This window comes from Acomys minous, assembly GCF_964271855.1.
Source record: "Acomys minous genome assembly, chromosome: 4".
NCBI lineage: Eukaryota > Metazoa > Chordata > Mammalia > Rodentia > Muridae > Acomys > Acomys minous.
The window spans coordinates 76,843,371-77,115,270 of NC_140486.1; the positions used below are offsets into that span (position 1 = coordinate 76,843,371).

Genomic DNA, 271,900 nt, shown 5'->3' on the forward strand with positions numbered 1-271,900 from the left:
CAGGCCTCCCCCTCAAGGGGACGTGGTCAAATATGGGCACCAGAGTTCGTGTGAAAGTCAGTCCCCACTCTCCACTCAACTGTGGAGAATGTCCTGTCCATTGGCTAGATCTGAGTTGGGGTTCAACGTTTACTGCATGTGTAGTCCTTGGTTGGTGCCATAGTTTGAGCAGGACTCCTGGGCCCAGAAATGCCCATCATAATATTCTTCTTGCAGGTTTCTAGGACCCTCTGGGCCCTTCTATTTCCCCATTCTCCCATGCTTCTCTCACCTAAAGTTCCAATAGGATGTCCTCCACTCTACTCTGTCTCACTTTCCTGATAAGTGAAGACTTTCTTGGGACACGCCCCTTGGGCTAGTGTCCAGATATGAGTGTATACCATATGAGTCTTTCTGCTTCTGGGTTAACTCACTCATTATGATCATTTCTAGTTCAATCCATTTGTCCACAAATTTTGGAAATTCCTTGTTTTCAATAGCTGAGTAGTATTCCATAGTGTAAATGTACCACAGTTTCTTTATCCAATCTACAGAGCCCAATCTTAAAGAGATATTTTCTTTGCTGAGGTTACCTTCTCACAGATGACTTTAGCTTGTGTTAGATTGGCATAAATCTATCCAGGACACCTATTATATTCCAGGAATTATGTTAAACATAGGAATTAGGAGATGAAAAGCATGATTCTGCCCTAGATTGCCGAGGTATACTAAAGCTGATAAATGATTGCATAATATCTTAAAATATATATTTGTATTAGTTCTTTGAGAATTTCATAAATTTGTTTTGATTATATTCCCTCCTCCCCAGCTATTTTCATATACACTGCTCTTCCCTTCTGCCCCCAACTTTCTGTCCTTTTAATTCTTAGATCTGTCAAGACCTATTTGCACACCCTATTTTTTTGGGTGTGTAGCCCTCCATTTGAGCATGGGTGACATACCAGGGGCTACACTCTTAGAAAACACTGACTCTCCTATCATCTGCCAGTAGCTTCTCCGCTAGTGTGAGTCAGCACACCCAATCCCCTCCCCCGCAGACAAGGTTTCTCTATGTAACTGGCTGTCCTGGACTCACTTTGTAGACCAGACTGGTCTGCTTCTGCCTCCTGAGTGCTGGGATTACAGGTGTGTGCCACTGCACCCAGCTTCCAATTCCTTTATTTTATTTGTTTGTTTATTGTTTGTTTGTTTTTCTTTTTTTCTTTTTAAAAAAAATATATATTTATTTTATTACACATGAATAAAACAAACTACATAGGGAGAACCGTGAGACAATCATGAGTTATATAAGTGTTACATCCATAGTGATTTGACTAATTGTATTTGTCAAACTTGAAATAAACATATTTCCTATCTTGTTGGGTCTAAATTTCTAAATGAAATTCAATATGTATCATATCTCAAATCTATTAACTTTAATCCTTCTGGTCTTCAACCCCCCTCAGAGACTTGAGAAAGAATAAAACTTAAATGCCTGAGTGAACCAGTTGTGCAGGTTAGCAGCTTCCAAAATGAAAAAATGACTGAGACAGTTTACTGCCTGAACAGTCACCCAACGTTCTCTATAATGTTAGAGCCTCATCTTTGGCTTTCTAGCCCAATATCCCTGCCAGACTTATTCACGAGGCAGGAACTATTGAGGACTTGCTTACCCTGTCTTGACAGAGTTCTGCCGTCAACTCTGCCTGCATCTAAGCTTGCTCATTTTTAGGCAGAATTCTGTATATGGCAGAAATGAGGACATTTTGCCCAGGGACTGGTTTGCCACATTTTAAGCCAACTCCATAAGGAGGTTCTTTGATGCTCATCGTCTTCTTTGAGGTTGGTTGGGTGTTTTAAGAGTTAACTTGTCTTGTTGTCAAAGAATCTTTAGAACAATAAAGGCATCTTTAAATGTCATATTCTGTGTGTCTCTGAGGCTTTTGAAGACTTTATTTAACTATTTTACCTTATATATCTATAGAATCATATCTATCTGTTAGACTTAGGATATATATTCTTGTGCTTAATCAGGCTAGTATTTGACATGACCATGATTTGCATCAATATACAAAATTCTATTCTAGTGACTTAGAGATAACTTTCTTTGTGAGTAATATTAAGGTCTTGAGTTAAGGAGTAGGTTCAATCATGTAGCTTTTGTTCCCTTTATATTTCTATATCCCCCTTTCTTTCTTTTCAGCTCCTATCTCCTTGCCTATGGATGTGTTTGTTTGTTTTTCAAGGCAAGGTTTCCTCTGTTTAGCCTTGGCTGTCCTGGACTTGCTTTCTAGATGAGGCTGGCTTCGAACTCACAGAGATCTGCCTGCTTCTGCCTCTGCCTCCCAAATGCTGGGACTACAGGCATGGGCAACCATGCCTGGCTTCCAATTTCTCTTTTTTTTTTTCCAATTTTTAATTTCTAATACTTTAATTTTATGATGTGGAGAAGTTTATTATATGATCATGGGGGAAGAAGGAAGCAGGGAGCATGAGAGAGAGACAGGAGAGAGAGAGAGAGAGAGAGAGAGAGAGAGAGAGAGAGACTGAAGCAGAGACAGAGGAAGAGGAAGAGATGAAAGAGGTAAGAGAGGAAGAGTCCAATTGGTTTGAGCTTCCACAGGCCTCTGCATGCTGTCACAGCCTCTGTGTGTGCATATGTGCAGTGGCCCCGCTGTGTCCAGATGACACTGTCTCCCTGTAGTCACCATTGCCTCTGGCTCCTTCACTATTTCCACCCCCCTCTTCCTCAATCATCCCCACAGCTTGGGAGGAGGGGGTGAACAGGTAATTTATTGTGGTGCGATACACGCTGAGGTAGACGCACAGGGTGCTTTTGGAACACAGAAGACACACTCCTTTTTTGTCCGGGGAAGTGGGAGTGTCAGGAAGCAACGCTTTCCAGAATGAAAGAGTTGGCCATCGGACAAGGGAGGGGGAACATCCCACGCGGCAGAAACAGCATGAGAAATGGCAGGGTAGGAAGTCCCCAGGGATCAGAGAGCTGAATAGCTCACAGTGAAATTCCTTACCCGGGACGGACGAGGGCTAAGCTGAAGAAGGGCACACAGCACATGTGTGCACGCCTAGCAACGGATGCCGGCATTTCACAGGAAGATAAGGCAGCAATGAGCGTATAGAGAAGCCAGCTGGGACCTAGGGCAAGTGGGAAACAGAATGGCAGTGGAACACCCAGAGAGCTGAGAGGCTCAGTAGATGACATTGGCTTCAACGTTGATGACCGGGTTAATTACGGTGTGGTCCCTCATCATAAGGAGGAGGAGGAGGAGGAAGAGGAGGAGTGAAGGATTCAGGCTGTGGCAGGTTTCTCTTCCCATGTGTATCTTAGGTACCTGAGTCTCTGTAGACAATGTTGAGTTTGGGATAGAAATGAAGTAAACGCCTGAACCCAGGGAAGCTCAGCTAAGAAAGTCAGCAATTGTGGGTGAAATAGAGGAAATGGAGCCAAGATCAGGCCCTAATGGAGCACTGGCATTTAAAGGAGCATGCAGGGTCCCTTAAAGAGCAAATGCTAAATGATACTGAGGAAGAGCAGTGCGCATGGCAAGGGAGAAATAGGAGAGCATCCAGCAGGTAGCAGGGAAGCAAGGAGGCGCTGCTATAGGTCAGTGGGGGGAAGTGATGGCTGGACCCGGAGCCGCCTCAAAGATGATGCGGTAACCAAAAGACCTGTGAGGATGCTGGGAAGCTCATTTTAATGTAGTCATAGGCACCAAGGGCTGGTTGGAAGGAAGTGAGGACGTAAGCAGAGACCAGCAAGCAAGCTTTTATAAACACTTGACTGGAAGGAGAGAAATTCTACGACCTAGGCTCCTTTTTCAGTGAACACAAGAACCTAATTTTGTTTCTTCAAAATTGTCATGAGATGAATCCCTTTCTCCCAGAGGACCACAGCTCAATTTTCCAAGTACTTCCGCTCACCCAGAAGTCTTGTCTTACTAACTCTGGTTATACTTTAAAAGCAAGTTTCCCAAAAGATACATTGATAATATATATATATATATATATTAGAATATATCTGTACTCTAGGGTTTGACAGTCGCTGCCACTCACTGAGGCTACGAATACAAAATTCACCTGGAGACTCAGCACCTAACAGGGATGGGGTGTGTGTGTGGTCTTTTGATTTAACAAGCAAGGGGTCATGAATGAGCTACCAAGTGGAAACCCAGTAGATGCCGCCTTCACAGTCACAACCAGCTTAGAGAACAGCTGCTCCATGAGGCTCGGTGACCTGCGCTTACTCCCTGGGACCTGCATAACGGTGAAAGGAAAGAGCTGACTGCATGAAGTTTGTCCTTTTGCTTCCATGTTTGTGCTGTGGCACATGTGTACACACACACACACACACACACACACGTAATATATTAAACAAAAGGAAAATAAACAGACTGTCAAGATTCCATATAGATTAGGTTGGGCTACGGTGATAAAAATAACGAAGACTAGGGACTTTAAGAGCTAACACATTTCTTGCGGCTTTGGAGTCTGGGAGTATTGGCAGATGCAGTGTCTGATAAGGGCGCTGCCCAGCTCGTAGGCTTGCTCACTGTGTCCTCATGTGGCTCAGTTTTCCTCCCTCGCGAATGCATTAATGTCACCATTAGAGTTCCATTCGCATGACTTCATCTAAACCTACTGACCTCTCAAAGCCCCTAACCCCATCCCACTGGGGGTTAGAGTCGTGCGGCACAGAAGCCCGAGCCCATAGTCCTGTATATAGTCCTTGTTTATAAGTGACGGGACATCCGTGAGAAGTACATAACACCCTCCATCATTATCGTCCTTTCTTAAAATCTTGACCTGATTGGCTCTTTTGCTCTAGATTATGTCTGTCAGACCGACCCGAGGGCCCCGGACAATAACTGTTGGTAACTGAAAGCTCACCTTGTGCCGCTCCTTTCAAGGCAGCCCCCACACAGCTGCTCGCTCAGCTTTCCTCACCCCCTCGTGCCTCCTTTCCTCTGCTTGCTACAGGTGAGCACAGGGCTCAGGCAACAGAAAGTGCTAGAAGAGATCTGGAAATGTGTGCGGCACAGAAGCCCAGGCCCTGCATCCTTGCACCCAGGTCATTAGTGTGCATGACCCAGCATGAGTTAATTAGACTGCCTTCTGATGACAAAGCTCAGGAAAAACTGGAATTCTCCAAGGACGGCATTTTAGAAAAGGCCAATTCAGAAAACAGTGACAAGGACCATGACCAGGATGTATATTTTGTTCCAGTTGGAGACAGCTTTAGTATTTTCCATCATAAAATGAATGCATGTTACATTATAATAAAATGTATTAAAATTTTAAAGCATTACTTGAGTGAAAAAACATTAAATACAGCTTAAAATCCCAAAGTTCAGGGTGTATGCATGTGCATGTCCCTGTGTGTGTGTGTGTGTGTGTGTGTGTGTGTGTGTGTGTGATTTAAAAGGCAACCCAAGTGGTTACCATGATAGGTTACTGACTAGGAAAATGTTGAGTCTAAAAATGTTGAGATTAAAAAGCTTGTGGTCATTCATTTTAGAGTATATGAAATTTGATATTTAAATGATTTGAGGGAGGAACTTAATGACAGCTCTCTGAGCCCTCCCCTCCTCCAGCTGTAATCCTGCCCTCCCAAAGTGTGTGTGACTGACCTAAAGTGCTTGGGATAGCATCTAAGGGTTTGTGTGCATGGCAAGGGGCGCAGAGAAGCCTGGGAGAAGAAACCCACCCCCCTCACTTTGTAGGAACTGGGAGAATAGTACCAAGGAAAGGAAGGTATAGCCAAGGTTCCAAAGATCTGAAGTGTGACCTTTCACCCCTGTGGTCCCAGATGCTAACAGTCGTAGTCATCATCCCAGCCTCTGGACAGGACCAGATACATACAGTTGGCCCTCCATAGCTGCAGGTTCTGTCACCTTGTGATTAACACAATGAGGACGGGACATACTTAGGAAAAAAATTATTATTTGTTCTGGATATGTGCAGACACTTCCTTTTTGTTATTGGTAAATAATATAGTACAGTATCCACTTGCATTACATAGACAATGTATTAAGAATTGTAATTTGAAAAAAAAAAGAATTGTCATTTGTCTGGAGATGAAAAAAATGTACAGAAGATATGCATCGTGTATGTGTAAATGCTATGTTACTTTTCCATAAGGGTATTCTGGTCTCTCTGGGGGACCTGGAATTTCTGGAGCCTGTCCTCAAGGATTTTGAAAGGTCACTGGGCTTCTTGATGCAGGACAAATGTCGTCTACTTAACTGCCATGCCCTGAGGGAGGAGTGACTAGAATGTAAGGCATCCTCAGAGCTGAGGCTGGTAATCTGGAGCGTTACCCCGCCAACCAAAGTGACAGCGTAGGACGAAGATCATTTGGACACTAAAAAGCGTCCTGGTTGGTTTCATCTGCATGGTGACCATTGCATTTGGCCGATAAGGACTCATAAAGAAAACTGTGAAGTTTTCCAATTTAACAAAATGGTGGGCTTTTTACAAGCACAGTGGACCTGGAAGTAGCCCAGGAAGTAGCTAGAGAAGAGTAAGGAGAACACGTAGGGAAAGCAAAACTTTTTGAAGACACCTGCTATTCTGCAGTGGGAAGCGCCTGAGCCGGTGAGCTGCATCAAGGGATGTGAATCTCTGCGGGGCTCGAACTCACGCAAGTGGAAGTTGAGCCTAGCAAGAAAGCCCTGGGCGTGTAGGACAGAGTTCTCGGCTCCCTTTCCTTACCTCTGCGGTACGAGGATTTCTGGAGAACACATTTCTGCTTGTGTCTTGTGGAAAAGGAGGTTATGCGTGTATTCAGTGGGAGCCACGTTTTTCTCGGGGAGCCGGGTTTCTGGTCAGCGCTCTGGCCCATATGGTCTAGCCCTTTCATGATGTAACGCATGTTTTCATGTTTTGCTTTGGTGTTACTTTCTTTCTTTTTTGGTTTTTCGAGACAGGGTTTCCTGTGTGCCTCTGCCTCACCAGTACTGGGATTAAAGGCCTGCACCACCGCGCCCAGCTGGTGTTACTTTCTTTAAAGCACCCTCTCCCACACCTGCGCGCCCCAACTTTATTTGAAACTTAAATAATCTATAACTTGCTTTTGGTTTACTTCATTCAGTGGAATTTTAAAAAACGCTCTGAGGGCTGTCTAAAAATCTTAGGGCTGGGATTATAGGCTGACTCCTTACTTAAAATAATAACTTGTAGCCAGGTGTGGTGGCGCACTCCTATAACCCCAGTATTCAGGGAGGCAGAGGCAGGTGGATCGCTGTGAGTTCGAGGCCAGCCTGGTCTACAACAGGCGAGTCCAGGACAGCCAACGCCACACAGAGAAACTCTGTCTCAAAAAGCCAAAACCACCGCCACCGCCTGTTGAGAATAATTCTTCATTAAACAATACAGATTGAGTTTCTGGTATGCTCATAGGCTTTGGACAAAGAGTGAACTAAAACAGATACAAATCCCACCCTAAGGATCTCCTTATCCTGAGCAGGGGCCAAGCTAGAGAACGCAGCTGGACCAATGAGAGAGCTCGCTGCTAACTCTCAACCAATAAGGAAGCTCGCTTTTAGCTCTCTACCAATAAACAGCTTGATGTTAACCTGCAACCAATGAGCGAGCTTGTTGTTAACCTCTGCTTTGTATTTTTGGGGTAAAATTGGCTGACTTCGTCACTAGTCACTGAACTGGCTAGTGTACCGTCTAGGTTTATGATACTTTTGAAACGCACACTGGTCTTTCTCTGTCTGCACATTTCTACAGTGATACGTCAAATGAATAAAGGCATTAGAGACAAATACATTTACTTTTAGGGACTGGAGTTAACACAAAGTACAGTCTCATATGTTGTCTAAGTTGGTCTTTGTTTAGTATGGATAGGCAATATTTTTCACTTAGTCATTGTAGCAGGGAGCCAGGCCTTAGCACAACTGACATCATGATGGAAGTGCCATTCTGACTGTAAAACTCAGTCGAGAGATATCATCACAAGGGCCTACTCTGCTAAAGTCCATACAGTTCTGAGAAAGTCTCAAAATGTATAACTGTTTAGTATAGATAGGCAATATTTTTCACTTAGTCATTGTAGCAGGGAGTCAGGCCTTAGCACAACTGACTCCATGATGGAAGTGCCATTCTGACTGTAAAACTCAGCCGAGAGATATCATCACAAAGGCCTACTCTGCCAAAGTCCATACAGTTCTGAGAAAGTCTCAAAATGTATAACATTGCTTTTTAAAGATTTATTTTATTTTTAAGAACGTATTATGGATACAGCGCTCTTCCTGCATGTACCGTCTGTAGCCAGAAGAGGGCACCAGATCCCATTCTTAGGTGATTGTGAGCCACCATGTGGTTGCTGGGAATTGAACTCAGGACCTCAGAGCCATCTCTCCAGTCCCTAATCATGCTTTTTAGCTTCCATAGTTTTGCTTCTGGCTGTTAACAGAAGTATGTCAACTCAGAACGTGGGTTTTTTTGTGTACTTAAAAGCTCAGCCCGGGAAAGGTGCGGGGCTACGCTGGAATCCTGAAAACCCAGTGTAGTTGCCAGCCTAAACTAAAGACTTTCTGTTTGCTTGAACCCAAGTCAGATCAGTCTTCTCTGGTGGGCATCCCACAGCAGCCATTTGTATTGCTCTTTCCTGCAGGCCTCCTCACGTCTCCTCAGCAGTGGTTTGATAAGCTCCCTGGTTACCACTGGAAAAAATGGAGACGGTGACAATTCAGCCATTTTTCAGGTTGACTCACGATTTCACTTGCGAGGCTCTGCCATGACATTGCTAACTTGCCACCGCCTGAGAGGAAATAAACGAATTTTTTTTTTAATTAGTTGAAATGACAAAACGCTAAAATTATAAAATATCAGGAGAATAAGATTCATCAATTTAAATTTTCGGCAAGGGTTTTATAATTTATTTGAAGCTCAGAGTAATCTGGGCCAGACAAATCCATTTCTGGAGGGAAAAATATATACTTTGTTTTCTATGACCCAATTATATTGCTATATGTGTGTTTTTATAAAGAATACTTGCTTTTTATTTTCAATGGTTCTTTTCTTGGAGGAAAAAGTTTTCTAGGGTGTAGGAATGTTATTACTACCGTAGACCTAGTGTTTTCAAACCGACAGGTCTGATATGCAGGCCTATTATCCAGTTATGGAGGGCAACATTTATGAGAGTGTAGGTAGACAGTAAGCAACCTAGAGTATACAAGGTATGGTTGTATTGGGAGTTTTTAATTCATTCCTCCCACCCACTTTTTAAAAAATCACCAAACGTGTTTGCAGATTCTTCTGTGGAGAAATGTTATGAGTCTTTTTGCCTCTCTATGTCCCTTGCTGCCATTTATCTACAGCTTTTTAAATGCATAGCCAAGAGCTGTATGTTTACTGTTGAGTCCCAGAGTCTGGCAATTCCACAGAAAGATTAAAAAAAAAAGCACTACCTAATCAATCAGTTTCAAATAATACTGTAAGCAGTAAGCATTTATTTTCCAAGTGCTCTTTAACTATGTCAAGTTTTTCTTTTGCATGAAAATACTTAGGAACCACTAATTTAGTGCTTCCGGTCTGTGGAAGACTAAGAAAATAACACAATAATTTCAGGAGGGGAAAAAAAAAAGGTCTTATAGATGAAAAGCCCTCTGAGGCGCAGGAGGCAAGGCAGGATGGAAGAGGCTGAACTCAGAAGACAGAGGATGGAGCCACAGTGAGTGCTCTGCTGTAGTTGTGCAATGTGAGCAACAGAGTCAGCTTTTCCTGCCGCGGTTTCGCCATCTGTAAATCAGAGTAAGGACGATAGTTCTCTCCTGTGAAGGTTTCCTGAGACAGCGTGCAGGTGCAGGTCAGGGAGTTTTCTGTAAGTTGGCTCTTTTTTTTTTTTAAGAGTGGGAAATTGTGCTGGTATGTCAACTTGACACACAAACTAGAATCATCTGAAAGAAGGGACGCTCACTTGAGAAAATCCAGCCTCCATGAGAGAGATCCAGCTGTCAGACATTTTCTCAATTAGTGATCAACCGGGAAAGGCCCAGCCCATTGTGGGTGGAGCCATGCTAGACCGGTGGTCCTGGGTTCTATAAGAAAGCAGGCTGAAGGGAGGGTTGGTACCCATGAGAGGGGCCTCCCCTTTCCTGAGAAGTGGGGGATAAGGGGGGAGCATGAGGGTGGGACTGGGAGGAGAGGAGAGGAGGGAGGAGTCTTCGATCAGGCTGTAAAGTGATTAAATAAATAAATGGGGGCGGAAGGGAAGCAGGCTGAGCAAGCCATGGGGAGCGAGCCAGTAAGTAGCATCCCTCTATGGCCTCTGAAGCACCCCTCCGTGGACTCTGTATCATGCTCAGGGACAGATGTTCGGTCTCAAACAATAAGTAAAGAGGGTGAAAGCTAAGCATTTAGGTGGGCAGATGAGGAGAGAGAACACAGCAAAAACAGAAGTTTCCTGCTAGTTATAAATCGCCTAGCCAGTGCTGGGTGTGGTGGCACACGCCTTTAAACCCAGCACTCTCGGGAGGCAGAGGCAGTCGGATCCCTGTGAGTTTGAAGCCAGCCTGGTCTACAAAGCAAGTCCAGGACAGCCAAGGCTACACAGAGAAACCCTGTCTCGAAAAACAAAAACAAAAACAAAAAAACAACAGAAACACCTAGGCAGTGTTTTAGCTACACATTCTATCACCGTGATACAACATCAAGACCAAATGCAACTTGGGAGGAAAGGATTTATTCCGCTTCCGCATCGCAGCAGCCCATCACCGAGGGAAGACAGAGCAGGAACAGATGCAGAGACCATGGAGGGGTGCTACTCACTGGTGCGATCCCCATGGCTCGCTCAGCCTGCTGTGTGGTGGCATCTGGCACCACCGGCCCAAGACGGCACTACCCACAGGGAGCTGGACCCGCTCACCTCAATCATCACTGAAGAAAAAGCCCCAGAGCCTTGCCTACCGGCCAATCGAGTGGGAGCATTTTCTCCGTTGAGGTTCTCTTTTCCCAAGGGACTCTACCTCATGTCAAGTTGACAGAAAACTAACCAGCTGAGGCAGAGAAGAACCTTCTGGTCCAAACTGCAGAGCCAGCTCAGGCAGGGATGCTGAAGAAATCTGAAATTATGCCAAAATAAGGCAGGCTAGCTAACACCAAAATAAGGCAGGAGTAGGTTTTACGATTCTGCCATTGTCCTTTTGTATTACTGCTGAACTCCTCAAAAAAATTTTTTTATGCTAATTAAAAAAAAAAAAGACAACTTTAAGAGGTAGAGGCAGGGGGCTGGAGAGATGGCTCGGTGGTTAAGAGCACTGCCTGCTCTTCCAAAGGACCCAGGTTCAATTCCCAGCACCCACATGGCAGCTCACAACTGTCTTTGACTCCAAGATATGACACCCTCACACCAGCACACATAAATTTAAAAAAAAAAAAAAAAGGTAGAGGCAGGCAGAACGCTGTGAATTTGAGGCTAGCCTGGTCTACAAAGCGAGCCTAGGACTGTCAAAATAACACAGAAAAACCACGTCTTGAAGAAAACAACAACAACAAGAAAATTCTATTTATTTGTTATTGCTGTTGTTGAGGGAGGTGCTGGGGTGCCAGGGCACACCCGTGGAGGCTAGGGAGAACAATCTGGAGTTATTTCTCTCCTTCGCTTTACATAGGTTCTTGGGATCAAGTGTAGGCTGGCAGACCTGCCAGAGTGTTTTGCCTGCTGGGCCACCTCAATGGTCCCAAAAAATGCTTTTTTTTTTTTTTTTTTTTTTTTTTTGGTTTTTCAAGACAGGGTTTCTCTGTGTAGCCTTGGCTGTCCTAGACTAACTTTGTAGACCAGGCCGGCCTTGAACTCACATCAATCCGACTGCCTCTGCCTCCCGAGTGCTGGGATTAAAGGTGTGCGCCACCACACCTGGCTCCAAAAAAATGCTTTTAAAGAGTGTAAGATAATGAAGACAAGCAATCCTACAGGACGGTAGCATTTCTCTTCATGAACATTTCCCCTTCTGTGCTCACCGCAGCTTGGCAAGAGTCCGCTGTTCCACTGTGAGCCTCTCCACCAGCCTGTCGGGTGAAGCCTGGCCCGTAGATGCCTTTGCTCCTGGGACTAGATAATTTATGTTTCCACCTCAAGCTCTTTTTTTGTTTGTTTGTTTTTGTTTATGTTTTTCGAGACAAGGTTTCTCTGTGTAGCCTTGGCCTCCTGGGCTCACTTTGTAGACCAGACTGGCTTTGAACTCACAATGATCCACCTGCCTCTGCCTCCTGAGTGCCACCTCAAGCTCTTAATAAAAGTCTTTCTTTATACACTCTATTTCCTCCAAAAAGACCAAGGAGAAAGTTTTTAAAAGATGCCTTTGTAGTTGGTGGATTTATTAACTTTTGACAACTGTTAGAAGAACTTTAATCTTTTCTAAAAAGTTCTTGATCGGTTGGCTTTTGCCAGGAAGGTAAAGGGATATTTAACCCTTATGGTACGTCTTCAGAAAGCTTGAGGTTTATGAAAACTAGGTTAACCATGTTTTTAAAAATAATTGTGACATGCTCTAAGGCTGTTTTTCACTTGGTTTTTAAATCATTTCTTGGTTGTTTTTCTCTGTTAGTGGAGCCAATAGTTGCTGGTCCTTTTGGGGGGAACTACTTGAAAGCAAGTAGAAAGCCTCAGTTTCCCCAACTATAGGAGGTCTAAAGGCAGAACTACTCCAGCTTAGCGAGGGTTCCCGTCCCTCCTTGGGGCAGGCATCTTCAAGGCTTGAGCTCTCACAGTCCCAGTGGGCAATGATTCATCCTAACTCTTCACTAACGCATGCCCGGTGTCTGTGATCAAAAGTTCTAGGTCTGGGGAATGCAGTGGGGTTGGCAGAGAGCCTGCCAGGTGTGCATCGTCAGCACAGCATGAAACAGGGGTGACTGGTGGGTCCGCGTGCTACTCCAAGCACTCAGGCACTTGAAGCGGCTGGTCACCTTTGGCTACACATTGAGTTTGAAGCCTGTCTGTGTTTCACAACAGAGAATTGGGGGGTGGGGGGGCTCTCTCCGCAGCTGTACCACTTACCAGCTGGAGGGAACGTCTCTCTATCCTTGGTGGTCCCATTCTCTAAAACAAAAATAAGAAAGTAAGTTACAAAAAAATAAAAAAAAAAGAAAGAAAAAAAAAGAAAGAAAGTTACCTCCCAGATTTTTTTGGTGAAGATTAAATAAAATTGTACCCAGTACTCAAAATGTGTGAGTGAGCTTAACCCATTATACCAACCAAAGATCTAGGTGGTGCTGATGCTGACATCAATGACGGCAGAATTCCAAGCAGATACAATTTGTAGAGGTCCTGGTGGCATTTGATAAATGCCGGTGCTTGCAGTTCTTGTGCCGGTGGCAGAGAGTGACTATATAAGGCTTGCAATCTTTGATTCACCTAATTTTAGTGACAGTTCCCAGATATAGGTCAGTGCACTTAAACCTGGCCCCATTTATGGCAATTTATTTCATTATAGGATGAAGTCTTTAGATTCATGAGTAATAATTACTGTGTCTGCAGTGCGTTTAACACCTCAGACACGTAATCCTCACCTAACCCCATGAGTAAGTTTGATGAACACCCTTCCCTCTTCCAGGAAGAATCCAGAGCCAGGGTCACGTGGCTTGTCCTGAATCCCCGCGTGGTGAGGACGGCTGGAGTAAGAAGTTGGGGGTACGGGGGTCTGATTCCCTAGACCATGGCCAAACGACTGTCAGTCATCGCTCAATACCCAACCCTATATTCAATACGTATGTGGGTGACAGTGACAATAAAAGCCTCGAATGGCAGGCTGTTTTCTCTTTCAGCAAATTAGCATTTTGTGATATTCCTGGGCACCCAAACTTTGACCTAGCGGAGGAGGCAATGTGGAGAAGGAATGTTCTCTCCGGTGTTCGCGGCCAGGCTCCTCCAGCTGGCTCTGCATTCTGTTCTGCAGTTCGCGGATTTTGCAGTGACCAAGGTGAAGGGCCAGCGCGCGTCCCTGGGTGTCCCCGCCCGCCAGGGTGCTCACCGGGGGGCGCTGTGTGGCCCAGGAGCGAGGGGCGCGTCCGGGCGGCGAGGTCGCCGCCCCCGCCGGGAGAGGGGAGTGGCCGCGCCGCCGCCGAGCCCGAAGCCAGCGCACTCGGAGCCGGGCGGGCGGACGCAGTGTGGGTGCACGGGACGGGCGGTCGGCTGAGCAGCGCGGGACCCTCGGCGGCGGCAGCTGTGGCACGAGCCCCGCATCGGGTCGCACCCGCATTCCCCAAGGCGGAGGCCAGCGAGCAGCACGCGGAGGCGGAGCGGCAGGGCGGGCGCCGGGCGAGGTATGCTGCGCTCTCCCGTGCCGGGAGCCTTCCCGCCCGTGCCTTTGTGCGCGCGGCCCCGGGCTCAGCCGCAGCCTGCGAGCGCGGCTCCCCGGCTCCCGGGGCGCTCCTGGGGGGATGCGGCGGCGCTCCAGCGTGAACGCACGCGCGCTCGAGGTCGTCGGGGGTGATCTGGGCTCCGTGTGGCTTAGGGGGAGGCGCGTGGGGGGTTGTAAACTAAGTTGCTCTCTCACTTTGTGATATCTGCTTCGTACCTATGGGCACCGGGGAGCCCCGTTTTCTGTGGTTCCACCCGCACCCCTCCTCCATCCCTCTGGCCCACTGGAGTTTCCTGGCTCTGGGCTCTATGGAAGGACGCGCTATGGCTTCCTGTGGGAAGGAGAAGCGGAGGCAGAACAATGGGACGTCCTGGGGAGTGGGGTTCAGGTGCGGTGTGCCCTGGCCGCGGTACACGAGGCGGGGCGCAGGACCCGGTGGCTCGCCCTGGGCGTGCAGCTGCGCTCCGCTCCTTTGTTCCGCCACAGCGGAGGGGGCTGCCTCGGGTCCCGTTTCCTGCCCGGGATGGGATTGATTCACAGTCCCAGAGAGGCTAGGGGAAGGGGGCGGGGCTCGAATGGAAACCAGATTGGGAACTGGAGCCCTGGAGGGTGCTGGGACGGGTGGAGCGCTGGGGAGGGGGGTGATGAGAGTGCGTTGGAGTTAATTACAAACACAACCTTCTGTCTAAAGGCCTGTGGAGTTTATTTGCGGTGCTTTGTTCATGCTACGGCCTAGCACTAATTGTTGCAACAAGTTCTGTTCTTCCTTGAAGTTCTAGGCTCTGGCTATAGGAGTTTGCTGAATGCAGATCTTGCTAGTTATAACGGATAAAGAGTTGTTTTTTTTTTTTTTTTTTAATGAATGAGGATATTTGTGTGCATGTGTGTCTGTGGATTTCACTGTGACTCTAATAGGCTGACAGAAAACCAAAATCAAAACCAAACCAAACCCCTCCCCTAAAACTTTTTGAGACATGGTTTATTCCCTGCCTGACCTGAGATCCTCCTGCCTTTGCCGTCTGAGTGCTGGGACTAAAGGTGTGTGGCACCACACCCGACTAGTTGTATACAGAATCCTTTTGACAAAAATGGTTTTTTCTCCATTATTGTACAATATAGTTATGATGGTCTCCAAAGCATGTTTGTGGCCTGGGAAGCACCAGGAAATCGGATTGCTAAATAAATGAATCAGATGATGTAACGGTGAGTTGAGGTTCTTTTGTCATTAGTCTGGGGAGGGGCGTGGGGGGAGGAATGGGACACACAGGACACCCCACACTCATTTTAGCTTTGGGTTTTGAGACTGGAGCATGGCTTTAAGTGCTCCAGGCTTTCCTGTGGACCCACTGGAGTAGGAGAGAGAACACTGCCTGACAGTGTTTCTCTCTCTCTCTCCCTCCCTCTCTCTCTCTCTCTCTCTCTCTCTCTCTCTCTCTCTCTCTCTCTCAGGAGTAGAATTGAATGTAGTATGCCAGGCATTTGTTAAGGTGACCCGGTTTGAGATTGGAATCAAGAATCCCAGAAGGATTGGCGGTCTCGGGAGTGGGGCGAGCCTTGGGGATCGAGTGATGGCTGCTTTCTGGACAGGGTATTCCAAGCGAAACTGGGAGGAGGCTGACATTTCCAGGCATTGATGGCTATGCCTGTGGGACGCTGATGGAAGAGACCCAAAGTCCAGTGCAGGTTAGAATTACTGTGGGGGGTAACTTAACAGCCTCTGCCTGGGACCAGCACTGCCTTTTGGACAAGCTGAGGGGCCACCATGAAACCACTACTTTGGCCCATTGCTGTTAAGAGGAACCAAAGCTGAAAGCCTTTTAACCTTAGAAGGCGAACTGGGCGCTTACTCTGGGGGGGAAAAATGCTTTGTGCCCACTACGTGGTAATGGAAAAGAGCTGTGTAAGCGCCTGCTGAGGGCTTGTCTCTTTGGAAGGGGATGTGGTCAGGCTTTCAGGCCAGGCTGTGAGGTTGTGGAACATGTCCTCAAAAGCCATTACGGCGACGAAGTGAAGTTGGAGTTGGGACAGTGTCCAAGTGTGAAGTTGTTTGTCATTACAACTGACACTGCCTGGCAAAGCGCTGTGGCACGGGCAGTTTACAGAGGGATGTTCTTCTGTTGTTATCCTGCCGTTCCAGGCTTTTCATTCATGTGCGTTCTGTTGGATTCCTCCCAAGGGCTCTTGGGTCCATGCATTAACAAAATGTAGAGCCTAAGCGCACTACGGCTACTGGAGAGACATGAAAGGGACACTCCTCCAATAGCTGGTTTCTGGCCTCTGCCTGTCCCAATGGATGAGGGGTTGTGTGATAAGTCTGGCAACAGGCTGCACCCCCTTCGGGGGTGACTCATCACTTTGTCAAGTCTGGAGTTAGCCCTGACTTTCTCTGCACAGCCGCGCACAACAACAGGGATGGACTGAGATCGCTGGGGAAGGGTGTGGGCCGGGAGTGGGATGGACATCTGTCTAAGAAGAGAACCGTGGTGTCCTCAGCATCCACTGTGTGCCTGTGCTTGTACCCATTGACCTCCTTTTGGGTGAGGGTTGTCTCCTATCTCTGGTCCACTGTTGTCAGCAGCTAGACATCCAGATTTAAATTGAACAAGCTAGCGCTAGTTAACGGCTTATAGGCACCATCACTGTATTAATCTTTAAAATAACTTGGCCAAAGGTCTCAGTTAGCCCAGGCTGGCCTAGAATTCATTATGTCGCTTGAGGTTGCCCTGGAACTCCTGACCAGCTTTATTCTTCTCCTACCCCCAGGCTGGTTTTTCAGGCACATCCTACCATGCTCAGCTAAAGTAAATTTTTTGTTTGGTTTTCGTCTTACTTTGTGTCCCAGACTGTCTCAGAAACTTCTGTCTAACCTGGGCTGGCTGTTAACTCAAGGCTGTCCTCCTGCTCCGGCCTCCGAGTACTGAGATTGTGTGTGGGAGCCAGCGCCTCGGCTTGGACGTCGCCTCTTGCACTATAGTTGTGTGTGTGCAGGTATCTTGTAAGTGACAGAGTGCGGTCTGACTGCTGCTTGGCTGTAAAGTCCGTATTCTAACTAAACACTGTGTGATTGCGGGGCCTGGTGCTGAACAGTGTTAATCCCAGTTATCTGGAGGCAGAGGCAGAGGCAGACAGTGAGTTAGAGACCAGCATGGACTACTGAGTTCCAGGCTATGTAGAAAGACCCTGTCTCAAACAATAAACAAACAATAATAGGAATAATCATAATTTGACTGTTATTTATTAATTAGCTCTTTGCAGACTCCAAATCAATTTCATGTTTATTACAGTTGATTCTTCCTAAAGCCACACTGAAATAGCTTTGGAAGGCCAGGATAGTGACATCACTACTTTAAGACAGCACCATTTGAAAGGTTTATGTCAATACTTAAAAACCACCTCACCAGGGTCTTATGTAGCCCAGGCTGGACCAGAACTCAGTATGTAGCTGAGGATGACCCTGAACATGTTTTTCCTGCTTCCCACTCCTTAACTCGGTTTTAGGAGGTGTTGGAGACTGAACTCAGGGCTTCCTGCATGCTGGCCAAGTGCTCTCCCAGGAAAAATACCTTTATTGGTGTTTTTGAAATAGTCTTGCCATGTAGTCGAGACTGGCCTGGAATTTGCCATGCTTACATCCCTCGAACACTGGGGTTACAGGCATGTGCTACCACACCCAGTTTACTGAAGCTTCAACCTTTATTTATAAGAAGTTAAGTGGCCAGCATTTAAAAATAAATTCTTCCTGGGCGTGGTGGTGCACGCCTTTAATCTCAGCACTGGGGAGGCAGAGACAGGCGGATTGCTGTGAGTTCCAGGCCAGTGAGTAGAAACCCTATCTCAAAAACACCCCCCCCACCCCCCCATCCCCCCACCCCAAGAAAAGTTCTTTTTAAACAGCATGTCAAACGGGTAGAGTAGAGGTTGGCTTTATATAGTGCTATACATTTTCTATGTCTTGAAATCCGTTTTAGCTCTTTTTATCTCAAAGCCTTGAAGAGCTTGCACTTTGCTCCTCAGCTGAGCCGCAGAAGGAATGCGATGCAGAGAGGAAGTGGGACATCAGAATTGGAAACACGCGCAGCCGCGGGCTAAGGATTTTCCCAGCGTATGCTTCCCGGGCTGGCAGGGGCCTTTTACAGAAGACAGTCTTCCTTAGGAAGTGTCAAGGGTCTTCCTTCACTGGGCCTCTGAGATCATCACATTACTGAGTTCTGTGGGAACACACATTCCACATGGTTTGTGTGCTTAGCCCTTCCCCGCTGGGAAGTGAACTAGTTCCGACATCAATATAAAAGGGGGACAGAGGTGACCTGTATCCTTGGGCTGGAACAGCGGATGGTGCTGGGCAGAGACCAGACCTTGGCCCAAGAGTGACCACCACCTACCGGAGCAGGATGGAGCTCTATATTGAATTATTTATGGAGTTCTCAGAATGCTCCTGGGCAGGTTAAAAAAAAATCACACTCCTCCTCCACTTACACACACACACACACACACACACACACACACACACACACACCCTGTACATACATATACATGTACATATATATACACACACACACATATATATAATTTCTTAAGATAAATTTAGAGGCTGTAAATTGTGCCTTTCCTTGTCTTAAGTATTTCAGCCCAGGATACTATTGAGTCTTCAGGGTCAATGGCACAGCAGTGACTTTGGTCCCTTTGTGTCATTAATTCTCTGAGAGTGTGCTAAGTTCTCAGCTATGAGTACCTTCCTGCAGACCTGTCCTGAGCAGTGCTTGGGGGTGGGGAGAAAGGTGCTCAGTGGGCTCCTTCCCGGGCAGTGGCCTCTTGGCCTTGATACTTGAGGGCACCTTCTTCATCCGTTCATATTTAGTTAAAGCACCCGGTGGGTGGGAGGCCCTGTATTTGCCATCTTTCAAAAACAATAAAGGAAATCCATTGTGCCTCCAAGGACAGAGTAACAGGGCAGATGGATGTGCCTAGAGACTGGATGTTGTTGAGATGGGGAAACTGCCCGTGACAGCTGTGGCGATCAAGGCCAAGGCAACACACATGCTGCCCAGACAAAAGCTGAAAATAAACAAGCGGGAGAGAGGCAGGAAACACAGCCCAGGTGCCGGCTCCATCCTGGGCTTTGCTTCCTTCAAGTTGGGATGGTGCGAGAAGATTCAGGCCCTGGGCCCTGAGGTCCAAACCCTGGAGGGTTCAGTTCCATTGTGTGAAAAGGTGGGAACAACACACAGAGGCCAACAGGTCCTTAGCTCCAGTGTCCCTTCCTCCTGGGTTCACCCTGACTGCCAGGTCACCGCTCTCTCAGGCGTGTTTGTGTTTTAAGGGCTGTGTTGAGCAAAGATATGCAAGTCCATAAGGGAGGGATATTTCTGTCTTAGTCTTTGTTCCTGTTGCTCTGTTAAAATACCTTGACTAGGCCAGGCGTGGTGGCGCACGCCTTTAATCCCAGCACTGGGGAGGCAGAGGCAGGCGGATCGCTGTGAGTTCAAGGCCAGCCTAGTCTACAAATCGAGTCTAGGACAGCCAAGGTTACACAGAGAGACCCTGTCTCGGAAAAAAACAAAATACCTTCACTAAGGAGCTTAAGAAAGAGGTTGTTTTTGGCTCACACTTCAAGGTCTTGTCAGCCCTAGTTGGGAAGTCAAGGCTGCAGGAGCTCGAAGCAGCTGGAGTCAGGGTAGTGCATCCCTGCTGATTGCTGATGCTGACCTCGCCTTTCCCGCTTATGTGGTCCAGGATGCTAGCTAGAGAGTGATGCTGCCCACAGACCCTCACTGGTTGGGTCTTTGCACCTTAGCACGATCAAGGAACCCTCCACAGACATACCCTGGGCCTAGATTCTGTCAAGTTGACGCTAGCCATCACCTTCCTAGCTCATGTGGTGCTATGGGCCGTTTGTGATAGTGTTCACTAAGTTCTTGGTACATTGCTATTGGTAGTGTATGCGGGCGTGTGTTATGTGGCATAGGTTTTTCCTTCCTTTCGCCTTTATGTGGGCTCCAGGGATTAAACTTAAGTCATAGTGTTTGTTCACTTTTACCAGCTGAACTATCTCACCGGCCTTGGGCAACCTTCAAAGACTGAATTGTAAGGATTTTGAGGGAGCACCGCTTTGGAGAGAGACTTCCTCCATCTTTGTTTACGTTGTCCTCTAGAGTCAGGCCCCCTGCGTGTGTCCTGGCTGGCCCGCAGCTGGGAAAATGGGTTGGTTTCCCTCACTTCAGCCTTCTTTTCTGAATTTTGTGCTTAACTCCCCAGTCCTGATTCTTGGCTCCATGAAACTTGGGTCTGGGAAGCCAGACCCTGCTTGGTGATCTTTCTTGTCGGCCCCCTAAACCTGGCAACCCCATATCTGTTTCTGTGGGAGTTGGGCGCTGTCTAGGAGTTTCCTGGGAGCTCAGGTGGCCTCTGGTCTTCAGTGGGCTGTAGACACAGTGAGCTCAGGGGTGATACAGTGTGTTATGGTGTGGGTGAGTGCCCCTGCAGAGGTGGCCTGTGTGACATGGTGTGGGTGGGTGAGTGCCCCTGGGAGAAGCCTGTGAGCAAGCGCAGGAGGGGAAGGGGAGTTAGTAGAACTTACAGTCTTCCTAGCTGGGCAGTTTTAGATGTAAAAGACAAGAGTGACGTGTTTCCTCACCTACCTGGTGTGCAGCGGCTCTGGCCTTCCTTCTAGCATAGACAAGCCTAAGAGGATGCCAAAGCTGGCTCTCCCAGGGGCGTTAGGTCCCCTGAGATTTTGGAGATGGCTAAATTTTGCCAGTACAATATAGGGATTTTTTTTGGGGGGGGTCTGTTTTGTTTTGTTTTGTCTTAAAACTTACTTCAGAAGAGATTTGGGTGATTAGCTTTTATGCTTCATGCTGGATGCACATACGCAACTATCAGACAGATTTCCCATAATATGTAATAAACATATTTTAAGCTACTGGTATAGGCAGAGTCCTTCCATAGTATTAAAGGAACCCCTGTAAGTTTAACCTGTAGCCCTAGGGGAGGGTGGAAAACCGAAACCATCTCAGTGTCCTCTCTGTGTAGCCCAGGCTGGTCTTGAACTTGAGATTCTTTTGACTCTGTCTCTTGAGTCCTGGGCTTACCCAGCCTAAGAATTCAGCATCCCTTTTTATTTATTTATTTTTATTTATGGTTTTTCAAGACAGGGTTTTTCTGTGTAGCCTTGGCTGGCCTGGAACTCACTCTGTAAACCAGGCTGGCCTCGAACTCAGAGATCTACCTGCCGCTGCCTACTGAGTGCTGGCATTAAAAGTAGGTGCCACCACTTCCCAGTTTAGAATTCAGTATCTTTTTTTTTTAAGATTTATTTATTACTATGTATACAGTGCTCTGCCTGCATGAACACCCGCAGGTCAGAAGAGGGCATCAATTCACATTGTAGATGGTTGTGAGCCACCGTGTGGTTGCTGGGAATTGAACTCAGGACCTCTGAAGGAACAGTCAGTGCCCTTAACCTCTGAGCCATCTCTCCAGCCCTTAGAACTCAGTATCTTTAAATAGCTTTTAAAAAACTGAATTGAGCCAGGTGTCGTGGCATATGCTTGTAATCCCAGCATTCAAGGTGGCAGAGGCAGGCAGAGCTCTGTGAGTTCGAGGCCAGCCTGGTCTACAAGGTGAGTCCAGGACCTCCAAGGCTACATAGAGAAACCTTGTCTCAAAACCATTCCCCCCCAAATATAAAAAACTATATTGAAATAACAATGGAAGAGATTATTAGCTTTGGTCTTATGTGTCGTGGATCTATTGCTCTCCAGCCCAGGTTTTATGAAAGATTTTCAAGCACCTAACTCCCCCCCCCCCCCGCTCCCCCCACTCAGACACACACACACACACATGTATACACACATACACACATATACATGCACACACATGTACACATGCGCAGACATGTGCACGAGCAGGCACACACGCGCACACACACACACACACACGCATGCTCAGACATGCAAACACATGTACACATGTGCACGAGTACACACACGCACTCTTAGAGAACTGATTACAGTTCCTGCTGCCCTACTCACAATCTCCAGTGTATACCTCCCTCCCCTCCTCCCCTCCCCTTTGGATTCTGTGCTGTTAGCTCCTGCAGAGCTGTTCGCAGCGTTCACATAGGAAGCCCATGCTTGCTTCCTAGCTGACCAATTCCCCCCCCCCCCTCGCCAAAGTGCTTCAGAAGAATTGCCAGTGCTCATTCATTTCCGAGCCAGAGCCCAGCTGCCTTGAGGAATAGCTTCATTTTCATAAACATTGGGTTTGTGCCAGCTTGCATTGCTAGCCGTATTTTTCAGTCTCCATGTAATCTGCTTACATTTGAAGCAGGGCAGCTATAGTTTTAGTTTTGAATGGGCACTGCCACGGTGAGCCACGTAGGCAACCGTTCTGGTTTGCCCAACATCTGCAGGCCGTGGAGCAGTATTCGTAGGAGCATGTTAACTGCCGGGTTGGACTGGGATGTGCAGCCCACTCCTGTAGTGTTCCGTGACCCCTGGCTCTGCGTGCAAGTTTTCCAAAGGCTTCAAAGGTGTCTTGAACATCCATGTTAACGAAGTTTCTTAAAAACCCCTTGGTCAAATATGAGGCACCAGAGTTTGTATGAAAGTAATACCCCACTCTCCACTCAACGGTGGAGAATGTTCTGTCCATTGGCTAGATCTGGGTAGGGGTTTGAAGTTTATAGCCTGTATTGTCCTTGGCTGGTGCCATAGTTTGATACCCTATGAGCATATAAAGGGAGAGGAAGTCCCCCTCAGTCACAGTCATAGGGGAGGGGAGTAAGGGGAAAATGGGAGGGAGGGAGGAATGGGAGGATACAAGGGATGGGATAACCATTGAGATGTAACAAGAATAAATTAATTAAAAAAATAGTAAAAAAAAAATTAAATAATTATTTCTAACAACAAACAAACAAACAAAAAACCAAAAAACCTCTTGGACCTAGTGAAGTTAATCTTGATTTATCTTTCTCTTACAGTCTGTATGTTCCTTACCTTCCTTAAAGACAGAACTTGTGAAGTTGGTAATTTGATTTTTGAGTTCCCAGGTTCTGGGATGATACAGTTGAGAAGATGCTGGGACCTTAAAGGTCATGACGATCACTCTCTTACCATACTGGAGACACAGCCAGGCACATAATGCCACCGTGGAGGACATATCAGGAACTGGACCCCAAGCCTCTGTCTGGTTGGCTTCCTTTCTGTGGAGGTGGCTCCCTGTCCCCAGACTCATCTGAATCTGTGCTTGGCTTGGCTGTTTTCGCTAAGAAGCATTCTCATCGTCCACTTCTCTGCTTTCTGCGACCCTTTACCCACCCAGTGCGTTGCTGCATTCCGCTAGCTCTGTTCAAATCTGTAAGCCTGTACTCTGGTTTAGACCTTTAAAAGCATTCGCCCAAAATAGCTTGTTCCACAAAAAGAGCAGTAGAGTGGGAAAATAAAGCTCATAAATTACACAAAAAGGCTTCCTTGGCCAAGGTTAGAAATGCTCCGTTTGAAGTCAGTCTCTTTGCTGGGTGACCTTTGTGATGTGTACTAGAAGTCCTACAAGGAGCTGTGGCTGTCACACATGCCAGGCGATGCCTCCTGCACCCTCTGGAGGAGTCTGTTTGTATGCAATACTGCTGTGGTCACTTCAGTATACCTCTTTAGATCCAGGGCTGTCTGACTAGTGACAATATATGTCCTGCCCGAACTGCACTTGATTCAACCTTTTAACTTTATAATGCCTTTCTTTTAAAGAATTATTTGTTTATTATTGAGACAAGGTTTCTTCTCTGTGTAGCCTTGGTTATCCTAGACTCACTTTGTAGACAAGCTGGGCCGGAACTCAGAAACATCCACCCACCTCTGCCTCCCCGAGTGCTGGGATCACAGGCATCTGGATTCGTTTCTCTCTCTTTCTTGTTTTTTTTTTTTTTTTTTTTTTTTTTTTGTGTGTGTGTGTGTGTGTGTGTGTGTGTGTGTGTGTGTGTTTTGTTTTGGTGTTTTTGAGACAGGATCTCTCTGTGTTAGCCTTGGCTGTCCTGGACTCACTTTGTAGACCAGGCTGGCCTCGAACTCACAGGGATCCGCCTGCCTCTGATGGGATTAAAGGTGTGTGCCACCCCACCCAACCTCCCTCCCTCCCTTCCTCCCTCCCTCCCTCCCTCCCTCCCTCCCTCCCTCTCTCTCTCTCTTTCTTCCTTCCTTCCTTTCTTTCTCCTCCCTCTCTCTCCCTTTCTTTCTTTTTACACACACACACACACACACACACACACACACACACACACATACACAAGTCTCTATGTACCCCTGGCTTTTCTTGAACTCACAGAGATCTGTTGGCTACCCACCTTTGGGATTAAAGGGTGTGTCACACTCTTAGCCTTTTTGTTTGTTTTTCTGTTTTAACCCTGGCTGTCCTGGAACTCACCCTGTAGACCAGGCTGGCCTTGACTTCACAGAGATTGGCCTGTCTCTGCCTCCTGAATGCTGGGATTAAAGGAGTGTGCCACCACGCCTGGCCGTAGCCATTTAAAAACAAAACAAAACAAAACAAGACAAAAATGCTTGTTTCTTGCAATCGCCTAGTCCGAGTGGCATATACTCAGAGACACACATACACAAAAAATGAAAGTAAAATAAAAAAAAAAAAAAAGAGTGAAACTACTGCACCCTGAAATGGGATACTCTGCATGGTGGGTTGAGGGGAGCTTCAGTCATCACTTGTGTGACTAGTGGCTTACGGTAAGCCAACGTGTTAGGACTTACTTCTGGTCAGGACGCCCTTCTCCCCTAAACAGAGCTGCCTAGATAAGGGGAGAACCACCTCTGTGGTGCAGCTGGACACCCGACTTCTGGTTTCCCCTGCCACTAGCGCTTTTAGTTGAGACAGTCCCCATGGCTTACCTCATGGACGCCTGGCTTTAAGATGGTGGAAACTGTGTTTTGCAGTTTGATTTTTCCCTGGCTAGCAATATATATATATAGCATGTTGGTCTGTCCATAACTCCTGTCAATCACATGGGCGAGCAGGGCAGAGATCTAAAAAAAAACCAGCAGTAAGCTGCAGTGTCCTGCATTGCTGTGCTGTGAGGTTTGGGAGGCTGGGTCTGGTAAAGACAGTTTCAGCTCAGCGTATTAGAGCTTCTGATGGGTGTTCTGGGCACTAAGCTCCATCATTAGTTGAGTGGTTGGTTGTATTGCAGCCACTACTGCCACTGTCTACTGCTTCTGTAGGGTGCCTGAGGCCTGTCTTTGTTTAGAGGTCAGACCTGTTCCCAAGAGCTGGGTAGGTGGAGTTGATCTGGATTCCCCAGAGGCCTTTGCGCCTTGGTCACCTGGTGGTGCAGCTCTGTTTGGTCATCAAGGCTCTCTGCACTTGGGGCAACTCTATCTGCGCCTTCCATTGAGTTTAGTTGGTGTAAGTGAAAAAACAGTGTGGTGCACTGGATCTGGCCTCAAATAAGCATCGGCTTTGACCCTTGACCTTTGTACTTAGTGTTGCCAGCCTGTGTCTGTGGCCTTACTGTTGAGTGTTTCCTCATCTGCAAAACCTGAGTAATAGCAGATTCTTCTCTGGGCTGTAATAGGGACTGGATGAGGATTGTGTGTGTGCATAGGCTGTGTCAGGCCAAAGCAAGAACTCTGTGTTAGTTCCTGCTACGCCATCTTTTTGAGAATGAGTTCCTAAGGCTGTTTTCTTCCTGGGATACCCAGATCTGTGTGAATTCAAGCCACAGATATAATTTTTGACCAACACGTATGTAGGAAAAAATGGCTACAGGAAGAAATGCTGACAGTGATTGTTAGGATAGCAGAGTATTGGACTCCTGTTTTTTTTTCCCCCTGACCCACTGATAATTTAATACAGCTACTGGGAAAAGAGAGGCCAAGCTAGCCTTTGCTCAGATGCTGTGCGCCGGGCTGGCAGCCTGGTGCTGGCAGCATTCACTGTGGAGGGCTTTCCTGTTGTGATTAAGAGTTGTAGAAATGCAACAGTGTTCAACTGTGTTCAAACAGCCTCAATAGAAGGACCCCCATAGTTGGCAGATGGGCTGTGCGCATCGGGAACTCCTCTTTCTTTGAGAGTTGCTTCTGGAGTCATTTCCCTCTTTGTCCCCGTGTCCCCTCAAGGACCCCCAGCCATCTGCACTCCTTTGCTCTCTTCTGTTTGTCTCCCCTTAAATGCCTCTCCTTTTAATTCCCAGCTTTGTCCTTCATTTGCTGTCATGCAGGAGTGATGTGCATGCTCAACGAGTAAATTTGACTCCTTTCTTTCTTTCTTTCTTTCTTTCTTTCTTTCTTTCTTTCTTTCTTTCTTTCTTTCTTCTTTCTTTCTAAAACAGGGTTTCTCTGTGTAGCCTTGGCTATACACAGAATGTAGACCAGGCTAGCCTCACACAGTGATCTGCTGCCTCTGGCTCCCTGAGTGCTGGCATCACAGGTGTGCGCCACCATGCCTGGCTTTATTTCTTACTGCATGGTAAAATACTTTTCACCCTCTAAATCAAGTGGCCTTTTATCTAGTCACACCTAGAATCAGCAAGGGAAGCTATCAACTAATTAAACCCGAGGCTCCAAGAACACCTTGAGCCTTGGAGGGTTGGATTCTGAAAGGAGGGGTGCTCAGGGGCATGCTGGGCTTGGATTTTTCTCTGCATCACCAGCATTGTGTATGTGTCAGAAAATTTGAACTTTTCCATACTGGTAGGATAGAATTCTGGAAAATTACCCAGTGCATTTTCACAAAGAAGCCATGCCAGATCTGATAAGTTTCCTCAAAACCTCATCGCTTTTAATTTCTTTCATGGAGAGTTCGTCAGGCTTCCCAGCCTTCCTTGTGTTCTCCCCCTTCTGTAATTGTGCACGGAGAAGTGGTTTTTCCTGAGAACTTTATCTACAGGAATCGATGGTTAAGTAGTTTCTCAAAATAACACCGACAGGCCGCAAAGGTATGCGGGGGACAGCAGCGATGCCTGGCGTGGGGTGGGGGGGTGGGGGGGGGAAGTACCTGCCTACAGCAGAAATGCTGCTGATGTCACTAAGGCTGCAGTTGAGCTGGGCACTGAAGTGAGCGGAAGTAATCCCTTGCTTCCGAACCCTTGTTCTGTAGTCTGTTTTCTCACGTGGAATTTGAATGTAACGGATCTGTGTGCATTGGTTCTTTTAAGAAAGTCTGTTGCAACTCCAGCAGGGCCTGGGTCGCTAGTGGGGTTATAACTACGACTTAATGCTTTTCGAAAGCCTTTATCACAGTGGTTCTTTAAATCTGAGAATGGCAGCAGGTGCAGGGACGTCTGTCTGTCTGTCTGTTCGTCCTGCTTGGGTCTATTACCGTAGAGCTACAGAGGAGGTGGCGTGACTTTGCAGATTGATTTCTTGTGTTTGGATTCTGTGGCATCATGACAAAGATAAGGCAGGGACCCTGAGCAACCACAGTGCCACAAGCCTCAGAGCTTGGCCTTCTTTGGCAATCTGAAAACAAAACCCAGGTGTAGGGAAACTGTTGAAGGCATGTCGTTGCCATACCAGCCTGTGGCGTCTGGGGTGACTCTTCTGGGCTGACAGTGGCTGCCTGGCTCACCTTTGCAGTTGCTTCTAGCGCCAGCTTGTGCCTGGTGAGCTTGTACTAGAGTTGTCATCAACCTTGATTGTGCCTCAGATCTGCAGTTTATATTGTTCATATGTCCGCTTGGGTTTCTTGAAATAATTTGTTTTAAGGGTCTTCACTCTGAGAGTTTCAAAGAACGATCAGGTGCGGGGGAAGCTATTTTTATGAGAATTTGTCTTGGGAGTGTAGCCGATGAAGCCGGGGAATGGAATGCCAGCCCGAGGGACTTAGACCACTCCAGGAAACGTCCTACGATTCCCCAAAGCATGCGTAGAGTATGGGAGGGCTAGGACTCGCTCTTGGCTGGCTTATACTAGAGAATGGGTCTAAAGAATATTACATAGTGTATACCAGAGACTCTGACAGCACACGAGACCTACATAGGTTCACGCCAGACAATATCTGGGTCCTGAGAAGGGGAGTGGTGGACAGAAAGCCCCACCCCAACCTAGAAGCTGTTGCAACTGATACCAGCTGGGAGAGGGAAACTTCTCCAGTGGCGTGTCACTGGGTGTGTCAACCAACCACACTCCAGGGCAGGCCCTGTGCCCACGAATGCTTGGCCAACACAAAGCTGATTTGTTTCTTTCTGTGTTTACTTACTGTGTACTTTTGATTTTCTTTTGTTATGTTTTATATATATATATATATAATTTTTATTTTTTGCCTGATTAGTTTTTTCTTTTTAAAATTTGTTTTCATTTTCTGTTTTGTTTTGAGAGAGAGAGAAAAAAAAAACCATGAAGTTAGATAGGGATGATCTGGGATGAGTTAGGGAAGAGAAAAATATGATCAAAATAAATATATTGTATGAAAAATAAAGTTTTAATAAAAAATAAGAAAATGTATTTGCAGGGCCAGGGAGGCCACTCGGTCGGGAGAGAACTTATCTACCACCCAGGAGGCACTGAGCGTGGCCCCCAGCACCACATAAAAGTTGCCATGCTTGCTCGTGTCTCTGCTTTGGAGGTAGAGGCAGGAGGATCAGGAGTTCAGTCATCACTGAACCTGATCTCAAGTTTGATTTTGATAGTGATGCTGGAGATCAGCCTGGGATACCTGTGACTTTTTTTTTTTTTTTTAAAGCATATACTGTTTTAAAATGAAAACTATAGTCATTTCAGAATAAAACTTTCCAACCTCGTATATCTATGTTTAGAAACATAGTTATAAATAATAGAGGACATTTTCTGTGTTGATGCCTGTTGTTATTTTGAATTGTCACATAATTGGGCATCTTCATAACACTATGTATTATATGTAATGATCAGACCTCTCATCTCAAACACTGACCCTTTCTCCCTGTGGTGGGAATGCTGCACAGCTATTCAAATACATTGTACGGCAGCACAGTATTCCATTGGGTGCGATAAGTTTTTATTTTTTATTTTTTGGCATATTTATTTTCGGATTGGTTGGTTTGCTGTCATGAATGATACTGTGGATGGCCTTTTGGTAACTATAACTTCATCCTGATTTTGGATGATATTTTCTGCCAATAGAGTCTGAGAATGAGGTGACTATGCAAAGATTTTCCTGAAGATTGCCATTGCGTGTTGGGTGATAGAAATGGCTTGGGAGGGCACGGGGAGTTGGAAGGAAGGCACATAGTAAAACACCGGTTTGTGGCTTGAGTGATGCCCACCCAGATGGGGCTGCAGGAGGGGGCATTCCTTTTGGTTTGTGTAGCTCGTGCAGGCATTGGGCAAGTTTCACTCAGGCTGGGGCCAGGGCGGGAGTCAGGGCCTGGGATCCAGATTGAGGTACCATGATGTCTAGATGTGCTTCAAGCTGTGGACAGACCTGTTCAGGATTAAGCATTGGACACCTGACTAGAGCCTGGAATGAGAAGAGAAGATGGCAGACAGGACTCCGGGGACATTGTTTTGTGAATAGAGGAAGGAGGGTCTAAGACGAGGGAGGGGGGGATGGGAGTGGTCACATGGTAGAAAGGGTGGCCATAAAGATGCCGGCAGTGGAGGGCCACAGAGACACGGGGACGCTTTATTTCAGATGGTTTCAAGGCTTGTGTGGAGAGAGAGAGAGACAGCTTTCTAGGAATGGTGATGCCTGTCCAGTGTGGATGAAGAGACAGAGGCTGTGGCATGCAGGGTTGGTTTGCTAAGGCTTCCATGACTAAATGCCACAGAGCGGCTTTGACAACAGACCCATTTCCTCTTAATCTGAAGGCTAGAAGTTCAAGACCAAGATGCCAGCGGGCTTTCCGGACGGCTCTTCTTAGGCCTCTGAATAGCTTGCAGACGGCTGCCTTGTGTTTCCATTATGTCACCCCGTGATCTGTTTTATCTGTCACCTCTTCTGCCTCTACTTTATTCTGTGTGTACGGATGTTTGTTTGCATGCATGTGTGTGTACCCGCCTGTGGTCCTGGTGCCCGAAGAGGCCAGAAGGAGGCGTTGGATCCCCAGGAACTAGAATTTCACATCGTTGTGAGCCACTCTCTAGGTGCTGGGAATCCAACCTGGGTCCTCCGGAGTAATAGCCAGTGCTCTTAAGTGCGGAGCCATCTCTGCAGTGCCCTGTTCCTTTTTGTAAGGGTCTACTCTGATCCTCCCCTGTCACACGAAGGACCATCACCTTTCATGGTACCGAGAGTGAGAGCCTCGTCATGTGCACTTTGAGGAGACAAGTCCAGCCGACATGCATGGACTGTGAGCCCAGTGACGTCTCCCCGCTTGCCTCTACCTCCCCGCCGTTGGCCATCTTGCTCTTTGTGGCCATCCTGGTCCCGCTCGGCTCTTGCCCGTTTCTGTAGATTTGCCCCTTGGCCCTTTTCATGAATGCCAGTTTATCTCTCTGCCTTCAAATCTTCTTTAGTCACACAACTCTGTCTCTTGTGGCAACAATTGTCAGTGTCCCAGTCATAAAATGTACATCAGATGAAAGGTAGTAAGTTGTGTTTGATGGTACAGTGGAGCTATCATGGGACCCTGGGCTGTGGCTTCTCTTACTGTGTCTCTCAGTTTGTGGTTGGGAAGAAAAGCATAGTGGGAATATCAGTTTAGGTCAAGGGTCAATAGAAATGTACATTCGAGTTTGCCTTATATTTCACAAGTTTTTTTTTTTTCTCTCCAGAGTTCAGTTTTGAGTTCCTTTTCTTTTCAGGAGCCCTAACTTTAGCTAAAATTAGACAGAGTGGGTTGCAATCCCAGTGGAATCTAAGGGCAGAATTATTTCAGTGGGTATGTTATAACTGATATACATTCTTTCTCTTTATAGACACTCAGACATGCATACACAGACACACATACACACACAGACATATATACAGATATACACATAGACACACACACAAACATACATACAGACATACACAGAGACACACATATAGACATTTACACAGACATACAGACACAGACACAGATGCACAGATACAGGCACACAGACATGTACACAGTCACATACAGCGACCCACACAGACATACCTACAGACACACAGAGACACACATTCAGACATATATAGAGACACAAGACAGAAACACAGACACACATACACACACAGCATAAAGGATTACAGCTCTGTAGGTAGTAAGATCCTGTTTGATGCTGAGCCTGATACACAGACATGCATGCTAATAAAGGAGTCAGAGTTGACGTGTGAGTAGACACTAAGCACTTGGTTGTTTGGGGTTTCTGATGTGCATGCGTTCACCTAGAAATGTGGAGTTTCCGACTGCTCCCTATTACTGTAACAGAGTAGCTGAGGTGGGGTAACTTACTTAAAACCTTTTCTTCAGCTCATCGTTCTGGACATCCAAGAGTGTGTGCCTTTGTCTGCTTGTGTCACGGCGGAAAGCTGAGAGGTGCAGGAGCCCGCGTGGAGGGGAGGAGGAGCAGAGGACCTCTGCTGAGTAACAGCAGCCTGCCCTTCACAGGGCTGAGCCGGTCTCCAGAGAAGCACACTGCTCCTTTTAATCACCCCATCACCTCCCAACAGCCAGTCACTTCTCAACATCGCCACATTGGGCAGCTAAACCTCAACGTGATTTGACTGAGACAAGCCGTGTTCAAACCATAACAAAGCGTGTAGAGGGTTTTCTTCACCCAGTGATATGCTGGTATATATCAATATTATTTCTACATGGAAGGTTGTAGCCTTTTAAAAGAATTGCCTGAGCCTCGCGTCATCTGAATTGAGTTTTCCCCTCCGCCCACTCCCAGTATAAGGAATCGATGCTGGGGCCTTCACACATGCTAGGCACATGCTCTATGACTGAGCTGAAGATCATATTGTTTTCAACACATTGAGTATTGGATCTGTAAGTGTGGAGCGGTCATGAATGGATCTACTATTTGGCTTCTTAGAGCAGGGGTACCCACATTTTTCGGAGGTACTTTAAGGCCTTTTCTAGAGTGTGAAATTCTCTGTGAGGGCAATGTTTACCTCTGCGGGCAGTTTTAAAGACGTAAACTTTTGAAGTATGAAACCCAAATTTATTTGTAAGCAGCAGTGTATGGGTTTATTCTTTGAATCTTTAAGAGTTTGGTTCTATGGCGTGACGTGTGACCTTGCCCTCTTCATTCGATGCTGGGCTGTGGATTTGAAGTGTTATTTTTGTGTCAAGTGACTTGAACAGTTGTGACTATACATTTGGAACCGAGCAAATATGGCAGGATATAGTTTTGAAAGGCCAGCTCTCCTTTTAGTTGGATAGCATGGTTGTCGCGAGCACTGAGCACTCCGCACTCAGGATCCCGAAGAGACTCAGTCTGTGACACGTTAGTGATAGTGGAGCAAAGGCGTTTATTGAAACTTACTGGGTGTTCCAGTAAGAAAGCGATGCAAAAACAACACCACACCAAAGCTATGGTGGCCACTACTATGCGACCACCAATACCATTCCATTTGTTACAATCTTCTAATACGGCATAATCTATATACTTAATCACTATCTTAATCCTAATGGGAGTGGCATCTAACATTTCATAGCATAAGGGCATACGACCTGATCGAAGAGTCATGTCCAGCTCGTCAGGTTCGGGGCCGCGACGTCGTTTGCTGGACCGCTCGATGCTAGTCCTAGGTTGAGTGTTTTCTGGCTTCCGGTTTCAGATCATCAGAGGTTCGGTCCGCGTCTGCGTCGGTGGATCTCATTCACAAACTGGCCATGTTTAGGCAGTCATGGTGAAGGCGAGATGACTGACTGCTTCTTCTCAGGGTTTTTATACTTAACTTAACCTTATCATTTCTAACTCACACGTTTCTGTTAATCTAGCTTTCTACGTCATTTTTATCACACTTGTTCAGCATATGGCTGACGTCATTATCTTATCTACTCTGGGCACCTGCTGGTGGCCCTTACATGTTTATGACAGTGGTGACACTCTATTCTTCAACTGTCTAGGCCACAGCTTTAGAAGGCAGTACATGTGCCAGGCATGGTGGCATAACCGGAAATCTCAGCACTTGGGAGGCTGAGGTCAGCCTGGCCTACATAGTGAGTTCCAGGCCAAGCAGAGCCACAGGAGACCCCGTGTAGGGGGCGGGACGGGTAGGCAGGGAGAGAGAAAGGCCTTCTTGTGTAGGCCAAGCTTGCACCCTCCCATTGGTAAGTTTCACAGGGTTTTGTTGTTTTGTTTTTTAGTTTTTTGAGACAAGAGTTTCTCTGTGTTATCTCAGCAGTCCCAGGCTCCCTTTGTAGATGAGGGTGGCCTCGAACTCAGTGTTCCACCAAGTGCTGGGATTAAAGGTATGTGCCACCTTTCCCGGCTAAGTTTCCCAGGTTTTAAGTGGCTGATTTCTCTGGTGCATTTTTAAAAATTTCGTCTCAATTGAATCACTCCAGTTCTTATTCCCAGGCTGCTAGATTGGAGCCCTAGCTGTAGTCCCTGCTGCCAGCTACTGTCCTCTTCCCCACTTCCTGCTCCAAGACAGTGTTTCTCTGTCCTGGACTCGCTTTGTAGACCAGGCTGGCCTTGAACTCATGGAGATCTGCTTGCCTCTATCTCCTGAGTGCCACATCAGGCTGTGCTGTGCCTTTTTTTTTTTTTTAAATAGTAAAAGTATCCTTCAGTTGCCTGATGTAATTGTCATCTCCGAGGCTTACTACCTCCCTTTGCTAACCTTGGCCTGGTCCTGGAAGCTTCTAGCCTCCATACAGTCTAATCTAGGCCTAGAACGTTTTCAGCCTCTGAGCCTTACTGCTGAATAAGCTTGTCCTTTTTAGCTCTTTCTGAACTCTGGCTGGCTGGCTCAACTCAGCTCGTCTGGCTCAAACTCCTCTCCTAGCTGACTGATTCAGTCTGACTTCTCTCTTGGTCTTTGACTGAATTGCTCTGCTTGGCCTCAAACTAACTCGAGCAATCTGTTCTAATCTTCTGTCTCCTTCTCATTCTCTGGTTCATTCTGGCTTCACCTGTGTCTTAGCCTGTTCTCTCTTCAACCTTTCTAAAACTCTCCTGGTAAAACTGCCTCTGAATTCCAGGAACTGAACTGCCATGAATTCAACTCCACTGCCCTGCCTCTCAACTTGCTGACTCAATGAAATTGCATGAACAGCACTAGCTATAACTCAGAGATCTGCCTGCCTCTGTCTCCTTAGTGCTGGGATTAAAGGCGTGCACCACCACACCTGGACCTAAGCTTTTCTTTACCTGAAACTTGCTCTATACCAGGCTGCCCTAGAATTTAGAGATCTGCGTGCCCCTTCACCTGGGATTAAAGGTGTGTCTGTATTCCAGCCAGATCACACAGACCTAGAAGGTCTTTGGGTGTTTTGAATTAAAATTCGTCTATAAGAGCCTGCCCCCACCCCACCCCCTTAACTTGTCTGCTTCTGAGCAGTGCGTAATCTGAACAGCTAGGAAAAGCAGCCTTCCCTTTGTTAGTCACTAACATTCTTGTTTGCTCTCTATGCTGTGGTTTAATCTGGAATGTCTTTCCAAAGCCCTTGTATTGAATACTTTTTTTCCTGCCTGAGGCACTTTTAGGAGGGGGTTTTTGGCTACCATGAAGTGAACAAGCTTCTACCATAATGCACTGCACCACTGTAATCCTAAAGCCACAGGGGCCAAGTTACCAACTCCTCTGGAACTGCCCGCCCAAATAAACCTTTCCTTCTTTTAAGTTGATGTCTGCTGGCATTTTGTTACGTTAACTGGAGGATGACTAACCCAGCTCCTGTGTCTGTTCAGAGGTGCTGAGGTGACTCTCCCTCATCTGCATGCAGCAGCTGTCGGCACTTCAGCTCCTCAGACTGTGTCCATCCTGGTGAATTGTCCTCAGTAACACTGTAGTGTGGATAGAGATGAGGCTGTGTCATAGTTCTCTCCGCTCTCCCCTGCCCCCGCCTCTCTGACAGCTGTAAATTCTTTAGTTGGACTCCCAGCCTAGCCTCAGCATCTGCTTTATTCTCAGCTCATTGGCCACTAGGGCCTTACAAGGCTGTCTCCTGCCGCCATTTTACATAGTCACTGTTTGCTAAATGTGCTTTACACTTAGCTCTTTAAAGGATCATTCTCTGGTCACGTTCATGTCATTTTTTCTCATCCAGGTCACCGAGAGGTCAAGTTTTACCCGCCCCCCCCCCCAAGCCATCTTTCTCTGATCTGCTTGTGTCACACCAGCTACCCTACTGCTAATTGTAAATGTAAATCTAATCTGCATAGTCCTCATTTTGAGGTGAAGAGTCACACGAGTGATTGATTACATTGCTCGTAGTTGTTGACCCAACTCTATTGCTAGTGTCTGGGAAGCAGGAGATGGGTCTTCTGCCCTTTTCTGTTGGGCTCCGAGCAGGCGAGGTGCTCAGTTAGAGCAGCGGGTGATTGACAGCAGACCGTCTACTCCAGTCAGTCCATCATGCACGTTGGCCCCGGGCTCTGGCTGCCTCTGCTAGCCTGGTATTGACCTACTTTCCCCTTCTTATCTGTGTGCAAAATATTTGTTGTACTTAGTGTGTTCTCCCTGTCACAACGAATGTTTGTCTCTCCCTTTCATGTGAACTGTGTGGTAAAGTGCTGGGAAGAGAAGTGGAAAAAACAATGGAGGAGAAAAGTTGGTAAGCAGTTTAATTTCTAAACTGGGGCACCTTCTACTTACGCTATTTAAAAAATGACATTCAATTTTTGTAACCGCCTCTGAAACTACCACCTATTATGAAACGTGTAAAGGGCAGATATGTAAATTTTCAGGTTTTAGCCTTTTAATTTTCATGGTTCACAATCGCATGTCTTTTGAAAATGCTTTTTGATCAAGTGCTTGTAGAGGAACTTAACTTTTCTCCATCTGGATTTTATAGTGCAGTTTGGTTTGGGGTGTTTCATTCCTTACCAAAATGTCCCTAGGAAACATAGGTTGTGTGGCTCTCTGCATGAGCAGCCTGATTAACTTTAACTGTGGATTTCTTTATAATGTAATAGCTTTGCTGTGTTCTAGGAAAAAGTGTACAGGTGACACTTTAGAGCGTGGGTGCCCGCACGCAGGGGAAGTAACTGCCGTTACCTTTGGAGATCCTTTGGGAGTTCAGCGGGTTGTTGTTCAGATTTAGTTAACATTTGTAAGTGGGCATCTTGTAAGCATAGCTGTTAGGAAGCATGCTTGGCATCATTTAAAAATTATTAGGGTGTGCTGTAAAGATTGATTTATTCTCTCTCAGTTCTTCATAAACACAGCAGAGTGTAGTCAGTAAGAATTGGCACAGCTTTGATTCTATAGTTTAGTGACACTTCTAACATTACAAGGGGGAAAAAAGACCCAGAAATTGATACCGAAAATGCTTCCAACTTTTGATGTGGTTGTTGGTCCTAATCAGCTTTATGTGAAGCAACACACTGCAGCAAGTTAGCTTTTTTTTTTTTTTTTTTTAAATTCTTTTCAAATTACAAAGTAGCTTTTTCTTCTAATTTATATTATCAGGGTCTTGGGGGGGGGAAATTCTTGGCTATTTTGTTTGATCGCTTCTCAACTAATAAACATTCATGAAATCGTAATGTAAATGTATAAACATATCTCCCTTTGTTTATATAGTTTATTAGACTTTATTTTAATAGCTAACTGCTCAGGGAGTTTCTGAGTTCCCTTTCTAAGGACCTTTCTTAGCCACAGCTACAGAGCTGTTAGTGATGCTGCCTTGATAAGGATTGCACCCTTTTTAATACATAGATTTATTAGTCTATAATTTTGATCTCATAACTAGGTGGATTTTTAAAGATAGCTGCTGTCTTTTTTTGCAGCTATTGTGTGGATAGATGTAAACACACAGGGTCCCTGTGTGTCCCTAGGCCCGGAGAATTGCGTATTGGGCCATACTGTTTATTCTGTGCGTGTCTTTCTATGTTGTCTATAGTTAGACTTTTAATACATTTTTTTCCATGACGAGTCTGAAATAGACAGCTGCTTTGCTTTGCTTTGCTTCTGAGAAAATGTCATTGAGATTTTTGTGGGCTGGCATTTGCTGACTTTTTGATTTAAAAAAAAAAACATTCTTTAGAATTCCCCTGATGAAGGAAACCAGCCTTTCCAGAACTAATCACTTGATACAAACTGAGACAGGAGACTCTGGGAGACAATATGTTATGTGTTTTTGTGGGGAAATTGAGGCTTGGACATGGCATCGTGTCTACGGTGTCTCTGTCACACTGAGTTGGATCATCCGGGTTTGAGTGCTCTGATGAGGTTGTCAAGGGAGCAGAGGGCTTGGGTGTAGCTTGGTGGAGTGCTCTCCTGGTGCCGAATGGTCCAGGCTTTGAGCATAAGGTGGCATAAGAGAGGGCGAGGGCCAGCAGGCCACTGGAGGACTTCCATGGAACTGTCAGCCCGTGGAACAAAACGAGCCTGGTGCCTTCTGATTTATACGTGGGTTCGTTTGGAAGGGAGGTTGGTTTCCCCGACGGCAGTGCTCAGTTTAATAATCACTTGGCGCTATGGCATCTGTGGACCCATCAGAGCCAATGAGAGCTGTCAGCTTGCCAGTTATATTTGAGCAGTTTTACATTCATACCGGGGTTCCAGGGCCTCAGGTTCGCCAATCTAAACATTTGACTTCTTGGAATCATTTTTATCTGCCTTGAGGGAACGGCTAGAGAAGACTAAGGGTTATAATTAGCACGTTCCCTCATACAGCTGAGTTTGTGTTTCGGGATGGAAGAGTGGGTTATGGTGTTTGGCTACCTTGCCCCGCAGGGACCATAGCCCTTCAGACGTTAGCTCATTGATTGTTGTAAGGTTCCCTGTGAGCGTTAGCATGTGTAGCATGATTACAGGTTCCCTCTTAAAGCGTTCTGCACCTTCCTGTGCTTGTGGAAGGTGAGGGATGCTCCTGTGGGGGGGGGTGTGGAAGCTAAGAAGGGAGGGCTGGATGTGGCGAGCCTTGGAGAGAGGTCTCTTCCTAGTTTTTCTGACATGACTCAGCGGACCTACCTCTGGGAAGTGAGTGTGGGGACTGTGGTGCTGGCTGCATTTCCTCCTGGGGATGTGGGCTAGCTAGTTTCCCACTGTCACAAAATAGCTGGCAAGGGTAGCTGAAAGAAAGGAAGGGTTGACTTTGTCTCGCAGTTCAAGTGTACAGCCTGTCATGACATGATGGTGAGGCCATTGGGCACACTGCACCCACAGTCAGAAAGCACAGAGTGATGGATGTTGGTGCTCAGCTAAGTCTTAAAAACTCCAACTCTCTCGAATGGTGTGCCACTCATACATAGGGTATGTCTGACAACACCAATCCAGAAACTCCCTCGCAGACACTTCCAGAAGTTTATCTCTGGATGATTCTAGACCCTGTTTGTGGGCTGACCAGAAGACTGACCAAGATTAAGGTAGGGACTCCATGGGAGTGGAGGTCTTTGGCAAACGAGGTGACCACAGGTTAGTTACTTGGACATTGTTTGCCAAAGACAGGGGGTTAGAGCATGTGGCTTTTAGGGCCAAAAGAAGAAAACCTTGTCTAGTGGGTGTTGCGTCTGCCAGTCTGTGCACACCTTGCTCTCATCCTGAGTTTGAGGGTCAGAAATTGGAATTCCAGAGATGAATTAATTCCCTTGGATTCTAGCCTGAGTCCGCGATTGCAAAGCCTGGGATGGCTGTACTTACTGTGGCGCCATTCACTGTACCAGGTATGTCCATCCCACAGCCCGTGGGCCAGCGGTGGCCCAGGATAGCTATGAGCATGGCCCAACACGAAATGGTAAACTCAATTTAAACATTAGGCTCCCCCCCTGCCCCCCGCCCCCCCAGTTTCTTTTTGGTAACTTAATTTCACTGTTCCGGAGCATGAACCTTGTAGGATGACATTGTGTTACAATATCTATAGGTCACGTGCCAAGTAAACTGTTTCCAAATGCACGGTGAGATTGTCGTACCTCTGTCTGGGGTGCTATCAAGAGCTTGGCAATTTAGGACGTAGAACAGAGGGTATGTGCGTACTACAGCAAGTGCAGGGTGGTTCTGAGCCGCCAGCAGGGTTCGGCTCTGCATACTCACACAGGAGCAGCCCTCTAGGAGATAGGGTTTTCCCTGTGGGGAGGTTGTGCCAGGTATGGGAGGTCTCACTCCCTGCTCTTCGTGAGCGGAATTTTCCTCTTCCGTCAGGAGCTGTGGTTACGGTACCTCAAAAATCCTTCTAATTAGTCTAAATGGTATGTTTATCATATTCACTCTCCACAGCTGGAAACAGCCTCCACTGCCTTGCAACCCCTCATCTGCTTATGAACTGCAAGGTCTAGAGCTGTTTTCCAGTCCCCACAGCCTGGCTAAGAGTGAGTGGACACCCAGCTCCTAGGCTGCTGTGGTTGATTAAGCCCATTTGCATGCTCCGGTGGAAGCCTACCTTGACCTTGGCCTGTGAAGATTCTGTCCATCTCTGGCTTTGCAGAGACACTCTCTGGGGATGCTAACGCTGAGATAGCCCATAACGTCACAGTCATTCCTCCTACACAGACAGCGCTTGCAGCTTGGAGGCTCCTCGTGGCATATGGGCTTACGTTTGTAGGTCTCTGTTTACTTTTATTCCTTGTTCATATCTATGTGATCTTCACCGCCTGTTAATTTAATTCCCTTTGTCTTATCCAGAGTTAGAACTCAAGGCAAACAGTTTTGCTTTGTGGAAATTGCTGGGAGGTCCTGCCCAATTCTTTTCCCTAGCTAGCTAGCATTCTAATGAAAGCTCTCTAACCAGCAATCCCTTAGTCTTGGCTTTAAAAGAAAGGCTGGAGGTGGGGCATCCTCCCCATGTATTGGCTCTAACAGTGGAATAAAGGACAGGAGAGTCAGCTAACTATAATTTGTGGCATAAAAACCAGCCCCTTTGAGAATCACGCCCCCTGAGTATATTGCTCCAGAGAATTCAGTTTCCATTCCGTTTGCCCTTTGGGTGTGAAGTCCTGAGCAGGTGTTGTGTGTCGTGTGTGTTTTGAAGACATTCTTGTGTCATTGGAGGCTGCGTGGTGGTCCTTAGCTGCAGGAGTCTGGGCGAGGATGGTAAAGTGATGACGAGGGCTTGGGATAGAAGAACAGGCTGTACCAGTTTGATTTAATGTCCACACAGTCTGTGTGTCAGGACCTTTCTGCATTGAGAGTGGCAGCCTGCCTTCAGGGAAAGAGCAGGGAAGCACCTTAACATGGTATGTTCGAACTCACAGTGATCCACCTGCCTCCAACTCCTGGGATTACAGGCCCGCACCACCTTGCCCAGCAGGGCGTTAATTTCTTATAGCTCTGGAGGTTGGAAATTTCAAAATTTGGTTCCTGCCGAGTCTCCTCTTGCCGGCTTGCAGGCACCAACTTTCTTGATGTCTCCTCACGTGTATATCTTTTGTAAAGATGGGAATTCTATTATGCCTTTCCTGATGGCCTCTGAAGCGGTCGCTTTCCAAAGGCCTCACCTCCAGTGCTGCAGAATTGGGGGTGTAGGCGGGGTGGGAGAGCAAAAGCATTAGGTCCATAGCAGCTGGCTTGCCTGGAGCGTGCTACCTGGCACCAGTGACGCCTCCTCACAGCGGGTTAAATCAGGCCAGGCCGTGTTTAAGTCATGAAGCCCAGCTGAACATCTTGAGGCTTGTAACTGGAACTACCTTGGCGTCTGCAGCCATTCTCTCTGCCCCATGAGATCTGCGTCAGAAGCGTGGTCTCTGCAAGGCTCCCCTAAGGGAAACTGGTCCTCAGCATCTCTTGACGGTGGTCTGGGTGTCCTGGTCCTGGGCCCATGGAGGCCGGCATTGTTCAGGCTGGTGTAGCATTGCCTAATCAGCTCTGTTCTGGTTGAAGGTGCCTTTGGTTTGTGCGGATTTGATGAGAGTCATTTTGTTCGTGAAGTGTTGTCCTATTGGCCCCCGTTTTCTAACTTAAATGTGTTTTGCATGTCATGTTCTCAAAAGCATTGATGGCTTCCTTTGGAGCTCCGTGCTTGGTTGGGTTTCCTGTCCTGCTGTTGGGACTGTGGCTTCTGGAGAAATCCTCAAGTGGCTTGAAGCTCTTCTCATTCTTCTGCCTCCTAACTGTGACTGGATGTACACGGTGGCAGCCGTGCGAGTGCCCCTTGCTGTGTCAGTAGTCATTTGCCACAGTCTGTGTGTCTTTTTTGAATGCCCGCTGTACACGCGCGCGGGGCAGTGCCATAGACTTTGGGGAAGTACCAAGTAATAAGACGTGCTTACATTGAGGAGCTGGCTTTATAGAAAAGGCATGATCTCCAACCAGGGCCACTGTGCTTGGAGGCAAACGAGTGGAACTCGAGTCAGCTAAAGAGGTCAGTCCTGCAAGGAACCCCCCTGCTCTGCTCTCTTGGGTACTCTTCTAACGATGCGACAGTGCACGTGTCTTTTTTTTTTTTTTAAGATTTATTTATTTATTACATATACAGTGTTCTGCCTGCATGTACACCTGTACACCAGAAGAGGAAACCAGATCTCACGTAGATGGTCGTAAGCCAGCATGTGGTTGCTGGGAATTGAACTCAGGACCTCTGGAAGAACCGACAGTGCTCTTAACCTCTGAGCCATCTCTCCAGCCCCAGTGCACGTGTCTTAAATGTCCTCTTTCGGTTAGCAAGCAGGAGATAACTTTTCAGTGTTTTCCTATGCATGTTGTTTTTGGCTTCACTGTAGAGGCTGTTTCAGATTTAAAATAATGTGACTTAATATTCTTGTTACTCATGGAGATGTCAGCTCTAATTTGCTCATGCGCTTTCAAAATGCAGAAGTGTTTCCGTGTAAAGTGCTCACCGTTGCTGGTCTGTGGCACTCTGGGAACTTTCATTGTGGGGGCCATAAGATGATTTTTTAATTTCTGCTTACCCTCCATTTCTTGTTAGTGATTACTGCTGATGATTAGTTTGGAATAGCTTTCCATATTAATTGCTTTGATATTGGGTGGTGAAATGCTCGTGTACCTCACGTGTTCTTTTGTCTCCATCTATGTATGGGGCTGACAGAGGGATGGCTGTCTCCATATTCTCAATATTTACAGTTACAGTGTCTCTTGTAATGTAAGCTGGGTGATGGGGCAGGTAGACTAGCTTGTTTATGGTTAGGTTACAGTGGTCAAAAGATGCTTTGGGATAGTTTATTCTACATTCTGTGTTTGGTCTTGAAGACAGTTTGAAATGATGCCGTCAATATTTTTCAAAACTGTGTTCTGTGCTCTGTAGGTTTCCAGTAGACAAACTAGTTACATTGGCATAAGCAGCAGTCATTTTGGAAGTATGAGATTCGAGGGCGGGTAGGGGAAAGTGCAGCTGCCTCATGTACCTGGACGGTGCTATAGAGTCACCTGACACTGGGTAGTTAGCGGGCTGGCTGCTGGCTCAGTTACCCCGTGACTCTGGCACCTTGCTTCCTGTGGCCCCTCAGAAGGTTCCCTCAGTCACCGTGTTTTATACATGGCCTTCATCAAGTTAGGGAAGAAGGTCAGATTTCGTAGAACGATAAAATCAATCCATCAGTGGCTTGGTGCTGTGTGCTAGGTACACTCAATTTTACGTCAGCCCGCTGACTTGGTTGGAAGGATACACAGATTGAGACCTGCAGCCTTGCAGGTCGCAAGCTGAGCAGGAACACAGTGGGCAGGAAGCAAGGACAGACCAGAGCTGAGCAGCCGGAGCTCTGCATGTTGCTGTGTGTGGTGACGAGTGTGGTCCTAGCCCTGACCATCTGCTGTCCTTGCTCCCAGGAGGGTTAGATTGGCTGTGCACAGGCTGCGTTCCCATCTCCTGCTAATGTTTGGATTGAGAGGCTGTAGATTTGCCAGAACTGTACATTAACTCCCCACAAAAAAAAAGTCACTGTAGCTGGGAACTTTCTAGATGGTAAATCAGGTCCCTGTGAGAGCAGCATCTACTATGGACCTCAGCTGTCAGGCATACTTTATTTTGTATCAGCTTGTATTTGTAGTTTGAGATAAGCTCTTGCTGTGTAGTCAAACTCCAAACTGCCCTGTGTAGCCTTTGCTTTCCTGGACTCTCTTTGTAGACCAGGCTGGCCTCGAACTCACAGTGATCTTCTGCCTCTGCCTCCCGAGTGCTGAGATTAAAGACATACACCTTTCTTATCATACCTATATGTAGGAAAATAAAGTGCTCCACACAGAATTATGTGTCTCTTCACTGTGTGGCTAAAAACATGGCAACCCACTGTTCTCCAGAAGGTCTTTTTTGTGCATCTGTCTTACCTGGCCTCTTCTGAGGTGAGCGTTGGGGAGGACACGTGGCAAGGCTTCCGTACGTACGTGGTTCTTGTGAGTTAGACGTCTTGAGGGTTGGTTATCACTAAGAGTCAAGCAGTCATATGTCACTATCAGCCAGAGTTTTGCACTCTTGTTCCTTGAAAAATGTAGCTGTTTTTTTTTTTAAGGTCGATGTGCTTCCACGAACTAATAACACACACTGAAACTATTGCCAAGCTCCAAGAAGCCAGCCCGGGAGTTTGTCTCTTGGGCTTGCTTCCTTCCCCGCAGAGAGCTGTCAGTCTTGGTTGGTGTTGGTTGCGGGTCATTAGGAAGCAGGAGAAACAGATTGTGGTGGTGCCTTCTGGATTCTAGCTTTTGCCTTGGGAGGCCTTATCCCTTTCTCAGGCACTGGAAGCCAAACAGGTGGCTTTGGCTTCGGCTGGGCTGCTGCAGGCACAGTGACCCCTCTGAATAGAAAGTTCTTTCTTGGCTGGCTCTTCAGACAGGCCAGTTTTATGAGCACATGGCTCTGGTATGCCAAATTTTCGGAATTCTCTAATGTTACAGGTATGAGGTCTGAGTCCCAAGGGCACGGCTCCACCAGTGGTTCCAGTAATAGATGTCAGATATGATCTTGCTGGTCTTAAATGTGCAGTTCCTGCGCCTTCCACCTCTAACCCCATGCCTTATCTCAGCTGGTTCCAGCCTGTGCTTCTGACTCTCCACTTTCTGGCATCAGTTTCTTTGCTTCAGCATCACATGCCTTCCGGTGCCAACGCTGGAAGATCCAGCTCCATCTACTTCTACAAGAAAGAGAGTTAAGGGGCTCACATCATGGGAACCTTCAGGAATGAGGTGCCGGGGATCGTAAGTGCAATTTGATCCAGAGATTTATGATGTCATTAGGATGCTGGCACTAATAATTTTCAGTACTTTTCCTGCCTTGCCTCCTCCACGTGCGGTTTTCCCCTGGGACCAGCCTCTTTGGTGTAAGCAGGGGAGGTTGAACCATCCCATGTGTCACATATGCAAGTCTGCCCATCAGAGGTGCACAGAATGGTGGTGCTGCTGTTTCAGCCAGCATCAGATTTCAGAATCAGCCTTCAATCAGCTACAGCGACTAGGAGATGGTGGGCTAGTGTTGTGTTGGTTGGTATACTGTGCAAACGGTATGTGCTAATATCCAGGGTGTACAGCAGAACAGTGTGAATTCCTGTGAGGACTTTTAGGAATGGGAAACACACACACACACACACACACACACACACACACACACACACACACACACCCCACACACCCCACACACACATTTTTGTTTGATATGCACACACATATTTGGTTGGTTGGTGTTTCAAGCCTCACTTTGTAGAGCAGGCTGGCCTCGAACTCACAGCGATCGGCCTGCTCTGCCTCTTGAGTGTTGGGATTAGATGTGTGCGCCACATGCCTGGCTGCACGAACAGATTTGTGTATGACACAGAAAGTTTTTCTAGTGCCCTACACACATTCTCATTTTCCTGGGTAAAACCATGGAAATTCCTTTGATGGTTTAAGAAAACATTGAGTTAGCAAATGCTTCTGAAATTTGTTTCCAAAGTTAGTCATAACTCTGTTAGAGAAGAAAAAAAAATCATTTTTTCTTGGTAGAGCAAATATACTAGATATTTTTTATTAAGATCTCAAAGTGAATTAAACCTATGCTAGATGTCTTGGGATGCAGCTCATTTGCAGGAAGGTATGGACATACTCCCGCCACATCCCTCGTGTCCTCTTTTTAACTATAGTGATGCAAACCATGATGATGTCATGCCCTCCAAACACCTAGGTGCTAAAAAGACAAACTTCTTATAACTAAATACGTTTTATATTGACTTTTCAGTTTGGTTTGTTTTATTGGTATATTATATTTTGCAAAGATTGTATTTTCAGTTTTTATCAGTTTTCCAAATTGATTTGTACCTGCATCCGATTATGAAGTAAGGACAGAGTGTCAAATCTGGAGGACTATACACTTCCTTGAAACTTGTGGTTGCAGACACGTGACGCAGGCTTGGTTACTGCCACAGGTTGGCTGCTTACTCGCTGCTACCTGCAGCCAGCAGGTGTTGTCTTTCCAGCTGCTTCTATAAATAGACTATTTCGGGAAAGCCACCCAGGGCGGCATTCCAATTTACCACTTCACCCGTTTTAAATCTCTGGGTTGAGGTAGCTATTCTTGCAGCCCATCTGAAGCCGACTTCCTCCGGACTCCCTGGTCCCTCTTCTCTCATCTGCCTGAGCCTGAGAACTTGATATTTGATTTAAATGTTAATTTACTGTGGCAGAGTTGGGTGCCCACAGTCCTTCCGTGGACTGTCTCCTGGCTGCTGCTCAATTCCCTAGAGATGGCGGGCACCTCTTACCTGCACTGTTCTCTTCTGACATCGAGCCTGACCTACCTACCTCAGTGTGGGAGCCATTCCTTCTGTGATTGTTGGGTTTTAGTGGTGCCTGGGACTAGTTATTCCAGGGGGTGGGGGTGGGGGTTGCCATGAAGCTAAAGCAATTTTCTCTTGAGTCTTAAATATTACTCAATTTCAATGTATTGGAGAAATTCTTGGTTCTTTCTTAGTACTTTTTTTTTTGGCTTTCCAGAGCTTTGCTTTTTGTTTGTGGGTCAGAAATAGCAGACGTGTTTGTGGATATACATATATACACATATATATGTGTGTATATATTCACAATACATTAGTGATTAGATAACTCATTGTTATTAATTACTAGTAATAATTAATAACTGTGAATTACTCACTAGTGTGTAGAAGTAACCAGATCTCAAGGCACTGAAATCAGCATTTGAAAACACAGGTTTTCAAATGGCCAGCACACTAGGTCTTCCTGTTTCTCTTTATAACTTGAGGGAGATGGGTTTTCTCTGGCCTCTAAGGGACTTCTTGGCTGTTTACACTAGCATATGAGGATTTAGTTAAATTGGTAAGACTTAAGCAAGCAGAACGCCCTTCGTATGATCTAGCATGATGAGGGCACTCCATATGGAAAGAGTCAAGTGGGGTTTGCACTCAGTGCCAGGGCATGTGTACATATCTACTTATTATAGTATTCTCACATAGTATGTCCTGTTAGGGCCTTGGTGTCACTTAAACTTGGCTTCTGCCCTGGAAACACTTAGAAAGAATGGCTCAGAGAGTTTATCTGATCATGGAAAAGGTGACAAAGCATGTGCACTCACATGATGGACACTGCACACCCTTTTCCTTTGTTAAGACATTTGAAGGAGCACAGAGGTTGGGATCTCCATTGACTTAGCATTCCTCTGTGATCTGTGGGAGGCATGTTACACACAAGGTGTAGAATGCCACCATTACAAGGTGCCTCAATGCCCTCAGGGCAGCCTTTCCCACTGAACCAAAGAAGTAGTGTTGGGGTCTAGTGATTGTGAGTTCAATTGCTTTTGCTGTTAGGATGGCTAGTCAGGCTGAAAATCGAGATGCGGTAGTTACCCTTGGCGTTCCGTTGGATGCGCAGCCTCTGTTTACCAGTGGCTTGTGTGGTGTGGTGTGGTGTGATATGGTGTGGTGTGGTGTGGTGTGGTGTGGTGTGATGTGGTATGGTGTGGTGTGGTGTGGTGTGGTGTGGTGTGGTGTGATGTGGTGTGGTGTGGTGTGGTGTGGTGTGATGCGGTGTGGTGTGGTGTGGTGTGTGGTGTGGTGTGATGTGGTGTGGTGTGGTGTGGTGTGGTCTGCTGTGGTGTGATGTGGTGTGATGCGGTGTAGAGATGAGATGACAACTTCTGGGTGTCTCCTTCCTCCTTAGGTCGCAGGAATCAAACTCAGATTGTCAGGTGGTGGCAAATGCTTTTAGCTCCTGAGCCATCTTGATGGCCCGATTTCCTCATACAGATTTTAAAGTCAGTATGTTTCGGATGGTTGTGTGCGTGTCATGGTATGTGTGCCCAGAAGTCAGAGGAGAAATCACAGGAGTTGGTTCTCTCTTTTCATCATGTGGGTTCTGGAGATTGAACTCACGTCAGCAGGCTTGGTGGGAAGTCTTTTAACCCACTCAGCCATTTCACTAGCCCAGGATAGCTCATATTAACATGAAGTCAACACTACTCCTAGTGGGGTCATTGTGGGGACTAAGTTCGTTACTGAACGTTCAGTTCTTCAGTGTGGTGACCAATAAGTATAACTGGCATCACTTTAAACCACAGTTTTGGGGCAAGTGTTCAATCATAAGCTAATATTGGAAAGCTGAGGCTTGTCGTCTTAGAGAAGCCAGTTCACAAAAGGTCCAGGCTGACATTGCTAGGCAAGGGCTGGCGGAGGGGGTGGTGTGGAGTTTTGGAAAGTGATTGTGCCGGAGCCGTGCCCAATTTGGTTGGTGCTGGAGAGGAGGACACAACGCCAACAGTGACCTCGCCTTCCTGTTGGCGGTTTCTGTAGATGGACTTTGTCTGGGAGGATGGACGGGGAAGAAGCTTGGCTTGGCAGCAGGTTGGCATCACGGCAAGGTCAGCAAGTTGGACTGTACGGCAGGTGGAGGTCATTTCTCCTGTCGTCGCAAAGAACTCATCTGAAAGAGTTTCGCCCATTGAACTGACTCCTCCTTCTCTCTTCCAGCTGGAGACCATGGCCAAAATGGAGGTGAAGTCCTCCCTTCTGGACAACATGATTGGCGTTGGAGACATGGTTCTCTTGGAGCCCCTCAACGAGGAGACATTCATTGACAACCTCAAGAAGCGCTTCGATCACAGTGAGATCTATGTGAGTGCCTGGAGCCCCCAAGGCTTTTAGACCACTCTGGGTTTTGTGGCAGAGCTGGCTTTTCTACCTCATGCTTGTTTTCTTTGCTCTTTGGTCCTAAGTGGTCAGAGGTATTTCTTTTATATCCTCAGGGAGTTTTGAGTGTTTGCTAGATTGGCACAGGCATCACACGGATGAGTCTAGTGGGTATTTCCCAACGTGTTTAAACATCAGCTGTGTGCAAGGCACTGCATGTGGGCTGGGGGGGGGGGGAGGCGTCACACTAACACAAGTTTGGTGTTTCAGTTCCTCCCTCTGAGGACATCATTTAGACAGAGTGTTGAGATCTGTTGGCATCTTAGTTACCTTCATAGGGTTAGAAAACTCCAGTCACTCAGAAGCTCTTACCAAAACGTGGCAGTGAACTATCAGAAAATACAGGCGCCTTCCTGATATGTATGCATAGAGGGACTGCAGTAGATCACTAGATTTGCATATCTTCCCTGGAGACTGGAATTGTCATGGTTGCTGGGTATAAAAGCGTGTACGAAAATGCAGCAGTAGACAAATGTATGTTAAAGATTCCTTAAAAATGACTTCACAGTGTTACTCTGTTAAGTTCCCCAAATATATTTAAAACATGAGTTAGAAAAAAAAAAAAAAGAAAAGAAAAAGAAAAAAAAATCCCGAAAAAGCAACAAGCAAACAAAACCCCCCGAAAATGGGGGGTATTGACTTTCTACGTGAGTGGGGGGGGGGGGTGGCTGAGAAGCAAATAGAACAAACTGCGCAGAGATGGTGTTAATAGATTTCTGTCTTGCTTTTGAGCTCTGAGATCCTTTTAAAAAATATGCTTCTGTGCACCGAAATGAATTGCATGCTTGAGTTGTACACCATTTTCTTTGTCAATATGGGAGGAACTAGGAATAAATAAAAGGAGAGACCTAAAGGTGATAACTTAGAAAAGCTTTGACTTTCCTAGAAAATCCATATGAAAAACTATAAGCTTGTTTTTTTTGTTTTTTGCTTTCTTTTTTTTGTTTGTTTTTTTGGTCAGTATAGCTTTTCTTTCTATATAGTCAACTCACATAGTCCATTTGGACTTCTATAATAAATAGTATCTTGTAGATGACATGAGTTTATTCTTGTAATTCTAGAAAGTCAGCTGGTAAGCTCAGAGTCGAGGGCCTACCTACCTCCTGGCTGAGAGCTGCTGCTGCTTCCTCCCCAGAGCTGTGGGAAGCTCCAGAGAGCCCCAGGCACTAATTGCATTTGTGTGGAGTCAGCAGTGACCTGTTTACCTCCTAGAGGCTCCACCTCCAACCCCCACAGGCCCTCAGAGCACCACACTCAGTGTAGCTCAGGGCAACGCTGACTAATTAATTTCTTTATGAGATGAGCCATCACCTGGAGGTTTCACAGTAAAGGGAGCCCTGTGACTCCTGCTTTGAGGATGTCATTTTGATAACTGCTGCTAAACCTAAGAGTAGTTACAGTTTAGAGTGTCCTTAAAACTGTGATCCAAATGGAAAAGGCACTCAGTGCTACCACACGGCAGGAAAAGGGCACTGTTTGGCTTGGTGTCATCTCCCCTTCCCAGTGTGGGGGTACTGCTCTCAGGTGGGAAAGCCTGGCCATTCTGTGGCTTTAATTGAAAGTATGGTCTGATATCAAATGGAAGATGGTCTGATAGCAAATGAAAGATGGCCTTTGCACACTGGTCTCTGAAACGCAAGCAGGAGGAATCAATTAGATCCTATCTGATGGTGCTGGTCATTTTTCCCTTTGGCTCTAGGCAGCACAATTCACTTTCAGATGAATTGAAACTAGGAGAGACTGGACACCATATGCATTTGAATACCTGATTTGCTGTGGCCACTAAAAAATAAAACAGTCCCCCTCTTGAAAGAACGTTTCTTTAGCAGACAAAATGTCTGGGTTTCGGCTCTACATAATTTTATTTTCTAAACTACTTCTGCAATGCCCTTTCTGGCTCCGTGACAGAAGTAGAAAATTGACTTTAGCTTGTTGGTATTGACATCAATCACTGTTTTGCATGATACTTGGCTGGCTCCTCTTCCTGTGTGTGTGCCTTCCTTCTGTGCCTTTAAACACATGTCATGTTGGACGACAAAACAGTCTCTATTTCCAGTGGAAAAAAGGAAGTTGTCGAGTAATGCATGTAGCACCATCCTACTGACTTAACGTGGGAGTGGCTTTAGGGGTGTCTCTATGATGCATTGATATGTACGCCAAGCCTGGCTTCTTACCTGAGTACCGTGGGAGTACTGTGGACACAAGGGAGAATTACTGTTTAATCTATTTTGTAGTGCTTAAGTTAAACATATATTGCTTTTTTTTTTTCTTTTCTTCGAGACAGGGTCTCTCTGTGTTGCCTTGGCTATCCTGGACTCACTTTGTAGACCAGGCTGGCCTCGAACTCGCATAGATCCACCAGCCTCTACTTCCCAAGTGCTGGGATTAAAGGCGTGTGCCACCACACCTGGCCTTTTATATCTTTTCATATTTTGCTTTTGTGATGAAAAAAAAAATGACAGTAACTGTGTGGTATCTTGGTTCCTAGCCCCATTGCCGTGTGTGCCACCCTAGGAAAACTATTTCTGGCTTTTATTTTGATAATATTCTTGCTTTGCTTTTCCTCATGGGTTACTGCAAAATTGTTTAAATTGGGCGCTTTAGCCCAAGTTAAAAAATGCACGCAGCATCGTACTGTTTTGTGTTTCCTGTTGATTTTTCAGTTCTTCCTCAGAATAGAAGGTGCTGTTGGAATCTGTTGTGTCCATCTGTATCTTTGCTCTGTTCCTCAGGCAGCAGCCATTGGGGATGGTCCATCTTGTAAGTGTGCTAACATTGTACCGACAGTGCAGCCAGTGACCAGAAAGTTGGCCTAGAGTTATAAACTCTTGTGTGGCCATTGGGTGAGCAATTTCCTGTGTGATCCAGCTCTAGATTTGGGAACTCTGTTTTTCATCCTGCTGTCTTTTCCCCTTTCAGAGCTCCCTCTCCCCCCGCCCCCCCCCCATATGAAAAGATAAGAGGGAGGGTCTGTCCTGACAGAGCTGTCCCAAGGGGCGGCTGCGCTCTGGGTTTGAGTTGTTCTCCAAACCCTCACATCCTCTGAGTCTTCACAGCCAGCGGATTCTGGATCATAAGAGGGGGTGAATATCCTGCCAAATACAGGTCAGCACCTTAGGAAGAGTAAAAGAGCGATGGATTCTGAGACGTAATGTAATGGAGTGACCATGTTGATGCTGCTGCCATATCAGAGCTGTCATGAGTTTTATTGTGTGCACCCAAAGACATGCTTCCCAGAGTGCTTTGCTGTGAACTTTTGATGCCAGAAAAGGTGTGCAGCTAACATACTTGTTTAACTAGGAACATACTGGTTCATGTCTGTGACCCCCCAGTAGTGGTATTTGAGATTGGCCCAGCTGTCCTTCCTAGCCAGGGCTTTGGGCTTGTGTGGTGGAAGATGGGGGAAGGATTGGATTGGCGGCTCAGAGGCTGTTTGCTGTTTGCTGCTCCTCTCTCTTGGCAGAGCATAGTTCAAGCTGGGACCAGCTGCAGGCCATGCCTTTGGTCTCACGGCTCAGTGTGGGGTCAGTAGCTGGGAAATGCTGGTTGTGACATTCCCAAGCTCCACTGTTCTCTGTTCTTTCTGCCCTTTGTCAGCCCTTCCGGGGGTGCCCCCCCACCCTTGGACCGGCCCCCCACCCCACTCCACCCTTGGACAAGCCTGCAGGCAGGGCTGGGTTCCACGTGGGCTTTGTTGTGATGGAGGAAGAGGCAGACTTGGGGTCTGAGGGTTCTGTTTTTAGGGACACTGGTCATGACTGTGGTTCTGTCTCAGAACAGGAGAGCTGCAATTTAGGTAGGAACAAGGAGGGCAGATTTGGAAAGTGAAGAACCAAGGTGTCTGGCTGCTGACAGAAGTATTTTTGATGCCCAGCAGTAAATTTAGCTTGTTTTCTGTCTGAATTGTCAGCTTCGGGGTCATCTACATATAGAGGTCTGAATTAGCCCAGTTTCAACATCTTTTTTTTTTTTTTTAATTTTATTTATTTATTGTATCACTTGTATCCTCCCATTCCTCCCTCCCTCCCTCCCGCTTTCACCCAGTTCCTCTCTTCTAGGTCTATGACTGAGGGGGACCTTCTCCCCCACTATATGGTCATAGGCTATCAAGTCTCATCTTGGTAGCCTGCTTATTCTTTCTTTGAGTGCCACCAGGCCTCCCCACCAAGGGGAGGTGGTCAAATATGGAGCACCAGAGCTCATGTCAGAATCAGTCCCTACTCTCTACATAACTGTGGAAAATATCCTGTCCATTGTGTAGATCAGAGTAGGGGTTCGATGTTTACTATTGTCCTGTCCTTGGTTAGTACAATAGTTTGAGCAGACCCCCCTGGGCCCCAATCCACCTGACACACAATGTTCTTCTTGTAGGTTTCTAAGACCCTCTGTTTTTCTATTTCCCTATCTCTATATTTGTCTTACCTAGAGTCTCAGTAGGATGTCCTTACATCTATCCCAATCACCTGGTAAGTGAAGACTTTCGTGGAATGTGCCTTTTGGGCTAGTGCCCACTTATAAGTGAGCATATACCATGTGAGCCTTTCTGCTATGGAATACTACTTAGCTATTAAAAACAAGGAAATCCCAAAATTTGTGGACAAATGGATGGGACCGGTTTTAAGATCTTATGTTAAGCTAATCACTCTTGTAAAAGGGACAGCCTTGAACAATTAGTACAAATTGCCTCGGTTATCAGGGATTCTAGAAGTAGGAATGGAACACCTAACTATAAAATACGGGACATTGGGCTAGTTTTGGATACTGCCAAAATTACACTGCTTTATATTTGTACACCTTGAAATTTCCCTAGCAGTTTCCCTGTAGACAACATTTTATCCCGTATGGATCTAACATGCTTTGGGGAGGTATCATTTCCTTTTGTTATAAGACAGCCTGAGTTTCTCACCCTCTCACTGGTTGTGTACATCGGGTGTGCTCACTATTGGTGTAAGTGACTTAGCTCAGGGTATTTCCAGGCTGTACTGTTGAGAATCTGAAATTTGGCCCTTTTGTTTGTTAGCAGAGCTCCGAGTTGACACTCAAAAGTCCAGATGAATATTATTCTTACTGCCTGTCTTCCTGGTTTTAGTAACTTCAAATTTTCTCTTTAAAGGTCTTTAATTTTTAAAAAAGTGATATGCTTTTTGGAAAAACATTTCAGACAGCGTAAGCACGTGTAACATGGGGCTGTCGTTTTCTTGGGTCAGATTCCCAGAGTAACACTGGTTACTGCACTGGCTCGGTCTTCCAGACTGATCGCTTAAGGACAGATGCTTTTTCTTGTTCTAGAGTTGGGAACAGGGGCGTCTCCTTCCTCAGATCCCAGACCCAGCGAGGTTTGTGAGGTTTGTGAGGGACAAGGTTAGTCTTCTGTGCCACTTCTCTTTCTGTCTAGACCTAGTAGGAGGAGAACCCACCCAGACCTGTTCTTGTGAAATGCCTAGACTGCAGTGTGTGGGCGTGGCTAGCTCCTGGCATCGGTGGAGAGCAAACTGTGTGTGCACTTGGAAGTTTGGGATGGCACCACATCGGAGGCCAGATAAAGCTGTGCTCCTTCAATGACGAGGCCAGGAGGAATGTTGTGTCTACTATCTGAGGCCAGTCTGCCTCTTGCACACTTTACAAAGACCGGTCTGTCTCTTGCACACTCCATGGAGACCAGGCCATCTCTTGCACACTCCAGAAAGACAGTCAATTCTGATAATAATGTGTTAGTTTTTAACCTGTGCAGACTTTCATAACACGCTTGATAACTGGAGAATCTTTCCTGCGTTGCTGGCCAGTTGTCTGCCTGTTTTATGTCTTAGTTATTTCAAGCTGCAGGTCCTAGTATCGTTCTTGAGATGTTTGTGATTACACAGATTATACATCAATTATACAATGATGATGCGCATTTGTAATCCTTTAACTCACATACTCTGGTTGAAGCCACCAGAGTTAGATAATGGAGTTAGATTTGGAGGACGTGAGGACGCGAGAAGGAAAGGCCTCTGCTGGAAGCTGTTTTGTGGGCACCCAGGAGCAAAGATCTGCACTCGGTGCCGGCCCTGCCACTTCTGGTTGAGTTCACTTAGTTCTTAGAGAGGCTGGTGTGCTGCAGCATTATCATTTTCCATATGAGAAAACATGCTCAGGAGGCTGCAGTATGTGTCCAGGAAATCCAGCCTCAGAGGTCATGAGCCTTCATGAACATCAAATCACCTCACTAATATGAAAGCCCGCTTAGTTTCCAAAGTAGTTGCATATGATACTGAAATTTGCACAAGTTTTGGAACAAGGCGGTCTCAAAGTGACTTAGCTGAGTAATGGGTGATAAACCATGCCCCTGCCATGTGTTGAGTGAGCACTCAGTGGTGGTACAGTGATGTGAACTGATCAGACACGGCACAGGTACATTGGGTTCTTTTAGTTGGTTTTTTTTTGAGACAGGGCTTCTCTGTGTAGCCTTGGCTGTCCTGAACTCACTTTGAAGTAGACCAGGTTGGCTTCGAACTTGCAATGATCCATCTGTCTCTGTCTCCCAAAGTACTAGGTTTACAGGTGTCTGGCTACATTGGTATCTTAAGTTATCATGATATGTTCCTCATAAATTGAAGCAAAGAAACATCAACCAAGAAGATAGCTCAGCACCCCTCCAGCCCCTAAACAAAAGGAAACCAAGCATAGAAGAAGATCTCGAGGGAAGAGTGTTGTCATCATTAGTAAGTGGACTATAAGTGATTGGCAGCTCCTCATGTCCTCCTTTATGAGCACAAGGTAGAAGGAGCCATTCAGCTCAGCGCACACGGGACCAGTTCAGTTACACACAGTGTTAGCATATAGGCAGCCCTGCTAGCCCACCTCCACAGACCTAGCAACCTCTGACATTATCACCTGCCTCCGACAGGTGTGCACCAGACTTACTCCAGCTGCGCACCAGATGTGTCATTGCGCACGCTTTCTCAGCTTTCTCTCTCTCTCTCTCTCCCTCTGCCTGTCTGTCCGCCATGAGCACCCTGACTCCTCTTCCCCCAATAAATCTCCTTTCATGCCAGATCTGTTGCGTGGCCGCCTCTTTATTTATATATTACAACGCGTAGATCTGTTCCTTTATTTGCAGAGCAGATGAATTGTAATGGTGATTCTAATTTGAAGAGAAGTTATTTTGTTTTTTTGAACTCTGCCCTAGAGTGGGTGAGGTACAGTGTGACATCCTGGGAAAGAGATGGGCTTTGAGCAGACAGAGCAAAATTAGACATTTTAGTCACTCACAGCCATCCGTGCCATTGTCAGAAGCTGAGTTCTTTCATCCATAAGATGGTTATTTTGATATTTATCTCACTGAGTTTCTAGTCTAATGACTTGGCACATAGGGGCACTGGGATAAATTGTCAGTGGTATGGCTGTATTCAGGACTGGGAAGCCCACCATGGCTTTTCTTTAATGTTTTATAATTTGGGATTTTTTTTTTTTAAATTAGGCTTCCATTTTCCTCTGCTGTGGCTGAGAACTGTTTTGTTTGTGACTAATATTTGACAAATGATTCTGGTGGCTGGTGGTTCAAGACAGCATGGCATTGTTGTTCTGGTGAGGGCTCCTGACGCCATCACAACATGGTGGCAAAATAGAGGAAAGGTGTGCATGCAAATACGTAAGCGACTCTGTGGTGAGACAGGAAGGCGCAAGGGTGCCAGGGGTGCCGGAGCTAGTGTTTATGGCAACCCTCTCCAGGAAGTTGGATCCTGTGAGAATTACACTAATCTCTTCTGAGGTTGGCACCCCACCTCTTAAAGGCTCCCCCAACCAGACCACCACCCGTGGGGTCATGCTTCCTGCATGCACAATTGGGGGACACACTGCCTGCCTCAGCCTTCTTTCTTCCATTTCTGTCCTTCCCTGGTTCCCTCCGGTGTACAGATTTTATTTTCACTGTGTTTCTGTTTCCAGTTAGCCACATAATACTATTTTCAGGGCTTGTGGCAAGAAGGGAGCCTAACAATTCAGGGCCACATGTACCCGAGCGGAGACTTTTATTGGGTCTGGAGAGCAGTATATATTTGGAAGATCCCGTCTCCTTTCAGAATTTGTCTCAGCGACGATATGGCAGCGGGGCGTTGCCTGCTCTAAATTAAAGGCAGCCTGGACTGATATTTTTAGCTGGTATTTAAGCGCGGTGTGGAACTCATATATAGTTCTTTAATTTATAGTCTGAGATGACTGACAGCCCAGGAATGAAAGACCATGCTATGATGCTAGGGTAGGAATGTCTTAGGCTAGACCAGCAGGCCTGGATGTCATCTGCAGCCACAGTCTGCAGGCCTCTGAGTTTATTTGTGGACTTCTGATCTGAGGTGCTAACTTGAGGCCCTAGATAAGATAGTGAACAGACATGGGTTTGGTTTTTTTCAAACTGAGAAATACTGGAAAAATAAGAATAACGAGCAAGATGTGGTTTGGTGATGTCATGAGGGATCATGGGGCCATGTGGAAGCAGGCTTTCAGGAGTCTTTGAAGCTGACTGGCTCCTATGAGTAGAAAGAGAAAGCAGCTTAGAAGACGCAAGAGTGGGCACACCAGTCTCCTGTGTCCTAGTTTTCCTGTATCTTTATGAAACAACTGTCCTGGCATCAAGGACCTTGGTGTGAGTCAACCACTGATGTGAGACTTTGGCTATATTATTTCAACCTGTGCCTCCAGTTTTTTCACTTGTAAAAATAGGATATTATTAGCGATGTGTGTGTACACCTAGTGCACTAAACAATACATATATAGTATATTATATATTATATACATGTGCATACATATACATACATACACACGCATATGTCACAAATATATTTCTAAGAGTGGAGATTTTAGCTTATACCGTTTTGCACAGTTTTGAATGATAAAGCAACCAGAGCATTTGGTAGACTACACTGTGTCTCCTAATAAAACCCCAAAGACAGAAAAAATCTCTTGGAGAGCACTGGGGAAGTCTCGCAGATGTCCATGTAAGAGCGAGCGCTGTGATTCATACTAGTTTGCGTCTTCTGATCAAATTCCCAGAATCCAGGACCTATCAGGAGAGCGTGCTCCTCACAGTGAAGGGAGTGGCTCTTGTTTCTGAGGGTCCTGAGAGCTTGTTTTATGATGTCATTTTAGCATTAGCTTCATTAGACTAATCTCACGTGCTCGTCTGGTAACTCAGCCACTTCCTGTAGCGGTCTTCATGACTTTGGCATGATATGCCTCCTGGGTGAAGTTAGCTGAGGTTTGGGGGTTTGAGCCCTGACTTGGCTGTTTGTTCCACAGTGGTCAATAACTTCCAGTGGAGCCACGTGGAACTTGTATCACCATAATAGGTACTGTTTATGGAATGCTTGCTGTGGGCTTAGTGCTTTGATGTGTCATCTCATTTAATACTCAGCTCTTCAAGGGGGAATTAGTAGTAGTCCCTCCCTCTGTATACATGAGGAAGTTGAGCAGAGAGAAGCCAAGAATGTGCCTAGCTTTACACAAAACTGAAGATTTACCAGAAAAAAAAAAAACAAAAAACTGGAGCCACACTTCACCCAACGCTTCAAATAGATTCAAAGCGTAACCAGCAGGATGTGATATGGGACGTCTGAGAGTGCAGACCGGTGGCGTGGGCTCACGGTTAAGCATGTTCGCCGTCCAACCCCTCCTCCGCGCAGCTCTTGCGCTGCTTGCCTTGAAACTCTGCAGTCTGATTCCTCCCTGCTGCCCTCCCTCCTCCCCTCCTGTCTCCTAACTCCTCCTCCTTCCTCCTCCTTCCTCCTCCTTCTTCCCCTCCTCCCTTTCTTTCCCCTGCCCTCCCCTGCTAAGGATTCTTAATTACTGCTTGGGTAGCTTGTCTGGAGGGAAGCCATGCTATTCCCTGTCCTGGGAAGGCGCCGTTATGCTCCTGTGTGAATTGTGTTCCTCGCATGGATCTGCTACGATTCGTTTGTCTGTTTAGCGTCAGTGCCCCCTTGGGGTCGCTTCCCTGTCTAGGCTATTGAGAGTGATGCTGCGGTGAACCCGGGTCTCCAGATATGTGTTTTAATCCCTAGTAGTGCATGCTTTAGAAGTTAGGAGACAACTAGCTTGGCTGATGACAGAGGCGAGGGGGGGTAACTGCCACCGAAAACCAAAATCCAAAACGTCATACTTTGGTGTTGGTCGTCATCCTCCTCCTGCAGCCCTGCTATGATCTCTGCCTTTCTTGGACCTCCCTGGACCCTTTGCAGTTTGCAGGGACCTTCCTCCATGCAGACTGAGAGCACTCATTCACACAGTTCTTTCTGTAACATCCTCTCATCGACTTTAGTGCCCAGAGTGCTTAGCTTTGCTGTCCCCCGTCCCTAAGACTGTGTTTTTGCCACCTAGCCCAGGCTAGCCTTGAACTCCAGTTCTGTATTTAGTCCAGGCTTGCCTTAAGCTCAGGTTCTCTAGCTGCCCTAGCCACTCTAAGGCTGGGAGTTGGGCTTCTTCCCTACAGAGTAGTTAGCTCTGAGAGTCAGGGTTCCTGTGTAGAAGACTCGTCTCCGTGACTGTAATGATTAAAAAACAAGATGCCAGGCTACAGACACGATATGGAGACGTTTGTTTATATGAGCGCAGGAAAGGAGGGAAGTAGGAGAGGCACCCCAGAGAGAGAGAGACAGAGACAGAAACAGAAACAGAGAGAGAGACAGAGAGAGAGAGAGAGAGAGAGAGAGAGAGAGAGACAGACAGACAGACAGACAGACAGACAGACACAGAGACAGAGAGGGAGAGAGACATGAGGTGGGTTTGTCCTATACTGGGAGCTGGCACAGCTAGTGGCAGGCAGGTAATGGCATCATACATTGCTAGGCAGACGGAGCGCAGTATGCTAACAGCAATACTATGAAGCCTTGGATTTATAGAGTGTGGGGGGCATTTTATATTTCACATAAAACTGGCCCTTAATAAGTGTGTTGCTTGTTTATTTGACAAGTCAGTTAACCCAGTTTGTTTATGCAGTCCTGTGATGGGCCGCTCTTACCTGAGTCCTGGCCCAGCCTGGCTTTGACTAATTTTCTTCTGTTGAGATGAAAATGCTTTTCTTGTCACTTGAAGACCCCTTTTCTTTCTTTCTTTTGTCCATTGTTGGTAGTAGAAGACTTCAGCATCCATCCTTGGGATGGTCTAGTGGGAGGCTTCTGCCCAGGAGAGAAGTGCTGCTTTGTATGAAGGTTGACGGTATAATCCAAGGCTCCTGGGGTTGGAGCTGTTGACGGTATGCGCCGAGGGAGACAGCTGATATCTGGCTCCTCACCTGGATGCCTTTCTGCTGACTCCTGTTACTGTGCTCCATTCTTGTGGCCATTAAGATAAGGATCTGTGACCGTGTCATGTGGGTTTACTGATAACCAAGGAGAAAGGTACTAAAGTGCATATTGTTTGCCCACACCTTAATATGCCTGGCTTGAGTTTTTAAGGATCTCACAGACATGCAGAACAATAATTCAAATTCATTCCTAAAATGATAGGCTGAGCGATGAGTTGGTGGTGATGGGGCAGGGGTTCAGCTCCGTGTTGTTCTTTGCAGCTGCCTGAGGGATTCACCTCAGAGATCTCCGCTTATACGAACCCAGGGTTCTTGGTGCCACCCCAGAAGAGAATTTCAGAATGAGCTAGTAGGGAAGCTGAGTTAGAATTTATTGAAAAACAGGGATTTTAAGCAGAAGGATTGAGAGAAAGAAAGAAAGAGAGGTTCTCAAGAAGAAAGTAAGACACGGAGAGCCTGAGCTCGTGTTTCCAGCTTCACTGCTGTTCAACAGTCAGATCCACTCTGGTGGCTTTGGAAGGCCCTGGCTTTAAGAGGTGCTGGGGGAAGCTGAGTGAGAGCACAGGGTTCCTGAGAGGTGCCTGCTAGGGTTCAGATGTGGATGAAAGTCTAGGTCACGGTGATACAGGACTGTAGGATAAGCCTCACTGTGGACCAATGATTTTGTTTGTGAGATTCCCAGAACATCCCCCGAGAGCCATGAGACCCTACCCAAAGCCATGCGTGCTCAGGTCTTACAGCCTGATCTTTTGCTATTTTAACATAAAATGCCTCTATAAGAGAAACATCTGGAGCTGGAGAGAAGGCTCAGTGGCTAACAGTACTTGGTACTCTTGCAGAGGACCCGTCAACATCTTCTGGCCCCTCAGGGTACCACCGTACTTGTGCACGTACATACACTGAGGTGTACACACGCAATTTCAAAAAACATCTAAAAAAGAAAGAAAAAAAAAACATCCTGGCAACTTTTCCAACAATGATTGTGTTAGAATTCTTGCTTTTTCCGCTGGCAGGAGCCTTCAACCAGAAGCGTTGCCCTACAGAAAAGCTACCCATCCATTAACTAAGACCAGAAAAAAGGCTGATGGGAGGAGGGGAGGGAGGAGGAGGAGTTAGGAGGGAGGAGGGGAGAGGAAGCAAGGAGGGAGGGCAGCAGGGAGGAGTCAGACTGCAGAGTTTCAAGGTGGGCAGTGTAAGAGCAGTTCTATACAACCGTCGCTGCATGGAGGAGGGGTTGGACGGTGAACATGCTTAACCGTGAGCCCAGGCCACCGAGTCTGCGCTCTCAGACTTCCCATCACACCCCTCGGGCTATGCTTCGAGTCTATTTGGAGTGTTGGGTGAAGTGTGGCTCCAGTTAAATCTTCAGTTTGGTGGAAAGCTAGGTACATTTTTAGCTTCTCCCTGTCGATCTTTCCCCTGTCCAGAGCAGAGGGTCTACTACTGATTCCCTCCTGAAAATCTGAGGCTTAAAGGAGATTATATAGCAAAGCACCACGGCCACGGCTAGCACATGTTGCACTATGGTGATGTAAGTTCTGTGACATTATCTACTGTTCACTGTACAGCAGGAGAGTCAGGACTCCAACCCCTATCGCTCACCTAGAGGTATTCATCTTTATAATGCCCAAGTTCACCTGGGATCGGAGAGAGCCTTTCCCTCATAAGTTCTGACTGCAGGGGCTCTTCTCCTGGGTAGAGTTTTCTAGACTGACTGTCCTCCAGAAAAGAGGTCAGTCTTGCTGCAGGCACAGGAGGGACCCTCAGGTTGTGTTCGCTCATTGCAAGGTGTCTATTTGGAGCACTAGGCAGCCTTAAGACTTGCAGCCGGAGGTGGTTTTGACTTAGGAAATGTTCGCACGTTCTTGATTTAATGTCTGCCCCTGGGAAAGTCAAAGGAGAGTCTGCTAATGAATGTGCCTCTTACACACAGGGCCAGCCTTCCCTTCTCTTGGTTTTTTACTTGTACTTTTTCCGTTCCATTATCTTTCCTCTCTTCTTTTTCACTTGCCCTAGATGTTGGAGGTTGGTCAAGTGGGGCAGACAGAGGAGGAGCCTTTCATTGCCTTGTAGATGGATGCTGACCCCTGTGACCAATGGTGATGAGGTTGGGAAAGTGACGCTGAATGACAACAGGGAGATAGCCAAGTTGCTACTTGGCAGTGAACTGCCTCTTCTTTTGAGGGGATGATGCAGCAACAAAATGCCAAGGATAGCGTGTAAGTCCAAATGTTTATTGATGTAGAGACAAGCTGCCCTGTCATTCCTCTGGTCCTTGGAAAGGGCTTAATTTGCATTTCCTTGAGCATTTGTTGGGCAGCCGAAAACCGGAGTTGAAAATGTCAGCCCCACCCAGGCAAACAGTGCTTTCAGGACTATCTCGTGTGTCTCCAAGGAAGAAGGGTTGTGGCTTGGTATTTAATTTTTTCCTGCTGCGACCATGGGGGTTGTTAAGTCTTAGCGTATAGAACCCTCAAGATGAAACCCATCAACAGCAAGGACAGCAGCCCTGGTAGAAGGCACCACTTAGGAGGTCAAGTCTAGAGGGGGCAGACCCGAAGTAGGATGGATGTAGCCAGCCTGGCAGGGACGAGGTTATTCTAAAGAGACGCATGGGGCTTTCCCTTTGACTGGTCAAGCATTTGTCCCCAAGAAATCAAAATGTCTCCAGGACTCTCTTGCTGGCAGGAGGGGGAGGCTGACCCTTGACTTCAAAAGGAGGAACTTGTCTCCTGAAAAGAGAGATTTCACACTGTCCGAAGAACTTGTCAGACAGCTCTGCAGGAGAGATGGAAGCTCACACAATGGCTTGTGTTTGTGGCTCCCTGACCCGGACTGTCTTCTGTTTAAACAATACCATCATATTAAGACCCCAAAGAGGAACACTGCCCACCTGTGCCCCGTGTGCTTGCGTGCATGGGTGTGTCTTTGCCAGCACGCCTTTGTCACTGGACTTCTTTCTTTCTTTTCCTGCTTTTCACTATTACATGCTTGTTTTACTTGGTTTGTTGGGACATAGGCTTAGATCCTGCTAAGTCTGGTAACCTGGGGGCAGGGTGGGGTGAGGGTAAGGTGATGTGGGAGTATGGCTGTTTAGACTAATGTGTCTTGTCTTGCTTGGTCCCTTTTCTGGTGTATCAGTTATTAGTGTGGTGGAACAAACCATTTTCAGAAATTAATGGCTGAAGTGACAATCTTCTTGGCTCACAGCTCTTTGGAATAGCAGTTTAGGCTGACTTAAGCTTTGTGTATGTTGCTGGTCTCACCTGGGCTCCAAGAATCTAGTGGTTTCTGTAGGGTTAATGGTTTGGGATGGCTCATTCATATGCCTATAGCACAGGCTGTATGTAGGGCAGGACAAATTGCTTTCCCTGACACCCATCTAACGTTTCCATGGCTTAGAGGCTAAGAGCACTTACTGCTCCTCCAGAGGTCCCGAGTTTAATTCCCTATGATGTGATCTGATGCCCTCTTCTGGCTTGCAGGTGTATGTACAGCCAGAGCATTGTATACAAAATAGCAAATAAATAAATCTTTTTTTTTTTTTTTTAAAGTTCAGGCTAGTTCAGGCATGGGCACATCCCAACCCACACATGGTTTTCAGATCTCTGCCTGAGTCTCATTTGCCAGTGTCCCTTTGGTCAAACCCAGCCCAGATTCAGAGGCTGGGAAAAGCAACGCTTCCCTTTAGAACTCCCCCTGCCTTGTTTCAAAGTAGGTATGTATACAGGTGGAAGAAAGTTCTAGCCATATTTGCAAGCAGCCCCCACAGTAGGGCATGAAGGGAGGCTGAAGAGAAAGGACATGGCTTAAGGCTTTGTTCAGTGGCCACACGTGGCCTACAGGCTCCGTAAACAGTGGCTGCTCTATACAGTCAGTTTGGTATTGCATGTCAGCTCAGGAACAATGGGCTGTATCATGCACTTTCTTAGTGATGATTGGAGCTGGCGTGAGCCCGTCACGCAGTTAAAGACATTTCCTCAGCAACCTTGGTGTATAGGTCCTGTTCAACATGGCAGTAACACGGCTGCGAGCAGAGGCACAGTTAATTTAGTATGCAGGAAAGTTCCAAATAAAAAGGAACTTTGCTTGTCATTAGCGGGGGTTTTGATGTTGAAACCGAGGCAGTGATTTGTTCTCTCTGCAAGAATGCCACAGCGGCAGATTTTTATCACAGCTTACTATTGTGAAGTTTGGTTCGCCAGAGCCAACTTAGTTGAGAGCGGCCTTCTCTGCTGGGGACAAATCTGTGTACTTAAATTTTATTTTTGTTTTACAAAAGGAGAGAGATGCAAGTAGTTCCCCTGCAAGGAAGGCGCTTCATTTACTCAATAAGCATTGAAGCCATGACCAGTGGTCACGTTTTCATGTCTATGGTGACTGTAATATGTTAGAAGCTATTGTTTTCCATTTTAAACATTAAAACATTCGCCTCTTCTGGAGAGTTCTGGTGTGAGGGGGAATTGAAAGCATTGAGAAAGTCTTGTCTGAACGGGACTAGAGAATTGTAGTCATTCACTGTCAGGCCAGTTTAAATTGGGGTCCCGAGGACAGAATTTAGGACCATACACTGTGGAGGTGCAGTCTTCTCGTACCCTGGTGGGTTTTCCACTTTCAAGAGATTATGCATGGGTCCAACATATGGAATATGGTTTGGTTTGTTTCCCACATTGGGAAAAACTTTTTTTTTCATTAAAGTCATTGTGGTTCATATAAAAGCATCGCAGAGCGTTGCTCCTGTTTCTTTGCCTTTTATTTTATTTAATTTTCATCTCCATGGGTCTCAGTGGTAACAGTACTGGGGAACTTGTACTAGAAATGTTAACTGTTGATGAGTAACATTGAAAAGTGAAGCTGTCGGCCTGGCCACACACATCTCTAACCTCATGTTTAGCAATGTTTATCCTTTTAAAACTTTTTTTCCCCCAAAATGACATTTTGTGTGTGTGTGTGTGTGTGTGTGTGTGTGTGTGTGTGTGTGTTTGTGTACACATGGAGGACAGAGGACAACTTCTAAGAGTTCTCTTCTTTCACAGTGTACGTGGGTCCCAAGGCTAGACTTCAGGTCTCGATAGCAAATGCCTTTACTGGCTGGGCCATTTCACTGGTCCCCTTTTCAGAGTTTCTATCACATATATAGTTTGTTGGCATTTTTTCTTCTTCCTTCTGTCTTTATAATTTAGAAACTAAGAAAAACCAGAGCTCCCAAGGTGAGTTTACCATTAAGTAGCTGTTGCCTGCGCTTTTGTGCTAGGCACTGCACAAAACAGACTAAGCCAGTCGTACTGGAGCTGCCAGCGATGGAGGGTTGAGGTACAAAGGGAGAGTTCTAGTTTGCGTCTTGGAGCTCCAGTAACATCTGCTGAAGTACAGCATTGATCCCTCAGGAAGTACATTTAAATATAACATTATATGTCAACTCAAAACTAAACATGTGTTTCATTAGAAAGCACATGTAAATTCAACTACCAAAGTGTGTTCCAAATACTATGAAACTCTGTTGTTTGTGTATTTCCAAGGGCTGACTGTGGATCTAATGCTGAATTGCATTGGTCTGTACTGGTATTAGACGGCAGGCTGCAGAGCAGCAACACTAAAGTGAAGCCCTTTCCTTAGGACTGGCAATGGGCTGAACAGTTGTGTTGCCAATGCTTGATGCTCACTTTGAAGTAGAAAGATAAAGGTGAGGAGAGGCACTCGCTGTAAGCAGCTCCTGGGAGAGCGGTTTTGGCAAGTATGACAGGACTTTGACGAGCTCTTGTCCAGAGTCATAAATAAGTTATGTCAAGATTTATCTTGAAACATACTTTCAATCTACAAATGTGTGCTTTTCACTTATGAGCAAAATGAACATGCATTGTTGGCCACCTGTTTTCAGAGAAGCGTGGTGTTCTTGAAGTGTGTAAGATTGTGGTGCCACAACAGCGCTGGTGACCTTGATATGTTCAAGTGTGTCCCATGCAGATGTTAGTATATTATTTTTTCTTTTGTTTTATTTTTACAGACATACATTGGGAGTGTGGTTATATCTGTTAACCCCTACCGGTCCTTGCCCATTTATTCGCCTGAGAAAGTGGAAGATTACAGAAATAGAAACTTTTACGAGCTGAGCCCTCACATGTAAGTATGGCTTGAAAACTCTTAAGTTTCCTTTTTCCTCCCATGCAGAATTGACAGATGTGTGCAGCTCTCTCCTTAAATCATAGGAATCTTCTTCTTCTTCTTCCTCCTCTCCTCTTTCTTCTAGAAGTTAATAGTTAATGCCTTTTAAAAAAATGACAGATACTTGTGTGTAAAATATTTCTCCTGCAAAGTTTGCATGAACATTAGCTACTGCTGATTAGTTTTACACATAAAACAGGCGTGCACATTGTTTGTAAGAGCCCGGCAGCTGGATGATGTGGCGCACACTTTCATCCCAGCCATCAGGAGGCGGAGACAGGGACATCTCTGAGATCAAGAGCAACCTGGCCTACAAAGCGAGTCCAGGACAGCCAGAGCTACACAGGAAAAAAAAAAAACCAAAAAAACAAAAAACAAGCCAAATAAACAATAAATAAAGAACAACAACAATAACAAATAGAGTCCAGCTAACATTTTCATTGGCTTTTTCGGCCAAGAAAGATCTCAAATGTTGAGTTAAACTAGTGTTTTGGTGAAAGAACCAACAGCACCTTTATTGTGTGATGACTTCCGAGCACACTGCTCAGCAGACATGCGCAGAACAAGCTGATTTACTTTCCTGGCTTTGTCACCAGTTGGCTTTTCTGGAGAAAGTGTTTGGTCATGTCCTTCCCAAGGTCTTGCGGTGACATGCCAGGAGATACCAGGGTGTTTTTTGCTAACTTGCAGTATTAACTACTAGCATTTTGTTTTGTACTCTGAATGACTGAGGTAATCTTACAAAAAAGTTTCTTATGTTTGATGGATCAGCGACAGACTTGGATTACTAGATTTTTTTTTTTAGTTGCTCACATAAAAATGTTTGAAAAAGCAAAAGCAACAACAGCAACAAAAAAAAGTAAGGCAATTTCAGCAAAATCTTATTTCTCTGGTTGTGTTCAACCCACTTACACCCCAAAAGAACCTGTTCACCCTTTAACATTCTCATGCCCACTGTGGAGTTAAAAGGAAGAGAAAGGTTCTGTTTGGGCCAAATTGTGTAATGAGCTGAGAGCCTCAGGCTCCTCTACTTTTGCCTGAGCAGAATCATTTCCTGCCCTTCTTCTGTGGGTATGTAAATGTTTTCTCAGGATTCCTACTGTTTCCAGGTGCATTGAGTTACCTGCGGTGACTTGCAGAGGGGTGTTGTTATATGTGGTCGCATGCTTGTATGTCTAAGATGGATGCTGGGCTAGGACTGATGCACTCAGAGGCACCTTGAGCAGTGCCCAGGGCTCTGCAAGGGCGTGCTGTGATGGACGCCATCGTTAGTTGCCGTTCGCTTTAGCAAAACAGCTTTATCCTCGAATCAAAAGCAAATGCTTTGTTGAAAGCAACCCCAGCCTGTCATGAGCTGCGTATAAAATGAACACGCACATTCAGTGTTCACTCTCTGTGAGCAGAGATGCTGATGTGGAAATATTTAGAAAAGGTCTTGGCTGAGGAAAAGATGAATTTGCCATTGGGATAATTGTCGTAGTGGTAAGGCTTTTGAAAACAGTTTAGCTAGAATCCTGCGGTTCGTACGGTCAGCAGTATCTCCAGCCAGGGCTGGTTTGGGTGGCTGAGAAATTGATGATGTGTAAAGAAAGTTTTGATTGTCACACTCATAGGTGGGAGGGTGCTGCTGGGCATTAGATGACAGGGGTACCACTGTGCATCCTACCGCGCTGGCACACAGCAGCCCACAGTTCACAGAACTGTCTGCTTACAGTGACAGTTTGCTGAGGCCAGGAAGCTCAGTTCTGAAGTGGAAAAACCATAGCTGAAACCTTAGCTGTGTTTTTTTTTCTTTGTGGCTAAAGATCAGCTCTATAATTTGTGATCAAAAATGAATTCTTATCATTAAGGTCTAATAGACAATCCATCCATCTATCTATCTATCTCACTATCTAGAAGCATATTTTGATTTCTCTTGATGCTACAGCTCACAAAGACATGAGGGGCTCTTAGGAACAAAATATTTCAACATGTGAAATTAGCTACTAAAAACCAATCATTCTATAGTTTGCCAATCAAGTAAGTTTTGATTATTTCATCTTTTTTAAAAAAAAGATTTATTTACTTATTATGTATACAGATCTCGTTATAGATGGCGTGAGCCAATATGTGGTTGCTGGGAATTGAACTCATGACCTTTGGAAGAGCAGTCAGTACCCTTAACCTCTGAGCCATCTCTCCAGCCCCCTATTCCATCTTCTTCGACATCAATATTGCTAGCTAGCGATCTAGTCTCACTGTGCCTTAAGAAAAACAAAAATCTGAAGTTGCTATTTCCAAATCATACCTCTGGTTCTCTTGTTTTGTTTGTGCCTGAATATTTGTTTTAAGTCCGAGGAGTTGAAGGCACGCTCAGAGGATGGTACCTCTCCCAGGGGCTTATTCAAAAGCATACTGGGCAAGGCCTGACCTGAGGAGCCCAGCTTTATACCTGCTTCCGGGCAGTTCCTACACACACCGAGGTGTAGCTCACGCTGTGATGACTGTGTGCTTGCAAATGGTTGTCATTCCTGCTTAAACTTTGTCCTGCTGACCATGGTCTTTTTGCTTTAATGCTAATAATGCTGAGTGTGCCGCTGGTGCAGCCTGAGATTTATCCTGTACTGTCACTGCCCTAAAGACTTTACATGTATTGTAACCCACTTCCTTCTCAAAATAATCCCTTGGGGTAGTGGGGAAATTGTTACCTGTGTTGGTGGCGGAGCCCTGTTGTGCTTCGTACCTGCCCCTCGTCTGGAAACAAGTCCACACAGCTCTCAACAGGGCTTCTTGCTGTGTATTTCTGTTGGGTTGCCTGTGTCCGTGTGCCCCCACCCTCTTAGTAGCTATAACTGTGCCCTGCCTCCACTGCTCGCCCCCCAAGCCACATTTCCACGTGTAGTTTTAAATCTCTACTTTGGAAGTGTTCTGATGTGGTAGAGGTCTGTTCTAGGACATGCCTTGGATTGCCTGTCTTTATTCCTGTACCAGAACATTCTTGGAGGAGACAGCGTGGCACTCCTACCCCGGTGGAAAGCAGTACCACCAGCCATAAAGTATTAACGCTGTGCACCGTAATTGCAATGGCCCTGCGAAGCCCCTGATGTGGTGGGCTTCAGAGCGCATGCGTGCGTTCCGGTGGGCTTCCGAGCGCATGCGTGCGTTCCGGTGGGCTTCAGAGCGCATGCGTGCCTTCCAGCCTCTGGCTGTGTTCACACCCATCCCACCACTGACTCGCACTGCAGTATCTCTGCATGCTTTGTATCTGCCTCGTGCACTGCTTTGCTCTCCCTCTGCCCCATAGCAGCTCTGGTGCCCTCTTCAATTCTCAAATGCCATTCAACCTTCTCTCACCTCTTCTCTGCCAGGCTGGGCTGGTTGCTCTCCGCACACTTCAGAGTTTAGCATTTGCTCAGGGATTTTCCACCAGGTCAGGTGTGGCTTGCGTGGTATTAGTTGCATTGGAGTGTGTGAGGGGACAGGGACGATGCATTGTACAGAGCTTGCATCCAAGTGTCAGCTCTCTCCGTTACGATCTTGGGCAAATCACCAGAAGACGCTTTGACTCTGCCAATGCGAAAGCCATTTTTATCTTAGGGTTTGTGTGAGGGAGAAACACCTAGTTGATACTCGGATAATATCATGTACATTGACGGCTTGACATAGGATGTTCTATGGCCCAATAGGAAGGGACTGCTGCTGCCACTAGGAGTGAGAATTAGAATAATAAGATGCGAAAGATGTGAGACACTTTGCCAACCATGTCACATGGTGTCTTCTGAAGATTGCCTTCTTCTCCGTGCTGGGACATTTTGCCTTTCTTTGGTGTATGTAGTGTCTTGCATTATTCTTTGTGAATGCTTGTTTTTGACAGTATCTTGAGACAGACTTCATACTACAACCCGGGGCCGGCATTCCAGATAATTCTGTGTCACAGGGTGATGACATGACTTTGCACTTTGATGCTGCTTAATTATAATGGCTTCACAAATTTGGTTTGGGCCAGCGGGATGGCTTGGCCGCACATAAGCCTGCGATCAATGCCCACAATCCACATAAGGTGGGGAGAAAATTGACTACACAAAGTTGTCCTCTGACCTCCACACACGTGCCCTGGCATGCATGGTCCCATCATATAAACACACATATAATCATAATAAAGTTAAAAGAAAAATGAAAATATGAAAAGAAAAAGGACTATTTAAGTGGATAAAATAGCATGCTTTCTCACTTAAAGCCCTCCGGAAAGCAGTTTGCTGCTGCATTTATGGAGTGTTTGGCCCCTTAAACCATCAGGGGCCCTTGGCTCCCTTGAAGGGAAGTGCTATCCCCTTTATAGAAAAGCTGCATTTGAGTCTGGGGTCCTTGGGTGGCATCTTCAAGGGGGATGTGATTTTTCTCAGATGTAATCTTAAAATCCTTTGATAATAGTTGGAAAAGGAACCCCAAGGGGAGCTTGGTGCATTTCAGCCAGCCAGCCCAGTAGCTGGATGCCCAGAGAACCAGCTCCGAGCTCAAGCTTCATACATGGGAAGGAAGGGAGAGGATGAGACCGGAAAGAACTGGACTGTGTTGGCTCCCCACTCTCTGTTGGGACAGCACGGGGACTGACGGTCCACAGGGGTTTAGTCACCAGGCACACTCGATGTTGCTGCGGTCGATGCTGCTTATCACCCACTGTCAGGCAGACCTGTTGTAATCAGACCATGCTGTCTTCCTCCTGCGCAGCCTGCGGGAGCTCCCAACTAACCTTTGACTGAACAAGCTTCTGTGGCCTCCTCTCCCCAGGCTGTCTGTGGTCCAGCCTCAGTTCTCTCCTCTAATTTCACATCCTGCTCAGCCTCACGCATTGAACCACTGAGCAAGGCCATTCCTGTCTCCTTGTGTCTCTTCCCCGGACCCTGTGTTGATGGTTCAACTCTCCTTTATGGTCAGATCCTGGGTGACCCCTGCTCTGAGTCTTCAGAATTGCCCCTGGGACCTTACATCCTACCTTTCGTCTCTGTGGTCCCTGGAAGACAAGTCAGTGATCTTAACTGCTGAGCCATCCTTTAGAATCTGTAAGTTAGAACATTTATTCTGTTCAGCTCTGTGGCTCCTGCTGCTCTTTCCTTAGGGATTGAATAACTAGGAAGCAAAATGAATTTTAAATATTTTTTATTCCATTTTGCTTTCTCTCATAATGGAGACATAATTGAATATCATAGGGCATTTATTCAAATGTCATGGACCATGATGAAAATTAATTTCTTTCTTTCTTTCTTTCTTTCTTTCTTTCTTTCTTTCTTTCTTTCTTTTTTAAGACAAGCTTTCTCTGTGTAACCTTGGCTGTCCTGGACTCACTTTGTAGACCAGGCTGGCCTTGAACTCACAGTGATCCACTTGCCTCTGCTTCCCTAGTGCTGGAATTAAAGGTGTGTGCCACAATGCCCAGCTCACAAATTTTCATTTTTTTCAAAAGGCAATATGTTCTTATATTGCGGGGGCCCTTTGACCCTGCAAACTTTCAGGTGCTTCATTTGTTCATGCTGTCTGCCAACCTTGGAGGGAAAGCACCCCTGAATGACAGAGTGCATCCTGCCCCCACTAGATCCCTCCCTGATGGGCACAGTCCAAGGCAAAGCAGAGATACAACCTTTGTGAATTGGGATCAAGTGTGTTGTCCATATTACAGTATGATTTGAAGTAAGCTGTCCTTCCATTTTGTAAGGAGAACTTTAGAAAATTTAGAAAAGCGACTTAAGGCTTTGAAAAATTTTCTTATTACTCTCACCTGAAAATCTCAGAAGTCATTAGTTGGAGCAGTTTAGATGGTGCTAATGGCAGTCGTACAGACACACATCTGTAACCTTTGACCCCTCTGTTTGCATCAGACTGAGCCTTTAGGACTGCACACCTGTAGAATGACGTGGCGAGGGTGCCTGTGTGTCCTGAGCCCTGGGTTGCCCTGTCATTTCATTGCACTTCCGGTGAGCCACGTAAATGTTATAAAGAACGTTCTGATCCTATCCCAGGATGTGGAAATGATAAGCTGGGCAGGCAGAGCTTAGGTTAAGGGTCCTCTGCAAGAGACCGGGACTCTGCCCCTTACGTACAATCAATGGCACAGCATGAATGCTGTGGTTACGACAGTCTTCATCATAAGAACTGTCTCAGTTACGTCCTATATTTTTGTAATGGTTGGATAAGTGGGTGAGGAGAGAGACATCTTTTCCTAAGGAGTGGGTTTAGGGGTCCGGTATTGCTAAAGTTACTGCGTTGCTGCTCTCATTTTACTTTAGAGCAATTGAGCCTTTAGTTGTTCTAATACCTTCTAATACACTGTGTGCAGGAAGACGTTTGTCCTTTCCTGTCTATCATGCTGTCTACTTACCGGCTTTAGAAATGTTATTCATTTACTGAGTAAATATTTAATGAGCACTTGCTGTGCTCCAGGCTCTCTTTGAGGTGCTGAGATGCAGCAACAAACAGAACAAAAACTCTCATTTTCGCCGGGGAGATAACATTTTGACTTAATGTACTCAGAGGCGGGACTCTTGCGCACCACCAGTTAGGAGGGTGAAGGCGAGGAGGGGGAGGAGTGAGACTTCAGTGAAAGAAGGCAAAGATGCTTCAGTGGCGGGCCACAGTCTCTGAAACTGTGTGAACCGGTAGACGGCGGCCCTGGGCTGAGGCTTTGGGTTTCTGACGTGCACGAGTGTGTAACTTGTGCAGGGAGAAACCAGAACGCTCACTCAGTCTCTGTTCCAGACACTTCAGGGTAGCATCTCACTCAGAACAGTGCCACCTTGAAAATGGCTCAAACCATCCCTTCATGTTTACACGGGACCGTTACGGGTCATAGTAAGCAGAGGGCAGACGCCGTGTTTGCCTGCCTTCTTCTATCTTTGGCGATATTTGCTTGGTTTAAAACAACCAGAGACTAGGAAAAACTAAGACCAGAGCTTTCCTCAGTGACTAGTGCCACTTTTTGCGTTGCAGTGGTCATGGGTCAAAAGTCAGCTGTCACTGTAACAGCCTCCTGATGCTGGGTCTGTAGCCAGGCGTGTCTCCGGGCCTAATGAATCCACGGCTAAGAAGGCTGTGCAAACTGAACTCTTACCTTTGAAGCTCAAGCCTTTGCCCCAGCTGTCTGCTTCTTTCCTGGCACTGCTTATGTTTTAAGATTAAAAGGAGGGCGGCCCCGTGGTCAGAGCAGCTTGCAGGAAGTCGGTTCTCTTCTTTAGCCATGTGAGCCCCAGGAATTGAACTTGGTCATCAGGGTTGCTGGCAAGTGCTGCGGAGCCATCTCGCTGGCCTGCCTGGAGCCACTTTTAAAGCAGTTCCTTTCAGAGTCTGTTATTTGGGTAGAGAGACACTTCTTAAGCTAAATGTGGGAGAGCCGGTAGGACGCCAGCCAAATATTTTGTGTCATAAAAATTGTAGTAATGGAAGAACGTGTTTGTCAGTAGAAACTGTTTCTAAAATGTCTAGGAAGTCCCAGAATCCTAATCTGAATTGTAGATGTCTGTTGAGAAGTTTTATTGCTTTTTGTCAAATGCCCATCTGGGATGTGAAAGTCTTTATCTAAAGAAGGCTGTTTGTAAGGCTGAGCATACAGCAGATGTTCACACCAGCCTAGAGGTAGTTTCCGTGATACAATCTCAAAGGAAAAGTTTGGTTCCCAACAAAACAGACTCTTTCCTGTCAGTGTTGCTGGTCTCTGATGGGTGCTGGCAAGTCCAACAACAGTCTGGGGAAAGTTCCTTTTCAGTAGATCAGTGGCCCAGGGTTTTAGCTTAGCAAGGGGTTAGCTTCATCTTTAACAGTGAGGCAGGGAGCCTTTCCTTAAGGGAGGCTGCAGAGGGTGCCACACCTACCCCTTTGTTGTTCAGAGAAGTCCCCTTGCTGTCATCTGTGGCTGGGACTTGTATGACAGAGTTGGAATTTGTCAGGCTAGGGCCTGGCCAACACTGGTCCTGATCCATTCTGGGGAGACACCAATAAGTCAGTGACTACAGAAGGCAAAGAAAGGCCACAGAAAACAGGATGCATCCTGGCTCATCCTCCTTCATTAGCACCATTTCAGAGGGCTAAAATGGCTGAGTGTGGTGGTAATGGCGCAGCCCTAGGGAGAAGGTTTTAGGAGGTAGGACAGTGGACTCTTGAAGAACGAGCTTGTTGCATGCATGCAGAATAGAGTTTCAGGGTCGGAGGGGTTGGTGTTGACTCCACATTCGGCACAATGTGTGAGTGCCTGCCAAGTACTGTATACCGTATGCATACAGAGCCTTCCATTCCCAATGTTGGATCCTCTTCACTCATGCTCAGCCAGTCAGCATAATGTTTATTCAATAAATGAATAACTTTTACAGGGGTGCAGATCTACTTGTGAAAGATTTTAGGTGACATCTGAATCTGTCTGTGGTGTGTGGGTTCTCCAAGGAGCTGTTTTCTCAGCCTGTCTTTCTTTCTTTCTTTCTTTCTTTCTTTCTTTCTTTCTTTCTTTCTTTCTTTCTTTTCTTAAACCCGTGTTTGGTTATCATGAGTGTGGTATTCACTGTTTAGGAAGCAAGAGGGTGGTTGAGCCTGTACTCCCCATTTTTACATTTAAGACTGTAATTTAAGAAAGTACAAGCCGGGTGTGGTGGCACACACCTTTAATCCCAGCACTCAGGGAGGCAGAAGTAGTTGGATCTCTGTGAGTTCAAGGCCATCCCGATCTACAAATCAAGTTCCAGGACAGCCAGGGCTGTTACACAGAGAAACCTTGTCTTGAAAACCAAACCAAACCAGACCAAACCAAACCAAACCAAACCAAACCAAACAACCTACCAACCAACCAGGAAGTCCAGAGTGTTGTCTTGCTCTTCTGTTCCACTAGAAGTGGAACGTTGGTCACTCTTTAGCGATCCTAGTGGAATTCCCATACCCAGCTGCAGATGTGGGGTGAGCACCATTTCTGACACCAGAGTGGGTGATTTTCCCGAACACCGTTCAGTTCTCCAATACTAGCCATGTGTATTAACAATCCAGTCAGTTCTGACACTCAACTACTTAGAAATGGCTTCTTAGACTTTACCGGTCACAGACTGTCCAACAAGACATCCCCACCTCTGATGCCAGGTGTGAGTGGGATGTCCTGAGAGGCCATGCTTCTTTTTTAGTTAGCCACACAGTTATGAGTTTCTGTAGTCACCTCACCTCTTTCTGTTTTGAGACTTTTCTCAGGCCTCTGACAGAACTCAGGGAAACATTTAACACTTACTGATTTATTAAAAAGGATGTATTCAAGGGCGCTGAGTAGACCACATGGGACGTGGTCTAGGCCAGAGCCTCTGCCCTCCTGCCAATGCTGCCTTCCTTGGACCTCAGTGTCTTGCCAGCCCCCATGCCCCTGGCCATCTCATTGTTCAGGTTTTGGTGACCTGATATTTAGACCACCCCTCCCCCCATTTCTTGGAGATGGGGAGGTGGGCCCAAATTTTTACTGCCAGTCGCAGGCTAGATCTTTGTGCTGAACGACCCCGTCCTGAAGCTATTGGGGAGCCTCTGTGAGTCATCCGCTAGCATAACCTCAGGTAAGGGCTAAAGAGGCCTTTTTATGAGGAGGCACCCAGTACTCAGGAAATTGCAAAGCTTTAAGGAGAAAGCCTGCCCTGAAGGACTTGGCAGCTGGGTTCCTGAGGTTGAGGCAGTTTCGGAGGGTCTGGATATGGGGTTGTAGAGACCCGAAACAGTCGGCTTCTCTTTTTGAGTAGTTCAGCAGTTCTGTTCACTGAAGCATTTGAGTCACCTTTCCAGCTCCCTCCTTGGGCAGCACCTCCATGTGTGTCCCCATGGTCTAGCCCAACCCTCCCCCCAAAAGCCTTAAGGAGTTTCTCTGTTACCCCTCTCTCTGCCACACAAGTGACCAGACACCTCTAATTTGTGTCAGTGCTTTTCTTGGCCACACTTCCCAGATATCATGACATTTCTTTGCTTCCTTTTATTATAAGAATGAGAAAGTTGGACATCCTTGTACTTAGGTTTCTCGTGTGTGTTTGTTTGTTTTTGAGCGAAGTCACTGAATTTGTTTCTATTTCATGAAACTATTTTTTTTAGAAAAAATGAACACACACACACACACATACACACACACACACACACACACACGGCATACATATAGAAGTCAGAAGACAATTTGGAGCCATCCTTTCCTACTGCTACTTAAGTAGGTCCCGAGGATTGAATTTAGGTTATCAGACTTGACAGCAAGCTCCTCCCCCCACTGAGCCATCTCGCCAGCACTAAAATAGTTTTTTTTTTGAAGATCACCTGCCACCTCCGTGTTGTCAGATCTAGTGACCAGTCTTGTACTGTCTTTGGCAGCGTGACGCACTTCTTCATGCAACCCTTTTAAGTTTGGCTATGTGGCTCCTACACTCCTCTTTTCCTCACCTTCTGGCTGCCACCCCAAGACTCTGTGGGATACAGTCTTCTTTGCAGTCGCTGTCTTAGTGGCCTTGCTTTCAGACAATCGCTTAGACAAGCCACAGGGGCTCCCAATAACTGCTGTGCGCGGGTGCTGCTTCGAGGACTCGGATCTCCAGCCGGACCACTGCCCTCAGCTGCAGACTGTTGGGCTGCACTCAGCTCTTTGGGGGGTCTCCCCAGCTCTCAAAGGCACTGTGCATTTCAGCATGTTGTAGCCCAGACTTGGGATAGCCCTGCTCCCTTTCCTCTTCCTGGTGGGTTACTCAGAGCTCAGACCTTGCCTGTGTGTCCCCCTCGACAGCCAGTTTATCATCAAGTCTCCTAGTCTATCTCCCACCTCACCACCAGGTCCCAAGTGGCCACCTGCTCAGCCTCTCAGGTTGTGTCCCATCGTCCTCAACGCGTTAGGGTTCAGGGCTCGAGTGGTGCTTTCCACGGGTGCTCACCAGGTGGTTTTGGTGTTCAAACCTCCACATTGCTCACAGGTGCTGGGCTGCTGTCCTGCAGCGGTTCTTGTTTCTCGGCCCCTTCCTCCAGCACACAGGCCTCCGTGTGCCGTTGGAACGTGCCCTGCGTTCCTCACATTGCCTTTCCACGCTGTACTGACCGACTTGTTCTCGCTTCAGCCCGGGCATGTTTCAGACATCAGAGGAGCTTCTGCATGTACCCCTAAGAGCAGCCCCCACCCCCATTTCTCATTGTCCAGCAACCCCTTTTTCTTCATTTTTGTCACCTCCTGTCATGTCACTGTGTGTTCATTTGCTTGTCCTCTGTGCTAGAGAGCCATTTCCGAGAGAGCTAGGACGTTTGTTTTGCGCATCCACGTGGTCATAGCAAGCCCGGTGATGCCTGGTGCGGTGCGGGCACCACGTAAGATGCACAGGTGAAGAGTGCTTTCCGGCGCTTGTCACAGTGCATTCGGGCGCCTGTCACTAGTTAGAAATGCCGCGGAGAAGGAGTATGTTTGCTTTCAAGAATCTTCCTGTTAAACTGTGAGGTGAGATGTGCCTGCAGTGCCATTATCATGCACCAGTATCATTGTTTCTTGGTGTAACTTTGGGGTCTTGGCCCCCCGAACTCTCTGAAGGTACTGGAATCTGCCAAGGCCCAGGTCCCTTTCAAAAAGGCGTGTAGCATGGACTCACAACCATACCTGTTACTTTAAATCATCTTCAACCATCTTAATGATTTACAAACCTAGGACACCATGAGTGTGACACAAGCCATTGTTGGTCTGTGTGGCTTAGAGAATGATGGCAAGAACGTTGGTTCCTGTTCGGTAGTTTTTCTTTCAGTTCTTTCCCACCTGTGGTTGGTCCAGTTCATAGATGCGGAAACCTGTGAGCGCAGACAGCCAGTTGCGCATATTTAAAGACAGGAAGGAGTTGGGAGCCCCTAGCAATAGTGTGTTCAGAGACTTGGGAAGTGCTGCATGCATCGAGTCTTAAGGAATTGAGTCTCAGAATAGGTGGCAGTTGTTGCTTAATAACCAGCTTTATGGAATATAAATGGAAAATACCACTTTTTGGCTGTGGTACAGCTAGCCAGGGTGTGAGGAAACGATATTCGGGTTGAGTTGTTAGCTCCATGTCGAACCAGTTTTAGCTCTATGAAAACATTTCAAACTACCAGTCTGCTGGAGTCATTGAGGACCGAAGGATGGTTGAAGGGTACTCTAAGTGACACGGGTGGGGTTTGGAGGCGGCTGTTACTTGAAATTGCAAGCTTATGAGTCTGAAAAGAATTGCCACCTTTCAACTCAATCACCAACTGGAAAAAAAATTTTCAGACTTGTTGAATATGTTTAAATGTGTCTGTCTGTCTGTCTGTCTGTAATGTTTTAACGAACAAGCGATGAAATGACTTAGTGTGGAAATAACTTACAAGGGTAGGCAGATGTTAATTCATTTATGTTTTATGACGTAAACTCTAGTTGCTATTGGTGACGAGTGATAATATCATTTGGGAGGGGAAACATTTGGTGAGAAATATACAGATCAACTTCTACAAAGGCCCTGCGGGTTGGAAATCCTTCTCTTTGGATATTAGCGCCCAACACCTGGATGCGTGGAGTGGTCAGCTTCAAGACTGAAAAGAATATCCTTACAAGTGGCTTGGCTCAGTTTCACCCGATTTAGCACCAGAAGACTAAGGAGAAAAATACAGCTTTACTAGGCATTTCCCCTCGGTCCACCTTAACAGTGTGGAGATGGAAGGGAGCCTGCTACTTCCTGTCTTGGACTTCTTTGTAGGCACCACCGACTGCTCTGGTTTCAGAGATGCTCTCCCTTGCCCGTGTGTCCTCTCTCACCTCAGCTAGGTAGCATTGCCGCCGTGTTGGTGTGTGCAGTTGCCTCGGCTATTAGGGACTTGAGGATATTTTGCCCCCGTAAAAAGAACAGTACATAAAAACAGACATTTTAAAAATGAAACGGCCTCACCTAAGGCCATACAGATTTATGAATGGAAAAAGGTTTCGAAATGATAAAGGCATTAAAGATACAATTTGTAAGCTGAGCACATGGGTCTGGCTAAGGTATGTTAGATGAGTGAGTCATTGCTATCTGGTTACTCATTACCTGGCACCGTGAGTAGAAGGAAGAAGGAAGTGTGTGCTTTCTGGGCATTGTTCCTATAGCCCGTAGACAACTGTATCTACTGCTTTGAAGATTGCTTCCTCTTCCTAGCCATAGCTTTCATCCAAGTAGCATTGTGTCTAGGGTGGGAAACTACAAACTTTATACGATTTTTTTTTTACAACTCGCACACTCTTATCATTCTCTGTACTTAGGGACATTTTTCTTTGATGATTACACATAGATAACATTGATTATGTGTGTCCCTTTGGGAGCTAAAATGTCTTAGCTAAAGACTCTGGCTTCGGAAGTAGAGTTGTTTGATCAATGTGTTGTCTGTTTCAGCATTTACCTGCTTCTTACCCACCATTTCTTTCACTGCTCCTTGGCACAGTCAACACAGATTGCACGCAGTGGCCCTGTACGGTCTGCATGCATTAACCCCACTCTCTCAGTGCAAGCCCTGATGGCTCTCAAGATGCATCTGGGGCAAAAGGCTGACATTGCTGTCCTTACCAGGCATGGTGTCATGATCTATGGTTCTTACTTGTGCATTGTCTGGTCTCTCTCAGTATTTTCTATTTCTGTACTGGACTTTTACAAGAATAAACATCTCTAAGCAAGGATAAAACGTTATCCTACCTTGGTTGTTTCATGATCACTGGTCTTAATCACCACCCAGTATGCTGGCTATGTGGTCAAGGACCAGTTCCCTAATGCACTGTGTACCTTATGAAACACATATACAAACATAACCAAACTTTTAAGTCATGAATAATAGAAATTGTTGTGTTTTGTATTAGTACTCCAAAGTAGCCTGCGGAATACGTGTTCCTTACTTTTTAGGTATGTGGTAATATAGTCAGGAAATACTTGTTTTGTTTTTTAATGTTTAGCTATTCTGTTCTGACTGCTGACAAACTTCTGTTGTTGTAGTGAAAACTCAAGGGTCTGATGTGCTTGATCTAGTATTGGAGTCTAAGAAGGGAGTATGATAGAGGAGTTAGGTCAAGTTGTGTTGGGTCTGGTGAACCAAGCTTGCCATGACCGAAGTTTGTTTTCAGGTGCTGACCCAATCAGCTGTGTCACATGGCTCTCCTCAGGCTCTCTTCAAGCTTGCACCACATCTGAGCACCTGGCTTAGAAGGCTGTTAGAGAGGTGAAGCAGAGAGCGTATTTGAGCCTTCCTCATTGGCCTGCACAGTCACGCGGGCTCACTACAACCAGAACCAAGCTTTCCTTGTGCTAGGAAGGGCAACGGGACAAGGCACGATACAGTGAGGGCATCTCCTGGCTTCTACATTATTTCAGCATAGTTTTTAGTGTTAATTCAGTTCCTAGGAGCTGTTTAAGCGTTTGCATGGATTAAGCCTGGGTGGGATGGAATGTTTTGGTAAGACCATGCTCTTAAAACATTTCAAATCTTTTTCTCTTATAACAGTAATTACAGTGTATTTTTATATTTCCATTTTAATCTTATTTGAATATATTCTTGCAAAAAATAAAACCATTGGCTCATTTCTCATGTTCTTGTTACTCTTTTTATCTTACACTACTGTTCTGCATAGATCCTAGTTTATTAGGAACAAAGGCTTTTAGCAGTGTCACAGTGAGTTCTATTTATAGAATGAATCAACGTTCTGTGGTTATTTGAAGATGTGACCACATGCTTGATCCATTACTGCAGTAGATCTGTTTTGGTCACAATTCCCGTATTGATTTTCTTGGGACTTGTATGTCTTCTGGATGTTTTAACCATCGGGTGCTGATCTTGTCTGTACTCACCAGCTATTCATCTATTGGGATGTTGGCACAATGGTTCTAAGCAGCTTGGAGAGCGGAGCCAGTGCTTTGATAATGTCTCTGGAACCCATTCTTCCCAGGCGCATGGTGATTAAGGTAACATCAGTTTCCTCTACACTTGGGAGTTTAAAGCTGTGTGTAAGGACAGCATAAATTAAACCTTCTTTCCCCAAATATGGCTGTAGTCAAAGATAGATAATGGAGAAGTAAAACTGTTAGACAGGACCACAAAATAATTTTGTTTTTTTGTTTTTTGTTTTGGTCAAGAGGGAAGAAAAAGAATGACTCCCCAGCATCCCCCTAATGTGAAACTGAAACACACACACACACACACACACACACACACACACACACACACACACACACAAGAAAGAAAATAGACTAATACTGGAGATTTGTAGAAAAGGTGGGTGGTTTCAAGTGGTTGGGTGATCTTAATCAAGATGATACAAATGCTTTGAGAAGATGAGCGAGTCCATCTCAGTAGACTTGTCTTGAGTGTTCTGGTTTCCATGGCACCAGTTAGAACAGTACGCTCTCAGAGTTCTTTGGTGATGCGCTAAATTTTGGATTGTAGCTTCTTTATTTGGTAAACCTGTGTGTCCATGTAGACATGTGTGTGTGTGTGTGTGTGTGTGTGTGTGTGTGTGTGTGTGTGTGTGTGTGTGTTCATCCATCTATCCATCCATTACCATTCTCCTTCCCCCCAAAGAAAGAAATTTTCTGCACACCGACATGTAGCCCCTATTGTATTGTATGTTTGGACTAAGTATTCTATCATCTCATATTCATAGTTGACTGAAGACATACTGTTTTATAGTTAATGTAATAAGCCTTTAAAAGTCAGCGCAGTGGGGATGTAAAAAATAGTTGAGACCTAAGAGAAAGCTAGTATCATGCCTTCCTCTGTGGTAACTGATCTAACCCTTTTCATTTTCCGATGGTGGAAGCTGAAGGGAAATATGATCTGTTGTAAAGTTAATTTTGCCATTGGGATTAAAGTGTATTGTTTGTTCAAGAGAATGAAAGTTTTCCTCCTGGCTTAAAAAGATGTTTCTCATAGGGGACTCAGGACCTGCAGGGTACCAGCATGAGTATCTGCCATGACACCCTTGTAGGACGTAGTATCACAAAAGAGGAATGCAACGCTGACGTTTCTGCACACAGTTTGGAAAAACAAGTCTATATTTGAGTTTGAGTCGACTTTTTGCTTTCAGCTGTCCTTTGCAAAGTCTTTATTATAAGGGGCCTCTGTGTGTAAGAAAGCCTTAGAGCAGTTTGGACATGGAGGGACCAGAGTGCTCCAGTTGTGGCAAAGACCCCCACTCTCACAGCATCGTCAATGGTGAAGCATCTAAGAGGCTTGTTCAGATGCCTCTGGGCTTACACTACAGATGCCTCTGCATCTGTAGGGCCGAGAAGGGAGGTTAAAAAGCATAGGGTTCCCATGGATGCTGCTGTGTCCATGGATGAACTCCAGTGGTGAACGGATGGTATTAGCTGATTAAAGGCGGTGGTGGAGCACACCTTTAATTCCAGCACTTGCAGAGGCAGAGGCAGAGGCAGAGGCAGGTGGATCTCTGTGAGTTCCAGGTCAGCCTGGTCTACATAGTGAATCCAGGACAGTCAAGACTACACAGAGAAACATTGTCTTAACACCCCCCCCCCACCCCCCCGCAAAAAAAAGAAGTGCCAGAAATACACAAAACACACATCACTGTGTTTCCTGCAGGTGTCTCCTAATCTGTGACAGTCTTCTGTTTATTTTCTTCTTGGAATTAATGTAATCTGTAGACCCCTGAAGGTTGTATTCTAGGTAAGGGCTTAAAGTACATGTAGTCTGCTGTCAGGAAAAGATAGCTATTTATTCATCATTCATTCATGATCTCTATGTCAGTCAAGACAGGCCTCAGACTCCTGGGTTCAAATAACCCTCCTACCTACGAGTAGCTGGGACTATAGGTGTAGAACACCGTTGCCCAGGTCAAATCTAAGTCACACTGAATATTAGTGATGTTTTATGGCAATTTATGAAGCAGATGAAGAGTTTACTGAGATAAATGACTCCTATTCTCTGTAGGGATGTGGGTCCTAAGGTGTATTACAGTTTTGTTTTCTCTAAGACTAGATTGAGCTGGTAATCAAATACTTCTGTAGGCGCGCTGACACTCCCCTCCCTTGGGTCTGAAGAGTTACTGCTGAGACAGATTTTTCTCAGTAGTGTTGGTAGTACACATCAATGTGTGTGTGTGTGTGTGTGTGTGTGTGTGTGTCTGTCTGTCTGTCTGTCTGTCTATCTGTCTGTCTGTGTGGTCTTCTCTGTCTTAAGTTATAGCTGTGGCACAGCAATAGGCTTGTTAATCAATGGTATCGAACCGAAGACCCAGAAATGAATCCATACTCATATGGTCACTTTGACTTTTGACAAAGAAACCAAATCTATTCAATGGAAAAAGGATAGCATCTTCAACAAATGGTGCTGGTCTAACTGGATGTCTACGTGTAGAAAAATGCAATTAGACCCATATTTATCACCATGCACAAAACTCAAGTTCAAGTGGATTAAAGACCTCAACATAAAACCAGAGACACTAAATCGGTTAGAAGAAAAAGTGGGGAAGAGCCTGGAACACATTGGCACAGGAGACAACTTCCTGAACAGAACACCAACAACCCAGGCCTTAAGGTCAACAATTAATAAATGGGACCTCATGAGGCTAAGAAGCTTCTGTAAGGCAGGAGACACTATCAGTAGAACAAAGTGACAGCCTACAGACTGGGAAAAGACCACCAAACCCAGTAACCCAACTAAGAAATGGGGCTCAGAACTAAACAAAATTCTCAACAAAGGAATATCAAATGGCTGAGAAACACTTAAAAGAAATGTTCAACGTTTTTAGTCATTAGAGAAATGCAAATCAAAACGACTCTAAGATTCCATCTTACACCCATCAGAATGATTAAGATCAAAAACTCAAGCAACACCACATTCTGGCAAGGCTGTGGAGAAAGGGGAACACTCCTTCATTGCTGATGGAAATGCAAGCTTGTACAACCACTTTGGAAATCTATCTGGTGCTTTCTCAGAAAGCTGGGAATAGATCCAGCTATTCTACTCCTTGGAATATAGCCAGAAGATGCTCCACCACACAACAGGGACATATGCTCAACCGTGTTCATAGCAGCCTTATTCATAATAGCCAGAACTTGGAAACAGCCTAAGTGTCCCTCAGTAGAAGAATGGATAAAGAAACCGTGGTACATATACACTATGGAATACTACTCAGCTATTAAAAACAAGGAAATCCAGAAAATTGTGGACAAATGGATGGAACTAGAAATGATCATACTGAACCCAGAAGCAGAAATACTCACATGGTATATACTCACTTATAATTGGACACTAGCCCAAGGGGCATGTCCCATGAAAGTCTTCACTTACCAGGAGATTGGGATAGATGTGAGGACATCCTATTAGTATTCTAGGTAAGAGAAATATAGGAGATGGGGAAATAGAAGGATCCAGAGGGTCCTAGAAACCTACAAGAAGAACATCATGATGGATGAATCTGGGTCCAGGGGGGGTCTGCTCAAACTACTGCATCAACCAAGGACAATACAAGCAGTAAACATCGAACCCCTACTCTGATCTAGCCAATGGACAGGACATTCTCCACACAACTGTGGAGAGTGGGCACTGACTCAGACATTATTTCTAGTGCTCCATAATTGACCACTTCCTTTGGTGGGGAGGCCTGGTGGCACTCAGAGAAAGAATAAGCAGGCTACCAAGATGAGATTTGATAGCGTATGACCATATAGTGGGGGAGGAGGGACTCCTCTGTCATAGACCTAGGGGAGGGGAGTAGGCTGAAAGCGGGAGGGAAGGGGGAACAGGAGGATACAGTGATGGGATAACAATTTAGATGTAATCTGAATAAATTAATAAAAAAGAAAGGATTATTAAAAAAAGTTATAGCTGTGGATCTAGAGCATTGAGATTCCCTGTTGGGAGACAGGTGGCTCTGTTCTAGATCAATAGGTTTTACTTTTTGCTGCTGACCTTGCTGTTGGTGAGGATCCTCTGCCACCATTCTGGGACATGTCACTAAGCTAATTGGCCTCAGCAGTGTGTCAGGCCTCAGTGGCAGGAAGGATGCTGGCCAATATGAAGAGCCAGGGCCACCACCAGGCCTTTTCTAGGCAGCGCTCAGGAGTCTTCTGAACGATTTGGAGGCTTTGAAGATGTATTAGTACATTTTCCAGCAAAAATTCCCAGTGCCAGTGTCTGCAGATCTCAATGATTTCCCTGGCGAACGCTGAGGTTCCGCCCTCCCGTGGAGGCCTTTATCTAAAGGAAGCCATGGCAATAAGCAATATTGAAGAAGATGTGAATGAAGCCAGCATGATGGCGCACACCTTTAATCCTAGCACTCGGGAGGCAGAGGCAGGCAGATCGCTGTGAGCTCAAGGCCAGCCTGGTCTACAAAGTGAGTCCAGGACAGCCAAGGCTACACAGAGAGACCCTGTCTTGAAAAACCAAAAACCAAAAAAACCCCAAAACCAAACAACAACAACAACAAAAAACAAAAACAAAACAAAAAAACCCAACAGCAACAACAAAACAAACCCAAAAAGACATGAATGAAGCTGGGCATGGTGGCATGCACCTCTCTCCCAGCACTGGGAGGCAGAGGCAGATGGATCTCTGAGTTCAAGGCCAGCCTTGTCTACAAAAAGAGTCTAGGACAGCCAAGGCTACACAGAGAAACCCTAGTTTGAAAAACTTAAAACAACAAAAAAGAAGACATGAAGACAAAGTGAGACTCCGGGGCCTGAGGGTCTGAGATCTGGGTGGGAGGTTGGGGTTGGCAGCCTTGCTTCCGTCTTCACAGCCCTCCCATGCTGGGGGAGTCCTAGTGGACTGCAGTCACTTGATAAATATTGGCTACAGAAGATTAGGCTAAAAGTGATTATTTGTCCAAGGTGGGGGGCATAGAGAGGTGACCTTACTTTTTTGGGGTGTGTAGGGAACTCAGGGAAGGCATTCTCAGCTGAGGGGTATGGACAGGGCACTATTTTCTGCTAGCCCTGAAGGAGACTCTTAACAGCCTTTGCCTTCTACCTCAAGAATTAGCCTAGTGAGCCAGATGTGGTGGTGCGTACCTTTAATTGCCGCACTCAAGGAGGCAGAGGCAAGTGGATCTCTGTGAGTTCAAGGCTAGCCCAATCTACATACCAGTAGTGCCAGGACAGCCAAGGCTACACAGCAAAACTGTCTCTGGGAACAAACAATCAAACAAAAGAATTAATGTAGCAATGACAATGTAGGAGTGCAGTGTCAACATACTTTGACTGCCTTTAACATGTAGGTTTTAGGTTACTGTTTGCCCCTGACTTCAAACAGCATTTATAGACATTAGTGCTAAGGGAGAATTCCCAAATCTCCCTAAACCTTCTTGTTTTGAGAGAGTAAAGCAGAGACCCACTTCTCTAAAGGTTTCTTCTTTTGTCACCCCTTTTAAGCTTAGGCTCTCTGTAGCACAGGCTAGCCTGTCTTACCCTCCCAAGTCCTGAGATTACCGGGCGTGCACCACCACTCTGAGTCTTCTTGAAGAAGTTTAAACCAATCAAGTATCTTGTTTCTGAACGTATGAAATATACTTACAGGTGCTTACCTAAGTAACTTTTTAAAAATTCCACCTTTGTCTGCCCATTTTGAAATAGTTAAAACTGGAAAATTTCTAATCTGTCTTTTTCACTAATAAGATGAAAGAATGTATTAGGTATCGTTTTAGAAACTTGCTCTGAACAATGCCTGATGTCCTGGATATTTGTGGGGGATGGGGGGGGGGAGAGAGAGAGAGAGAGAGAGAGAGAGAGAGAGAGAGAGAGAAGAGAAGAGAAGAGGAGAGGAGAGGAGAGGAGAGGAGAAAGGAAGGGAGGGAGGGAGGGAGAGAGGGAGGGAAGGAGAAAGAAGAAAAGAAGAAGAGGGGAGGGGAGGGGAGGGAAGAGGAGAGGAGAGAGGAGAAGTTGTATACAAGAAACCCTCCAAACTGCTGACATTATATACTAAAGGCTGAGCAGACACACAGAGAGGGTGCAAGTGGAGGGTCCTAGCACGAATGGTGTGTGTAAGGCAGGGACTTCTAGTGAGAGGGGCCAGGAAAGGAGCCGGCAGCCTAGTGACTGCCTTACAGTCTCTGCGTGTTAGCTAGAAGTGCAGCCCCCCTTTAGGTTGGCTTGGGTGTGGGGTAGCTTGGCTAGTTTGACATCTCGGGTTTCTCACATTGGGGGCTTTGGTCCTGAGAACATTACCTTGCATAAGCACTTCTGTTCTGTAGCAGAAACGTTCAGGGGCGCCCTGCAGAGCCCATACCGTACGCCTCTCTGGACGACCTCAGGGTTAAGTCTGCGCTCCGGGGCCTTTGGCTTCTGCTTTCATGTGGGGGATGATGTTCAGTATTGCGGTGCCTGTCTAGAACTTACGGCATGGCTGTGCTCACGACCTGCGCGGAATCCTTAGCGGGGGTGCAGAGAGGGGGAAGCTAGCACTCTCCAGGAGTTCCCCCTGCCTCTTTCCTTTGTTTGCTTTTTCTCTTTTGGAATCCCTCCAGCACGGAGGAGGAAACCAGTGGAGAAGCAGGGCTGTGCATTTTGGGTCTACTTGTTCATATATGGTGGACTTTTTGATATGCAGACATTTCAGCTTTTTTTTTTTTAAATAGAAAAAGATACCATAAAACATAACTACCAAATAGTTGGCAGAACAGACCCAGAAACTTGAACTTGCCTCCGTTTGTGAGGGAAGCCCTGCTCCCATTGAGGAGGCCGACCAGAAGGCCAGACAAGGGGGCCAGGGAAAGGCGGAGAAGCTCCAGAAGGAGACACGCCCACAGAGACTGGAGCCCCTGCGATTACCATGTCATTTGGCGACCAGAGCCAAATTCAAGTCTGAACTTCCATCTTCCAACTCCACCCTTCACCCAAATCTATTTTCTCTTTAAAATGAAAACATGAATTTGGCTGTCCTAAGGGAACGTATTTCCTATGTAGAAGTCTGAATGATGTGTCTCCGATTTGCATCCTAATTTGAACAGATGGACTATAAAACCTCTTGGGCTGTGGTCTTCTTTCCCGTCAGCCTGTTCTGGTTGCCTGGGAAATCCTCAGATGCGCTACTGTTGCTACTCTTTGTGACTGAGCAGAGCACGTACGTTTCTGTGGAAATCCTTCGAGCCATGACTTGGGCGACAGAACCAATGGAGCCCTGTGAAGTGGCTCCTTACCTGTTCTCTCAGATCCATCTGTGACCTTGAGTTGATAACACCTACCCAGATGTCCTTCACTGAGCACCTGCTACATTGCGGACATTGCCCAGGGCGCGCTGTGAACACAGCTCCCCAAGGCTCAATGGGTGAGCCAAGCCTCGCAGATAGTTTGCTTTTAGAACTGCACTTCTTTTCTGTGGAGCACTTTTTAAAAGCCACAGAAGGCATGCACTTGGGGTTCTGGGTTCAAATGCCATCTCTTCCCACCCAATCAAGGCCTGTCTGATTACCAACACGTGTGCCCCTTTAGCATGCTGTGTCTCCCAGCTCAGTGCTGACCGCAGAGAAGGAACGGCTGTCCTGGGGCCCACCTGGTTAGTGTGTAGCTGTGCTGTCTGAGCCTTTGTGCCCTTTGGAGGTAACAGCTGCACAGGGTCATCAGTCAGCCGGTTCAGAGCAGTTCATACTGGGATGTGGGAACATGAGGGACTTGCTTTAATGAACAACCTAACTATCTGGGATGCGGGCCTAGGAGCCTAATGCGCTCTCTAGTTAAAACGGCGGAGTTTCCTTGGGAAAGGTCTTTAGATTAACTCTTCTGGCATAGGTTTCCAGGGCAGCTGCCTCTGATAGAGTCCTAGAAGCTGTGAGAGAGCCGTCCTGCAACGCGTGAATAATAACACCTTTAAAGTTCTGGCACGTTTGCGCCAGGAATGTGTTTAAACTGTGTTTACCTGGAGCTGCAAAGACTGTTCTTGCAGATGTGATTATTTTAATGAGAATTGGGGAATAAAAGACGATTGTTAGAATTTTCTTATTGGAAGAGATCCTAAAAATACCCGAGGGCTAATTGGATTTGAAATAAGAGTGCGGGCTATGTGGTGTATGTTCTTTCCTCCAAGTCATGTGTGGTTTTGCTAATTTTTGGAGAGGGGAAATAACATGATTTCCTCCCAGCCCTCTGCTCCTTCCTGGCCTCTGTCCTTGCTTATGGCTTGGGTTCGATCTCACAACTTTCCAGGCTTCGCCAGCCAAAGCCACTTTTCTCTCTATTTTCTGGGTGTCCTGAGAAGTACATTGCCATCCCTTGTGGGGCTTGGAGGGTCTTTCTTGTTTTTAGGCCTCCAGAGAGTATATTGTCATGATCATATACTTTAGAGTCCTCACTCTAAGTGCTCCACCCATGGGGAACTCACCAGGGACCCCGCCCTTGTCCCGCCCTCTTCATAACCTTGCGTGTTAGTGACCAAGGGGATGACACAGGCTGCCCAGGCCCATTCTCCACAGTAGCAAAGGCCTGTAAAGAAGTGGAGCTAGACTTAGTCTCATTTTGACCTCTTGTCAAGCCCAGGATGTCTTTAAAACAAATCAAGTTTTCTGAAAGAAGTCCTCGGTGACCCATCAGATTTGCTATAAAATCCCCAAATGCGGCTTCCAGGCCACAAAGGCAGCTGTTTCCTCCGCGTGGCTTTCAAAGCTGAGTCCAGTCCTTTTCCTTCCTGGGATGGTTTAGTCTCCCCGAGCCTCTTATCTGCTTCCTGGTGCCCCTCTCCTGGCTTTTGTACTCACTTGTGAATAGAGCCATCGCTGGTCCAATCCATTCTCCAGCCCCCTGCCAGGTGGAAGGACAGCTGCCCGTTCCATTGTGTGTTCATCCCAGGCCAGTCTGTTGGGACTGAAGAAACTGTACGATTTCCATTATGACTTTGATAATGGGCTCCAGAGAATTTGGACATGACCCTAAGCATTTTTGTATTAAGAGTATTGTGAGCAAAATTTCTAAAAAAAATCTCAAGTTTACTGCACATATTGTCCTTGGCTGGTGCCATAGTTTGAGCACGACCCCTGGGCCCAGATCTGCCCATCATAATGTTCTTCTTGTAGGTTTCTAGGACCCTCTGGATCCTTCTATTTCCCCATTCTCCCATGCTTCTCTCACCTAGAGTCCCAATAGGATGTCCTCCCGTCTGACCCACTTTCCTGGTAAGTGAAGACTTTCATGGGACATGCCCCTGGGCTAGTGTTCAGATATAAGTGAGTATAAACCATTTGACTCTTTCTGCTTCTGGGTTAACTCACTCATTATGATCATTTCTAGTTCAATCCATTTGCCCACAAATTTTGGAAATTCCTTGTTTTTAATAGCTGAGTAGTATTCCATAGTGTAAATGTACCACAGTTTCTTTATCCATTCATCTACTGAGGGACACTTAGGCTGTTTCCAGGTTCTGGCTATTATGAATAAGGCTGCTATGAACATGGTGGAGCAAATGTTCTTGTTGTGTGCTGGAGCATCTTCTGGGTATATTTCAAGGAGTGGAATAGCTGGGTCTTGAGGAAGACCTATTTCCAGTTTTCTGATATAGCGCCATATTTGACCATGCCCCCTGGATGGGGAGACCTGGTAGCACTCAGAGAAAGGATAGCAGGCTACCAAGAAGAGACTTGATACCATTTGAACATATACAGGGGGAGGAGGCCCCCCTCTGTCACAGTCATAGGGGAGGGGAGTAAGGGGAAAATGGGAGGGAGGGAGGAATGGGAGGATACAAGGGATGGGATAACTATTGAGATGTAATATGAATAAATTAATAAAATATATTTTTAAAAATCTCAAAAGAAGATTGCCCTTTTAGTCAACCAGTCAGTCAGTAAGTCAGTCAGTCAGTTAATTTTAGTACTGGCAGTTGAAGCCAGGGCCTCATGCATGCTAAGCAAGCTCTCTACCACGGAGTTCATAGTTTCAGCCAGCTTGGACTGTTTTCTGTGACCAGCACGTGAACTTCGTAGATAGAAAGCAGTGCTTATTAAATCTAAAGCTGGATTAGAGAGAGTGCAGTCAAGCCATGTGGATATTCTTATCATGCTTGAAACATAGCACACGCGAGGAGTTGGGGTTTTACCATCCTGGTGGTTACACCTGACTGTAAAGATTAACATTTATTTTTGAGTGACAAGATATGGAGAGACCCGATGGACGCCGGGGTTGGGGGTGGTGTGTTGTGATGGAGAGCACTGAGCCTGTTTGTCACATCCCGCACTTTAAGCTTCCATTTCATGCTCGGCTCATGTCAGTACAGAGCACCATGTCTTCATCTGGATTCATCACAGTGATGTTTTGTCTGTTTGGTGGCCGGTAGAGACACAACTTTTCCAGTTAAGGCAGCCCAAAGAGTGATGGCCACTTCTGTTCAGCCTGTGGCTCTATATGAACTTAGAACTTAAAGGAGCTAAAAGTAGTTTTAGAAAATCATAGATAGAGATCATTACAAGGACATCTTAGTGGCACTGTGCTTTGTAGTACTGGGGTGCGGTGCTCTTCTGATTGGGACGGGAGTTTGGGGCTTTCTCTGAGTTTAAATGTAGAAAAAGAAAGTATGGTTTCTTTTTAAAATGAAAAATCAAAAACCCAGTTGTTGTAAGTATAATTCCTGTAGGCAGTGTATCTTGACTTCTATATCCATTCTCACACGAGGGCGGCTCAGTTTACCGTTTGTGTTTCTTTGAGACAAGCTCTCATGTTGTCGTAGGCTGTCCTTGAACTCTCCTTGCACAGGAGGATGACCTTGGACTGTTCCTGATGCCTTAACCTCTTGAGTGGCAGGATTACAGGCATGTGCTGCCTGCCACACCTGGTTTGTGTGTGTTTGGGAGTCATATTCATCCCAACTGCAATTTCCCCTCCCTCCCTTGCCCCTAGTCCCCGCCGCCCCCCCCACCCGTGTGTCATACCCCTCCCCCACCCCATCCCCTCTCCCCTGCTACCCTCAGAAAAGAGCAGGCCTCTCAGGGATATCAACCAAACACAACGTAGCAAGCTACAATAAGACCAGGCACATCAAGGCTGGACAAGGCAATTCAGTAGGGCGAAGAGGGTCCCACAAGTAAGCAAGAGAGCCAGGGACAGCCCTCGCCCATAAGAACAGCAAGCTGCTCAGCCATAACACGTATGCAGATGACCTAGGTCCGACCCCTACAGGTCTCAGTCAGTTGATTCTCGTGGTGTCCCTGTCCCCTCTGGTTCCTCCGGTCCTTCCTCCCACTCCGCAGGATTTCCCGAACTCCACCTGTGGACTTCCGCATCTGTTCCCATCAGTTACTGGATGACATCGTTCTGGCATTTGATGACAGTTCTGCTAGGCTCCTGTCCCTGCACACTGCAGGCAGGACAAACTGTAGGTCAGAGGTTTCCTGGGTGGGTTGGTGTCTCCATCCCTCTACTTGAGGCCTGGCCTGTTTACAGAAAGGGCTCCTTGTTCCCCCATAACTAGGAGTCTTTGCTATGGTTACTGTCTCATGGATTCCATAGAGTTTCTGTTGCTCTAGGGTTCCACCTTAGGCTGCATTCTTATTGGCCAAGCAAGCCCAGCCGAGCCACGCCCCCACCTCGCCTTTATCAATTAGGTCTGTTTTTGTTATTTGATTTGATTTGGTTGACTTGCTTGATTTGGTCTGTTTTTGTTATTCTTTCCTACCCTTTTTTTTTTGTGGGGGGGGGGAGCAGGGGGGATTTTTTTTTTTTTAAATTTTGGTTGTAACACTGTGTTACTTTAGTGTTTTGGGGATTTCAGGTAGAAATCTTTAAACTATGAGAAGCCGCAGACTCGGTGTTGTAGTGCCATGGTGGAAACTGCGGTGTTGAGGCCCGCACACCACCCGGCTGCGGCTGCTCCAGGCCTGCCCTCTATGTTTCTCCTTCCCCTTCACTTCCTTGTGTACATTTTGCCTTTCCTCATTTCCTTTGAGAAAGACTTACTTTTGTTTGTTGTCTTGTCTTGCTCAGAGGCCTGAATTGTTAGGGTGCTAACCAGTGTGGCTGTGAGGAGGTAACTATGTGGTATAAATAAGTGAATTCTGCAGGCTTGTGCTGGCATAGGCCAAAGTGCAGGAAAACTGCCCAAGACGAAACTACCACAACTGTAAGAATGACGTTGTCTCTTATGATGTGGTAGAGTGCCTGGTGGACGGCCGGAACACTGATTTATAACAAAGTGATATTTTCTAAGAGGGTCAACATGTCTGAGTTAACAGTGCAAAACGGTTAAGGATATGAAGGTATTTACAAAATAGTTTACAAGGAGGCCAAGTTAGGGGCTGTCCTCAGAAAGCAAAGCCTTACGTTTTCCCCTTTTCTTCTCTCTTGTGTCTTCTTTTTTTAAAAAAAGATTTATTTATTTATCATATATACACAGTATTTTGCCTGCATGTACACCAGAAGAGGGCACCAGATCTCATTATAGATGGTTGTGAGCCATCATGTGGTTGCTGGGAATTGAACTCAGAACCTTTGGAAGAGCAGGCCACGCTCTTAGCCTCTGAGCCATCTCTCCAGCCCTCTCGTGTTTTTTTGTGGGCTGTCTTGCCTCTTGATCAGGCTCAAAATCAAGTTAGGTTTGGCAGGTGGGGCTTAGGCAATTTTATTATACACATTTTTTGGGGGGGAGTGTAACTTAATGTAGAAACACTTAGATGTCAGAGCTGAGCTAGAGTTAGAAAGGAAAGGAGACAGTTGGGATTTGGGTTCTAGAAGAGGATGTTGAAACTGAGCTTATTTGAAGAGAGCTGGACTGAGGAGGGGAATTCCCTCGTGTGCTTGAACAACTCTGGGATTCCGGATCCCACGGGAGGGAATGCCGCTTTGAGAGAGAGAGAGAGCTTTTAAAGAAAAGTGTTTGAAACAGGAGGATAGCAACAGTTATCTGAGTCGAGGAGAGATTTCTGAGGCAGATTGTATTCTGTTAAACACTAGTTAACAGAGGTCTGATGGAGAGTGCTCAGAACAGACCGGGCGTGTTTCCAAGCTGGGGAGACTGAAGCCCGGGGTGCTCTTGGGCATGTGTGCTTAGGTAGTAGCGATGGCGCGTTCGAGTGGCTCAGGGTTCTTTTCGGCTCTGCGCTTGAGGTGAGACGAACTGAGCAAGGAAGTGGCAGGGTGGAGAGCAGGGAGTGTGGAGACGGAAGCCCTGCCTTTGCCCCTGATGGTCAACGCAGGCGGAACCGCTATGATTAACGCTCTGGAGTAGAAATAAGGCGGACGAGGAACAAAAGTACCAGCTGGGCTCTTTGGAACTTGCAACCCACCATTCTGCCCTCACAGAAAATAACAGATGAGCTCCAAACCAACCTTGTGAAACCGAGACATGGTAGGAGACAGAGCAGTTTGGGAGTGCACAGTGGATGTGTCTTGGTGCTTGCTAGGCACAACTGGGCGCTCAGCATGCAGCTGCGTGGCTGATCAGGAAGTCCTCTCATGCTCAAGGCTTAAGTTGAGGGTACAGGAGGTGGGTGATTCCCTGGGTTTAGTGGGGTTGGGCAGAAATCATGCCCCTCCCCCACGCTGTCATCCTAAGTCCCCATGGCTCATCCTCATGTGCGGTAAATAGTGCTGACGTGCCACAGGATAACGAGGAGCACGTGGCCATGACTGCTGTCAACTAAAGCTGCTCCAGAGGTTTATTTAGGCTCCTTAATTATAGAGAGGTTAGAGGCCTGGCATATGGCTTCAGTTTATAAATGGTGGCCTTGGGGATGAGTGTGTGCAGAGTTGCCAGGGAGCAAGAGGAGCACACTCAGACAGGGAGTGTGTTCTTTGGGGGCATTCTTTTGGCCATTTAAAACAGAAGTTGGAGGTTCGTGTCTGTGAGGATTGAATGAGATGCATTATCATGGCTTGAGGTGGCTGTGTCACAGAGCGAGCCTGCTCTCAAAGTGCTCAACTATTTTGGTAAATTTTCGTGCCAATTAGGAATTGGTTACTTTCGCTGGGAGTGGTGGCGCAGGCCTTTAATCCCAGCACTCAGGAGGCAGAGGAAGGATCTCTGTGAGTTCTGGGCCAGCCTGGTCTATAGAGAGAGCTTGGGGACAGCCAGGACTACAAGAGAAATCCTGGGGGGGGGCAGAGATCAGTCACTTTCTGGAGTCTAAAAGAAGAAATATCCCCTTTTAGGTTTTTTCTCTTATGCTAAAATTACACCTTCCATAAGACAAATCAAGATTTTAAGCAGTTAGGTACTGTTGGTTTTCAGTATTCACGGACTGGAGCATCCTTGGATCAAAAGTGCCGAGAAAGCACATGGCATCTGCGCTGAACTTGCGCAGGCTTCTCTCTCATCACTATCGCACACAGCACATGCTACAGCTGTTGGTGGCGCGAGCTTATAGGAAGCACCGCAGTCATCTGTAGACGGACTAAAGTGTTCTGGGAGATATGGACCGGTTATTCGGAGATGCAACATCCTTTTATATAAGGAGCTTGAGCATCCACCATTTTGGGGTGCGTGGGGAGAGTCGGGAAGAAGAATGGTAGATGATGCGGGGAGCGGGGAACCTTCATAGATAATTGTGTTTCTGTTTGGGCAGACAGAAAACAGCGAGTGTTCAGCACCGGTGCTTTGCCCGCAGTAAGTCCCTGGCAGGATTTCTTGGTCATTTCCCCCAGCCTTTTGTGTGTGTGCATCTATGGGCCAAATGCTGTTACATGGATTTGAAGTGATTTTTCATTATTTGGGAATCTAATAATAATACAGAAACAAAGCTAAGCCAAGTCCCGGAACCACCAACAGAGGCCTGTATCTGACAGTCCAAGAAGAGTTCAGTAAATCTGGGTGCTTGGGAAACCTCATTTGTAGTTACTGTCATGGATGTGCCTCCCTGCGTCGCTTGCCAAAGATGACAGTGAAAGTGGCATCTCTGAACTATTGTCTGGAAGTTGGAGAGATGAGGCAGGGGGAGGCAGGCTGGCAAGAAAGTCAAAGCTGTGCTTTCCTTCCTCCAATAAAGACCATAGAGAAAACGGGTTTTTACATATTTACTGTTTTTATGGCACTCATCACCTTTGGTTGGAGAAAATGCACCCATGCATCCCTCCCTTTCTTCGCTGGAGGTGTTGCACCTTAGATTTAAAGCTGCATGCATGGCACAAAGATTAATTGGCTAGGAAGCCTCTACCATGCAGGAGCTTATGTTGTGGAAGCGGATAGCAGCTCATGTAGGTAGCCAGCTGTGACACAGAAAGCTGTTCTGGCATTTATCCAGGTCCTGGTACTTCTAAAAATCACCTGCATATACTTTAATCCCCTTAACTAAAACCATTGGCCACATTGTCCCTTTTGTCCATGGGCATTTTGGCCAGTGCAAGTGACCCGTTGGAGGTCATGTAGACGGTGGTAAGTTGTCCATCTGTGGCCTGGGAGTCAGTTCTAGCACGTGCCCTGCCTCTGTATTCCTCAGTGCCCCCTTCTCTGGTGTGGTGGTGAAGAGAATTGTTACTGGTTTCCACCTGAGGAATCAGAATGCGAGGGAAAGGATGCAGAGGCCGCTGAACGACTGTAGACCAAGAACAAGGCTTAGATTATGCAGAGACAAGACCGACCTCCGTGGGCAGAGAGTTGTGTCCCACTGTTCAAATGCGTCTTCTAGAGCCGAGGATGGCAAGGTGGGCCAGTGGTTAAGAGCTGCTCCTGTAGACAGTCAGGGCTCAGTTCCCAGCACCCACGTGATAGTTCATCTGTAAATGCAGTTGCAGAGGATCTGATGTCCTCTCTGACCTCTGCAGGTACCAGACATGAGCATGGAGCATACACATGCAAAGGAAAGATCTATACACGTAAAATAAATCTGAATCGCCTGGCACAGCCCATTAGATTCCCGCCCCAGTGCCTTCACTGTACTCCTTTTCATCCGCCTCTCCTTACTTTTATTCACACTTTTATTTACTCAGCAGTGTGTTGAGTTTACTTACTCCGTGCAAGGCCACAGCTATGTTGATGTGAGGGTTACAAAGTGAGAACGGGGCAGCCTGCTTTTTGGACCACAATAACAGTCTAGCCAGGAGATAAGATAGGTGAACTTAGCCTGTGTTTGAGCTCCCTGTGTCTAGTGACCCAGCGTCTAGCTTGCTTTCTCCGTGCTCCCTCCTCACACCCAGTCAGATGCACTGGCATTGTAAGCAAGAGCAGGGTCGGTTCTGTGTCTGTCATTTCATGCTGCTGGTATGAAGGTGCATCCCAGTTTGCGCCAGTTTTGAGAGATTTAAAATGAGGAAGCATAAGTGGGATGTGGAAAATTCTAGTTGGTGGAACTGGTCCGAGCTCAGGACTGGCTTTTCCATTCTTGCGAATCATCCTGACTCCTAGATACCTTCTGCTCTTAATGTGGACCCCGTGTAACCAACCCCCTCCCAGGTCCCCTTCTGTATACCTCCTAGCAGTGTGGAGCTGCTCGCAAGCCCAGTGTCAGCCTCCTTCCCTGAGAGGTCTTTATCTATGCCTAGAAGCTCTTTGCCTTGCAAATACGTTCCTTGGGACTAATTTGCTGCCCCTTGAAATTTCTCTTCTCTAACTCCAGTCCCTCCTCTCTCTCAGGGTCCCTGTCCTGGTCTCAGTGCTTTTCTGCGTTATCACTAGGCTTGAGCGACTGAGAACTCACAAAAGAGGCTGACTACTATTTTATATTCTCAGCATGCTCTGGACAGCCAGTCCACTTGCAGTAAAGAACCTGTTAATAAATGAGAAGTAGGAACTTGGCAAAAATACTTATCATCTTGCCCAGGGTTTTTTCTATTTTTTTCCATGAGCTAGAAAGAGGGAAATTGACCTTGTTGGTGCAGCTTGGGGAGGGGCAGGTCAGCCGACTGGCCTGGGTGTCGTGATGGGGAAGTTCTGTCATTTTTCTAATGTTTGGGAAAAAAGCTTTTTTTTTCTTTATTATATTGAGGCTTCCATAAATTGATAATGGCTTCCTTACTATGTTGAAATGCTTGAGTATTTTCTCAATATTATCCAGTTGAGGGCATGGCAATGTAACATTTTCTTAGTTCTCTGAATTACCTAGATTTTAACAGAAAGATACACATACACAAACACACACACACACACATACATACACGCACACACACACAAGCACGAGGGTTAAAACTATACTAAATCTGTGTCACTTGCTTTGTAGAGAATGCATGAGTAAAGGTAAATGGGCCAGAAAGGATAGATATTTTGATTTTTATATTTTAAAAATTGGGAAGAAGTAAAATGTGATGATTTACCTATTCTTCGAAGCAGATCACTTACCGAGGAACTTACTGAGAAGCAAACACTAACATCTGAATCTCCCACGTTTTTTTTTTTTTTCTTGCAGCTTTGCTTTGTCAGATGAAGCATACAGGTCCCTCCGTGATCAAGATAAAGACCAGTGTATTCTCATTACTGGGGAAAGTGGAGCAGGAAAAACAGGTGAGGCCACCACTAAACTGACCTTGTCTTCTGTGGTAGGCAAATGCTGCTTAGTGACAGCAGTAAAACGGGGCTGTGATGCCCACGGTTGGCGTTCTGTGGACATGTGAGGGGACAGGGCGCCATGAGGGTGCAGCCAGCGCAGGCCCAGGGGTGGATTCTAGTTCTTTTGGGTACCATCTTTGGCTGTATCAAGGCTTGGCTTTTCTTTGGCTGTGTGGCCTTAGGGAGTTGACGCTTCCCAATGAGGTGCCAGTTTATTCTGGCTTGTGGCAATTACAACCATACCGTATCTCGTCTCAGCTAGAAAGTGAGGGAAGAGACCAGCCATGCGCCACTTCATTCTAGACCACAGTTTCTCATCCATCCTTCCTAAAGCTGCGACCCTTGAGCACAGTTTCACGTTGTGGTTGTGATGCCTCCGCCCTCCCCTCCCCCACAAACATATGCACCGTAAAAGTATTTTCGTTGCTACGTCATAACTGTAATTTTGCTACTGTTAAGAATCTTAATGCAAATGTGTGATACGCAGGATATCTGATATGCAACCCCTGTGAAAGGGTCACACCACCCCCAAAGGGGGCGGGACCCACAGGGTGAGAGCTGCCGTTCTAGAGTCTTTTGATCCTAAAGAACTGAGGTTATGTAGATGTTGTCTGAGGCCGGCAAGGCCAGGCTGTGCTTCTTTGTGTGCTTCAGGATGAGGGGTGGGTGGTTTCGTTCTGGGAAGACTCGGGGGTACTCTATTTTGCCCGGAGACTTGCAAAGGATAAAACTGTAGCAGATGCTGGTTTCTTTGACAAGTAGAAAGGCAAATGGGTAGTGGTGGTGGAGTGGGGGTAGTGAGGATGGCAATGGCGGCGGTGGTGGTAGTGGCAGTGGTGGTGGTGGTGGTGGTGGTGGCGGTGGTGGTGGTGGTGGTGGCAGTGGTGGTGGTGGTACTGAGGGTGGTGGTGGCAGTGGTGGTGGCGGTGGCGGCAGTGGTGGTGGTGGTGGTGGCGGCGGTGGCAGTGGTGGTAGTGGTACTGAGGGTGGGGGTGGTGGAGGTGGTGGTAGTGGGGGGTGGTACTGAGGGTGGGGGTGGTGAGGATGATTTTCACATTTCTCTGTAAAATGCTTATAGATGGAAATATCATAATTGGCCCTTCCTTTGAGTATGCAGAAGTGTGGCTTTAAGTGTGTCCATCTTACATGTGACTTAATGATCAGACTTAACACTTTATGAGTCTTGGTTGATTAAGAAACGAAACTTTCCCACAGTTGCGTAGTCGCCTTACTGAGTCCATCTCGAAAGCACTCAGGTCCGCGTCCGCTCCCATCAGTCTTTCTCTGGAATCTTCCCCCATGCTAGGGTGTTCTTCCCTTCTTTCTTTGTGTTCACATGGAGCCTCTGGTGGTCCAAGCCACCAGCCCTGATTTACCCTGTGCACTATTCATAGCCATTCTAAGGAGTCTCTTGTCCTCTCTTTTGTATATGCCAATCTCTCTTATGGGCATTGTTTTTTTTTGCCTGTTCCAATTATGAGAACTTTATCATGACAGTCACCTTGGGGAATGATTTACTCTCGTCCCTTCGCAAAGTGAAGTTAGGTCCTAGACGCCATCTTGTCTCTTCAGGATGGCCAATGGCAATGGTGGCGAACAACACAAAACTATTTAAATGTCCATGTGCCTGTTTGCTTGCTTCTTTAGCTTTACAAGCATAAAATGTTTCATTTCGCTTGCTGGCTTAGTTCTTAGTTTCTCTCTCTGGTGTGAGGTAGCCCTCAAGGCAGGCGTCTGTGTTTCCGCTGTCTCTCGTGCCTCTCCCTCACCTTGTCCAGCAGCCTACCTGTTCATTTCTCCCAACTTCCTTTCTGTTTTCCCTCGGAAGGAGTTCTTTACTCAGCCCTCTTTGCGACTGGTGCTTTCTGTTTCTCCTAAGGCATTCCGACTGTATCAGTGTGTTCCCGAGGGAGTCATTAGAAGTGGACTGCGGTCACTTTGTTTGGCCCTGGCCAGTTCTTGCCTCCTTGGGAGCATGTTCCAAGAAGTCAGTAGGCTCCTAATTAACCCCGGCGATGGAGGGCATCCTTCTCACAACTGGTGACTTTGCCTCTTGTTCCCGAAGCCAGGGCCCATCTCTCGGTTGGCTTGGCACTCTTCCTCAGTAAGACACAGAGTGGAGGTGGATGGGGCTGCTTCCTGCAGCGGCGCTGGCGGTCAGACTTTGTGGGAGGAAAAACCACCTCATTCTATTAGTAGAGCACCTGGTCTCATGGGCTCCAACTCCCTTGTGTGTGTTTTTGGCTCAGTAGCTGCCATGCTGGCTTCGTGGCCTTGATGGTCACCTGTAGTCCTTCCTTCCTCATCTGCTCTCCTGGATGGTCCCTTCCTCAAGGTCTGGGAACAGCATGCATCTTGGCAGGATGGTCCCTTTTGCAACAAACATCATAGATGCTGCTCCAGCCGGAAGCTGGGCGGGGCTCTCAGAGCTAGGTGAGGCGAAGGCCATGCTGACTGGCTGGGCTGGCAGGGTCTGTAGGCTGGTTGGCTTTCAGCAGGGTTGGGCCTTGGGTCATCTTCTAACATTGCCTGAGGTTGCTGCAGGCATCTGTCCTGCGCCTCCTGCTGTGGGTGCGAGGTGTGCTGTACTCCGAGCTGCTGTGTCTGTACCCACTCAGCTGCGCTCCAGGGAGGAGCTAACCTCCAAGCCCCTTTCCTCACTTGCACAGCTCAACGGCATCTCTTCATACCCAGTTCCTGCACAGACTCCCGGTTCTCACTGACTATTTCGTCTTTCTCTGTGTTTCTTTCTTTTCAAAACTGGTCATAGAAAAATTGCCTCCAGGTTGACTGTGATTTTTTTTCCCCCTCTCCCAAAACAGGGGTTCTCAATGTAGCTTTGGCTGTCCTGGACTCCCTTTGTAGACCAGGCTGGCCTTGAACTCATAGAGATCCTCCTGCCTCTGCCTCCCTGAGTGCTGTTGACTGTGATTTTAAGTTGTTATGAGATTTTAAAAAGGGACAGAGCTCAGAATTTGTGTGTGTTTTTATAAGTCCCTGTTTCGTGAAGTTATTTATGAGAAAAAAAATAAGATTGTATTATAAGGAATTTGGGGAGAGGGTTTCATCTTGACTCAGATGGCAGAGAGAAGCCAGACTACACTTGAAATAGCACATCATTTTATTTATAAGTTTATTAATTTTAGTTCTGCATACATGCAGCTGTTTAACTTTTGTTAGTAGGTATACTAGATGGAATAGGTCGGCATTTACAGCGGGTCTGAAATGTACAGTGTACAGTACATAGGGTGTTTTCATTTAGAAACTATACTTAGCAGTTTAGATAGAACCACCACAGAGTGTCAGAGGGCTCATTTTATATGAAGTAATTAATTTAACTGGGTCATAAAACCCCCTTGGCAGATGATGATGTTATTGGTCGTAAACACTGGAGACGCTCTTATTCTACTGAGTTATATAATATGGGCTTTTAGGGAGAGGCATGAACTCTTTGAGTGCTTTGGGGGTGCTGTTTAATTCATCACTGCTGTGCTAAATAAAAAATTCATTATGCCTTTTAAAAATGCCCAACTATTTCTAGGCAGCGAACTTGGGAGTTCACTCCTGTGAATTCAGATCCTTCATGGCAAACTTTTCAGATCTCAGGAGAGGGCCCAGAGGCAGCACATGAAGGAGCCATCAGATCTGCATGTCTGCCGGGACACAGGAACGTTCTGCGCCTGGAGCCATGATCCTGACATAAGCAAACATTCTGAGTTATCCGTTCCTAGCATTACGGCTCTGCAGTATATAGGAGCTCAGCAGGCGTGTTTTCAGGAAGAGTTCTGGAGCCTGCCTTGCTCAGTTAGACCTTTGGGTGCAAACCCCAAACGACCTGGGTCCAGTTCATGTGTGCGACGGCTCTCGGACCTCCTCTGCGGTGGCACTCTGGCTTACTATGTGGCCTGAGCACTGAAGACACACACACTGATGCAGAGCAGCCAAGCAGGCTCAAGGCCAGGATGCACCACACTCTGTTTCGTTGTTTCCTGACACATGTATTTTATATGAATCAGCAGAGACTCTGTGGCTCTCTGTGGAGGTAGATTACATACGATTTTATTTCAGTGAAAATGTTACTAGGCACACTCCTCTTGTAGTAAAGCCTGTATCTCTCTCTCCCTCCCTCCCTCCCTCCCTCCCTCTCTCCCTCCCTCCCCTCCCTCCCTCTCTCTCCCTTCCTCCCTCCCTCTCTCACTCTCCCCCCTCCCTTCCTCCATCCCTCCTTCCTCGCCCCTCTCTCTCTTTCTCTCTCCCTCCTTCCCTCCCTCCCTTTTCTACATTCTATTTATTTGTTTTTGTGTGTCACACATGTAGAAGTCAGAGGACAACCAGTGGGGATTGATTCTCTTCTGCCCCGTGTGTCACAAGGATGGAGCTCTGGCTGCCAGGCTTGAGTGCAGGCTCTTTTGTTCATTAAGCGATGTTACTGTCCCTATGACTGTATTTTTTACCCCTACCTCTTGCCTTTTGTTATTATTGGTGTAGTTCCTGTTTGCCTGTCTGATTGATTTTGACATATCAGGGCCCCCCTCACCCCCACCCCGTGTGTGTCTCTTTCTGTTTGCAGTCTGACATACATGACATGACTTGTCTGACCTTATATGACATACATGTTATTACATGCATCCATAAACACAACTGTGACCGATGTCTATTGTCTCCTGGACAAATTTACTAAAGCTTTATGACCAAAAGCTTAAATCAGTTTGCTTAGACTCGTGGCTCCTATGTGCCCAGTCCTGAAACTGGGTCCAAGCAGAGCCTGCTTGGGGAACGGCAGAGGTTTGGTGCCTTAGGAGATCCTATTCTTGAAGATAAAAATCTTCAAGACTACAAGTATCTCTCTTTCCTGTTTCATCCACCTATGTGAACGCATATTAATTTTGGTTATGGGATACATATGGAATACCATATTCAAAGCCCAATGCCAAGTGCCATGAATACAGACAAGTTAGTTGTTTTTTACCCCTATAGTACTTTATTTTTTTTAATTTTTTAAAAATTTATTGTATATGAGTACTTTATCATCGGATTATATTATAGATTGTTGTGAGCCACCATGTGGTTGCTGGGAATTGAACTCAGGACCTCTGGAAGAGCAGACAGTGCTCTTAACCACTGAGCCATCTCTCCAGCCCCCCTATAGTACTTTAAAGTCTCCAGAATATGTTATCTTCTATAAGCCCCTTTCACTCCTTGTAGAAATTAATTACAGCATAGAGATTCTGAACAGAAGCATCTTATTACAGGTCATTTGTCTGGTAATGCAGAATGTGTGTTAAGCCTCCAGTGCCCTGCCGTGTTCTACGAGCAGAGGTTTTGGCCTTGGAACCCCTGTGCTGTGTAACCGCCGACAGACCTGCAGGTGCATGCTTCCTGCACACACCAACGTGAATGTGCCTGGGCCAGATAAAAACGATGCCATCACAATTGACTCTAAGCTGCCTGACCCATTTTGCCGGGTTTCAGAATCTGTATTTGTAAGTTTACCAGTCAGCAATTCAGAAACTGGACTGGACTCTGGAAGATGATACCCAAATCTTCCTGTCCTCAGCACTGTGTGCTTCCTTATAGGGGCTATTACATGAAGAGCTGGATTTTATAGAGAAAGATTTGAATACACATTCAAATTTATTTGAACTTTAGAGCCAAAAGGAAGTGAAATGGAAATCTTCATGTGATAAGCGTGGTCTCTTGTTCCCGGCAAGGGACACACACCATTTGGCTTGGCTTGTTGCCCTTGTCCTTATGCACTTGCTCTCTCTTTCTCTTTCTCTTTCTCTCTCTCTCTCTCTCTCTCTCTCTCTCTCTCTCTTCCTCTCTCTCTCTCTCTCCCTCGCTCTCTCCCTCCCTCCCTCCCTCCCTCTCCCTCTCCCCCCCCCTCTCCCTCCCTTCCTCCCTTGCTTTTTAAAGTAGCAGCTGTCTCATGAACTACTTGAGTTAAAGTTCAGATATTATGTCAGTGAGAAAAAAATGTAGGAGCTGGCCATGGTGGCGCACGCCTTTAATCCCAACGCTAGGGGAGGCAGAGGCAGGTAGATCTCTGTGAGTTCGAAGCTAGCCTGGTCTACAAAGTGGGTCCAGGACAGCCAAGGCTACACAGAGAAACCCTGTCTCAAAAATTTAAAGACAAAGAGAGAAGAAGAAAAATGCAGGAGTTATCGCTTTTAGACAGCATGGCTTTGTTTGAAGAAAAAAGAAAAAAAGAAAAAGAAACGTGCAGGCGTTTGTGTGTGAGGGCATGGGTGTGGCCGTCAGAGGACAAATGCAGCTGTCACTTCTTACCTTCCATCTTGTGACTTCTGCAAGGGCTGCAGGGACTGTGTCAGGCGTGAGCAGCAAGCATTTTTACCCACTGAACTGTCTCCCTGGCCTCCTGGAAAAATTTACTTTTAATTCCTGTTTCCACAAATGAATTATTAAAATGAGCCGTGTAGTAGAATTCCTGAAGGTAATTAAGAATGTGAGCATAGATACTTTCTACCAACTTAGAAACACGTTGTTAAAATTTGAGCTATATCCTTGTAATATATTTAAAAACTCTTTGGATTGCTTAAGTGTGTTTTAAAGCTAGTAAAAGCACCCACATTACTATTTAATGAAGCCATCTTTACATGCTAGTAGGCTCTGTAGGTTCTGTGCGTTTTAATAGGTGATGTAAGCTCACTGGGCATCCCAAGAGATCTGCTCTCAGATCTCCTTGTGGCTTCTCCAGATGCCTCCAAGAGGGCACAGCAGTCTGAGTGGGCTCTGATTCCATCCCCTTCCCCACCAAGGCAGTTTGTCCCTAAGTTCATCTGGACCAAAAAAGGATTTCCAGAGGAGTCACTGTGGCTGAGTCTGAAGACTTGAAACCTCCATAGTTCCAGAGTCAACAACAGTCTGGGCCTAGGTTTTGTGTCAGCTTAGCGTACAGAAAACTTACCTGCTTATCTAAAGCATGCTGTGCTTAAGACGGTTACTTTGATCTAAATAGATTTCAGTTTGCTAGCTTTGTAAAGAGTAGAAAGAGCAGAAACATGTCTCAAAAAAGGGAGGCGATCCCTACTATATATATGCATGTAATGGTGTGGGGCGGGGCTAAGGATGATACTATGAAGACAGGAAGAAAAAAAATATGAAAAGAAGGGCCAGGGCCAGGAAGTGAGCTGCACGGCGCTGACTGCAGATGTGGAGTATAGACATCAGGTCTCGAGATCCTGGGCAGAGCCCAGAACCCAGCAGCCAGGATGTCAGCATCCGGCAGATCTAGAGAGAGGAGTTTCACTTCAGATCGAGGGTAGAGGGAAACTTGGCCACCGAAGACAAAGGGAAGTGCAGGGATTACACAGCAATCCTGACACTAACCCTGAGGATAGTGGGACACGTGCTTGGGGACTTTACATAAAGCCTATCTCGTGATATCACTGCGCTTCTGTGGTCACCAGGGGAGGTAGCAGCAGCCGATCAGCACAGACTGCTGGAGGGACGTGCATGGATCCATTTGGATTACCCAGAAAGGAGACTGGATGGAGATTTAACTCTAGTCCCTGAGGAGCACCCACCCTCTAGCTGTAGGTCGTAGGCTCACCGGTTTGTTCCTTGTCTTATGCTGTAAATGCTAGTGCTCCCAGAGGAGCGTTACCTTAGGCGGCCAGAGCCTCGTGACCCGTGTAGCTTTCTTGGTGCTTCTCACATCCTGCTATATTGCTCAGGAGTCCACATCCACATTCAAGCGCTGTTCAGCGTGTTCATCTACGGTTGCTCTGGGGAGATAGGAGTGTAATCCATCATACAGCTTCCCATGAGAAACAGCCATGCTGGGCTAGCCTTATCTCATCCTCACTGACCTGTGGAGGCCTTCCTGCCCATAGACAGTGGCACTAACTGAAGATTTGAGACGATGCTGGATCCAGACCAGGTTGTTTTGTTCTCAGGGCACCTACACGAGCGTTTCCCAGATGTTGGCCATAGATCATTGGCACTAGGCACATGGGCGGGAAACAGACTCCATGGCAAATAAACATGAGGGAAACGCAGCATTCTAGATCCCCCTTTGGAGTTTCACAACATCCGGGAGCACAAGAAAGGGTCGGAGAAGCTCCTGGCAGGGACACTTGCTTCACTATACCTCCCTCACTGGAGGGGAGGACCTACATTCATTGACCTTGGAGCACCTTCTCTTTGAACACATGCTGATATGATGTCCCTTGCACTGAAGTGTTAAAAGAGGTGGTTCTGTGTAGAAGATGTTGAGAGTCATTGGATGGCAAGAAGAATTAAACAAACAGACCTTGTCCCTGCCCTCATGTGAGCTAAGAATTGTCTGCTGTGTGTGATAGGCTCTTCATCAGCTTGACTTTCAGGAGACTTGTAAAGTCCACAAAAAGGACTCTGCCCCAGAAGAATTGTAAATCCTCCTGTTAGCGGCTCACTTTTGGAAGTGAAAAGTCATCAGACTGGCCTAATTGTGAACAAACTAATTTGACTTAGAAAGTATTTTGAAGGAAAGCAGTTCTTTTAAACTTAGAAAGACGTTTGGCAAAGACACTTAGATGGCCAAGTTATTTTTGGCTTGAATTATGTACAGAGCGTAGTTGTATGTGCTTGATTACTTTCAGTGTGATTCTCCTGAGGTTTTCTGTTGACCGTGTAACTTGGCTTTCATTTTAACAACTCAGGGAGAAGCTTCGCGTGCAAGCCATACTCCAACTGAACTGACGAAAAGTTGGTTGAAAATGCACAGCCGGAAATGTTTCCCAAGCATGTGTCCACTCAAAAATAACGATGCTTGGAAATGCTGCTAGCGAATCCCCTCTCCCAGTATGAGTCAGAGTTTCTTTATAATCAACACGGTTGTTCCCTCCCCACAGAGGCCAGCAAGCTTGTCATGTCCTATGTCGCAGCCGTGTGTGGAAAAGGAGCGGAAGTAAACCAAGTAAAGGAACAGCTTCTCCAGTCCAACCCTGTCCTGGAAGGTAAGAATTTCATGTGCGTTTGGTCATTGTCATTCAAACAGCGAACTGTTTTCGGCGTACTTTAACAGCCTGGTGTTCAGGGAGGGAAGAGAACACAGTTCAGGCCAAGCCTACTGAGGAAATAAGCCCCACCCTTGTGGTGCTTGGTTTTAAGTACTTAAGAGAGAGAATAGCTTTCCCACAGAAAAGGAACTTTCCCATTTAAGAATAAGGTTTTTTCTTTTTTTCACCATTCAACTTTTAAAAACTTTTACTTTTAGTTTATATATTCACTTTGCATCCCGATTGTATCCCCTGCTCTTCTCTCCTCCCAGTCCCTCCCTCCTACCCTCTTCCCTCTATTCCCCCCCCTTTCCTTGTCTGCAGAAAAGGGGAGCCCTCCCCATCAGCCCACCCCAGCACATGAAATTGCATCAGGACTGAGCTCTTCTTCATCCACTGAGGCCAGGCTGGGCAGACCCTTTAGGGCAAAGTGATTGAAGGCAGGCAACAGAGTCCATGGCATAGACAGCACTCGCTCAGCTTACTAGGGGACCCCCATGTAAGGGCCCACTGGTTACGTATGTGTAGGGGGCCTGGGTCTGATCCATCTCTGTAAGCCTTGGGTCTCTAGCCATACAGTTTTTATCTAACTTACTTTGGTTGGCTCTTTAAGAAATGGATTGTTTTGGCAGTTGACGTGCAGTGATATTCACGGCAATGCCCAGGGCTGCTGACTGCTGGCGTCTGGGGAATCAAGGGCCGTAGAAAGCCCAGACCTGGCTTTAGTTACACCCCTCAAGCCCTACTGCTAGGTCTCTGCTAACTAGCTCATATTCTTGGGGGCCAGAAGTCCAAGATGAAAACCCTGCTAATGTAGGTTTCGTTTCGAGGCCTCTCTCATCTTAGAGGCAGCTGCCGCCTTGATGCTCATGTGAGGTCTTCTCTCTGTCTCTCAGGAACAAGAGCCGAAGTCAGCTCCCTGCTGTCCCTTCTCCACACCCCACACTCCCCACCCAAGACCGCAGCTAGCTTTAAGGACGTCCCAAAGGCTCACCTGCCAGTCCTGTCACGTTGAAGTTAGAGCTTTAACATGTTAATGGGGAGGAAGGGACAAAAACGTTGGCCCATTGATCTAGAATGAGCTACAGATGAATTCTCTCACCCGATCTACCTTTGGCGTAAAGCACCCTTCCAGGGTGGGAAGATGGCTCAGTGATAAGATAGTTGCTGCTCTTGCGGAAGACCTGGGTTGGTTCCCAGCACATAAAGGCCAGCTTACAACTGTCTGTTAACTCTAGTTCCAGATCCTTCTGGCTTCTGCAGACACCAGACACACATGGTGGATGGAAATATATGTGTACACACGCACACGTGCTCACACACAGACGATACACATGCAGGCAAACACTCATACACATAAAAATGAATAAATATTTTTAAAGATCATGAGATTCCAGCTTTTCCTTATTGGTGGGAGCCTATTAAATTTGCTCTATAGTGTAAGCATGCCAGTGTTGTGACTGATGCTGTTAGAGCGCCAATGGGATTTCTCAGCCTAGGCACTGTTGTGCTGGACCTGTCCTCGCTATGGACATAAGGCCTGTCCTATGCATTTGTGCTTGCCCAGGGGCCAGTTGTCCTCCAGACATTGGCCACTGTCTCCAGGGGAGTCAAAAGCACACTTTTAGAATCTGGACTAGAGGCATAGGTCAGCTGGGCCCTTTGCTCTGAGCGTAGAGGACAAGATTTCAGGGAAAGGAAAGCAGAGCTGTCTTGGGATTGGTAGGCCACTCTTGGCATGGAGGGTCAGGATTCCTCCCTGTTGCCCCCTCTCCTCTGGCTCAGCCCCTCCTTCCCTCTTGGCAGTGTGTTTGAACTCTGAGTATTCAATATGCCTCTGAAACGCAGTCTGTGCTTCAGGGGAGACACCATGCCCACCGCGGTGCCTGACCTGCAACATAGCAAAGGCACGAAGCCCAGTCAGCCATTAGGTTTTGATCTCCACTCTGTATTTTAACTGGCAGAGTCTCTGAGAAATGGCAGCCCTTCATCTTATCAGTCTGAGATTTGGGCTTTTTGCTTTCCGCCTTTGCTTTTAGGTTCTGTGCACATGAGCGATATTTCTGCGCACACTTATTTTAGGAATGCCGCGGTCGAACGTAGCAGAATGCCGTAGCTTGCGTCTCTGACTGGGATCTTTTTATTTGGTGGTATTTGAAACTAGGCGACAGTGCAGGAAATGGGAGAAATGTCCACTGTGGGTGCGTGTTATCTTTTATGGGAACGCTTTGCTTTTTAACTGGAGCGGCTACTGTAAATGAACGTTTAGAACAATGAACTTTATATTTAAAAAAAAAGCCTTACAACTGTGGAATGTGTCTCGGGTATTCTATAATGGAGCATTTGTTTCTGATTCCGAGGCTCACAGTAAAAGACTTGAGTGTTTAGGGTTGTGTTTAGTAATGTGCAGTTCAGACGTGTTTGATTAGCAGATGGGGTCTGAACCGAGTTTTCCTAGAGCCACCCTTCGCTTGCCCCTGAATGGTAAGCCACAGTACAGTGATCTTTATGTGTCAGCATCTTGAGCTAGGCTTTGGTCCTGTACTAGTTAGTTAAGTTTGGCAGGTCTCCATTCCAAACCTGATACAAAAGGCTAGCCTGCAAAAGCATTGGAAATGTCATAGTTTAATGGGGACCAGGTCTAGTGTCCACTGTCATCGAGGTTGCATTCATGGCAGCATTTTGATTGGCAGTGGCTGCGTGAGGAGGCTCAGCTGCCCTTCTGCTCAGCATGTTTCCTTTTGTGACTGTTTCCAGTGTTTCCTCAGTGTACAGCGTGCCAGCTCATCTTCCTTTGAAATGAGAGTTTGGTGTCAGGAACTTATCAAACCATCCTTGGCTCAGGCATCTCTAATATAAGAAACCTTCTCTGTTGACTTGGTACATTTTGTCTTAACCCATCTTGAGCTGACTATGTGGTGCTTGTTTGTTTGTTTGTTTGTTTGTTTGTTGAAACAGGGTCTTGCTGGCCTGGAACTCACTGTGTAGAGCAGACTGCTCTTCAGCTCACAGAGATCTGCCTCTGAGTGTTGGGATTAAATACTTGCACCACCCCACCCAGCCAGTTGTGTATTTTTTAAGTAAAAAACCATGAAAGAGGACCATTGAAATGGCCCTGCAGGGAAAAGTACCTGCCATCAAACCTAAAGTCCTGAGTTCAATCCCCAGTACTCATGTGATTGGAGAGAGTTGTCCTTTGACTTCCACATGCCCACTCCCAATAAATAAGAAACAAACACACAAACAAATAGTTTTAAAAAGACATAAAACATTGACGTGACATGAGATACCACACCTCGGGTTTAGCTGCTGAGTGGTCAAAGTTAGTCTCTCCTAAGAATATCGCCCTCTCTTTAGGGTGCTGTTTTCAGGGCTGGGCTGCCTCTCAAGCCCTTGTGCTCTGTGACGTTTGCTTGTCATCCTATTTTTCTCCCCCATGTAAGCTGATGAAATCATGGAGGCTTTCAGAAATGCTGTGTCTAACCTCTTATTTGAAAGGTTCATTTCATTTCATCACATCATCAGGAATGATGCTTCTGGTCTCAACTGTGGCTTCCAGGAGCCAAAACAGCCTGGGTGGGGGGGAGGCGCCTTGGTGGGATGCGGAGTTCTGTGTCTCTTCCAGGATGTACTGGGCCAGAGTCCCCTTATCCATGACCCTCATGTGACTGGGCTTCCCTCAGGGCTTGAGGTGTCCTGTCAGAGCATCCGCAGGCCCTTTAACATATGTGACTTGTACCCTCACTACTCTGTTCTCTGGTTTAATCATCCCAGATTGGCTTGTCAGTATTTGTGGAGTCTTGGTGAAACAGTTCATTTGCCTTGGAACTATGCTGTTATCTGTGTTAAACCTTTGGTGCCTGGAGCGGCCTCACTCCATACTTCTAACCAGCCCTCACCTCACAGGGAGTCCCAGGGCAGACAGGTCTCCTTGAAGCAGCTAAGATCAAAACAGACTTGTGCTGTGCATTGTGGGACATTTTAGTTCCCTTTATTTTTCTAGAACGTTTCATATAGGTCTGCCTGTTGGGCATAAACTAATAAAGTAGGTGTTGTTTCTATCTTATTTTAAATGACTCATTTTCCAGCTCTCAGTATAGTTCTTACTGTACTGAAGTTACGCAATCACATTTACATAAGTAGCTTTATTTCAAAATTAAACAGTTTTAAGTTTCATATGCTTCCTGCAATCTATAATCCTCACCCACTTGCATCAAACCTATAATAATAGAAAATGATTTCTGAGATGTCCTTATTGATCATTTTGGTGGAGGGCTAGATGCTTTGCTTGCTGCCTACTCACTAGATTCCTATCTAAATGAGTTAAAAACGTGTTGAATTAGTCAAGATTAAATTTAGAGTAATACTTGAAACAATTCCAAGAATCAGAACTTTCACTTGCTCTTTTTTTTTTAATATTTCTAATAACTGAGGGAAGTTTTAGAAACTTATTAAAATTTCTGCTAGATATATCTGTATGGAAATTGTGGGCAGAAATGCTGCCACTGCAATCTGTGTTTGCCAGGATTATTCCTGTCTGTGCTACAGTTGCTTTATGTTTCTGCTCGGAATAATTTTTTTCTATCAGCTTTAATGATGCATCTGTTTCTTTCTCACTAGCTTTTGGAAATGCCAAGACTGTAAGGAATGACAACTCCTCTAGATTTGTAAGTATTTGTATAAACTTAAGTGCTAACACTAATATTTAGTCCATGTGTGCTTAAACAAGCAGATGTTTAATGTTTCTTAGTACACACATTTTTAAAGTCAGAAGGCAGCTGCCACCTCTAGTTGAGGCCCACTGGAAATTCTGCAAGAGCTCTTTTTTGTTTTGTTTTGTTTTCTGAGATTTTTCAGTTTTTCTTGGACTGGCAAGGTTTTTTTTTTTTTTATTCTGTTTTCTCCTCATCTTCAGTCATGAGACTATATATGAGTTTAAATAAGGCTATTTATAATTATTTCTTACTCATCTAGAGTTTTTTATTTAGAAATCATGATTAAGACTCAGAAATTCAGTAGAAAAAGAAGGATCTAGTTTGTATACTGTCGCCTTTGTCTCTTATTTGGTGGCCTCGAAAAAGCTGGGATGTATTTTAAACCTCAGAGGTAAAATCACTAGGGTTAGTAAGCACAGGGGCTGGGCAATGCACACTTCAAACTGAAGCTAATTAGTGTCTTGTGGTTGAGCTGGTGGGTTCTGGCCCTAGCCCCTGTTCCGCCTTCTCCCCTGCAGCTGTCCAGCATGTGCCTGCATGCATGCTGCATGCGTGGTCCCCTCCAACACGCTTCGGGCCTCTGATCTTCACAAAGATACAGGCATTGCCTGTGTTTTTGCTTTCTGCAGTGGTGGAGACTTTGTGGCTGCTAAGCTATACCTTCTAGCACTCCACTCTTTCTCCTCCTCTCTCCCCTTTCCTCTCTTTCCCTCCCTCCTGCTCTCCTCTCTGTCCCTATGGGTTACAGGGTTTTGTTACATTCCTCAGGCAGGCCTTCAACTCTCATTTCTATGGCCTCAACATCCTCAGTAGGTGGGATTGTACACCTGTACCTGTTGGTCTGGCTCCATGAAGGTATTCTGAGATCTTCTTCTTCTTCTTCTTCTTCTTCTTCTTCTTCTTCTTCTTCTTCTTCTTCTTCTTCTTCTTCTTCTTCTTCTTCTTCTTCTTCTTCCTCCTCCTCTTCCTCCTCCTCCTCCTCCTCCTCCTCCTCCTTTTCTTCTTCTTCTTCTGTGGTTTAACCAAGTTTTATATTAAAAGTTCACTTACTTTCTGAGCCATCGTCTCACCCACTGCTTGTGCCACCGAGACTGATTTTGGTCCTTTCTAAGGCCTCCCTGCCAGAGATGCTCCCCCGCTCCCTCGTCAGATCCCTGTGGGCCTTCTCCTTAGACAGGTTGTCCAAAGCTTAAATAAAGAAGTGGGTCAGGTGGAGTAGTCTCTGCAGCTTAGGAAGTAGAAGGCCAAATAAGTTCCTAAACCCAAGGCTGTGAATTTTTCCATCGGATCAGCCAGTTAAGTTCTTATAACCAGCTTGATCTCAGCCATTTCGTGCTTGCTAACATGGATAATCTGATTGCATGAATCGAATTTTGAAGTGACGTGATTCCAACAACCAGGCTTCTTTATGTGATAGATATTTAATGTTGTTTGCAAACTGGGTGCACAAATTTCTAAGTCTATGTGGCCATGGCACTACAAAGGCAGAAAACTACAGCTTTAAAGGTCATTCATTATAGTGGTGTTTAGGATCCATGAATGGCTTGCCAGGCAATTTAGCTTATTAAATAGCTTCAGAGAAATCCTCTTATAACATGGGTATTAGGATATGAGATTAACACTTGATTATGGGCTAAATCATTTCATGCCTAGCTTCTAGTAATTTCTCTGCTTTGTGGTCTGTGACTTGATTAATATTACACCCAAATACATGTTATAATTTTATAATTGGCCTCTATGCTATTTTGTGTATTATTGTGATCTTTCTTGATAGTGCCCTTGACTGTGTTTGGTTAATCTAGAAAGAATTTGTTCATCACTTTACTGAGAAATCTGACAGCACCTGCTATGCTGTAGTTAAGACACATTGGTCACAGCTGACAATTGGAACCAGTGCATTCAGGGATGTACCTCAGTGTCCCCCATGCCCCCCAATATTTCTAGTTAGACATATTGAATTTTTTTCCTTTTAAGAAAGAAACTCAATATTTTAGGGTCATAAAACCTCTTTCTTAAGCAGTGCTTGGGACATCTACTGTATGCAAACTGGTAAACTAGGTAGGCGCTGAGCGGAGGAAGACAGCGCTCGCACCATTGGACAGTATTCTTACCCAACCCCTCATTTGTTTAAGATTTTTGTTTGTTTTTCGAGACAGGGTTTCTCTGTGTAGTCCCAGCTGTCTTGGAACTCTCTGTAGACCAGACTGGCCTTGAACTCACAGAGATCCTCCTGCCTCTGCATCTCGAATGGTGGTATTGATGGGTTACCAGGCAACACTCATTCGATAAGAAGGGGCAGTGGTTGCACACACATTTAATCCCAGTACTTGCGAAGCAGAAGCAGGTGGGTCTCTGTGAGTTCAAGGCCAGCCTGGTCTACAGAGTGAGTCCTAAGACAGCCAGGGCTCTTACACAGAGAAACCCTGTCTCAAAACCAAAACCAAAACCAAAACAAACAAACAAAAACAAAAAAAAAAAAAAAAAAGAAAGAAAGAAAGAAAGAAAGAAAGAAAAAAAAAGTTTAAAAAATGTGTAGACTTGTTTCTGTCTTTTAATTTGAATATAGGTTTCTTTACACCTCCCATGTAGCCCATGGCCTTTCTTTCTGGTAGCTGAAGAGATCTTTGCAGGCAGGTCTCATAAGCCCTCTGCAGTGCCCCTTTGCTTTTACAGTGTAGTTTCTTACAGTGAGAGCTCCTTACAGTGCACTTCCCTACAGTGAGAGCTCCTTACAGTGAGAACTCCTTACAGTGAGAGCTCCTTACAGTGAGAGCTCCCTACAGTGAGAGCTCCTTACAGTGAGAGCTCCTTAAAGTGAGAACTCCCTACAGTGAGAGCCCCTTACAGTGAGAACTCCTTACAGTGAGAGCTTCTTAAAGTGAGAACTCCTTACAGTGAGAGCTCCTTACAGTGCAGCTCTCTACAGTGAGAGTTCCTTACAGTGCAGCTCTCTACAGTGAGAGCTCCTTACAGTGCAGCTCTCTACAGTGAGAGCTCCCTACAGTGAGAGCTTCTTACAGTGAGAGCTCCTTATAGTGCAGCTCCCTACAGTGAGAGCCCCTTACAGTGAGAGCCCCTTACAGTGAGAGCTCCCTACAGTGAGAGCTCCCTACAGTGAGAGCTCCCTACAGTGAGAGCGCCTTACAGTGAGAGCTCCCTACAGTGAGAGCCCCTTACAGTGAGAACTCCCTACAGTGAGAGCTCCCTACAGTGAGAACTCCCTACAGTGAGAACTCCCTACAGTGGGAGCTCCCTACAGTGAGAACTCCTTACAGTGAGAGCTCCTTACAGTGCAGCTCTCTACAGTAAGAGCTCCTTACAGTGCACATCCTTACAGTGCAGTTGGCAGGGCCTGTCTCACTGAAACACTATTTCTGCTTCTTAGCCCCTACCTGGCTCTGCCTCAGCTTCACAAACCTTGTGACCCTCTGGCATCTGAGTGCTTCTTAGCCCCAAGCCTTTGCAGTTGTCTCCTTCTGCATGTCGGGTGCTCTGTAGTAGATCTGTACATGCTGGGTGGCTTCTTGAATTATTTATCTCTCCCTTCAAGTGTTACCTTGATAATATCTTTCGTACACTCTGACTTCATTTTGATTTTATTTGCCCAAGGTATTTATTACTCTTCTGAATTGCTGTATCAGATTACCTAATTTTGTCATCACTGACTTGAAATACTTGTAGGTACCCTGGGAACAAGTCCTGACTTCCTTGTGTACGTTTCAGACCCTTCACAGTTATAGGAGTGCATGATGCCGTAGTAGACACTCAGAAAACACTTAATCTGTGAATTCTTTTTAAGAAGCTTTCAGACTGGATAGGGAAGTTGGACATCTCTAAAAATAATTATGGCACAGTACATACACGTTTTTTCAGAAAATTATGGGCAAAGTTGTGTGGGCATTTAGAGAAGATAGGAGGATAGAAGACAATGTTAATGGGACTATTAAAAAAAAATCTAAGTGGGTCAAAAGCAACTCAAGAGCAGGATGGCTTGGCATCATGATGAAGCCCAGGCCTGTATTTACTGGACTTTGTTGTTTGACCTAAGAGTGTATGGCAGGAGTTTTAAGACTAGAGCCACTGAGATCCCAGCTGGAGTGTGCTGAGAGTCAGGTTAGAGTCCCTGCACGCTATTTGTAGGATATTGGAAGCTGCAAGTTATTTCCAGCTGGACTAGTGTGAGGGTGTGGGTGCCATATAGCATTCGGGCTGTCCCTTCAGCAAGAGAGTTCTCAGGGCTGTTCAACAGCTCACTGATGGCTGCCTTCCTGTTGCCCTCCCTCAAGTGTTTACACCCTTATCACTTACTCTCCAGCAGCTTCTTCAGAGATGTAGTCATGACCAGGCCCCTCAAACTGAATTAATCCTACGCCCAGCACCTTGCCTGTGCGTGTGTCCCTATTCACACCTGTGGTGGTTACTTTTTTTTTTTCCCCCATTCCCCCAGTTACAAAGCCAACTTAGGAAGGGTTTACTTTGGCGTACAGTTTAAGGAGAAACACCCATCATAGTTGACGGGGCAGACCCCGACACCATGCCGTCCGTCCGTGTTCATCCTTTGCTTGGTCCCCATGTCCCAAGAGTTCCACAGTCTCCTCAACAGCACCACCAGCTGGAACCAGATGTTCAGACAGTGAGCCTGTGGGGAACGTTACACGTTCAGGAGTTTAACAGCTGTCAGCCTGGACGGTTTCCAGCTCCTGTCTCACCAACCCCTCCACTAGCTCTCTGCATCTGTTGCTCCACTGCCCCGGCGGGGGGGGGGAGGGGTTGGGGGGGAGGGGGGAGATGGAACTCCTGTCAAAGCTATCTCTTCCAGAAGGCCAGTCCCTAGTCTCCTCTTCAGAGTCCTCTTTCCTAATCTCTAGCTGCTTCGGTTCTGTGTCCCTGCTGTTCTGGACGGCCTCTTTGTGAAGGCCAAGCCCGGCTCTGTGGCTCTGGCTAGCTCTCAGTTCGTGTTCATCTTTTGCCACTTCTAGAAGCAATCACCCTTTCTCCCCTAATAGTGCAGCCAGCTGATGCCCTGAGTCCTTGACACCCATTGCATCTGGTCCTGCACCTTTCCAGCCCATCGTACACTAGTCAGGTGACCTTGTAAATGACAAATCTGACCTTGACTTCTTGCTTAAGTGCCTTCAGTTCAGTGGCTCCTGTCAAGAGCCTGACGCCCTTCCTCACTGTCCTAACAGCAGCTGGTCCTTACGCCTGCTTCCTAACTCCTGTCCGCCTCACTGCAGAGCCTTTACATTTATTCTGCACTCACTTCCTCTTCTGCCCTTGTCCGCACTGCTTGCATAGCCACGTGCATCCATGAGCTGTGGGTCTCCCCACCACACTGTCCTGTTTACCAGGCTGCCGGCTCCTTCCCAGCAGGGCTGTGTCCGGCTTTTCCCTCCGCCTCTTTCCACCTAAAAGAAATGATTTGCAGACATTTGCTTGATGCAAGTGAAGATTTTTAAAAGGATAGATGACGGCAGTGGAAGAGGAGATGGTGAGGGAGCATCCGAAATCTAATAAAAAGTCACAAATTGCATTGTTGACTAAGTGCCATGCAGTCGATGCTTTTTTTTCTCCCTTCCTATCACATTTTGAAAATTAATGTAATTCTTGGGGAAAACTATATACAAAGTATCTATCTGACTATGATTAAGGTAGGACATGAAACAAAGCAAAAGCAGTTTTTACTTATTAAATAAACATACCCATTTCCAAACACAAAACAGCTGTCACGGTTATTCTGCTGTTGTTATTATTCAGCGAGGCAGTTGGAGAGTAACTCTGTAAACTTCACAATAGTAAACTACATCTGTTTTAAAATACTGTCCATAAGTGTAATGTGAATCTCAGCTCTATATTGCCATAGAATCTAGGTCAAAAGCCACTGAAAGCACTCTTTGATTCTGAGCTTGCGATGCATCATCATTGTGTGTTGGTTTGAGTAGATGTGAACACGGAGTGTTAGTTTTGCTCACTGCCTGATAGGGAGTTTGGAGCAATGGCCAGAAATACATTTGCCTATAAAATGAAATCGCTTATCCCAGTTTCTCTGCCAAGACTGTTACTCTTGTTTTTAGTCTTGATATGAGACGGTGTACCCTTCAGGACGTTTGAAAAAGATCTTAAGTGGGGCTGGAGAGATGGCTCAGAAGTTAAGAGCGCTGTCCTGAGTTCAATTCCCAGCAACCGCATGGTGGCTCACAACCATCTATAATGTGATCTAATGCCGCCTACTGGCATGAAGCTGTCCATGCAGATAGAGCACTCATATACATTAAAAATAAATAAAATAAAATAAAATAAAATAAAATAAAGAAAAGAAAAAGATCTGAAGTGGAAAAGTCACAGGATGGAAAGGACCACCCCCCCCCGCCCTTGTGTATGTGCCCGTGTGTCAGCAATGATCTGTTCCTAAATTAGCCACATCAAGATGAGCTCTAGGTAACAGGCATGCAGTGTGAATTATTCATGGAGCACATTGTTTTCCATCATGCTTGTATGAACTGCCTTTCCTTATTACATTGAAACAAAGCTCGTATGCTGTTCTCTAAAAGTATGCTGACTGTTTTGAGAGGAACTTACGGAGTCTTTCTTTGACAGGGCAAATATATGGATATTGAATTTGACTTCAAAGGCGATCCACTGGGAGGCGTGATAAGTAACTGTGAGTATTTTACTCGGCTCTTTATAAACCAGTTGAGAAGAGGCAAACATGCATTTTAAAATAGCGGAAAAATTTAAATGCTGTGTCTTGAAGAGATGGGAAGAAAGTGTATTTACTTTCCTAAAAAAATTTCACTGTTGCATTCCAGATTGCTTTATAATATAATGTAGGATATTATACACACACACACACACACACACAATTTGTTTGTTTGTTTGTTTGGAATATAAGCTTACTGTCTTGCCAAACGGGCTTCAGAACTCCTCCTATATCATGGCTGACTAAGTATTGTTCAGATCAGTTTATTATTACCTTTGGGAAACTGTTTAGGAATCTACTGACATGTTTGTGCTTATTGTATTTATACCTCACAGGTCTTTAAACTAATCTAGTGTGAAGAAGACTCTCTCGGGGTTATTTTCCTTAATAAAATATCTTCTGTGATTAAAAATAAGGAATGTATTAACTAATTTTGTGGTGCTAAGATAGAACTCCAGGGCCTCACACACACTGGGAAAGTGTACTGTACCTTAGCCCTAAAATATAAATTGTTTGTATGTTTGTTTTTTGAAACAAGGTGTCTCCATGTAGCCCTTAGCTGTCCTGGATCTTGGTCTGTAGACCAAGCTGGCCTCAAACTCAGAGATCTGCCTGCTTCCACCTCCTAAGTCTTGGGATTAAAGGTGTGTACCACCACCCAGCTGAATAGCTGATTTTAAATGTATAGCTTTTAAAATGAAGCATTCATTTAATACAGTGAGCAGACCTGTACTTGGAGTGTTATTTTGAGAGATGTGCCCTCTCTTCCAGGATCCTTGATAACGAGCAGGACTGGGTAAGGGCTGCTAGGTAGCTCCAGGTCCAGGGCCTGTGGACTGTGGGCATGAGCCACAGCTTGACTGGCTTCCCTGTGCCTTCCTGGCCTTAGAGCCAGAGTGCCGCTACCCTGATGTGCCTTCCCGGCCTTAGAGCCATGGTGCCGCTACCCTGATGTGCCTTCACAGCCTTAGAGCCATGGTGCCGCTACCCTGATGTGCCTTCCCAGCTTTAGAGCCAGGGTGCCGCTACCCTGATGTGCCTTCCCAGCCTTAGAGCCAGGGTGCCGCTACCCTGATGTGCCTTCCCGGCCTTAGAGCCATGGTGCCGCTACCCTGATGTGCCTTCCCGGCCTTAGAGCCAGGGTGCCGCTACCCTGATGTTTCTCCTTTTGATTTCAAATGCCATTTGTTTGGAAATTAATTATAACATAAGGGCTTATGTGTCCCCAGCCGTTGTCTTACTATCCTCTGGCTGTTTTTAGGATCACAGTACCAGAGCACCCATTGCCTATTCACCCCAGAGTGCTTCAGGAATTGTTCAAATGAAAACAAATGTAAGTCTAGCTAGATAAGGAAATGACAGCTGTCCAAGTGTGCAGAACACCTTCATTGGTTTGTTGCAATAAAAACATTCTTTTTTCCTTTTTTTAAAACAGATTTAAAAAATGTTTTTTAAACTGCAGCTGGGCAGTAGTGGCACATGCCTTTAGCCCTGGCACTTGGGAGGCAGAGGCAGAGGCAGACAGCTCTCATATAAGTTCAAGGCCAGCTTGGTCTACCAATGGGGGCGGGGGGCTTTCAAGATAGGGTTTCTCTGTGTAGCCTTGGCTGTCCTAGACTTGTTCTGTATCCCACACTGGCCTTGAACTCATAGAGATCCACCTGCCTCTGCCTCCCAAGTGCTGAGATTAAAGGTGTGCGCCACTGTGCCCAGCTGTCAGTGTCCTCGTCCACTCTCCACCCTATTTTTTTGAGATGAAATTTCTCACTGAACCTGGAGCTCAAAGATGTGGCTGGACCACTGGCTAGCACATCCCAGAGTTCTTGTCTCTGTCCCCCCAGTGTTACAGGCACATGCCCTAGAGCCCAGCTTCTCACAGGAGTCCTAGGGTTCCGAACCCATGTGCCATACCTGTACGGCAAGCACTTTATCAGTGGAACTATCTCCCAGCCCCCAAGTACCTGGATTTTAAAGCATAAAATGTCCATCACAATTCACAGATAGGCCTAGCGCCTTCTCATTTTTAATGGGAGCGAATTCTGCGCTTCTTCCCACTTCAGCAGTTTGCAGTTCTTACGTGATTTTACTTTTCCTTTTGGTCAGCCTCACTATATACTTTTGTGTACTTGATGTTCGTGGTGATTGCACATATTTGTAAGAATGTATCGTTGTAGGGGAAAGGCCTGGAAGGGAAAGTTCTAATATGAGATGAAATTGGATAGGATGCTGCAATTTAGATTAGATGATTTTATCTGCCAAATATGGAAGCAAAGTACTCCTGCAACATTGCATATGCTGTAATCAGAAACAAATGATGGTGGCCCCTCCCAGACTGCCTGGCAGACTCCCCGAAGTGTATGGCAGCTGATGAGAGCTGTCTGGGAAAGGAGGTGACTGGAATTTAAGGCCACCATCTTAATGAACGATTAATTTTAATTCTGCAAGCTATCCATAAATCTTTAGTACTTCCTTTTTGTAAGGCAAATTAACTCTAGTTATTACATTGTTAATACTAGTTATTACGTTAACTAGTTATTACGTCAGTGGTAACAGTAACTTCGTCCTTTCATCACAGAACATGCAGCTGAACATTCTGGAATGATTTAATTAATACTGTTCTTGAAGACTCTATGAACATAATTAGAGGTTACTTTACTAAAAGTATAAGAAAGTAATTTTGGATTTGAAATTTTAAGTTCCAGCTTTAAGCAGAAATTTCGCCTTGACATAAGAATCAGCAGATTCTTACAGTATCCATGGAGAATAAATACTAAACGCTTCTTTTCCATTAAGAGTAATATGTCTGTGTGAATGAATTTCATATGGTCTTGGTTACTATGTGTTCCCACAAGAAAATTGTATTGAAATTTATGAAGTGGGAACACCCTGGTGCTTAAGAGTGTCCTTTGCTTTAGCAAAGATTAAGAAGTAAAGCTCCAGAGTTACTGCATGATTTTATGCATATATTTGTTTTTTTGGAACAGGAAGTTTAACCCCATATAGACGGGGCTGACTCATGGTGGCCCTGGAGCTGCTGCCCTGGCCTCGGTGCATGTGAAGCAATGGGAGAACCCCTGGGGTTCTCTCTACATCCTACTAAGTTAGCTTCTTGCAGCACGGGCTTTGCCATTTTGTGGAAGATGTACACTGCTTCCTTTCCCAGCAACCACTAGTAAAAGCACAAATGGTTACTGGCTAAAATTATTACTCTGAGAGAGGTGCAAGAGCCCTCTAGACAGCTGTATGCCAGGGAAGTGGAAAACAGAGGCCAGCAACTCAGTTCCCTCTCTCTAAAAGAGGTATGTATGCAATACAACTTTAAGTCTGGGACTCACTGGGAAGTTACAGATCCCTGAGGACAGTGTGCTGTTGGGAAGGAGGTGTAGTTAAAATGGAAGGTGGCAAAGCTTTCTTTAGCAGAGAAGATAAAAGAGATGTGCATGCAGATGCTCCACTGATCTGGAGTGATGCTGCTCCGCTTGCTCAGCCTTGTTGCTCGCGTACTCGTCTTTGTATTTGGGATTTGAAGATTTCTGTGCCCTACTGGTGTGAACTGGGACCTTTGAGAAACTGGGTCTCTCTCTGTCTCTGTTTCTCTCCCCGCCCTGCCAGCCCCCCTAGCTCCTCCCTGTCTCTTCCTCCCCCTTCTTTTTCTTCTTCTAATACTTCCAGGCACTTTCTTAAATCTGTGGTACTTGGACGCAATTAGACTGGAAAAATATGATATCAATCTCAAAGGTTTTTATTTGCTCAAAGAATGGCAGAGAGACGCATCTGCTCTGAGGACATCTCTAATTTCAAGTGAACCCTCTAATCTGTAAACAAAGGTGAAGATTCTGGCTGCCCTCATCCCATTTGGGTATCAGGAGCCTCACAAGACGAACTGGGGAGACACCGGCAGCCAGGTGTCCTGTTTTATCATTTGGGGCATTTACTTCATGAGCACAGTTCTCACCAGTTTATCACACGGTCTCTGGTGTTTATTACAAAGACAGCTAGTTACTGAAGTTCTCTGGTCCTCCGCATCTTCTTCCTTGAAGTGAGATTAATAGTGTGTCAGGCCGTGCGAGGATCAGGTATTTATTAGCTCTAAACTGCATGTTGTGGGCGTGGTACCTAATAAACACTAATAATGTCTGTTTTCTACTATTAAATGCTGATTTGTTCATAGTCTATAGCCTTTCACCGGCACAGAGACCGCCTGTCTATGGCTGAATAACCACCACCTGAGGAAATCTGGCATCTCAGACAGACAGACAGACAGACAGATACACACACACACACACACACACACACACACACACACACACACACACTGAATATCACATGTAAATATATGCTTTTGAAATTTTTAAGAAGTAAAGCTCCAGATTAAGTGTATGATTTTATGTATATATTTGTTTTCTTGGTGATACTGGGGATTGAATTTAGGACCTCTTGCTTATGTACTCTCCCACCAAGCTGCATGTCCATTCCTTTTCACTGTTTTGCATGCTTACACAATACAGAAGATAGCATAGAGTTGTACTGAGTACATCCTGGGCTTGGAACTTGGGTTTCCAGACATGGTGACCTGCACCTTTTCCCAGCGAGCCATCTCACGGCCCAACAATCTTATTTTAACAGCCACAGTTGGATAGATTTTTCAGGAATGGCCACTATAAATTCTCATTCTGTGTCCACACCGTTGTGCTGTCCCATTCTCGTTGAGTCAGGGCTCAGCCATGAGGCTTGTTAGTGGAAGGTCTATCAAGGAGAGACGAGCCGGACTTGGACACTGATTACATAGTGGTGCCTGGCTCTTGCTGGTTTGGAGTCTTTCTTCACTACATTGTGGACCAGCCCACAGTCATCTGCTTGGGACAGAAGAGGGGCATGAAGTGAGCTGCCCAATATGTGTTTGGGGACATTGCCCATCAGTGTCACCTAGAGACCAAAAGCAAGCCCAGAACTGCTCAATGCTTTGCAGTACTAAGATTTTAGGTGGCTTTCCTACACAGTCCAAATCAACCCATGTTGACATTTGGACAAGTGAGAAGTAGGCATGGGTTGAAGAAAATAGGCTTTGGGTTTTTTTTTTTATTATTTTTTATTAATTGATTCAGATCACAACTCAATTGCCCACCCATCACTTGTATCCTCCCATTCCTCCATCTCTCCCGCTTTTATCCTGTTCCCGTCCCCTAGGTCTGTGACCAAGGAGGACCTCCTCCCCCACTATATGGTCATAGACTGTCAAGTCTCATCTTGGTAGCCTGCTTATTCTTTCTTTGAGTGTCATCAGGCCTCCCAACCAAGGGGAGGTGGTCAAATATGGAGCACCAGAGTTCATGTCAGAGTCAGTCCCCGCTCTCCTACTGGGACTCTTGGTGAGAGAAGTATGGAAGAATGGGGAAATTGATGGATCCAGAGGGTCCTAGAAACCTATAAGAAGAACATCATGATGGGTGGATCGGGGCTCAGAGGGATCTGCTCAAACTATTGCTCTAACCAAGGACAATACGATAGTAAACATCGAACCCCCACTCTGATCTATCCAATGGACAGAAAATAGGCTTTGGTTTGTCTCCGGGACACTTAGGTGTGCTAGTAGCCCTCCAGCAATTGGAAGTCAGGAAGCCACTGATGGCACTAAGTGTCCATGGCTTCTCCCCATGGCCATTGTCCCATCTGTCTCATGGACTGAAGAGCAAAGCCAGAGGGCGCAGACCATGTATCTCATCCCTAGGCCTGGCAGTGCAGTTGCCTCGTCTCCCAGCCCGGGGAGGAGTGATGCGGGGACCGAGTGAGGCTAGGCACTTTCTCTGGGGAGCATCCTCCTGAGAGAAGCACGGAGGTGGAGGAAATGAGCTGGCCCTCCACAGAAGGTCAAGGTGGCATCGTGCCTGTGACTCCTTTTCTCTGGCATTTGTTTTGAGTTTACAGTACAGTTTTTTTTTCCTGCCTTTGTATGTTGTCTCCTCTTGGTGTGTTGTTTAACCTCGTGTGGTATCATTCTTGCCACTGTAGGATATGGGACATGATTTTATTCTTTTCACGTTGTGTAAGACTTATTACAGCTTTGTTCTTTTGTCTAATATCTTTGACTTTATTGATGTCAAATCAATGATTGGGAGTGAAACGTGTGTGTGTGTGTGTGTGTGTGTGTGTGTGTGTGTGTGTGTACACGTGCATGTGGAAACCCAAAGTTGATGTCAGGAAACATCTGCAGTTGTTCCTCCATTGTATTCGTTGAGCCAGGGTCTCTCAGTCAAACTGGTTATATCACTAGTCTAGCTGGAAAGGACTTGCACCCCCTGCCCCCCCATAACCTACAAACAATGTGCAGGGACTCTAACCTGACTCTTACCACGCTCCAGCTGGACTCTTAGCCTGTTTGTCCAGTCTTAAAACTCCTGCCATACACTCTTAGGTTGAGCAACAAAGTATGGTAAATGTAGGCCCCGCCCCGGCTTCAGGAGGATATTGCCAATTATCAATTCAGGAGGGTAGAATCAGTTATCTGCGTTCAGGAGAGATTTCTGAGACAGATTGCATTCTATTAAACACTAGTTAGCAGAGGCCCAACAGAGAGTATTCAGACGTCAGTATGGCTGGTCTCGCTGCTCAGCTTGTCCCAGGGCTTCTGCCTTCTTGGTGGGCAGTTTGCCATGCCCACCAGGCCTTACGTGTCTTGGAGACCTGATCTCAAGGATTGTATTGATTTTAAAACGGTGTTCCTAATACATGCATAAACCCATGTTTGTGTTTAGGGTTTTCCAGTGAAAACATTGAGTTCCGCTCAGTAATTCCTGGTTATTTGGTAGTTGGAGGGTTAATTATTTAAGACAAGGAGAAAAATATTGTTTTTAAATTGTATGTATTACCTGTATTATCTGTAGGCCTGGCTAGTAATCAATCAAGACACAGACACTTGTTATATTTTAAGATAGCCTTAGTTAACGTGGGGCAGGGCAGATATCAGTCCTCTAAACCACCTCCCATAGTGGCAATCCCTGCCTCAATCCCATGCCATCTGTGTCCGGTAACTTCTATCAAGTTATTTCCCATCCATCATCCCAAACACTTGCCAACCTTCCTCCTCTGGGCCGGATCCTCCATCCATGCCACCGGCCATGTGCTTCTCCTCCATCTAACCCATGGCGGCCTTCCTCTCTTCACTTCAAGTCTCTCTCCTTCTCCTCCTGGCTGTCCTTCTCCTTCCCAGAATTCCTCTCTCCTAGCCCCACCTATCTCCTCCACCCTGCCCAGGTGGGATGGCTTTTTATTAAACAAAAGGTTGGGTCACACAGACAGCAAGCTGTAATTAACATCAAAATACATCAGACCATCCCCCAACAGAAAAATGGTTAAAATTGATTACTGATGGTAGTTTCTTACATTAAGGCACACACTGTTTGAACTAGCCTTTTGCTTTAATGGCGAGGTGAGGCCTGAGTGCGTTAGATGAAACAGATATTTTCTCCCGAGAGTTCATCTGGAACCACCAGAGGGAAGGTGTGGGGACTCTGGGGCAGCCAGCATTCTGAGTCATGGGCTTGCAGAGTTAGCCCATCCTCATTGGTAAAACTGAGACAAAGGTGACTCTTCCGTAAGCCTTTACTGAGAACTGGACCTCTTCCTTTTTCTTGTTTCCTGTTCAATACTCTCTACTGACCTAACTATAGTAGCAACCATTGATGAGGTCTAATTGTTTCCTTAATTTCTAAACACCTGCTTGTTTTTATGGACAGTTGTAAATAACCTGCCCTCTCTCCATCTGGTCAGTGACTGGAAGGGAGGGACAGCCAACACATCAGTGGAGATGAGGAGGCCACCAAGGACAGTGCCGGGCCTCTTCTTTTCCTAGGAGAGAGAATAGGCATAAAACAAAGACATTTTTCCCAAACAGTCTAATCCTTTTGTTATGCCCCAGGGTGATGAGATCTTCTTCTTCTTCTTCTTCTTCTTCTTCTTCTTCTTCTTCTTCTTCTTCTTCTTCTTCTTCTTCTTCTTCTTTCTCTTCCTCCTCCTCCTCCTTCTTCCCAACCCTTTTATTTATTTTTTTTTACTCAATTTTAATTGTTTTGCCTATTTATAAAAGCTTTATCTTCCAGCAGTGGTGATGGTGGGCATTTTATTTGTCACAATTTGCCTAGGAAAGATGTTATAAGACATGAGCAAACACATGGCCATCTTGTGGTTTAGCTAGTAAGTTTTCAAAATTAGAAAGCCCCCAAAGTAAGTGTGTGTGTGTCAGCAGTCAGTTGGTGATGGCCTGTTGAGTAGGGAAGCAAATCCTGGTTGCAGTGTCTCTTTGTCCCTATTGTTACCTTGTGCATGGCTTAATGAGTTTATCTCTATATGATATGAATTTATGTTGAACTTCTTGAGATGCAGTGGCAGGGCTGGGGAGATGACTCAGTGGTTAAGAGCACTGTCTGCTCTTCCAAAGGACCCGGGTTCAATTCCCAGCCACCACATGGCAGCTCACAACTGTCTGTAATACCAGTTCCAATGGCAGCACCCTCACACTAAAATAAAATTAAATAAATTATTTTTTTTTTAAAGTATTAAAAGAGACGCAGTGGCATTGGGGTATCTGGAGAGCGTCAGATGCTCTGCTGTACTAAGTACCTGGTATCTGGTAATAATAACCTCTGTAACTCTCCCTAGCTGAGGCCCAGCTGGTTCTGGCAGGAGTTCTGCAGGCGGAAGAGAATTGGGGGGGGCGGAGGCGTTGCTCTGTTTTCACTGCATTCGGGTCACAGTTGCATAAACTAGCGTGGTCAGGTGAGAAGTCCCTACAGTGAACTGTGCTTACAGCCACCGCTTGGAGTAATAATTATTTGATGTGGCTGTGTGCCGTTTGCTTGTGTTGGTACACGCTCGCTCAGCACAAAACACCAACAGGGAAAGGTTTCAAGCCTTAGTAAATTAGTTGGGGGCAAACATCTCCTCTAATTACTTTTCTACCTGGAAGCTTATGACTTACATGAAAAGTCATAAAAAAAAACTGAAACAGGCTCTGGGGTAATAGAGCAGGCACGGTAAGTAGTAAAACCTTCAACCGCTTTGCAATAAAAAGCTTCCTCGTTTCGTAAGGGAGTTGCTTAGCGAATTCATGGATGTCATATAAAGTCTGGCGTTTTCCAAATGCTTAAGTGGTTTACATTCTTTAATTTTTTTTTTTTTTAAATTCCTGAAAGATCACAGAGCCTAGCAGTGAACCCCAGTAAGCTAAGCTCTGGGTTCACACTCTGTCCGGATGACATGGGCTCCTTTTCTCATCTGTAAAGGAGAGGTGACAGTCGGCCTCAGAGCCGCTCTCAGGGCTGCGTATGCTAACAAACGGGAAGGAAGCTGAAGTTCTGCCTCGCCTTCCCTTTTAAACACCATGAGCCATGTTTGACTATGGCCACCATTGCCGACCATAATCAGTACATGTGTAGGTCAAGTACATTTGGTCAGTCAGCATTCCTTGTCACACGCTGGTCTTTAATTCAGTGATGTCACGGCAATGAATCTGACAGCTACTGCTGTTTCTACGTTCTCCATTGTCTGAACATTTCAAAGAGGCCAGGGGGCAAGCTAAGCAGTGTGTTGCAGTTACTGCAGTGTGGACAATGTGTCAGTGAAGGTATTAGTGTGAAGGTACTGTTTTATGTCCTGAAGCATGAGAAATGATATTTGGGCTGGAGAGATGGCTCAGTGGTTAAGAGTACTGCCTGCTCTTCCAAAGCACCCGGGTTCAATTCCCAGCACCCACATGGCAGCTCACAACTGTCTGTAACTCCAAGATCTGACACTTCCACACGAAAGGACATAAATTAAAATTAAAAAATAAAATATTTAAGAAAAAAAAATGATGTTTAAGTGCTGCAAAGCACATTTGTCCCTTGACTAAGGGGCCATTGTCAAGTAAGAAGCAGCAGGCTAGGGAGGTGTCCAAGGCTTATGGGGTGTACCAGGTCTTTTAGGGATCTGAAAAGAACCTGGAGAGCTTACTTACTTTGTCTTCTTCACCCTCACTTTCTCAGTCATAGCAACTTGTTATTTCTTTCTGTGAGTGAGTGAAAGAGAGAGAGAGAGAGAGAGAGAGAGAGAGAGAGAGAGAGAGAGAGAGAGAGAGAGAGAAAGGGAGGGAGGGAGGGAGGGAGAGAGAGAACATGCATATGTCATGGTGCCTGTGTAGAGGTCAGAAGATGATTTCGGGTCTCGGCTCTCTCCTACTTTGTTTGAGGCAGGCTATCATATTCACTGATGCAGTTACCAGGTAGCTGACTCATGAGATTTTGAGGTTTCTCCTGGTTCCTCCCATCTCACTGGAGATGGAGGGCGTACAGACATGCCGTGCCACGTCTGGTTTTACTTGGATTCCTGGTATCCGAACTGTGGTCATCATGCATGCTTGGCACGTGCTTTATCCACCGAGCCATCTCCACAGCCGTCGACTTATATCAACTGGAAAGACTTTTGTGTTGGTTTCTGTGGCATGGTCACTGACGCGGGACTTGTCAGCCACGAGGAAGAAAGCCTTCACGTTGCTCATGCCTGACTATTTCCTGGTGCTTAGTGGGCGAGTGTCAGTGATCCACTGAAGAAATGTGTGTATGAATGGACAAAGCAGAACACAGCCCTTGTTTGTATTTCCCACTTAGTCAGTTACTTTCTTCTGGGCGTGGTGATTCCCTTTCAGGATTAGCTTCTCTTCAAAGAATCTGCCCCTGGGTTCTTTGTTCTAGAATTGTGCAGTACTGTTACAATCTCGTCGAAGCTTGACTGCTTCGTAAGTAAAACCACGTGTGTTTTTACCCATATATGTTCCCGCACGCATGTGCACCTGTTAATTGTTTGAACTTTCATTTCTTTACATGATGAATATTGCACACTGCTCCCCACTAAGTTACTGATTTGGGCTTTTGCTTCCTACCTCTCCTTTTTTCTAAATGCCCAACTCAACATTCTTCACCGTAGTTTGGGGCATCGCAGTCTCTCAAGATGTGTGACCGCTGGAGATAAATGTAGAAGATCTACAGTGTCTCATTTCTAATATTGTGATACTGAAATATTTCTTTCTTTCTCCAGTTGGCTTGGAATAGGTCTCGCATCCTATCTTGCCATTCTTGTTTTTGTTTGTTTTGGTTTTGTTGTTGTTGTTGTTGTTTTTCGAGACAGGGTCTCTCTGTGTAGCCTTGGCTGTCCTGGACTTACTTTGTAGACCAGGCTGGCCTCGAACTCACAGTGATCCACCTGCCTCTGCCTCCCGAGTGCTGGGATTAAAGGCGTGCACCACCACGCCTATCTTGTCATTCTTATAAACAGCCTCCTGTATTTTGAACACACTAGAGTTCCCATCCGCCACAGCTACATTGTTAAGTTCCCATCCGCCATAGCTACACTGTTAAGTTCTCTCCACTCTGCATCAAGCACTCTTGTAGATGCCACAGATGCATCTGTGCACATCCTTCTGGAGCCTGCCTGGCGCTCTTTTAACCTCACACCCATTAAATAACATTGGGTTTTCAACGTGATTAGGACTAAGCATGCCAGTAACATCAGTAAAGAGAACTCACCGCTTAGAGTGTCGCTAAGCAATGGCGGTTTACAGCTAGAAGTGTAAATGTATGAGGAAGAATTTTACAGTTAAAATTGGCCTTTGCCAGCAGCGCTCAGACCCTCTCTTGTGTCCCTAGTGAGGGGTTAGCAGGATTCCAGGCAGGAGGAGACTGCTGCCTGTATTTTGTCACGATGACTCCTTTCTTGTGTCTTTGTTAATATGTTTTCATTTCTGGGGAAAAGTGTCAAAAGTTAATGAGACCTTAAGTTTAAGAGATGAAAAAGTATCTGGAGTGTTTGTCAAATTATACAAAATCCTAATACTTGAAGATCTGGAAAACGGCACTTTGATTCTCCCAGAAGGTGGGGTGTGCATACAGTGTGGAGCCGGGAATATGCGCCTGGATTGGATGTTCCGACTTCACACCTGAGCCCCTAAAGCCCTGCCTGGGTGTCCAGCTGTACATATGATGATGCCTTATAAAACGGCAGGGCTTCGCAGCTGGTTTTTCAGCATTTTGATTATTACGTGAATCTCAATGATGCATTTCAATCCTTTCATTTGTAGCGTTACATCTTAAAGTCTTTAATATGACCATTAAAAATAGGATATTAGTATTAAAAGCTATTATCTTGAATGGACTTGTTGGATATAACTGCTTTATTTGGCAGTTTAGTTGATTTTAATTGAGTTGTGCTTCTTTTTCAAAGTAGAAGTTAAAGCATGGCTTCTTTTATTGTTTTATTTTATTAGTATAAAACTGATGAAAGAGAGAGCAAGTATGCCATGTTTAAAGGCAATGTGAATTCTATACAATTTAGTTTTGTTTGCTTTTTTCCTTTTAGATCTTTTAGAGAAATCTCGTGTTGTTAAGCAGCCCAGAGGTGAAAGAAACTTCCACGTGTTCTATCAGCTGCTGTCTGGTGCCTCTGAGGAGCTCCTCCGTAAGTCCACATTTCTGTCTTTGCTTTTTATTGTCACAGCATTTTCTGAAACACTCTCTACAACACCCTCTCTGTATGTTTTTTCCGTGTAGAACTTTCATTTCATCTTGTTCTGGTGTCCTCTGCCACGCCCCAGGATTTCTTTCATATTTCTGTATCTCACCAGGGGCCAAGTCATGTACCCCACATGTGCTAAGCCCTTAGAGTTGGAGAAGGCCTCCCACAAATTTACAATCAAAGTGGAGGACTAGCACACTTAAGGAAAGAGAATTGGCAGCGTAGTAAAGGTCTACAATTGCCTAAGACTTTTCTCAGAGAAAATTTAAAAAGCATGGGGAGTGCGGCGGGCAAGGTGGCTCAGTGGACAAAGGAACTTGCCGAGCCTGACATCCTAGTTCCACCCCTGGGACGCATGTGTCCTAAGGAGAGAACCAACTCCCACAAGTTGTCCTGACCTCTGCACCCTTGCCATGATACAAGTGCATGTATATACATACATACATGCATACATACATACATACATACATATATACATACATACATGCATACATATATACATACATACCTATATGTACTCATAAATGTATAGTAAATAAATAGGTGTAATCATTTCTTAAAGTCATAGGGAAGATATTTGTAGCCATAGCAGAATTAACATCTGACTATCAGAGATTTTTAGAGAGTTAATATAAGGTCACAAGGAAATTATTTAATAGCTCTTGGCTACATCATCAAATCCTTCAAATCAGAAGAGCTATGGGAGGGAGGCCACATTCAGGGAGATGATCTCTTGTGTTCGCTACTTTTCTTATTTCTGTGACTTATACTTAGGGAGAAGAGTGTAGCTGGGGAAAGGCTGATGTGGTTCACGGTGCATGGGGTTGGGGGTGACAGGGAAGGGGGGGTGGCGGCTGTGTTCTCAGTTGTAGCAGTGGGGCTCGGAGTCTACTCATACCTGCTCAGAGACGTGAATCCTGGGGTTCACCATGCTCACTCTGCCTAACATCTAGAGGTATGTCTCTTAGGGGATCCTAAGTTCAGTTGACAGCGAAGATTACCCGTCATCACCGTGGCCCCGATAGCCAGCATGTGCACATTAAAGCCGGCGGAGTTAACCGCTGTGTGTACATGGGCAGGGGGTGAAAAGGGTACAGGTGGGGAGACTGCTCTCATGGCTGCCCTTGCAATCTACTGATCTAATGAGAGCCTGCGGCTGCCAGTGGCAGTTTCCCCACACAGAATCACGAAACGGTCAGAGTCTTTACCCTGTCTTACCATCGTTGAGGATATATCACTCCAAAATAATTCATATGAGTCCAAAGCCAGCTTATATGAAGGACGTTTTCCACTCCCTGTGTTTATCCATTCCTTGTCCCAATATTTCCCAGCAACAGTTACAAAAGTGGGTTTCAGGAGAAGCTGCTCTTGATCTTTGTGCATCAATTTTTTTTTTCAGGGCCACTTTGTTTGACTACTCTTTTTTTTTTCTTTTCTCTTTTTGAAGAATTATTTTTGTACATACACATTTATATTATCACACATAAATACAATAGCTTACCTATGGCAAGAAGAACCACATCATAATCAGGAATTATATAAATGTTACATTCTTAGTGTTTTGGCTAGCTGTATTTGACAGCCCTGAAGAAGACATCTTTCCTATGTTGGTGCATCTAAAATTCTGAATGTAAATCAGTCTCCATCACGTATTGTCACTATCAACTTAGAACACCTATCTAGACCTAAAAGCATTTTAACCCCTAAACTATGCATCAATTTCTATTGTTGACTTGGTACATGATACAAGGGATATTTTATCTGGAGGGTAAGGAATGAAGTCATGGGGAGCAGTACGTTATTAAAATGACTTATGGGTTTGTATGCGTGACTCAACAGACAAGCTAAAACTCGAGCAGGATTTCAGCAGATACAACTACCTGAGTCTGGACTCTGCCAGAGTTAATGGTGTGGACGACGCTGCCAATTTCAGAACTGTTCGGGTAAGAAGAGCCTTCATTCCACTGTATCATGGGTAACCCGTACTGCCGAGCCAGACTGCTTGCAGCTCAGGTTCCGTTACATTGTAATTTATGCTCCCCAAGGTTTTAGGCACACCCAAGTATTCATTATGTTTTTATTATTTTGGTTTCACACTAGCTCAACAATCATATATGGTTTTAAAAGATTTATTTATTTATTATGTATACAGTGCTCAGCCTGCATGTACACCTGCAGGCCAGAGGAGGGCATCAGATCACATTATAGATGGTTGTGAGCCATCATGTGGTTGCTGGGAATTGAACTCATGCCCTCTGGAAGAGCAGTCAGTGCTCTTAACCGCTCAGCCATCTGTCCAGCCCCCGTATACGCTTTTGACGGCCCTGTTTACTACAGCACGTTGCTTTACCCTTCGTGAAAAGGAGCCTTCATCTATTGTCTTGGGACTTGACCCTCACTGTGTGTTGAAAATCTAAGTATTTTTATAGCCAAAGTTAATTTCCCAATGTGAAAACTGCCCTTGGGTCCTGTTAGGTCCAAAGTATTTTTAGGCAAAAAAATAAAAAAATAAAAAAATAAAAAGTCTTGTTTTTAAGCAGATCTAGAAAATGATGTACACGTTGGAAGACTCTGCATTCCTCATTCATTAGGAAAGAAATGACTTTTACTCTTTATGTTTTCCGTCCTTTTGTGGCACGCACTTTCAGAATTCCTCCCATCATGACATTAGGGCAACTGGGATTTACTTCCAAGTGAGACAGCTGAGGCTGAGGGGAGGAGCAGCGGGAGGAGGTGACGCAAAACGGAAGCTGATTGGAAAGGTTGTGGGGTCCTTTCCCGGTTCTTGCCACTCAGGTGTATGTTTGAGAGTTTCCGTATCAAGAAGTGCACAATACTCCCACTGCTGTGTAGACTTGTTACACACACACAGACAATGATTATACCAGCTGTTCTCAGAGAGATGTCTCTCAGTGTGCCCTTGTACGGCGGTGTATAAACACCGCATATGGAAGCAATAGTCTGGACATGACTTTGCTCAAGACTTGAGTCCAAGGCCAGTTCTGTAACCGCTTTCCCTGGCACATGGTTGGCTCTCTGTGTGCATTTGTGAATGAAGAAGTGTTCCCTGCGTCCTTCAGGGGCACCTCACCTTTGCAAACTGGTGTTTTCCTCCTATGTGAAATAAGCAAGGTTGTCTCTGCCGCTGGAGGTTGTGGAAATGTCTTGTTTGGTTTTGTTTCTAGAAGCTGAAGCCCAATATGGGGGGAAAAAAACAAAAAAAATCTATGGAAAGCCGCTGGTTGACTGAAAGTGGGGAGGAGCACTTAGCTCTCAGTCTCCTTCTCTGTCTTCCTGTCTGTGCCAGACTCTGTCATAAGTGTGCATGGTGCCTGGGACCCTGCCATAAGTGTGCATGGTGCCTGGGACTCTGCCATAAGTGTGCATGGTGCCTGGGATTCTGCCATAAGTGTGTGTGGTGTCTGGGACTCTGCCATAAGTGTGTGTGGTGCCTGGGACTCTGCCATAAGTGTGCATGGCGCCTGGGACTCTGCCATAAGTGTGCATGGCACCTGGGAGGCCCTGAAGTCACAGTTTGGAACCAGTGAGCACGATAATTGCTTTGTCTTTTAAATTTTTTTTTACTTCCAAAGTAAATCTGTGATATTATTCATTACATTTCATTATTTGTTAAAACAAGCAAATGGTAACAACAAAACAACGGCAGGTACTGAAGTGTAGAAGGAAAGCCGGTGCCTCTCTCCCCTCCAGAATGCCATGCAGATCGTGGGCTTCAGCGATCACGAGGCCGAGTCTGTCCTGGAGGTGGTAGCCACCGTTTTGAAACTGGGGAACATCGAGTTCAAGCCCGAATCACGAGTGAATGGTTTGGACGAAAGCAAAATCAAAGATAAAAACGGTAAGTCAGTGCAGAAGCAGCGTGGCTGGCACAAGAACTTTCTTTGAACGTCTGCACAGTTTCTAATCTAGAAAGCAAACCTTGGGCTTCATAGGTTTGACAAAACTGACTAGTGAAACTGAATAGAAATACTATTCCACTATTACACTCAAGTTTTCTTTCCCTCCCTCGCTCCATGTGTGTGTCTTTCTTTTAGTTTATATATTCCCTTTACATCCCGATTGTAGCCCCCACCCTCCCCTCCTTCCAGTCCCCCCTCCCTCCTCTCCTCCCGGTCCCCCCCCCCCACCCTGCAGTGAGGTTTTCACCCTTCTGATTCATACATGTTTATACACTTGAGTATAATTTGGAAGAAACCGCGGAGGACTTGAGCACACAGAGTCACCGTTCCTGTCTTCCTCTGCCCCCAACAGAGTTAAAAGAAATTTGTGAGCTGACCAGCATCGATCAGCTGGTTCTGGAAAGAGCGTTCAGTTTCCGAACAGTCGAAGCGAAGCAGGAGAAGGTTTCAACCACCCTGAATGTGGCTCAGGTGGGTGGGTACACTGTGACATGCAGAAGAAAGGGTTTCTTAAGCGGTGGCGTTATTTTTATGTGAAATGTTTTTTGCAGGCTGTTACCTCCTGGTCGCCCTGTAGTCCACTTACTGTTGTAGGCACTGGGTCACAAGCAGGAAGGTGTATACATACTTGGTATAACAGAAGTTACGTTTTATTATGCTGTGGCTCAGTACACAAGGCTCACACTCCAAAGTCATAACCGTGGTCCCACACCTGTGTCCTCAAGGCTGCTGCCCTGTGTGACATGTCTTAGCTGAAGGTCAGGTCCAGTCTCTAACAGAAGTCTCTGGTTAAGGGTCAGGATCCTGGGAGAGACTCTCCAGTTTCAGGGCAGATCAAGGTGGCACCTCTCAAGATGTGCATAGCAGAGCATCGCTCTTGGTCTGTGGTTATACACTGTCCAGTGGGCCTCATGGGGTTCTAGGACTGTGTCTCGTTACCTACAGTGAGTGACGTCACTGGGTTCCGGTTATCAAGTGCAGCCTTAGGTCTAGCGGGGTTCCTGATATTTTTTTTTTTTACATATCCAAAAGGCTTTTTTTTTTTTTAAACTATGCTCCTTTCACATTGGGAACATTGAGGAAAATTAAACAGATAAGGCTTTCTATCCTCAGGGAGCTGAGAACTAAAGTGTGCTGCAGGGGGGAGGTTAGGGTAATAGGCAGTAGACACAACACAGGGCTTAGGAGAAAGGGCGGAGCAGGGACAAGGAAGATCAGCGTCCATGGGGCAGGAAGGAAGGTCATCAGCCTGAGAGGCAAGCTGGGAACCAGCGGCAGCATCCGGTAGACGGCTGGCTGTGAAGAGCAGAGCCTAGGAGAAGGAACAGGGAAATACAGGAAGGACACCCACCAATCAGAGCCGCGCATTGAGCCAGGGGTTATGGCCTTGCTGGATCTGCTCTGAAAGAGAAGGCAACAGCATCGCCTATGGCATAAGGCATGGATAAGAGGAGTAGTGGCAATGGATTCAGTGTTTTAGGAGGAGAGCATTGGTAGACAGAGGAAGCTCACATGTCAAAGTCACTCTCTTCCTTCCGTGTTGACCTCCCACTGCTCTTCACACTGAGGCCAGAGACGTGTTCCTACACCAGTATCTGGGTAGCTTCTGCAGTTATGTGTGCGACGTAAATGCACTCCCCATGACATCGGGAGGCCTGTGGGGGTGCGAACCCCTTGTCCTGCCAGTTTGACACTTTTCTGCTAGTCAGTGCTGACCTGGGCCAGCGTTAAGTGCCTCACTAACACTCCTCACGCAGGCCACTTCGCTTATGGTATCTTCTGGTCTTCCCCTCCTTGCAAGCAGCCATGGATGGTTGCATTGGAACCGTTGCACTTTACGGCCACTGTAAACACAGCGGGGTAGAATCCATTCAGCCCTCTGTTCCGGTCCTGCTATCCTTTACCGTCTCTGTACTTCTGCCGCTGTAGAAATGCTTTGCCGTATGGAGATTTGGATTGTAGCAGCTCTTCCCTCACTGAAACTGGGGTATTCTTTCCTCCTAAATAACCGCTTCTGCCTTCAGACCTGTGTGAGCCAGCTGACTGCTCACAGTCTTATAGTGGTGAGCAACTGACTTCGTCGAGAAGCTGTCGGAAGCTCGCCGGAGTACAAGCCCAGACAGGAACCCATTATTAAAGAAATTGAAACTTAAGAAAAGTGTTGGGGGAGACATAGTGAGAAAGAATGGACAAAATGGTATTTCAAAAAGAAAGAAAGACAGGATTGGTCCTGCATCAGGCTCCGCCAGGCTTGGCTATAGCCTGAGGTTTGGGTTTCAGGTCATGGCTGGGGATGTCAAGCTGGGCTTAGGGAATGTGTGCCAGGGGTTCTTGGACTTGGGTGGCTTGTTTAAGTTGTTCGGGTTTTGTGTTTCTTTGTTTGTTTTGTTTCTGTTTTTGTGTTTTGTCCATACCTCTAGAGAGGTGGCTTCTGTGATCTGAGGGAGGGCTAAAGAGTTTGGGATTCTGATACAAGCAAAGGTCACGTATAGAGAACCATCAAATCTGGACATTTTTCAACAGCCAGAGGAGTTGTTGTGTATGTAAGACCCAGGGTTGGGTGGGGGGTGGGGTAGAGAGGAGAGGGGAGGGGAGAGGTGGGGGTGTGATGTGTGGAATTCGGAATCTGCTCTTGGGGTGTTTGCCTCTTGCCTTTTATTCAACCTCTCCAGACCAGACCCAGTTGCCTCATAGCTGATAAGGTTGTTTGAGTTTCCTTTTATCACTTGGTAAAACTTCCCTGCAGTTTTTAAACCTTTGTCTTTAAAGATCTGGTCTGAGCCCCTGAGGCATGTGGCAGTTGGGGTGGCAGCTGCTCTTTAAGGTTGCTGGCCTTGTCTGGTAGCTTTTCTGTCAGAGGCAGTTTATTCTGTCCACCTTTGGTTCCAGTCACATCTTTCCTGTTCTCCTGCCTCCTTTTCTCCTAAAGCAGTTTTAGCTCTTTCTACAGACCTGGTGACTAACGCGGAGACAGTGGACACTTGAGGCAGAGTCTGTCTCCAGGATCCACTAGATCTTTCTCTCTTTAGCTTCAAGGGCCCTCTGCAATCTGACCCTTCCTGAGATAACCGTGACTTGTCTTAGTTGCTTCTGAGTTTTTGTAAGAGCCCCATTTACTTTTACTTGGTGTCTGTCTTTCCCCTTGCTTGCCCATCATGCCTATGTCATGTCGACGGATGTACATGGGTCATATGGAGAGTGCCTGACATGTCATATACTCTCCATCCGAAGAGATGTTTCTGATGAAACAGGCTCCCGAGCCCCCGTTGCCTGGCCTCCCTTTCTTTCTCTGCTCTTACCTTCCCTCAGATGGAGCTCTCTGTGCTAATGTGACCTCTGCGCCCTACAGGCTGTGACCCACCTTGTAGAATCCACCAGGGGTTTTCCAACCTGAGCATCCGGCAGAGCAGGAAAGCATGATGTTTTCACAGTGTGCTTAGGATCTGAGTGGTGAATCGTCACCCGCGGTGTTGCCCCTCACTTCCGTACATGATTACAGCAGTGATCCTTAACTGGAAGCCACGCCCCTGTTCTTCCTGCTTCCTAGGTTACTAGTGTACACAGGACACAGCTCAGTTCAGGTTCCAGACGTCCTGGGTACCAGAATAACAACAAGAAGAGCCATCTGTGGGTCCAGGAAGAGCCTCACGAGCAGATTTTACTTGAGCACTGGAAAGTTGGGCCTTTATTTGGATTGCCTTTAAAATGTAGAGTTTGGGAGCCTTTAACCCTAGAACCCAGCCCCCAGCCATACAGACCCACTGCTTCCCTGTCATTTCTGTCACAGTCTAAAAACATTTGAGTTTGTGACTTTTGAAATGGAGCGTGTATTTTAAAGCAGCAAAGAAGATAAATGATGGCTACTGGGTTTACATTAAGAAATATAAAGGAGCACTTCAGAGCGTGTTGTCACCCAGTTGCATTATATATCGCAAGATCAGACAGAGGGTGGGGAGCTGGGTGACTTTAAGATAGGCTTATTTGTAAGTAAGAGATATTTAGAGATGCCTTGAATTCACAAGAAGAAAAGGGGAGAGATTAAGAAATAACCAGAATGGGCAGCACCCCACACTTCTGGGCGCTTGTGTCACTTATTGTAAGAGAGTGGAAATCTACAGAAAGGGGTGGTGGGCAAAGTCGACAAGCTTGTACATTCGCTTTTGCCTGCAGACTCAGTTCTGATGGCATGCATTTCTATTGTGGAGTCTCGCGTGACCTCGGACTTTTCCTCGTTCCCTTCCTTCTTCCTCCCCCCTTCCTCCTTCCCTCTTCCTCCCCCTTCCTCCTCTCTTCCTCCTCCCTTCCTCCTTCCCTCTTCCTCCCTCTTCCTCCTTCTCTCTTCCTCCCCCTTCCTCCTCCTCTCTTCCTCCCCCTTCCTCCTTCCCTCTTCCTCCTCCCTTCCTCCTCCTCTCTTCCTCCCCCTTCCTCCTTCCCTCTTCCTCCCTCTTCCTCCTTCTCTCTTCCTCCCCCTTCCTCCTTCCCTCTTCCTCCTCCCTTCCTCCTCCTCTCTTCCTCCCCCTTCCTCCTTCCCTCTTCCTCCCTCTTCCTCCTTCTCTCTTCCTCCCCCTTCCTCCTTCCCTCTTCCTCCCCCTTCCTCCTTCTCTCTTCCTCCCTCTTCCTCCTTCTCTCTTCCTCCCCCTTCCTCCTTCCCTCTTCCTCCCTCTTCCTCCTTCTCTCTTCCTCCCCCTTCCTCCTTCCCTCTTCCTCCCCCTTCCTCCTTCTCTCTTCCTCCCCCTTCCTCCTCCTCTCTTCCTCCCCCTTCCTCCTCCTCTCTTCCTCCCCCTTCCTCCTCCTCTCTTCCTCCCCCTTCCTCCTCCTCTCTTCCTCCCCCTTCCTCCTTCTCTCTTCCTCCCCCTTCCTCCTCCTCTCTTCCTCCCCCTTCCTCCTCCTCTCTTCCTCCCCCTTCCTCCTCCTCTCTTCCTCCCCCTTCCTCCTCCTCTCTTCCTCCCCCTTCCTCCTTCTCTCTTCCTCCCCCCTCACCCTCTCGTTCCTCCTTTCTTTTCCTTTCCCTGCTCTTCTTTTCTCCCTTCCTTCTCTCCAATTTCTAGCAAATGTCCTATTTGTTTATATTTTTTTAATTTTATATACGATTGCTCTAACTGCATGTGCACCTGCAGGCTAGAAGAGGGCATCCGATCCCAGTATAGATGGTTGTGAGTCACCATGTGGTTGCTGGGAATTGAACTCAGAACCTCTGGGAGACTAGACAGTGCTCTTAACTGCTAAGCCGTCTCTCCAACCCAAATGGCCTATTTTCTACACCTGGTTTCCTTGGGGTAGAAAATACTAAACCAAAGGGGTTTAGTATTTTCTACCCCAGGGTTTCTCTGTGTAGCCTTGGCTGTGCAGGACTCGTTTTGTAGATAGACCAGGTGGCCTCAGCCTCACAGCAAGCCACCTGCTTCTGCCTCCCTGAGTAACTGGATTACAGGTGTGCACCACCTGGCCTGGCCGAAGGGGTTTAGTATTAACTAGGAAGTGTCTGGTGATATGGAGGAGGTGCTCTATTCTCACCAGGCAAGTGGGTGTGTTCTACAATTGCTGCCCATGGTCTTTAAAGAAGAAGAAAAAAAAAAAGCAACAAATATTTCACAGCCTAGCAAGACGCATTCTCTATAAAGTGAAAATATGCCGATTTATCTTGACTCCCTACATAGAATCTGCACAGTACACATGGGTGTTTAATTTCCTCTTCTTGGTACTCATTCCTGCTTTTCCTCTGTTCTATAACACTAGGATGAGTATTTTTGTGACAGAAACTTCTGTAGTGTTTGGAATTAACTTCCGCGTGCGAAAATGGAGGCTGGGCAAAACATTCGCCTAATTCTCTTAAAGTTTGACTACTCATCCATCACATATTACAAGTTGCCCCCAAAAGAAATTTGATGTAAATAGCCTAAATCTTTGTAAAGTCTTGTTAATATTAAATTGTTTCCTTGTTTCTTTTTCTTTTTAATAGGCTTATTATGCCCGTGATGCCCTGGCTAAAAACCTGTACAGCAGGTTGTTTTCGTGGTTGGTAAACCGCATCAACGAAAGCATTAAGGTACTGACTCTCTGTGAGGCGCTATTTATAATAAATAAATGGAATTCACAGTGTAAACGTCATATTAAAGAAGCTTAGTTCTATAGTCAAACATTTAAGTCAAATCACATTCAATGTGACTGCTGGTGATGGGTTGATCTTGTGTAGGATTGAGCTTTGCGGGGCGCAGGGGAGGTTGGTACCTCTTGCTTTTCCATGTGCTCTGGGCCTCACTGGTGCCAGCCCCATGGTCTTCGTAGAGCAGTGAGCAGCTTTCTGAGTAGCTGCACTCACTCCACTAAAAAGACTGCCTTTTTTTCTAGGCACTAGTATGTTCTTCCTTAAGATGACGATATTGGACAAGGTGACCCTCAAAAAGCTTTGTACTTGCTCAGAGTCACTGAATTCTTGCTTAGTTATAAGGCACCACTGGGACCCTTCGTGTCCATGTCATATTGCTGGGTTTCTGAAAGATATCACACCAGGACACTACAGAACAGATGAATTTGTGTTGTAGTTCAAAACAGCATGTCTAAGTCTGTGCCTCCTCATTGATCACAGTGCTATATTACACCTGCACTGACTTATTATCTTGAAATGTTTTTCTAAGGCACAAACCAAAGTAAGAAAGAAGGTCATGGGTGTTCTGGACATTTATGGCTTTGAAATATTTGAGGTAAGATTATTTTTTTTTAACTATTACTACAGTTATTAAAATGGAACAGTTAGAAAATAAGTCATACTGTATGGGAAACTTATTATAAATAACTATACTTTGAATCTACAAGTAAGCACTGTGCAAGTATAGTCGTGTGTGTGTGTGTGTGTGTGTGTGTGTGTGAACATACTGAGCCACCATTTGGAGACTTTATCAAGGCCACTTCTGAAATTTTTACTTGATGATGTGCCCGTCATGTTACGTGGACATTGGTGCCTGTGCCTATCTGGTCATTTATAGATTGCTTGAAAAATGAAGCATAAAAACTATGGGGAATGGGGAAGCCAGATGCTTTCATAGCCTAAACAGAGCTGCCTAATTCTCCTGAGTCTCAGGGGTCAGAGTTGGATTACACACGCCTCATTCAGTCTCACCCAAGCCACACTCTGCTGTGAGCTCACAGCAGTAAACTCCACAACGGAAGTTCAGAGTGAGCTTGCTTGCTCCAAATTAAACTGTTAAGCCTGGCATGGTGGCGCCCGTCTTTAATCCCAGCACTTGGGAGGCAGAGCAAGAGAAACTTGTAAGTTCGAGGCCAGCCTGTTCTACAGTGCGAGTTTCAGGACAGCCCGGACTCTATTACACCGATAAGCTTTATCTCAAAAAAGAAACAAAACAAAACAAAACAAACAAACAAACAAAAAACATTATACTAATATAAGATTTCCTAAATTTGACTTTTGGAAGCAGTTTGGAGTAGTGTTCTAGTTTGGTTTAAGGAAATGAATTTATTCACAAACTCCTTTCTTACCACCACAGTAATGGGTTTGTGAACTCTTAAGTAACCATGCCCTGCCTAGAATGCTTTCCCAGCGAATATGCACATTCCCAAAAATTAAAATCACAGAATCACAGGCAGGTCCAGCGCGCCTTCTTGTGCGCCTTCCTAGTGGGTTCTGTCTGCTGACAGCGCACTTGTCTGTAGTGGTACGTTCTCCATCCTGTTTGCTCCCTGAGGAGCCCTTACCCAGGGCTCTCTGAGTGCAAACAGTGTTGAAACTGCTGTTGGTGTTTAGAACAGCTTCATGGAAGTAGCTGTTCTTCCCACTTCACAGATGAGAAAGTAAGGGGCCCGAAGGTCAGGTAACTGCCAAACCCCACTTCTGCAATGAGCAGACAGAAGGTCCAACTTCCAGTATCTTCTTTATCGCTTTCCTTTTCCAGTAGGGTGATGGCCAAGGTCATTTCCTTACTTTCCTCCCCAAACTCATGGATTCCCCAACATTTGGAAATGTACAAAACCCCCAAATGTTGTGAGAAGCCTCCAGCTCCCCGTTTCTTCACTCTTCACCTCATTCCTCGTTTCTGGTCAGTTTGGGGATCCTTCTAGATCTCTGTGTGCACACTGGCCACCGCCCTACCTGGGAATGCTAGGCTTCAGCCAAGTTCCTGTTTGTTGGTGCCCCTTAGGCTAAATCTGCAAAGGAAGCCACGGGTCTCCTGATGAAAGTGAGGAAATTGAGGTTTGTGTATTGAGGAAATTCTTGTGTTCATTCAGAAATTACCGTGCTTAAATTAATTCCCTTTAGCGAGATCCCAGGTTCCTGTCACTAACTAGGCGAGTGATAGAGTCATTCTTTGTTGTTGGCAGGGGGACAGATCTCTTTGAGCTGGTACAACACTGATCTAAATTTAAATAGTTTCATGAGTTGGCTGGGTGGTAAACATAGATTTTAATAGAAAATGGAAAGAAAAAGATAGTTGATGATGCTCCCAAAATTCAAGGTTCTACATTAATTTTGCCAGTGAACAACTTATTGCACATAAGATGGTAGATGTGTTCTTAATGCCCTGTTACACACAGCTTTGGTTGGCCTGGAATTTACTACATAGACCAGATTGGCCTTGAGCTCATGGACAATCCTGCCTCTGCCTCCCACATGGTGGGATTATAGGTATACACCGTTAGACCCAATTGAAACTATTTTGATAGGATAATGAGGTCATGCTAGCTTTGTCCTCTAAGTAGGTCTAAGATGATATTAGCTTTAGAAAACAGGTCCTAACCGCTCTTAGAGGAAATGGGGTTATATATTGCAAGCCATTTAACAACAATTGTTATTTATCAACTGCCTGGTGAGCCATGCATCAGTGGCAAACAAGGCAGAGATGTCCCTGTCATCTACTTTAAGACATGACAGTCTGTTGCTGCTGAAGCTGGACACAGCCCCCGTAGGAAGCCAGGAAACTGCACTACATTGCTTTTTAGAGCATGCTTGCTCTGTGCACCCAGTCAGAACAATAGTGGAATGTCAGTAAGCAAAACGTCCTTAAACTTGGTCCTGCTTGAACTATCTTCCAGCAGTCCGAGAATCTTCTCTATTGACCTTAAAGTTCACTTATTTCAGATTTTGCTCCATGCCCCTCTTGCTGAACTTTGCTCTTCTCACTGAAAATCACAGCATCACTGTTTCAACTGTGGCACAGCTCAGGGTGGAGTTTTGAAGCCTCGTGGGCTGTGTTTCTAAATGCTCTTCCACAGAGGGATGCTCTGCATCAGCACTTCAACCTTAGCTACACAGTGGGGCTGCCTGGGGAACTTTCAAGAATTCCTGTGTTTAGATTGTCCTAGCCTAGTAGTACTTTAACAGCTCCCCGTGACTCCAGTGCACAGGCAAGGCTGAGGCCAAATGCTCTGTAAACATGATTGTTCCTGCAGTGACACTCCCCAGCTGGAGCTCATGCTATGAGCTCATACTATGAGGGCACTCTTTAAACAAACTTTCTGCCACGAGCAAATCCAGTAAGCTATATCCACAGCAAAGTGCCAGATGGCCACTGTCTTAGCTTCTTTTCTTGTTGCTGTTGTCAAATATCCTGACAAGAGCAACTTAAGCGAGAAAAGATTTATTTGGCTCACAGTTCTGGGGTTATCACCCATCTTCCTGGGGGAGTCAAGGCAGCAGGAACTTGAGGCAGCCAGTCACAGTGCATCCACAGCCGAGAGCAGGGGACCGTGAATGCACGCCAGCCCTCAGCTTGCTTGCTCTTAAACAGTTCAGAATCCCCTGCCTAGGGAATGGCACCACCCACCATGGGCAGGCCCTCCACCTTCATCAAGGCATCTTAGTAGACAACCTTTTATTGAAGCTCCCTTCTCATGTGATTCTACATTGTGCAAAGCTGACAGTCAAAACTGACCATCGCAGCCACATAAAATCATTAAGAGTTCGTTTTTCTTCTCCATGAAGTAGGTGCTTTTCTAAAAATTAAGCATTATTAACTCAAGAAGCCAGAAATTGCTTACGATTGAGAGGATAGTGATAAGTATAATTTTTTAATAAGACCTTTCTGTAGAAGACCTCTCTCATTAAGATGCAGAATGGATGGATGGATTTAACAAGAACAGGCTGCCTGGGATGGCTTAGTTGCTTGCTGCCAAGAACTGGTGACCTGAGAACTCGAACTGACTATGCAGGCCAGGCTGGCCTCAATTTATGAAGTTCTACCTGCCTCTGTCTCCCAGTGCCAGGATTATAGGCATGTCCCACTGTGCCCGTTTACTTTGCTTTCTTTTTCCACTGTTAATTCCTTGAGAGAAGTCAGACTTGTGCATTGCAATTAATAGTTTTCTCCATTTTCCTGTCTAAATCTCCTCAATTTAGTCTTCAGCCAACTTGACTTTAATAATTTTTTTTTATTTTATAAACATACTTACTTGAATGTGTTTAGAATAAAAATTTGGCCCAATAATTTTAGATACTTTATCTATTTTTTATTCATAATTGTAAATGTTCATTTTTTTTCTTTTAATAAATCACTCACATACCTATCCCAGATACTAGCCTATGCTTTCTTGGATTCTGAGTGATAGTATAACATGTGGATTAGTCACAGAAAGCCCAGCTGACTAAGACTGTGTTAGTACCACAAGCTGAAGTGCAAGGAGTCGGTGTAAGCAGAGCGTTCAGAGTCTGTGTCAGTGCAAACGAAGCGTTTCTGTGTTTTCCATCCAGGTAGAACTCAGCCTTGGTTCTTCCGTCAGGACTACAGGAAGTAAGAGTTCCGCTCTTTAGAGCACAATGGGTTTCCCTGTAAAAGTGGACAGTGCGGGCCAGAGCATTTCCTCGGTTCTGCCTCGATGGCTGCGCTGGCTGTCGCCATGGAAGCACTTTCCAGCTGAGCTGGTGGAAACCTTTCATCCCTTTGGTCCCTCTCTAAATGGGGGGAACCGGGAGCATTTAGCCGTGGCACGATGACCCATAGATTTGCCTGAAAACCATTTAGTGCGAGAGGGTGAATCAGTTTGTTTGCCTTGCTGGCTGCGTGTGATCTGTTGTCCGTTTGGAAAACAGATTAATGGAACACAGATAAAGAAAGGCGAAGCTGAGGAGGAGCAAAGCATTTGTAGCTCTACATCCTGGTGGAATAAGAAATCCACTTTCCGGAGGGAGAAAATTGTGTCCAGATGCCCCACACAATTAAGTCTGAACATTGTTTTAACTCAGACTTTGGTCTTTGACTTGTTAGACGTTTTTATAATTTGTCCATTAAGGAATGAGTGGGCTGAGGAGAAGGAGGACGGGAGAACACGGTCAGGATGCCTCGTACGAAGTTCTCAAAGAACTAATAGAAAATGGAGGAAAAAAAGAAAAAAAAAGTGCTATTACTTAAAAAGTTATAGCACATTCAAAAGTAAGTTGAGCAATGTGAAAAATTCCTCAGGGCTTATCTGGTGAGAAGTTAGTGAAATGGGCAGGCAGTTTCCTGGTCGCCTTGAACGTTAGCAGTGACTAGAACCTAGAGGCAGGGGTGGGGTCGCTGTTATTTCACTTGCTTGTACAGCTGAAATGCTCTCATCCAGGCAAAGGGCTAAGTTAACTGTGCATCCTCGATAAAGAACCACGCGTGGTGACAAATACAGTGGGCCACGTGTCACATGGCTGCGGCTGAAACAGCCTGACACCCGGGCTGGAGTCGGTCAGCTTGGGAGGTCTGTCTCATGGTGCAACGCATGCTCTGTAGTTCGTTCTGGCTGTAGTCACCACCTTCCGGTCTAGTTTCCTACTATGCTGGAGAACTTACAGTTGAGGAGGGAGACGAAGTGGGTTTAAAAAGGGAAATGCTGCCGGGCGTGGTGGCAGAGGCAGGCGGATCGCTGTGAGTTCGAGGCCAGCCTGGTCTACAAAGTGAGTCCAGAACAGCCAAGGCTACACAGAGAAACCCTGTCTAGAAAAAACAAACAAACAAACAAAAACGAAATGCTGATTGTGGATTAGATGTATGATGGGTTAGTGTTAGTTTTTAAAAATCATAGTTTACTTATGAATATTTAAGGAACTAAAAATAACGTTTTTTAAAGTTTATCATATTTGATCGTCACCGACTTAGAAAAAAGTTACTCAATTTTGTTAAATGTTTAGAAGGGCGAAATAGCTAATGTTAAATGTTTTTCTTATACATTTTAAGGAGGTTTTTTTTGTTGTTGTTTACTTCTGAAAAAATAGTGCTTTGGAGCCTCTTTCTTGGCATGGTGGCTTTAAAGAGTAATTGTGGCTCAGCACATTCATTACCTTCTTCTATCAACTGGAGATAGTTTTGGAGACACTTGGGGGCTCCCAGAGACTTTCCAACAGGTGTATCGTTGCTAGGATGTTTTTATAAGCTATGACTTTATCTGTAAGTCAGCCATTTCATGTGTTATGGCTTCTTAGGAAAATGTGAAACCCCACCTGATACATTATATCCAAATGCCAGACCTGTAAAAACAAAAACAGCCCACCTCGGCAGTGTTATAATTGATAGCACACTTTGCTTGAACAAATCTGGAACTGCCTGATTTCCAGAATATAGTGTCTACCTGAAAATTATATTGTCTCCCCATCCTTGGTACTCGGGGTAGGAAGTTGTATCTTGTTTTTTAGTTGTCTCTTGTATCTAAAATTTTCATATGTATTATTTATAAAAAGTACTACTTTAAAAAAAACAGGTAGTTGCCTTTAGACATACAATATAGCCTTAGCTGCCTCTTTTGCGAAGGAGAATATAAAGAGGCCAATATTTCTGGACTCATCTTTAAAACCCATGCCGTGTAGAACGGTCGTGGATGGCACTTGGGAGTGGAAAGTGGCTCTGAATCAGGCTGGGAGCAAGGTCAGATGGACACAGAGCCTAGAAGGCGTTTTTAGAAAGCCCCAGAGTTTAAAGCGTTAGTTTGCGTTTGCTGCCCTGTGTGCACATTGTGAAGGAGCATCAAACCCCAGCCCCGTTCTGGTCCCCTGTGTTCCCCACAGCTGTCTGTGCAGTGCGGAGGACGTTCAGAGCATCCTTGAAAGGGATCATTCAAGAGAAACCCTGAGTACGCTTGTTTGAATAAATCCCTGAATGTTTACACCACACACAGCCTTATGTACATTGTTAGCCTTACGTTTCGGCGTTAACTATTGCCCTGGCCAGAACGGGTTTTGGAGTGAAGGCTGATTTCAGTGGGGAGGTTAGTTAACTTCTGCATTGGTGGCTGAGTATTGTATTTTGTTTCGGGGTTTGGGAGGGTGATTTTTATCATAACAATAAGGTCACCGAGTTCAGTTTTTGTTCTTAGACCATCGCTAGGCAGATAGCGTCTCATGCCTTTGAAGCGGTTTTGCAGGCAGGTCCAGCATGAGTCCACAGAAGAGGATCCTTCCGGACCTTGAATGGTCTCATCCCTTTTGTGTGACCAGAATACCTTTGTCCCCTACTCTTCGGGTAGATGCAGACCTTGAGTGTGCATGTATATATTCTTTACACAGATGTTGTACTGAGTTAAGCGCTGGGCTCCGATGCCCCAAGGCTTCAGGCAAGTTTTACGATAAATTGGACTTCTGGCAGGCTCCTTTCATCCCGAAGAGCCCTTCCTTAGCAGACACAGTTGAGATGCCACATGCACCTTGAGAGACTCTGCCCTGTAGGTTGACTGTGTCTTCATTTAAAGTTTTCTACTAATTAGAAATGCAGTCTCTATGGACAATGGTGGCACACACCTTTAATCCCAGCACTGGGGAGGTAGAGGCAGGGGCATCTCTTAAGTTCAAGGCCAGCCTGGTCTACAGAATGAGTTCCAGGACAACCAGGGCTACACACAAAAACCTTGACTCAAAAAAAACAAAAAAAAATAGTTTCAATGCTGCCACTGCTGTTTACCACAGTGAATAACTCTTGGAAAGTTCATTGCTAATTAAGAACTGACTGCATTTTGTGTCTGTCCCCTCCGCACCAGAATGCAGTAAGTATAAACTGTTTGCAGTGCCGGTCTGTTGCATGTGCCTGTGCTAATAGCTTCTCCAGTTTCTGGGAGGTTTGTAGCAAACAGTTGCCGACTAATTGTGTGGCTCTGAGCTTACTGAACCCGTGCAGGAAGTTGTAATGACTGACGGCAAATCATTCCGCTTGAGCCTAGTCCGTCAGTGGAGCTGTGCTTGTGAAGCTTTGCCTTTCTTTGGTGTCTAACCTGTCCGTGTGTGTTTCATGGTTTTGAAGGAGCTCACAGCACATAGCACCCAGGGGCACCATCATTTCCCTCCCTCTCCTCCTCATCAGACAACACCTAAAACTTGAGCATCATTGTGTTGAAACTGCTTTGTCAGCTGCAGAAGATTTACTCTCTGTGTTTGTTTTCCATTGTGAGAGGTCTACTTGCACTGGGTACTCGAATAGTGTTTATTTGTCATCATAAGGACGTACTTTACCAAACCAGAAAGGCCTGATGTTTCTCATATGAAACAACTTTGTGTTGCTGTTTAAAAGACTAAAAAGGCAGCTGATAGCTCTAGTGGACTTTCTTTACTTTCTAATCAAAGTAGTAAACTCTGCGGTTTTAAAGAATTAGTGTGAAAAGGCATATGGGGTGCCCTGTGCATCTAGGATTGTGTTTGTTGAAGTACTGAAAATACATGTTTCTTTAGTGCAACCTTCAAGATTATGAGAAACATTGATGTTCAACTGAATTTAGCACTAGTGAGGTCAGTTAGCAATGGTGTAATCCTGTGTGTCCTTTATGGTTTGGAGTTAGAAGGTTCCTCTGGTCACTGCATTGCAAGTGATTACAGATCTTTGGTAGGATTCCAAGGAAGAACATGGTTGGATTCCAAGCAAGGGTGTAGTCAAATGCTCTGTCATGCGAGCCCCATTCAGGCCTGCCCAAGGTAGGACCAAAGTTGACTTTAAAAGATCGGCTTTCAGAACCTTTTTGCTTTTGCCATTTGTAGAGAGATGTGACAGCCAGTCCCAGCACTTACACACAAGGGATGATGACTTTAGTCTGCCCTAGCGTGGAGTGTTCCTTGTTAGAGCAGGGCTGGCCACCTAGGTGAGAGTAGTCAAGTTTACCAGAGGTAGGGGCCTTTGTGTCCCTTCTGCCCTCTGCCAGGACCTCTCGGCAAGGATGGGATGCAGAGGGGAAGAAGACAAGCTTCGACACCACATCTGTGTCATTCTGGAAGGTTCTAAGGGAAACACATTTCTTCAGCAGATGGGATTTGTACCTTTGGCGTGTTCATTGAGCTCTGTGGATTGTTCTGAAATGTTTTATCGTGGAGCTTCCATCAGAGAAATCATAATAGATAATTGATGTGAGGCAGAGCTCCTGAGGAGGAAATACAGGTGCCTGAAAGTGGCGATGTGGCCTTCTGAGGAGAGGTAGATGTCTCCACCTGAGGGGGTGGCTTGATGCTTGGATTTCTGTTTGGTAGGAGCATCTTTCGTACATTCAGTGGCGGAAGTGTGTTAAGTGTTTATAAGGTACGTTATGGCGTGAATCACACTGAGCGAGATGGTATGGTTGGCTCTTCCCCTTAAGTAATCCGCAACTGGGTACATGTGTGAAACTAGTCAATACATGTGCACATCCACGCACCACACACCTACATATCAGGGCATTAGTGGGGACCTGATGCTGGCTGGCGGGAACAGGTGAGGCAGGAGGGCCTGAGAACAGACCATTAGGAAGTGGTTGCTGACAGGGGTCACGGACCTCACCGTGTCTTTACTGAATCTCGGGGAATCTGAGCCACAAAATGGGGTGCTTCTCTACCAACTTCAAACCCACATCTTGAAGCAGCATCTGTGCATATTTCATTTGTTCACTGACTCCTGAGCTACTCTGCAAGCGCTTGCAAGGGACGTGTGTCCGAGGAGCTTGTGTGGGGCCACAGTCAAGCCTAAAGAGTGTTGTGTGGCGTTTCGTGTGGGTTGAAGTGTTGAGTGCCTTTGTTAGGGCGAGCTGGTGATGTGGTTCCCTGTGTATTTTCTTTTCTCTACACAGGACAACAGCTTCGAGCAGTTCATTATTAATTATTGCAATGAGAAGCTCCAGCAAATCTTCATCGAGCTCACACTGAAGGAAGAGCAAGAGGAGTACATACGGGAGGTGAGGCTCAGTCAGTGTAAAAGACTGCTCCACCAGCACCAAACGACTGTAGCTGGAAGGCTTGCTCCACAGGACCCGAGAGTCGGCTCCACGTTTACTTATGTCTTCAATCTTCTTGTTTGTATGGCAGCTGTGCTCACTGTACCACTAGTACTCAGAACAGTACCTGGCACATAGTATGTTGTCATTAAATAGTGACTAGTGACCTTTGGCCATACTACGTTTACATAGTCTAATTATGTAAAATAATATTGTGTTAAGAAAATGGAGATGAATGGATGCTACTGTGGTAGGTCCACGACACTGGACGACCACTCCAACATAAAAAGGAATGAGTGATGCACGCACACACAGACACACACACACACAGACACACACACACACACACACACACACACACACACACACACGCAGCATGGATCATATGCATCATGCTAAATGAAAGAAGCCTGATTTCATCTTAAAGTGACAAAGCTGTATATGGATTGGCTATAAAAAGACGTCGTCCATGGTTGCTGGGCATTATGGGAATTTGGGGAAGGACCATGGTGACAGCTGTAGGTTATGAGTGAGCTGACACTAAGAACTATATGTCAAAGACGTCAGTGTCACGCTTACAGGTTTTGCTCAATCTAAAAAAAAATTGATTTTAAAAATATATATCAAATACATTTGTTATATGATCATTATATACTTGATTTTTTTCTCTTTTATTTTTTAAAGTAAACATTTTCCTTTTTAAGTGATTGTCTTCTTATGTCTATATTTCTGTTTACTTATGATTTTCTGTAATATTTTAGGAATACTATTGCCTGTTTTCCTTCTTTTTAAAATATTTTAAGCTACATGTATTTCGTCTGGTTGTGTGCGTGCTATGGTGCGTGCGGAAGCCAGAGGGTAACTTGTGAGAGTCACTTGTCTCCTACAGTGTGGGTTCCGGGGATCAATCTCAGACTGAGCCATCCTGACACCCCACTAGATTCCTTCTTAAGACAAAATTAACAGTGTAGCCCAAGTGAACTTCAAATGCGAGATAGACCTGCCTCTGCCTCACATAGGTAGTTAGACAGACGAGTGTAGGTAGATGATTGATTGATTGATAGATAGATAGATAGATAGATAGATAGATAGATAGATAGATAGCTGGAGACATGGCTCAGAGGTTAAGAGCACTGGCTGCTCTTCCAGAGGTCCTGAGTTCAGTTCCCAGCAACCACATCATGGTGGCTCACAACCATCTGTAATGAGATATAGTGCCTTCTTCTGGCCTGCAGGCACACATGCAGGCAGAACACGGCATACATAATAAATAAATAAATATTTAAAAATAGATAGATACATAGTAGATAGATAGATGTAGATGATAGATAGATAAATAGATATAGATAATAGACACATATATAGATAGACAGATGATAGATAGATAGATAGATAGATAGATAGATAGATAGATAGATCTTTGTGTTCTGTGAGCTTATGTTCGTCTATAGGAATGCTCATGTATTTGTTTTTAGTCAGTATCTTGCTGTCTTTCCCAAGATATCCCCGTAAAGTATCCACCTGCCTCAGTCTTTGAGTGCTAAGGGAAGGGACATGCACTCCTGCCTTTGTTTTTCTACTGGGATTGCTAATCACCAGTCATTTAGTAAAACAACCTATGAAAGCAAATTTGTTTTGTTTTGCTTTTTGTTTTTGGTTTTTGGTTTTTCGAGACAGCATTTCTGTGTAGCCTTGGCTGTCTTGGACTTACTTTGTATTCCAGTCTGGCCTCCAATCTTCTATGGTTTTTAAATGACTGTTTTACTCTAGAAAAGTTTTGTGCTTCTCTAGCAACTTTTAGTAACATAAATAGCCGAAGAGCAAGATCCATTTTTTTCCTGTCTTCTCATCATACAGAGAGTGCCAGGAAGTTAACATATACATTACCTGAAATATTTCTAAGAGGACACAGGCAGATTCCCCACTTGCTATAGGAATTACAGATTTTCTCCTAAGAAGGAAACTAACTATGTGTAGGGATGGAGGCTAAGATGACAGACAATGATGGCAGGCTACCTCACAGGTTCGGCTCTGGAGCTTGTGTTGAAGGCTATGGGGTAGCTTTTCCATGATGCCTGCTATGGAGGAAATGCTTTCTCTTCACATTGGGCTGTTTCTGTATGTGAAAGAGTTAACTCACTTAGAACTCAGCGTTGCCTCTAAAATTAATTTTTCCCTCTTGATGACAAAAACTCTAGGCCTTAGGTTGCTGGGATCAAGCTCTGCCTTATTTCCTTATAAACATCGTAAATACACACAGAGAAGTATTGACCCAAGGGCCTGTTGAGTAAATATTTGGCTTACAGCCCGCCAAGTGCATGGGAACCGGCCACAAACGGGAGAGCAAGGGGAAACAGCCTTGGCGGAGGTCAGGGGCTATTGCTTCAGTGGGCTCGTGCCAGCGTTGGGCTGCTGTGTTCAGGACGTTTTGGGAACTGGAAGATGATGTTCACAGCCCTGGTTCTATAGAGAGAGAGAACTTGAGAGGAGAGTGAAGCGTGGACCAGGGAGCAGTCCTTTCAGAGGGCACTGCGGCGTTGTCACGTGGATCTGATTTTGTTCTGTTTGCTTTTGTTTTTAGGACATAGAATGGACTCACATTGACTACTTCAACAACGCCATCATCTGTGATCTAATAGAAAATGTGAGTACGTAGATGCAATCCACCACTGCAAACAATCTCATTGCCTTTGAGGTTAAGCGCCCATGTTTTACACTTCGCTATGTGTAGCGGGCACTGCCCTGCTCTGAATACTTTATGGTAATCCTAAGTACTTGCTCTCTGATCTTGAGTGTATGCATGAACAACTTTTATTATGGTACTTAGCCAGCCAGAATCCCCTGGTCCTGCTGCCCTGTCACAGCCCTTTTATGACCTTCGGATAATGAGTTTAAGATGGAAAGGGAAAAGACAAAAACCTCCAAGCTGGATTAATGAGTCAGTGTGGCCTCGATTAGATTCAGAGACCACGTGCCAGAGGGTGCTGCACACACGTGTGCGTGACGGCGGGTGGCCAAGAGCTCATATGAGTGTGAGAAGCATTAAAGTGGGAAAAATTACTGGACGCCTTTTAGAAAGCTGTTTGAATCTAAGGTTTTTGTGTTTAGGCCGTATTTTATAGTTCGTTATAATAAGTAACTGTAGGGAGCCACACGTGTGAGAAAACAGGAAGTCCCTTCGTTCACCTTTGGATCAGTTGCTTGTGCTTCCGACCTTGAGATAGTCCTTGGAGACATCGTGTACACTTATTTCTCCTGCTGGCTTTTTACCTGTCCAGGAGACATGTGCTGTGTTTCCAGAGTACCACTTCACTCTAAAGGGTTCAGCAAACCGTTTTCTACTCACTTCAAGTCAGCCCTTGTGGAAATTATGTGATTGGCCAATGCTCTCCCATCCAATGTGCAAGATGCCCTCTAAAACGTCCATCTTCGATTTAGTTGAACACAGGGAGCAATAACCCAAAAGTCCACTCCTTCCCAATAAAAAGTAAGCTTCATTTTGAGAACGCTGGCCTGGGTTAGGTAGCAGCATTGTCATCCTATATAAAGAAATCAAGAGTTCTCACCTCAAATTCCAGGAATCATAGATTTCCTGAAATAGTTTCTTAGTAAATTTTGTTACCCCGGGACTCTGCTATGGGAAGTTTAAGTTTCCTGAGGAGCTGCTTTTCTCATAAACAGCAGGCACTTGATTATTTCTCTTAAAGGAGGGATGTGTAATACACTTACATATATCTCACAGAAAGTCCCTTGTATATGTGATTGAAGAAACTCATGTTCACGGAAGAGCCGGGGGCTCAAAGGAAGTGTTTCCTTCAGCATCAGTGAACAACAGTGTCTATTCTGGGGATGTTGTGAACACACTCGAGAGCTCGCTCTTCCCCTGGGCATTGTGTGGAATGAGTAAATGCCGCTGCTTGGAGGATGTCCCAGCCTCCTGAGGACAGGGCCTTTGCCTTGTGGAAGTGGGCGGGGCTCAGGGTCAGTGGCTTGGATTGTTTCTGGAATTTCAACTTAGGAGCCTTGGGGGCTGTCCAAGGAAGAGCACTGCCTGTGTCGGCAGAGTTAAAGACTTCGGACTTCTGGTTTGGTCTGGGGCTGGCCTATCTTGAAATAGGAGCATAGAGTCAGAACACAAATAAAAATTTTACTCATATTTAATACCTATTAGATATTGTATATGGAACAAGAATTTTTATCCTAAGCGTGGTTTTGAACGATATAGTTGATTTGCAGGATCATTAAGATCAACATCCTGAAACACAGTACCCACCCACCCACCCCCAAACCCATGAGGCCAATGTAGTTCCTAACCTGTGAAGCAATTAGAAGCCATCGGAGACAGAGCTCCAGTTTGTAGCATGATGTCATAGGAGAGGGAGCATGATGTCGTAGATGCCATTCTACGTGTTGGCTTCTGACTTCAGATTGGGTTTTGAATTTAGGCCCATGCACACTTTCTGAGAGTGTGAACTTCATTTGGACCGAGGGTGGGGTGACTCCCGGCTCCTGTCACTCACCTGGGACCACTGGGAAGGAGCTGGCTCTGTGGCCTCTGTGATTCGTCCGATTGTCTGATTCTGCTGAACAGAGCTTTGCATGTGACTAAGTTGATTGTGTTTGCTGAGGTCACCGGGACTAATTATCAGAGCAGAGCAGCAAAGAAGGAAGGAAACACCTTTGTTTCTTGTCTCCTAGAACACAAACGGAATCTTGGCCATGCTGGATGAGGAGTGCCTGAGGCCCGGCACCGTCACGGACGAGACCTTCCTGGAGAAGCTGAACCAAGTCTGCGCTACCCACCAGCACTTTGAGAGCAGGATGAGCAAGTGTTCCCGCTTCTTGAACGACACCACCCTGCCTCACAGTTGCTTCAGAATCCAGCATTATGCCGGCAAGGTACGGGCACGCACCCCAGACCCACACAGCCGTTCCCAGGGTGTCTGTGCCCTCCTGGGAGATGGTGCGCTGAACACTGTTGGCCTGTGCTCATTGGCAACTGAGCCTGAACCACACTGAGCTAAATCTTGTTAACATGTGAGAACCGAAAACAAGGCCAGTGGCCTTCATGAACACTATAAAGTGTTTTAAAATAATTTTATTGTTTTCAACTCTTAAACTGTTCCATCACAAATACATAGTAACATTGATAAAGGACTGATGTACATTGTGCCAGAAGAAAGGCCTACAGTAACATTTTAAAAGCATAAGCCATTTAGCAAAAATAAAGACTTTTGAGAGATTTTGAGAGACACTGGGGAAAGTACCTACTTAAAGTCTTTTTTTTTTTACAGTAACATTTTAAAAGCACAAGCCATTTAGCAAAAATAAAGACTATTGAGAGATTTTGAGAGACACTGGGGAAAGTACCTAGTTAAAGTTTTTTTTTTCCCTCTGTATTTGAGGAAGTCAATCTCAATAAAACAGTTTGGATACTAAGCTAATTTTCAGAATCCCAAAAGATTGTTGGTTAGAGTTAGTACTGCCTTTATAAGCAAGAGTGGAAACATCACAAGAGATTTCTTGTGCATTTTGTGAAAATGAGATGATACCTGAATTGCCTTTTATTTCTGGAGGCCAGAACATTGGCACTTTGTTTTTCTTCATTGGCCTGTACTATTAAAAGCTACATCCCTGCTTGGTTTCTCTGTTGCTTAGGATGTCTGTGAAAATGTCAGTGTTATCTCTATTTTCCCTTTTTTACTTTGAAATAGACTAGACTGGCATGCAAACAAAAAAAAAAAAGAAAGAAAGAAAGAAAGAAAAGAAAATCCTCAAATACATGCAGACACATACCAAAAAACATCTAAAGTCCTTTGAAAATGTTATGATAACATCGTCAGAGTATATTCTTGCAAATCCTGAAGGACATTAGGATTTATTTTGATCTCTTCTGCAACCTCAGCAGATGGAACTCAAAGCTAGAGGCAAACTTGGCATCAGTGTGTGGCTGATGCACTGGGGGATGTTTTGATGTTGAGGGACTCTAGGTGTCGTTATCACCGTTTGGCACTGCCCTTCACAGTGAGCCGGCGCTGAGTCCCAAGTGCTGTTGTTCCCAGGTGCTGTACCAGGTGGAAGGATTTGTTGACAAGAACAATGACCTTCTGTACCGAGACCTGTCTCAAGCCATGTGGAAGGCTGGCCACGCCCTCATCAAGTCTCTGTTCCCCGAAGGGAATCCCGCAAAGGTCAACCTGAAGAGGCCTCCTACGGCAGGGTCACAGTTCAAGGCCTCCGTGGCCACTCTGATGAAGAACCTGCAGACCAAGAATCCAAACTATATCAGGTGCTTCTGGGTCGTGGGCTCAGATCTAAGAGCACTTCATGAGCCTTGTTTTCCTGTTTGTTTACATTAAAATGTGGCCCAAGCGAAGAGCAGCAGACATAGTGATAGGAGAGGGGGCAGGAGGGAGGAAAAATGTGGCGTGGCGTGACAAGAGACAGGAAGCCGGAAGCTGGCACGTAAGAGTTCTCAACTTTTCTATTTTTATTTTATTTTCGATGACGCATTACAAAAACAAATGGTAAGATGTTTTCCTGGGGTTTTGCATACAGCTCTGGTCTGGCCATCTGTTTGAATTCTTGTAATGTCATCTCGGAGCAGAGCAGCGAAATGGGTACCCTGACACGGCCACTCTAGTATCCCTGAGGATGCAGGTCCTATACTCCTTAGGAGAACCATTCCTAAAACAACCCAGATGTCCTCACGGCAGTAGGAAAGGCCCCCAAAGCCTCTAGTGTCACTGTTTTGGGGGCTTTTGTTTTGTTTTGTTTTGTTTTTGTCAGCTTCTGAGATGTGACTTGCTTGGGACCTAGGGTGGCCCCGCTGGGGTTAGAATTTGCAGAGTGTGCTCGCTCATGAAGCAGTAAGCGATGTGTGTGAAGGATCAGGTGTCAGCACACACCTTGCCCTTGGGGTTTCAGTCAGGGAGAAGCCAGAGTGGATGGCACTTTTTGTATGTGTGGATTATTTACCTAATATTTATATCAGTAGACGCACAGATGGGCAAATTATCCTGCCTCGATTTACCCATGTTAGAACTTGTAGAACTAGATGGATTGGGAGGGAAAATCCCCAGTCTCAAATGAGTGGAGTCACCACATTTCCTTGAGGTGCTGTTTACATGAAGTGATAGACACAGATCAGAGGTGAACAACAGTTCAGCTGCTTTATAATCAGGATGGTTACCGTGGCAGCATCACCTAGGTTGTGATGTAAAACCTGCACCATCACCTGAGGATGCTCTCTGTTCTCTAAGTAATCTGAACAGGCTCCAAGGTTGTGAGGTGGTCCTCAAAAAGGCTTGCTGCTGGGATCTTGGCAGCCTCAACAAACTCTTGCCATTCACTGTCCTTGGTCTCTTTAAAAGGAAACGTATATAAAAACATCAAGCCGATACAGGTAGGATTTAGCTGTCTGCCGTGTGTATTTAAGGCGGTCACTTAACCGTTGTACCACGGCTGTTTAGTAGTTGTATTAGTCCAGACAGAGATGGCTGCTGGGTGATCCAAAACTAATAATAGCGCCAACAAGTCTGGCATTTATTTCTCTGTAAGGACTTTTCAGTGTAAGAGCTCTGAGCTAATAGCAGGTTTTGTTTTTTTTTTTTTCTGTCTTATGAATCTGTTGTTTCCAAGGTGTGTTCTTCCTTTCTGTACTTAAAGATGGCTGCCCACCGGACCACCGTACTGACACCCACAGCCGCTGCTAAGCTGGCCAAGGGCTACTCAGTGGAAGAAAGGAGGAACAAGCCTCTTTCTTTAAGGGCACAGACCAGAACACAACACATTAGTTCTGCTTTGATACTGAAATTTGATCGTATGACTACACTTACGTACTGGCAGGGGAGGAGGCTAAGGACGGAGGCCTTCCGAAGCCACAGAGAGCTGTACAGAGGAATCCAGGCCAAGGAGGCAGAGTGTGTTTTGATTTCTACGGCCTTATCGCCATTCATAATAAAGGCTGGATTTTTACATATGGTGTTACCCGCTTCAGATTGGAGAGGGCTTAGCACTGAAACTGAGCTACATTCCCCAGAACCAGCATAAAGAAGCTGGACTTCCGGGGCAGGAGAGATGGCTCAGAGGTTAAGAGCGCTGCCTGCTCTTCCAGAGGTCCTGAGTTCAATTCCCAGCAACCACATAGTGGCCCACAACCATCTATAATGTAATCTGATACCCTCTTCTGCAGATAAAGCACTCATATGCAATAAATAAAATAAATAAATCTTTAAAAAAAAAAAAAAAGGAAGCTGGACTTCCTATAGTCCTAGTGCCAGGGAGCAGGGTCCGGGACTCCTGGAGCCATTGGCCTGCTACTCTAGCCGAATGTGTGAGCCCAGGCTCAGTGCCTGTGTGTGCCTGCCTTCTGTGTGGATCCCCACCACCGCCTCTCAAAGGAAACAGCAATAGAGATTTAGGTTATGCAGTGCGCACAATTTACAAACTTCTTTCATTCAACAAAATGCCATTGACACTCATCAGTGCCATTGGATGGCTTAATCATTTTTCTTAATTGCAGTGTGTACGATGTTGTGTTTATTTTTAGTATATCGTGAAATGGTTTGAGATAATTAGAAATGATTTGGCTTTCCAAGAATAGCAAACGATTACTGTGAAATGATGAGACGTGCAACACCAGTTAAGATCCAGAGGCAGAGTTTAAAAACCTAAAATTCTTGAAATGTTCTAGGTGCATCAAACCGAATGATAAGAAAGCAGCACACATTTTCAGTGAGAGCCTCGTGTGCCATCAGATCAGGTACCTGGGTCTTTTGGAGAACGTTCGCGTGAGACGGGCAGGCTATGCTTTCAGGCAGGCCTATGAACCTTGCCTGGAGAGATACAAGATGCTTTGCAAACAAACGTGGCCTCACTGGAAAGGACCAGCAAGGTAAGCAACTCCCTGGCTGTGCGATCAGCAGCTTTTAAAGTATACAGGGAGCAGTGTGTTCTTTGTTTTATTTTGGTTTGTGCCTGTATGGGACGTTGGCTGTACTCTCTTCCATTCAGATTCTTTTGTAGATCTTTCTCAACCTGCTCTGGAGGTGCCATTTATTTATTTATTTATTTATTTTACATTAAAATGTGTTCAAGCCAGGTGTAGTGGCGCACGCCTTTAATCCCAGCACTTGAGAGGCAGAGGCAGGCAGGTGTGAGTTCGAGGCCAGCCTGGTCTACAAAGTGAGTCTAGGACAGCCAAGGCTACACAGAGAAACCCTGTCTTGAAAAACCAAAAAAAAAAAAAAAAAAGTGTTCAAACACATGAAATCTGTATTTGGAACTTGCATGCCTATGAATGTTTCCAATATATTCATGATGAATTCACAGGTAATTGGTAGTTGATGTGTGAACTTTGTAAATCATAGTCAGGTAAAGAATAGACCTCTTGAATCTCTGCTTTTCACTAAGGGAATTTGTTTTGTTCTTGGAAGGGCTGGAGGGTGAGGTGAAGGTCTGACCTGTGGCCCTGTGTGCCTCTGTCCATCCACAGACTGCAGAAGCAGGCAGGAGTCAGCCGCAGCAGCCTTACTTGTCAAACTAGACTGGAGCATGTAGCTTGACCGTGTGCCTTCCCTGATTTGCACTCACCTCTTAGTTTGGGGCAGAACACTGGGCACTGCAGGCCTTCCCCTCAGACCGTCCTCCTTACCTGCAAGCTGCCCACACGCAGAGAGAATGTGTGTGTTAGAGCGCAGCTGTTGCAGGAGAGAAATCCTGTGAGGAACCTCCACACTCAGCCATTTGTAGGGGTCTGTAGAAGTCTGAATGCTGCAGGAGGGCTAGCTCGCCTGCTTCATGGGTGAGGCAGGTGCTTGGAGATTTTCATCTTGCCGTGCCAAGGTTGTATGTGTGCACGCGCGCGCATTCTCCCTCGACCCAGCCTTTCACTGGAAATTGAATAGTAATTAGGCATGCAGCTTGAGCTACAGAAGAGACAGAAATCACATATATGGTGCAGTCTCTGATGTCTCCTGCAGATCCAAGGTACTGTTTCTACACACCATTAATTTCTAGGATACTGTGCTAAACATGCCATAACAAGAGGCATTATTCATTCTCTGTCTGGCAGGCAGTGCAAAGGTTGGTGGGGACAGGCTAGTTTCAGATGCTGATGTTGAAACTAAGGTCAAGGCCTTGTTCCTGCCACATGAAACCCATGTTTGTAGCTTGTCATTGGTCTGGCACTTACCACTGTGTTGGGCTGTGGTCACCCCTTTGCAGAATGAGAACAGTGATTAAAATGTTCCCAGAGAGGTGCTGAAGAGATGGCTTGGTGCTTCAGAGCGTTTGCTGCTTTTGCAGAGGGCCTGGGTGAGGGTCTCAGCATCTGTCTGACAGAGCACAACATCTGTAATTCAAGTTACAGGGGATGCAGCGCCCCCTTCTGGTGTCTACAGGCAGCAAGCACACAAGTGTGTGCAAGAGAGAGGGGGAGGGGGAGGGGCATGGAACAGCAGGTGAAGGTGCTTTCTGCCTGGCCCAACCAAGCAGAGGTTGATCCTTAGGGCCCACGTGGTAAGTTTTCTCCTGACCTACACCCACACCCACACACGCACCCCTAATGTAAAAATTTAATGTAACTTTTTTGTGTGTTGATGAGAACCTTATATGCTGTAGGAGCAAATTATTTTTGTACCTGAGGAAACACATTGTTGAGGGGTTGTTTACTCGTTTAGGTCTGGTGTAGAGGTTCTGTTTAATGAGCTGGAGATTCCGATGGAAGAGTACTCCTTTGGTAGATCCAAGATCTTCATCCGGAACCCGAGAACGGTATGTACCCTTTCCGCTCCGAACCTAAATGTCGCACGTGCAGGCTAGCTCCTGAGGTGCCACCGTCAAGGCCTATTCCTTTGTCTGTCCAAAGTGTAGACAAAACTATCAACCTTTGTCTAAGCCTGCCTCTCTGATCTGGTTCCCAGCCCCTGAAGGAGAGCCCGGCAGTGTTTGCAGCATCCGAGTTACACGGTAGCCATAGGAGTCACAGCTCCACAGGCGCACAAGAAACATGGAAGGAAACAGTTTTCAAAAATTACCAAACCCATACTCCTTAGAGCTTCTTGGAGTCTTTGTATAAACAAACAGATGCTCGTAAAGCATAGCTAATATCACGAATGATTTAGTGATGGTAGACGTTTAGAGGGCGTGGGGAATACTTAACGTTAATGAGGGGAAAGGTTGCCAGCGGATGTGCCTCTTCACAGAGCGCCTGCTTCTGACCCCCGGTGGACCCCATCGATTAGGAGAAGTTGTGCGTTCCTGGCTGACCATCCTTTCCTTGAGAGTCTGAACCCCTCCAGAGTGGCCCAGCCTCTCCGGCTTTCTGAGCATCATCCTGTCAGTTCTCAGAGCTTCCCTCTGAGCTGGGTTGCATCTGGTGGAACAGGGTCAACCCAGGCTCATCTCAACCCTCTCTGGCCTGTCATGAGTTCTGAATCACTGGATCTTTCATGAATCCAGCAAAGCGTTTTCCTCATGCACCAAGGTCTATATCTTCTACCAGTCAAGTAGCTGGCTTCCACATGCTAAGAATCCCTTTCACACACGCCGTTAGGTTTGGAGGACTTTGGCTAAGTCTGCGTATTGTTCCTTGTTAGTTGTTCCAATTAGAAGACCTAAGAAAGCAGCGGCTGGAGGACCTGGCCACACTCATTCAGAAGATTTACAGAGGATGGAAATGTCGCACACATTTCCTGCTCATGAAAAAGAGCCAAGTTGTGATCGCCGCCTGGTACAGGCGCTATGCGGTGAGTCCGTCCTCACACCCAATGCTAACTTCCCAACTCCCGATGTGCTTACCGTGTTTATGATTTTACAAAGCTAAACTTTCCCAGTGGCCTCCAGAGATGTATGTTGTTAGTATTTTTTTTTTTTTTTTAAACCAGTGCCTTGGGAAAACAAGCACACAGCTGTCAGTGTCAGAGCGTGGACTTAGTGTCCCAGACTACTTTGCACTGACCTCCAGGAAGCATGTAGCAGGAAATCTATTTATGATTTTTGTCATCGGTTTGAGGAGATGGTGTCATTTACTTTCACTGTGATGGGTCAGTTTTCTAAAATGACTGGCTGGCTGCATATACTGTGGCAGCATTGAAGATAGGTAGCTTTCAGTCCAGAGCACCAATGCTCTGTTTTAATACAATTATGGTTTGGGTTAAAGGACTGGATTTTCTCTGGTCCTCAGACAGCTGGTCCTGCTATGGAGAAGGAGTCAATAGTTAAAGTATATTTGCTTAGTTAATATTGGAACTTCATTGTAGGAATTTATCACTTGGTTGACTTGCTTTGTTGGAGGCTTGCCACCTGAAGATTTGCCTCCACCACCACTTAAATTTAGGCAGTGTTCTTGCACACGAATTATAGTGATAAGAAAGAACACACCTTATGGATATTTTTATTCTGTGCTTCTTCTCTGTAAAGTTAAAAAATGGGTTCAATTGGCAGTCAGGTCTTACTTAGTCATCTGCCCCTGAGGAAACATTTTGCCATAAAACAAAATTAAGATAAAATCTATGTTGATTTACTTCCGTGAAATGCATTTTAGCATATTTGCAAATTTGGGGAATCAGTAATGTATTTAAATGATAAAGCGTAAAGTGTACAAGGCCTTCAAGTGGGGTCCTTAATTGCCTGTTGTAATTAGAGAGATCACAGCTGCAGGCCCAATCTTAGAATGACCACACTAGAGTAGTGGGATTTGTTCTTGTCCGATGCAGCCAACTGTTGTCGCCTGCCTGGTGGGTGTGAGTTCTCCTCTGAGCACACAGCAGGGCCTCTTAACCTGCAGATTCATGACACTCTTTTCTGTTTGCCCGAGAAAGAGAGGACCAGCAAATAGCCTGTCTTCAAGAAGCACTTTTTACCATTTCTCCTTTTGAATTAATCTGTCTTGAATTCTACAAAACGCTTTGAAATGCCCACTGTCCTCTGAGCATAGCAAAGTGGACCCAGCAGCCTGGTTCCTGGCTTGATAAAGCTCACCTTTATCAAGGGAAAATAGCTATCTGTCCCGGTTAGGGTTGCTGCTGCTGTGACGGAACTCCATGACCGAAGGAAACAGCTTGACAAGGAAAGGGTTTATTTAGCACAACACTGTCACTGTCCATCTTCGTCATCTTAAGGAAGTCAGGACAGGAACTCACAACAGGACAGCCGGGAGATGAAGCAGAGGCTGCTTACTCACGTGCTCTCCACAGCTCAGCTTTTTTTGGGCAGATGTTTCGAGCCAAACTCTATACTTCCCGCCTCCCTCCATGACCTCTGACCAGCCAGATGTAGCCTAGGCCCTCAGATGTCATTAGAGAATAGGAGCCAACCTTTCACAATGAAAGGTTAGCAACCTGACTGCAGTGTTTGGGGGGATGCTGTGCGTTTTCATCAGAGCTGCCCACCCATGCCCCGACATCCACATTACCGGGAAGGCTCCCTCTTCTTGCCAGACTGTTCTAGAAGCTTCGTTGTCTTTAGGCATCAGCTCTACAGCAAGGCCAGCGGACAGGGAGCCTGTGAGCCAAAGCATAGCTGGGTGCCTTTCACGGCGTCGACTTTTGTCACAGCTTATCCTCGTGGGTGAGGATGCAGTTAGGCTCACACATTCTCCTTCTTGGGGTCGTGTTTACACTTTGCTTCAGTTGATTCAGGGCTCACTGGAAACCACCTTGAAGCAGAGTAAGAAAAACCTAAAAGTAACCTGAAGGCTAGAGGTAGGCTTGTGGCAGTAAGTTTTTTGATGAAAAATGATGCCAAGAAGAAAATACTCTCAAGAAGTTGGTGCAAAGCACTATGGGTCCTGTCGGAGTGTTCTGTTGGTGCCGGGTCGGGTGGGGGATGCTGCCGCACAGCGTAACAGCAGAGAACAGGCGTTGATAACAGTGGGCTGCATCTGCTACTGTGTGAGGAATCCTTCCTGTGGGCCGCAGGCTTACTGTAACAATTTGTGGCTGTCACCCTTTCAGTTTCCTTACATGTTGGTTTCTCAGAATAAGGATGATCAGACATCCACTGCTATGCATGAGCAGATACTCTTCTTTGACCTGGCAAGCTCTACCTTTTTAGCTGTGCAAACATGGCTGTTCACATCTCCCCTTTATCCCGCAGCAACAAAAGCGATATCAGCAGATCAAGAGTTCGGCCCTGGTGATTCAGTCTTACATCCGGGGCTGGAAGGTGAGTTTAAACAAATATGCTTTGTCTTTGTCAGAGTCGGGGTTTGTCCCGGAGGGCCGTGTCTTCAGGCTCACTCTGCAGGGGAGGCGTCCTCAGCTCCTAAACCTGTGCTGTAAACAGCCTCAGGAAAAGAGTAAATATTTTGAGGCCAAGCAGAGAATCCTGGTGACCATGTCTTGGTTGCTGCCTTCTATCATCTGCTTTAGGTTTTTGGTTTTTTTTTCAAAGCTTTGTTTTCTAAGCAGGAAGCCCCTGAAATAATAATACTGTATATACTCTTAATGTCCTCGCACCCAGAGGTTTTGAGAGAAGCGAGTGTGCTCAACGCTGTCTTACAGCCACTGCTTGAGTGCTGTGGGTCTTGGCTCCAGGTCTTCCCAATGATGCACCACAGCCACCTCATAACGACTGGAGGTGCCTGGCTGGGGCGAGGGCTGTAGTGGGAGGGGACAGGGTAGTCGCAGTTGCTGCAATGCTTCCAGATCCTTCCAGCTAAGGCTTGGTTCAAGGGCCAGTGAACTATGGGCCACCGACAGAAGTCAGCCTGTTTTGGGGCTCATACAACCTGCAAGCCAACAATAGTTAATATATTTTGAACCACTGTGAACTGAAGCACAAAAGAGTTAAAAAGCATGAGAAGTATATGAAATATGGATTTTAATATCAGTGCATGAAGATGTGGCTTTATTCACTTATTTTAGATTCTAAGTCTGGTAGCGGCGATTATGTTTACGTGCCCGCCCCCAACTCCTCAGTGATCCAGCGCGCGCACACACACACACACACACACACACACACACACACACACACTATCCTCTCCTTTTGCTGTCGTTTTCAAAGTCTTACCATCTTACTCTTTACAGAAAGTTTACTGACCCCAGGCCCCTCCAGGCCTCTTCCTGACTGCATTCCCATTAGATGCTTCAGAATGTTCTGGATTCAGAAGGGATACTTAGAGGTTGTGCTCAAGCCTACAGCTTCTCGAGAGGGTACAGCCTGGGCTATAAATCTGCTTTGACTGGCTTTAGTGTAGACCTTATCCTGATTAAGGGCTTGCCCGAGTTAATGTGGCCTGTTGCCTGCAGGCTCTTCCCTGGCAAGGTTTCTCGGCCCAGGCTAGAGACCTCCAGGGCAGGGCCCAAAGCTTACTCCCAAGCCAGGCACCCAATAAGCTTGGGCAGTTACTTGAAAGAAGACACTGGCTTGGATTAAAAACAAAAATCTCTTGATTTAAAAGGATAGCTACAGTTACCTCTATTGTTTTTAAAATTATCTGTATTACCTGTATTACCTATAGGCCCACCTAGCAATCAATTAAGACACAGACACTTGTTATATTTTAAAATGGCCTTAGTTAACCTGGGACAGGGCAGTTATCAATCCTCTAAACTACCACCCATAGTAGGGCAGGCATGGGATCCCTGCCTCAACCTGCCTCAATCCCATGCCATCTGCTTCCAATAACTTCTATCACGCTCCCTCCCATCCATAATCCCAAATACTTGCTAATGTTCTTCATCTGGGCCAGATTGTCCATCCACGCCAGCGGCCATGTGCGTCTCCCCCATCACTTTTTTTCTCTTTTTTCTTTTTTCTCATGGTAGTGTTTCTTCTTTCCTGAATTTCTCCCCCCCCAATCTCTGTCTCTCTCTCTCTCCTCTCTCTCTCTCTCTCTCTCTCTCTCTCTCTCTCTCTCTCTCTCTCTCTCTCTCTCTCTCTCTCTCTCTCTCTCTCCTAGCCCCACCTTTCTCCTTTCCCCTGCCCAGGTGGGATGGTTTTTTATTAAGCAAAAGGTGAGTCACACAAATAGCAAGCAGTAATTAGCATCAAAATACATCAGACCCTCTCCCAACATTTCCCCTTTTCTGTCTAAATAAAAAAGGCCATTTTTATATGCAGTAAGTACAATTATGAAAAATTATAAAAACCAATACTTACACACATAATTTTTAATCAAAATGTATTTGGTAACCTTGTAGAAAATATTATCTATATTATCTTGGTAAATCTAAAGTTTTGAACCTAAATCAACATCTATTAAAGCTCAAATCTATCAACCTAAAAGTATCTATCTAGGCTTAAAAGTATCTTTTTAATTTTTAAACAACTAAGCTTAATTTTAAAATTAACTATCTGGTCCTCAACCCCATCAGAAACTTGGGAAGGAATAAATTTAATTACCTGAGTAAACAGGAAGTGCAGGTTAGCAGCTTCCAAAATGAAAAAAATGGCAGAGACAGTTTACTGCCTGAACAAACACCCAAAACTCTTTATAATGTTGCAGCATCATCTTTAGCCTTTTGGCCCAGTATATCTGAAGACATATTTGTGAGGCAGGAACTATTGAGGACTTGTTTACTCTGTCTTGGCAGAGTCTGGCCGTCAACTCTGCCTGCATCTACCCTCACCCATTTTAGGCAGAACTCTGTCTGTGGGAGGAACGAGGACATTTTTGTCCAGTGGCTGTTTTGTCACACTCAAAGACATCTCCACAAGGAGGTTTTTCAATGTTCATCATCTTTTTTGAGGTAGGCAGGGTGCTGTCAGGTGTTAACTTGTCTTATTGTCAAAGAATCCTTAAAACAATAAAAATATGTTAAGTGCCGTATTCTGTTAGGTCTCTGAGGTTTTTTAAGACCTTATGTAACTATTTTACCATATCTATCTATACAATCATATCTGTTAAACTTGTATGTATATTCTTATACTTGACATGACTAGGAACAGATCAACAGTTGACTTGTATTACTTAATTATTCTAAACAGCCTACAATAGCAACCATGTATGAATTGAGTTGTATATGTACAATACCTCATATTAGAGTAGAAATATAATGTGTGAAGATAATATTAAATTTGAATTCTATTTCAGTGTATCAAAACTAAACTTATTTTGTATCGATATTCAAAATTCTATATCAATGAATTCAAATTAACCTTATTTGTGAGTAGCAATTAAGGCCTTAAATTGAGAAGTAAATTCAATAATCTACTTTTTGTCCTATCATCCCTAGATATCTATATACACCCTTTTCTTTTACTTCCTGACACCTGAGAACAGATCTGTACCTCCTGTGTGTACCAGCCTGCCTCGCTGTGGCCATATTTTACCTGCCATCTACCAGGGCAGGAGGCTGCCTTCTCGCTTGTGAGACCACGCTGCCGTGCCAGTGTCTCCAAGCACTTACTCCTGTTCTGGGCAGCTTCTCACTGGGCCATGTGTATTTGGACTCTTTTTTCTTTGGAAATGATTTTCTGGTCACTCTTAAGTTCATATATACATATGTTCATATATATGTGTGTGTTCATTCATGTGTATATATATACATTTCATATATGTATGTTTATATATATACATAAGTGTGTTTTCATATGTGTGTTCATATATATATACGTTCATATATATGTCTGTTCATATATACACATACACACACACACACACACACACACATACACACATATATATATATCTGGGGTGATTTCTCTGCCATAGGCTCGAAAAATCCTGCGGGAGCTGAAGCATCAGAAACGCTGTAAGGAGGCAGCCACCACCATCGCAGCGTACTGGCATGGCACCCAGGTAGGCCAGAGGCCCTCAGGAGGGTGGGTGGGTTGGGAGCAAAGGTGGAGCCAAAAACCCTTAGACTCAGGGGCAGAAAATGACTCACTGGCTTGAGCTACTTAGCACGCATTCTCCTCTTGCTCTTTGCAGCGTTTTGGTGTGTGTGGGTGGTGGCACATGCTTTTGTGGTGGTGGCTGGTGTCTCCGTTTCTGTCTCTGGTGTGAGAAGCAGCAGCAACCCTTTCCTGCCTTAACCCTTTCTGTAACTCCTTTTCAAACGCACCACAGGCGCGAAGGGAGCTGAGACGGCTGAAGGAGGAGGCTAGGAATAAACATGCTATTGCAGTTATTTGGGCTTACTGGCTTGGATCAAAGGTACTTGATGCACACGTCCCATCACCGTGTCGGGAGTCCTGCAGTAGTCAACCCTGACCTCTAGCCTAGCACGGAGACTGGCTGCAGGTTGTAGTGGCTCACCTCAGTGCATGACCTAGCTGCCAAAGTAATAAAGCTGGGGATGCTAGGCAGTGGAGTGCCTTGGAAGCTTTGGCAAGTAGACAAAAACAAAACAAAACAAAACAAAAAAAACTAACCTCACTGATAAGGCTTCAGCATAGTCCTTCCTTTAAAAAGAAATCCTCTTAGTTAACTTGCATGTTTAGTGCTCACTGTCTCACACTGTTGAGTGCTGGCCGGTTTTAGGGAGGGGGGGGGACATGTGGAGAATGTTTCAGATTGGCGGTTAAGTCAGTTTGTACAGTCTGTTAACAAAATAATGCCAGTAACGCATGCTTTCAAAGAGTTAACCCTTGAATGACATTGCGTTTCGGGCTGAGCGTGGCACCTATCGGTTACTGTGAGTCAACAGTGTCACGTGTGCAGGGAAGGATGGTATGGGATCTCACAGACCATCCTGCGAAGCTACCCATCCTTGCCAGGGAAGAATCCCAGGAATTTCAGCATTGCTGTTTGTGTTCAGGAACAAAGGCATCTGGGAACTCACTAATCCCAGAGTCCCAGGGCCATGAGCGGTTTGTGTAACCCAAGGGACAAGAGTTTTAGCTGTTTTCCTGACCTAGAAAACGTTTGCTTAAAATACGTATTCCAGTTAGAAACACAAAACTCTACAGAGTCCTGCGTTTTCACTAAAGTCTACCTTGTCAGCATCATAGGCCCATCATGTGAGAAAAATAAGATGCCAAACATAAAAAGTTTCCCAAATACTGACCAAAGTGGCTAATTTATGTTTTTTTTCTAAAAGCCTATAAAAAGCCAGCCTCGTCCCTTAGCCAGGGAAGGGAAGTGTCCCAGCCGACATGTGGGCCCTGAGCTTATCCCCCAGTCTCAGTGGAGTGTCCCGAATATGAGTGCCTGTCTCTGCCTTGGCAAACAGCATGCCTAAGACTGATTTTTGCCCCCAGAATCATCTTTGCAACCTGTCAGCTTTTTTGCCCGGTTTTAATTTTTAGTGTGTTATACTATTTGGGATCCTTGTCAAAATGTGCTTGTTTTGGCAGTGTGCAGGACTGATCCCAGGAAGGTAGCAAAGCACTCTGGCCCCGTGCTGGGGCTGCCGCCAGTGCAGTTTGGTTTATACGCTGCATCTAACCTGGGCTGGAAGGACTTCCGAGGGTGACCTTTGTTTGCACTTCACGTGCACAGGCTTTTCCTCTTTGCGGTTTTCCCAAACAGTTGTTGGCACAAACGTCTTTTTAATTCATCCAAATGTGAATGCATTTGCAAATCCAAATGCAAAGCAAAGTGTAGCCAGGCTATTCCTTGAGGGCTTTGAGGGAATGTAGAGAAAGGGCTGCTAGAGGCAGTGGGGGCAAGGGAGAGAGGAGGGGAGTGCGGGTGAGCGGGACCTGCTCCCACTTGCCCGGAGTGATTCTCCCTGCCGCGCAGGCCACTGTGGCCCTCCACACCGAATCCTTGGGTTGAATCGAGCGTCCACTGTTCCTTTTTGCCGTTGGTCTGCGATCCTGCTCCAATATTGGCTGTCCTGTTTGGTGGGGGGGTGTCTTTTTTTCTGGTCATTTGTGCTGCCTGCATTGGGCTGTCTCTCTTATTTACTATCTAAAACATTCTAGGCTCGAAGGGAGTTGAAACGCTTGAAGGAGGAGGCTAGGCGTAAGCATGCAGTTGCTGTCATTTGGGCTTACTGGCTTGGACTAAAGGTACTTTCTCCATCACTCCTCCTGCCCTGGGTGAACACAAAGCCTCGCACCTACTAACCTGAGAAAACTGGCGGCGCCTGCTGCTGTCTGCAGTCTTATGAGATGTCAGCTTGACTAATTTCCTTTCTTGTTAAGAAAAAACAAAACAACAACCCACACACTGATTTTCTCATTTTAATGTGATTTTAATTTCTTTAGATAATGAGTGTGATGCAGTCTATTTTACCCAAGACATGTTGTTTTCTGCGTTTTATTTTATCTTTTTATGGGCTCTTAAATCATAAGACAGAGTGCAGGCCCTGAATTGGAAGCTGATCTTCAGTCCTCGGTGGCCTACGTGGGAGTTTGCAGGCTTTGTCTGCCTGTGCTGTCCCACTAAGGGCTGGGGTGGAGCTTTCTTCTACGTGACAGGGACTCAGCAGAGATCAGAGGGAGTGAGGTGAGGGAGATCCTGAAGTTTAGAGAGCTGGGAACGCCAAAGCACTCGGTGCAGGAAGGAAAGGTGTGCACGAGTCAATGAGGATAGTTTATTCTGAGCACTGAAGACTCTCAGGCAGTATAAGGATTTGGTTTTCCTGTTGAGTAATTAACCAGCATCCTGAGAACCCACATCGCCTTTGGGGGTGACCAGTGTCCCCCTAGTATTCTGCTTTAGCCCAGTAACGTTAACACTTGCTCTACATATTTGACAATGAGCTGAGAAGTTATGGATCCTGCAGCTCAACAGCTTTCAGAAAGATCCCGGAATATTGTTTCTGAATGATCTCCATTTCCCCTGGAAGTTCCCCCTGCAATCATTTAGTTAATTATCCCTTTTGATTATTCCGAGTATTCATAAGGTAATTAAGGAGTAACTTCAATATGCATTTAACAGATGTTCTATTTGACAAATTCTGAATAAGCTCTTTACACGCTCTTTTTGGAAGCCAAGCGAAACTAAACATTTCCCATTTTATTGGTGTCTGAATTTGCATCATAATTTTTTAAAAGCGGAAGGAAAGAGGCGGAATCGAATCCAGATTTTTACTCCCCATAACTGACTTTATCAGTCGTATCTTCAGTCTTCTGGATTTCACTGCATACACTTTCAAGCTGTTTGTGCACTGGAGGTGTGCAGTAGCAGGCGAGCGCGTACATCCTGCTAGCAGGTGGATGCTATTTCTGCAGAATTCACTGGGCTCGCTCTGACTATAACTCACCCCCTCAGTTTCTAATGAGACAGAAGCATCTCATTATGGTTCCATTATTACTGTTATGAAAGAAGATCAAACTTTGGAAGTTTAAGATTGGAATAACTTTGCCCCTTTTGTCATTAAAAACAAGCTATATGTTTATGTGAGCAATACTTTTGTCCCTCAAAATGATTTGACTTGCCTGTGTAAATAAATGCAAAGTATGCTGGACCCTTTCCTGGTGCTCAAGAAGGTCCCGTTTTGAGAAGAGTGTGATGAAGAGTCAGATTTTAAGGTAGCGATTTTTGGAGAGCAGCCATTTGACCTGTGGGGTGTCGGAAGACATGTTCAGCGAGCTCAGATACAGTGAGATTCGGCCGCATGAGCACCGTGCCTTTGGGATGTGCTGCCAGGCAACAGGCCTCTGCTTAACTTGCCTGCCGTCTCCTCTGTGCCCTTTGACCCTTATAAGCTGGAGCTCTGAAATGCTTATAAAGCTAACAATCCTGTGGCTGAAAGGGAAATGGCAGCTAGACCATGGGTAAAAGGAAGCCTTGCCTATGTATAGTTCATGTCAAAATGTGAACTTGAGGCTTTCTCTGTTGTACACAACAATGTGTAGAATGGTCTGGGCTCAAACGCCTGGAGGACAGACAGGTAGCAGAGAGGAGGAAGCAGCAGCAGGCTGGTTAGGAGCGTTCAGATGTGTGCAGTCTGAGGATCTCTTCATTGGAGGATGCTGGGGCTCACCATCCCACAGAAGTGAGGACCACTAAGACTAGAGCTCAGAAAATTTTAAGAGATTCCTGCGGTCTAAATGCTTATGTGACATTCTGAATTAAAAAGCCTATGTATAATAAAATGTTGATCTGCACGCTGAATTTGGCTCGTAGGTTTCTGTTTCACAACTCCCATTGCACAGGCGTTTTACGCATATATGTTTAGGTCTAGAAAAATGGGAAGCAAGAGGAAAAGACACAGAACCTCAAGGTACACAGATAGGCTGGTGTTTTGCTGATTTCCAACTCCCATTCATAAGTAGATGATAATTAAAAAAAAAAGCCCGCCTTGAAAAGAAAACACCAAAACAACATACAATGACAGGATGTCTTAAGTGTTATGGTGATAAATATAAAGTTTGTGGTCAAATGGAAGATAATGACAGCCTAAAGGCTTCTAATTTCTCACGTTTAGCTTTTTTATGTCTGTTGTCCACTAGCAAAGTCTTGCGTTTTTATGCAGGGGTTTTGGAAATCTCAATCTAATCCCTCAGATAACCTGCAACAAACACATCTGAAGGAGAAACTACCCGATATAATATTTTTTATGAAATGTGCTCTAACTTGTGAGGAGCTTGCAGCTATTCCTGTAGAAGGCTTTATGCCAAATCATCAAGCTGTATCGAACCCATAGGACTGACAATACCACTCAGTTGCTGTTTTCTTTGATGTAATTGCCACTGCCTGAGTGTGCATCTGTCAGTTTTCTCAATCCAGAAAGGACATTTGCAAATATGCATGTTCCATATACTTTTACTGTGTAAAGAGATATGATGTCATTATGAGCACCTGCCAGCCTTGTTCTAACCCCGTCTGCTTCCTCCTAAAGGTACGCAGGGAATACAGGAAATTCTTCAGAGCAAATGCTGGAAAGAAAATCTATGAGTTTACACTTCAAAGAATTGTAAGTTGACACTATGTGCATGGCTAATTAGCATTATTAGATCAACTGCTTAATAGGACCAACTCAATAAAATATGACTTTTAACAACCCACATAAATCACAGCTATAAAAGAACTGTAATAGCCTTTTGTGTCTTCCCCAAGTTCAAACAGAACTGTGTCAGAACTCTTAGGAGTCTGTGATTGATATAATGGATAAAATGCTTATTTTATTTGGCATAGAAACTGGGGAGGTGGGGGCTGGAGAGATGGCTCAGTGGTTAAGAGCACTCACTACTATTCCTGAGTTCAATTCCTGGAACCCACATGGCAGATCACAACTGTCTGTAACTACAGTTCCAAAGGATGCAACACCCTCTCACAGACATACATGCAGGCAATAAATTATTTTTTAAAAAAGAAAGAAAGAAAGAAAAGAAAACTGGAGAGGTGAAGTGAAGAAAACCAGGTTCTTGCCCTGCTAAATTGTGATGGTGTCTGTCTCGAGGGCAAGATTGCAGATAGGGGTGAGGCTGGATTCTGGAGTTGCCCTGCTTGAGGTGCCTTGCGGTGAAGCTGTAAAGGCTGGGCCAGCCACTACTTCTGCTTATCTATAACGTGAGTCAGTGACTTCTGTGGTCCTTTTTGGTCATGTGAAGCTTTTCCACGATAAAGCTTTTCCAGTGCCAGGCTCATGGAAGTGGGGCTGATCCCTTGACACATGATGGACTTGTGTCCCAGGACACCACATCATAATAATTTAAGAGGATCTTATGCCAAGAGTGCATTTACCACACCTAAACTACCAAGCACCACCACTTAGCAGCATGGTCCATGTAGAAAGCCTGATAGTGTGGCTGGCTGAGCCGTGCACTCCCTTGCCCCGCACCCACTGGTCCACCCAGACATCAGAGTGCCAAGTGGGATTTCTATTGAGAACACATTGCACTTGCTCCATCATAAAGCAAGAAATTCCTTAGTTGAGCCATCCCAAGTTAGGGACCATTTTTGTTCTGCAGTATAGCTTGTCCAGGACTTTCTACAACAATGAATATGTCCTATAGTGCTGGAGAATGGCCACAAGCCACATGTCATTGTACAGCACATGGACTGAGGGACTTGTTGCTTAATTAATTTTAGTTCCATAAAACGGAAGCGTAAGTAGCTACATCCTGTCAGTGGCTCCCTGTTGAACAGAACAGCTCTTCTGTGGTGTTGGTGTTGGTCCGTGTGGGAGGGAAAATTGTGTCTGTAAGTCATCTTCTCTGATAACTGTTTGGTGGCTTAAATAAATAGTATTATCAAATGAGATATATAATTTTACAGACTAAAACTTATCAGTTCTGTTAAAGACTGGTCTGGCTGATGGTGGAGCATGCATCACAACTATCTTTCCGGTGTATTTTCCTCATCTAGTATTTTCTGTCAACCCCAACACAGGTGCAGAAATACTTCTTGGATATGAAAAATAAAATGCCTTCCTTATCACCAATAGACAAAAATTGGCCATCAAGACCTTACTTGTTCTTGGATTCGACTCACAAGGAGCTTAAAAGGATCTTCCACTTGTGGAGGGTAAAATACACTTTCTCCCGAGGTCATTCCTGTTTTGAGTGTTTGAAGGCCACTAATGGAAAATCAAATCTTAACGCATCTATCACTTTGGCGAGGATTGCCTATAGACCCTGACACGATGAAGCCTCCTGCTGTGCTTGGCGTCTGTGAGGAATCCTGCACGAGCTGAGGCAGCTGTGCCAGATGCTCTGGGTGTGGGGAGGAGGAGACCGTGGTGGCACTTACTTTTCTCTTAGCTTCTAGGTGGTACAGATAATTGGGTTTTTTGTGTGTGTTTTCCTCTTTCTATGAAGGAATTCTGCAGGAGATAGAAATCATTCTTTTTGAAGTTCTGGAGACAAGGTAGTTAAATCCACTAATTAGTATGTGTTTACTTTACCAGATTTTTAAAAAAAGAGATGGGATCTACTTTTTTTTTTAATCTTAACTTCATGTGCACTGGTATTTTGCCTGCGTGTCTCTGTGAGAGTGTCAGATCTTGGAGTTATTGACAGTTGTGAGCTGTCATGTGGATACTAGGATCTGAACCCAGGTCACCTGGAAGAGCAGTCAGTGCCCCTAACTGCTGAGCCATCTTTCCAGCCCCTACTTTGCCAGATGTATGAAATGCAGCTAGCGATCCACATGTGAACGTACACAGACCAGGCTAGCAAGTGAGCATTGCAGTCCCTCGGGGACAAAGTGTCCTCTGTCCTCAACTAAGGGATGCTGAAACTCTTATCTTATCTTGCCTTATATGTTAATAATCTCATGTTCTTACGGGAACAGAGCTCTGGGGCATGTGGACCTGAGTGGCCGGGGATCTGGGTTACAGGTGGGTGAGACACCACTGCTGACCTCCCCTTGCTGAGGAGATGTGAGCACTGGCGCTGCCTCTTCTTGTGGCAAGGCTTTCCTTGAATAGCTTGGTTGTTATGTGGAATATTGAATGTATGTGATTAGACATTATAAATCATTATTAGACAGCCTTGCGGATATGACCAGTTTACCAGTGGCTGTCCATTCCAGGCAGTTCTCTCCTTGGTCACATGGAATGGTGACATGATTGCTAATTAGTATGACTCATGGATTCCAAGTTCTGTTCTGTAACAAAGTTAACAGCCCCTCAATTCCTCATCTTCCCCTTCGCGTCTGACAATGGAAACCATTCGCAAACGGAAGAGCAGGAGTCACTACTGCTGCGCTCAGCTCTGCTCTGCCTCTGCTCACCCTTTCTTCCTGTGGGTGGAAGCTGGGGGGGCGGAGCCTGTTCACAACCTAGAGTAATCTCAGTGGAGGCACCAGTCCCACCTGGAGTTCAGTGCCTTGAAAAACATGTACCTGCTCCTCAGCCAGCAGCGTCCCCCTGCACTTTATCCTCAGAGTCAGAACTGGGGTTCCCAGTTGCCCAGGCACAGTGTGGAGGGATGTGGGGGGGGCAGGGCAGCGGGGTGGGGGAGGGGGGTGGTATTAGGCATTGGTTGTCAGACTGGCATAGTATGATTATGGACCATGAAATCAGTTGAGTAGAGGACTACCATCATATGCCTGGGCTTGTTTGTTTTTGAGGCAGGTTCTTACTCAAGCTGACTCCAAATGTGGTGTGTGGCCCAGGCAGGCCTTGGATTCTTACCGTTGCTGCCTTAGCCTCCCAAGTGCTGAGCTTAGAGTGTCTCCAGACATGTCTAGCTACTACCCGCATTTTAAGATGAAAAACAGTAGAATTTCAAATTAAGAGCACACTGTTGCTTGGGATTGCCATACTGTGCCATACACTGTGGTTTCTTGTGAGTTCGTATTCAAGTGCGACAGCCTCAGGCATGGAGATCCTTAGGGATTTGCACTGAGGCAAGATGACTCTAGACTCCCTGGGCACAGGCCACTTAGGCCCTGTTAATTTCGAAGAGTCATCCCAAATTCTTCAACACACATGGCTCGTAACATTTTTAAGACCAACTTTTTGAAACCAAAATGGGTTTGACTCTTGTCAATGAATGTAGTGTGCATTTGCACCGTTACTCTTAGTTTACCATGCAAGTGAGAAATTGCCCGGGTGTGCACGCCTTTATTCCCAGCACTTGGGAGGCAGAGGCAGGCAGGTCTCCGTAAGTTCACGGCCAGCCATGGTGAGTTGCAGAACAGCCAGGGCTCTACAGAGAGACCCTTCCCTTCCCGGCCCCCCCCACCCCCCAAAAATGAGAATTTATTTATGTAAGTGGTTTATTTCCATGTGTGTGTGTGTATGTTTTCCTTATATCTCACAGTGTAAAAAATACAGGGACCAATTCACAGACCAGCGGAAACTTGTTTATGAAGAGAAACTGGAAGCCAGTGAACTCTTCAAAGACAAGAAGGCTTTATATCCCTCCAGGTACGTGTGGTGGCACTTACTTGGAAGTGCCAGTGTTCTGTTGACTCTACTTCTGAAATACGCCGTTACATCTTTTTTAATGGCGTTTAATGTCAGTAAGTAGGTGAGTGATAATTAACTTCATGAATGACCTCAGAAGCCATTGGATGTGAGTGCACCGGGGACTGGGCAGCAGCTTCCGTGGAATGTGTAAGGATTGCTGCCAATGGCTTTGCGCTATTGACCTTAGCAATAGGAACATTGTTTGGTCTGTTAGGATGAGCTGTCATTGTATGATGCTGTTTTTGCACTGAACTGTAATTGCTTTTGGGATCTTCCCGCCAACATTCAAGTCAGGTCAGTGCCCAGGCCGACAGTTCTTGCTTGTTACATAATCACGGGCCCATGGTGCCCTTTGGCTGCTAAATGGCTAGTTGTAACCTCAGTGGCCTGTACAAAAGTTCAGTTCCTTTCTTGTGGACACCACGTACACAGGAAAAGAATAAACACATTACAAAGTCAGCAAGTCCAGTCCTTGACAAAGGACTTGGTGCATGGCAGTGCTACCGTGCATCGTGCACCCATCGGTCCTCCACATCCCTGTCTCATCTGGTCTTTACAAACAAGTAGGTTATGTAGAGATTCCAAACCAGAATCTCTAGTGACTTGTAGCTTTGCCTAAAGAAAGATCTAGAAATAAAGATCTGTTAGATGCCAAGTAGTTCTGTATATTTCATGTACCTATATTATTTCTATCTGTATACACACATTTGAAAACTCTACTTTTAAAGGGATTAACTGAGCATAGTTGCCAGGCCCTGTAAGTTTTAGTATTTTGAATTGCACTGTTTCTTCCATTAGCTTTTTGGATACGTAAGTGGAAAACAGTGAGTAAATTCAAAATGAACTAACGTGCCTACTATGTGCAGACTAAACCAACAGGAAATCAGTGTGCATTCCTTAGCAACTTATTTTAGCCTTCCTTTTCTTTTCTTTTTCCTAGACAGGGTTTCTCTGTGTAGCCCTGGCTGTCCTGGACTCGCTTTGAAAACCAGACTGGCCTTGAGCTCACAGAGATCCACCTGCCTTTGCCTCCCTGAGTGCTGGGATTAAAGGAGTGCACCACCACTGCCCTGCTTATCCTTTTCTTTATACATCCTTAAATTAAGCAGTAAACTTCTTCAACACTTCCCATAGAAGTCCTGGGTGTGGGGCGGGGGAAGGATGGGCAGGGGTGTAGAATATATCACTAAGGAAACAGACTAAAATTAGGCTCTTAGCACTTTTTATTATTAAAAACACAATTAGCTATGAACACAAAGTTAACTTCAAGCCAAGTTCTTCCTGGGGAGTTGTGTCAGTTTTCGAAAAGGGTAGCACATTCACATCACCCGTGGGAGGGTGGGGAAGAATTTGCCTCCCCAAGCTGTGGAGCCGCGTTGCCTATGGGTGTCTGCCTCTAAAGTCCCGGGAGCCACAAAGGGCTGACCACCTACGGAGATTGTTCTCCCCTGAGCCTCTGCCCACACTACAAGCGTTTCAAGTCTTCTGTGCTCATTTCCAGAAATGAACTCAGAATGAAGCTGCTGTAAATCCCGTGGGCCAGTAATCTTTGTCTCAGTGCCTTTTTAACATTACCCTGAGGGAGTCACACAAGGCCTCCAAGGAAATTTCATTTAAGTGACCTCTCTGTAGAAGTAAATGGCTCTGGCTGTGCATGAGTGCCTGTGACCTCCAGGCACATCCTACTGAGGTGGCCTTGAGTCCCCAGAGTTCCATGGGAAAATCTTTTCTGTGATTGTCAAGCCCTAGATTCGCCCTTCCCCAGAAGGTTATTGAGTTTCTTCCCCTCTGTGAGAAAATGGCATTTATCTTTGGGAGCAGGTGATAGTACCAATGGTAGCCTTTCTCATTGGCTCACGTTGTTTACATATGTTGGTGTGTCCGTCACACAAGACCACACGCTTGACTCTGGCTGTGACAAAAGAGCATAGTGGTTTCTCTCCTAATCAGTACATGTGAGATTTTTATCAAAGCCCTATGAACCAGCCACTACTGGGTGCATTAAAATCTGTTTGACGTAAGTTTAAGGCTTTGTTTCTTAAGTCGAAACCCCGAGCCTGTGCAGTGTGCAGTGGAAGTTAATTCATGATGTGGTTGACCGTTCCTCAGGATGGCTGGCTTGTCTTCTTCTGGCATTGGTGCTTTTATTTGAAGCCCTTTCTAAGATACGCATGGTTTGGTTTTGTTTTTTTGTTTTTTCTCCTTCAGTGTTGGGCAACCATTCCAAGGAGCTTACCTGGAAATCAACAAGAACCCAAAATACAAGAAACTTAAAGATGCCATTGAAGAGAAGATCATTATCGCTGAAGTTGTGAACAAAATTAACCGTGCGAATGGAAAGGTAAAAATGCTGCTGCTCCTGTGCCCTGGGCGTCATTCCCCCGTTTCTGAGTCACACAATTTGCATTCCACATTCTAGTAGTATTGACTGTGGAGGAGCCTTTAAATATGAGTAAAGTTTTTCTGTTCTCTGAAATTCTTACAAATTAGAAGCATAAGAGCAAGAGATGATATGCACTTGCTGTGCAAGCATGGGGGCCTGAGTTCAAATCCCACGTTCCCATGTAAAAGCTTGGCATGGTGAGCTTGCGTATAACCCCACACTGGAGGGTGACTGTCCTGGGAGCTTGTTGTCCAGCCAGCCTTCCTGAAACAGAAACCCCAGTTTGCCAGGAGACCCTTTCTGAAGGGAATAAGGGGGAGAAAGGTGACACCCATCCTCTGGCCTCCACTCGTTCATGTGCCTGCATCGCAAACCTGCGTATATACACATGTATAAAAGGCTTTCAGAATTCATTATTTATGTGTGTCTCAGTTTACCTAGGGATTCTTGCTGACAGACAGCAGAAGAAAATACTTATTTCTGGAAATAACTAAATGTTTACCCTTATGGGCTGTTTTGGGTCACTGATTCATTTTTCCCCCCCTTTGTTTCAGAGCACATCCCGGATTTTCCTCTTAACAAACAATAACCTTCTCCTTGCTGACCAAAAGTCCGGACAGATCAAGTCCGAAGTCCCCCTGGTGGACGTGACCAAGGTCTCCATGAGCTCACAAAATGACGGTTTCTTTGCGGTCCACCTCAAAGAGGTGAGCTTCACCTGGCGACTTGACAGAAAGGCTTCCCCATGGGTCTCGGCTACTGGCTAGGTGCCTCCCCCTGACTAGGCCTGCCGCTCGCACTCTACTGACATCTCAAATCTCAGGCCTGTTTTTCAGTAATTGAACTAGACTCTTACCAGCTTGCTCACCTGACTGCTGAAAATGTCGCTGGTTGGAATTCTGTCTTTTCTGGCGTTTCTTTTGTATGCCAACCTTTCTTCTTGTTCATCTTTAACTTGGTGGTGTATCAAAGCCTACAACTTCAGCAAAACACTATCCACTGATTTTTACCTAAATTTTATTTTACTATTCTATGCTTTTACTTAAGTAGCACTGGCTTGGGTGGAGAGGTTAAAATGTAGGTACTCAGTTTATTATTTTAATGACTGGGGCCATGCTATTTTTAACTCCTCATTAATCTCATCTTTAAAATGATTGTATCTACTTCATAGCATTGGTAGGAGGCTTTCTGCACACTGTACATAAGCTCTTAACAGAACGATGTCACTTAATTGTCATTACTGAACAAATGTTAGCATCTATTAATCATATATAGAAAAGACCCAAAGGCTTACCTTAGCCTGTTTACCCCACCACCGTTCGAAATCTACATGGAGGCATATCAAATCATACACCAGGTGTCCTCAGTGCCTGTTACACGCAGAGACAGCCTGGGAGTTTAGAGTAGTGCTGCTGTTCTGGCTACATCCCAGTCTAACCACAGCAGAGTTGTGTTTGTTGCGTTCCCTAGTGATTCCTGTGCAGCCGAGTTAGGACCCTGGGTATTTGTTTGAAGTATTTTTGCTGTTACTTCTGTAAAAAAATGATTTATTTTGAAATTTTTTTTTATAGTTATTCATTGTGTGTGTGTTTGTGAGAGAGGACAATTTGTGGGAGTCAGTTTTCTCTTTCCAGCACAGGGCTCAGCCGCTGGTCATCAGGCTTTGTGGCAAGCACTTTTACCCACTGAGCCATCTTACCGTCTCCTGCTGTTACTTTTCAAAACCAAATCACAGAAAGGCTTTTGAACAGTGCTTTGAGAATGAGTTCTAATTTGGGCGTTGCTCAAACCTGATTATGCAAACCCACCACAAAGGAGTCTGTGGCTTCTCCTCCAGGGGGTCTGCAGTAGAATGCTGCTCTGGTCCAGTGAGCAGCTCCAGGGAGCAGGGTCATCCTATCCTCGGCCTTACTGCTTGCTCATCTGGGAGGGTGTGGCCCAGGGTCTCAGTCATAGGAGAGACTGGTAGTGGGTTTCCTATGAGGCTGCAAACCTTTCCCTCCTCCGCCTGACCTGTCTCTTGTCTTTGCAGGGCTCGGAGGCAGCTAGTAAAGGGGACTTCCTCTTCAGCAGTGATCACCTGATTGAAATGGCCACCAAGCTGTATCGCACGACTCTCAGCCAAACCAAACAGAAGCTCAACATTGAGATTTCCGATGAGTACGTCCATGTATTGTGTAGTGCACTTTTTCCCTTTCAGCCTCAGTGCAGTGGTTTTAGTACTCTGGTCTCATCCAGCTATTTGAGCTAACGGTGTCTGTTGCTGATGAAAGATAGACCCTAGGTGACACTGACCAAAGCTGAGTCCTAACTGCCTTACACTTTAGTAGCAACGCGGATTTGGGGAAAAAAAGTTAATCGGCAGGTGATTTTGGCTTGGAGAAGGAGAAAGAAAGATAGGGTACCGATTTTGACAGGGAGACCGGGGCAGCTGTAAATTGAGTAAGGGAGCAACTAAGATAGGCATTTGCAAGAAGATGGCGTACAGTGCAGTAGATACTGAGGTCCCCAGATGGGGGCAATTTCTGGCAGAGAGGTTGTGGGAGAAGACCCTGGGGAGAAAAAGCAGAGTGTGGCTAAGCAGAGTGCGGTTAAACACACTGGGAGCTCTTGGTGAGAGCGATGGAGACTTCGAGGGGATTGAGCACAGCTGTGGTCTCTCCTGATTTCCAACCGTGGCTTTGGCTGCCATATGGAGTGAGACGCTAGACCAGAACTGACGAGCGAAGAGTCTGGGCTGCCTAGGGCAAGGTAATGTTGCTTACCTAGGGTGCAAGCAGGAGTGAGCGAGCAGGGGTAGTCATGCTGGGAGAGCGAGAAAAGATGCTCTGTCAGTGCATGCTGCATGCTGCATGTGTGCATGCTGAGGAAAGGACTTCCTGGGTTGCAGCAGTGGTTCTGAGTCAGACTCAAGATGACCCTCATCTCTTATCCTGTTAACTAGAGCTATAGAAAAGGTGTTTCACTCTGGCATGGTTTGTAAGTAACGCTAAGAATTTTCCAGGCCAACAAATACAGCACCTGCCTGCCTATACTCCTAGGACTCGTGGGGACAGAGGCAGAGAGATTGCTGCAAGTTCAGGGCCAGACTGATCTACATGGCAAATCCCATGCTTGTTGGAGATAAATATCAGACACTGTCTCAAAAGACTGTTCAAGTCTGTTATATTTCTTCTTTCCTTGTGAGTCTCCTTGGCACACTAGGCTCTGAGCTGTGCTGGCATCCACAGGGCTGTGAGTCAGTCCTTACACAGAGATGCTGTGTGGCTGGGAGGTAGGCCTTGTGAAGATTCTATACAGAATGGCTGTTTAGGAGTAGATGCCTTTAGAAGGGGGGGAAAAAAAGGATATTAGTGGGGAAAATGGCAGATTGGGGTCTGGTAAATCAGGTTTTAACCCGTGAGGGCTGTTAGTGCTTTGTACTCCCACTGGTTGATGTTTACCATCATTTGGGATGCTGAGGTTTTGGCGTTTGTCCGGATGAAGCTTCTGGCCCCTCCTAGGACCTGGATGTGGCAGCTCCTCTCGGAAGGAAGAACTCACACCTAAGCCCAGAGCCTGAGGCTGCCCACCCTTGGGCATCTTCTTACAGAATACTAGTAACTGTGCTTGGGGAAAGGAGACCTCTCCAGCGGAACTTTGAAAGTCTTTCTTTGAATACGGAACTTGTCTGAGCTTCTGAAATCTTGTTTCTTCCCATGCACGCAGAGGCTTTGAGGGGACAGTGTGTTTCTGTTGCTCACTTGTAGGATCCCTCAGTTGGCTGTCCCTACCTGGGATCGCTATTGCCCCTGGCCTTCCCATCCAGACAGGCCTGTGACAGAAGCCTGGATGTCAAGGCTTCTCATATATAGTTGTATGAGTGATTTACAGTGTGGCCACGTGGAAGACAGATGTTTGCTAGCATTATACTGCATCTCCTAATGGTTGACCTGATGAAAGTAGAGTGGTGAATGGGGCCCATCCTATCCCACATGGATGCCTTCCCTAGACACCAGGAAGCCTGGAGAGCGGGTCCAGGCACCCTCTTTCATAGCTCCTGGTGCTCCCAAGCAGGCCTTAAAAATTACCTCATGGAACAGCTCAGCTTTAAAAACAGACTTTTCAGTCCCTGGCAGAGATGGCTGGTCCTATATTTCCAACCCTCCATGGCCTGACTCCAGCTCCTTGCCAGATGTGTAGAACATGTGTCACTGACAGCATGCAGTTCGGTGACTAGGCCCTTCCTCATAGCCCTTTCAGGAGTGGAAGCTGTTGCTCTAAACAAACTGGTTTCTCTGGTCGTGGTGGATAAATTGGCTGAATTTTCAGGAAGCGTCTTAGTCTGACCTGCTAATTAATATGAATGCGACAGAGTTGAAGTCACTGAGACACCCAACTGTTTCGTAATCCCTGGTCCTTAAACTCCCAAACAGCCAGTCCTGTGCAGAGATTGCACCTAAAGACAACTTGGAAGAGGTGAATGTTTCAACATGAAGTCTCGACTGTAACTAATCCATGCCCCTTTTATTCTGAAATTCTGGCCGCTAGTAGCACTGTGAAATGATGTATTCCATATTCTTGTTTTGTATTCATATTCCATATTCTGTGAAATGGAAATAAATACTAGTAGTTAGCCTCTCCCTCAACTGTCTTAATGCTAAGTCCATGTAAATGACGAGGAACAGTGGGGCACGTGATATCAGCTACTTATTGCTTGTGCCCCAGGAGCATGGAGAAAGTGTAAGACTCGTGTTTGAATTTGTGTTAAATTTGAAGGCTTTTTTTAAGGCACACAAAGGCAGTTAGATATGTGGCCAAGCACATTGGCTCCCACCTTTCGTCATGGAGCCTTTTAACTTTGGGAAGCAGAAGCGGGAAGGATCTCTGTGAGTTCAAGCCAGCTTGAGACACGGCGAGGTCGAGGCCGTGCCAGGCTGCACAGCAAGACCGTGTCTCAAAAAGAAAAGAAGATTATATACTAGAGACATGTCCCAGATAGGAAAATATAGGATTACAGTGTTCTTCCGTGGTGCTTTGAATAGAAAAGAAAGAACCCATTTGAAAAGTCAGCGCTGTTTTCCTTATAAAGCAAAGAGGGGCAAGAGACCCACCTCAGTTGGGGAAATGCTGGCGTTGGTGAACACCTGAGGTCAGTCCTCAGCACACACATAGAGCGCTGGGTGTGATGGCTCAAACTCGCAATCCCAGTGCTCGGGGGCAGGAGGAACCTGGGGCTTGCTGGTCAGCCAGTTTAGCATAATTGGTGAGCTGCTGGTTCCAGGAAAAAACCTTTTCTCCAATAACAGGTGGAAGGTACCCCGAGGAACCTATACAACAAATGCCAGCACGTGCGCGCGCACACGCACGCACGCACACACACACACACAAAGATAAGTAAAACAGCATATGAACTAGAAACCTATGGCACATTTTACCCCAGGATTGGCATTTATAAAGCATGGCCTATACACTGGGCTTGTTGTGTACACCAACAACCCTTGCTGTTGATGTGGACGTACTGTCAGCCACGTGCGTGTCAGAGGAGTCACGTAGGGGGTGCTCCAGTCCTGTGGGCTGTTTCCACAGCTACATGGGGGAAAGTCTTGAAGCTGCTGGTTAGGATGTAGGGTGAAAAGATCAGGGGTGTAGGGTGCGTGTGAATAGCTTTCTGAAATTCTATAGTTCATGTGTTTGATTTGTTGAACATTGCGTTTGACCCTTTAAAAAGTGTGCCTTGCAAGACTGAGGAAAGGCAGAGCTAATGCCCTTTAGTGTACACTTGTTTGATGTCCCCACTGGAACACAAAGCAGTGGCTGCCAGGTCACCTGACCTTACAGGGACACAGTGGGATTCCTTTCCTCAGGGCTAGCTGAAGGCAAGCAGGAGTCTGATGCAGTCACAGTTCCTCCTCGCCGGAAGTGGGATGGAAATGGGTACCTGCCAAGGTCAATGCCCGAGACAGAAAGGGAACGTCAGGGTGACTGTACCCCTCGCCTTGCCTGACTGTGTTTGCTCCTCTTCTCCTAGGTTCCTGGTACAGTTTAGACAGGACAAAGTGTGTGTGAAGTTTATTCAAGGCAACCAGAAAAACGGGAGCGTGCCAACCTGCAAACGAAGAAACAACAGACTCCTGGAAGTCGCGGTCCCTTAAGTGAGGCCTCCCCTCTGCTCTCATGGACTTGTTTCTTCGTGATAGTGCAATTTGATTTTCTTTTACTTGGGGCTCACTGTGTGTTTGGGAATTGTCAAAGGCTAGTTGTTAGAGTCCTTTGTCAAAATTAAAAGTATTTGACTAATCAGTTTTAATTATTGGAATAGTTAATTCTTAAGTCCATATTCTGTCCTGGGCAGGATTATAGAAATTAACAGTGTCTGTTTCCATGTCATATGTGTCTTCTCCTTAGTTACCATTTTAGACCTATGTACCGTAAATCTACATATTACCCGTAATCGTTAGCACATGTAAGCATAGGAAGGGGCCTTACATTCATTTGTCAGATATTTATTGAATGCCTGCTTTTTGCTGGGCGCTGTGCTGAACTTACTAGGAGCCTTTCTATTTTTAAACCTGTTGCCTTCTGGCTGATTTGTGCTGACAAAACAACAGCTAAGAAGGCTGAAGGGGCTGAGGCCAAATGACACTGCTAATGAGAGCGTTAGTAGGAACCCTACAGTGTGGTGTAAACAGCACACACGTTGGGAGGCCGTGGCTTGGGGAGGAACAGAGATAGGTGATTGGCTAAAGTTCCTTTGTGGTTTTTTTTTTTTAATCTATTTGAAAAAGAGAAAACTGACATTTAGACATACACATTTATTTGCTCAGATCCTCTATAATTAATTACCTTCTGTTAGAAAACAGAAGTCTTTCTCACTTTAGAAAAAGTAACTGAAGCACAACAGCAGAGTGCTTTGTTCCGGTTCCGGAGAAGCATAAGGTGATGTGGCCCTAGCTGTCCGCAGCGCGTTCACTCAGAGCTGCGGCTTTTGAAATGACTCGGTAAGAAAGGGCTGAGAGCTGTCCCGTGTGGCAGAGCTGCTCCTTGACGTGCAATAAGACATCCAAGATCACTTTTGAAAGTTTTATTTATAATAGACTTTTTCTTTTTCTTTTTCTTTTTTGTATGAGAGAGAGTTGATTGGTACAGGATGTGTATTTCAGTCAAAGATCGAAATTAAGTTAGGATTAGTTTTCAGGACTTTTTGTTTTTTCTTCTCTTTCTTCAAAATTTCCAATAAGGATTCACTTTGGAAACCACATTTTAAATTCTGGAATTGTTTCTTATATGGGAGGATAATGTATATACATTGGGATTGTGTTAAATAATAAAAATTGTTCTAATTTGGTGCCATTTGCCGGATCACAACTGTATTTTTGTACCTCAAGCTATTTTCATATGTTATGTGTCAAAGTGACGTGTCCCAGAAAGGTTTCCATCAGGTATTTTATGGGCTCTGTGGTAACAGGTTTCCATGGATGATTTTTGTGCCAGCTTCGGTCAATGAAAATATTCCTTGGGGATTTTCTTTTGATTTTTGTACTTCAAAAAAAAAAAAAGCTTTGAGAAATTCTCAGAAGTCTTTGTGTTTATTGGAGCAGGTAGAGGATATATTTTTTACGGTTCCTAAAGTAGGTAAATTGCTAGTTCCCGCTATAGGTAAGTAGACAATTATTAAATACACTTACACCTTTCAAAACACTGCTCAGTGTGAAAGGCAGCACGCGGTCCACTTGCTCACCGACGTGCTCAGGCTCTGTCTCCGGAAGCCAGCTTTTCAGTTGCTTCTGCTTATGTGATGTGTTTGCTTCAAAGGAGGAGTGTGATTCTGTTTCCCGCCCTCTTGCCTTTTTCTCTTTAGCAGGGTTGCCTTGGAGAGCAGGTTCTTACAGTGGCACAGCCCTTTCTGGGGAGGTATCCCATGATGCCTTCTGCTGCCTACTCAGCACCGAGCTGCTTCCTGAGTGGAGCTCAGGGTGCAGAGGGCCCACGGTGTGAGTCGGCGGTTGTTCGTTGCGGTGCTTTGTAAGGATAGCATTCAGCAAAGGTGGATCCGTTTCTGTTTAGTCCTTGGAAGAACGTATGTCCCCAGGAACTCGGGATCTGTCACGTGACTCCATCGAAGTCATTTTGGTCATAGAACTCACCCTGTGTGGGCTGTGCCTTTACATGGCAGGAGCACCTTGCCTCCTTATGTGAGAAGGTGGAGGGCAGTCAGTAACAACCAGAATCCACTGAATGATCCAAGTGATCGATGAGAGTAAATATTCAGAGATTTTTCAGTTTAGAGTATTAAACCCCTTGTTCTTGGCCTTAGCCGTGACCGCTCCTTAAAGGAACCCGGACTCTGAGAACCAGTAGGAAAAAGTACTGAAGTCACCTTTCTATGCAGCTTTGTATATCTTAAAACCTTCTGCCAAGCACAGCTTTAATCCACGCACTTTGGAATGAGAGGCCCTTGGGTCTTTGTGAGTCTGAGGCCAGCAATGGGACCCTGTTTCAAAATTAAAGACCTCTGGTGTCTGTCCAGGGGTCATCACGTCACTGTCACGGGGCTGTTTAGGAATGTCTAGGGGTCATCACGTCACTGTCACGGGGCCGTTTAGGAATGTCTGCTACTTCCTGCAGTGGAGAGACAAAGGACTGCTGGGACTCACATCCTGAGGCATCCTGGCCCAGCCTCACCGCCACAGCTTACTGCCAAGCATCACTCAGGAGACTGCCCAGCCATCAAGTGACTCTGGGAGTTACTAACAGATGTAATGCTGGAAAAACAGGAAACAGGTACCTAAAGCGTGGTTGCCAGCGTGGGCAGTGTACTAACAGAATGCCGCCCACTGCCCTGTAAGGAAGGAACACAGACATAGATCTGCTCAGCAAGGCTGATTCCGGCTTTGTATTTCAGACTTTTATAATCGTTACTTAGATCTAGAGCTCAGATGTGAGGCCAGCAGCTACAGTTTGGATGTCGCTGATTATCTCCAGGGGTGATGGTCTGTTATTTCTGAGAGCAAAAGGTAGCCCAAGTGTTCTGAGCATCATAGGAATGAATACTCAGCATCGAGGATTCGCCTGGAATCTAAGACGATGAACCATTTTACGTTGACACCATTTCAGTCGTGTGCTGTTCACTCTGACCCTCATGGAATTAAATGGCCTGATAATTAGATCACAGCTTAAAATGTTTGTAGACCAAAACAATATACATTGTTCTATAATCCTGTTTTAAAGAATAGGTTAGATATTTCATAGCTTTGATGAAATTTCGGGTACTAAGTCTTGTCTTTGAGGGAGGCTTAGTGGCACCCTTGGTGTGTCTTTTAAGGTGTTTTGAGTAGGAGCCTTTGTGTTTACGTTAGCTCTTACATTTTTCTAAATGCTGAAGCGTTCAGATTCACTAAAACAGATACTGGCGAGTGGAAGGGAAGAGAGAGAACCATTCGGCTCTTTTGTCCTAGCACAAAGCAGCTGCACATTGTCACCCTGGTTCTGTGACGTCCGTGGCTTCTGCGCTGTCACCTCTTTGCGTCTCATTCTACTCACTGCATCTCACTCTCCTGTCGTCCCTGGGGAGGCACACCTGAGGAGGCGGCAGCCACACAGGAGAAAATGGATGTTTCAAGTGCACTTCCTCCCTATCTTGGCGGGTTCGCCTACCTCCTCCCTGGTTTGAAGACCATTTCCAAATGATCTTCCGGAATTAGCCACGGTGCAGCATAAGCCAGAGTCACACTTTCTCATTAGCTTTCCCCTTGTTGTGGTGGCCAGATCCTCTCAGCCCAGTTCCATAAAATTCAGAAAAAAAAAAATCTAACTTCATGACCAACAAAGATAGTCTCAGCTTCGCAGTGTGTTGAAATGGGCAGTGGATTTAAGTTCTATTTTACCAGTACCCTGGCAACCCGGAGGGCACTGGATCAACTACATATCTCAATTATTTTATTCTTTCCTTAACTTTAGGGGTTCTTTCTTCTTCTTCTTCTTCTTCTTCTTCTTCTTCTTCTTCTTCTTCTTCTTCTTCTTCTTCTTCTTCTTCTTCTTCTTCTTCTTCTTCCTTTCCTTTTGAGGTGAGAGTTCTTCACCAATTAGTAGATCTGGCATATTATCATAAAGTAGGATTTAAATGCTGTCCACACCGAAAGGTACATTGGAAGTAACCACAACCTGTAGTTAGCACTCAGAACAGGCTCTGGAATACAGCACCCAGAAAACTTCACTCCAGTCAGTAGCCTCCTCCAAAGTAAACTGTGTCTCTGATGCACATTAATCGTCCCCATTTTCAAATGAGATCTTGTAACATGCAATCTTCCACCTGGCTGCTTTCTCTCAACATGACTGAAATTCTGAGATTCGTGAGCGTGCCTTGGTGTGTAGCTAAGTTTCTTCCATATCCATCAATTGTGTAGCCCACTTTGAACCAACAATCATCACTTCGGCTGCTGTGCTTGAACATTCTAGTGCGTGTAGTATGTGCACAGATCCCTGTTCGCTGGCTACCACAGAACCTCTGGATCAGACGAAACACCTGTTAGCTTTAGTTGGCTTTCAAGCTGGTTTCCAAAGAAATTACTTTGCAAAGGGTGAGGTTCCTGCCACACCTGGTAGTGAGGGTCTTCAGTCCTGGCTCTGGTGATTTCTGCTTGTCTGTGTGGCTTTCTGATCACTAAGAAGCTTCGATGCCTTGTTAATATCAACCAGTTAGGTCCTCTGGCAAAGTCCCTGTTTAAGGATTTTCGTCAGTTTTTCTGTTGTACATGTTTTGGTGAGGCCTTGGTGCAGGACATAGGGTCTTCTCACAGTCTGTGGTTACTTTTCTGTTGCCCTAGGGCCTTTTGGTGAGCAGAAATTCTATTTAGTGGTGACCAGCTTCTGCTTCTCTGCCTAGAGCTTGGCTTCCTGTTTAAGAGGCCTTGCTTCACTGAGATGATCAATGTTTTCTCTAGAAGTTCTACTGTGACGTGTAGGTCATTGGGCTGGATGGTACTGGTGTCTGATGGTGCAGAGCATCAGGGTGTGCCTTGCCTTGCCTCCTCATGGATACCCAGAAGGCACAGCAGCTTGTCCTGAGAAGGCCAGCCTTTCACACCTATGTTTCTGCATCCGTGCATCTACTGGCTTGTGTCCACACTGTCACTGTGCAACATGGTCCTTTAAAAGTGGCATTCATAACTCTTACCCAGCATGAGCTTTTATGACAGGAGAAGGCATTAAAACTGATAAGTACGCTAATTAAATGAACAAATCATGTAAATAATGTCAAACACGGCAAGGAGGAATAGTTCTTCCAACTTCCGAAAATATGAAAAGCCACAGGGAATTGAGCATGGGAGTTCTCGGTGGGATAATGCGAGGAAAATATTAACAGTTTCTATGAAGTCAATGACCGCCTTCTAATTTTGTGTGGTTTACTTAAGTATTTATGATGTGTGTGGTTTCCCATTGACTCCGTACATTCTGTCCATATTGCTAATGGTTTCATTTTAAATTTTCCATAAGGCCCTCCTAAAATTACTGTCTTACATAAGTGTGTGTGTGTGTGTGTGTGTGTATACTTTATTTTTAGATTGCTTGCCTCTCTTAGGCTGAGATTCTTTGGTGGTGAGTAATGAGAGACCTCGAAAGATTTTTTTGATTCTTAATATTACAGTTGTTTTTCCTGTGCAGTGATAATGGCTTTATACAGAAGAACAGATCGTTCCTGGAGTGAAATCCACATCTTTCTTTGGATTTTCTACTAATTGCATACTTTTTAAAATTAATTTAACTTTTAAAATAATTTCTAAATTGTGTCTTAATCACCCAGTCCATTCTCTCCTTTGAAGTTCTGAGCTAGCTAAATTCAGAAGTGCCTTTTAAAACTCACTCTGCATTCTGGGATTTTCTAAAGTTAAGAACTTAACTCATAGGAACAGTACCAGAAAGGAAGATGAAGTAGGTTTTTGTAGGGTTTAAGGGCATATATATGCTGTTTCCTTCCAGAGGGCAAATTGTAGAGGAAGGAAAACAACCTGTTTATTTTATATGTAATAGTAATGTTTAATTGCCTTAGGAAGTAATTTTAGGTCATATAGGAAACGTTTCATTGTAAAAGTAACTGTAAAAGGGCGTTTCTATGCTCACATTTACTCTGAATAGTGACAGAGACCTTTATATTTATCCATACAGTGACAGCTATGCTAACAGTGGCCTGGCCTACTTCTTCCCTGCCATGTATCCTATTACCTGCCATATTAGTCTCTCTCTGGAACCTCTTTCTTCATCCATGTTCTGATGGTGCTCTCTTGCCCAGCTATAGGCTGTTCAGCTCTTTATTTGACCAATCAGAAGGTGATGGAGAACAGTGTTTAGAAGACATTGAGACAGGAGATGCTTCATAAAAATGACAGTGCCAAAGTCTGGCCTGTTCTCAACTCTCTGGGTACAGAAATCGGAATTTGGATATACAAGGATAATCGTTACACAGGACACAAAAACATCGCTCTAGATTTCATTAGTGTAAAGAAATACTAGTGGGGGCTGGAGAGATGGCTCAGTGGTTAAGAGCACCACCTGCTCTTCCAGAGGTCCTGAGTTCAATTCCCAGCAACCACATGGTGCCTCAAAACCCATCTATAATGTGATCTGATGCCCTCTTCTGCAGATAAAGCACTCATATACAATAAATAAATCTTTTTTAAAAAGGAAAAAAGAAAGGTGGCATATATGTACCCCCACCTTACAATAAATAAATAACAAATTTAAAAAAAAAAAGAAAAATACTGGTGGAGCTGTAGTGATGTTAACTAGCAGAAAGCAGTGTGCCCTCCATTTTTCAGAAACCTAAAAGCACTCTGCGAACAGCATCATTAACATGACGATGGCGTCCTGCTACATCCTGAGTCCTAGCTTCCAGAGTGAGGTACTGTGATTCTAAAGAAGAGGGCCTCAGTGTCCTTGGTAGGACCCCTGAAGGGAGCCGAGAGCACAGCTCTCAGCTACAAAGCTCACAGACAGAGGACAGTTGTGTGTGGCAAATGGACCTCGGCGTGGTTTTGGCTTATTTTTTCCAGACACTATCCAATACTTTGTGAAGTGAGAAACTTAGTAAGCTTCTATACAAATAAGGGATTTATAAGTTAAAGCAAGCACACATAGATTAAACAGAAGTGGGAAAGCTCCTTCGAGAGCATTGTATAGAAATCAGAAGGAAGACGTCCATAGGAAGGGAAGTATCTTTGTTGTATAATGCCTTTGCATCGCTGAGCTTTGCATTCCACTGGGCCAGAAGCTCTCACCGTGTGATATTATGATGGGCAGATGAATGAGGAGGTCTAAGAGAAAATTGGCAGTGATTGGAATCTACTCTTTCCAGCGCTTTCCTAGGCCAGTTGGAACAGCTGTCTTTATTTCCTAGTGCAAATTAGAGTTGGCCCTGAAAAAAGATCTGGTAGCATTACATGAGAAGTGCTGGAGAGCTACTGGTGAAACATTAAAAGAGAGGAGAAATCCACCCACCAATTTGTTCTTTCCACTAGGAAAAATCTCCACAGATGATGATCCCATGTGTGGTGTCTTGAACTTGCCCCAACCCACAGCAGACACTTAGGCAGAGCTTGTTTGGAAGGGTTTATGAGTTTGGTCTGATCCATAGGATGCATGCACACATTCACATCCCTGTCCAAGGCACCATTTCTGTTGGAGCACTTACGGTATGTCATGGAACACCTGCCAAGAGGAACCCATCTTTGTGTGCATCCGTGGGACAGCAATTTCTGGATCTCACTGTTTTTTGTTGAGACATGCTACATTCTAGTAATGACTTTAGGTTGGGTGTAAAGATTTAAATTCTGTTCTCATGGGATTAAATAACATATTTCCCACTTATTCTTTTCATGGAGTGAATAGATTGGTTTTTTTTTTAGAGATCAAATCCCTGAATATGATATTTTGCTGTACATTAGATTTCAGCTCGCCTGGTCTTGGCAAGTCTGCCAAGCATTGCTTGCTGGTGAGTTGACAGACATCTTCTGCTCTGATCAATGAAGACACACTGAGAGGAGACAGGATTTCCATCTTGATTCAGCATATGGATGCAAAGGAAGCCTAGTGAGGGAAAGCAGTTTGAGCGCTTACCTAAAAAGAGTATCTCTCCTGCCAATGTTTTGTTTCAGCCAGGCACACTTCTATAGCCCCAGCACTTAGGATGCTGAGGCATGAGGATCCCCCGAGAGGTAGTTCAAGGCCAGCCTGCACTACATGGTAAGAGTGAGGCCAACTTGGACTACATAGCAAGACCCTGTTTCAAAACAAAAACAGGGCGGATAAGTGCTCTTCCAGAGGACCCAAGTTCCATTCCCATCACCCATATGTGGCTCAACATCCTGAATGTCAGCTCCAATGGAGCCAACATCCTCTCCTTGACTCCATGGGCACCTGTACTCAAGTGCATATATCCATATGAATACACATAATTACTTTAAAAAAAACTTAAAATTCCAAAACAAGACATATATATACTATCAATAACAGTGAAGTTGGGCACAGTGGCACACACCTGGAACCCCAGCACTGGGGGAGGCAGAGGCAGAGGCAAATGGATCACTGAGTTCAAGGCTAGCCTGGTCTATAAAGTGAGTCCAGGACAGCCAAGGCTACATAGAGAAACTGTCTCTGAAAAACAAACAAACAAACAAAAAACAAAGAAAAAAGCAAAATAACAAAAATACAGGTAATGGTTGAAGAGAAGAAACAAGGTAGGAGAGAGATTATGAGGGTAGAGTTGGGAGGGGAGGGGGAGGAGTGGGAAGAGAGGACAGAGCACCTGTAGGGAAAAGAGAAACTTTGGGCAGGAGTATCTCAGACACACTGGAGACCTAAATCAGGGTAGAGTCCTAAGAGTGTATGAGGGGGACTTTAGCAGAGACTCCTAGTAGCAGGGGCCATAGAGACTGAAGAGGATCCCCTGTAACTAGAAAAACTAGTAAAGAAGGGAAGTACCAACCCAGCCACAAAAAACTTTGATCCAAAATTTACCCTGCCTACAAAATGTGCAGGGATAAAGAGAGCAAAGATTGAGGGAATGTCCAACCAATGTCTAGCCCAACCAAAGACCCACCACATGGGAGAGAGCCAACCCCCAACACTATTAATGATACTCTGCTATGCTTGCAGACAGGAGCCTAGCAGAGTTGTCCTCTAAGAGGATCCACCCACCAGTGCTTCAAAACAGATGCTGAGACTCACAGCCGAACACTGGGCAATGCACAGGGAACCTTGTGGGACAGTGGGAGAAGGAGAAAGGACCTGCAGGTGACTGACAGAAGCTCTATAAGAAGAGCAACAGAGCCAACTAACCAGGACCCAGAGGGGCCTGCTGAGGTTGAGGCACCAACTAAGGACTAGAGTGGACCTAGGCCCCTTACAAAGATGCAGCCAGTGGGCAGCTCAGGCTTCATGTGGGTCTCCTAGTGAGGGTAGTGAGGGCCGTCTCTGACATGGGCTCTTTTGCCAGCTTTTTGATCACTTTCCCCTGGTGAGAGTGCCTTGCCAGGCCACAGGGGAAGAGGGCATGTTCAGTCTTTGATGAGCTGGGGTGGATGGAAGCCGGCTTCCCTTTTCTGAGGAATGGGGGAAAGGGACTGAGGGTGGGACTGGGAGGTGAGGAGGGATGAGGCTACGACCAGGATGTAAATTGAGCGAGTGAGTGGGCAAATAAATAAATGAGGAATACCAGGGAAACCCGGCACAATGGGCTTCTCTCTGTAGCTTTGACTGTTCGGAACTCGCTTTGTAGACCAGGCTGGCCTCGAACTTGCAGAGATCTTCCTGCTTCTGGCTTGTTAGTACTACTTAAGACAATTTGGTCTATTCGAACTCACAGACACCTTGAAAACCCTTCAAAATGTGGAAATTGTCACTTAGCGGAGAAGAAAAACTGGCTGGTTTGGTGGGTTCTGGCGGGACCTGGACTGCAACCCAGGAGGCTTTGCTCCACTCTCAGGGTCTCCATAAGTGATAAGCAAATGTTGCCCCAACTCAAACTTGGAAGTGTTCATTTCTGAATTTACAGTGCATAGTTGAAGGGACTAGCTCACTGGAGTGTGAGGCTCTGGCAGGTCTGCCTTGCTTAAAAAGAAAAAACAAAAACCAGATTGCATTCCTAAAGCAGGTATATTCCCTCATTTGGCCACTTCCTCCTCCTGAGGCTGAGCACAATGGTCCAACTATCGAAATATTGAAGTCCAGCAATCCAAAGCCCTCCTTGGCTCACCTAATTAACACGCCCAGTTAAAATTAAACACCTCATCCTAACACAGGGATTTCTCCTTTTACAGTCTGCCATTTTCCTATGTGCCACATCTGTCTCCTCACTATGCAGAGGCAGTCCTTTGTCGCCCTCTCTGAAACAGATGCCTCTGTCCCCTCTCCCTTGTTCCCTTCTCTTTGTCCCTCTGAGGCAAATAAATCTCCCTTGTGCTAAGAACTTGGTCTTGAGGGGCGTGGGGGGTAGGGTCCAGAGCCTATAGTGATCCCTTTCACTAGTGAAGGGAGGTGCTGCAGCACAACACAGGCACAGGGGAAGTGGGACCCGATGTGGAAACAACACCTGCAATTCCTGGAATCTCTGTGCCTTAACTCTGCTCTTCCTGGGCTCTCCCCAGTCTCCGTTGTCCTTTTCCAAGTGTCCTGGCTCATTTTATGTCAACTTGACACCAGCTAGAGTCACCAGAGAGGAGGGAGCCTCAGTTGAGAAAATGACTCAAGCCTGTGGGGCATTTTCTTAATTAGAGATTTATGTTAGCCCATTATGGGTGTGGCCACCCTTAGGCTGGTGGTCCTGAGTTCTATAAGAAAGAAGGCTGAGGGGGCTGGAGAGATGACTCAGTGGTTAAGAGCACTGACTGCTCTTCCAGAGGTCCTGAGTTCAATTCCCAGCAACCACATGGTGGCTGACAACCATCTATAATGTGATCTGATCATACTGTATACATAATAAATAAATCTTAGAAAGAAAGAAAGAAAGAAAGAAAGAAAGAAAGAAAGAAAGAAAGCAGGCTGAGCAAACCGTGTGGAGCAAGCCAGTAAGCAACATTGCTCCCTGGCCTCTGCATCTGCTCCTGGCTCCAGGTTCCTGCCCTGTTTGGGTTCCAGTCCTGACTTCCTTCTATGACAATGAGGTGGAATCGGGAAACCGTTCCTCCCCAACTTGCTTCTGGTCGTGTTGCTTCCTCACAGAAGTAGTAACCCTAACTAAGACACCAGCACTCAGGCACTCCCCAAAAGCAATCTAGAAACTCAACTTCCACCTCCTCCTCTCCCGTGACTGCTTTTCATGCTAGCTGTTTATGGGATGAGCCTATTCCTGTGGACCACCCCTCCCTCTGCCAGAAAGTGGGCAAATCAAGGGAGGCCGTTTGTCTTCCTTTCTGTGAGCCTGGCAAATGTTTCAAGGTGAAAGCTTCTTGTGGCAGAAGGAAAGGCAGACAAGGGAACAAGCAGCTTTAAGGCGGAGTGGGCTTTTATTATTCTGTGTGGGTGGGTGGTCTACACAGGACAGTCCCCGTGAGAATCAGCCCACTACTACAAGCTGGCATAAATTTGGGACCAGAATATGGGAGCAGGCTGTTGAAAACTCCCTTTTTGTATGGAGGCTGGCCATGGAGAGACATGAACAAAGAGCAGTGAGTAGTGAGTAAAAGACTGGCAGCCAATGGATAAACACCGCTTGCAGGCAGCCCTTATGGCCATCAGCAGAGGCCATCAGAGGGGCAGGGATCTAGGATACAAGCCTGAAATGCAGATTACTCGGGTTTCAGGCAACCTTTGCCTTTGAACCAACATGGAGAAGCACTTCAGGAAAAAATACTAATTTCCCCTGGCTATTGTAGGTGTTTTTTCTAAGCTAAGAAGATGACACCTCATCTAAGACAAGATTTTAATAAAAGTATTCTTCTGCATAGTAAACGCCCATTTCAGAACATGTGTTTGTGCCTCTATTTCTAGAGGCTCTGACAAGACCATTTCCACTTACAGGAAAATAACAAACAAAACAAACTATTGGGAGTAAAATACTGAAAATAAAATTTGCAGGAAATGATCCCTCTTCACCTAGCCAAGTGTGGTGTTAACACATACAATCCCAGCACTTGGGAGGTACAGACAAAATCAGGAGCTCAGTTCATCCTGGTCTAATTGAGAAAAGCTGGGGCCAGGCATGGTTACACATGCCTTCAATCCCAGCACTTGGAAGGTAGAAGCCTCAAACTCTGTGATTTGAGGCTAGCCTGGTCTATGTGGTAAGCTCCGGTATAGCTGGAGCTATGTACAGAAACCCTGTCTCAAAACAACAACAACAGAAATTGGAAACTTCGTGATACATTGTCCGAAAAGAAAGAAAAGATTTGTTTTGTTTTTGTTTTTCAAGCCAGGGTTTGGTTTCTCTGTGTAGCCCTGGCTATCCTGGACTCGCTTTGTAGACTAGGCTGGCCTCGAACTTAACAGCAATACACTTGCCTCTGCCTCCTGAGTACTGGGGTTACAGGTGTGAGATTTGCTTGCCTTCAGCGACATGCTCAAATTCATATCACACTGCATCTCTCGAGGCTAAGCTGTTTTCGCAGAATTAAAAGTATCCCAAGTCAGGCCCCTTCCTTCCGAGAAGAGTGTGTGCATACACTTGTAAATGGATGTACATTAAAAAGGAAGAGAAACCCTTTAATGTGTGTTCATGTTCTGTAGCCTTTCACCTTTGGAGCTGTCAGATCTGTTATACACCTAATCGCATGTTCTGGAGATGTTTGTGTAACTATGTTGCAACATGCTGTTGCCCTTTTGGATGCTTTTTTTTGGGGGGGGGATTAGAGACAGGGTCTCTCTGTGTTAACCTTGGCTGTCCTGGACTTGCTTTGTAGACCAGGCTGGCCTCGAACTCACATCGATCCACCTGCCTCTGCCTCCCAAGTGCTGGGATTAAAGGCTTGGATGCTTTTTAAAAAAGCAATACATCCTGTCCCTCTGATATCATAACTCATGTTATGGGTTTGTTTGTCTTTTAAGTAACAACAACAACAACAAAAATTAGAACTCCTCCCGTGCCAGATTGGTGTGCACACACCACACTCAACTAGGAAAGGCCAAGAGGCTAGCCCCTCAAGGGGACATCCCTTCCTCCCAGAAATCTGGGAACTGGAAGCTTCCTTTCCTCACCCTGAAAGTACTAGAAGTTCTCCACAAAGCATCGCTGATGGTGGCCAGTTCTGACAGGTTGACAGGAGTGTAGGTGAGAGAGGTAGGGAACCGATAATGTGGTGTGGGACAGGAAGCGGCCACATTGTGTGAGCAGGTAAGCAGGGCTGAAGGTGACAGACGCCGTGGGCGGGCAATGAGGAACAGGAGGAAGCAGAGGCAAAGTCTGTGCCGGCCTGATGCCTTCACTCAGTCGCTAACGATAAACAGTCCAATTACATCCCTATGTTGATTCTTCCAAAACTGTTTCCTAGAACTCAATAGAAAATGATTTCATTAAGTCAAAACTGATGTGTCTAAGTCATGAGGTTAACCTTAGACAGAGTGTGGCCTTACTAAATCGTGTATTGGCGTGAGGTTGCATCCCTCCCGTCCCCACAATCCCCTCCCAGTAACACATACATACCTCAGTTAGGGGCATGCTCCATGACCTTTTCTCATTAGGCTCAGTCTCCCCAGTAGCCTTCTTTCTTGTCACCTTCTCAGGGGAATTGAACTTCTTCATAACATTTTGGCAAAAAAAAAAAAAAAAAAAAGCGCTAGTTGTGAAGTGAGTCCTTTCAAGCATTTAGGTGACTTCAAAACTTTAAACTCATTAGTAAGACTCGTTGTTTTTCCTATTGTGTGGACTGGGTATATAATGACAAATTGAGTTATGCATAGATCCAAGTATCACCTCTAAATAAAAGACAATAGCATTTTCATTGACAATAGAAATCATAGAAAACGTACAATCAACCTCTAAAACCCTTGGGAATACATAAAATACCCCATCTCTATAATTTTCTAGTTAAAACTCTGGAGCTTTCAAGTGCAAACACTTTTTGTTGTTTTTGCTGGCCTAGGAACAGGGCCTCGTGTTAAAATACTCTACCCTAAGTTATGGCCTGAGCCCTCATGTAGAAATATTCTTTACATACTGCCTTATTTTTCTCTCTCAGAGGCTATTATAATAGCATTATAGTCATATTGCTGCCAACCTCCTGCCACTCAAACATGGGACCAATCAGCCACAGAGATAGACTTTGGGGATGTGCATGGGAACCAGCTCATCTTTTAAAGGTTTTTCTTGGGAAGATTCTGAGTCTTTAACAATGAATTAAATCTTCTCTTAAAATACAATTTATCTGTGCAGTTAGAGAAGATTTCAGCACAAGTGAAACCCAATGAGATGCTGAATGAAGCATCACATAGTGATAACAGCCAGGTCTTTTTTTAAAAAACATAGGCATTTTATCTGTTCAGGTATCTCCCAGTGTCATCAAGAATGAGAACGTGCCAAGGCCCTGCAGCATGCTCCTGAGCCTCCTTCCGTAAGGAGGCAGTCTGTCCATCCTGTTCTCTCTGATGACGTGGGGGACTGTCCACTACAAAGTCGGGAAAGCTTTTAAACAAGCCTCATGGATTCTTTAAAAATAAATTCAGCTGGGCGTAGTGGCACACTCCTTTAATCCCAGCAGTCGGGAGGCAGAAGCAGGAGGATTGCTGTGAGTTCGAAGCCAGCCTGGTCTACAAAAGTGAGTCCAGGACAGCCTAGGCTACACAGAGAAACCCTGTCTTCAAAAATAAATAAATAAATAAATAAATAAATAAATAAATAAATAAATAAATAAATCCAAAGGCATATTGTAAGAATTTCTTCCCAATAAAAAGACCATATTTTGCTGAGTCATGCACACCTGTCATCCCAGTACTTATGAGCCCGAGGAAGAGAAGTTTTGAGTTCGAGGCCATTCTATGCTACAGAGGAGGACTCAGGCTGAGAAGCCAAACACAGTAGCGCTTATGGAAATTACCTTATTTCTCTCCCTTCAAACTTCACAATAACTATGATATAACTATGCTTGTGCAAAGTGGGTAATAGTGCTGGTGCAAATGTGTGTAAAAACTCAGCAAAAAAAAAATCTCTGCAGTGTGTGTATGTGTGTGTGTGTGTGTGTGTGTGTATGTGTAAGAACTACATTGTCATTGTGGTTAAAGACTGAAGAAGAAACGGTGATGGCAGTGACTCTGGGTTGGACTTCAATTTAAATGCTCACTCTTCTGTCATCTGTTTTACATAGCAATGAGAATAATCAAAACAAGATGATAAAAAAAAAAGAGACAGCTACACGTTCACTCAGATATGGCTAATTTTAAATTATCTTTTATTTGTGGCAATCCTGCTTAAATTAAAATTTCAAATCCCCTGGTCAAGCTGAAGTGTGTTCCCTGCCAAGGCAAGGGGTTTCCGGGTGAGTCTTGGTTCCGTTCTGAGCGCACCTAAGCACCCTTTGTCGAAGCGAAGCACAGCTCTGCTTAAAAGCAAACGAGAGGATGGTCTGTCCTTGAAAGGATACGAGTGACTATGTATGACCTAGGAACCCCAAATTCATCTTTCCCCAAATACCATGTTAAGACATAGAAACTGTTTTTGTGACGGATTTATAATCACAGAACAAGGGAAATTCATGAATCAAGGTGTTTCAAGTATTCTCCAGAAACCTCAAGCATGTTGCAATAAAATGGGAAATCTCTGCTGTAAGCCTCGGATATTGTCTATTGCATCTGTTGCTTTGGGCTTGGTGAAAGCTTCTGGTCTGTTTAAGTTAATGTATCCCAAAAGGATTTTCCTGATAGCCACACAATGCTGGGTCACACGCAGAGCTGGACAATGAGAGGCTATTGAGGAGATTAAAGAAAGCTGGGATAATCTGCCTGTCGATGCAACACGCCACTTCTCTGTGCCATGAAGTTCCAACTAATCAACCAACCTTGTAGAATCTTAACGCAATGGCTTCCCGCTCCTCCGCCCCCTGGAAACTTGAGTTTGCAACACGTGATACATCCACGTGAATCATAATCCAGTGAGAGGTAACGTGTTATGAAATGTGGAGGACCAAAATGTCAAGCAAGCACTTGCTACTACCATGCAAACAGATGCTGTTATAAACCTTTATTTCATACATGTTTTGTGGGTGGGTGGATGGGTAGATGGATAGATAGATGATAGATAGATAGATAGATAGATAGATAGATAGATGATAGATAGATAGATAGCTGGAGACATGGCTCAGAAGTTCAGAGCACTGGCTGCTCTTCCAGAGGTCCTGAGTTCAGTTCCCAGCAACCACATCATGGTGGCTCACAACCATCTGTAATGAGATATAGTGCCCTCTTCTGGCCTGCAGGCACACATGCAGGCAGAACACGGCATACATAATAAATAAATAAATAAATAAATAAATAAATAAATATTTAAAAAATAGATACATAGATAGATATAGATGAAAGATACATATATAGATAGACAGATGGTAGATAGATAGATACATAGATAAATAGATTATTTTATGCTTATCTTTTAGCTTTTTGAACTGTCATGTCACTAGTTATCCAAGGCTGGCCTCAAACTCCTGATCCTTTTGCCTCCTCCTCCAAGACTTCTGGGATTCCAGGTGAGCATCGCCATGCCTGGCTCATACAGACTCCTTTAGAAAGACTTGTGTTGTGACTTGGACTGCACAATGTAAGAACAGCTTGGACGTCATTAAATGTTTCTTCCCTCTAGAAAAGACTTGGCCATTTGTTTTGTTTTTAGGTAGCCAACATTACCAGTGTGTTTTTAGGGTTCAATTACTAATTGTCCTGAAAGGCTGATACATCTACAGGGAGAGGTGGCCCTGGGATCCCCTAGGTCACTACTTTCACGTCTTTCCTTGAATGGGTGGCTGGGCAGTGAGGCTCACACAGCTGGCCTATGCCTCTTCAGAACCTAAGCCTTGACTAGAATCTTGTGCTCAGGGCAAGGGCTAGGATGGATTCAGCTGGAAAGTACTGGCTCGCTTTTCTTTCCAGGAACATGTTCATGTCAGCTCTCTAGGGACAATGCCATGCAATCATGGAGTCTCTGGTATCTGTGAAATGCAGCACATGGGTACACATGAAGGGGTTGTAGCTTGCAAAGGTTGCAAGCCTGGGACTCCACTTTGCCTCCTTCCCAGGCCTGTAGATTTGACAAAGGAGCTTCAGAGCGGAAACAACAAGACCACTTGGGAGGGGGAGGGGACCCGGGGCCAGATGTCCCTGGTCACATGTATGGAGTTGTTCGCAGCTGGATTCTGCTTGAAAGTGATCACTGGTAGTCTCATGAGATGGCCTGTGACAAATTGTATAATAAAAATGTTAAAAATAGCATATTTATTCCCTGGAAAAGCTGTTCCCACAATGCAGTGAGCTGGGAAAACTGCTGAAGTTTTTGGACACCAAATGCTGACCCTGTGTCCTTAGAGCCCACATTACCCAGAGGCCTTTTCACCTTAGATTTTGTTTTCCTGAAGGAGCCAAAAAAAAAAAAAAAAAGCAAACACATAAACATGCTCTACCCCCACAAGTTAGCTTGTATTTCTGAGGAAATGCTGAAAGTCCAAATAATTTTAAATTATTTGCATATATTATCATAAGAGATTAATTATAACAAGCTAGAGACTTTTTTCACAAAAGTCTCTCCTACAGGTACCACATCCACTGTAGTAGATATAACATTTATTATTTATAAAATACAAATCACATGTGTAATTAGACTTTTACCAGCAGCCAGATCAGAAAAATAATCAAGTGAGGTCAATTATATTTAGTACTTTTATCTGACAGCTGCTGCCAAAAACAATGTGAAAATTGAAGTGATTTATGCTCTTTTTCTGGGGTCAAGGGTTCAAAATGTAATTGTTAGCTGAGTATGGTGGCACATGCAATTGGAAGGCTGAGGCACGAGGAAAATTTGAGGCGGGCCAGTGGGGACCTCAGACCCACCTGGGCATCAAATTAGACACTATTTTTATTTTAATGTAACTATATTTTATACTCTTAGAAGCAATCTCAACTAAACAAGCCTAGTTGCCTCATATGGCTATTATATTAGACATGACTATATCATAGTAACATTTGAAAAGAAGAGATAATGTTTTCTATCTGAAAATATGTAGGTATCTGGGGTTGGAGAGGTGGCTTGGTGTTTCCTAGCACTTGCTGTATGAGCAGGACGGCCTGAGTTCAAAGTCCAATTATGTAACTAAAGTTAGAGTGGGCACGTCCAGCGAGCCGATAGGAACCCCCACACCATGGGGCCTGAAGGCAGGAAGATCACTGCGGCTTGTTGGCTGCCAGCCTAGATAAAAATGCTCACTCCAGCCTCCAGGAGAGACTCTGCCGCAAAAACAGCAAGGTGGAGACTGACAGAGCATGCCTGATGCCCTTCTCTGGCCTCTGTATGTATACATAGGGATGCACAATTGTACATATATGTGAAAACATTAGAGAGGGGATTTTTAAATTAAAAATTAAAAAATAGAAGACCACCATGCTCCATGCTGCTGCTGAGGGCCATATTCGGGTCAGTGGTCCTGATTGCTTTAACCCTGAGGCATCACTAGAGTCCTCTGTGTTATTTTTGTAATTTTTTTTCAAAATAACATTTTTATTGATTCTTTGGCAATTTCACCTTGTATACCCTGTCACACTCACCTCACAGTCCTTCAATGTCGGCCCCCGACCCATGTGACCTCACCTCAACAACAACAACAATAAAATCCTTTTTGTCTCATCTGTATACTCACTGGAGCATGGTCAAGCTCCCAGTGGCCAGCCCCCTAAAGGAAACTGAGTCCTGTTCCACTTGCACCCACACCAGAAGCTGTCACTCGTGAAGAGACACAGGCCAACATCCTTATCACACTTTTTTTAGAGCTCTCTTTGATGACTTCCTTTTTTTGGATGTTAGTTTGGGGGGATGCTAGGGGCTTAAAGGATGTCACAGAAGCTGTCCATGTTCCTCTTTCTCACTTGCGCATTTGCAGTCATCAATATCACTGCTTTTATATATGAGAGTAAGATATAAGGCAATAAGATAATAAGGTACCAGATGCCAGATATTATGTTGTAGAGGAGTTTATTAAATGAACATGAGGGAGAAGGGAGGGGGGGAAGGGGTACCCCAGAGAGAGAGAGACAGACAGAGACAGACAGAGGAAGAATAAGAGAGAGAGGACAGGGAGAGGAGAGAGGGGGAATAGAGAGAGTAGAGAGAGTCGGGTAGAGAAAGACCACGAGGAGGGTTTGCCCTTTTATATAGCCCTGGGCAAGGTCATGCTCCGTGGCAGGTAGGCGATGACATCACAGGCAGACAGACTGCAGCAGAATGCTAACAACTGCCAAAGGAGCTTCCTTGCTCTTTACAGTCAACTGGAGCCCAGATCAAGGACTTCCTCCTGGTTTCTGGAGACAACACAGACCACAAACATGGCAACTGAGTCTGTATCTGTAGTATTTTTTATTTTTTTATTTTATTAATTTATTCTTATTACATCTCAGTTGTTATCCCATCCGTTGTATCCTCCCATTCCTCCCTCCTTCCCATTTTCCCCTTACTCCCCTCCCCTATGACTGTGACTGAGGGGGATTTCCTCCCCCTGTATATGCTCATAGGGTATCAAGTCTCTTCTTGGTAGCCCGCGATCCTTCCTCTGAGTGCCACCAGGCCTCCCCATACAGGGGATGTGGTCAAATATGAGGCACTAGAGTACATGTGAAAGTCTTTTTTTTTTTTTAAGTTTAGCATTCTGGAATTATTTCAAGTAAAATTAGTGTAAGCATAAATGTCTCAAAAATGAAAGAGAAAAAAGATATGAAGACACAAGTATTGGGATGCTATATCAAATACGGAAGATAATCAAAGAAGATAAATTATTGAATAATTTAAGAATTTTCCTTTTTAAAATTTGAAAGTAATATTGAAAAGACATCTGTCCTGACAATGTTAGCCTAGACTGGCCAGCCAAGACAAATTCTAGAAGAAGAAAGAGAAGGAGGAGGAAAAGGAAGAGGAGAAAAAAGCAGCTTATTAAGTGTTCAAAAGACAGAAGTGCTTGATTTTTAAGGCGTGGTCCTCAGCAGAGCAGTGAAGGAGTGAAGAAAAGACAGACACACAGGAAAGCTGGCATATGTAGACTGGGCTGTCTGATGGAGACTCTGCAGCCCTGAGGCTCGGGTTCCTTACTGTTTACAGTTGGAGACAGAGACAGGGTTTACTTGTACAGCCAAGCAAGGGGCAAGGTTAGTTACTCTCAGTAGGCGTGGCCTCTGTAGGGCGCAGTCTGCAAGTTGTAAATATCTGTGGGGAGAAAGCAATTGTAGCATTTTCTGAGCACACTTGCCATCCCTCTGAACCTTACCCTGGGGAGAAAGTGCTGCCTTTTTCTCGTAGGTCTGAGGCTGTAGAGTCCTTATTATGACCGTATCATGTCAACAGCACAATTTCACACAGGACTTCACCCACTCGGTGATTCCTCTGTTCCCCACAGTGCTGACTCATGCATCCTCAACAAATGTTCCAGTACTGATCTATACCCCCAACCTCATTATCTCTCTGGTCATGAAGGCCTCATGAGAGTAAACTATGGAGTAATGTATTTAAGATCTCTGGGGAAACAAGTGTGAAGTGGAGTTTGTCCCTAGCATAACCTCACGCGCAGTGGGCACAGACCGCTCAGAGAGCGCCATTCCCAAGAACCCTTTTGGAGACACCTAGAAAATGAGCATCACATGCCCTCGAGACAGCTCCGTGGATATTGACTGTAGAAGAACCACCATTGAGCACTAAGTTTTCAGTTCCTTAGAGATAAGACTGAAGGCTGAGTGCAGGTCTAAGGCTGTGTCCTCTCTTGGCATACTGCACGGCCATTTCAAACAAAGGGGAACCAGCGGAGTGTGCCGGCGCAGTCCGGTGATGCCAGTACTCAGGAGCTGAGGCAGGAGGATCATGCGTTCAAGTCAAGCCACGGCAAGAATGTGTCTCAAAAACCAAATATGACCACATAAACAAATAAAGCCGAGTATTATCTCTTGCATTCGTCTTAACTTTGTGATGGTAGAAAGTGATGTCATTAGCTTGGAAAGTGGTAAACGGAGCTGGAGCACCCTGCACACATCCTCTCCTGTGGGAGTGGGTGAGGAAGTGTGTGTGTGTGTGTGTGTGTGTGTGTGTGTGTGTGTGTGTGTGTGCAGCAAAGTATCCAAGCAAAAAATGAAAGTCCTTGGGTGCCCTCACTTTGCAGCTTAAGCACCAAAGGTTGCTAACTGCAGTTGTTAAGCGGATGGAACATGGGCCTGGGCCTGGCCCTCTGGATTTAGCTTTCAATGAGCAGAAATAAGAGATGGAAGAGCAGGCCAGGGTGGCTCTCATTTGGTGTGAGGAGGAGGAGCGGTGGGATTGTGTTGGGGTACACTAAGACACACCGGGGGCGGGGGGGTGAACTACAGCTGTGTGACCTTGGAAGGCGGGCTTTTAATAATGCAGTGCTCTGTGCAGTTATTGTAAGTGGTTCTCTGTATTCACTGAAATTTTACTGTGAAGTTAAAAAGAAAGGATGGGGCAGGGGAGCAAAACAGTCCAAACACTGAGTAAATTTTTCCATAACTGCTTGGTTCGGGAAGACAGAACTCACAGGGGTCATTTGACATAACAAAACTCACATCTCGGGGACTTTGGGTTACGTTTCCTCCAATTTGTGGTAAAACCTCTCATGAGCAGTAGGCTTATTTTTAACAGCAAGTAAACAAAGCAGCGATAAACTTGGTCCTTTGGCCTCACAGAAGTGGTGAGAAAACACACTTCCGTGCTTTCTCGTGCAAAGACATTGCTTAAAAGTACGGAAACCATCTTCGTAATGTATCAGGGTAATAAATGCCTGTGATTCCGTGAGGCAGGCTGACAAGATGGATAGGTGCATTGTTTATACTGTCTGCTAACACCTATCACCCAGGTGGAATCCTGTGGACATGCTGACACTAGAACTGTCAGTACTTGCATGCCTTGAGCACTAAAGACTCCTAATAAAGGCTTGCTATTGTTAACTGGGGTAATAAACAGACAAACAAATACACGTATAGACACACATACATACACGTACAAACACATACACACATATAAACACGAATAAATACACATGTACATACAGACATACACTCAAGTACATACACACAACAATATATTAGTGTGTGAAGAACGGAACCCAGCCTGTGAGTGCACACACTGTTCATAGATACAGGGCACGAGGGTCTTCATCAAGATGTCCCCAAGTCTGTTTTCTGTGTTAAATTATCTCCATCATCATGACTTTGAGTAAACTGATAACTAACACATTTTTGTCTGCAGCTCACACTCCGGACACACATTGTAAGGCTTACCGAAAGCTCCTCTGGCGCGGCTGACAGGCATTTCAGACTTCTGTCCCAGACCACATTCCTGATTCCCACCTCCACAAATGCTCCCCACCCACGGCTTTCCCATCTCGATGAATGGCTCCTTGTTCCTGCCCATGGCTTCCGATCACTTTGGGCATCTTCCTTGATGGTTTCTGACTTTCTTATGCTGTGTGATCATCCTGACCAGCATGAGGGCAACATAAAGAGACACGCATGTCCCTCTCTTATCCTATCAGACTATGAACAAGGCACCCGAGGGAACTGGAATTTGCCCCAGGAATTTCATTCTGGGGGAAAAAAAAGAAAAGAAAAGAAAAGAAAAAAAAAAAAACCCTGATGCCTGATGCCAGCTAGAGAAAACGCACATCTCCTGGACAGAATTCTCGGGGTGCCAACAACTCCTCAGACCACCTTGCAGGAGAAATGGAGCTCGGGAATGGGTGGGGCCACTCGGTGACTGGGGCTCCTTCACTGCGCACAGCTCTGGCCCTGTACTTCAACCTAAGGCCTATGTCAGGACCCGAAGATGGACTCGGCATGGGGCGGGGGACATGGGATCTCTTCGTCCTTCTTTCCAGTGTGGCCACATTCAAGAACTCTCCTTTTTCCACTTTTCACTATTAATTTGACACTTTTAATAGGCTTATTAAGAATGGTGGCACGCCTTTAATCCCAGCACTCAGGGAGGCAGAGGCAGGCAGATCTCCGTGAGTTCGAGGCCAGCCTGGTTTACAAAGTGAGTCTAGGACAACCCAGGCTACACAGAGAAACCCTGTCTCAAGTGGCTAAGCCTTCCTTGCTATGACTGTTAGAACACTGGTTCTGACCCAAATAACTGTGGTACCATCACTTCCAATCCATGAACAAATCCTTTTGATTCTACTTTCAAAATGTACTCAGCAATATGACTTTCTTAAGAAATACACTGTAATGACATCATTTCCTTTTCCTTCCCTCCTTTCGTCCTCCCAACCCCTGCTATGCATCTCCTACTCCCTTCCAAATCACGGCCTCTTATTCTTTAAATTATTATTGTGTATATATACATATATATACATATACATATATATACATATATATACATATACATACATATATATATATGCTAGTAAATGCATAAGTGCAACCTGACGGGCCATTATAGAATATCTTGAAAACTTATACAGTAAAAATCTAGAAGAAATGGATAAAGTCCTAGACACATATGACTATCTTCCCCCAATTGAGTCAAGGCTGACACATATGACCCTCCTAAAATTAAATCAAGGCTATACAAACAACTTACATTTGTCACTTGGCAAAGATTGAAGCATAAATTTAAAATTTTCTTTACAGACCGTTTTCTTTGTAAGTGAAGCCAGGAAGGTTCCACCAACCTTTTAGTAAGGCCTAATCAGTACTCCTTTTTTTTTTTTCTAATCAGTACTTCTTAACCTGTCATAAAGCAAAAGGAAAGGGCCACTGCTGACTCACCCTCCCAAGACAGTGTCACCCTGAATAAGCACACAAGGAAAAAGGAAGAATATAAATCTGTTTCTCAGACAGAAACACAAAAATTCTCAATGAAATCCTCACAAACTGTATCCCAGAACACATAAGAAAGTCATATGACATAATCAGGTTGGTTTCACTCCAGGGATACAAGGTTGGTTCAACATTTGCAAATTCACACATGTAATTAACACATAAATAGAGTTAAGAACCAAAATCACATAACTGAGTATATGTAGAAAAGGCTATGACAAAGTTCAGGGTGGCAGCTGTCCCACTTCCGACTATATCAGTAAAGGAATCTAAGGTAACGCACTTCTGAGATGCTCACATCCAGGCTGTTGCTGCACCATTCACAGTCCCTAAGAAACAGAACCACCCTAGGCGTTCACCCACAGGTAAAAATGTTCACATACTTAAAATGTGCTACCTATGCACAATGGAATTTTTAAATCAGCCACAAGGAAAAGTAAAATGATAGTATTTTGCAGAATAATAGATATGGAGACGGTTATGTTGAACAAAGTAAACCCGGCTCAGAAAGACGAATAGCATGTTTTTACTCACATTCAGCCTCGAGATTTAAGTTCGTGTGATTGTGTATGTGTGACTATGGGTGTGCATGAGTGTGAGGTAAAGAAAGTAGAAAGAGAACATGAGGACATGAGGAATAAGGGATCTTAAAGGAAGAAGGAATGAAGAAAATCAAAACAGAGTATATGTGACATGAAAGCAGGAGGTGGGCACTGCTAGGCGAGGTAAGACACCACCAGCAGGGGGCGTGAGCGGGTGGCTGAGGGCAGTGGGCAGCAAGAAGAGTTAAGAAGAGGGTAAAATGGCATATATGCTGCTCAACTGTAAGAAGCTATCGTGTTTATCTGATCTATATTTGATGATCATCAGAATTCTTTCTAGTTTTGACTGCTATGAAAAATTCCTTGATAAACATCCATACGTGCTTTTTTTAAAAGCCAAAAAAGTTGCCAAATAGCAAGAACAATTATCTTCTGCCAAATTCCTTGATGGGTCAATTTCTTTTGCTAGTTTCTCTCTCTCTCTCTCTCTCTCTCTCTCTCTCTCTCTCTCTCTCCTTTTCTTTCTTTCTTTCTTTCTTTCTTTCTTTCTTTTTTTTTAGACAGGGTTACTCTTTGTTATCTTGGCTGTCATGGACTCTCTTTGTAGACCAGGCTGGACTCAAACTCACAGAGATCCTCCTGCCTCTGCCTTTCAAGTGCTGGGATTACAGGTGTGCACAACCACACCTGGCTTCTTTTGCTAGTTTCTTTTTTGTTTTTGTTTTTGTTTTTCGAGACAGGGTTTCTCTGTGTAGCCTTGACTGTCCTGGACTCACTTTGTAGTCCAGGCTGGCCTCGAACTCACAGCGATCCACCTGCCTCTGCCTCCCGAGTGCTAGGATTAAAGGCGTGTGCCACTTTAAGAATTGCTGTTATGCTGGGCATGTGGTGGCGCACACCTTTAATCTTGCAGGCGGAGCTCTGTGAGTTCAAGGCCAGCCTGGCTATACAGAGACAAACGCTGTCTCAAAAAAAAAAAGTATTTCTGTTATGAAGTCTTTCACAAACATGTACACATAAGAAATACAATACACACAAACACACACACACATACACACACTCATACACATAAACACACATACACACAGGTAAACACATATACAAATACATACACATATACATGTACACACACAAATACACACACAAAACTAAGACTTAAACAAACACATAAACACATAAAGTACATGGATTCACATATACACATATGCAAAATACTTACATATAAGCATAAATGCACACAAATATATAATATAGACACACATACATGCATACACAAAAAACACACACAGGTGCTGGGGAGATGGGTCAGAGGTTAAGAGTACTGACTGCTCTTCCAGAGGGTCCTGAGTACAATTCCCAGCAACCACATGGTGGCTCACAACTATCTATAATGAGATCTGATGCCCTCTTTTGGCCTGCAGGTGTACATGCAGACAGAGCACTGTACTCATAATAATAAATAAATAAAATCATTTAAAAAAAACCACACACACACAGATAAAGACATATATAAACAATCAAAAGCATACACACACACACACACACACACAGATACAGATACACACACAACATACCCTTACATAGACACACATGCACATGCATATACAAACATATACAGTTATATACATATACACAGATACATGTATATATGTATTATATATATACAAACACATAAATACACATACAAATGTGTCTACACTCATATGTATACACATAGTCACACAAACTCACACATACACACATATGCATTCGGACACACCCATTGCTGCCATTACTGCCACTGTGCCATTCCCAACTCCTTCCTTATGACACTTACCACCCTCTAAGATGCTATCCGTTGGCAGTCACGAGTAACCAACAACCTATCATCTTCCACTTGCTGGGTTTCTGTGTGTTTTCTTCATTTCAAGAAATAAGTTCAACAATGGAGCTGATGTCTCCTGATTAGGGGTGGGCCAATAAAAAAGTCTCCCAAACTCCCACTGTAAGATGAATCTATGTCTTCTAGAAATGGACAACAGCGATTCCTTTTATTCCATCACCTGTCTCTAAATGTATATGATAAACTTTAGTGTCATAGATTACAAAGGAAACAGACTCTCACCCTTAATGAAGAACATTCTGAGCTGTGTTAGTTACTGAGCTGGCTAGTACACAACTTGACACAAGCTGGTGTTATATGAAAGGAGGGAGCCTCAGCTGAGAAAATGTTTCCATAAAACCAAGCTCTAGCCCAGCCTATTGTGGGTGGTTGGTTCTGGGTTCTATAAGAAAGCAGGCTGAGCGAGCCAGGAGGCACAAGCCAGGACATAGCACCCTCCAAGGCCTCGGCGGCATCAGCTGCCTGCAGGCTCTTGCCCAGTTGAGTTCCTGTCCTGACTTTCTTCAGTGGTGGTCTATGATGTGGAAGTAAGTATAAGCCAAATACACCTTTTTCTGTCTAACTTGCGTTTAGTCCTGGTGTATCATCACATCAGTAGACACCCTGAGTAGAACAGCTATGTATCAGCTGTGTCTCAGTTTTCGTTGTTTGGAAGGATAATGGTTGTCATCCATTGTTGGGCATTAGTTAAAATTGAGATCCACAGGAAACCCCAAATAATGGAAACTCAGACAAGATGACTTGCTTGTCTCCCATGAGTGTGACCGTGGGTCCAGGGCAGGGAGAGCACTCTGTCTTTGCTTCTTAAGACTCATTTCCATGGCCACTTGATGATATAATATAGCTCTTCCCGGTCCAGCCACTGCTGACTGTCCAGACAGAAGCAAGGAGAGGCTGAGGTCAGCAGCCTCGGTTTCCCAAACACTTATCTCAACCAGAACTTAGACAAAAGGTTTTACACAAGATAGGAAATGTAATGTTTATTTGCAGAGCTATCGGCCCAGCTGAAAATGTCTTTAACCATGGCCAAAAGGAGAAGAATAAACAAACATCTGCGCCTAAGTCCTAGCTTCCTCTGTGGCTGATTATAAAGAGTAAACGCATATGCGTGCCACGATGGTCTGGAAATTGCTGAAATGGCCTTCCCTTCTTGTCTGCATTAAACCATCTCCTGATCGTTCCCTTGAAGGAAACAGATGTCCATGTCTCTCCACCTGACAACACATTTCTGCTGCGCTGGTCTCATTTCCAGGTAGAGACAACAGATCTAAGCAGACCATCACGCATGGCGCTCATCCACCCACAGGCGGCCATCCTTCGGTGGGTGTGGCCTCAGGACTGGGGTTTCCTAGCATCAAGGCTATCTTGGTGGACTGTTTTTGAGGGGTGACCCTAGATCTAACGGTCCTCAGGTGTGCTCTAAGGCAGATGGACAGTATTTTGTTGTATTCGTCCTTGTGTCTGCAGCTCTTCTCAGCCCTGTGTGGAAAGGATGCTCTCAACATTGCTAACACTGCCTTAAAAAAAAAAATCAAGGTTTTTATTTTAAGCCAAGAAGTTCTTTTAATTTTTTTTCCCCCAAACAAAATCTTAGGATGTATTTCACACAGACAAGCACAACAGTGTGCGGTAGGGTGTGTTCCAGGTGGAGCTACGTGCAAATGAGTGTCTAAGGCACTTCTTGTTGAGAGTGAGCTAGGAGAGGATGGCTATTGAGCATTACGACAGGGATTGGCAGGCACGTAGGTAACCCAGCTATATGCTGAGGTCTGGTTGCCTAGCAACTCCGACTCAACCAGGACTGGTTCTGCCAATGCTTACCCAAGAATCCAGAGCTGAAAGAAACAGAGCTAACAATTAAACATCAGGAAATCAACCCACAGAGTTATAAATAAAACAAACCAATAAACTGTCAGGGAGCCAATGCTGGGAGCCCTAAGGGCAGAAGAGCTGAAGGTCTGGAGCTCAGTGGGCCATCAGTCTGATTTCCCAGCATTCCTTGCACAGGCACTGTGGATCCTTGCCTTCCGTGGTAGACTTTCTTGCCCAGCCTTTCTCTTAGTTTCTGTTTTTAACACTCTTCCCTGCACTTTGCCAACAGTCCTGTTCTTACTTTCTTTGCACCTCCAGGAGCCTCCTCTTTGTTTATTATGAATTGATGTAATGTGGGCTGGGAATTCAGCTGACTGAGTTTGGTGCTTGCTTAGCATGCAATAGTCTTGCAGTCTACTTTGAACACCACATAAACTGGGTGGACTGCAGGAGGCCTAGGCTCGGGGGAAAAAAATTAAAACAACAAACAAAAAACAATGAGACTAATGTTGGTTCTCAGAGAACATCTGCTAATGTCTTGAGATGTTTTTCAAGCCGGCGTGATCTGTGAGTTCGATGCCAGCCTGGTCTACGAAGAGAGTTCTGGGACGCCAGGGCTATTACACAGAGAAACCCTGTCTCATAAAACAAAACAAGGGAGAGAGAGAGAGAGAGAGAGAGAGAGGGAGGGAGGGAGGGAGGGAGGGAGGGAGGGAGGGAGAGAGAGAGAGAGAGAGAGAGAGAGAGAGAGAGAGATAGCTCCAGCAGGGTGGTGCTACTGCTAGCAAGTGTGTGGGCAGCATGAATGGTGTCTGTACTGAAACTGCAGGTCAGCTTTTCTATTACCCGGTAAAACCATAATTCTTCATGTTATTTTGTGTGTGTGGGGGGGGGGGAGCTACTAAGGCCGCTCCTTATGGAGGCACTAGTGGAAATTGTTGAGGCACGCTGGCCTGAGTTAGACCCCTTTGAGGATGATAAGTGAGTTGGTTATGCTGAGTCCTGACAAAGCGCCCAGCAAAAGCTGCTTCTTGGCCTTGCTGCCTGGCGGCCTCCAGAGTTAGAATTCGACAGATCTGGATTTCCACAGGCAGAGGACCAGGAAGGCCAACTCTCTAGCCACCTAGCACCTGTGTGAGATGTGGCTGTATTCTTTCAGGCCCCAGACTAACTGAAGTTGTTTGTGGTAGTCCCTCCTTTCACCAAACTCAATGACTTAGAGGATTTAATGTACCTCTCACTGCGGACTTTTTCCCCAAAGGCCTTAGTTTATTTAGTAGTTAAACAAGTCAGGTCAGAAACAAAGGCTGTCTTCTGAGGGTACCCCTCTCTACTACAGAAGAAACTCCTCTCTCAGGCATATTTCTTTGATTTTCATGCATGTCTCTATTAAAAAAAAAAAAACCAACTTAAAATCATAGTTCTTGTCTGAAGGTAAATCTGTCTTGCTGACATATTTTATTCTGTTGTAGGTATTGGAAGCATCGTGTATTAAGAGGTCTAACACGCACTATACTACCCCAGACTCCAGAGCAATAATTTTTGTTTCCTCTGACCACATTTTAAAATTAACACATTTTAAATCTAACCTGGCTGGAATCCTTTAAGATTGTAAACTCTTATGGAGAGAACACGGTGGGTGATAGAGTGTGTAACACCAGGCCGACTTTGGTTTGATCCTGTTTCTAGACAGCTGCTTGGTCTTTACTGACCTCTCCTATCCTGCATCTGGGAACCATGTCAGGAACTAGTTCACACCAGGAGCAGAGGCTGCTGGACTCCTTAGGGCTGGAGCCACAGCCATGCTTGGATTGTAATCCTTACGAGAGTCGAAACACCCGAAATGGAAAATGAGTTTTCAATGTCCAGGAAACAGTCTGGGCTTCTTGTTGTTCAGCATCGTCGCTGAATGGAGCGTGATCTAGGAAGGTGGCTTCCTTGACCAGCACATTGGACGAGAGTGCTAGGAAGAAAGGCCCTCCACTTCCTGTGGCTGGGCACTGTGCTGGCTGCTCGCTTGGGGCTTCCTCTCACGGATGTTCTGGAAGATCCAATAACTCCCTCCCCTCCTTCTTCATTTTCCCTCCTGGCAGTTTTCATTTTCTTTAAAGAGAAGCATAAGTGAGTGGGCTCATTAAAATTGATGCCAAAAAGATGCTTTGCCATGGAATTACTTTCTGAATGAATTCTCATGTTTCAAAAAGTTTTATTAAGTAACTGTGGTTATATATATGTAATCAAACGAGGCAGGAGTGGGAATGATAGAGAGGCCTTTTCATAGCCAAAATAGAAGTCTTATTAGGTTTAGTTCCAAAAATAGAAGCCCTCAATACATCTTTGTGACCCTGTGACAAGGCCAGAAAAGCCAGTAGGCTTCGCCACATGTGGCCACGTCCCTTCCACATTAAACCTACTATGGTGTCTGATCAGGAGACAATATTTTGACTTTTTGAGCCCTTTGAGATCAATTTAATAGAGTTCATGTTTTTTGTTTTTTGTTTTTATTTTACTGTCACAAACACCAGTAGCTGTTTAGTAGCAGACAGGGCGTGTGTTCTCTCTGTTGAATGACGTCAGGACCCAGGAAGTCAGCTGCCGTGACAGGAGGCATGTGTGCAGTTTTGTACACCCCACTCTTCTCACTTCCAAAGAAAGTGCAAGTTAGAGAAATTGAGTATTTTCCAATGTGACGTGACTTGCTTACAAAGCAAGCACCCTGACTCCAAACTTCAAAGCTGTTGTTAATGATGCCTTCAATGTTGGGATGTCTTGAAAGTTTTTAAAAACACGATGTCACATTTGTTATCCTATTCGATTTTTTTTCTCAAAAACACATCATCTAGGCTTGGCAAGCATTGCATAGTAGATATGTCTTCTGTACAAATTCAAGGATGGAGAAGTAGAACGTGTGCATCATTTACATTAATTTCTAAATATAGGTTGATAAAAGGAGTTAAATTTCAGGACTACACTGAAAATTTAATTTTTTTTTAATCTTCTAGACAGTAGGCCCACAGAGCACATCCCAAATGGGAACACTACACCATGCCCACTCCCTAGGATACGACTCGGAGAATAACAGATCCACCCACCTGTACCCCAACCCCTTGCCTACCGACATCAACACAACTGTGTGCAGTCGTCGTCAGCCCAGATGTCTATCTTGGCAGATCAGGTGGAGCAGGTGAGAGGGTCCTTGTGTAAGGGACACCCAACTCCATTTTCTCTTTTCCTAGTTAAACATAATGTTAGAATTTGATGTATTTCTATGTTGTTCCTTACGGTGCTTTTGTCCTCTTTAGTCATGTCCTCAGCTAAAGGTCAACTTATTTTTTGACTTGTTCTTCCTTGTAAAAGAATGTTAATTCAGAACACGGCTGTTCTGGCAAAAGATCACATCCAAAGATCTTCTAGGTCTGTGTGGTCCACCTGGAATAAATACAAACACGCCTTTAATCCAGGAGACCGAGGCAAACAGATCTGAACTCAAGGCCAGCCTGGTATAAAGCAAGCATCAGGTAAAGAAAACCTTAGGTGGTCTGGAGAGATGGCTCAGAGGGTACGAGCATTGGCTGTTCTTCCAGAGGTCCTGAGTTCAATTCCCAGCAACTACCTGATGGCTCACAATGATCTATAATGTGATCTGATGCCCTCTTCTGGCCTGCAGGGGTACATGAAATCAGAGCATTGTAATAATAAATAGATCTTGGTGTACATAATAATAAATAGATCTCTAAAAAGAAAAGAAAAGCTTAGACCCAAGCATGGTGGTACATGCCTTTAATCCATAGGTAAAGTTAGTTTGTAGAAGGAACCAGCCTTGTTTCAAAGTGATGTCTAATTGAGGAGCAGAAAAGATGATGAATCAGAGAAGAGTTGACAGAATAAGATACTCCCGACTCTCAGGAGAAGAAACTGGGGAGGAAAGCCACTTAAGAGGCAGTTTTTCAGAGAGGAGGCAGTTTTTTTTTTAAAACCAGGATAGTAATAGAGAGATAGGTTGCAGAGAGAGAACTTAAGTGAAGATGGAATGAGCCAGAAAACGAGAAGAAGCCAGAAGGTTAGAGCAGACAGCTGAGTTAGCTTGAGGCCAAGCAGAGCAATTCTGGGCCCAGAAAAAAAAGCCAGATTAAAGAAATCAGCTGGGAGAAGAGTTTGAACCAGGCAGCCCAGAGCTCAGAAAGAACAAGAAAGGGTAAGCTTATTAAGCTTTAAGTCTCAGAGGCTGAAAACATTCTAGGCCTAGGTTAGAGTGTACAGAGGCTAGAAGCTTCCAGGACTAGGTCTAGGTTAGTAGACAGAGGCAGTAAGCCTCCAAGACAACAATTGAAACAGGAGAATAAAATTTACTTTTACTCTCCCTCTATGACCTTGTGATTCACACAACATATACTGTTTCCAGTGTTTCATGCTGTGTTATAGGGGCTGTCTGACTATAAACACATAACACATACCTATCCTATAATCATAAAAATAACCATGAAATTCCACCTTTGTAAGCACTTGCTCTCTTGCTATAAAGCGTTTCCCCTATTTTTGGTCTGGCTGATTCATTCTTCTACTCCTGAGGAGACTAAGTTTGGCTTGGCCGAAAAATAATTTTTTTTTTAATCTTGCAATATCTTGCTGTTAGCTCCTAATGTTTGACACCACAACACGTGAATGCTATGAAGTTCCAAGAGTTAATGTCAAGACCATGGGATAATTTCCAGTTGTCCAGAAACATGGTCATGGAACTGTTTGTCCTCCTGGAGGGTTTCTGCTATTTCATACCACAGTTAGGACACACTTAAAATGTGTGTCCTTCCCCATATGTACCACACAGCCAGTTTTTTGTTTGTTTGGCTTTTTTTTTTTCTTCATCAGAGTTTCAGCAAAGAACTGCACTGCTGTGTCTCCTTTTTGGCTTTCTACCCCCTTCCACCATTGTTGGTTCTCTCTCTCTCTCTCAATATCTCTCTCTCTCTCTCTCTCTCTCTCTCTCTCTCTCTCTCCAGAGAACCTGCCTTTGGTCCCGTCTGTGTCAGCCCTGCTACAAACCATCTGTAAATCTCAAAAACAGAGCTGACCACTTCCTTTAACTGTACCTGGCATTTGCTACTTTGTGGGTTCCTTCTTCTTCCACCTTTCTCTGCCTTTTCCCCCTCTACCTTTTAACCCCCAACACTAGATAGGAGGGAAAAAAAAGGTTAGAGGGGAAAGGAGGCATCTACCATTAGACTACTTACTGCTGATCAGGGGCATCAAGTTCTGAGAGACAAGTTTAATTTTTTGCCATCTGTATAAATAAACTGCCACCAACAGCATCCAGCCACAAACCAGCAACCCACCTACCAATACTCTAGCATTTATATACCCTCTGAAAAGTCCCTAGAATTCCAAATGTCACACAATCACAGAAACTATCTGCAGCTGGCAAAGCCACGCCACTGGCCAGAGCACGAGGAAATCAGAGTCAGCTGCTTCGAAGTCACCCTATATCCCACCCATGGGATTAAAACAAAAACATATTCTTATAATATTTCTGTGCTTTTTTAAAAAATAAACCAAATTTCTCACTACATTCAACAGAGGAAGAAAGAAAATAATGTGAAGTAGAGAAAACTTATCCACACACATTTTCTATATACTTATATATTTACTTCTGAAGTAGGGCCTTGTGTGTCAGAGAGCTGATCTGTGATATGATCTCACTATGATGACTCAGAACTTTCTGGCCCTCCTGTTTCTGTCTCTCATGGGCTAGGGTCACAGCGTGTGGAAGTGGAGGTGCTTCCATGGGGCTGGTTATGCTTGAGAGGGTCTCATGCGTACAAAGCAAGCATTTTAGCATCTGGGCTGCTGTGAAATTAAAGCCAAGATAAGCTCGTGGATAGGATGGACCTGTCCTTTTTTTTTTTTAAAGCATTATTTATTTTTATGTATACAGGGCTCTGCCTGCATGTTCACCTGCAGGCCAGAAGAGGGCATCAGATCACATTATAGATGGTTGTGAGCCACCATGTGGTTGCTGGGAATTGAACTCAGGATCTCTGGAAGAGCAGTCAGTGATCTTAACCTCTGAGCCATCTCTCCAGCCCCTCGAATCTGTCCTTTTTTATTATTAGAGCACGATGGAGAGAACCAAGCATTTAAACAACCAGTGCACAGCGACAGGCCAAGCCTGCCTGTGTTTGAATGTCTATCCCAGCAATGTGATGAGGAATAAGAATGAAGTTGTTCATTTTTCATTTCTACTGTATTAGGTTCAATGGCTTTTTCTTAGGAAAAATGAAATTCAGTGTTTCCATGGTTCCTACTGTATTGTGAGGCAGGCATGGGACACTCTAGGAAAGTCTGAGCTTGGAAAGCTCACGTGGATGTGCATACCTAGTTACCTGACTGTGCCTTTCCATTGTGAGGAGCATATCATATGCCTGACGTTCCCAGAATAACTCTTTTGTGGTTTTCCTTTTAGTTTTTGGAGACCAATACATGCTTTGAAATAGGAAGACACACAGAAAGGTTTTATATTCAAATGAGGAGGAGGGCAATGCTGGTGGGAGGGTGGGAGGCTCCTGAAGTGTGCCTCCAGAGAAACTGGCACAGAACTGCGGAAATGGAGTGTGTTCAAAGGGAGAGCATTCAAACTCGGAACTCTCACACTTGAGATTTAAAAATCTCATCTTGAGAACGGAAGGCATGGGACAAAGCTCGCTCCTGTTTCTGGGCCTGCCTCAGGAGCATGTGACACAACCCCTAGGTGGCTACAGGTGGTCAGTCACCTGTTATCTTTCCACATGCAAATAGAGCATTGCCAGTTTCCTAATCCCAGCCAATCAAATGCATTCACCCCCAAAGCCCCGCCCCACGGCCCAAGGTTTATAAAGTCCCTGTTCACCAAATAAAGTGCACCATCTACTTCATCAAAGATCGGCTGAGACTCACTGCTTATTCTGCGCCATAACACTGAGGGAAAGAAGGACTCGCCTTTTCCCCCAAAGAATTCATTATTGGTCGCCCACCTCCACTCCCATATCCCACTGCCTGGTCCCCGGAACCCATCCCTCACGTCCACTGCCTGGTCCTCCGCCCCCGCCCCCCTCCACCCCCCACATCCCACTGCCAGGTCCCCCGCCCCCGCCCCCCACATCCCACTGCCTGGTCCCCCGCCCCCACCCCCATATCCCACTGCCTGGTGCTCAGCACCCCCAACAGACATCCCATGGCCTGCCAGGCAGTCCCTGCAGAGCCACCATGGTCACAGCTGGAGCTTGCCTGGCAGCCTGGGGCTTTTGCTGTTCTTTGGGGATTAAGCTCAGATCGCTGCCCCATCTTGGAAGAATGAAGAGATTATTAAAGGTTGTTGAAATGCACCCCTGTGCCTGTCTGGGGCCACCTGACTGACATGTGGAACCTGCCCTAAATGTGGGTGACCTTTTCAATGGGCTGGCAGCCAGATGTGGAGAAGTTGGAGGAAGGCAGCCTGCATCTGTTTGCCAGCACCGGTCTGGTGAGTGTGTGGCTGTCTGTCTGTGAGCTTTCCGTGGAGACTTCATACCTGTAGCTCTCAAGGGACAGCCTAAGCCTTCGGTGCAGCAGTGGGACTACTTTAAATAGATTTTCATAACATATGCAAATGTTTTGCTTATCTGATCCTCTAAAGACTCCGAATACAACATGGGTTGTAGACATGGGCATATTTTGTCTTCTGGAGCACAAAGTGCAAGGATGGAATAGGGCTTTGGAGAGGGGACAAAGGACAGGAAAATTAAGGTGAAGAATGGCGCTCAGGCAGCACTGACTATGACAGCCAGTGAGTACCAGTGGCTTGAACAAAATGGGCATTAAATATTCTCATGTCATATTGAGATCTGGGCTGTATACCCTGGGACTGGTTGTGTAGCTCGAATTCAGCAAGGCCAGGCCTTAGTAAGTCTCCTAGCCTTTCTCCATGGCTTTCAGGAGCACTTCCATTTTTCCGAAAAGGGTAACAATGGCACATAGCTCTGACCCTCCCTTTTCAGGCGTTTCCCTGTAAGCCTAACACGTCAGCTCACATCTCATCATCCAGAAAGCCATCTCAACGGAGACACTTCTTCCTTCCAGGCATCAAGCCTCCTTCCCCAAAAGATAGCTAGGGATTCCCTTTGCGAAGATAAATTTAGCACATAGGTCCACTTTTCAGGACCAATGGCTGCTGGATCCGTCACAGCCAGGCCCTTGTTGTTTTTGAACTACAGCCCGAGTTTCAAATGTTATTTCATGCTCCCAGGCCCTGATGATGAAACTTCAAAGTCTTTCCATTACCTCCAGCCTGGCTTGCAGGCCTTCCCCAGGGTGACTGCAATTAAACCCAATGAAAGCATATTAATTACCTGCCTCATGAGAGCCAGCTTATCCACCGCCAGCTGCCTTCCTCAAACCCAGACACTCTGGACTAGGAAAAGTTCTGTGAAAAAACCAGTCATTTTCGTCCCCATGTTTGCTCCCCACTCCCTCATTTCTATTCTCTTTCTTGTTCCCCACTTCCCCTCATTTATCCTCTCTTTCTTGCTACTTTCTTCTTCTTCTTCTTCTTCTTCTTCTTCCTCCTCCTCCTCCTCCTCCTCTTCCTCTTCCTCTTCCTCCTCCTCCTCCTTCTTTTTCTTCTTTTGTTTGTTCTTGGAGACAGGGTTTCTCAATGTGATAGCTCTGGTTGTCCTGAAACTCTCTTTGTAGACCAGGCTGGCCTCGAACTCACAGAGATACGCCTGCTCTGCCTCCCAGTGCTGGGATTAAAGGCGTGGGCTACCACACGTGGCTTCCCATGTTTCTTATACTCTTAATTGTACCCTCATTTTCTGAGATGCTGCCTGAGCACTAAGCTGTCACAATGTGTATGTGGAGGTCAGACAACTTGCAGGAATCAGTTACTTTCTTCCCATGTGGGTTCCGGGAATTGAACTCAGGCTGTCAGGCTTGGTGGCAAGCACCTTTGCTCCTGAGGTATCTGTCTCACTGGCCCTCCTCATTTGAATTCATGATATTCATTGATCAGCAGCTTTGGGCTATAAATTGGGAACACATTACTTTGTTGCTATCTGGTTTTGATACCGAACTCTTGTTTTAAGTTTCCAAATAATCATGATGAGGTTTCCAAAAAAACCTAATTTTTATATCTTCCAACGAAAAACAAGCAAATAAGCAAAATAAAGCTCAACAACAACTCTTAGATATGCTTGATATTGAAGAAAAAAAAATCAGTTAAGGAAAAAGGAAAAGAAGACCAACAAACAAACAAAAAAATGATAACTTTACAGGTTGAGGATAGTTGAATTGTGAGGCTGGGGAGATGGTTCCGTGGGTGAGAGTGTTTGTTGCACAAAGCAAGAGGACCTGAGTTCAAACTCTAAGCATCCAGGTAGAGCCTGGGTGTGGTCATTCATGTACCTGCAACCACAGCACTGTAGGAAGTGGAGACAAGAGACTGCTGGAGCTCGCTGCCCACCAGGCTACCTATCTCTGGGTTCAGGAGGGACTCTGTTGAAGGGAGGGAGGCAGATAGTGATAGAGGGGGCATTTGATGTCTTCCTCCCGTTCTGTGCACGCACACAGGCCTGTTCACCTACACACACACGCCATGCACACAGGCCTGTTCACCTACACACACATACCACGCACACAGGCCTGTTCACCTACACACACACACCACGCACACAGGCCTGTTTACCTACACACGCACACCATGCACATAGGCCTGTTCACCTACACACGCACACCATGCACACAGGCCTGTTCACCTACACACGCACACCATGCACACAGGCCTGTTCACCTATACACACACACCATGCACACAGGCCTGTTCACCTACACACGCACACGTGCACACAGGCCTGTTTACCTATACACACATATCAAGCACACATTCTCACATTAAAAAATGAAAAAAAGGTCTAGTTTCAACTTAAGATGAAGTTCTATTAGGTTGAATTTGTCACATATCCTCAGAACTACGTGGTCATATTTCTGATGACATACAAATTCAAATGATTTCTGCATACTTATATTTGTTTTCTTTTATAGATGGAGAGATGGCGTTCATGTGGCACTAACTAGGTGATACCAACACAAGCGTATTGGAAGGTTAGTTTCTGTGCAAGCAAATGGAGCATATGTGATTGTTTTTTTGGTTTTTGGGTTTTTTGTTTTTTGATTTTTTTTTGCATATGTAATTGTTAAAGCTGCTCATTGAAATAAAGGACATTTCAATTCTGTTACCACTTAATTCTGATCCACAGCAAGTAGATGTTTTTAGAAAAGTAACAATTGACTGAGTTTTAATTATACCTAAGTTGTCAAATTGCCTTAAAAAAAAAATATATATATATATATATAACTCTGAGGAGTTAATCATGAATATAGCAAAAATTTAAATTAGAGTTCTGTTGTACGAAGGTTCAGGTCAACTTTGTGATAGTATTCTCAAAATACATAAAACAGGCCTCGGCTTTTAGTGAAGTGGTGAGGATGTTAAAGCCTTTGGTTTATTTGTTTTGAGAGACAATGATTAAGCACAAGGTAGGCATGTGCGGTTCGCCTCTGAGATGTGGCATTCGTAGGGAGATTAGAATTCTTTCCTGGGCCTGATGGCACTGGAAAATATATGGAATTGCCTGTAAGTATAGAAAAGGGTTGTTAGGAGTCATGTCTGGAAAAGGTTCTCAAATTGGAGAATATTTGGCTTTCCTACTTTAAGTAATTTGTGTAAAACAAGGCTAACCCTACTAAGCGCACTAGAAATTGATGTCAATTTTTTTCCCCACAATGAGGACTAGCATCAGCGGAGGAATCTACTGTGGAATTGGGTCAAGACACACCTCGAGGCGTTTCTGACTCTCTTGTCTCTAGAGATCAGCCTGAAGCCAAAGCTGCCTGAGCCCTGTTAACAGCATCAAGTGGTGCTGGCAGCGAAAGGCATCTCTCTTCTTTGGCATCCGAGGTCAGCTGCCGCTGCCTTTTGTTTGCATAACTCTTTTTTTTAAATATATATTTTATTAATCTATTCATATTATATCTCGTTATTCCATCCCTTGTATCCTCCCATTCCTCCCTCCCTCCCATTTTCCCCTTACTCCCCTCCCCTATGACTGTGACTGGGGGGGACCTCCTCCCACTGTATATGCTCATAGGGTATCAAGTCTCTTCTTGGTAGCCTGCTGTCCTTCCTCTGAGTGCCACCAGGGGTACAGTCCCTCATGTCAAGAAAGGCCCAGCAACAGGAGCCTGCGCCCTGCCTAGCAGCCAGGGAACAGACTGACCACATCTCATGTGCACACAGGAAGCCAGAAGAGATCCCATCTCTAGTGGCATACTTCCTCCGGCAAGGCTCATCTCCTAAAGATTCCATAACTTTCCCAAACTCTGAGGACCAGAGTTCAGACACATGGATCTATGGGGGCTGTTTCCTGTTCGAACCTCCTCCTCAAACCTTCACTGCGTCTTTAATCACTGAGAGAAAAGTTATGAGAAAGACTGTTCCCTGCTCCTTGGCGAAGCCCACATGTGCAGGACCTTTCTTCTCTACCTCTCCTTTAGTCACAAAGGCGGCCTGCACCCCTCTGCTGAGACCTTGCATCCCGTCTCTTCCTCTCATAATCCTTTGCCTGGGGCATCACTACCGGTCCCCTTTTCCTTCCCATTTTCCTCAGCATACAGGCTTTCTTCCTGTCTCTAAAAGCAACAAGTGAATAACAAACAGAGACAAACAAACAAAATCCTCCTTTGATCCCATATCTCATGTCAGCTATGCCCCCACCTCTGCTGTTTTTGAAAAAAAGTAATCTATAAGCCTCTCCAGTGTCTCTCGTTTTTGATACTGGGGATGGAGTCAGGGTCTCATGCATCTAGCTCATGCTCTGTCCCGGAGCTGCAGGTCTTGCTCCATCGCTCTGGGTGGACTAGCATCTGCTGTGCAGATGAAGCTGCCATCACACTCTTGGTTCTCTTTGCCTGGCCCACCTAAGTGCTTGCACTAAGTCCCCACTGCTAGCCTCCCTTCACTTGTTATTTTGAATCAACGTCTCCTTACCTTGCCCAGGCTTAGAACTTGTGATCTTCCTCTCGGACTGTGAAGTAGCTTTGATGGCAGACCTGGAATGTTTCTCCCTGGACCTCTCTAATCAAGACTTTTGCTTCTACATGCCACCCAGATTTTGTTTTCAAGGCAATTGGGTAAATGTATTAGTTACTTTGTGCTGCTGTGACAAAGCACCATGACCAACAGCAACTTGCAGAAGACAGTTTATTTTGGCTTACAGTTCCAGAGACGGAATCCAAAATAACGGGGGAGGGGGGGGAGGGGCAAAGTTGCAGACACCTGGAGCAAGAAGCTGGCTGATCACATAGGAAACAGGGAGAGCAAACTAGGAAACAGACTCTTCAAAGCCTGCTACAGTGACCCAGTAAGGTACTTTTTCTGGCAAGATTCCGGATCATTAACGTCCCATGGCCTCCCTAAGCAGCCCCACCAGGTGGGGTCACATGTTCCAATACACATGAGCCACTGGAGGTGTTTCCCATGTAAACAGCAAGGGAAACCATGACCTCTGCATAGCTACTCAATGCCTATAGGGCCTCGCTTTCCATTTTTCCTCAGCTTCTCATTGGTAGCCAACAAAGCTGCTCCGGCCTTTCCTTGGAAACATATTTTCCCTTTGTAACTGTTTCTTATCTCTCCAATTCCTAAATATCAGGACACTTCACTCTGCAGAATCTCTGGAATAGTGTAACTAGGACCCTAAAAAAATTTGCCCCTGAAGAATTAAAATTGCCCCAGGAGATGCCATGCAGAGGCTGGAGTGCTGGTACCAGAAGGAAGAACAGACTCTCAGGATGTGGCTTCTTAGAGCTGACTGCTGACCACAGTGAAATCAGGCCCTGTGATTTCTTAGTCTTTGCTTCATTTTTTTTCTATAACATGTTTCACTGCTACAAGGAAAGGTAAAGAATATAGGACATTTCCCCTCCTCAGGTCTGCCTAAATTTCAGATAAGTTGACTTTCCCTTACCTGTCTCCTAGCTCCTGATCTTGTTTGAAACAGGGAGAGCAAAGCAGTGGGTTTCCGGACCCAAGTGTCCATTTAGATCTGTACTTTATGTTCAAATACACAGTGATCTCATGGACTTATCTATGCATTGATAAAGTGATAGTTTCTTAAATTATATGTCTAGCTTTGATCTCTTTCTTGAGTTCTAGAAAAATGCCTCATTGGAATGGCCAGCAGGACAAGCCTTTCTGAGGTGAGAGTGATCAGTTGGGCCGAACATTCTGAAATTATATCTGGTCCAGCATGACTGATGAGCTAGGGAGTGATGTGGACATCACCCTAAAAATCCCCTTTGCTTGTGAGTAACTTCATGTGTGGGAAACACCAGGTTCACAGGAGACCTGCACCCAGCTCAGCCTCAGCGGAGCACACGAACTTCACACACACCAGCTACCTTGGCTTGCATTGGTGTTGGCTGCCAAGGCTTTTGACTCTTGGCCTCTTCTAAATGAGATCTCAAGGTGAAGCACTCTGTGTTCATTCAGCTGTTCCTTGTGTGTGCCTTCCAAGCCCCTCAGCTGCACATGTGCCTTCGGCGTGGATCCTATTGTGTCATAGTCCACACTAAAATGCAGGGCGGTGTACGGTTCTGCCCGCAATGACATTGTGCCATGGATGTGCACTTAACAGAGTGGCAATTCTGGGGCAGGCCCCTGTTGGGGGCAGTAGGCCATATGGCCGTGTTCAGCCATCTTGTCAGAACCTATACCTTTAGGCTCCTATTTCTCCAGCAGTCTGTCATTTACCAGAAACCAGCTGACCCTGTTGTGGTTCGGCAGTTAGACACCTGTTGTGTTTTATTGTGGGGGGAGGTCATTCTAAGACCCCTGAGCTCATAGTAAGAGCTACTCCTTTAGCTATAAACTAGCTTTTCCAGTAAGACTACTGGTAAAATCAGATTAAAGGCCAGCTGCCTGTGAGCAGCAGTTCCAGGAACTTTTTCCTGACTAACCAGATCTTTTACAACTTCTCTTTCTCTCTGGAATTTTTCCCTCTTCTGTGATTATATCAGCTGTAAAGGTAGACACCTGCTGGAGCATTCCAGAGTTAGGTATCCATAGCAACCCTTGCTTACGCAAATACCTATGCCCCCGTGCCTATAAAAACTCTGTGAAATTTTTCAATAAACGGGGCTTGATCAGAATCCAGACTTGCCCTCATTTGTTTGTGTCTCCTGACCCCCCCCCCCCACTTGTCTGCCTCCTCCACAGGTACCCATTGAAGACCCCGCGGGCCTGGACAGGCCCCTCTTACCCAGATGCTGTGTTCAACTGGTACAGACAACCCCTCAGAAGCTATTTGCTTCCCAGGTGCAATATTGGCTCAAGGCTCTTTTTCCGATAAACGCCTACTTGTCACCAGAGCTTTAGGGCAAAAACCCTGGCTCTAGAAATCCCAACAGAGTAGGCTCAGCCACACACCCCACTATTCTATTAAGGAGATAATAGTGGTCCAAGGCAGAGGAAGACTCGGTCAATCAAACCGTGGTCTCCTTGGTCACTGTCTTTGTTCTGTTTCTGCAAAGTGGTGTGAGGAAGTCCTTGCCACTCGAGACATATTATGGCTGATTGCTGTGAGGTGAGTGTTCCTGCTGAGGGAGACCTCAGCACAGGGTGATTTGCCTGTGAGGCCTTGTCGGGGTCCTGGATCCTAAGGTACCAGCAGGCTTAGGACAATGGGGACATTTGGGTACTTTGGTGGGGGGGGGGAGGGGTGGACTTGGAACTAGACATTGTAAAAGTCTAGAACCTCAAGTATTCTTAGCTTTGTGCCTTCACCTTGGTAAGAGGGTAAAGTAGTTCAGCCATCAGACAGATACTCAGTGAGCAAGCCCATGCCTGTGTGCAGAGTGAGTCAGGGGTCGGGCATGGATGTAAATTGAAGACTGGGATTGTTAGGATTCTGCTTCAGTCTGTCTGCCTACCTGTGATGTCACTGCTTACCTGCCAAGGGGGCGTGGCCTGCCCAGGGCCATATAAAAGACAGACCCTCCACATGCCCCCCCCTTTCTACTCTTCACTCTCTGTCTCTACTTTCTCTCTCTCTCTCTGGGGTACCCCTTCCCCCTTTTTCCTTCTCCTCCCATGCTCATTTAATAAACTCCGTATAACATAATGTCTGCTGCCTAGTACCTTCTATCTATCATTGCTTTAATTATTAAATATAAAAGGGATGGTAGGTTTTTATCTTGCTTTTAGCTACCTTGCATACACAAGTGAGGAAATCAGTAATTCTTAGCAAAAGCAATTTCTAAATTCTTGTAATGTAATTAATCCATCCATGTATCATGTTTTGTAGATTTATACAATTGATTAAGCCTAAATGTAGAACCTGGCGTTTGTTCATCTTTAATTTATTAGTATTACCAGAAGCATCTAGCATACCTAGTCAATAAATATTTGTTAAATTGAATAAAATTTCATTTTGCTTTAGGCTGTCTGGACAAGTTGACAAAAACATTTTGAATGTTTAGTTATTTTTATATTCCATAATATTTAAGCCTTTCTACTTTGAGAAGTGATTTGACAAGACAGCGCTGACTCTCTTCCCGCCCCACCTGTGTGCTTTCTGTAAGTGAGACAAATATTCTAGCTCTGAATCCATACTGTGTTAGACCAGGGCATGCCTCGAACCCAGTGTGATCTTGGAGCACACTAAATGCAAGAGCGGGGCGGTCAGTGTGACTTTCAACCATGGCCAACAGCGTAATTCTTCCCTTGAGAGACTTACCAGTGTGAACCCTCCAGCCACCAAGCGCTCACTGGCCTGGGACTCCACTGATGTTTAAACAGCTGAATATTAATTGCGGCGGAGGCTAGCTTGGATTTTGGAGAGAATTTTCAAATTTATTCCAGATAGAATCGTTCAATGCACACACAGAGTAAGAGCCTTGCACACAGCAACAGCAGAAAGGGGAGCCCTCCAGAGAGCGGCCCGCATGCCTCCTTGGTACTGACTGTGTCTTTACTCCAACTGCCCACCCCACCCCCTCGGCAGATGGAGGGTGAGGAAGAGGTGGGGGAGGGGCAGAATGATTGTAGTTTCAGCACTTCCCCCCCCCCCCCGCCCCCTTCTCATTCTGTGAAGGAAGGACAACGGGTAATGAACCTCTCTAGGGTTTTAATGTTTCTGTCTCATAGAAATAATGCACTGTACAGGGGATAAAAGACACAATAAAAGTCAGCTACAGTATTCGCTTAAGTGCTAAGGTGACTGTCTTCAATCTGGTTACCAGTGGCAGCAGCCTTAATCCATTAATTGCCTTCTGTAGAAAAGGGCATAGTGCCCCACAACGCAGAGGGTCAGCCTTAACACACAAAATACAACAGAGCAGACACAAAACACAACAGAGCAGGCCCGGGCGCACACGACGAAACCCAAACAGCCTGGGATGCTAAAAGGCTATTTGTCACTTATTGATTGACGGGTTGATTTTTCGGAAGGGAAACTAAACCGGGAGCCCCACGCTTGCGGTAATCTTTCCCTTTCCTCTTTTTCTCCTCGCTCAGGAAGGAAGCCATTGAGGCGACGAGCAGGCTCTTATCCAGGGCCTCTTATCATCAGCCGGAGGAGCCCGCGCTGGAAATGAAATTCAGAGCCACAACCAGGAAAAGCTGCTTCCTTAATTGAGCCTCGGCTCCCTTTTGAAGTCGTCTCCCCGCAGAGCCTGGAGCTGGCAGGTCCTCTGGCCAAACACGACCCCTGTGTAATCTCTCGCTTACCAGAAGCAGATGCCCCACGGAGCGGGAGGCTTTTATGAAAGGCGTTTAATAAGGTTTCTCAACCTTGCACATGCTGGCCAGGCAGAGGGAGGGACGTGTTTCAGAAAAGCCACTGATCAAAGACGTCAAGAGTCTGGCACCAAGGCCTTTCCTGCCAATGCATCCCAGTCAGGAGTGTGAAGCGTGGACGTTCTGGCACACCCTGAGGGACTTGTCATCCAGTCCGGCTCTCCGCCTTGGTTCCCGAGCCCCGCAAATCACTGTCCTGCCCCATTGCTTCAGGACCACCTCTCCCCCCCCACCCCCACTTCCTCCAGCTCACAAGAAATCAAAGCCAAAGGTCTTTGAGATTTTTCTCTGCCTATTTTGGGTTATTTGAAACACGAGGGACTTTGGTATATTTGATAGATAAAACACACACTTCATTTGTGGTTGTTTAGGGGGCGGGGAACATCTAAAAATCAGCGAAATCCATATAGCAATCCTTTAAACTAGGGCACACAAGTCCTATAAAGGAGGGAAACTACCAAACACAGAGACAAAATTGTCGTGAGTTAACAGATGTAAACCCTGAGAGGCCCTGGCATGCGTGCTCTGAAAAGCTCAGAAATGTGCATCCATGGTGTATTAATCACTTCAGCTGAGGCCTGAGGTTGACTCTGAACTTCAGTCCTCACCTGGCCGAATGCAGCCTAGAGTGGTACTGGGCAGCCTTGTGACAGTGCCTGACAGCAGCTCAGCCAATCGCAGGAAGCCAGTGCACTCACCTAAAAGACAGAAAACGCTGAGCCAGTTAAGTGTGCAGTCTCTTCTCTTTTCTAAGCCTTGTGCAATCTTCTTCTGGCTCGGGAGTTCTTTGAGCTTCTTTTGGCTCAAAAAGTTCAGAACTGCCTTTCCTAAGAGTTTACAGGACGACCCATGAGGGGCTCGCCTCAGCCCGTCGTCAGCCAAGCGGGTACTTGCTAGCTGGTTTTTATTCTCTTCTGTTCTTTTTGTTTATTCTACCTCTCCTACAGTATATTAAGGGAGAGACATTAAAATCTCTTGTAGACTTTTAAAATAAAACCTCTTAGGACTTACTTTGTGTACTCCCAAGTGAATGATTTGTTTTGGTTTGTTTTGGTTTTTCAAGACAGGCTTTCTCTGTGTATGTAGCCTTGGCTGTCCTGGACTCATTTTGTAGACTAGGCTGGCCTCGAACTCACAGAGATCGCCTGCTCAGGCTCTGTGAGTGCTGGCTTTAAAGACACGCATCACCACATCGCCATACCACCTGGCCTCATTTGATTCTTTACATATGCTAAACAGGAAGAGCAAACTGACAAGCAGTCATCTCATTTACTGACTAAGTCCTAGGAATTGAAGGCCTCATCCTAGTACCCTTTTCCTGCTTTCCTTGTTTTCTTCCTCCTGGTGCTCCTCACATTAAACCTTGAGTTTCACAGAGGCAGCAGGGATAGTGCAAGCCGGAGAGTCTGGGCTTTGGCCCTGAGGCTGTGGCTCAGTGGCGTCCCTGCTGCCTGTACATGGTTGGCAGCACCGCACAAATGGGGTGTGGTGGGCCCTCCTATAAAGCCAGCTCTAGGGAGGTGGAGATAGGAGAGTCAGAGATCCTCAGCCACCCAGTGAGTTCAAGGCCAGTGTAAGATACATGAGATGATCTCAAAATAAGTAAACATCTGGGTTTTGGAACCGAATGGAAGTACATTAAAATCCTTGCTTTATCATCAACAGGGCAATAGCGGGCCAGTTTTTTCACCTCCTATGTCTCAGTGTCTTCCTATATAGTTAAGTTTAAATGACATTTTGTATGCAAAAGGAGTAACAGAAAAAATATGAAATAAATATATTAGATAAAATGGACTCTATTAATTAGCTTCCTGGGGCCTCATTCTCCGTGCACTACTCTGATCTTGAGACAAAGACATTGTTATCCACGGGTGACCCTGCTGCTTAACCTTAGCTCTCACAGGGCTCAAGTGCAAGAACACACACTGGGAGTCTCAGCTGCCTAAAAAGCCCTTTGGAAACTGGCTGTGCAGCTTTATGGAAGGCAGACTGAGGAGGATAAGGCGTTTAAGGTCATTCTCCATACCAAGGGGCTAACCTAGGTTGTATTACCAAGCAAGCAAGCAACCAACCAACCAACAAACAAACAGCTCTTCTTAAACTAGACAGACAGTAGAAGCCCAGGTTTTGTGGGGGGAGGATGGTGCCCCATTATAATACGCGGTTCCTTAAAGAGGGTTCCCTCCATCTTCAGGTTTTCTGACTCCTCTGCCACCTCAGATCCACTGAGCCTCTCTCGTGGGCCTTTCATTTCATTTACTGGACTTTTCAATACTGGACTTTTCACCGACTTTTTAAAACTATAGCTTCTTTTTTTACTGATACTCTTTGCGCAATGAGACATTGTCGCCATAACTCCCTCATGAGTGATTTACTGTAGTTCTTAAACATCTTCTGAATGGTGACTCTCCAGTCTGTTATTTCCAAAGAAGCGCCCATCGCTGAGCCCCACCCACGTGCATTTTACCCCATTGTGTACATTGCCTATGCATTTTAAGTTCTGCCTTTCTCTTTAAGTATCCAGATAACATTTCTCAAACACCAGCTCCTTATAGGCACCAGTAATATCAAGAGAAGAGTATGCCCTTATGAGCCTACAGAAATACACAGCTTTTGTTGAAAAGTGAATAATGTTTTGTTGCAACTCTAAATATTGGTTCCTTGTCCCCGTTTTTTGGAGCTTGTTCTTCTCAATTGAATGTTTAGCTAATTACTCAGACAGACTGATTCAGTGAAATCTATTTCCTCTACTGTAAAGTCTTTGATGTTGCTCCTCAAACATGTAGATATGAGTGTGCGTACAGTCTCCATGACAACTGCTTTCTATGTACTTTCTGACTCCCCATCTCCTCATCTTCTCTCTCAGTTGGTACCACAGTTGACTTTCGGGCTCATTAATTACTCACTGATTGCTTCCTCAGCTTATGAACGTGCCCTGGCTCACACATTTTTCAACAGTCTGATCTAGTTGTGTTGAGACTCATTCCCGGGGATACATTATTTTAAAAATAAAAAACCCCGGATGGCTTTTCTTAGCTCTCACCTAGTTTGGTTTGGTGGATGAGGTGGCCCATGCTCTAGTCAAGCCTTTAAGCTCTCTCTTTTGATGGCCTTCATCTCCCTCCAGTGAAAAACCTCCAAGCTATTACTGCTGGGTTGGGCGTCTTCCTGGGCGTGGCTTGTTTTCCCCAGGGAAGACTTCTGCTCAATCACTGAGTTGAGGTGATAGCTCAGGGTCCAGGGCCCTTGGTCTTGCCTATGTCAGGTAGATTCTGTGTCCTGTGAGTGGTGTCCACTCAGTGGGAGGTTTGGTCTGCATCCTCTTGCAGGGAATGGTAGCCTTTGATTGGAAGTTGATAGGAGAGACATTGTTGTCTTAGCTATACCTGCATAACAGGGGAAAGGGATGGAAGAGAAAGGAGAGTAGGTCATGGTTCAGATGCTACAGAATTGATTTTACTTAAAAATCAAATATTGGTAGATTTTTCTTGTGAGAACTTTCCAAATTTGCTTTGTGCTCTTAGGACAGTTTCTAGACTGCAAGTATTGTTTTCAGGAGTGCTTCTTATGCTGCCCTTCTGAAGAAAGGGCCTCATTCACACCGTTGCTATTGTAGACTTGTCTCAAGCTGATAAGAAACGTTCTCTAGTGGCTGAATGTAAGATGATCCCCTATTCTAGCAAACTCAGTACTTTCTAATAACCTGCCTTCAAATAACACTCAAGTGGTTTTCTTATTTTCATAGATGCTTCCTGGGAACAAGCACTGATGTTGGTGATGAAGGCTTGGGAGATGGTAGGGTACTATGACTGGAGGTAAAGAGACTCAGGGTCATAGAATGGTCCTGTATTTGGTCAGTGTGATGACTAATCTTGGTTGTCATTTCGACCATATCTGAAGTCAACTAATACCCAAGCATCTTGGGCATGCGTGTGAGAGATTTTCTTGATTGGGTTATTTGAAGCTGGAAGATCTATCCCAAATCTGGTGGCAGTACACATAAAAGGACAAGGAAGAAGAAGTTTTTGCATTTTTGCCTGATTTTTTTCTTCTTTCTTTTTCTCTCTCTCTTTTTTTGGGGGGGTGGTGTTTCAAGACAGGGTTTCTCTGTATAGCCTTGACTGTTCTGGACTCACTTTGTAGACTAGGCTGGCCTTGAACTCACATCAATCCACCTGCTTCTGCCTCCTAAGTACTGGGATTAAAGGCTCCTGACTTCACTCTTGATGGCAAGTTCATCTATCCTGCTATGGATGCATTCTCTCACTAGTATTAGCACCCACTTCTCCAGAATGCTAACATAGAGTAAAGACTAGCAGCTCTCTAGGAATCCTCAGGAATTTAGCACCAGGTTGGGACTGCTGAAACATCCAGTCTCATGAACTAAACAATTACAGATTCAGGAGACAGCCATTGTCAGACTCCTCAGACCGCAACCTGTAAGTGATGCTAATAAATCACACACATACACACACACACACTCACACACATTCATTCTATCACTATTAGCTCTGTTCATTTAGAGAACGCTAAGTGATAGTCAGGTGGTGCGATTATTGTAAACCTGAAAGACCATCATAGATTTATACTTATAATCATGCCTAATGTCTATGTTTTATCCCTGCTTTCCATTTTTGCCTGTGTCACCAGGAGCTGTTCTAAAGGGAGCCTTGCTCTCTGGCTTCTAGTTAGACTCAGAGAAGAGTAGAGGGCAAAAGAAACATCACAAGAGAGTATTTCCTACCTAAATTCTCTCGCTGCTGGGCTATCCATGTGCATCTCCTGAAGGTCACAGTTCTCACCGGCCTTTCCCATGCAACCTCTTTTCTTGGAGTTGTGCTGACTCCGCCCTGCCCTTGAACCTACAAGCCCAGTGGGTGATAATGGCGTCCAACTGTTACAAGTTCTGAGGTAGTTACTTTCCATTATTTGTTTCACTAAATCTTGCCCATAACTTTGTGCACGGTCCTTGCATTAAGTAGGCCTTTCATTAGCTGCCTCTCAATTACCCAATCTGAGCGCACCATCTGCTTCCTCATGGGACCCCGGCTGGTAGCAGCATTTTGCTGCAGATGGCAGTCAGATGTCTTGGTAACTGGGACCTTTTCTGACCTTGCACTTGAGCTTGCCATCCTGGGGATGGCGGTAGGATGCGGGTGTAGCCATGGAGATGCTTGGGGGAAGTAGCACAAAGACGTGGCTCTGAATGACAAACAGAGCTCTAGTGTACAGTAGACATGAGAGATTCATGAACTTGTGAGCAGTGCTCCTTGAGAAAGATTATTCTTGCTGCCTTGTGAAGATGAGGTGGCACACAGTTCAGAGAGGAAATGCCAGGTGGGGTCTCCTGCTCTAAACTGGGAGCAGTGAGGCTTTAGAAAGGGACCCTAGATTAGAACCAAAAGACAAATGGGAAGCCACTCAAGTTGAGAATGGAAGTGAAGTTTGGAGCAAGAAATAAACACTTTCCTAGTACATTTGGCAGTTAGAGAGTTGAGGAAGGCAATGGGAGTGGTTAAGGGCTACTTAGAGTTATTAAATCCTTCCTGAGTTCAAATTAAGAGGTCCAACAAAAGTTAGCTCATTCCATCATCCACTGACTTTGCCAAGTGCATCTCATGGTCTCCATTTTACAGATGAGGACAAAAAGGTGAATAGAGCTTGTTGTTTACTGAGTAATTGATCTGAGATTCAAACTCCAAAGCCAGAATCCTGCTGCCTTTGAGATCTGCAGGCTCTGGGGTCAGGAACACTTGCGCATAGCCTGAGTGCCTAGCTCTTCACCTTCAGTAACCGCACCCCTCCCTCAAGTAACTCTTGTTATTTTCTAACTCACCAAATTCTTTTCTACTTTCTGATCCCAATGCCTCCCCCCTTTTTTACCCAGAAAATTATAACAACCAGCATTTGTTGAGCATTTATTAAGTGCACCATTGTTTTATGAACTTGACATAGTTCTTCTTAATCTTCACCACGTATGTGTGGGGCATAGTAAAGAAAACAACAAAATGGTTGCTCCATGGTTGGGGGAAGGGCTTTACTGTGAATGAGAGAAAGAGAGAACATCCAGAGGCATCCGAACAAGTCCGGAGCAGAGAGAAGAAGGAGCAGATTGGACATGGCAGGGGATATCTGTGAGAAAAGGGGGGAACAGTGGGAGAGAAGAGGGAGGCCAGCAGGTTGTAAGGAGGATGAATGTCTGTGGGGGGAGGGGCGAATCCTGTGAGGTGGAGCAGGCCTGGGAGTTCAGGGTATAGGAGGGGTCAGAAGGGCCAGAAGCCTGTGTAGGGGCTTTAAAATGTATAATGAGCACATGTGAGGGAGCCTGGAGCTAGCAAAGGTGTGTGCAACACAGGTATATATCACTGGGCAGCCATGCATGTATGTGTCCCTTCTGCTAGAAGCAAGGGAAATACTTCTTTTGGTGGATGGGAGCCATCTCCTGAGGAAGGATGCTGGCTTTGTGTGACCTCCAGAAATCTTCCTATGGCCCAGCTTGAGCTAGGCAAAGATTGTCCTTTCTGGGCATTTGTACTTTCTGAGAGTTAACACATGGCACTATCGCATAGGTGCTGTTATTATTTTCATCACTAAAGGCAGGCTACGGGGAATGGGAGTTTCTGCTTGGTTGATTCATAACAGTGCTGCTGCTTGTGTTGTCACGCTCCACGTAGGTGTGTCAGATGAGCACGCTTTCACCATAAAGGCCCAGACAGACACAGGTAGTAGGAAGTTGACCAGGGCTGAGGGTCTGGACTCTGGCTTTCCAGGCTTTGTGATTTCCCAGCTCTTCTATCTAGCCCTAAAGAAGGCTCAAATGTCACCACCCCGGGGGAGTTGGAAAGGAAATGGATTCTCTGAAATAAACCTTCCCACTCTTCAGGCCTCCCTTGGGACGTCTTAGAGGAAACACTGTGTTCCAGGCTTCATGGGGCGAGCTCCATTGCATGGCATCTTGCTGCATACTCAGATCCTGCGCAGCTTGTGCCTCCTCCTCCTCCTTTTCCATGTTCTCCGTCTCCTCCTGTCCTCATCTTGGACTCAGTGTCCTCAGAAGGATCAGGCCTCCATTCTAAGCCTCACCCTTTGTTTTCTTTGGCAAAATTATGACCGTGACACTCTATGCAGCCACCTCCCTGCCCCTGAGGCCACTGTGCTCGATCTGAAGAAGATAGCACTTGTGTTTTCATTTCTCTCCAACCTTTGATCCTCTTCATGGTCTTTTTATAGTCAACAAACTTCCTCTCAAATTGAAATCAGGCAGCAGGGGCCAGCCTGGGGATGGGGTTCCAGAAGCAGGCCTAGGACGACGGCCTCCTCCCTGACTTCTCACGCCAGAGGCCAGCAAGAAGACTGCCAGTATTTGTTAGAGGCCTAGTACCAGCGCAGCAAGGAGCTAAGGTGAGCGTGCTGTGTTGATAATGCATGGCCCATCACAGTGTACCAATATTTCAAGGTCTTGTTTTAAACTCATGTCCTTAAAAGGGACTATGCCTGAAACACATGGAACACCATCAGACTGTATCAGTGATAGGATCTGTTGACGTTGTGTGTGCTATGATCTCAAAGACCATGGGTAAGCCATGAATAGAGCAACTGAAAACAACAACCAAAATGAAAAAAATCTCCATTTCTTTCCATTGAGAAGATTGGGAGTCTTCTCCAGAGCCACAAGTTTGAGGGAAACACCTGATATTTCATACGCCATAAACAGCATTTTCTCTTCGGGGAAGTGACTGGCTCACAATGTATCAGTTAGGAAAGGCAAATCGCCTTCTGTTTTGATTCCTGGACCTCTGAATTTGTGACGCACAACCACAGAGACTTGAGCCCAGGCCCAGGCAGCAGCCTGGAGCTGGGGAAGAACGTCATTACTGTGTGTGGCTCAGCAGCATCCGTGTGAGGCAGTGGGACGTGGTACTGCTTGGAAGGAATGGCCGCTGCCTCGTCTTTTCCACAGGCTGGAAGACTGTACACTACAAGAGTGTACTGCTCTTCAAGAAATCACTTACTTGCCACTCCAGACATAAAGTTTCCAGAGACATCCATTACAGAGTCTTGTTTCTTATACAGCATCCTCTTCATTGTTTTAAGATGCAGAGAAACTGAGGCACACACATCAGGCAATTTACCTGAGTTGACATCATCGAGGTCTGAACTGATGTCTCCCAGTGCAGGATTTCCGCCCCCAGAAGCTGTAAGAATGTGAACAGGAGCTATCTGCTGGACTAGTGTAGAGCACTCAGGCACAGAACAGTCCCCTGTGAATGACAGTGCATTGACACTGTTTTGGAAACGTTATGATGATCAGTGACACTGTGCATAGACAGTGCTTCAGTGTCCTGTGCAAAGAAATGGGAACACAAAGGCTAGTGAGCTGTGGGTGCTTGTAAAGCCATGCAGAGCCTGAACTGGCTGGCCTGGTTGGCTAGAGGGACTTCCGGAGGCTTCGCAGTTCAGCATGACAGCTCTCTGGACGCTGACGGCTTGTGCTTCAACAACTGGACTAAGCCTAGAACATTGTCTTTCAAGTCTCCTTCCGTATGGAGTTAAGTCAGGGTTGGCAAGATGGCCTTAATTTGAAAGGAAAGAAAACACCCAGGTTCTGCTACTTTCTGATGACTTTCCAGGGCCCCACGTGGTCAGCGAAGCTTGCGAGGCTCTTCTCCGAATCTAGTTCTGCACATTGCTGGATCTGTTGCCCAGCCGCAGTTCCCTGTGCACCTCTAGCAACTGTCCTACTGAAGCTGCAGAGCCAATGGCTGTGCACAGACCACACTTTACTGCTGACGTCGCTTCCTGAGTGTGTCTCCTCTGACTGGATGGCGACTCCTTTTCTCATCTTCTAGCCCACTGTTGCACATGCGCACTCAGCCCCTTCCATCACCTGCGAAGGCCTACTGCCTTCCTACTATGGCATTCAGGGCTCCAACCCTGGTCCCGGCTGAACCCGGAATTACTCATCCTGGATCTCCAGGGACAGTGAGGCTGGGGCCATCCCTGTCAGATCCCTGTCACATCCCTCTCTCTCTCTCTGCTTTGGACAATCCCGCAAAACACTGAGCAGCCTAGGAGGGGTCAGGAAGTTCTCTCACCATACCACATGCAAATGTATATTGCCAACAGGATCCCTAAGGTAGAGAGAGAATGTTCTGTGAAAGTTAATCAAAATGAAGACATTTGTGGAAAAAAATAAAATAACAAACAAATAAAGCCAGGATACTCAGCTGGAGGGCCTCTTATGCCGAGGGCTTTGCAAGAACCACATCCTTGCCCAATATCATTTGCCAAGGGACTAGGTATTCGATTTTTGACCACTTTCTTTATTTACACTTGTAGACAAGAATTATTGTATCAAAAGCAGGTCATGTGACCTTCCTCTTTGCCTTTTAAAACTTCCCCCTTGCCTCGGCACCCTCGAGTGTGCACACAACTCACCATGGCTTTCACGTTTCCATTGAAGTGTTACTTTGAAGTAAACTCGTTCTTTTTGGAGAATCTCATTTTGGAATTTGGTTTAGCATTTCCAACTCAGAAGCAAAGGATGGAGGAGACAGGTGAAAAAGAAAGCTGGGTGCAGGCACCCTTGGTGGCCTGCCTCCCCTGTATTTGAACTCTGTGTACCATACTCCTTATCAGCCCTGTCTTCGGGTTTCTATTGCTGTGAAAAGACACCATGAACATGGCAACTCTTATAAAGGAAAACATTTAACTGGGACTGGCTGACCGGTCAGAGTTGTAGTCGGTTGGTAGTATGGCTGGGAGGCAGCATGCTTGCAGACACGCTGCTGGAGAGGAGCTGAGAGTGCAGCACCCAGATCCACAGTCAGCAGGAAAAGAGAGTGGGCAACTGGGCCTGGCTTAAGCTTCTGAAGCCCCACAGCCCACCCTCAGTGGCATACTCTTCCAACAAGGCCACACCTCCTAATCCTTTCAAATAATGACACTCCCTATGAACTATGGGGGAGGCATTTCATTCAAACCACCACAGCTCCCAGAAGAACTGAGCTGAGTGAGCTACAGGACTTCCAATATCTTTGCTGTCTGACTGACCTGCAGTGCTGATCACTGGCTTCCGTAGTCTATTCTGACAGTTCTTATTTCCAGACCCCTCTGGGACCATATAAGTGGTGAAAATCAATGGTTAAAAAAAATCATGATTAGTTGAACTTTCCATGTCTTTGTAAATATATAACTCGTAGTTTCTCACATTATTTTCCCCTTGTCATTTGAAAGCATGGAGTAACAAGGTAAGAAGTCAGACTATCATTTGTGTGAAGTTTCAGATGCCCAAGGTGTGGATGGGAGGTGGGGCCTCCATATTTGAAGTCTATTTAACTCATCTTATTTTCACTGAATTCTAAATGGGGGAGGAAGAGTGAGTCTAGAAAGACAACATCAAGTACTTTTTTTTTTTATAATGAGTTCTCTTTTCTTCTGGGGCGGTGAAAATTTGTTTTTATGTTTTTTAGTAGCTGAATTAGCAATTCTTGAGAGCACTGACGGGAAGGCTATTAAATAGATGTTAGAGCAAGAAAGGATTTGTGGATCAAAGAAAGTATGAGACACACAGGGCTACATTAAAAAACTAGTTAGAGGGCAGCCTTGTCATAGGAGCAATTTTGAGCACTCAGCAAACACACTTGGACCTTGCTCATTTGGTGCTCAATGCCTGCTAGAACACAGTTGAGCAAACTTCCTTCTGGAAGATTCTGGAGGGAAGCAATTATGCTGATGCTGGACCATGTTTTTTCAAGTCAAAACTGATCTGACCAATTTTTTTTCTCTTTCTTTTTACACTTAAGGGGTTGAGATAGTTGTTTTAGGGTTCCTGTTAACTAAACACAAGGCAGAACCAATTAAATCCTGGATCCTGGTAATGCATAAGAAAGTATCTCTATGACTAGCACTAGAACTCTTGTCCAAATTAATCTAACACTCATTCAGCAAATACTGTACAAAGATACCATTCGCCTTTTGTAGAATGAGCCAAACATATGTTTGTGAGCAACTGTGTAGACTGACTTTGAGATTTTCTTGACTTGCAGTTGAGCAAATGTTGAACAAAAGTGATCTGTGAGTTTACAAAGCAGAGAAGCAACAGCAGATCCATGGGTGGGGCTGGCTTCTATCTCTGCTACCCAAGGCTAATACACGTGATGCAATGGGCTGGACGCAATGGAGACCCGGGTTGCTTTGGAAAATGAGAGCTCGAGTGTCTGCCTATGAGCATTCGAGCATTATCTTCTGAGGTAGTTTTCTAGGGCACCGCATGTCCCATTTCTGCATTAGTGTCCTCCCAAGCCAGACCACTCCTCAGATGTCCCTTGACTGCATCTCCCACTTGGGCCCTACTAACAAGCATCTTGTGTCACCTCCCTCATCTATGGCTGCCACTGAGGCATGATCCACCAAGGATATGGCATTCCACTCCACATTGCTACTTCATCCCTGCTTTGCTGTTCAGGCAAAGTCACTCATGATGGAAGGTCTGAGGCAAGTGAGGATGGACAATAATTCAGAAATTGTTCCCAGAATTCTTTAGGCTTTTCACCACAGGAATTTCTGATGTCAAAATTCTGGATTATATCTCAGTATTCTTTACCCTTGTTCTCCCTGTTAAAAGAGGTCAGATACATATTGAACATAATTCATATGGTAGCTTGAATAAGAATGGCCCCCATAGACTCATACATTTGAATGCTTAGTCACCAGGGAGTGGAATTGTTTGAAAGGATTAGAAGAATTAGAAAGATTAAAAGGTGTAGCCTTGTTGGAAGATGTGTAATTACTGGGGATGGTCTTTGAAATTTTAAAAGGCCATCCCCCCTCTCTCCCCCTCTCTCTGTGTGTGTCTCTCTCTCTGTGTCTCTCTCTGTGTCTCCCTCTGTGTCTCCCTCTGTGTCTCTCTCTGCCCCCCCCCCCTGCCTGAGGATCAAGATGTAGCTCCCAGCTACTACTTTAGTACCATGAGAGCCACCGTGCACCTTCCTTGCCATGATCATCACAGACTAACTTTCTGAAAGTGTAAGCAAGCTCCTGGGTAATTCTTTCTTTTATAAGAGAAATAGAATAGTGACTAAGACAATTTACATATTTCAGAATTCATCCTTTTTAGTATTCAACAGTTTTATGAACTTTCCCAATCGCTACTGCTGGTGCAAAAGACAAACAACAACAACAACAACAACAACAAATCTTCACAGCTCTCATCTCAACGGGAATAAGAGAGAGTTTATTCTGAAGCCAAAATTGAGTGATGGTGGCTTTGAAAACATGGAGCTAGGTTTCTTGGTCCAAGGTGAAAGTGGTTTTATGAAGTGCCATAGCAGCGGCAGAGCAAAGACAGTGATGAAGCAAGGCTATTGGCGGAAACATTAAGTGGGCAGTTCCAGCAGGCAACTGTAGGCCTTTGGTATTATCCGACAGCATTCTTAGTCCTCTAGTCATGGAGGGTAGGGTTTTGTGAAGTCAATACATCAAAGGCTTTTAATTTCTTTTTCAGGTTGTTATGTCTGATACAAAATGAGGGAAAGGGATGGCTCTTAGGGGGTCAAAGATACGCCCAAAGAAACTTTAATTAAACTATGGATCAGCAGCACACCAAACTCTTCCTAACTATTTAAGTTTTTATCAGATGCTCAGCCTATGCAGAGCTTCCCCCAGGAATTCTCAGTTATTCTACTGTTGTGTAATCACCTCACAATCACCGCGTGGATGTTCCCATCCCCCCTCAAGTCCCACTGCACTCTTTTTAGCCATTTACTTGCCTGATCACAGTTTTTGGCTACCGATAAGTCTTAATATCTATATTTTTACCCTTGCGGAAATGTAGGTCAAAATTAAGGATGTGGCTTTACTCACCGAAGTGAATGCCGTGTGGCAGTGGTGTCTTACTGCTGACTAGTATTCCATTGTGTGGTCAGGTGTAAAAAATGCTTGTTGAAAAATATTTGAATTGGTCTGGAGAAATGGCTCAGCGGTTAGGAGCACTGACTGCTCTTCCAGAGGTCCTGAGTTCAATTCCCAGAAACCACATGGTGGCTCACAACCATCTATAATGTGTTCTGATGCCCTCTTCTGGCCTGCAGGGGTACAAGCAGGCAGAGCAATGTATACATAATAAATAAATAAATACATTAATTAATTAAAAGAAAAAGAAAAAATATTTGAATTGAGCACTCAGGCCAGCCAGGCCTACAGAGCAAATTCCAGCTCGGGCTACACCATGAAACCCTATAAAATTATATCAGGAAAATCGCCATGCAGAGGAAGACAGAAAAAATGGGGGTTAAGGGACAGAGAGAGGAGAGAGGAAAGAACCAAAATGTCTGGATTATACAGTGAAGCCCCTCTGGGTGAGAGGAAGCCCAGTCCTTGGGCTGGAAAGTGCAGGCTAGAGTGCAGGATGTGCCAGGCGTGTCCTGTAGGGCATGAAAGATGCTGGGAGAATCCGAAGGCCAGGTCCGCTTTGGTGTGTTAAATAGACACCTCAGCTGCTTGTCCCTCATCCGAATTCCAAGAAATATATGTATACAAATTTTCATGTGGACATGGTATTTGGTTTTCTTTGGAAAACAGCTATGGGAAGGGTGCTGAAACACGGGATACAGTGCCACTAAGCAGGTTTTCAACGTGGTTGTACCATGCTGTGTCCACCCACCCCCCACCCCTGCCCCTGCCAAGTGCCAGCTCAGTGCATGTTCACGCTGCCTTTTCCTTGTGACCCTGATGTTGTGTGCTTGATGGACTTTACCCATAAGTCTTTTTCAGTATGAAATGTCTGCTTAGCTTTTTTTTTTTACCCATTTTAAAAAATATAAATTAGATACTTGTTTTCTTATCATTGAATTTTGAGTGTTCTTTATAAAGGCTTCTTTAGATGTGTGTTTTGCAAATATTTCTCCCAAGAGGTGCCTTATCTACTTATTTCCAAGAGCAGACGGTTTAAAGCCACATTAATTACAATTAATCATTTTTTTTCCCCCAGTGTTTCTGTCTCTCTTCCCATTGGCAACCAAACTGCCTGCAGTTTTGGAAGGCATTGTCTGTAGTGTGTGTGGAGGAGGGGAAAGGGGGGTTCATGGCCCCCCCAAGAGTCAGATCTCCAGTGGCCCCAGGGACCTTTCTCTCCCTTTCCCTCAGTCTTTCCCCATATGCACACCCTGGCTGAGTTTCTTCTATCCATCAGCAGCCTGGGGCTTTCCTCCATAGGGAAGGGGGTGTGGGGTTTCTGGTCTTCCCAGCATGGCAGCCCTGTCTTCATCCAACACCAGGTGAGACACGGTAAGGTCTTGTGACCCACCCTAGATTATCTCATATGGTGGGGGTTTGTGGGGGAGAGCCTGGGTGTGATCCCCAACCCCGTCACATTTGTCATTTGACAGTTTACTAGCACTTTATCTGCATTCAGCCTACCAGTGTGTAGCACCCAGGATCTCTTTCCTGCCGACTTGAGCCAGGACTTAGGTCCCATCTCCTTGGCAGGGCCAGTATTTTTCTTAAAACATAGGCTAATTAATAACTCATAGGCTAATAAATAAATAAATCATGAGGGTGGGGATGGGGGTGGAGGTGGGGGTGGGGGTGAGGGTGATGATGGGGGTGGGGTGGGGGTGGGGGTGGGGATGGGGATGGGGATGAGGATGGGGATGGGGATGGGGGTAGGGATGGGGATGGGGATGGGGGTGGGGATGGGGGTGGGGGTGGGGGTGGGGGTGGGGGTGGGGGTGGGGGTGGGGGTAGGGATGGGGATGGGGGTGGGGGTGGGGATGGGGGTGGGGGTGGGGGTGGGGGTGGGGGTAAGGATGGGGATGGGGATGGGGGTGGGGATGGGGGTGGGGGTGGGGGTGGGGGTGGGGGTAAGGATGGGGATGGGGATGAGGGTGAGGATGGGGGTGGGGTGAGGGTGAGGATGGGGATGGGAGTGGGGCGGAGGCGGTGGTGCAATTCCGGGCAGAAGCCCGGCTTCTTTCTCTCTACAGTCACCATGTCCTCTCACTGTTCCCCAACTCACTTGCCTCATGCAGACTTCTGTCAAGTCAGCCAAGTCCTGACTCCATCTGACAGAGGAGCTCTGCTCTTCTGGTCCCATCCTCCAATCCAAGCTGAGCTGTGATTTTTTTTTTAATTGAGAAAAGCTAAAAAGGAGCACATGGATCTCTTTTCTACAACCTAAGAACTGTGCACAACGGGCAGAGAAAAGTGCCAGAGGGTACCTGAGTATATATGCTGTGCATTGAGTGTATATGCCCCTGAGTCCACCCACCTATGGAGGAAAGCCCCGGGCTACTGGTGAGGACACTGCAGTCAGTGCTTGTGCTGGAAAAAAGGGAGAGACAAGTTCTTCTGGGGCATGGAGGTCTTCCGACATGAATTCCCTCCCCCAACTCATCCTCCTGCGTATACTGATCATTAAATATGTACCTCAGCCCTGTTCCCTTTATTATCTTTTATTCTCACCCTCTCCCTCTGGTGAATTCCCGCTTTTCTATGTAGACAATTTCGCCTCTACTTTCATGTACCTTAGTTAGGGTTTCCATTGCTGTGAAGAGACACCATGACCACATGACTCTTATAAAAGAACCCATTTAATTGGGGCTGGCATACAGTTTTAGAGGTTTAGTCTATTATCGTCATGGTGGTGGAGGTGGGAGGTGGGATGTGTAGGGGGGGTGGGGTGGGATGTGAGGGGGTGGGGGTGGGATGGGGGGCATGGGAATGGCGGCATGCAGGCAGGCAGACACGGTGCTGGAGGAGCCAGTAGTTTTACATCCTGGCAGCAGAAGGGGTAACACTGGGTGTAGCTTGAGCATAAGAGACTTGATAGCTTACCCACACGGTGACACACTTCCTCCAACAGGGCCACACCTACAGTATTTTTCACAATATAAGACATGCCTGACCATAAGACATACCCAGTTTTTAGAGCAGTAAAACAAGAAAACCAATAAAAACAGCAATCAGACCATAAGGCGCACACTAATTCCCCCCACTTTGGGGGCAGGGGAGTACGTCTAGTGATCTGAAAAATACGGTACTTCAACTAAGATATGCCTGCTGTACACTCCCTTTGGCCAAGCATTCAAAAACACACAATCTCTGGGGGCCACACCCATTTAAACTACCACTTACACTAAAATGATTTTATCTGAATATATGAAGCCTAAGTACCACAAGTGAGAAAAATTGTATGAGATTTATCTTTCTGAGACTGGCTTAATTTGTCTGATGACGGTTTCAAGTTCCATTCATTTTCCTACAAATGACATAATGTCATTTGCCATTATGGCTGCTGAAAAACAATCTCATTGAGTAAATATACCACATTTCTTAAAACCATTCCTCAGTTGTTGGACACCTAGACTGGTTCTGTAACTTAGTGTTAGGTGTAGTATTGTAATAAGCATCTGTATGTCTTGTTTACTTGGAGTCTTTGGGGTAAATGCCAAGGAGGGTATGGCTGGTTTGTGTGGATACTTTGTTCCTAGTTTGTGGGAAGCCTCCATGACGGTTTCCACAGAGGTTAGACTCGTTTTCATCCCAGCCAGCACTTGGCAGGGGTCTCTTTTCTCTTTTCTCTGTGTCCTTGCCAGCATTCGCTGCCAGGTCATTTATTGATTAGTTTGTTTTACTATTTGGTGGCAGTTTTTTCTTTTCCTTTTTCTTCTTTCTTTTTGTTCTTTGTATAGTATAGATGTTAAATCTCTGCAAAGATTTCTCTCCCATTTTGTTGGCTGTCTCTTCACATGATTCACTGTTTCCTTTGCTGTACAGAAGCCTTTAAATTTTATAAGGTCCCATTTGTCAGTTGTTATCCTTGAGAAGCAAATAAAAGAATAATAAATAAGAAAAGGCTCAAAGTATCTTTATTTGTAGATGTTATGATTTTGCAGGTAGGGCGCTCCAAAGACTTCATCAGAACATTCTCAAGAGCTGATAAACACAAAATGGCAGGATACAAAAATCAGCATACAAAAATCAATACCCTCCCTCTATACCGACAAAAAGCAGGCTGAGCAAGAAACCAGGGAGGTGGACCCATTCAGTCACAATTGCCTCATCAAAATCTGAACAAACAAAAGCATGGAACCGAGTCAAAGAAGTGAAGATCCCTACAATAAAAACTTGAAAATATTCAAAAGCAAAACTGAAGATGACACTACAAGATGGAAGGCTGTCTTGTGCTGAAGAATTAATGTCATGGGGATGGCTTTAAAAAAAAACAAGCTATTTATAGATTTAGTGCAATCTCCATTGGAAATTTTATGCTATTACCTACAGAAATAGAAAAAAATATTTATTTATTTGAAATAGGATCTCTTTTTATAGTCCTGATTGTTCTAGAACCTGGTACGTAGACCAGGTTAACCTCAAACTCACAGAGATCCACACACCTCTACCTCCTGGGTAATGGGATTAAATGCATGTGCCACTACACCTGGCCTAAAAAAATATTAAAAATTCATTTGGAAAACCAAACAAACAAACAACCCAAGCCAAAACAATCCTGAGAAAACAACAACAACAACAACCAAAACAAATGCCAGAAGTAACCACATCTAATTTCAAATTATATTATGAAGCCATAGTAATAAAAACAGTATGGTACTGGGAAAAAAATCAGACAGAGAGACCAATGGGACAGAATAGTTCTAGGTGTAACCCCACAGAGCTGCAGCTGCCTGACTTTTGAGAAAGCTACTCAACAACACATAGGGAAGAAATGGCAGTCCTTTGACAAATTGTGTGGGGGAAAACTGGATATCCACATGTAGAGGAATGAAATTACTACCCTTAGTTTCTGTCTGGACTGGGTGTTCCTTGGCATCTTTTTTTAAAGAACTGAAGTAGACATAAATAGCAAAGCAGTGAGTTTTATTCAGAAGCAAAGCAAAAGTACAGGGTAGGCTTGCAAGAGAACAGCCAGCCCTTGAGAGATTAACTGATTACTGTCCAGGAGGTTGCTAGGCACACTGAGGGTGCGTTTCTATTTTGATGGTTAGGATTAGGTTACATAACCCTTTCCTCACTGTACACTTACTTTCCCATGATGCATCTGACTTTAACCACATGCATGCCTAGACATGCATAGGCATGATAAGAGTTTCCCCTTTAAAGTTCACTCAAAGGACAGTTTGCCCTGGAGCACCTGCATGTAAAACCAGGGCAGGCTAGACTGGCCCACTGCCTCTAATTTTAGGATCTGTTCCGGCATGTGTTTGTCCACAAAGGGTTTGATAGGGTGTTATTATGGGTTGCTTTGTTAGGAGAGGGGTGTACAGTTGGATGCAGGTGGGCTCCAGGTTGCTGAGCTATCCTGTACATTACTAGCCTCAAAGCTAAATTCTTATCTCTCACTCTGCACAGAGCAACTCCAAGTAGATCAAGCTCTGAAACTTAGGGAAAAAAAATAAAGAAAAAAATTGAAGTTATAGGAATAAGAAAGGACTTTCTAAATAGGACCCCAGTGGCTCATGAAGTAAAACCAACAATGAGGTATTTTTTTTTAAAAAAGATCAGTGTGATTTCTGTACTGCAAATAGATAGTGGAAGCCTTTGGTAAAGAAATAAGCTCAAGGACCCACTAAGAGGGCAAAGAGGAAAGCCACGGAAGTAGAGTGAGTGACACAGTGCAGGTCAGGCCAGCAAGCTTTGCTGAGTGAGTGAACTGAGAGCAGGGAGGTCTGGAGCGATGACTCCAGGGTTTTCTGTGTTGGGCGACCGGGAGGATAGAGATGCAGCTGCAACCTACAGGGATGGGAAGGCAGTGGGCAGGTCGGATGTGGGAGAGGTGGTCCCTTAGAATTCCATTCTGCAGGGGTGAGTCTCAGACAGTCTGGAGACACCAAGAGGAGGAGCTATAACATGGCAGCCGGCTGTGCGAGTTCTTGGAACACTGAGAAGTAGGGACTGCCGATGAAAGTGAGCCGGAAGCAGCAACAGCTGGCCGCAGCTTTTGTTTTAAATAGAAGTATTTTTTTTTTCCTCACACGAGGGCTCTGAATTAATGCTTTTGATGCTTTCCAAAGGCATCGAAAGACGTTTTTATTTGCTTGAGAGATTTAATCAAGGCAAAGTAGCTAAGTCACAACAAAGGGTTGTTCAAAGCATCAATGGTCCGCAGTGAAGTTTGCATTGTTCTGCTTTCTGGCCGAGTTTTGAGGAAAAGCAGGGTGTTGTATGAGGGTGGGAAGTGGGTATGTGATTGGTCAGGATTTGCTTCCAGGTCCCTTTATTTCTTAACTGTGTGTCCTTGGTAAACTGTTTGATCTTCATAAACTTTAATGTCAGGAACAATTATGGTGCTGACTGTTACTGTTTTAATAATACTTTCTATAGCACCTGTCAGCTGCCTTGAAATTCCTTCATTTCTCTGGAAGATACTTGTTATGTATAAGACATTGTGCTAGGAAGTGAATGGCACTCGCTGGCCCTGTGTTCCAGGAATTACAGTGTAGGACAGTATAGAAGTGAGGGCCTTGTCCTATAGGATGGCAGAATCCCCCGAACTCATGACCATCACCTCAGGTTTGCTACTTGAGGATGAACTTCTTACTCCTTAGGTTAGGGAAGGGTGGGATTGAGAGATCGAGGCCAGCCTGGTCTACAAAGCAAGTCCAGGGCAGCCAAGGCTACACAGAGAAAACAGAGGGAAAGAGAGAGGGGAGGGAGAGGGAGGGAGAGAGAGAGAGGGAGGGAAAGAGAGGAAGAGAGGGAGGGAGGGAAAGAGAGGAAGAGAGGGAGGGAGGGAGGGAGGGAGAGAGAGGGAGAGAGGGAGGGGGAGAGAGGGAGGGAGAGAGAGGAAGAGAGAGAGAAAGGTCTTTTTTGTGAAGGTGGGAACCGGAGTTGGAGGTGAGCATGCAGTACGGTAGAACAGGTGTCCCCACAGAATGGAAATCCTACCTTAAGACTTTGTAGAAAGGAAACTCCTGCATGTGCACTTGGGACTGTTGGCAGCCTGCTCACTATAGCATTTTCATTGACAGAAAGAAAATTCCAGCAATCAATCTGGGATTCAAACAATGCGATAAGATTCTGGGAGGGGAGGGAGGTTGGGGGGGAGGGGCCAGGAAGAATGGGCTGCATATGCTAGTGTGGGAAAAAATGTTGAGACAAAAAGAAAGTTACAACAGACAAATGCACCTCTTGCCTAATTTAACCCCTGCCCCTCTGTAACGCTGAAGTGTATACAGAAGGATACAGCAAATGGCACGGAAGTAGAAGGGAAGGGTTAGTTTCATCTGTTCTGTTATTTCATAAAAAGTTAAAGGAAACACGGCAGTATCTTAAACCCAGAAGTGTATATACGAATCTGTTATTTGCTATACTGTCCAGTGTGTTTGATATATTTAATAATCAATGTTTATAATACTACTATAGTTATTACATATGAAATATGTTAATATTGTAGCCATTTAAGCATATCATCCGGTGGCTATCAAGAATATGCACATTGCTGTGGCACCTTCATTAATTACCCATCTTCATAATGCTTTTTATTTGTCCAGACCGAAACTTTCTGTGTTAAACATTAACACTCCTGGCTTTCCCCCTGCCACAAGCCATTACCTGGGCACCTCCAGGGAGTGGGTCACATTGTCCTTAGTCATGTAGCAAATGTCGCCTAGGTCCATGAGAGCTGTAGCATATGTCAGACTTCCTTCCGTTTGAAGGTCAAATAATAACTAACTGAACATAAATATTACATTTCATTTATCCATGTATTGGCCTTGGGAATCGTGGTTTGCTTATACCTTTTGGCTATTGAGACATCCTAATATTTTACACTGAAATTAAGTATATAGCATGGAAGTTATAAACAGGAAAAGCAGATATAAAAATTACTGTTAGTAAGATTAAGGAAAACTTGGGCTAGGGAGACAACTCCAGATCTGAGTTCAGTCCCCAGAACTTTTGTACAAAAGGACAGCATGGTTCTTTATGGTTGTAATCTTAGTAGTGGGAAGGTGGAGGGAGGCGATTCCCTGGAGCTCACTGGCTCCCTGTATGTAGAACTATATCCATCCAGCTTAGTTGAATGGATGACCTTGTCTCTTTTTTCTTGTTTTGGTTTTTCGAGACAGGGTTTCTCTGTGTAGCCTTGGCTGTCCTGGACTCACTTTGTAGACCAGGCTGGCTTCAAACTCACAGAGATCCACCTGCCTCTGCCTCCCGAGTGCTGGGATTAAAGGTGTGCACCAACAATGCTGGCCTTTCTCTCTCTCTCTTTCCTTTTTTTTTTTTTCTTAAATTTTTTTATTCTTTTGACACAGGTTTCACTGTGTACAGCCTCCAGTGATCTACAGATTGCATTCATTCCAATAAGAAAATAAATAAAACAGAAAGCTGTGCCAGACTAGGAGGCACTTACAGGAAACACAGTGATTTGTGTTTTGTGTATTCTTTTTTGGGAGTGGGGTGGTTCAAGACAGGGTTTCTCTGTGTAGCCTTGGCTGTCCTGGAACTCACTCTGTAGACCAGCCTGGCCTTGAACTCACAGCGATCTACCTGCCTCTGCCTCCTGAGCACGTGGACACACACACACACACACACACACTCACACACACGTTTCACTATATACTAAGTCTACATACATCCATAGGACTGAGTGGCACCTGTGAATATCCTTTGTCCTTTGCCATTCACAGGGCAGCATGAGCTGTTTCCACCACCCTGCCGTTGGCAGCCCTGCCTGTGGGTGGCAGTTGCCCTCTGTCTCTCCTTATGCCAGCTGCCACTCAGCACAGTGTTCTGGCTCAAGCCTAACAATTTCCTGCTGGTCGAAGCTGACAGAAGCTAGGAAAGAAACAGTCCTGGGCGACTGGCAAGTACCGGAGCTGAGGAGAAGGGCTTGGAGCCCGGTGCCTGGCAGTTGACTGCAGCAGAGGCAGCCCTGACCCCACCCAGTTCCTGCTTGCAGCCTTCATGTCTCCTGGGCACCATGCCTCGCCACCACTGCTTGTCTGAGTGTTTCCAGATGCCCTCTGCTAGGCCTTCTCAGAAGGTCTGAGGGGGTCTGGCCTTCCCACCCTACCAGTGTCACCCAGATTCATGTTATATTGATAATGCGGAGGAAAGTACTCTGTGCTGCCTGGTTAAACGGTGAGTATAACGCTGGAGATCCAAACCTAGAACAACTTGAAACTGGCTGTATCCAGTTAGAAATTAGAAAGCCAGTTGTAAGGAGCATTGGCAGATGAGCATGCTCGAACAGAGAGAATGATTCTTACTCACAAAAGGTCAAGCCAGCGGGTGCATGTGCGTGCGTGCGTGAGTGCGTGCGTGCGTACATGCGTACGTGCGTACGTGATTGCGTGTGTACATGCGTGCGTACGTGTGTGTGTGTGTGTGTGTGTGTGTGTAGTAACTCAATGCTGGTTTCTCCTTCATTGCCTTCATGGTGTCTTAAATCTCCTAGATGCGGAAGGTTCCTTAGGACACAATCAGAAAATCTCTGATGTATCTGATCTTATTTAATTCTTATGACACTCTTTTAAACTGTTAGCATCTCTATATAGTTGCATAGAGTGCTTGCCTAGCACGCATGAAGTCCTAGGTTCAATCCCCAGAGACAGAACAGGCCTGTAATCTCAACATATGGTGAAAACCAAGCAAAATCCCTCAGAGAGGAAGCGGCTGTGTGTGGACGCCTCCTCTTGAGGGCACAACCATAATGGCCATCTAGTGTGGTTCGCACTGCTGCGAAATGAAAAGCAAAGCTTCACGGCAACTGCAGACTAACTCTGGTGCTGAGGAGGCCAGCAGTGCTGGCACAGAGACAGCCTGAGCCATTGGCGGTGGTGGAGCAGGCCAAACATGCAGGCTGAACCTTAGCTGCTTCGCCTGAGGATGCTCCTCCTTAAGGCTTGCCCGCATCTCCACAGGCTAGGAGCTCCTCACCCACTCACTAGCCAGGAGCCCAGTGGAAAACACAGCTGGCCAGGCAGCCTGGATCTCAGTTGTCTTTAAGAAAAAATCTGGAGAAGGAGGCCCAAGGGAGAAAACAGGGACTGGGTGGCCAGCAGAGGGAAGGTGGCTGGGACCAGGACAAACTGGAGGAGCGAAGGCTGGGGGAGAAATGGGTGTGGCCGTTCTTAAAAGGGTGACTTGGGAAGCAGTTTTGAGTTGTTGAACACTGGGTTGTAAAGGGACTCTTATTTTAAAAGACTAACCCTAAAACATCTTTGGGAATTTCAAGAAGGTTTTGAGCAGAATCCTGTTTTATTTCTTTTTGGCTTCCTTAAGGAAATTCAGCGCGAGCCTGCTCCCCCTTGTGGAGGGGGGACGTGCAGGAAGCCTGCACAACCTCTGTTACTCTATACTCCTTCCAGGCTGAAGGAAGTACTAGCCACCCAAAAAAGTGTTTACTCTTTTTGGATTGTACAAGTACTTCGAATTAACCTCTTATTCCAGCATTTTGTAAAGCAAATTCTGCCTGTCAGACATCGTGCTTAAAGACCTAGAATGAGGCGGTTATGGTGGCGCACGCCTTTAATGCAAGCACTTTGGGGGCGAGGTGGATGGGGGGGGGTGGGCGGGGGGGGGAGTGATGGGGGGGGCAAGGATAAGAATCAGGGAGATTTCTGAGAGTTCAAAATCAGCCTGGTCGATAAAGAACGTTCCAGGACAGACAAGGCTACACAGAGAAACCCTGTCTCGAAAAAAGAAAACAAAACAACCAACAAAAACTTAGAATGATTTAAAGATAACTTAACCCTTTATATAGAGGTCATTTCCATCTCTGTTTCATGCTTACGGAGAGACTATGGCAGCGCTGAGTTCGTGTCCCTGTGGCCATTCTGTAGGAGTCTTAACAAAGATGGCACATACCATAATTTATTATTAATCATTTTTCTCTTGCCAAGCATCAGGCCAACCACTTTCCCTATATTGCTTTTCTAACACTTGACAACAGAATGACAACACCTGATGGGATAGTGAGGCATAAAGAGCTTAGGTAACTGGCTTAAGGTCACACAACCGGTTGCTGAGGCTTAAGTGGAATTAATACCAATGATCTGAATGGGGACTTAGAAGTGACAAATACCAGAACATCTTAACTTGATTTCCCACATTTGGGCCTCTGGTTGATCTTCTGTAAGGGTTTTAAGCGATGGCCAGTGTAGTGTAGCAATTTCCCTCAAACCTCCTGGGGCAAGACTCCTAAAGACCCAGGAAGTAAAAGAAATTGGCAGGGTCTCAGGAAGCTTCTGAAATTTACAAGATTAAGGTCTTCCCCAAGGTTCCATAAGGAGGAACAAGGCTAAGGCTCAGGTTTAAGAGGCAACTTTACATGACTCGTCACCAGTGGGAGGGGTGGGCTTTTGGTGATGCAGCTGCCTTTAATCCCTCACCCACATTCCTGCATGAACCCCCCAAACTCACTGTTCACTAAGCCAGACTTGTGTGAAGTTGTTTCTTTGGTCTGTTATTGGTGCCTGGTTTGGGGTCTTGTCTCCAGGAAAGGTCACACAACAGGTCACACACGTGTAAAACACGTGGACAGATCATGTTTTATAATTATTGAAAGCCGAAGTTTCACCCTTCGGGTATTTTTGGTTAATAATAAAAGGACATCTTTCCTGCTACGAGAGGGCAGCTGTCAGGAGGTGGAGAAGGTTGCTTCCTGTCATCATTGCTCTACTGCCCCTGTAGCCACATCAAGCGCATCGATTTCCAGTTGCTAGTGAACGTGCCGTGACCACGCTGCATTGCTGAGCTGGAAGCCTCTAGGGCTGGACCGAAAGAAAGAATAGGCAGGTGAAGGCGCTTCCAGAGCCAAGCCATCTGGTCAACATCCTATAAAATGCCCCTCCGCTATGGTTGAGCTGAACTTAGGCCTACATACAAGAGACAGAATACATGGGCATGGCTGATGACTTCCCTAAAATTGTGGGCTCTTGATTGGCTCTGCGATTCTTTCCTTGGAGAGAACGAAGAGACGCCACCCCCGTGATTATACCACCCGTCACCCCTGCAGCATCGTTACCCAGGAACTGGCTGGCATAGCGGAGGAAAAAACATAGAGGTCAGTACTGAATTTTCTTAGAAAGAATACTGTTAATTGTCAGGAAGGGAAGATGAGCATGGAGCCGTGCCAGAGCAGCAGGCACCAACAGCCAACTCACGGTCACACAAATGACTTTGTTTAAACTCAGTGGGTCGCCGAAAGATGAGTGGATGTGAATACAGAGGGAGGTTTGTCTGGAAATGTTAGACAGGGGATGTAGGAAGAGGGGAAAGGCTTGGGGTGAGCGCGGTCAGTATGCACTACAGACACGTGTGAAAGTGTTAAAGAACAAATTTAATTACTAACTCATAGTTTTGAAGCGCGCGTAGCATAACCAATTGACCTACACAGGGGTTTGTGTCCCTCCCCTCCCAGAAGCTGCAAGTTGCTAACTAAAAAGTCCAGCAGCAGGTGTGTGATGCCTCTCTTTGAGTTGCTAGTCAGAGGTGTCCTGGGGACCCCAAAACAATACAGACCATTGATGCAGTCTTGACCACTAGCAGTTGATGGTAAGACCCTATTGCTGAAGATATCACCCACCTTGGTCATAGCACAGAAAAAATTAAATTGGCACTAAGCTGTACACTTCCTTCCTGCTGGCTGGCTTTCTTTCCTAGGACTGGAAGGTGCTGTTCAGCCTGCTAAAGGGAAGTGATCAGCAGTCTTACCAGCCGTGAACCACATCCTAACAACCAGCAAGGCCAGATACACAGTAGTAGCATGACTGCTGTGAAACCAACTGCTTTCTCTTGTATTTTAGGCCTGTTGCTTAGAAGAGACACATGCCTGGTACTGTAAATCTGGCCAAGAACCCCCTGGCCAGGGAGCTCATAAGCCCCAAGAGTGACCGTATTGCTATTAATATACTAAATGAACATGTTACCAAATTGCCCTCTAAATATGTATCTCTTTATCCGTAGGTCAATATAGCTACCAGACATCACCAAAGAAGTCTCTTTGTACACTGGATGGTGGGTAACACAGAAACTCACAAAGTGCGCACACACACACACACACACACACACACACACACACACACACACAGTATCAGGAGAGTATTCAGCCACAAATGGAAGTTATCACCCCTTACATCCCCCACCCCCCCACTCCCCCACCACAACCCCCAGGCTCAGGGTCCATCATAGAAGAGACCTGGAAAGATCATGAAAGCCAGAGGTTGGGGAAGACAGATGGGAAACAGTGTCTTCTGGATGTAATAGGTTTCTGCCTTCCTGAACTCAAATCTGTGGTTGTCTGCATGAGAGCTACAGGAGCCCAAGGCAGTCAACACTCTAGCATGGAGTATGAAGGGGTTCATGGGCCTCTGCGCCTAATGAGGAGCAGTGGGAGCCGTGGCTTCTCGGGGTGTGGGTGGTGGGAGGGGAAGGGGACTTTAAAGTTGTGAACTCGGTAGGTTGACCAGGGTCTGGTGGATACCCAAGAGCATATGGACAGAATAAATTGGACTCGTTGGTTTTTCTTTCTTCTTTTTAAACAAAAGAAGAGGGAGGAGGAGGAGAAAGAAAAGGGGACTTGAAGGTGGGGGCTGGGGAGGTAGGAGTAAGACCTTTGGGAAGCTAAGGGGACAAGAAAGTGAATCAGATCAAAACGGTATATGAACTTCTCAGAGACCTGGTAAAAATATTTTTTAAAAATTTTATTCTGAGGGACCGAAGATGGCTCAGTGCACTGGCCACTCTTCCAAAAGACCTAGGTTCAACCCTTAGCACTCACAGCCATCAGGAACCCTAGTTCCGGGGGATTGGACACACTCTCTGGGCTCTGCAGGCACCAGGTATGCATGTGGTGCACAGATATACTGAGGGCGAAACCTCCAGACACATAAAAGTAAATAACTAAAACATATAAAAGTGAGTTATGTCCCATTCTAATTAGAAAGTACCCAATAAAATCTTGTAGTCCCAAAATCATAGATTATAGTGGAAGACATTTTGTGTGGCTACTGTTTATTCATTTGAGATTTGAATATGTATTTCATTTTTTTGTCACGTATCGACATATATCTAAAGGTAGAAATGACCAAAGTCTCTTACTCTTTTGAATTTTAAATATTAAGTTGTGTAAAATGGATTTTAAAAAACCAAATATGAATACTGAGATGAGAATAATTGGTGAAGATGAGTTAAGATTTGTATAGTTTTTGTTTCCAGAAGCTGTGCTCCTCACAAGGCATGGTAGTGTATGCGTATCCACAGAACTTGAGACTAAGCCATAAGCCCCCCTCCCTCCCCAAAGTCTCACATGTATTTCTCTTCAAATATCCAATTTTAAAAGCCCCCATATTCCAAACTTTCAAACCCTTTAAAAGTTCAAAGTGTCTTAACTGTGTGATCCCTTGAAATAAAAAACAAGCCACTTTCCTTCCAATATACAATGGCACAGAATAGGCATTCTTATTCCAAAACTTAAGACTTTGGGGGCATAAAAAGTAATAATTATATCAAAACATAGCCAACATCCAGTGTGGTAAACACCAAATTCTGTAGCTCTATGCCCACCAACTGGATATTATAGTGGAATGCACTGGATTCCAATGGGCCCCACAGCTGTAGTTCTCCTTGGTTTACATCCCACGGTCGTGGCATCGCCAGTGTCTGGGATTGCCTGGTACAAGGGAGGCATCACCTTCACAGCTTCACACAATGATCCCTCAGAGGAGCTCCACAGAGATCCCACCCTTGCCATCCTGCTGTTGACTTGAGCTGCTCTCTATGGTCTCCCCAGTATCGTTCTCTCATGACGTCAAAAGCAACGCCACATGGATGATGCGTACAGCACTGCCAAGTTTCTCCTGCTTGGCGAAGATGCAAGCTCAGGCTCCTTGGAGCACAGCTGACTCAGCTTCTATGTGCTAATCTTGGGGGAAACACTTACCTAAGCAGCTTGTTTTGAGGGGCAGAGATCCCCTTTATCTTAGGCGGGTTTTCCCCCTTAATATGAGCCTTCACTAGGTGGAGGCGCCTCTGAGAACAGAGCTTTGCCTTTAGGATATTTTTTTCTCTTTCTTTTCTTTTCTTTTTTTTTAAAATTTCTAAGTGCAGGATGCTTCTCTACTGGGTCTGAGCTCTTTACCCTCCAGCCTTATGTTTTTCCTCTGCCAAACAAATCGTCTATCATCTTCAGACTTAGCCTGACTCAAGCTTTCAGGACAAACAGAATGGGGCCAGGTTCTTGGCTGATGCAGCACACGAATGGCCCCTCTCCCCGTTCCCAGTAGAGCACTTACTCCCTTCTGAAACATGTCGGGAGCAGGGCGCCATGGTCAGCATGTATCCCAGCCTGCGCTATTCTCAACTCCCACTAGGACGGCTCATTAAGCTTCTAAAGCATTTACTGGCTTTTCTAACTCCACAAACAAAACAGTTCCAAAGGCTTAAAAGCCACATGGTCAGCAGTAGCCGTACTTCTCGGAACCACTTTCACAGTTTTCCCCCTCTATAATCCACACATAAGAGAAAGCATGCCTTTCCAGGGCTGACTTCTTTCCTTTCATAGGAGAAAATTTCCATATTTATCCATTTTTCCTCCCTGCAAATAACATTTTCTTAAATGTCACACAAAACAAATACAGGCCACTAACCACACACCAATGCCTGTTCCTTTGAGGACCAAGATCACTGTAGCTTTAGAATCTGAGGAAATGTTGGTATCGGCCTCTCTGTGCACACATACAGAATGTCTTTTTCAGACTAGTGCTACAGGCGAACCTTTCACACCTGTGGGCTGGAGGCCTCTGACCGCCCCGCCTCCAGCACTTCGTGTGCACCATCCTCCTGTACACGTGTAGCAACTTGTGAAACATGTACAGACGCTACATGGTGAACACAAATGTATTGAAAAGTGTTGGAAAATTATTTATTCTAGAAATCAATGTAATGCAAATAAGATTATTTGATCATTTCTTTTTACGTCTAGAAAACTTGCATAAATAGCCAAAGACCCAAAAATCTGAAAGCCCAATCTAGGAAACTGATTAAAGTAGGGATAGAAGCCAAAAGTGGTGGAACACGCCATTTTAATCCCAGCATTTGGGAGGCAGAGGCAAGCGGATCTCTGTGAGTTCAAGGCCAATCTGGACTATGAAGAGAACCCCTGTCTTGAAAAACCAAAGTTCAAAACCTAAAAACCAAACCCAAACCAAAACCAAAATTAGAGATAGATTCTTATAATTGAAATGCTAGCCATTAAAAATACTATGAGTATCAAAAATTGAACAACAGGAAAAATATATTGCCAGGATATTATTATGCAGAAAAGTCAGATTATAAACTGATATTGAATATATGTTATATATAATGACATGTATATATACAATGATATATATAAAATGATAAATATTCAACAAATATATATCATGTAGAATAAGAAGATTTCACTTTTAGAGTATCATTGTTTATCTCTGAGTAGTGAAATTACATTTTTTTCTTTCACTTTCTAGATGTTCCGTAACTGTTATAAAACAAAATTTAAATATATCCTAAGGTTCCTCTTGTTAAAGAGTTCTGTCCTGTAAGTAAGCCAGTGTTGGTGACCTTTGGTCTTTCCACCCACTAGGAAGGTTAAGGTTGTTAATATTTTGGATGTGTGAGACAATATGGCTCAGCGGTTGCTGGAAGGCTTCTCTCTCACCCTCATCTGCAGCATCCTGCTAATGATGTGTCTTGATGGCTTGTCACCTTACCCTGGGGAGGCAGTGCAGCTGGGCGCTTCTTTCTCCAGAACAGGGGAGGTTTTCCTTAATGGCCATTTGAAGACCTGGAGTCTTCTAAAAGGGGTGTGAAATTATAAAAATCCTACTGTGGCTCTAAACAAAAATGGGTCCACATATGGGTGTGTATTGACTAGATGTGCACGGTGCTGTAATTAGAGCCATGTGTGGCTCTGGGCTAGACTGAGCCATCCCCGCCCCCTCTTCTGAGCTCACAGATGGACAAAATTATGTTGCCTTAATAATGAGACTCTTAAGTGCCAGCTGCCGTGCAGCATGGCTGCCCTCCACTGCTAACAAAGCCCTCATTAAGTGCTTTGCGGGGAGAATTTGCCTTTGTTCCTTTCCTTGCTGCCAACTGACAACCTGGTTCCTCCTCTCCTCTCTGAACACCTTTAATCACCCGCAAAGAAGTCTGTGTCACGTGATGGGGTGGTAATTTAAAAAAAAAATCCTACATGTCTTTATATTATTATTTTTATGCCCTCTTTCAAAAGTTTTAAAATGAGGTTGGTAGCTAACATCCTGTGCTATCATTCATTCAGTGGTAAAATAATAATTGCTAATTTTCTTCTTCAGAGAACCAGCGCTTTATCAGGAATAACATTATGCAAATGAGTATGCAAATGTCAACCAGTGGAGTCTCTGGGAAAGCAGTTCAGAGAAAACCTTCAGAACATATCCAAAGTTGGCTGTAAAAACAAAAAACAAAAAACAAAAAAAGAGAGAGAAACCCCAGCATTTTGAACTATAAGGTCACCAAGGTAGCAAGTGAATTTATGCCTAATAAGAATTTTTCAAGAAAGCTGTATATTCTTGACAATTCAGAAAAGGCAGCTTCCTTGTAGTTCAGTTTTTTTTACGACAGTATGGTTGTCGTTGGTAATTGTCAGATCCCTTTGGGCTGAGTTTCTTCGATGCTGCCTAAAAATTCAAGGTGCTTAACCTCCCACCTTTTTAGCCATGTGAATTCAACCTTTATTTGCCCCATGTTCTATGTTTTTTTCTTATCATTAAGATTTTTGTGTTTTTCATGTGGGAAATTATTGGAATAAAAGTTCACTCACTGATGAACTATGCTATATTCTTTCAAAACTTAGCTTTTCTGACAGGGGTACAGGAGTCTGTCACCCCTGGAGTGCCCTTTGAAGCACCTGGGAATGGAGGCTTGGTGCCAGTCACACACCTTGGTGAGTTCTGACATGGATTCCTTTCCACGTGTAATGCTCAGATATATTTAATGGCAAGGGGGGGGGGATTAAAAATCAGTAGGTTTCAGGTAATAAGTGTGAGGTTTTAGTTTGTTCTGTATTTTATTTTACTTTTTTATAATTTAATTTTATTTTATGTTCATTGGTGTGAGAGTGTCAGACCCCTTGGAATTGGAATTATAGACACTTGTGAGCTACCCTGTGGGTGCTGGGGAGGGAACCTTTTGGGAGCACAGACAGTGCTCTTAGCCACTGAGCCATCTCTCCAGCACCCCCTGTATTTTATTTTAAAGAGCAAATCTTCAAGCTGAAACTAGAAGAATGTTTGAAAGACTATTCTCACACCTCACACGGCAGCGGGAGAGGCAAAAGAGAGCTTTCAGCGCTGAGCTGTCTCAAGCCTCCCTGTGCCTCTCTGATGAAATCTGTTGAGACAGCACATTGGGATGCTGAGCCCACACAGGAAACTGCTGCCCTCTAGTGCACTGAACACCCTGCACCCCACCTCCGCCCCTGGAAGAATGCGCTGGAGCTCTAGCTGATGTGGCCGTTGCTACTCCTAGGGTTCGGTAGGGTAAAAGTAGGGTATACGCAAGGTGGCTGTGGAAGAAAACGTCTGCAGCTTCGCCCTCTGCTCAAGGGCACACAGCGAGCCAGGTTTCTGGAGTAACGGCACCCAGTAACCTGAACACAAAGCTCCTATGGGCACTCCCTACTGCTAGCTGTATTAGCTAGCATCTCTGTACCCGAGTCTCCTCGCTTGTGAAGTGCGTGCGAAAATGGAGTTCTTCTAAGCATTTAAAAGGGCTGCGCAGGGAAGGGAATGGAATATGATGGTTGAGGTCAGCTTTTAGGCATCTTGTTCCAGCTCCCACATTTATCGCTGCGTGAACTCTGCATGTCGTTTAATGCTTTAATGTCTACACCAGTTTCCTCAAGCATCTTTCTTGTTTTATTTTGTTTGGAGACAGGGATTCTCTGTGTAGTCCCGGTTATCCTGGAACTCTTTGACCAGGCTGGCCTCGAACTCAGAGAGATATGCCTGCCCTCGGCCGCCTGAGTGCAGGAATTAAAGGCCTGCCCCGCCCCCTTCCTTGTGCGTCTTGCACTGAAGTATCAACCCCTTAAGTATCCAGGGAAGGGGTTAGGGATGGAATACATCCAGGGCTGCCTAGCGCATAATACACGCAACCGTTGCATGTTACCTATCATCACGATTTCATAATAAAGAAAATAGTAAGTGATCATCAAGTGAATCGTGGTCGATCCTGGTTCTAGACAGGCCAAAGCTCTGTCGCCAAAGCCCACTTACTTACACAACCCTGGCTGGGCCTTCCCCGAGGCCTTGTTCCGAGTCAGTCTTAGTAGAGCCACTGAGGTTATTTGAGGTAAGTAATACCTCCTTAGGAGATGGCCCGTGCGGTGGCGCACCCACGTCTCACTGAGCAGAGAAGTGTCTGAACGTCTTATGAAGGTGTGTGGATGGTGAGGCTGGTTGCCCTGGGTAAGCTTCAGAAGGCCTTTCGTGAGAACCTCGCAGCTGTGTCAACAGCGAGGCAGGGGAGCAGAGAAGGTAATGTGTGAGAAGAAAAGATTCTGAAGATCCAGAAGTCACTTGATCGAAAGCCTAGCACATTCCGCGAGGAATCCGGAGTCTGATCCGGCTGTCCATGCGTGTTGAGCTATCCCATAGTTACCGCAGCCACAACCGGCGCTTTTTCAAAGCTTGTGACGATTGTAATCTGTCTTCCTCTAGTGGATGCTGTTTTTTAATCTCTTTCCTCTCAAAATTCAGAAGTCTAGAGTCTGGGTTCAGTGCATTAGTCTTTCTTGCTACAAAGCTCTGTAATCTTTGTAAAAAATAAAGACTGTAGGAGAGCTATCCTGCTTTGAATTGCTGGGAGTCATGGGAAAACGGAAATTCAGACAGTAAGTCGCTCATGATGACTGGGTGGGGAGGCTGCGGTGGGGCGACAGGATGGACAGTTGTGTGTGAGCCGCTGGCTGGCATACCGATGGGAACTCTTGGGTACAAACGCTGCAGGCTTGGATGCTGCGGATCCACCTCCATGCTTTTGAGGAAGTGGTATGACGGGGTAATGGCTACTTTATTTGTGCCTATTATATTTCAGGCTTTCATGGACATTGGGGACGAAATTACTGGCTAGACATCCTGAGGAAAACAAGTAAAAAGAAAGCAGGAGGTTCAAGCAGTCCTCGTGATGGGTCCAAACTCAGCGGCTGCAGGCTGACAAGCACAGGCGGCTGGCTTCTGATGCCTAACAATTGGTGTAATGGGCCTTAGGGTATGGCAGAGGTCTTATTTGCCCCAAGCATGCCTCTCTTTTTACTAAAACACCCTGCTTGTCACACAGTATGTGCAAAAAAGCAAATGTAGGGCTGGAGAGATGGCTCAGAGGTTAAGAGCACTGGCTGTTCTTCCAAAGGTCCTGAGTTCAATTCCCAGCAACCACATGGTGGTTTTCAACCATCTTTAATGAGATCTGGTGCCCTCTTCTGGCCTGCAGGCACACATGGGAGCAGAGCACTGTATAAATAAAAAAAATAAATAAAATCTTTTTTAAAAAAAAGAAAAGAAAAAAGAAAATGTAAAAAATACTCCCAGCAAAACCACAAGAAACACTGAAATGAGAAAAAGACACTTTGGAAAGGGAGGAGGCTCACTCTGTCCACGTAAACACTCCAAAAATAGTTACTCTTCAGGTGAACCTGAGGCTGACGTCATTTCTAAGGTTCCAGATAACTTTATACTTTAGTTTGGCAAATATTTGTGTGTTCCCTACTGTATGCATAGCACAGCGCTATACCTTGGATACGAAGCACTGCATGAAGACACGGGCTGGATTCTCAGTCCTTACGTTTTAGCTTGGAAGAGGGAAAGCCAAACAGCCCCACAAATGCAGGGCCTACCACACAAGGGACATGGGCATCCAACTGTCGCGCTCTGTGAGCTGTGCACTAGAATCAACAGAGGTTCTGTGAATATGACTGGATTTTAATGGAAGCTTAATGCTTCAAGAAAAGAAATTTCTCAAATCAGGCACAGCCGCGGTGGGTAGCTCAGCTTAGACAGACAGTATATGAGAGAAGTAAGGTGCCAGCTGGGGTCACTTTTGAGAACTGGGACTTAATTGAGATGAACAGACCATCAGGCATAGCCTGAGGTAAATTTGGAAGTGTAAACTGAGGGACCAGACTAAATAGAAGAGGAAGGCAGGGGCTGAAACGGGAAGTGACAGAGCCCCCTTGAAACAAGAAGGAATCACATGCATCCAAATGTTATGAATTAGAAACTAACTGATTAATACAAAAAAGGGTTTTATTATCTGCCAGAAGGAATTCAAGGCTACAAACTAGTTGCTTCATTTGATGCAGTAAATATAAACACACACCTAATATTTTTATAGTTCAACTTACTCCCTTGGGAAAGCTTTTAGAGACAGCATAAGCCTCAACTTAAAATTATGTGATGCTACTTCCCCAGTTGTGTGCATATTTTTGTGTTTTATGTGCATGTACACTCACTGATTTCTGGACATGGACTTACTTCTGGTATGATGTCTATTTGACGATAAGAATGTTTGTGGCACCTACCTATAATCCCAGCTAGGTGCTAGGTAGCTAGCTTGGGCTATTTTGGGAGATGATTTATTATTGTTGTTGTTATTTTCTGGAGAGATGGCTGAGTGGGTAAAAGTGTTTGTTGCCAAGTCTGGTGACCTCAGTGCAATCCCAGCATTCCACAGGATGGAAGGAGAAAAGTGACTGTTGCAAAGTTTCCTCTCACCTGTCCTACTTGTCACAGTGTCCCCAGTATCAGAAAGGACACCAACGCTTCCCTACTGATGAATGAGAACAGTTAGGTAACGCCAAGACCAGGACAAATCCACATCACCTGGAAACCCAGCAAACAAAGAAAAAAACATGAGGTTGCTTCTGTGTACCTAAAAGATGGTTTCTACAAGATACCCTTTCAGCTTATGAATAAGGGACACATTGAAATATAGAGATCGCATTGCATAATAAAATTATGTAATAGCTCCTGTAACTTTTTAATGATGCTACCACAGGACAAGAGGTAGCCTTTGAAAGCCGACTCCATGCCCGCTTGATTTTTGCATAGATAACAAGTAACAGTAAGTGTTTTTCATAAAGTTTGAATATGGAAAAAGTACAGGTCCATTGATCAGAGGAACTGGTTGAGCTGATTTTTGTATGCATGTAAATGATGAAAATACATATGACCATTTTCCAAATCAAGACCCCAGTCACACTGTTAGACAATAAGATAATATGTAAGCTTAGTGTTCCTTGTTCCAAGTGCTTAGGAGCATGGAGGTTTACAGTCGAGACAGTCTCAGGTTTTCAAACATCTGAGACATCCTTAGGATGACACTTAAATCCAGGTGTGAGACTCACAACATTTTATACATACCTTGCATACACAGCCATAGAGAATATTATGCATGCTTAGTGTACTATGGCCTATCATGTTGGGCAAATCAAGTATGGTGTGGGATTTTCTACTTCTGGAATGATATCAACTGTCAAAAAAAAGGGGGGGGGAGGGGGAGGGACATTGGAGTTTCAGGACTGGCCAACATGTATTTAACCCCATGTCTTAGGCCCATCTGCTTGCCTGTGCTCTTTGACAACTGATTTCTCCCCTGCTTGAAGCTGAGTTACCAATGAGCCAGCCTGTTCACAGTATAATTTAATTTTTCTTTTGTCCATTTAAAAAATTAAAAATATATGTATAAAGAAAATTACTAGTTTGTCTTCCCTCGTGATTGCTATTAATAATCATGAAAAGCAAGGAAGATTTGAGCTATTTTAAAATATGTAACCCATAGTAATGAATTAATTACCATATAATATTTAAAGCTTTGATTATTCGTACATGAGAGCTTCCATTATTAATGATTGCTTATAAAATTAATCTTTGTAATTTTCATTATGATTCAAATTAACTTCATCAGTTGGTCTCATGATTCACATTTGCTATGCGACTCTACTCTTAATTTCTGAAGTGTGAAATGACATAAAATGTCTTTTGGGGAGGAGCACTTAAAATTAAGATTTTACTTTGATGCACTAAACGAACTGAGTCAGCTGAACAGCACAGAGCTGGTTTCACACAGTGTCCTCTGGTGTTCAGAGGTCTCCACTGCATGGTAAAGGGGACACCAGAACCAAAGGCTAAACTGTGACTGGCTTCTTGCATCTGCGGGATGAGGGTGAGGTGGGGGGATTGGGGCGCGGTGCCTCTGTGTTCATATTCTGCCTACTAACTAGTTACCTTGTTGAGGCTGTGATTAAATGGACAGCGTTTTAAATGACGGTAAGAAAAGCAAACGCTGATAATGCAAACTTAAGGCTTATGGGATGCACATCTGTGGGGAGCCCACCCAGTACTAAATGATTTGCTCCAAGTCTCCCTAGATTATCATACTTACTAGCTCACTAGAAGCTTTGACAAAGGAGTAGCTAGTGATGGTCTAGCACAGACTTGAGGAGTAATTACACTCTCAGTGTGGGCTTTGTGCCTATTTTGGAATTTTATAGTTCCAACAGATAGTCTCCATTTGCTTTAATGAACATTTTATTTCTAGCTTTGTTTCTCCCTTAACCTGAATTGAAATTAGATAAAATTTTCTAAATGCTGCCCCTTTGCGTTAACTTAGCTTACAACTTATACATAACCTTTAAGCATCTTTTTGGAGGTGGCTGGAGGCTGGCCTGAGGATTTGTATTTCATTACTGTTTTTCAGATTTCGAGCAGGTTCCCCCCCACTTCATCCCCCCCCCCCCCCCCCCGTTTCTTCTTGAAGGTTTTAATCATGCTGCTTTTACTTTTCTATGTCTGGTAGAGCTGACTGAGGAATCCCAGGGAGGCTTGGACCAGAGTGCAGGGCACCTTACTTGGCAGCCTGAAGAGTCCATCATTTGTTGACAGTGTGTTCTTCAGGATGACCCATTGCCCAGATTAGTATGACATCACGAGGAGCAGCTGCTTTTTGAGAAAGATGTGTTTTGGGAAGGTAAGGGTGTTTTTCTGAGACTGGAAGGAGACATGAGGACATGTTCATGGTGCAGTCCCACACCGAAATATCCAAACACTTGATTTCCAAATTGTGGGGAGCTTCTTCCTGGAGAGACATGTGCCTAGAGACTTGGGGCTAAGCGCCAACTGAGGCTCATTTGGAGGACCCTTAAGGATTTATCCAGGAGGAAAGGCATGTCCCTTATGGCTCACCTACCTAGACGTATTATAGTCCTGCAGTTAACCTCCAGAGTGTTCTGGCTTTGAGACTTGTGAGTATAGGGAACATGGTCAGCCCAGCTCTCTCACACAGCCTCTGCTTCCAGCAAAATGCTGGGCTCATAACAAATTCTCTCAATTTCAATGAGAAAAATAAATGAGTGGGAAGTGGCATGGTAACTCAAAAGCATTCAAATTAAAACTTTAACTTTCAACTTTTAAAAAAATGTCAGGGCCTTTCTGTGTTGCTCAGACCAGTCTCAAACATCGAAACTTTCTTCTTAGCCACTCAGATAGCCAGTGGCTGTTACAGGTGTATGCCAACATGCACCTGTCTGTCTGTCTATCTATCTATCTATCTATCTATCTATCTATCTATCTATCATCTTTCTATCCATCCTTTATTGTTTATATCTTTCTGAGTCTATCTCTCTCTCTTTCTTTGCCTAATCTTATGCCTAAAAACGCTCTAAGATTTGTGAACAACTAGGACTTACAGTTTTATTTATAATATACTATTGGGCTGGAGAGATGGCTCAGAAGTTAAGAGCACTGTCTGCTCTTCCAGAGGTGCTGAGTTCAATTCCCAGCAACCACACGGTGACCCATAACCATCTATAATGGGATCTGGTGCCATCTTCTGACTTGCAGGTGTACATGCAGACAGCACACTAAACAAATAAATACATCTTAAAAATATAAACGTAAATATATTATTAAATCTTTAGCTAAAGATGTGGAAGATGCCTAGAGGAAAAGTCTGTTGATGATTGACATGTGATGGTGAAATCTCAGGATTTATAGGTCTGGCTCTCAGCACTGTAGGTTCAGAACCTACATTTTGCAGGTAATTCTGTGGTGTTATTATTGCCTCAGAGATTGCTATGACAACTCTTAATGTCTAACATTTGTTAGGAGTTCAGCCATCGGCTGGGTCCATCGTTTGGAATGCATTTTGTCTTCTCTTATCTTTGTGACAACTTTCCAAGGCTCGAGCTGTCATTCCTCCCATTTTCATAGATGAAGATAGCAATGTTTAGAGTGACTTGCTCCAAATGATGCAACTAAATTGAAACCAATATAAGAGCTCTAATTTTATACTAAGAAAGAAAACAGCTCACGTATAGCAAAAATGACATTTTAGTGTGTTGGTCAGTTCATATTTTGACTACAGAGGCAGAAATCCACTTTGCGAGTGTGAAACTTTGGGCCAATGACTCCCTCCTCCCTCCCCTGTGCCTCTTGATAGGCCTTTATGTGTGAATCTGTTTGGGAAACCACTGTTCCAGAATCTTCCTTCCTACTGCAGTTAATCCACAGCTTTTCATGTTGGGCAAGGGTGTATGGAGCCCCAGTTTGATTGGCCTTAGCAATGATTGGAAGAATAGCATTGCTTGCCACATAGTTTGCGTGCTTCAGCAGGGATCCTCAGTAGGAAAGTGGATTGGATTTAATCTGGGCTCCAGCTCTCTGAAAGATGGATTTTTAACCACTGCTATTCAAAACTAGTCTAAGCTCACACATCCTAAGTTTACTGCATTAGACTATCCCAATGTTTGGGCACAATACATTTAAAAACAAAATAAACGAACAAACTTCCTAAAGGATTTACATCAATCAGATTGTGACAGCACAAGGAAAAGTTGTTGACGGCCAGATCTAAGTAAAGTAAAGGGAATGGAGTTTTCTCACACAACCTTCTCCAGCCTAAGGCATCCAGTGCTCTGCCTTCACCCAGCCTCAGGAGGTGCCCCCTCTCCAGGGGAGACCAGTGCCCTGGGCTATAACTTATTCTGGAAGAATGTAAACAACCACTCACCCTAAATAGGACACTGACAAGAGATCAAGGAAACTATTCCACTTACTAGTTTACACAGATAATGGTTTTATTGGAGTCACTCATAGAAGCTGAGGGTATGTGTGTGTGTGTGTGTGGGGGGGTGTTACTTATGAAAGCATGGCTCATAGGCAGCTCCATCACCAGCATGAGTGAAAGTTCTCAAATGTTGCATCCGTGGGGCTTGTTGCACAACTCCAAAGCAGCCTGCTGGTGGGTATCTCCTCTTCCTAGCAATTGTTATTCTTACTTGCCCCAGGGAGAAGGCCCGGTGACTCATGGGAATTTCTGAGTTTCTCAAGTCTGGTAAGTGCTATGAGCATCTCTCCTCTCCAGGGAAGAAGGTACCAGTTTCCAGAAAATGGCTATACGATTTTCCCTCTTCCCTAGAGCTAAAATAATCTTCATTTGTTATAGCACTATTCAGGTGTGTGTGTGTGTGTGTGTGTGTGTGTGTGTGTGTGTGTGTGTGTGTGTCAGGATTTAGCTTTCCTGAGGCAGTAAGGGAAAATGTCCATGATAAATTACAAGCTAGACATGTAATCAGAGAACATAGTTGACTTAACAAGACATGCCAAAACTAGAGGCCTAAAACACCTACCTCGGTTGGTGGCCAGCGAGATAAGTAAGGTTGGTAGCCAGCAGAGCAAGCCAAGGCCAACAGCTAACAAAACAAGTCAAAGATGGACAGAGAATGGCAGCAATGCATGACTACCCCCTGTCAACTGGGAAAACAATATATGATCTGCCTTCCAAAGGGATACACATGGGTGTGTCAGCCTGCTATTGGCTCAGCCTACGATATGACCAGAGAATAATACAATTTTAATGACAATGACATCATTGTTTATCCAGGTCTTGGCATCGTTATCATGAAAGGCTTGTGTACCTTGCCAATCAATGACATCACCTACGGGCTCTTCCCACAATGGGAGTTGGCTGTAGTGAGAATTTTGGAATTTTGATATCTTTAAAAACACAGAACTATTGTAAGAGTGTGTTTGCTTTAATCCCAGGTGTGAGGGGTTGATCCTGCTTTCAGCTGACTATGATTTGCCTCGTGCTCTGGCAGGGGTGTGATTTTGCCAGCTGTATATAGCTTCTGCAATTGTGTGACTTTTGGAATTCTGGAGACTTTTCAGAGGGCAAATACTAGGGCCTGAGAGGTGGAGTGGGTTATTGTTTGGTTGCTGTTCATTGCTGTTGGTCATGGTTTGTCATGGTGTGTTAAGTAGTCATGGCCAAAGAAGAAACAACAACAAGAAGATGTCAGATATCCTGTTGGTAAAGATCAAACTTGCCCCAAGGAGCTTGATGCCCCTAATCAGCAGGAAATCAGCAGTCTAATGATAATGTCGCCCAGTTTCTGACCCCTGACTTTATTCAGGAATCTCTTTCCTTTCATCTCTATCCTTTCTTTCTCTCTTATCTAGTGTTAGGGGGTTGAAAGAATGAAAAAGAAGAACCCATAAGTAGCAAAGGCCAGCTACACTCAGCCTTTTCTTAATCAAC

The 271,900-nt window shown here is 45.4% G+C and overlaps 1 protein-coding gene across 3 annotated transcripts; it reads left to right on the top strand.

The window, feature by feature from the left end:
• The first annotated feature begins 14,055 nt into the window (after positions 1–14,055).
• MYO1B (myosin IB) lies at positions 14,056–187,584 on the top strand. Of its 3 annotated transcripts, XM_084778430.1 has the most exons (31): positions 14,056–14,271; positions 48,146–48,289; positions 65,644–65,759; positions 98,017–98,111; positions 107,012–107,116; positions 111,779–111,825; positions 118,471–118,534; positions 130,958–131,056; positions 132,953–133,056; positions 134,825–134,972; positions 135,386–135,504; positions 140,993–141,079; positions 141,669–141,734; positions 151,018–151,122; positions 153,743–153,805; positions 155,860–156,060; positions 157,224–157,450; positions 159,857–160,057; positions 161,844–161,937; positions 162,762–162,911; positions 165,262–165,330; positions 168,824–168,910; positions 169,181–169,267; positions 170,983–171,069; positions 173,850–173,924; positions 175,343–175,477; positions 177,721–177,827; positions 180,078–180,210; positions 180,807–180,959; positions 182,285–182,412; positions 186,263–187,584. In XM_084778430.1, the coding sequence occupies exons 2-31, from the start codon at positions 48,155–48,157 to the stop codon at positions 186,384–186,386; spliced, it is 3,411 nt and encodes a 1,136-aa protein (XP_084634556.1). In that variant the 5' UTR covers positions 14,056–14,271; positions 48,146–48,154; the 3' UTR covers positions 186,387–187,584. The 3 variants fall into 3 exon arrangements, with proteins under 3 accessions (XP_084634556.1, XP_084634557.1, XP_084634555.1); XM_084778431.1 differs by lacking the exon at positions 169,181–169,267; XM_084778429.1 differs by lacking the exons at positions 169,181–169,267; positions 170,983–171,069 and having other exon boundaries at positions 14,138–14,271.
• Positions 187,585–271,900: the final 84,316 nt, after the last annotated feature.

Bases quoted from the DNA above. Each gene is read 5' to 3' on its own strand.
- MYO1B (XM_084778430.1), top strand. From the start codon at position 48,155: ATGGCCAAAATGGAGGTGAAGTCCTCCCTTCTGGACAACATGATTGGC. The intron at 160,058-161,843 runs GTAAGCAACTCC...TTACTCGTTTAG, and splicing joins CACTGGAAAGGACCAGCAAG to GTCTGGTGTAGAGGTTCTGT. The intron at 165,331-168,823 runs GTGAGTTTAAAC...TCTCTGCCATAG, and splicing joins CTTACATCCGGGGCTGGAAG to GCTCGAAAAATCCTGCGGGA.